This window comes from Balaenoptera musculus, chromosome 12 (assembly GCF_009873245.2).
Source record: "Balaenoptera musculus isolate JJ_BM4_2016_0621 chromosome 12, mBalMus1.pri.v3, whole genome shotgun sequence".
NCBI classification, from domain to species: Eukaryota; Metazoa; Chordata; class Mammalia; order Artiodactyla; family Balaenopteridae; genus Balaenoptera; species Balaenoptera musculus.
The window spans coordinates 69675984-69919776 of NC_045796.1; the positions used below are offsets into that span (position 1 = coordinate 69675984).

The 243793-nt window shown below is 40.0% G+C and overlaps 2 protein-coding genes across 4 annotated transcripts; both read right to left on the reverse strand.

Annotated features, from left to right (window-relative positions):
- Positions 1–31212: 31212 nt before the first annotated feature.
- SPACA1 (sperm acrosome associated 1) lies at positions 31213–235520 on the reverse strand. Of its 3 annotated transcripts, none has more exons than XM_036870908.1 (10): positions 235496–235520; positions 148868–148975; positions 51016–51105; positions 47797–48692; positions 45235–45291; positions 39962–40063; positions 39096–39202; positions 37990–38125; positions 31983–32103; positions 31213–31453 (listed from the first exon to the last, which is right to left on the reverse strand). In XM_036870908.1, exons 4-10 carry the CDS (start codon positions 48014–48016, stop codon positions 31297–31299), a joined length of 900 nt encoding a protein of 299 aa, XP_036726803.1. In that variant the 5' UTR covers positions 48017–48692; positions 51016–51105; positions 148868–148975; positions 235496–235520; the 3' UTR covers positions 31213–31296. The 3 variants fall into 3 exon arrangements, with proteins under 3 accessions (XP_036726803.1, XP_036726802.1, XP_036726805.1); XM_036870907.1 differs by lacking the exon at positions 235496–235520 and adding an exon at positions 166420–166499; XM_036870910.1 differs by lacking the exons at positions 45235–45291; positions 235496–235520 and adding an exon at positions 166420–166499.
- LOC118904864 (ATP synthase membrane subunit DAPIT, mitochondrial) lies at positions 128262–128611 on the reverse strand. Its single transcript, XM_036870911.1, has one exon. The coding sequence runs from the start codon at positions 128558–128560 to the stop codon at positions 128384–128386; it is 177 nt and encodes a 58-aa protein (XP_036726806.1). The 5' UTR covers positions 128561–128611; the 3' UTR covers positions 128262–128383.
- Positions 235521–243793: the final 8273 nt, after the last annotated feature.

Below are 243793 nucleotides of genomic sequence, written 5' to 3' on the forward strand. Positions count from 1 at the left end.
GACCATAACACCAAACTTGTGCCATTCTGATGCTAATATGTCTTCTGAATCATCAAAAATTAAATTAAAATCAGAGTAACTTTAGTGTTTAAGATATTTAATGAGCTTTAATTCATTCAACAGGTAATCTGTGAACATTGTATATGAGAATTTGCCTTCAAAATATTCCTGTCAATTTGAGTAAGTCTAAAGCTGCTTCTTAAATGTCTTGGTCTTTCTCTCTGCACTCCAGAACTTTTATGCAGAAGAGGGACACTTTCCATCTGGCTAAACAAGAACTGATGGCAGAAATTTAATTTTTATGCAAAAATATCATCTTTGCTAACAAGATTCTTGGAATCTAAAGTGTATGACTCACCTAGTCTTGAATTGTTTGCTTTAGAGCTCCTGTCTAAAACCCAGCTGAGACAGCTGATATTCAAGAAGAATTATCTAAGGACACCATGCCAATCATTTATTTCTAGCTGCATGGTAGAGTTACATCATATATGTATGTGTGTGTATAAAATTAACTGGGTCTCTACCCCAAACTAACTAAATTTGAATATCTTGGAATTTTTCAGCAGTACTTGTGGTGATTCTAATGGGCAGCCAGCTATTTCAAAATACTTCTAAATGACTAGAAAACTATATATCTAAATTCTATTATTTTAGCTCCTAGGAGAAATATATTAACACAACTATGATTTAAATGTTCTGCTGCCACCTTTTCTTGAAGGGGAAAGTAGGACTACAGGTGTGACCAACAGTTTTATATCATCTGTGAAACCATTTTTGACAATATTGTCCATCATGTGGTTCAATATTGGTTATCCAAAGGACAGTTTGAATTCACCAGGAGTCACTCACAGGGCTTCAACTACACCTGCATATTGATGACTTTCAAATGCATATCCTGGGCCCAGATTTCTCTCCTGAGCCTATGGCACAGCTTTACCTGGTTGCGCCTCTGGCACCTCGAGCACAACAGTGCAAATTGAACCCATTATAATACTCCTGCTCTCCTGGATCTGATGCTCCTTCTGATTCAGTGAATGGAATCTCCAATTACCCAAGATGGAAACCTGGGAATCAACCTCCACACCTTCCACATTCTCACCCCCAACCAATTGGGTCTCTAAGTTTTGCTTCTTTGCTATCTCTCACATCCACCATTTTCTCTACCAGCTTCTATCTCTTGAGTTCAGGCTCATCATTTCTCATCTGGATTTTTGCAAAAAAACCTATAACTGGATTTTAGTGGCTTCACTCTCTTTAATCCATTTTCACACTATTTACAAAATCAACTTTCTAAAGCAAAAGCCTGATTATTCCCTCCCTTGTGACCTTGGCTCTTCCACTGCCATTAGGGTAAGATCTAAACATTTTGGATTACATTAAGAGCTCTTTGTTATCTACCTACCTCTTCATCTCACACTTTGGTTCTGCCATATTCTAGAATAAATTACAGTCTCATATGCAAGCCTTCTCACCTGGGCTTTTTTGCTTGAAATGTTCTTCCTTCTTATTTTTGCCTAGAAAATCCAATTGGTCATCGTAATTCAACTTAGGGATAACTTCTTCCTGAAAACTTTCCTGAGTCCTCCAGGATGGCCTATGACCTCCTGTTCCATGTACCCTAAACACCAGCGCTTGCCTTATCACACTATATTAATATTGTCTGTTTACATACCTATCTTTTCCTTAATCTATAAATTCCTTAAAAGCAAGAAACTTGGTCCTATTTTTTTATAATCCCACTGCCTCACAACATAATAGGCCTGGTGCAGCCTCACAGATAGCGTGTTTGGATGAATGAAAATTTTAATGTGCTTTTTGGACTTTTGTCAGTTAAATAAAGAGAGCTCCCCCTCAAAGAAAAATCATGATTTCTTTTTTACTTCATTGCCAGAAAGGTTAGAATTAAGGTTTGTCTTAACTGGAGAACCTAGCCTTGGACCAAGGTTTCTACCACACATCCCATTCCTACCCTCCACCATGTCTATCCCCTTGCCCCTGTTCTTGAACCCCAGTGTAACTCACCTGGAGCCTGCTGGTTTATGTATTACCTTGTGGCCATTGGAAGTAGCATAGAATGTGCTTTGCAATCAAATAGACCTTGGGTTCAAGTTCTGGACTGCTATTTACTAGCTGTGCAACATTAGATAATTTATTAAACATCTCTAAGCCTCAGTTTCCTCATTTGCAAAATGGGGATAACAATAGTACTTGCTTTACTGGTGGATAGGCATGATGATGCTATGATTAAATAAGATAATGCACAGCACTTAATCTCATAATAAAAGTTCAGTAAACATCAATAATTTTTACTGTTATTAACACTACTAGCACCATTAGCAGGAGAGAAGCTACTACAGGGAGGCAAGTTAACCTTTACTGTTCGATCCTGAAGGTAGCAACATGCCTGCCCCATTGGCAAGTGTTCACTAAGTAGTTATTATTATTAATTCTTAAGGGCTCCAGATAGTTGAGTTTTTGTTGTATTCTTATAACACCATAGTGTTAGTTTTTGTTTTCTTGTCTCATGTTGTAGGTTATCTTGCCTTATTATTACAAGCTTCCCAGTGTTTACATGTGCTGGTTTTCCAGTATCACGATCATCATTATCTCCAATCATGGTCATCATTACCATCCTATCACCATCACCACCATTGGTATATGGGCATATACAGGACCCTGTGCTTCCCTTTCTCCAGGACTTTTCTTTTTCTTATTCCCAACCTAGCAGACTCTGCCACCTTCTTGGCTTAAGCCTTACCGGGAGGCTTGGGGGTTAGAGGATATAAACCTACTGTTCCAGCCAGAACAGTACAAAAACTGAAACATGATCTCAAATGGGAGATGGGAAGATCATGGAGAGAAGCTGACCAGAAGTAGCACAAGGGAGGCCAGGAGGGTCAGTGAGCCTGGGCTTGGGAGTATGGGTACCTGGAAGTTGAAACTGAACATAGGCTAAAAGCAGTAAGCAGAATGAATTAAGAAAAGAGAGAGACTGGAAGCCGATTGGTCCATTCTACTTGGTTTCCTCGGTCCCTGTAAAATGCTTCAACTTTCAAAGCCAATTGAAAGACTGATTGGCTCGAAAAGGCACCTCAGCACTTTCCCAGTAGGGGCAATTACTTTAACCAAGGCCAAAATTTTTTATTCCACAGATAAAGGATTTAGTATGCAGAACTATGTGACCACTGGTGTGAACGAGATGGTCAAGATGTAAGTAATTTGATACCTGTCCCTGTTTGGATAGAAGGAGGGTCTCTACAGTAGGAAGATTGAAGATCCAAATTCTTGGAGGAGGTAATATGGTTAGACGAAATATCAGTGGGGAATAAAAGAGGCAGAAACTGAAAGTTAAGCTTTTATTTATTTAATGAACAGAATTTGTCAGCAGTCACAACATAGATTCTTAAGTCAGCTACAAGCACTGTCCCTGGCAGATCACAAAAACTCAAGGGTCAGGATAACACGTCTTAGAGCAGCCAGGACGGGGTTTATGCACTTGGAACGGGGAAGCACCAGAAGATGGTGATGGGAAGGCAGGAGGTGAAGCTCGGTGGAAATTAAGTAGAGACACAGAGAGAAGTTAAGTCCAGAATTCCTGTGGCCTCAAAAGAAGTGAAGGGAAAAGAATAACCTAAATTTTTTTACCTTCCAGTCCTCAGGTGCAGTTTGTTGCTTGAATGAGCTCCCAAACTATGATCCAGTAATTCCTAAGATTGTGATCATAAAGGGAATTGTTTTATGTAAAAGGGAAAAGGTGGTTAGAGCTTAAACATTTTTACTTTTTATATCTCTATGAACTTACCTTTAATCATTTATATCTAATAGGCTTAAATCTGTAGACAAGTTTTGTTTTACCTGACTTCAAACACAGTGACTATATATCCTTCCACAATACCTTCTAGTACATCATCAATTATTGATGTGAGGCTGATTTTTTAAAAATAATGAATAATAACCAGGAAAATGAGCTAAGCTTGTTTTTGCCATAACATTACTGCAGTACATTTTAACATATTAAACATGAGGCACAACCTGATTATTTAGTATTTGCCAGAAGCAACCCAAAGCATTTATGATCTTATTTTTCAGATCTCTCTTTTTTTCATTCTACTGAGGTTTCCTTTAAGATTTTGAATGAATTCAGAAATACATACATAAAATTTTTAAAATGATTCATAATTTTGGTTAGGATGTGATTTGCACATATTCTTAACTATATATTTTATTTTGCTGGAGGAAAATACACTGAGTTTCCATTTATCTGTCTTTATTATACAGAGGTTAGACTTCATTATTACTAATGTTGCTTAATGTTTTAAAAGTGTATGACTTTATATGAAATTTTTTAAAAAATTCTTGGATAAATGTAAGTCCTCTCTCGAGGAAATATAATTTTTAATCAAAATAGTATGATAGCTTCCTTGTATATAGCCATTTACAATGTTCACAATTCTAGAGGGAAAAAAATGATAATAACTCTCACAGAAAAATATTCAAATGGATAATAAATGTACGATGCCCTTTGAAAAAGATTCCTACAAATGACGAATAGATCATAAACAAAAATGATTGAGCAGTATAAGGAGATACATAAAGGAAAACACAAGCTAACTTGATGATATTTCCAATGACTCTATATCAGACCTTTGAACATAACTCAGTTTTATCATGTACTTTGCAGGGTGCTCAATGCTATGAATACTACAACAAGTATAAGTTATGTTCTCCTTCCTCATAGTACTTACAATATTAGAGAAACAAGGCTAACACATAAGAAATAATTAGAGGAAATTGTAACAATGAATTCTTGTCCTGTTTGGTCTAGTGCTTTACATAAGACTTAATGGTTTTCAGAGAAAGGTTAAAAGAAAATAAAACATAAAAATTATAATTCTCTCATAAGACAATTAGGAAACCATGAGAACCCTTAGAGTAAACTTCAAGACCTGTGTTACAGAGGCATACCTGCCAGGCTGTTGTCTAAGTCAATTCTGCATCTCACCTCCATCCCCTTTTCAATGTTTGAATGACAAGTTAAAATAAAAGAACAACAATATTTAAAATTTTAAAATTTACTTGGAAATTGCTAATGGAGCTAATGTCAATTAACAGAGGGCTTCTATCCATGAGGTTAGGCTCAGCTCCATGTAATAGAGACTCAAAATATTAATGGTTTTGATGCCAAAAACTCGGTCTCTGTGTCCCAGTGCTGAATTGAATCATGGAGACAGAGTTTTGGGTGAAGTAGAAAAGAATAGCTTTATTGCTTTGCCAGGCAAAGGGGGTTAACGGCGGGCTCATGACTCAAAAACTGTGTGTTCCAACCCAGAGGGATTTGGTGAGGAGTTTTATAGCAGTGGTTCAAGGGTGGGGTTGCTGAAAAGGATCCGGTGTGTGCATGACCTGCATGCCTTTAATCTGGTCTCAGGTGGTCTCCTGAGGAGTTTCTTGAGGTTATCAAACGGTGACTTTCTCTTTGGAATATCTTCCTTTTGGTGCGGGTTTTAGTTCTGCAGAAGAGCTGACAGATATTATGTGTATCCCTTGAGGTGGAACCAGGACCCTGTATCCCCTCCCTTCCCTGATCAGCAACTGTTTGAATCTGCCCTTTGGAACTCAAGGAAGGTCATGGAGGCTGGAGTCTATTCCCTACAAACAAGAAAGGCTTCCATGCCCAGGAGACCCACAGGGTCCTGCTCGGTTTCAGTTTTAACAGAATAGAACTTTTTCCTCTTAACTTCTAATAGAAGTTCAAAGGTTTTGAGGGCATATGAGTCTACTCCATAAAATTTTTGGGAACCCATGCTGTCTCCAGTTTTGTAGTCCGTCATCACCATGGGGACCCTATGATCCAAGCAGTCACAAGTCTAGCCCAGTTTCAAGATGCTTATGAAAGAAACTCCCACCCACATCTTGGTGGGATGACAAAGAATTTATAGCCATCTTTAATCTACCACAAATATAAAGAAGGCAAAATACTGGAATAGTTGAGTCTTGCAGATATTGTTCATGACAACCAAAAAGACTTTTTTTAAAGTTGTACTTGGAGCAAGAAGATAAAGTAAAACATTGTTTCATTGATTTGGATGAATGGCATGAAATAAGTGGATGAATGACAGAAAGAAAGTAAAATGTCTCAACTCCTATTTAGGTTCTGTTCTCTCCGTCAGGAAGAAATGCCAGTCCTGTGGGAAAGGGCAAAATTAACATTGATAAGAAGGAATTGCTGTCCAAGATAAGCAAACAGACATAAAAAGAAGAATTTAACTGCTCTGAATAATATTTTCCCCTGCCTTGAATGACTCAGCTTTCAGGGTTTGTAAACAAACAACATTTATTGAGCACATGCTATGTGTCTTGTACATTCATAGGCACTGGGGATTTATTTCGAGTGCAATGTGATTCATGGTAGGACAAGATGGGGAAAGAAAGTAATGAAATCCTAAATTATATTTACATGTGACTGGAGTCTGGAATATGGAAAAAGACAATCCTACTCGGATGAGATATGATAAGAACAGACCTGTAGTATTGTGTCCAATGTTGAGGCTTCACTTTAAGTTGACTGCTAATAGCCTGGAGGGAAACCTAAAGGAATGCCTAGAAAAAGAGGATAGTCTTGGGAAAGGGACACAGAAGGAAAGGATAATCTTTTAGCCTGGAGGCAAGAGAGCTTTTAATAGCCCTGATAAATTGTCTTCAAATCTTTAAAGGCTTTTCATGTGACTCTGACTCATAATTGGAGGAACTTTCTAATATTTAGACCTATTGGGTGAACAAATGTATTTATTTATTTAGAGATTTTATAGGTTTTATTCAGTCTCATGATTTTGAGTGTTCTGTAGGTTTTTCTCCAAAGAATGAATTTGATAAGGAGAGAAATAGAAATTTTTTTTAAAAATGGAAATTGTACAGATGAAAAACAAAGTATCTGAAGTTAAAAAAAAAATACACTTGATAGAATAAAACTGTAGATTAGACACTGCCCAAGACAAGATCAGTGAAGCTAAAAACATAACTATAAAAGCACACAACATAAAGCACACAGAGAAAAAAAAAATGAAAGAAAAAACATGACCTATAGGGCATTATCAAGTATTCAAATATGCACATAATTGGTGTCACAAAAAGGAAGAGGGAGAGGAGAATATGGGGGTAGAAAAAATATTTGAAACAACAATGGCTAAAAATTTTCCAAATGTCTCAAAAGCAATAAATGCAAACATCAAAAAGCCAATAAATCTTAAGCAGAAGAAATATAAAGAAAACCACACTAAGTCACAACATAATCAAATTGCTAAACATCAGTGCTAAAGGGAACATCTTAAATTCAGACAGAGAAAAAGGACACATTATGTACAGAGGAACAAAGTTGAGAAAGATAACAGACTTCTTGTCAGGAGCTAATTAAACTAGGAGATAAAAGAGCAACATCTTTGATGTGTTGAAGAAAAAAACCTGCCAACTGAGAATTTTATGTCACAGAAAATATCTTTCAAAAGTGAAGGCAAAAAAAGAGTTTTTCAGACAAAATCTGAGATAATTCATTGGAACTAAATATGCATTACAAAAGGTGACAAAGGACGTTCTTTGGGCAGAAGGAAAATGATACAAGATGGATCTACACAGAGGAATGGTAAATATATGGGTAAATATAAGAGACCTTTTTTCATGTATGCATCTTTTTAATAGATTATTGATTGTTTAAAGTAAAAAGAATAATAATGTATGATAGAGTTTATAAGATATATACAAGTAAAATATATGACAACAAAAGCATAAAGGATGGGAGGGGAAGCCAAAGTGTACTGTTATAAGGTTCTTACACTATATGTGAAGTGATATAATATCATTTGAATATAGATTATGATAAGTTAAATATGTATATTGTATACTATAAACCATAAAACAACTAAAAAATTAAATAAAACAAAGAGGTATGGATAATAGGCATAAAGGAGATAAAATGAAATCATTAAAAAATGTTCACTTAATCTAAAAAAAGACAAGAAATTAAAACCATAAGAGACAAATAAGAAACAAATAGCATAGGACAGATATTATATGATTCCTCTCATACGAAGTATCTAAAAGTAGTCAAAAGCATAGAAACAGAATGTAGAAAGGTGGTTGCCAAGGGCTAGAAGGAAGAGGAGGGGGGAGTGAGAACTAGAGTTTAGTAGGTATAGAGTTCCATGGTTGTAAGATGAAAAAGTTCCAGAGACCAGTTGTACAACAATGTGTATATACTTAAGACTACAGAACAGTACACTTAAAAATGGTTAAGATGGTAAATTTAATGTTATGTGTTTTTTTAACCACAATAAAACAATTTAAAAAAACCAAGATGGTAAATTTAAACTCAACCATGGAAGAATTACATTAAATGTATATGACCTAAATATTTCAATTAAATAGCAGAGATTGTAACATTAGATAGAAAGTAAGACCCAATTACAGGTTGTCAACAAAAAAAATCAATAAACTATAAAGACTTAGATAGAATCAGTGTGAGAATATAGAAGACATACCATGCAAACACCAATCAAAGGAAAGTAAGAGTGGTTATATTGATATCATACAAGTTATATTTTTTAAAAAGGAATATAACAGAGATAAAGATACTTTCTAATGTGAAGGTTTCAATTCATCAGAGAACATAACATTTCTAACTGCGTATGCACCTAATAACAGGGTTTCAAAATACATGAGCCCAAATCTAATAGAATAGAAAAGAAAAATGTTAAAAATCTACAAATAAGATTGAACATTTTGGGACTTCCCTGGTGGCACAGTGGTTAAGAATCCACCTGCCAGTGCAGGGGACATGGGTTCAAGCCCTGGTCCAGGAAGATCCCACATGCCACGGAGCAACTAAGCCTGTGTGCCACAACTACTGATCCTGCACTCTAGAGCCCACAAGCCACAACTACTGAAGCCTGCATGCCTAGAGCCCATGCTCTGCAACAAGAGAACCCACCGCAATGAGAAGCCCATGACCGCAACGAAGAGTAGACCCCACTCGCCTCAACTAGAGAAAGCTCACACACAGCAACAAAGACCCAACACAGCCAAAAATTAATTAATTAATTAATTTTTAAAAAGACTGTAAATTTTAACACTCCTCTCTCAGTAAATGATAGGACAGATAGATTTAAAAAATTATTAAAAATATAGAAGAGTTGGGGGGCTTCCCTGGTGGCGCGGTGGTTGAGAATCTGCCTGCCAATGCAGGGGACACGGGTTCGAGCCCTGGTCTGGGAAGATCCCACATGCCACAGAGCAACTAGGCCCGTGAGCCACAACTACTGAGCCTGCACGTCTGGAGCCTGTGCTCCCAACAAGAGAGGCCGCGATAGTGAGAGGCCCGCGCACCGCGATGAAGAGTGGCCCCCACTTGCCGCAACTAGAGAAAGCCCTCGCACAGAAACAAAGACCCAACACAGCCAAAAATAAATAAATAAATTAATTAATTTAAAAAAAATATATAGAAGACTTCTCCAATACTCTCAACCAACATCCTTATCATTTTTTTTTTTTTGAATCTTAAACCAACTTTGCATTCCTGGGATCAATCACACTTTCTCGTGATATTTTGTCTTTTATTATACATTGCTGGATTTGACTTGCTAATAGTTTCTTAAGGATTTCTATTCTACCTGACAGCAGAAGTATACATATCCTTTTCAAGTATATATGGAACATTCACCATGATAGAACATATTCTGGGGGGTAAAACAAATCTCAATAAACTTCAAAGAATTGAAATCATAGTAGATCAGTAGGTGTGTTTTCTGACCATACAGGAATTAAACTAGATATCAATAATAGAGAATACCTTAAAAACACCTCCAAATATTTGGAAATTGAGTAACACACTTCTAAATAACCCTTAGGTCAAAGAAGAAATTACAAGGGAAATTAAGAAATACTTTTTAACTAAATGAAAATAAAAACACAACATCAAAATGTATGGGATGTAGCTAAAGCAGTGCTTAGAAAGAAATCCATAACTTTAGGACTTCCCTGATGGTGCAGTGGTTGAGAATCCACCTACCAATGCAGGGGATACATGTTCGAGTCCTAGTCCAGGAAGATCCCACATGCCGCGGACCAGCTAAGCCCGTGCGCCGCAACTACTGAGCTTGTGCTCTAGAGCCCATGAGCCACAACTACTGAGCCCACATGCCACAACTACTGAAGCCCACATGCCTAGAGCCCATGTTCTGCAACAAAAGAAGGCACCGCAATGAGAATCCTATGCACTGCAACAAAGAGTAGCCCCCGCTCGCCGCAACTAGAGAAAGCCTGCACCCAGCAACGAAGACCCAATGCAGCCATAAAATAAATAAATAAATTTTAAAATAAAAAAAGAAAAGTGCTAAATTTCTTAAAAAGAAAAAAAGAAATTTATAACTTTGAACACTTACATGGAAAAGAAAAAAGACCAAAATGAATGAAACAGAATTTTACCTAAACTAGAATAAAAAGAGCAAATTAAACCCAGAGAAAATAGAAGAAATGAAATAATGAAATAAGAGAAAATTGTTTCAAATTGAAATCTGAAAAGTAATTTAGAAAATCAGTGACACCAAAAGTGGATCTTTGAAGAGATAAATAAAATTGCTAACTTTCTAGTCAGAATTATTAGCAGAGAGAGAGAGAGCTATGAGTTGCTTACACCAGGAATAAAACAGGGACCATCACTAAAAATTATACGGACATTAAAAGAATAGTAAGGAAACATTAAAAAATCTTATGTCCATAAATTCAAAATCTCTGATGAAATGGACAAATTCCTTGAAAGCTACAAACTATCAAAGTTCATTTAAGAAAAAATATGGAACTTTAATAGTTCTATATCTATTAAATAATTTGAATTCATAACTAAAAACCTTTCTACAAAGAAAACTTTTGGCTCAGGTGGTTTCACTGTCAATTCTGTGAAAAGTAGACCAGTGGTTCTAAGATCCAGGGGAGATTGTAAGGGACATACTGCAAAGGAGCATGAGGGAAATTTGGAGATTATAAAAATATCCAGTATCATGATTTTGGTGATGGATACATCTGCATTCAATTGTCAGAATTCATCAAATAGTGTACTTAAAATTGGTAACTTTTATTATATGTTAATTACACATCAATAAAGCTAACTAAAAAAAACCCAATACTACAATGACAACAAAAGAATGAAAGATCATTTATCACGGATGTTAAAGAAAAAATTCATGCACAGGGAAGAGTATTGAGCTGGGTCAGTTATTCTCCATCCTGGCTGCATTTTAGAGTCACCTAGGCATCCAGGCATTTGTAAAGTAAAATACCAAAGCCCAGAGTCTACCTCCAGAAGTTCGGAGAGCTCATCTGATGATATTGGACTAACCTAGAAGAATTCAAATTGTCTTCTAATACTAAACACTGTAATTTTGGTGCCTTCAGTTATTTTTTTTTTCTTTTTAAGTTTAAATGGAGTTAATCTGGCAGCTTTATTGTTCCCAATCTCACCCAGCCACCTGGTTGCCTTGCCAAGTGTAAAATTTTCAAAACCATTAGGCAATATGCTGAATAGTTTAACAATTTTAACTTTAAAATGTGGGTTATAGAGAAACAGAAATACTTTAGGCTACAGCTGAGATACAGTATCCCAAGAACATATGTGAGTTTCCCAGATGGCTTAATCCCAAGGGAACATATGTAGATGTATACTTATTATGAACCATCAGAAAGCCCTGAAAATTAATCAGTTCTCATAAAGAGAGAGAGAGAAAGAGAGACAGAGTAATGAGTTTTTATTATTCAATATATTCCCTTTAAATCTTATTTTCAATGCCTTAAAGATTGTTTGGAGACTGAAATTATTTTACAGAATGTCTTATTAGACTCATCATGTGACTTTGAGGAACTAAGCCTTTCTCCTGATATAAGTGGGAAATTAAGGGGAATGTTTTCTCTAAAGTTATGTCAAAAGGGTCCTAAATTTCAAAGTCAAGGAATATGTAAGCAGATAAATTAAAGATACTTCAGTGGGTTGGGTTTTCTTTATTTACTTTTTAAATGTAAATATATTCTCTTATCTCTTGTTTTTCCAAATGCTCCTCAAATTCTTTTCATTTTATTCACTAATCACAGAGTTTCAGTGATAGAACCTGTATAACTGATTCTTTGGTATAATAGCCAGATGAGTTTTTGTTTTTCTAATTGATTCATTGTTTATATCTTATCTACTCAAATAGATTTTATGTTTCTTATATTCCCATATCATTTATAATATATTTTTTGAATTCAGAAATACATTTTTTTTTACTTTTTAACATTTCTGAAACAAGGATATATCTTATAATCCATGCATTTATTTAATGTGATATTCTTAACATTTTCTAAGCAAAGTAATTGATGAACACCCTAGATTTGAAGAAAGATGGTGTTTTTCTTTCTGGTTACTGTATTCTCTGCAGAATATGTAAACTCCATCCTTATATCAAGTAAGTGATATATGCATGTTGTTCACTAACAAGACATTAGTAGGAATAATACATAGAACTAGTAGTAGTGAATATGGCCATCCCCACTATAGTAGGCAAGTTTTCTTCTTTCTTCTTTCATGTCCAACTCCCTCTTCTTACTTCATACCCAATGTCAAATATGTATATGACCAGGCTATGCCTGATTTTCCCATGGGATTGAACAACCTCAGATGATTGCCAGTCCAATTACCAGCCCCAGATGATTACTAAAAAGGGTGTGTAACTGAATTAACTTGCTGTACACTTGACACTAATACAACATTGTAAATTAACTATTCTTCAATTTTTAAAAATTTTTAAATTAAACATTTTTTAAAAAGAGGAGCAACTGAGAAGTTATTTTTTAACAATTTAAAATACTTCAAACCTACCCTAAATAATAAGCAAAAACAGATCTACAATCCAGATTTCCCAAATTCCTGATATCCTTCTTTCTGCCATAATATGACATTAATGTATCCTGCCAGTGACCCAAGTGTGGGCTAATAGTATTGCTTTATAACTAGAAGGACTTTAATCAAACTGAATATGCAGTAAATGAATCTCATGTTTATGAAACCAGAGTGTTTACAAAATGACTTGTCATGCTCAGTGGAACAACTTGAGGACAGCAGATTCTTAGTCTCTCTAAATGTCTTTCTGTGATTTAATTAAGGTTTTGTATGCTAAAACTGTGGGAAACTTTATATGGGAAAGAACAAAATCATACTAGTGGCTGGGGAGGAAATGTTTTTCAATATTAGAAAAGAAATGAAGCTTATCTAATTGTCTATCATATTGTCAGAGACACATTGCAAATATATACTTAAGGATTAGATGTTTCTTTCTTTCCTTCCTCTCAGGTCTTTTTACACTTCAGTTTTATTTAATATCCAGAGTGAACTCCACTGACGTCAATATGCTTCTCAGCACTAAAATCTACAATAACACTTCCTAGATAGTCTCAGGGAAAAACAAATAGACTAACAGAGGAAGACCGGAGGCATCCCGAAGCCTCCGCTGAAATGTACGATGATTCAAAGAATAAATACAAATTTGGTTCTTTTCCTTCAGTGTCTGTATTTTGCTTTTCAGACCAAGCCATTCGGTGACATTTTTGAGCATTGCTATGTGGATGCCTCATTGCTACTATTTGCATTCATATTGGGCCAAAATGTCAAGACATAATCCAGGAAAAAAACAAAAAAAACAAAGTAGAGAACAAAGAGTTGGCAATGAATATCTGATTTGAAGATTTGAAGATGACCTCCAATCTGCCTTTTATGTAATTAGGACTTATTTCTTCTCTTATCTAGCCTCTCATCTTAAGTTTCTTGCTTTGGCTGAGTTTAATTGGGAAGAGGACAAAGGGTTGTCTTCTGGGTACCCAATTATGTTACATTTTCAAGATGCTACTGTTTTCTTTTATCTGAAGTAAATATGAAAGCTAATTTAAGGAAATAAACACATAAATTTTTTTTTTTTTTTACTGACTCAGAAAGATTTTATTTTATTTTATTTTATTTATTTTTTTATTTTTTTAAGATTTTAGAAATTTCATGTAATGTCTGAAACATTTATATTAACATATTTCCATACAAATAACCCAATGAAAGTTTAGTATTAGTTGTTTTGTTTGTTTTTTTATACTGCAGGTTCTTATTAGGCATCAATTTTATACACATCAGTGTATACATGTCAATCCCAATCGCCCAATTCAGCACACCACCATCCCCACCCCACCGCAGTTTTCCCCCCTTGGTGTCCATATGTCCATTCTCTACATCTGTGTCTCAACTTCTGCCCTGCAAACTGGCTCATCTGTACCATTTTTCTAGGTTCCACATACATGCATTAATATACGATATTTGTTTTTCTCTTTCTGACTTACTTCACTCTGTATGACAGTCTCTAGATCCATCCACGTCTCAACAAATGACTCAATTTCGTTCCTTTTTATGGCTGAGTAATATTCCATTGTATATATGTACCACAACTTCTTTATCCATTCGTCTGTTGATGGGCATTTAGGTTGCTTCCATGACCTGGCTATTGTAAATAGTGCTGCAATGAACATTCGGGTGCATGTGTCTTTTTGAATTATGGTTTTCTCTGGGTATATGCCCAGTAGTGAGATTGCTGGGTCATATGGTAATTCTATTTTTAGTTTTTTAAGGAACCTCCATATTGTTCTCCATAAAATAAACACGTAAATTTTAATTAGGAAATATTTCTAATTTAAATATTTCAGGAAATTTTAAAAAAAGCAAGCCAAGGTGAGGTGAATGATGAAAGTTGACCCTGAACTATATACCTCATTGTTGGGAAAATAAATGCTTTATAGGGTTTTTCTACCTGGGCTGATCTTGGAAACAATTCACTTAAATATTAATGGATATTGAGGACAGGAACGGATGAAAAAGAACAGAAGAGATTTCCAGGTGCCCTCTGGGGCAAATGAAGATGACTCACTTGTCCTTTGATGAGAAGTCCAGCAGCTGTCAGGGAAAGGCTTGCTTTCAGAGACACAGGATACAGCTGGTGGTAGAGATAGACTGATAGACAGGCAGAAGAAAGGTAGACAAGTCAGAAATGCAGTCCTCCATGGGACCATCATCACAATCTCCATAGGAAGCTAGGGTTGAAACAATCACGTTCTCTGACAGAATCTCCCCTCCAGAATTAGATATGAGCAGACGGAGTGTTGGGGTCCCCTTTGGAGACAAGAACTTGAACCAGAAATTGAGAGATAAGGTAGCTGGCAATTTCTGTCATGGATGGTGAAAGGGGAATGAAAGTTTCACATAGAGAAACTGACATTCTTGGATGGGGAGTCCCCTGGTTTAAAGCTGCTTCTTTTGACATTGTCTTGGCCAGGAAAGTTATGAAGAAAAATAAAATAGTTTTGTCTACTTTTCTGAGAAGTATTTGGCGTTCTCAGAAGATTATTGTAATTTGGAGCGTTTATGCCTAATCGTAAAGCATTCCTAAGAATGAGGCTTGCCTCTCCTTTTCCCGCCTCCCATTTACCATTTCCCTTTGACGCAGCAGCCCTGAAAGGGAAAAGGAGTCCCCTAGATTTTCATCTCTACTCTCCCCTCTCCAAGTTCTCCTGATAGAGGATTTGTTGGTGGCTGGAAGGGGCGAGGTGGTAGTGTCCAGAATGGGGTGATGTGAAAGCTGTGGCCAGTTTGCCTGGGGCTTGACACCTGCTCCTGAATTGAATGCAGGAAGAATTTCGCAGTGTAAGCCGCTCTCCCCACGGAGTAAAACGGTTCATCCAGGGATGTTTCAGTGTAGAACCACTCTCCCAAATCACTTGGCTCCAGCACAGTTTCCCCAATTAGGTCTCTTCTCCCCGTGTTGGCCCAAAGTCGTAGACCCACATTCTCTTCCACTCAACTTGCTTAACTCCCAATACCTTTGTTTAAATGATCTGGTATTTAGCTTTTATCCAAAAACTGATTAAGAGAATGGTTTTGTAAGGAAAACAATTTGAGAGATCGTCGCCTTCTTCCCTAGGCACTCAAAGCTCTATCAGTGGATTAAGTTCAGTCCTGGGGAAGCTGTCCACTTGGACCTAATTCCTACACTCTTTCACCTAAATACCTTCTCCAAGAATCATTCTAATATAACACTTTGATCTTGTCTCTGTTCATGCCCTACCTATCTCTAAAAATAATATGTTTGTTCACAAAAAATGATAAATACAAAAAATTAACAAAATGGAAATGAAAATAGAGAACCCATAGATTACAAGCAGCCTGGCAGATTATTAAAACCCTTACCATCACTGAGAAGGAATGTCATACCTAGCTTTAAGTTTCCTGGCAGTAAAGGCAAAAGAGGAAATACCTGGAAGGAGGAAGCATACCAGTTATTCATAAGAGATAAAGCTTATCTTTCTATTGAACTGAAAGGAATTTTTTACCTGCACATTGTCTAGGAGGCAGGGTGTGGTTCAATGCATTGAATGCATAATGTTCTCCACCAAAGCTTTACAGACAGTGAAGAAGGGTTCTCATAAGATCATTTGTGTAGTAACCTTTGGCAAAAGTACTACAGGGGGCACAGAGAAAAGGGCAGTTTGTTTTGCCAGGGAACTTTCACCAAGGAGAATGCAACATTGACACTGAGTGTAATTTTACCAGGTAGAAACAAGAGAATGGGGATTTTCTGAAAGCAAAGGCATAGAGTTGATAAAGTTCTGAAAGTCGTTTGTATATTTGGTGAAGCAGCAAAAGCCTAGTAGCATTGGAACACATAGGAAACATAAGGAGATAGGGCAGTATAGGACCAGGATGCACATCTTGGGTCCCCTGCCTTTGGTGGATATTGTATGTTTGCATGAACCATGAAACAGTGATATCTGTGGCTCTTCCAGCTCGGTAGATGATTCCTTTACTACTCCTAAGCCTTTGCTCAACTCAAAAGTCAGACCTGTAATGCTTCCCACATAGAGCAGAAGATGTGGGTGACTTTCTGTATACGGGCTCAGTCTAGCTGGTGGGATGGAGGGGCCCTTTTGTTTGTATTCCTCAGTCTTTCAAACAAACTCCAGTTTTCTTTGGTCTATCAAAAGGCCGATGAAGAGTGGGGAGGAGGGCGTCTGTTAATGAAATAAGGTTCCAGATAGTCAGAGGGAGTCATTCCTCAGCAGAACATGGAGATTCCCAGGGACAGCCTGACTCAAGGTGTTGAAGGGGAAACAAATTGTCTCAACGTCATGTGCCTCTTAAGAGTTTGGGGGCCAAGGCTAAGAAGTTGGGGAGCACTTGGTTTGAAAGTCAGACAAATGTGTTCCATGTGGAGTCTAGTTAGAAGACCACCTTCAGTTAATGACCCCTTGAGACTTACTAACAGGATGGAGACAGCTCTGTGTCAGATCACCTTCTATGGGAAAGGGAATACAGTTAACAGAACTCCTGTGTGGTTTTGAGATTCGAGTTGCTTCTGGATTTGCACAGAAATTATTAAGCATTTGAAAGTCACATCTAGTAGACAAGACTGCAAAATATGGCAGCAGATAGAGTTATTAAGCCTCCAACATAGAGCTCCTTCTCCCCTTGCACCTAATTTCACAGAAGCAACGAATGATGCAAGCCTGTAAGCCTAGCCACAAAGAAGGCAAATTCAGCACTCCCACCAAAACATTCTTCAGTTATCCCAAGCTTTAAATCTACGTTCCTTTTGAGGGTTTTCATTTTCAATAGAAAAATCTGAGGCTGGGATTGAAAATTCTGTAACAGCATACAATCACCATCTAAAAAGGCTGGGCATTGTGACTTGTAAATGACGGCTGTAACAACTTCTCCAGGGTAAAATTCCCACAAATCACTTATTGATGAATCCATTGCCCTGAATGCCTGTTACCATTATGAGATGTTACCAAGAGATATGCTAATTCCTCTCCAGAACATTATTGCTTTATGTTCATTGCAAATGGTGGGAGGGAAAGCTGTGTTCATTTTTAAGATAAAAATAATCCAAAAGCTAGACATATAATAATCCTTGTCCGGTAAATTCCATTCTAAGAGCCACTTGTGCTCAGGATAATAGAGTTTGAAGATATATTCTAACCTGTCAAAGAGAGTCCCAAACCATATGCAGAAATATGAACTAGATATGATGAGCTACTTCCTGAATGAAAGTCAGGCATCTTTTGAAGCAGAATGAACATCTTTGGCTCCCTGGTGTTTGAATACAATGCAGCCTTAATTTAATGACTAGCATTTGAATAACATGAAGAAATGAATGTAACCTCCAAATTTATCTAAGCGTTGAGCAAAGTTTTGCAATAGGAAAATTCTTCTTCACTATTCATCATTGCTAAGAACTAAAACATCGGATCCAAGGAGTTTGTTTTATAAAAAAAGATTTACTTGGGAGAGAGAGCACTGTGAAGCATTAACTCATGAGCATAAGTTAGTTGGCAGTAGATTAGTGATTATTTTCACCATTGGGTTTTCAATTGTTTTATGGTTTTTACTACCTTCTAAAGAGTTTTTGTCCTGGGTTGGTGTCTTCAGAGAATGGGAGCTCCTCAAAGACAGAGAATCTCCTTCTGTACTCTTGTCTCTACTTTCCCTTAACCCCCTAGTGTCTGGCAATGTGACAAGCAAATAGTGCTCAATAGATAACTGTTGAACAAAATAATTAATAATTATTAATATTAAATATAAAATAGAGCTAGTTGATTCAAAAATTCAGGGGTGGAACTACAAGAGAGCTTTTTTCTCTTTATCGGGAAAAAAATCAACTTTATTCTGAATTATTTTTATTTAAGCAAAATTATCCCCAGTATAAGGTTAGCTGTCATGGAAAGCAATGGATTGGGATAAAGACTCTATTCCAGCCATAGGTGGCCCATTCTATCACTCTTCAACTATTCCGTGGTTCCCAGATATCTCTATTATATACCATCACTTCCTTCAAACATTTCCAGAAGGAGAGCAAGAACTCTATTCAGTAGGTTGCTTTGTACTTTAATCCGAAGGCCTTGCCTCTGAAAGTATTACTTACCTTATGCAGAAAATCACAGCTATTACTAAAAATCACAGAGATAGAGCCAACGAGGGCTTTGATCTATGATTACTTTGCCTGTAATTGTTACAATGAAAAGAAATACAAAAATTTCACTGGGACATTTCAGTGCACAGCCCATGGTCCAAGGCATCCCTGGTAAGCTTGGCATTTGTTGCCCTGTAGTTACCTGAACTATTTTGGCATATTTCCAGGTGAACTTCCTACAGAGTTGAAACACCAGTCACACAATGCATGCCCAGTTGAGGGAGAACAAGAACCACATTGCTGTATCTTTTATTTAGGATGGTTTCAATCTGGAAGTGCCAGAAAATTCAACATGTTCAACATAGGAAATATGTTGGCATTGGCTGGAATACAGAAGTCCAAAGGTAGGGCAGCTTGAGAAATAGCATAATTTAGTGGATCCAATTTCTTTGGACTTAGGTTTCTGTCTCCAAGTATACTGTATGTTAGCCCCATGCTTAAGATGAAATCAAAGTGGCTGCATCACTTCTGGGCCTTAAATCCATGCAGGGTAGTAACAGAGGAACAAAAATCTGTCCTTTTCTGTGTCCTCCCTTAAGATGGAAAAAATATTTTCCAAAAGTTTTGCAAATATTATCTCACATCTCACTGTCACATGCCCATCTTGAACCAACCTCTTACTCAGGGATTATGCCATCATGATCTGTAACTGAGGTCATCCCCCCAGTCACATGACTTCTATACAAAGTGGAGGCATGAAACAGGCATCCAGGAGAAAACCATCATTTTCAATCACATCGTCATTGTGCCAGGACTATATAACAACTATTAAAACAACTCTGAAGCTTTTAGATAAAGATGACATCTCTTTCTTTTGAAACTTACCCAAAATAACAAAAAAGGATACAAGGACAGGGGCAACAATCCCAAATCACATACTATAAAATATCTGCAAAATATTATACAATTGGGATCAAGATAAATAAGGACATTGAAAGATAACACGTACAATACTTCCTCAGATCACTGGCAAAACACGTATGAACTAAAAATCAGTGTCACTTCTGAAAAGGCTCATCCAAGGATGCTGTGATTAGAGGAGCAAGATCTGACAGCTGGGAGCGGCTGCAGGAAAAGCAGGTAATATGATTGACAGAGGTTAACAGGTGTAAGAGCCAAACCACCAAACTGAGGAGACCCAACACACACATGAATGGAATTTCTGAAGAACGGAACAGAACATGTGACACAGGGAAGAACACTCAACAGTACAATAGAAGAAAACTCTGAAATAGTTGATAGAAATGAATCTGCAATTGAAAGAAAAACCTCAACCCAGAAAAAATGGTACAGAATAATCAATACCGAGCCGTATCCCAATAAGATTACTGATCTTCAGCAACGACAGCAACAACAACGATGAATTTTAATTTTATCCCAAGTAGAAAAATAAGTTTCCAGAGGCAGAAATAACTCAGTTGACCCCAGAGACTTCTCTTCAGTAGTGATTAATGTTGTAAATAGCCAATCGGTGCCTGTAAACTTCTAAAGGAGATAAAGTTTAGTCAAGAATTGGAGGAGGTTGAGAGGAAGTGGGGCTTTTCTTTGGATTGAATGCTGTCAGGAAGCAGGAAGTAGCGGTAATTTTGGGGTTGGGCACCTAATAATTCTTTTCTTTTAAATTAATTTTTATTGGAGTATAGTTGCTTTACAATGTTGTGTTAGTTTCTACTGTACAACAAAAGGAATCAGCAATACATATATCCCCTCTTTTTTGGATTTCCTTCCCATTTAGGTCACCACAGAGCACTGAGTAGAGTTCCCAGTGCTATACAGTAAGTTCTCATTAGTTATCTATTTTATACATAGTATCAATAGTATATATGTGTCAATCCCCATCTCCCAGTTCCTCCCACTCCCTACTTTCCCCTTAGTATCCATACATTTGTTCTCTATGTCTGGGTTTCTATTTCTGCTTTGCAAATAAGATCATCTTTACCATTTTTCTAGATGGGTTAATATACGATATTTGTGTTTTCTCTTTCTGACTTACTTCATTCTGTATGACAGTCTCTAGGTCCATCCACGTCTCTACAGATGACTCAGTTTCGTTCCTTTTTATGGCTGAGTAATATTCCACTGTATATATGTACCACATCATCTTTATCCATTCCTCTGTTGATGGACATTTAGGTTGCTTCCATGCCCTGGCTATTGTAAACAGTGTTGCAATGAACATTGGGGTGCAAGTGTCTTTTTGAATTATGGTTTTCTCTGGGTATATGCCCAGTAGTGGGATTGCTGGGTCCTATGGTAGTTCTATTTTTAGTTTTTAAGGAACTGTTCTCCATAGTGGCTGTATCAATTTACGTTCCCACCAACAGTGCATGAATGTTCCCTTTTCTCCACACCTTCTCCAAGCATTTATTGTTTGTAGATTTTTTAAAATATAAATTTATTTATTTATTTTTGGCTGAATTGGGTCTTCGTTTCTGCGTGCAGGCTTTTCTTTCTGCGTCGAGCAGGGGCTACTTTTTGTTGCAGTGCATGGGCTTCTCATTGCAGTGGCTTCTCTTGCTGCGGAGCACGGGCTCTAGGTGCGCGGGCTTCAGTAGTTGTGGCGCACGGGCTTAGTTGCTCCGTGGCATGTGGAACCTTCCCAGATCAGGGCTTCAACCCGTGTCCCCTGCATTGGCAGGCGGATTCTTAACTACTGCACCACCAGGGAAGTCTTGTTCGTAGATTTTTTGATGATGGCCATTCTGACCAGTGTGAGGTGATACCTCATTGTAGTTTTGATTTGCATTTCTCTAATAATTAGTGAAGGTGAGAAGAATGAAGTAAGGCTAACGTTGTGATTGGTAAATAATCAACAATCACTCTTGTTTTACAGAATAGGTGGATGTTTGATCATTTTTGTGGTTTGGACAATGTTCATGTTTTTGTCTGAAAATGGTTTTCTATGAAGTTGTTTATATTCAGCAGCAGAATGCCATAGCCTAGTTGTGAGTGCCAGGCCAGGTCCTGGGGGTCAGGGGCTGCCATCCTCCTACTTTACTGTCTGTAGTAGAGAGTTGTGTTGTGAATATGAATGTCTATGTATTGTGTCTTGGAAATGCTGGTATTCCTTAGGAACTTGCAAATAAAATTGGTAACTTATAAGTTGCTATAACGGGCAAACGTGATTCCAATATTTTATTATGCTATGTGTCTGCCATTCTACTTTTGTGAGTGTGGGATTTATGCTGCCCTAGTTACAAAAATTATAGTAGTAATAATAATAACACCTGCCATTTATTGTGTCTAGTATGTACCAGAGAGCCCATTAAGTGATCTATACTTGGGTCTATTTTACTTCTCTCAAAAGCCAGTGAGGTAGGTATAATTATAGATAATTATAAGCTTGGAGAGTGTGTATAACTTCCCCAAGGTCACACACAAAATAAGTGGCAGAGACACAATACCTTTCCATGTCTCTCTAACCTCAAATCCCACATCATTTCTGTTGATAAATGTTAATAAGTTTTCAGAAGCCCGTTATTTTCCATTATCCATAGAGAACAGGAAATACTAAAAGCAACAGCAGCAGCAGTGGCAATAATAACATAGGAAGTAAATTTTTGTTAAAAAATTTTTGAGACTGCCTCCTTCCCCAAGATAAGGTTTGTTTGGTTTTTTTTTATACTCAAGTTTATTGGATTACTTGATATTTCCATAATGACTTTCATCATCTTGTTCTTTCTGCTGATCCCAACTAATTGCTTTAGAATGACCCACTGGTGGGTAAAATTTAGGAAATATATTTCTCCAAAGCACAGTGAGGAACCCATCTGTGATGATATCAACCACAGATGATCACAAAGAAAGAAGCTCCTGACCTCAGTAGCATCAGACAACCCCCCTCTGCTGGTCCCTTTTGGTAATGGGCTGAGGAACTGGGACATCAGGGCAAAATATGGTGACATTTTTGGCTGACAATTCTTTTAGAAGATTTTCCTTTTTTGAGTTGCCCTTGAACTAGAACATCGCATGGAAGATGCCATCTGGCCAGTAAAATTTCCCAAGAATTAACTCACCAAGGAAGCTTTATCTTTTATAAAAGTTTACCCAGGTTCTCATAAAGTGTCATGACTACTAAGTGACAGATCAGTCTTTAAAACTGCAACACTTTCTCACACCATCTACCCTGGGTTATACATCTCTGAATGCCCACTTTCCCACACTACCTTCCCTGGTTGATCATGTCTGATTGCCCTCTAGGATGTTGAGAAAATGGCAAAGGAGAGTTAAGGGGCTATATTGGTTTAGGGATTATAGTGAAGGGGGAACCAGGCTTGGGAGATCTCAGCCTTGCTAGTGTCCGTTTTAACCTCAGGGAAACCCATCATTTCCAGGAGAAGGTACTCTAGGCTGCAGAGAAGAAGATGATTGACTCCAGCCAATGCCTGAATGAGTGCTTTGGTTTGAACAGAGCAGAATAAAGAAAAAGAATGGGACATGAGCTGTCTTAAGACATTGTGTGAGCCAATCAACAGGAACAAATAATTATTAGTATTTATTTAATTGATGCCTAGAATTTTTACAGAGAGGAAACATTTTTGGCCTTTTTTTTTGGTCAAATGTTTAATCCAGCTATCTCCTAACCCTCTGCGTGTCCATGATGGCATTTCTTTCTAAGGCCTGGACAACCATGGCTCCACTCTCGATTTATTTGACTGCAGAAGTCCAGCCCTTTACAAGGCTTCCTTCACTGATTATTTCTAGAACCTACAAGGAATGCTTGCAAGTTCTACAAACCTGTCCCAGCTGTAACTTATTATAATAGATCCATCCCTCAGTTCTCCAAAGCATGGCTTCGACCAGATGATTATGTTTAACCAAATCTTATTGCTGGTTTAGAAATCTCAGAAGGGAATTAAAGTACAGAAAACTTAAAGATTGATATAAAACTAGATTATGCCTAAGGTCTCTAGATTATGCCCCTGTAGGGGCCTTTATTGGTGTCTCTCTCCTTAGGCCATGACCTCTCTCCAGGTGCCCATGTCAACCTGACTTTCCTTTCTCACCCAATCCAAGCCCTCAACCCCTCAGTAGAGCTCCTTGTGGGGTTGGTGGTTGTAGCACAGGATGCTAATTCCTCCTCTCCTCCCCCCAATGTTCTCTGCACCTTCCACCCCCTATTTCACCTTCTTCCTTTTAGAAATACGATTCTGGATTTTAACTAGGATCAGACTCCCAGCATCCCTTGCAGCTAAGCATGGTCATGTGACTAAGGGCACCCAATGAGATGTGAGTGGTAAATGGTGTGTGCAACTTCCAGGTCACACCCTCCAAAGGAAGCTGCTTTATCCTCAACTTTCTCTTTTGCCTTTACTGTAGTCTGGAACTGTGTCTTTTGCCCTTACTGAAGCTCTCACCACGGGAATGAGTAGAGCAACAAGATAGATGATCTCTAAATCAACTCATAGGCAACTGCCCGCCTGCTCTAGATTATTACATAAGAGAGGAAAATAAACCTCTTATTTAGTTGTTAAATGCTTTGGTCTCTTTAATATGGGGGCTTAATATGTACCGTGTAAAAGGGAAGCTTCGTGATGGAATGGCTTAAAGGGTGGCTAAGATTTAGATTAAAGAGAAGTGAAAATGAGAAATGGAGGAAGAAAGAAAATGAAAATTCCCACCTGAAGAAGAATAAGGACCAAGCTGCGGATGTAGCACACGACATGCTTGAGGGGGAGTTGATGGACTGATCTTGTTGAAGCTAAAGATACACATATAGGAGGAATAAAAAACAAAGTTCAAGTTGGGTTTTGGGCCGGATTGTGGAAGCACTTGAATAACTAAAATAAAATTCTTCACGTAGGAAAAGGGACCAGTGTTTTAATAGAAAACCTGTCTGAAGGGCACTGAATGGCCAGAGACAGCTGGGAGAGATAATCCCCTAGGAGGGTTAGGGAAAGGTGAGTCTGAACTTGGATGAAAAGGAAGAACAGATTCTAGGGAGACGTTTACTGGCCTTGGAGACTATTTGGATATGTAGAGGTGAGGTTTTGAGACTGAATGACTGGAAGATAGTGATATCACAGAGGAGGTACTTTTAAAAAATATGCATATAAAGAAAACTTCAGTTTCTGAAGATAATAGCAGTGCATCCGTGAGGAAATATCCAACAGCAGAAATACAAAATTAAAGCGCTGGGGATCTGTTCAGGTTGGAGATATATAATTAGAGGCATTCAAAAGAGAGATAAGGAAGACTAAGAGATTAAGCCATAAGAAAGGGGATGACAGGGAGGTAGATGGAAAGCGGTGTTACTGAAGGTCAAAGGAGATTTTTGATAAAATAGAGACTAATTAACATGGAGTAGGTGAGAGGGAAGGTAACGATAGAAAGAGATTAAAGTTGGCTTCTGCGTTCATGTTCTCTTTTTCTGTATATCCTCATATCTAGCTTTACTTAAAATCTTTTTTTCCCTAAAATCTGTTCTTTTTTATTTCTCTCTGCTGCCAAGACACTCATCACATCCTGCCTTGATTTACACAAACTCCTTCTCATTGGCCTCTTTCTCATTGGTTCCCTACTGCAGTCTTTGCCAACTGTGACTGCCAAGTCCACTTTCCTTTCCTGCTGTTCAGACTCTGTTTCTCCCACTCTGCTTTGGCTTCTCTTCACCTTCCAGCCTCCCCACGACTCTGCACCTGCTTAGAACTCTTTCTCATCCTTCCTGCAGCCCCCAGGCCGCACCCTACCCGCACTCCTTCCTCTGACCCTGTCAGCTCCTCTGGCATCTTTAGCCATCAGATTCAGGCACTCATAACTTCAGGCCAACACTCTACGTCATCCTCCCCCACAGAGCTCCCAACTCGTGCACATCGACACAACTCCTATTCCTGCTGCAAAGCAACCCAGCACATTCACTTCCTTTATGAAGCTTGCTCACGCTAATAACTGTATGCTGTGTGCTGCTTTTCCCCAGAGCATACAAAAGAGTATTGCTTGTACTGTACTCTTTCCTGTCCCTATTACCTCTAGGGTCTTATATTGTTTGTTCTGGAAGAACATGATTTCATTACTGTCAGATGATTTCTGTTCCGTGTAAATCACTTTATTGGTGTTACCTTGGGGTACTGCGTAAATAATACAAATCTCACAATGCCTGTCTAATGAGAGGGCTTAAACCCAACCAGTTTGTCCAAAATCACCTTGAGCTTTATCTCAGGAATACCTAAAACCGTATCTGTCAGAAAAGGGAGGAAGATTAATGTACAGAAAGGAAGCTGTGATGTTCCTATTGTCCTCAACAAATAATGCACACACCCCCAAAAATTTATCTGAGTGAAAAAGAAACTCAGTGGGCATTGTAGGTAGCTCAGCATATTCTCTACAGCGATGGAAACATTCCTCAAGGACATATCCTACTATCATCACATAAAGCAAACATTTACCTTGCCACCTTTGGACCTTTTCTCATGCAAATTTCACTTAGCAGAGATAGTCAGGTACTTCGTTTTCGGTGAAAATACTCACTACAGAGCCTAGAAGTTCTTGTTATTTCAAATAAGGTCTATATTTATAAATACATGGACAGGTACAAAAAATAACCAACTAGTACACATGTCTCTAAGAACACGATTTAAATAATTGTTGCTTAATCCTAAATTTTCCTCTTAATAAGAAAAAAACTTGAATACCTATCATTTACTTAAATACACTGGGTATTTTCACAAAATGTAGAAGTTGAACATCAAAGAAAGATGCGTTCCCTTTTGCAATTTATTTCCTTTAAATGGTGAAGGAAAAAACCCTTGATATTCAACATCCTAGTTTCATTTTCAACAAGAATCAGAAAACTGTCAAAGACAAATTGTTTTCCATCACACAAATGACTTGATCACAGATAATAAAATTGCACAGACCTCAAAGCCTAAATAACCATGTGAATGGGTTCTATGTTTTTTGAGACAGATGGTGGATCACAACAGTAATGGGTTATGAATTCCAAAAAGATTGTCCTCCAGAATATAACCAAAAACGACTGGAGAAGTAGATTTAAAATGTAGAGTGGAACAACAACAAAAAAAAACACGTCAGTTTTCAAGAGATCAAGAAGACAGAAACAGAGAATATATGGATTATACTAGAAACACTCTGGGAAGAAAACCATTTGGAATTGAAACATTATGCCTATGTTAACTGAAGAAAATTCAAATGTGTTTCAACAGGATGAGTAATTCCATGTCATGTTCAAGATTGCAGAAAACTGCAGCCTACTATGTCTATCAACCACTTTATCGCTTGCTGCTGGCCCCGAGGCATGCCCACCAGCCCTGGTCATTGTTGTGAACTCTTAATCTTCTCTATCTAGCTCTTCGCTTCATAATATGAGAGTGAATTAGGAATTATTATGGATGAGAATTAAGGTCTGATTAATGAGATCTTGCATTTCAGTAGGACTCAAAGGAACCCAAATTAAAGTATTGACTAATTAAAGTATTTGTTACTTAATTGCATATTATAAGCATTTTCCAAGGCGTTTTTCAAAAATATGATTTTTAATGCCTAAAGTATTCCATTATATGTCTGTAACACACATTATTTATCCACTCCCCTATTCAGCATTTTCAGTTACTCCCAATTTTTTTCTATTATAAAAAAGGCTGAGATAAACAGTGACTCTCTGTCCACATCTCTTATTTTATTACAATAAATTTTAGAATCTGAAAAAAAAAAAAATGACTGTTGATGCTCACCTATCTAGGTGAGCATCAACAGTCATTGTTTGTCAAAAGGCCAATAATAAATGAATTCCAGGAAGGCATAGGCAAATGCAGTGTAGCAAAAAAATGAGGAGTGCCAATTTCAACACTGACTCCCTTGATTTGTATTCTCAGGTCACTCAGCTATATTTTTTCATATGTGTTGTAAACACACACACACACACACAATCACCAGTTCCCACACACATCTCCAGCCTCATCTCCCACCACTCTTTTCCTCTTTCTTTACACTCCAGTTCAGCTAACCCTTCTTCAGGATGTGTCATGTTCCTTCCTGACTCAGAGCATTCACAACTACTGTTCCCTCTGCCTAGGCCCTCTTCCCTATTAACTAGAGTAACTCCTAGGGAGGCTTTACATCTCCTTTATTTTTTTAATTTTTATTTTATATTGGAGTATAGTTGATTAACAATGTTGTGTTAGTTTCAGGTATACAGCAAAATGATTCTGTTATACATATACATGTTATCTATTCTTTTTCAAATTCTTTTCCCATTTAGGTTATTACAGAATATTGAGTAGAGTTCCCTGTGCTATACAGTAGGTTCTTGTTGATTATCTATTTTAAATATAGCAGTGTGTACATTTACAACTCCTTTAAATGTCATTTCCCCTACTACAGCTTCATAGAAATTTGCAGTTTTCTTTCAATTTATTCATCCCAGTTTTAGTTAATTTTAATGGCTGTCTTGGGTAATTGACCAACTCCAAGAGAAGAAGGATCTTATCTTTTCTGCTTTTTTTGCACAGACTGTATTCCTAGTGCCTAGTACAGTATCTGGCCCAATGAATGTTAGTTGATTGGAAGGACAAACGAAAGATTCTCTTGGTGAGTACGGTGTTATTTGAATGCTTCACAAAATCTAGCTGCTGCATATGCAGAGACCAATGTCCTGGGGTCCAAAAGGAAGGTCTCTTTTTGGTATATAATTGCTTACATTTTTTTTACCTCCTGGATCCAGATGCAAACTTCAAGGCTTTTTTTGTGGATATTTTGGTGACCAGGAAAAGTAACAGATGTCTGTAATTTAGGAGTAGATGGGAACTAGAAGATGCCTCTGGCCTGGTCTGCCTGGAGAGGAAAGTGACTCGCCCCATTAATCTTTAGTGATGTGCAACAGAGACCCCATGGCCCATGGCAGCGAGAGATCCCCTCACACACAGACCATGACCAAGTGGCAAAAGACAGAGGGTTTTCATGAGACCTGGAGTGAGTTCATGGAGACCTGGAACATATTATAATCCACTTCAATATAAGATTTGTCGATTATTTGAACTTAATGCAGTGTGGTCATAGTACTTAAGAGAGGAGCTGTGGTCTTAGGAGGATGATTTCAAGAAAGTCCATCAAGGTGGGTCTGGATGAGTGAAAGGTCTAAGTAACACCGAAAGATCTAAGAGGGAAGGTGTTACTGTTGTCAAGCTGCATTGCTGACTTGTTGTGTGTTATACATTATGAAAGACTACCTCACTGAGCCTTGACTCCTCGTAGACAGACCTATCAGAGAGTCCTGCTCAAAAGTGTGTTTCTGAGTTGGTATGGCAGGCTTTCAATTTTGTTCCACAGACGACCAATAAGTTAGGAAAATACTGCGCCTATATCCCCTTGTTGGAGAGTCACAGTGTATATAACACATTGATGGGAAGTCCTGTACTGAAGAAGTCTTTGACTCATTTGACCATGAAAACTTATTTTTCAGAAAACATGTGTCACTCAGGATAGTCGTACTAAGGCTGCTGTATCAAACAGCCTCTAACCCTCAGTGGCTTAAAATAAGTTTATTTCTCTCTCACACTACATATCCACTGTTCATTGACTGGAGATCCTGTGCCATGTGGTCTTCCCGGTGTCAGAGCAGCCACCATCTAAACATTTCTGGTTGCTCTAGCAGAGAGAAGGGTGAGCTCTGGATGTTTTCACAGTGAGATGTTCTAGACTGAAAGTGACATTTGAAATTTGGGCTCATAACTCATTGGCCAGAAGTAGTCACATGACCCCACCCAATCACAAGGGGCTGAGGAGGTACTGCCCTAGCACATGGCTGGTAAGTAGACAGCCAGAAACATCCGGTGAACAGCACTGACAACTAAACCTGTTAACCTGACTGAACATTAGTGGTCATTGAAGTATAGTTGGAAACGACTGCTGTTCATGGTTTTAAAAGTAAGAATTGATAGTAATTACTATTCAAGAATGTCTAGCACCTATGCTAAAGTTACATGACCATACTTAATCAGGAATAAGAAGTGGGAAGGCTTATTTTTCCCCCCCACACTTATATGGGGTAAGAAGGGGTGTCACACACACACACAAAAATTCTTTTGAAAGATTTTATGAAAACAATTTCTCTTCACTTAAAATCTCTAGTGGAATTCCTACAACAGATAACAAAATAATTTTCCACCCAATTCTTCATTGCTTCTCTCAAATACAAATGCTGTATAACAAAAAGCATGGATAATTCCGCAACACAGCTTCTGTCTAGGCTACCAGAGGGAGGTATACCATAAATGCCCATCTACAATGACTTTTTCACAGATGTGCAGAGTTAGTGCTTTCATCAGATAAATCCCATAGTGATAGCAATGAAGTTGGCATACAGTTCATCTAAACAAAAAATTAAGTATTTTGTGCTACTATCATAGACTCTGAAAATTAATTTCGATGAAGTCTATCGAATCAAATTATCTAATGTCTTGTTATCTTGTCTGATAGTTGACCACAACTGTATCACATAATGACACAGCACAAAAAGCCAGTGATGATATCCAGATATAAGTTTTGAGATGTTATCGCCCACATACCAAACACAATGAAGGTACTTATCAGTGGTCATGCAAAACTCCTTAATTCACTGTTTCTGTGAGAATTACAGGGCATGTTAAATTCATGTCATTTACTCAGCCATCCCCAAGTTTCTCCTCAGTTCTTCCTTATATACTTCCTATACGCGATCATAATTAAATCACTTAATACATGTAAAATGCTTTGAGCAATGCTTGGTACATAGTAGCTACTAAGTGTTGGTTGTTATCATTATTATTTCATGCGTTAAAAGTGATGCTTCGTATGTCACATGCCCTGCAGAGATTCTAAAGTATGGTTTGCTTTAAGCAAGTTCAATCCAGTGCTCCCAGCGGGGAGAAAGTCTAATATGCAAGGCATCTTCTATATATTTTTTTCTTGTTTGTGACAGAACAGGCAAATCACCTCAGAAGTGATCAAAGTGATCAAAAATGTGTTTAAAAGATTTTGTGCGTGTGCCTCTAGATAAAAGCTACCAAGTGATTACTTGAAATGGTAAATGTTGAGAACAAATTTAAAACTTTTTGATAACTCCACCACAAAGATGCACTGATTAAAACAGCCCCTTCTCATATTGCATTACCTTCAGACTATAATAAATCACTTACAATATTGGTAAAGTATTTCACTATATATTTTATTTTTATAATAATGAATCTGATATGCCCTAATCTTTGGTTTGCTATATATCATCCATACATCATTCATTCCATTCACTTAAAGCATCATCTTCATGTCCAGGTATTTCTGTTGGTGATTGGTCAAGACAGGTTGAATCTTTGTATCTCACTGAACTCAGCTCAGACTGCATCTCAGTTGTCGAAGCTTTTGCCCCCCAGAAATCTTTGACTGCCGCCCTGGAAGAAAAACATTTTTTAAATCTTTTATGAAATGAAAACTAAATAGATTTATATTTAGTTTTCTATATATAGAAGTGCCTCCTTAGTCATGATTTATTTTTAGTGTGTGGTGCACCAGCTGCATTGTGATAGTAGATGAGCCCTCAGATGTACCAGGGGGTGATAGTCATGTAGGTATTAGAAATATTCTCATATAAATGAATTAGTAGGTTACAATAACCAAGTTTTAAAGTTGTGATAACTACAACTAGACAACACAAATATTAATTCAATAAACTTTTTTCTTTAGCAACTACTATGTAAAATTGTAAAAATTGCATTTAAAAGCTTTCTCATGGCTGGGGATCAAGTCATGAGATTAGGTAGCTTGAACTAGGAGAGTCTCAGGAGGGATGAAGAGAGTTGGACAGTTTCAAAACCCATGTGAGAAGCATCATGGACAGGGCCTTGGATTCAACAGACATGGAGGGGCAGACAAGGAGGACATCAATCAAGGGTGATGGCTTAGTTTCAGTCCTTCACCTACCAGTTTATAATTATGAACATCAGTAGAAAGATCACGAATATACACATAATAACTCCTATGGTCAGAACAAAAACTAGGACTGCATCAGTGTCTGGTCGGCTTGATCTTTTCATCTGCAATTCTAGAGAAAAAAACACCTGATGATTATTACTACTGGAAAATAAAAGAAAATGGATATCTAAATGGAAACTTTATATTTGAAAAACAACTCTATAAAAATACAGAAAGAATTAGTGGAAACAAAGTTATTAATGAACTTGCTCTGTGTGTTAGAAATGTCCTTTTCAAACACACAGAAAAGTTCAAAGCATTTGACAATAAACATCCCACCACCTACACACTACCATCAACATTTTAACTATCCCTCTATCCAAACTCTTCTCAATCCAGTGATTCATCTTATTTTTTGATGCATTTCAAGATAATTTGCTGATGTCTGCACACTTCCTACAAAATTCTTCAACAGGCATATCATTAACTAGAGTTCAATATTTGTTTATATTTTTTCTTTTGAGGTAAAATTTATGAACACCAAATTGCACAATGATCTTAAATGTGCATTTATTTAGTTTTGGCAAATGCAAACAGACATATATAATTCAAACCCCTGAATATACACAGAATATTACTATACCCCAAAAGTTTCCTCGAGCCCCTCCCAGTTAATCCCTGCCCCAACCTCTAGGGACAACTACTGTCCTGATTTTCTTTTCCACCATAGATTAGTTCTGCCTATTCTAGAACTTCATAGGAATGGAAACATACATTATGCATTCTTTTGTGTAAGGCTTTTTTACTCAGTATAATGTTTTGGAGATTCAACCATATTGTTGCATGTACCAATAGTTTTTTTCTTTTTTATTACTGGGTAGTATGCCTCAATTAGTTTATTCAATCTCCTACTGATGGACACCTATGCTGTTTCAGTTTGGGGTTATTATAAATAAACTATGAATATTCTCACACCAGTCATTTTGTGAACATACATTTCCATTTCTCTTGGGTAAATACTTATGAGTGGAACTGCTGGGTCATAGGGTAGAAGTATGCTTAGTTTTCCAAGAAACTGCAAGATCTTTTCCCAAACTGACTGTACTTGCTGTATATGTTTTATAAATTTTTTTCTCCCAGATTTTGGCTTGCCTATTCATTTTTCTAATGATTCCTTTTAAAGAGCTGAAGTTTTAAACTTTTTAACGTTAAGTGTCAGGTGTACAGCATTATAATTTGACATCTGTATCCACTACAAAGTGATCCCCACCACGTCTAGTTACCACCCATCACCATACAGCTGCACTCCCCCCTTCATCCATTTCACCCACCCCTGAACTCCCTTCCCCTCTGGCAACCAGTAATCTGTTCTCTGTATCTATGAGTGTGTTTTTGTTTCATTTTGTTTGTTTTTTTAGATTCCACATATGAGTGAAATCTTTGTATTTGTCTTTTTCTATCTTACTTCACTTAGGATTAATACCTTCAAGGTCCATCCACACTGTTGCAAATGGCAGGATTTCATTCTTTTTTTTATGGCTGAATAGTATTCTATTGTATGTATATATACCACATCTTTATTCATTCGTCCATCAGTGGACACTTAGGTGGTTTCTATATCTTGGCTATTGTAAATAATGCTGCAGTGAACACAGAGGTGCATCTATCTTTTTGAATTAGTGTTTTTATGTTCTTTGGATAAATACCCAGAAGTGAAATAGCTGTGTCTTATGGTAGTTCTATTCTTAATTTTTTGAGGAATCTCCATACTGATTTCCATAGTAGCTGCACCAACAGTGCACAAGGGTTTCCTTTTCTCCACATCCTCTCCAACATTTGTTATTTCTTGTCCTTTTTGATAATAGCCATTCTAACAGGTGTAAGGTAATATCTCTTTGTGGTTTTGATTTGCATTTCCCTGATTAGTGATGTCAAGCATATTTTTATGTGCCTGTTGCCCATCTGTATGTCTTCTTTGGAAAAAATGTCTATTCAGATCTTCTGCCCAATTTTTAATCAGGTTGTTTGTTTTTTGTTGTTGCTGATGTTGATTAGTGTGAGTTCTTTATATATTTTGGCTATGAACCCCTCATCAGAGATATCATTTACAAATGTCTTCTCCCATTCCATAAGTTGTCTTTTCGTTTTGATGATGGTTTCCTTTGCTGTGCAGAAGCTTTTTAGTTTGATGTAGTCCCATTTGTTTATTTTTGCTTTTGTTTCCCTTGTCTTTGGAGTCAGATCTACAAAAATATCACTAAGACCTATATCAATAAGGTTACTGCCTATGTTTTTTCTAGGAATTTTATGGTTTTAGGTCTTACATTCAAGTCTTTAATCCATTTTGAGTTAATTTCTGTGTATGATGTAAGATAGTACCTTCTTTCATTCTTTTGCATGTGGCTGTCCAGTTTTCTCAACACCATTTTTTGAAGATGAAGATTTTAATTCTGATGAAGCCTAATTTAGCAATCTTTCCTTTACGGTGACTGTTTTTGGTCATGTCTAAAAAGAAACACTTGCCTACTCCTGAATCATACAGATACTCTCTTATGTTTCCTTTTTTAAGCTTGATGGTTTTAGCTTTTACATTTAGGACTATAATACATCTAATTTTTGTATACATTGTAAAGTAGGAATTGAAGCTCATTCTTCTTCATACGAATAGCCAAACACCACTTTTAAATCAGCATTCTCTCCCGTATCTTTCTGTTCTTCCTGAAAATAATGCTATTACGGAGACATGACCAGTCTACCATATGCATTATAACACTGCTACATTGTAAACTGATAAAAATTCAATTTATATCAAGCATTACTTACTCTGTGAATTATGTTGCTTTCTTTTGGCTCTTCCTGGTCCCTAAATCATAGACTCATAAAAGATTCATGTGGGGAAGGGCCAGAAAGATCATCTTATACAACTTTTATACAGATAAGTAAACCAACATCCAGGGAGATATAATGATTTGTGCAAGCTATGTTTTATGTATTTTAATATTTTGGTAAGTACCACTCTAACAGAATTAGTCTCATATATGGGCAATCTCAACTGCTTATTCATCTGGATTTTCTTCCTATTCTTTAAACACCATGGAGTATAATTTTCCATTTTCCTTGGTAATTCTAGAGCTATAAACTGAATTTAGTAATCTCGCTAAATAGTTCCAAGTATGATAGACAATTTATATCATATTTATATTCCAACATTGTTGAATTTTAAAAATCTTTTTATTTTTGGTAATTTTAGATTTATAGAAGCAGTGGGAGTTTTTAAGCTCAAATTTTAAAAAACCTTTTAGGATTAAAACTTGAGAAGAAGAAATGCAAAATTTCTTTCCATTTATCTACTACCCTGCAATACTAGCCAAGAGAAGGTGGAGAATGAGAGGTATAAAGATTTTGCTTCATTTCAATGGTAGTCTTCTTGCAAGGGTCCCTTCGATTACTTTTGCATCTAATAAAAAAATAGTCTGCATTTCTATTGAGATTTTCTGATGAAAAACAGGCTGAATTTCGATGCTCTCACTTTTTAGAAAAACTAAGTTTATGTTTATATTAGTTTCTTAGGGCCACCATAACAAAGTACCACTAACTAGGTGGCTTAAAAACAACAGGGCTTCCCTGGTGCCGCAGTGGTTGAGAATCTGCCTGCTAATGCAGGGGACACGGGTTCAAGCCCTGGTCTGGGAAGATCCCACATGCCACGGAGCAACTAGGCCCGTGAGCCACAACTACTGAGCCTGCGCGTCTGGAGCCTGTGCTCCGCAACAAGAGAGGCCGCGATAGTGAGAGGCCCGCGCAGCGCGATGAAGAGTGGCCCCCGCTTGCCGCAACTAGAGAAAGCCCTCGCACAGAAACGAAGACCTAACAGCCAAAAATAAATAAATAAATTAATTAATTAAAAAAAAAAAAAACAGAAATATATTGTCTCACAGTTTTGGAAGATAAACGTCTGAACATAAGGTGATGGTAAGGCCATGCTCTCTCCAATGGCTCTGGGGAAGGATCCTTCCTTTCCTCTTCCAGCTTCTGGTAGCCCCAGATGTTCCTTGGCTTGTGACAGCATAACTCCAATCTCTGTGTGTCTTCACATGGCTGTCTTCTCCCCGCGTGTCTTTGAGTCTTCACATACATTCTCCTCTCTCTCTCTCTGTGTCTCTGTGTCTAAATTTCCTTCTTCTTATAAGGACACTAGTCATATTGGATTAAAAGCCCACTCTCCTCTAGTGTGTATGATCTTGTCTTAACTGAATTAATTACATCTGCAACTACCCTATTTCCAGACACAGTCACATTCCTGAAGTTCTAGGAGTTTGGACTTGAAAGTATCTTTTCAGGGGGACATAATTCAATCAAAACCATGCCTAACTATGAAAGACAACTATTGTGGAAGTGAAAAACCTGTTATATGAGAGAATGGATGGGACATTTTCATTAATTAAACCGTATTTACCCTGAAAATATTTCAATCATGCATTTGTTTCAAGCCAGTACCATATTGTGTGGACATTTATAGCCAAAATATTTGTTTGATGTCTAAAGAGCCAAGAGGGTCTGTCACAGCGGTATACCCAATTGTCCTTTTTAAAAGAAACTAATAAATACCAAAGTTTTCTGAAAACATTTTGTCTTTTAACCAGTGCATGTGCTGAGATGGCAGAGCTACCCCACCAGCCTTGGACAGCTACAGGAGACAAAAATCAACTTTGTCTCACTTGCTGACACTGGGGTCTGTGCTCCAGCCCTTAGCTTACACATGTTGCCTTCTAACACAGGAAGAGCTAAGCACCACTAAGCCGTCCTAACAGGGACCAAGCTGTGGGGACAGTAACTGAGACTGGCCTTTGAACCCTTTAATATCCTGAACTATGACTCACTGAGATACTATTTAGTTGATGATGTTTGGTCCTTTTTGGCCTTTTATAGCACTTTATTGAAATTATCCTTTTAATAACACCTGTTATCCCAACATAGGAGTAAGGTTATTAGCTTTCACCATAAAGATGGTTTTTTAAGGACACTGAACAACACATCAAAGAAAGTTATAGTTTATTTTTTAAAATCACCCCCAAAACACCTTAGCTTGTTTCCAGTTCAGTAAAAGGTGTTATGCTTCTCTAGACTGCAGCTTAAGTTCTTTACTTGGGATTGAGAAATAGCTTCAAGAAATCCATGAACTCTCTTAAAATTATGGGTAACTTTTGGCATGTTAGTATATGTGGGTATTTTTCCGGGAAAAGCCTCCCGAGCCTTGATTGGCTTCTCAAAAGAACTTGTGACCAAACCCCTCACACACCCAAAAACACAGATGACAACAATAAAAATGGTTAAGAGCAACTCAACAAAAGGAAATAATTATTTGGCTATAGAAGACATCATAGTTTAAATTGAAAAGACATGCACATGGATCCTTTTTGCAAGGGAAGCACAGTTTCTAACATGTAAAATTATGTTCGGGTCAAGATTTGCCTTTTGTGACATATACTGAGGACTGTATTATTGTTTCATAAAAAAATGTCTTCGAATGAATAATTTTTAAAAAGATATGCTTTGACATAAGATTTCTTAATTTTATTTATTTTACTGTATCAAAACTTTTGTTAAGCATCCCTTAGAATTCTATGTATCCATTTTCACCTCCGTGATAGAAGTAAAAGTAAGAATATAATTCAAGTTAAAGGACTGTTCTTTGGATATACTTCAGGAATACACCAGTTTCCCAAAGTGAGGTACATCTGACTCTACTTTGTGGAGAAAAATAAGAATTAAGTATTACCTTGCAGAAAAGTCTAAATGGTATAAAACTAGTGGTTCCAAAATGTGATCTCTGGACCAATAGCACCTAGGAACTTGTTAGAAATGGAAATTCTTGTGCCAGCTCCACTAAAGATCTACAGAATCAGAAATTATGGGGGTTGGGCTAGTGATCTGTGTTTCAATGAGACCTCCAGGGGATTCTGATGTGCTTTGAAGTTTGAGATATAAGCAAACCAAAACATTGTTGGGTACTTACCAGTTGTTGTATAGATTGTGAATTTAATAGATGCTACTATTTCATTATTATCCAAGGTTTCACACTCAAAAGCCTTGGGGTGAGTATCCCTGTGAACCTCCAGGATTGCTGAATCATTTGCAAGTATAATGGCCTGCTATTTTAAAAGGCAAAAAAAGGTAACAACATTCTTCATGAAAACTTAAGATCAGGAAACAATTTATTTCTTGTAACAAAATAAGAGCCACTTTCTCTCAGTCTAGGACAGTAATTAATTATGCACATGTATTTTAAAGTCAGATAATCCAGATAACAAGTACCAACTTCCTGCCTGTGTGAAGCAGGGCAAGTTACTCTCTGCATCTCAGCTGCAGCTGGTCCTCCATATCCTTGGGTTCCATGTCAGTGGACTCAACCAACCATAGATTAAAAATATTCAGAAAAAAAATTCCAGAAAGTTCCAAAAAGCAAAACTTGAATTGGTTGCACAGTAGTATTTACTTGGCATTTACATTTTATTTACAACTATTTATATAGCATTTACATTGTATTATAAATAATCTAGAGATGATTTAAAGTATATGGGAGGATGTACTTATGTTATATGCAAATACTACTCCATTTTATATAAGGAACTTGGGCATCCCAGTTTTGGTATCTGAAGGGGTCCTGGAATCAATCCCCTGAGCATACTGAGCAACAACTGTACTTATCTGTAAAATGGGTATAATGATGGGAATTACCTCATAGATTGTTATGTGAGTAAAAGAAACTCTAGCACTTTGTGTATGTCTGGCACTGAATAAGCCCTCTATTAATGTTAGCTACTGTTATCAGTACTGTCTGTACTATATATACAAATGAAACTCTTGCTTCCAAAATAGAACACTTTATATAAAATAGGTGTTTTTAAGTTCTGATAGTAGCTGGCCCTAAGACATATGTAAAGTCTTAGCCTCACTAAGCAATGAAAAAATTTAAATCCCAATAATAATAAAGTTGTATGATTTTAACTTCATTTTTGCAAACTGCTTTTAAAGAGAAAGTTTTCTGAGAGTCATCAAGCACTGGGAAACAAATTTTATCACTCACTAGAAAGCACCAAATTACATACATTCATTACTCACTTGGTCTGGCCTTAGAAGTCTCCAAATATATTTGAAACGGTTTGCAGGAGATGTATGAACACATGCTAGCCTAACACTTTCAAGACTTTCTGAAATTGGTTTACCCCCTGAAAAAAAGAAAAATTAAATACATATATACCAATGGGCACTGTAAACTGCTTTATACACAATACTACTTTTAAAGGTCACTTCCAACTTTAAAACCAATTGCATGCTGGAAGTTAGCAAACGTATTACTGAAAGTTTGACTGTAGAGGAGCAGAGAGGCATCAAAGGTTAAGTCGCCAAAAGAGGCAGGTAGAAAACACCATACCTGTCTGTTCCTTCAGCAGAATAAATCGTGGAGAAGAGATAGCAAGGGCATACTACTTAGTGATCTATTAAACTTTGAGATCTACTAGTGGCTTCCAATTTACTGCTTAGGGTCAGAATCCCCCTCCCGCCCCATACACTCCGTCCCTTCCATGTTTAAAGATAATGGAATCTCAGACTAGTGAAAGGTGGTATAGAGTGGCTCTCAAGGTTCCCAATGTAGGGTTTACCAATCTACTGATAAGCTGTCATGACCAAAGTGTCAAAAGCGTTTCACTGGAGGACAGCCTCAACCACAGACCCTGAGTGCAATATGGTTCCAGTGTACTAGAGAGAATATGTTAAATTTACACATCACTGAAAAAATGTGAAGCAAAAGTAGAGTAGAAAGAGTTGTAACTGTCTAGAGAAGCGGAAGCTTAAGTTTTCTTATGAATTCCTTTCAGTATATCATTTGATCACCTCCTTCCACTCACGGCAACCTGAGGTTAAGGATATTTCCCCAGAGTAAATGCTTCCCCCTCAGTCTCCCTCCAATACATAGGCCAACTCACAGCCACAATCGACTGGTCCACGACATTCTTCCACCCGTACGATACATTTGGATTCACTGCCAGGGCATCCATTTGTTAATATAACTTCTCTTATACCAACACCTTTGGTAAAAGAAATCAGCAAATGTTAAAAATAATAATAATAATAATAATTCCAGAGTTCCATTACTTTTCTACCTAGGTCTTTTTGAGACTTTTCTCCTAATTTCAGAAATTAAATTCCTAAATTCAGGGTAATAACATTTAGACATTTTTAGGTCCCTCATTTTGAATTATTTCATAAAACAGCATTTTCCAAAGCGAGTTACATGAAACACTAGTTCCTCTGGTTGTTACCATAAGAAAAAGGATTCCATGGTTATATACATTTGGAAATTATACATTACATTAAAATGAAAGGAACCTCTTTCCTCAGAAATTTAGGGGAACTTTTAATACGCTAGTAAATTAATGTGCTTTTATGTGGAAACTTTCATTGATCTAAGATGTAAAATTTTTACATTTTAACATCTTTGAAATCAGAATGCATCTTAGAATTGACAGCGTGTCAAGAATGGCAGCATTTTTCCTTTTTTAGAGATGCATAAAATGTGATTATCACAGCCAAGAAAGTCTTAGATTTGATGAAATACAGTAGTACACTGGATCTTCCAAATTAATTTAACCATGGAACTTTTTTTTGGGGGGTGGCGTGGGTTGAGCTTGCAGAGGAAATTAAAAAATTACATTTTAACATAAATGATGCTTTTTAATATCGAAATTGGTAAAAATCCCTGTATTAAATACATCAGGACAGACTACTAATGACCAAATCTCCATTTCCAAAAAGATACTCTCATTAGAATTGCCACACATTTCATAGCAAGAAATCACGTCTTTACTGACTGATCTCAGATCTCCACTGAGTTTGCCCTACCATCACCAGAATTGAGGGAAATGATAAAAGCTGGTTCAGTGACGTGCTGAACATGTCCTGTGATAAATGACCTGTGATAAGACTGTGTTGTCACAGGCTAAGGAATAGTCCATCTTGATATCCTTTCTACCAGATTCCCTCTTTCAGTCCCTGCAAGATGTTAATCATAAAACCCATTCATAAGGCAAGGGAAAGTTGAAGTCTAGAGATGGCTTATAACAGCGGTTCTCAAACTTCAGAGTGCTTGCAAAACACCTGGAGACATACTAACATGTGAATCCTGATTCAGTAAGTAGGTCTGCAGTAGGTCCTGAGGTTCTGCATTTCTAACAAGTTCTCAGTCGATGCTGATGTAGCGAGTCTGTGGACCAAACTTTGAGACACAAAGGAGAGTACTCCATATAAGATAAAGAGAAGGAAGGTTGGAGGGGGAAAGGTCTCTTTTGATTAAAAGAGATGCTTAAGAATGGGTGCAGAATGGCTCCCCTTGAATTTATGAATGGTACTTCTCTATAAAGGCATAGCCTTATTCTGAAATGCATATTTTCCAAGCAGGTATTTTATGCATTTATTTATTTAGCCAGATACAGTTTATCGCAATGATGTGTGTAGATGTGAGATTTTCTGTAAGTCCATACTTAAAAATCTGCCTGTGTATTCCAAGAAAAGAAAACTTTTTGACTACTAAAATATTGTTTTGGGGGTTCAACAGAATTTTCACGAAAGCATTTTTTCCTTTAAATAGTTGTTATAAATTGAAAAGATATCTTAATACTTAAAATTATAGATGTGAAATATTGCCTTTTATGGTTTATTTTCTTTTTAGAACTTATCACCATCTGACATATTACATGTTTTACATATTATTGGGTGGGCCAAAAGGGTCATTTGATCTTTTCCATAAGATGGCTCTAGTAGCACTTAGTTGTCTTTAACTTCATTTGAAACAATTTTGTTAGATAGTATGTGACAGCAGTCATATCAGTGTGCATTTAAAAAAAGACTTATCAAAATTGGTGAATTTTTGTGTAGCCATTTTAATATTGAAGATGGAAGAAAAAAAGCAACATTTTTGGCATTATTATGCTTTATTATTTCAAGAAAGGTAAAACTGCAACTGAAACGCACAAAAAGATTTGTGCAGTGTATGGAGAAGGTACTGTGACCGACTGAACATGTCAAAAGTGGTTTGTGAAGTTTCGTGCCGGAGATTTCTCACTGGACGATGCTCCACGGTCAGGTAGACCAGTTGAAATTGACAGCAATCCAATCGAAACAGTAATTGAGAAGAATTAGTGTTATACCATGCAGGAGATAGCCGACATACTCAAAAATATCCAAATCAAGCACTGAAAATCATTGGCACCAGCTTGGTTATGTGAATCGCTTTGATGTTTGGGTTCCAGGTAAGTTAAGCAAAAAAAACCTTCTTGACCGTATTTCTGCATGCGATTCTCTACTGAAAAGTAATGAAAACATTTGTTTAAAGAAAACGTTCCATTTTTAAAACAAATTGTGACAGGCAGTGAAAAGTGGACATTGCAACCATGTGGAACGGAAGAGGCTGTGGGGCAAGCAAAATGAACCACCACCAACCACACCAAAGGCTGGTCTTCATCCAAAGAAGGTGATGTTGTGTATACGGTGGGGTTGGAAGGGAGCCCTCTATTATGAGCTCCTTTGGGAAAACCAAACGATTAATTCCAACAAGTACTGCTCCCAATTAGAACAACCGAAAGTGACACTCGACGAAGTGTCCAGAATGAGTCAACAGAAAATGCATAATCTTCCAGCAGGATAACACAAGACTGCGTGCTTCTTTGATGACCAGGCAAAAACTGTTACAATTTGGCTGGGAAGTTCTGATTCATCCATCATATTCACCAGACGTTGCACCTACAGATTTCCATTTATTTCGGTCTTTACAAAATTCTCTTAATGGAAAAAATTTCAATTCCCTGGAACACTGTAAAAGGCACCTGGAACAGTTCTTTGCTCAAAAAGATAAAAAGTTTGGGGAAGATGGAATTATGAAGTTGCCTGAAAAATGGCAGAAGGTATTGGAGCAAAAGGGTGAATACGTTGTTCGATAAAGTTCTTGGTGAAAATGAAAACTGTGCCTTTTATTTTTACTTAAAAAACCGAAGGCACTGGGGCTTCCCTGGTGGTGCAGTGGTTGAGAATCTGCCTGCCAATGCAGGGGACACGGGTTCAGGCCCTGGTCTGGGAGGATCCCACATGCCACGGAACGACTAGGCCCGTGAGCCACAATTACTGAGCCTGCGCGTCTGGAGCCTGTGCTCCACAACAAGAGAGGCCCGCGCACCACAATGAAGAGTGGCCCCCACTTGCCGCAACTAGGGAAAGCCCTCGCACAGAAACAAAGACCCAACACAGCCATTAATTAATTAATTAATTTTTTTAAAAAAACGAAGGCACTTTTAATCTCTTTGCCCCTACCAAAAAATATGTTCTTTGAAGGCAGAGAGTTTCCACTTCTTTGTTCACTGCTTTATTCCTAGCACCTATAACAATACCTGAAACATAGTAGGCAAAAATAAAAAAACAGAAAACAAAAAAAATTGCTGAATAAACAAATATAATATATAGTTTCTGAAGCACATCTTTTTTAAAACATTTATTTATTTATTTTATTTTTGGCTGCTTTGGGTCTTTGTTGCTGCGCGCGGGCCCTCTCTAGTTGTGGCGAGCGAGGGCCACTCCTCACCGTGGCACAGGGGCCTCTCACTGCAGTGGCCTCTCCCATTGCGGAGCATGGGCTCCAGGCACGCGGGCTTCAGTAATTGTGGCACGTGGGCTCAGCAGTTGTGGCTCACGGGCTCCAGAGTGCAGGCTCAGCAGTTGTGGCGCACGGGCTTAGTTGCTCCATGGCACGTGGGATCCTCCCGGACCAGGGCTCGAACTCGTGTCCCCTGCATTGGCAGGCGGATTCTTAACCACTGCGCCACCAGGGAAGTCCCTGAAGCACATCTTTAAATAATAGAGTAGGACAGTATCAATTACTAGAAGTGTCATAAAAATAATTCTCTACCTGTGAAAATTTCTCAAGTAAGCAGCCAGAAGATGTAATTTGCAAATGAATAAACACAGGTTTATTACACAGAATTCCTCTAATTTTCTGACTCTGACACACTAAGAAGTTAAAGTAAAAAACAGGTTTCAAACTATCTCAAGAGACAGAAAGTACAATAATGGCTGAAAGGGGCTGGGGCGAGTGGGGAATTACTGTTGAATTGGTGCGGAGGTTTCAGTTTGGGATGATGAAAAAGTTCTGGGGTGGATCGTGGTAATGATTGCATGACAATGTGAATGTGCTTAATTTCACTAAATTGTACATTTAAAAAATTGTTAAAGTAGTAAATTTTATGTTAGATCTATTTTAACATCATTTAAAAAATGCTATCTCAAAAACAATTCAGGCACAATTTTTGACCAAAAAATAAAAAACGTACATATTGTTCTGATCCATATCTGCATGGACTTTCTGTCTTCTTATCCTCTGCTTTTTGTCCTTCCCTCCTGTCACTGTCTTTTTTCCAAGGCAGGTTCTATTTAGAATAAACTTAATTTCATTGTGAATTATCTACTGTCTTCTTAGCACACTAGTCTATAGTGGTTCTCAAAAGATGGTCTTTTAAAAAACAGCATCATTTTTGAACTTGTTTAGAAATACAAATTCTTAGACCCCTTCAAAGGCCTAGTGAGTTAGAAATTTTGAAGTAGGCCTAGCAATCCATGTTTTAACAAGCCCTTCAGGCACCTAGGGTGAACACTTAAGTTTGAGAAACACTGGTCTATTATAGTATGAGTAGTCTTAATCCCACCCCCATGTAAGAGATTTTTATGTCCAATTTCTATTCAAGGAATGATCAAAATAAGTCATAGTCTTTGAATATTATTTTCCCCACAAAGCCAATACCTCTTTTCTCTAAGACATGACATATAAATTGGGAAAATGTATCATTTAGAATAGATTATTACAAATAAAGTAAATTTCTTGATAGATTTGCCAGCACAGTATGTGGAAGACATCTGTGAGATGCATCAGAAGATCTTTCATCTTCTGAACATCTGTGAGATAAAGTTTTACTTTGGTGAAAGCAGTTTATGTGCCCCTCCCCCCAAAAAATATACATATAGGGAGTTGGCTTAAAGTAAGACTTAGAGGTTATGAACTGAAAATATCCTACCTTGTAAAGCAATCAGTTTGAGTTTTGTGTGTAAATCATAGATATTAGAAATAGAAATCAGTGAGAGATGAATGAGAGTACACATTGTTTTTACCCCCCCGCCCCGGCCTCAATACAATGTTATTTATCTGTTCTATGCTACTTACCGCATGTAACGGTGCACATCCCAAATTCTACTTCTTTGACTACTGTCCTATTTGAAACTAAACATAAATGCAAAAATACATTATTTAATCATAGGAAAACTTTTCTAAGTGAAGAACTCTTACTTGGGGATGGAGGATACAAGCACTTATCATATGGAAAGCAGACATTTTTAAAGTTTTATTAAATCAGAAAGGCAATGTCATTCCTAGTACATCTTCTATTACTGTTTAAATCAAAAGAAAACTAAACCTTTGAAGAATTAAATTAGGAAATAACTTACAAAGATTTATATTTAAACCTTGTACATAATTTAAAAATACTGTTTTTCATGAGTGTAATACATGGTGAGTTAAAGTTATATAGGAGGTCAGAAAAACACAAAAAAGCCTGCCAATTATAGGGCCCAATTTTTTCTATTCTCTGTTTTCCAAAAAAATTTGAGTGAGTTATTTCTACCCAAAAAGAAGTAGTTATGCAAAGTGTTCATTAAAATTATGTTATAGATTGGTTCTACTCATTCTCAGGTTAAGATGGTAAATTATTCCTAAGAATTTATTTCGACACTTTATTTAGCAGGATAATCTAGGAATATATAAGTATTCGAGTAGCTAAATATTGTTGGTTTTAAATCTCATGTTTCTCTTTTTCTAATTGTTCTGAAATTTGACATGAATTCCACTAGCTGTAGTATATAATCAATTCTTCATAACTCAGATTAGGACTAGAAGCTCAATAAAAATAAATATTAAATGAGGTGCTAGAAGGTAATTTTTAAAAGGCATTATGTCCTGAGGCAACAATATTACATGGGAATATGCATCAAAACTGGAGTCCAAATTGCTACTCTACCACTAATTAGCTATTCTGAGTTTGGGCAAATTCCTTCAACTGTGTCAGGCCTATTTAACCCCTCTGCAAAATTTGGAAAGGAGAACTTATCTGATTATTATAAGAATTAAACATGATAACGTGCATGCAGGCATTCTGTAACTTGTTTAGCCCTACAAGCATGCTTAAGATAGCATAACCTCATTCACACTTCATTCATTTTGTACTTATAATTTCATATAATTCTAAGATTTTTTCCTATTTTGATTATTGTAATTTTTCATAAACACTTCTATACTTATAAGCACCAAATACAGTGCCTTGAATATACAGCAAGCAAATATACAATTGATGTATATATAAGTAAATCAATATTGACTTTGTGAAATAATTTGGACTATGACTGATCAATTCTGAATTGACATTTTTGCTTGAAATGCTTGGATACCTTCTGCTGGTACATTATGAAACACAAATTTGAATCTAAGGCATTATAACTCCATCACCTGGGTTTAGCCTAAACTCTAGCATTTACAGCTAGAACTATCCCTTGACCAGTTTGAATTGTTAATTACTTTTAAAACTAGAGAGAAGCAATAGCTACTACGCTTTAGAACATGTTCTTTTCTACCCTAGTTCTCTTTTTCATATTTCCAAAGTCAAGGACTTCTCCAAGCTCTCTGAAATGTAATGTTATCAAGGCAGTACAAACCTCAATTCCACCATTAACATCAGATAGTCAATTTCTTTATGTCGCTGAGGGTCACTATCCATCATCAGGAAATAAAAGAATGGCTGATAAATACAGCACCTACTTTGTACGTATAGGAGACATAAGACTGCCAAGGATATTTAAAAGAATCTCAGCTGGGTCATCTATGGAGGGAAGGGAAGTATTCTCCTTTAGATGGCTGCAAACCTGCAACTGACCTTTTACCTACAAGCACGTGAGTTACTAATCAATGTAACATGTACCACAGCTTGTCAAGTTTTATTGCTTAGTGAGCCAGGAGAATAAGGCAAATTTATGTATCAAACACAGGCTCAGTCTTCGTTGATTAACATGTATTATTATATCATCTAACAAAGCCTCTAGTTGGATCCCTTTATTGGTGTTTTCTACTGCCACCGTTCCTTTGTGACTCAAAGTTGAACTTACAAATAAAACACTATCACACTGCAGAGGGGCTCAAGGGTGGAGGCTGCATGAAGCTGACACGGGGCTTCCGGGGAATTCTGTCAGCATCTTGGTCTATCTAGACGTGTCACCGTGAGGGGAATTCGGAACTCCCTTGAGTTCTAACCCAAATTGCAAATGTGAAAAGGAGGAAGACCTCAGGCAATTTGGAACTTCAAGAAAAAAAAAAAAAAAACTGCAATGGAAAGGAAAAAACATAACTGCAAGGGGAGTGAAAATCGGTCCCCGTGGTGGGAAGCTACTCTCTGATGCTCAAAAAAATAAGCATCTATTCCCTTGTCCAGAGCAATATTCAGCAGTATTTCTGTAGCAATTTCTATACATGTGCTCGTTTATCTTGCTCTGGTCTTGGAGAATTAGCACATCTTTTTTTTAAGGCCATGAGGTGTGCGATAATGTATAAATTTGGGGCTGGTTTTGAGAGCGAGCTCTACAGATGTTAACTTGGATAGTTCTCATCGTCCTCAAAGAGCAGGGAAGGCTTGGCCCTCAACGGGTGCCTGCGGGTCCCCGCCACGGAGACTCCCACACTCACCATCCTCCTCGGCCTCAGCCTGGGGCTCGTTCTCGGCCTCGCTGTCGTTTTCAGCCTCCTCCTCGCCCTCGTTCTCGCCCTCGTCCTCGCCCTCGTTGGCCAAGCTGGGATCCTGGACCGCGGTGATGTTGATCCCGTACGTTGACTGGAGGCCCGCCAGGAGCAGCCAGCCGACTGTCAGCAGCAGCCCGGCGGAGCAGCCTGCGCCCCCGGGGCTCATGGTTCTCGGCCCGGACGGCCGCCCAAGGTGCAGTCGCAGCCGCCCGCTCCCGAGCAGAGGTGCTTCGAAGAGAGGAGCCGCCCGACTCCGAACGCCCACACCGTGCGCCGGCAACCACTGACGCGTCACGGAACGTCACCATCGCGCTGGGCCCACGGAACGCGCGTAGGCCTGACCGCAAGCAAGGCGTCCCGCAGGCCACTTCCGACGGCGCTCGGGTCCGCCCCGCCCCTTCCGGCGTTCTAGGCCAACCCGGCACGCTGGGGGGGCCACGCCTTCGCACTTCCTTATTAGGCGAGCAGCCAGGCAACTGCAGTCGGTGGCAGTTTTCCCTGACCCTGCTTTCTGCTAAAAGGTGCTCGTCCTTCCTGCGTTTACGCCTCTCCAAACCAGACTCCCTAGACCTGATTCAAGCACTCTCTATATGACTTGGCTTCAAATTACTTATGCACAATAGCCAACTCGGCGTGTATCAAGAATGATTCATCATGGCCTTAAGTAGGTTGCCCCAAACTTGATCCGTATCTGCAGGTGAGGCTTGATTTGTAGAGGATATAGGGGGTGCACTTTCTCTCTTTGATCTGAACACTATTGCTGATGCAGGTCAAGCATGTACTCACGTTTTAAGACTTTGTGCAGTGCCGTCAGCTCCAGCTCCGCGTGGGGCTTCGTTGAGCTAGAATGCGAGGTGGGGGGAAAGGAAAGGAGAGGGGAAGATGCAACTACTGTCAGACTAGTTCTTCTCCTTTCTCTATTTGGATAGCTGATGTTTTTGGAACCAAATATCGGACTTAACCTTTGTCCCTTGTGAATGTCTATCTTCGTGCTTTTGGCCTATTTTTTAAAGTCTCATTGAGATTCTTCTGAAATCTGATTCTGTTGCCTTAATATATTAGATATTTCTCCCAAGTTTGATTTGGAAAATGTTTCCTTCAGATCACTAACAAAAATGTTTAAAAGGGCAACAGGCCAAGAATAGAGCACTAAGAAGTCAGTCTCTGACAATGATCCACTAATCCACACGTTAATTTAACCCAAGAATCAATTCTTTTACTAAAAAAGATTCCTGTCTTTTATTAAGGTTGAATCAGACTGGAAGCAAGAATACCTTGGCATTCCCACTTGAATCAGTAGAAAATATTAGAGGTAAGTGTAACTCCCCACTGCCCTTTTGATGGTACTTAGTATCACTGTGTCCAATTTTGTCATAGAAAGAAATGAAATTCAGTTAGGTTCCTTCAATTAATGATGTTAATTTCAAGAGGTCAGCTCTAATTAATTAAAATTTCTTGAAGAATAGACTCATAGGCTTTTTGAGTCAAAGGAAGCTTAGAAATAATCTAACACTCCAAGTTCCTCATTTTTAGGTGAAGAGATTAAGAACTGGAGAGACAGAGGGGTGGGGGGGGTGATGAATTGTGCAATTGGGATTGACATGTATACACTGATGTGTATAAAATTGATGATGAATAAGAACCTGCTGTATAAAAAAATAAAATAAAAAAAAGAACTGGAGAGATTAAATGACTCACCCAAGATCATCCAGAAAATTATCTGTAGTGCAGGGCCTCACAACCACATTTCCTGAATGCTCATTCAATGCTTAGTGTTTCATATAATTTAAAATTAACAGTGAAGAAGCAGTCAGTGGGTAGTCAAGAGTTAAAGGACCGAAAACAAATTAGGGTTAAAATTTTTTTATCTTGTTATTCCACATTTGGTTTGATTTAATAGCTATAATGTGGTATTAAGAAAATATTGATGAATAGATGGTTTGATGGATTTCTGTCTCGGATTTGAAACAAAGCTCATTTGGCTATGTTTCTATATAATATTATCCCCTACCTTGAGGTTTAATGTCTAAATTCTTATGATACATGGGCTGAAGAGTAATCTACTACAGAGTGAACTTCAGGCATAAACTGGCTTTTGGAACATATGTACATCCAGCCTCAGCAGACTAACAGCTAAGCAAGTAACTGAGAAACTTACTAGGAGGGTCTTCAGAGCCACTTATTTGTAGCAAAAGTAGATTACTTGAAACAAAAATGAAATTTTTATTTGAATTTTTCTTTCAAAAATGCTTTTAGCTTTGAAAATAGTGAGAAAAGAACTGCTAAGAATGGTCAATATTAAAGTTCAAATTGGTATTGGTAAGGAGGCCATAATAATATTTTATATCAACTAAAATACCATAAAATATTATAGCAAGTCACAAGATTGTGAGGGAAATTAAAATGAGAAATTAAGAGATGATCTTGAGACACAAAGATGTTTGTTTCATGGCCAAATGAGTCCAATTTTTTTCTTTTTTAAATGCTAAGAAAAATAAGTCACCCATTATGCTTTCAAACACAAACTTGAAAAAGAAAATCTGTAGTATTTCATGGCAACATTGTTGAATTCTTCATATTTAGGACACATCTTTTTCCTGAAGATGGTCTCTTTTGGTATCCTCTTTCCTGAAAAGGAAGTCTTATGAACTCTAAGGTAAATGATTTAATTCAAAGAACCATTAATGACTAAATAAACAGCTCCAAAGAGAATCTGGATGGAAATTAAGGGCCTCAAAGAGGAGCTGAAAGATTTTACTCTTAAATAAAGAATATTCAAATAATATCTGTAATAGCAGCAATACTAGTCCCATAAAATATTGTGTTCCTCACATAAGTTATAAGAAAAGTATCTGTCCTCAACAAACTTATAGTACTTCTAGTTGAAGCATAAATAAGTGAAACAAACATTAAGGGCAGAGTATCAAGAAGGGTTGACCCTACTCTGACCTTACATGTACCAAGGACCAGGAATTACAACCTCAATCCCTGATTTGTACCTCTGACCTCCTTGCCTCAGTTCACTCAGCTCTCCTCACCCTGCCTGGCAGTAAGCATCTCCAACTCCAGCTCCGGTTTCCAAGGAGTAAGGATTTCAGCAATTCTTCTGTGACTCCTCTGCCCACTCCACCCCAAAGTATCTCACCTAGGTTGGTCTGAACTTACCCTTCCTGAACTTCCTTTGTGTGAGCATACTTGGCATGTCTGGAGGCAGTAAAATCATTCCTTTATCCAGTCTCCACTCCATCTCATGCTCTGAAAAGAAAGACCAATTTGAAGATTTGTGATATAAACACAAGATTGAAAAGCCCTGAATAGAGGATCACCATAAAAAAGAAAAAAGAAATGAATGAGAGAAATTACAAAGGAAGGATTAACAAAATGGAGTGACTAGATACCTAAGCAGATGAGGGAGAGGCACAAGTAAAGGGAGTTAAGGAAAGTCAGTAGATGTTTTGTTCAAATAGGTTAAGTTGGAGATCAAAAGGTTAAGGTTGAAATTAAGTTGGAGGTATCAAAAAAAGTCAAGTGGAAATGTCCAGTGACAGCTTGAGATGACCACACACACACACACACACACACAAACACACACAAAGCCAGAAGATGAAAACCACTGCCACTGAAAAGACATGCATGAAAAATATATACGTACATCCACTTAATATAATATTCGAAGTATTGCTGTAATGTTACACTACAAAGTTATCAACATTGTTTTATAGTAGAATTTATGAAAATAGGTGTCTGGGAGACAAATTGATTTTGGTTTTAATATGCTTGAATTGGTAAAAAGCATTCCGCATAGTAATCCCCCAGAGAGAGGGCTGTCAAACCACTTTTATCCTATTTCTCTTCTTTAGGGGAAAAGAGTTTTCTCTTCCTGGAGCAAGTGTCTAGAAGCAGAACTTCTCCCCTGTATTTTTATTTTTATTTATTTATTTTTTAAGCTGTGCCATGCAGCATGTGGGATCTTAGTTCCCAGACCAGGGATCAAACTCACGCCCACTGCATTGGAAGCGTGGAGTCTTTACCACTGGACCACTAGGGAAGTTCCCTCCCTGATCTTTCTGTTTAGCACCCTTATTCCTGTTGTGCTCTCATTCTCTGTCCATCACTTAAAACTATATTGCTACATGGAGGAATTTCATGGTAGAAACTAGGAGGGCCCCCCCTGAATTTTTGTACATAGAAATAGTGGTTTCAAATAGTCATAATACATTCTCTCTGTCTATCACATGTTCAGTAGTTTTTTGCTCTTATTCCAGTCTCAGCCTCTCCTACCCCTTTATTTTCTCATGTAATGCAGCTGCCCGCAAAGCCCTTCTTTTAAAGGCCTCCTTAAGGCAATGAGAATTTACAAAGTGTTAAGGGAAGAATAGTATCCAAAAGATATTCTTTCTCTATTTTAATAACAAGAATTGAAAAAACCATTGAAAATTGAATAATATTCTAGAAAAATGTGATCAGCATTTTGTGAAAAGAGTAAGTGTCACATGTGAATAAGTTTTGACTTATTTGTAGGGCTAAGCCACATTTTCTAAAATTGAATAAGGTTCTCTGTCAGTGGTTATTCAGGTTATAGGTGCACAGGCACCTACATGTGCTACATGATTAAAAAATAAAGTAGAATTTTAGAATTTGCCCATATCTTTTGGTTTCCCCTGCAATTTTTTTGATCTAATATTGTGCTTATTTCTTTTAGTTTTGAATCCATGCTATGAACAAGTACTCTCATTTCCCTTAGTTACTGAGAAACCAGGTCTGTTCCACAATCCCATTTCATTACTGTTCTACCCACACCCACTCCAAACCCAACTTAACTGCTTTCCTGTTTCATTTATCTAATTCCTCCAAAATAGAAGTACCCCTCACCCTGCATTCTGAACACAGACTCCCAGGTGACAAGCCTAAACTGTCCTAATTTCTGAGCTCAAAATTTCTCCAGAATCTCAAGTTTATAATTATACCTCTAGCTCTACTCCCTACTGCCACCATAGCAGAAACCCCACGGAGTATTACAGCTCCCTTAGTTTTAGGATATATATTCATGATAAAAGTCTTTTATCAGATGTGCGTTTTGCAAATATTTTCTTCCAGTCTGTAGCTTAGCTTTTCATTCTTCTAGCTGTATCTTTTCAGGAGTAGAAGATTTAAATTTTATTTACTCCAATTTGCCCGTTTGTTCTTTTATGGGTTGAGTTTGGTGTCTTATCTAGGAAATCTTTGCAAGGTTGCAGATTCCCTCCAGAAATTTTAGGTTTTATATTTAGGTTTACGACACATTTTGAGTTAATTTTTGTATGTGGGTAGGGGTATGGGTTAAATTTCATTTTTTAACAGGGGTATTCAATTATCCTGACACCATTTGTTGAAAAAAAAAAAAGCACCACTGAATTGCCTTTTCACTATTGTCACAAATCAGTTTTTCCTATGTGTGAGTCTATTTCAGAACTCTATACTGTTCCATTGATCCGTCTATCACACTGTTTTGATTACTGTAGCTTTATTATAGTCTTGAAATCAGGTAGTTTCAGTCTTCCAGCTTTGTTCTACTGTTCCAAAATTATTTTGACTATTCTAAGTCTTTGCATCTTTGTATGAATTTTAGAGTCAGTATGTCAATTCCAACAAAAAGTCTGCTAAGGTTTTGATTGGCCTTGAATTTACAGCTTAATTTAGAAATAAAAGACCTCTTATCATTAGTGAGTCTTCAGACTCATGAACAAGGTAAACCCCTTTCAATCTTTAAACTTTTCTGCAGTGTTTTGTAGTTTTTAGCATATGGATCTTCTGTATCTTTTGTCAAAATTGTCCATAAGTAGTTCATATATAATGGCTTTGTTAATGGTATTATTTTAAATTTCAACTGCTGATTGTTCATTGCTAGTATATAAAAATAAAAATTTGTATATTGATCTTGTATACTGCAACTTTCCTAAACACACTTATTAGTTCTAATAGGTTTCTTGTATATTCCTTTGGCTTTTCTATATAGACAATCATGCCATCTGTGAATAAAGACACTTTTTCCATTCTAATCTGGATTTATTTTTCTTGCTTTATTGCAATGACTACAGTCCCCAGTCTGAGGTTAAATAGAAGTGATGTAGGCAGACCTCTTTGTCTTTTTCATGATCTTAGAGGGACAGAATTTAGTCTTTTACCATTAAGTGTGATGTTAGCTGTAGGTTTTTTTGCAGTTCTGTGTCAGGTTGAAGTTCTGTTTTATTCTTAGTTTCATTTTGTTTTGGTTTTTAATCAGGAATGGATGTTGGATTATGTCAGATGTTTTTTCTATGTCTATCGAGATGATTTTTTTAGTTTATTAATATGATGAATTATATTGGTTGATTATCTAATATTAACCCAACCCTGCATTCCTGGGATGAAATCTACTTCATCATTATGATTTAGTTTATCTTTTTTATATATTGTTGCATTCATTTGGCTAATATTTTGTTTATAATTTTTACATCTATATTCATGAAGGATATTAGTCTGTAGTTTTCTTGTAATGTCTTTGTCTTGTTTGGGTATCAGTGCAATGCTGGCCTCACAGTATGAGTTGGGGAATATTCTTTCCTCTTCAGTGTTCTGGAAAAGTTTGTTTGAATTGTCATTATTGCCTTTTTAATATTTGGTTTAATTCACCTGTAAATTATCATCCTGAATATTTCTTCATGGGAAGATTTTTAACTACAAATTCCATCTCTTTAATAGATACAGGTTTGTTCAGGTTATCTGTTTCTTTTGGAGTGAGCTTTAGTAGTTTGTGTCTTCTAAGGAATTTCACCTTAGTTGTCAAATTCAGAGGGATAACAGTGTTTATAAAATTTCCTTATTATCCATTTATTATCTGTGGAATCCACAGTGATGTTACCTCTCTCATTTCTGATATTGCTAATTTATATCTTCTCTCTCAGTCAGGCTAAAAGCTTATCAGTTTTATTGATATACTCTCAGAGAACCAGCTTTTGATTCCAATGACTTTCTCTGTTGTTTCTATACTTTCTATTTCATTGATTTCTGCTTTGATCTTTATTTGCTTCTTGTGTCTAGTTTGGATTTAACTTGCTCTTCTTTTTCTGGTTCCTTAAGATGAAAGATGAGGTCATTGTTTCGAGACTTTTCTTACTTTTTAATATAGGCATTCAGTGCTATAAATTTCTTCCTAAGTACTGCTTTAGCATTAGCTCAGTTTCTCATTTGCTGTTGTTTCATTTTTATTCAATTAAAAATATTTTCTAATTTTCGTTTTGATTTCTTCTTTGACTCGTGGATTGTTTAGAAGTGTGACATTTAGTTTTCACATATTTGGGAACTTTCCAAATATTTTTCTATTGGTTTCTAATTAGTTGTATTACAGTCGGGGACATATTGATATTTTGTATTATGACTCGAATCCTTTTATTAAGATTAGTTTTATGGTCTAGAATATGATCTATATTGGTAAATGTTTCATGTGCATGTGAAAAGAATATGTATTCTTCTCTTGTTTGTTTTTTTTTTTATTTTTGGCTGCGTTGGGTCTTCGTTGCTGCACATGGGCTTTCTCTAGTTGTGGCGAGCGGGGGCTACTCTTCATTGCGGTGCACAGGCTTCTCATTGCAGTGGCTTCTCTTGTTGTGGAGCACGTGCTCTAGGCACACAGGCTTCAGTAGTTGTGGCACGTGGGCTCAGTAGTTGTGGCTCGCGGGCTCTGGAGCGCAGGCTCAGTAGTTGTTGCACACTTGCTTAGTTGCTCAGCGGCATGTGGGATCTTCCCGGACCAGGGCTCAAACCCATGTCCCCTGCATTGGCAGGCGGATTCTTAACCACTGCACCACCAGGGAAGTCCCTTCTTCTCTTGTTTGGTGCTTGTTCTACAAATGTCAGTTAGGTCAAGTTGATTGATAATATATGTCAAGTCAGCTATATCTGTGCTAATTTTATGTATACTTACTCTATCAGTTATTAAAAGAGAGGTATTAAAATCTCTAACCATAATTGTGGATTTGTTTATTGTTCCTTGCAACTTTATCAATTTTTGCTTGGTTTATTTTGAAGTTCCATTATTAGGGGCATACATATTTAAGATTTTTATGTTCTAATGATTAATGACCCATTTATCTTCTGAAATAACCATCTTTATCCCTGGTAATATCCTCTTCTCTGAAATCTACTTTTTCTTACAGTAAAATAGCTAATCCAAGATAGAGTGGAAAAAAATAGCTATCTTTTGACTAATGTTAGAATGGTATATCTTTTTCTGTCCTTTCACTTTTAACCTAATTGTGGCTTTATATTTAAATTGTGGCTTTGGTAAGAAACATATAGTTGCTTTTTGTTAAATAAAACTTTTTATTTTGAGACAATTGTAGATTCACATGCAGTTGTAAGAAGTTATGTAGAGAAGAGCCATGTGCCCTTTATCCAGTTTTCCCCAATAGTTTGCAAAACTGTAGTAAAATATCAACCAGGATTTAACATTTACACAGTCAAGATACAGAACATTTGCTTCACCTCAAAGACTCCTCATGTTGCCCTTTTATTGTAGCTACACCCACTCTCTGCTACTCAAATTCCTCCTTAACCCCTTGCAACCACTAATCTATTGTCCATTTCTATGATTTTGTCAATTCAAGAATGCTGTATAAATGGAATCATTCAGTATGTAATCTCTTGGGATTACCGTTTTTTATTCAGTATAACGTGTATATCAAGAGTTTGCCCCTTTTTATGGTTTAGTATTCCATGGTATGAATGTAACACAGTTTGTTTAACCTCACCCATTGAAGGATACCTGTTTTGTTTCTAGTTTTTGGCTATTACAAATGAAGTTGATACAAACACCTGTATGTAGATACTTGTGTTAACATAAATTTTACTTCTCTGGAATAAATGCCAAGAGCACAGTTGCTGGGTTGTATGCTAAGTGCATATTTAGTTTTTAAAGAAACTGCCATACTGTTTTCCAGAGTAACTGTACCACTTTATGTTCCTGCCAGCAATGTATGAGTGATCCAGTTTCTTCACATCCTCACCAACATTTGGTATTGTCACTTAAAAAAAAAATTCTAGCCATTTTGATAGGTGTATTCTACGTTCTAACTACTAGTCCTCTGTCAGATATGTGGTTTGAAAATATTTTCTCCCAGTGGGTAGCTTGTCTTTTTAACCTCTTAACAAAGTCTTACATGGGGCAAAATTTTTAATTTTAAGGAAGTCCAATTTAACAGTTTTCATTTGATTGATCAGGCTGTTGATGTCAAGTCTAAGAACTCTTTGCCTGGCCCTATCCTGAAGATTTTCTCCTATGCTTTTTTCTGGAAGTTTTACAGTTTTACATTTTATACTTAAGTCTATGATCTATTTTGAGTTAACTTTTTGTAAGGTGTGAGACTTAGAGCTTTGGGTTGGTTTTGGTTTTGGAGGGGGCGGGGTTTGCCTATGGATATCTAGTTATTCCAGCATAGTGTGTTGAAAAGGCTGTTCTTCCTCCGTTGAATGGCATTGGCACCCTTGTCAAAGATTAGTTGGTCATATTTGTGTAGGTCTATTTCTGGGTTCTCTGTTCTGTTCCACTGATCTATGTGTCTATCCCTTTGCCAACACTACAGAGTCTTGATACTGTAGCTACATAATTAATCTTGAAATGGGGTATATTGTTTTCTTCCACTCTTTTTCTTATTCAAAAAATTTGTAGCTATTCTAGTTCCTTTACATTTTCATATAAATTCTAGAATAATCTGCCTGTATCTACAAGAAATTTTGATAGGAATTATGTTAAACTTGTATATCAATTTGAGGAGAATTGATGTTTTTACTCTGTGAATCTTCCAATCATGAACATGGTATTCTCTCCAATTATTATTTATATATTTGGTAGCTTTTACCATATGTGTTGTACACATTTTGTTAGATTTATTCCTTAGTATTTTTCTCTTTTTTGGTGATTTTAAATGGTGTTGTATTTTAAATTGTTTCTGTGTGTTCATTGAAATATAATTGATTTTTGTATGTTTATCTTGTAGCCTATGAACTTGCTAAACTCACTTATTAATTCTAGACTTTTTGCAGCTTTCTTGGAATTTTCCACACAGACAATCATGTCTTATGTAAATAAGGACAGTTTTATTTCTTCCTTTCTAATCTGAATGCCTTTTATTTCCTTTTCTTGCCTTCCTGCACTGGCCAGAACTTCCAGTACTAGGTTGAATAAAAGTGATGAGAGCAGACATCTTTGCCTTTTTCCCGACTTCGGGAGGAAAGCATGGAGTCTTTCACTGTTAAGTATAATGTTAGCTATTGGTTTTTGCAGATGTTCTTTAAACAAGTTGAGGAAGTCCTCCTTATTGCTCTTTTTCTGGTAGTTTTGTCATGAATGGATGTTTAATTTTGTCAAATGCTTTTTCTGCATCAGTTGATATGATCATGTGATTTTTCTTCTTGATAGCCTGTTTGTGTAATGGATTACGTTGATTGATTTTTGAATATCGAACCAGCTTTGCATCCCTGGAATAAACCCACTTGATCACAGTGTGTAATTCTTTTTTATATACTGCTAAATCCTATTTGCTAGTATTTTGTTAAGGATTTAAAAATCTAAATTCTCGAGGGATATTGGTCTGTAGTTTTCTTTTTCTGTACTGTCTTTCTTTTTTGGGGGGCGGGTATCAGGGTAAAGCTGGCCTCACTGAATGAATTGTGAAGTGTTACCCTTCTGTTTTCTGGAAGAGATTGTATAGAATTGGTGTTAATTCTTTAAACACTTGGTAGAATTCTCTAGTGAAACCATTTGGGCCTCAATATTTCTTTTGAGGGAATTTTTAAATTACAAATCAATTTTCTTTATAGTTGTAGGGCTATGCAAATGATCTGTTCCATGTTGGGTGAGTTTTAGTAGTTTGTGCTTTTTGAGGAATTGGTCCATATTGTCTAAGTTGTCAGATTTATGGATGTGGAGTTCTTTGTAGTATCCCCTTATCTTTCTGCTGTCTGAAGTGTCTGTAATGACATCCCTTGTTTTATTCTTGATATTGATAATTTGTGTCTTCTCTTTTTTTTTTCCTTCGTCACCCTTGCTAGAGGTTTGTCAATTTTATTGATCTTTTCAAAGAGTGAGCTTTTTGTTTCATTAATTTTCTCTATATTCTGTCTTTAATTTCATTGAGTTTTATTCATATGTTATTTCTTTTCTTTTGCTTGCTTTGGGTTTATTTTCCATTTCTTTTTCTAGGTTCTTGAGGTGCAAGCTTAAATTATTGATTTGAGACTTTTTCTCTTTTCTACTGTAAGCATTTAGTGCTATAAATATTCATCTCAGCTGTAGGTGTGTCCCAGAAATTTTGGTATATTGTATTTTTATTTAGTTTAAATTATTTTTTATATCCTTTGAGGTTTTCTCTTTGACCCATGGATTATTTAATAGCATATTGTTTAGTTTCCACGTGCTTGGAGATTTTCCTGTTATCTCCCTGTTATTGAGTCCTGATTTAAGTCCATTGTGGTCAGAGAACATAGTGTATGATTTCAGTTCTTTTAAATTTGTTGAGGTTTGTTTCGTGGCCCAGGATATGATTTATTTTGGTATGTTCCACTGGCACTTGGTAATAATCTATATTCAGCTGTTGTTGAGTGGAACATTCTATAAACGTCAATTGTTTCCTGTTGGTTGATGGTGCTGTTGAGTTCTTCTATATGCTTCCTGATTTTTCTACCTAGTTGTTATATCTGTTGCTAAGAGAGTGCTGTGGGAGTCTCCAGCTATAATTTTGGATCATCTGTTTCTCCTTTCAGTCCTATCAGTTTTTGCTTCACACATTTTGTAAATCTTGTTTGCTGCATACCCATTTAGAATTGTAGTGTCTTCTTGGTGGATTGACCTGTTTATCATTATGTGATGTCAGTTCCATCTCCTCAACTCAGAGAGTCCATCAGGCTCTGCCTGGCTTTACCTTCCCTGTGCCACAGACTGGAAACTCTCTCAAGGCAATATACTGGGGCTACTGTAGGTTCACTTCATTTGTTTTCCATCATTCAGGAATGACTGCACTTCATTGCCTGATTGTCTGTGTCTTGAATACTGTTGTTTCATATATTTGTTTCTTTTTTTTGCGGGGGGTGGGGGGAAGAATTGCTAGAGATGGCAGGGTAAAACTGGCCCCTCTTATTCCATCTTTGGTGTAAGCCAAAGTCTCAATATGAGTTTTATTAGTATTGGATGTAGTGACTCGTTCTCTGGGCTTCTGTTCTCTAAATGACAATCTAGGAAATTCAGACCTTCAGAAAGCTCCAATTAATTATGAATAAGGTGTTGTCTAACTTTACATTACAGTGCAGTGATATGGTTAGATCTCTGGGACTTTCTCTTGAGAGCCAAGTTTTGTAGCTCCTCTGAGTCCACATTTTCTACACCTCAGATACCTCTTCTAGAGCGTCTTCTGTGAATGTTTATCATTAATGGACTAGTAGGTAGCGTAGTTTCCTTATAAGAGCCAAGTATTTAGGGGGAAGTATCCAATAGACATCACTGTTAGTCATCATTTCTAGACATTAGATAGCTTTCCAAGTTTAAGATGGCTTTTCCCCCAGTGTATCTGGGTTGTACAGGCTTTTATGCAATTACTGTGTGATAACTAATTCTAAGTACCTTTAAAATAAATGAATCATTTACACTTATAACCTGAGTTTTAAATTAATAGTTGATTTAATAAAAATGCTTTTATTTGTAAATAGCACCAGCCGCTACCCTATCAGTGCAACCTGTCAGAGCATTGTGTATCATGATAGAATCATTATCCCTTCTTTCCAAGTGTTTCATAAGAAAGTCTTCACTCCAAATTTAGGACCAGTTGATTCAAACAGTGGCACATCTCCTCTTTTCCTATCCATAGTATACAGTCGATGGAATTGTGAATATTATTTTGAGGTTATAGATGAAAGGTCATCTTATATTTGATTTGTTAAATCTTGAATCAGTCTTACACAGTTACTCTTGACTTTCTAATTAGAATATATTTGTATCCAAGAAGTCATAACCATCCAAAACCTGTATGCACCTAACAACTGGGTGTCAAAATATAAAAGGAAAAAGTTTTTGGAAATGAAAGGATAAATAGACAAATCCACTGTTATAGTGGGAGACTTCAACACCCTTCTTTGAAGTAACTGAGAGTTCAAGTAAGCAGAATTTAAAATTTAAAGATACAGTTGACCTGAGTAGCACTATCAATCAATGGGATCTAACTGACATTTATAAAATGTTCCATCTGACAGCAACAGAATACACATTCTTCTCAAGCTAACCTGGAACATTCATCAAGATAGATCATATAATGAGCCATAAGACACACATTAAGAGAGATTTAAAAGCAGAAATCATACAAAGTATGTTCTCAGACCACAATTGAATTAAACTAGAAATCAGTAAAATATTGTTGGAAAATCACTCAGATATTTGGACATTGACCGACACACTTCCAAATAACACATGAATCAAGCAATAAATCTCAAGGGAAACAGAAATATTTTGAACTAAGTGAAGATTAAAACACTACTTATCAAAATTTTGTGAAATATAATAAAAACAGTGCTTAGAGGGAATTTTACAGTCTTGAATGTATGTATTAGAAGATAAAATAGATCTAAAAAGTCAATAATCTAGGCATTCACCTTAGGGAGCTAGAAAAAGAAAAAAATTAAACCCAAAGTAAGCAGAAGAAATAAATAATAAAAACTAGAACAGAAATCAATGAAATTGAAAACAGGACATCAGTGGAGAAGATCAACAAAACCAAAAGCTTTGAAAAGATCGATAAAATCCATACCTCTAGCTAGGCTAATTAAGAAAAAAAGAGAGAAGATACAACTAATATCAGAAAGGAAAGAGGGGGCATCACTACTGATCCCATGGGCATTAGAAGGATAGTAAAGGAATATTATGAACAACTCTATGCCTGCAAATTTGACAACCTAGATGAAATGGACCAACTCCTAGAAAGACACAATCTGCCAAAATTTACACAAGGAGAAATAGACAATCTGAACAGGCCTATATCTATTAAGAAAATTAATAAGCTGCCAAACCCAAAAGTACCATGCCTAGGTGAGTTCATTGGTGAATTCTACCAAACATTTAAGGAAGAAATTATACCAATTCTCTACAATCTCTTCCAGAAAATAGAAGCAGAGACAATACTTCCTAACTCATTCTGTGAGACCACAATTGCTCTAATACTAAAATTAGACAAAGACATTACAAGAAAGGAAAACCTATAGACCCATAGCTCTCATAAAGATAGATGTAAAAATTTTCAACAAAGTATTAGTAAGTCAGATCTAATAAGGTATGAAAAGAATTATACACTGTGACCAAGTGGAATTTATTCCAGGTATGCAAGGCTACTTCAGCATTCAAAAATCAATCAGTATAATCCATTATATCAACAGGCTAAAAAAAAATCACATGATCACATCAATAGATGGAGAAAAATCATTTGACAAAATCTAACACCCATTCATGATTAAAAAAAAATAACTGAGCAAACTAGGAATAGAGAACTTTCTCAACTTGATATAGAACATCTACAAAAACTCTACAGCTAACACATTACTTAATGGTGAAAAACTAGATGTTTTCTCCCTAACATCAAGAAGAAAGCAAGAATGTCTGCTCTCACCACTCCTAGTCAACATTGTATGGGAAATCCTAGCTGATGCGATAAAACAAGAAAAGGAAATAAAAAGTATATAGATTGGAAAAGAAGAAATAAAACTATCTTTGTTTGCAGATGACATGATTGCCTATATAAAAAATGTGGAAGACGAAACCACAAAAAATCTTTTGGAACTAATAAGCAATTATAACAAGGTTGCAGGAGACAAAGTTAATATATAGAAGTCAATTGCTTTCTTACATACTGGCTATGAAACATTGAAATTTGAAATAAAAACACAATATCATATACATTAGCACCAAAAAACCCACTTAAGTATAAATCTAACAAAATATGTGATAAATTGCAAAACTCTGATGAAAGAAATCAAGGAATATCTAAATATATGGAGGGATATTCCATGTACATGAATAGGAAGACTCAATATTTTCAATTTGTCAGTTCTTTCCAACTTGATTGTAAATTTAACACAGTCCCAATAAAAATCCTAGTTTGTGGATATTAACAACCTGAGTCTAATGTTTACATGGAAAGATAAAAGAATCAGAGTAGCCAACACAATATTTAAAGGAGAAGAACAAATCAGAGGACACTACCTGACTTTGAGATTTAATATAAAGCTACATAATCAAAACAATGTGATATTGCCCCTCCTCCTGCCAAGAAAAAAAAAAGATAAATAGTTCAATGGAACAGCAGAGAGCCCAGAAATAGACCCAAACAAATATAGTTGACAGAGCTTTGACAGAGGAGCAAAATCAATCCAGTGGAGAAAGGATAATGTTTTCAACAAATGGTGCTGTAATAACAGGTCATCATATGCAAAAATAAAAACAAACAAAAAAACAACTTAATTCAAAGTGGAATTATATTTAAATGTAAAATACAAACTATAAAACTAATAGAAGATAACATAGGAGAAAATCTAGGGGACCTTGGGATTGGCAATAAGTTCTTAGATACAACACCAAAAGCCTGATCCACAAAAGAAAAAATAGATAAGTTGGACTTCATTAAAATAAAAAACTTCTGCTGTCAAAGACATGTTAAGAGATTGAAAAGACAAGCCACAAGCTGGGAGAAAATACTTGCAAAACACATATATGATAAAGGACTGGTATCCAAAATATACAAAGAACTCTTAAAACTCAGTAATAAGACAACCTGTTTTAAAATGGGCCAAAGATTTGACTAGATACCTCATCAGAGAAGATATACAGGTGGCAAATAAGCATACAAAAACCTGTTCAACAGTAAATATCATTAGAGAATTGTGAATTAAACAACAATGATATATCACTACATACCTAAAATTCATTCATTGCTGGTAGAAATGCAAAGAAGACTGTTTGGCAGTATTTCTAAAACTAAACATATTATCATACAGTATCTTACCCAATTGTCAAACAAGGAGCAGCTGAGCTCCTTGATATTTACTTTGAGTAGAAAACCTAAGACCACACAAAAACGTGCACATGGATATTTACAGCAGCATTATTCATGATTGCTAATACTTGAAAACAACAAAGAGGTGAATGGATCAACAAATTGTGGTACATCCATACAACAGAGTATTATTCAGCAATTTTAAAGAAATGAGCTATCAAGGCATGAAAAGACACTGAGGATCCTTAAATGTATATGGCTTTGTGAAAGAAGCCAATCTGAAAATTCTACATACTGTATGATTCCAACTATATAACATTCTGGAAAAGGCAAAACTATGTATACAATAAAAAGATTAATGGTGATAGAAGTTTGGGGAAGGGAGAAATGAATAGGTGGAGCACAGGTGATTTTTAGGGAGGGAAACTGTTCTGTATGTTGTTGTAATAGTAGATTTTGTCATTATTTGTCAAAACCCACAGAATGTACAACACAAAGAGTGAATTCTAATGTAAACTATGGACTTTGGTTCATAAGAATGTATCAATATTGGCTTATCAATTGTTTTAACAAATGTACTACACTAATGCAAGTTGTTAATAATAGGGGAAACTGGGGAAGGGAGGCAGGGGAAAGAGCGGAGGTTTCCATTTACCGTACAGGAACTCTCTCCTTTCTGCACAGTTTTTCTGTAAACCTAAAACTGCTCAAAAAATAAAGTATATTAATTTTTTTAATTAAAAGAAAAAAAGAGCAAGAAAGAGAGCTGAAGCAGGGAAAACAGTGAGCATAAGGCTACACTTCCCAAACTTTTTTCAACCTATTTCATGGTGGAGTGACCATCCAGTCTTTAGCTACCTCCAGACCTACTCAGAAGATTACAGAGCACAATATATCAACACATCTGCAGCCAATTTACAGCTTAGGCTACAGAATACCTGTTGGGAAATTTTGCTCTAAGAAAACAAGAGAGAAAAAGTGAATTTTAATGGTAGTTTTAATTATTGTCATTGTGAAAAATCATGAGCTGTATACCGATTAATTAGCAAGTTGGAAATAGTTATTTCTGTTGCTGGCCTGATGTGGTGAAATTGGAATGCTCTAACAATGCAGGTTTCAAAATAAATTGTTACAGACTTTTTCTAAAACAACATAGCCATAAGTTTTCAAAACCCTATAATATTGTATATACTTGAATCCAATAATTTATTATTGGTAACTTACGCTATGGAAATGAACTTAATGAATTAAATTATTGTACAAAGATGTTTATTACTACATTACTTATAATAACAAAACATGAAAGCTCTGAATATCCCTATAATAGGAGAATGATTGAATAATCTTTGTTCATCAGCTCAGTGGGATGTGATGCAGCCATTACAAATCATGATTAGGAAGTTTCGTTATAGTTTGAATTGCTCTCAATAATCACGATTACAGTTAGCTCAACATAGCACTCTGTGAAAAAGACTGAATACAAAAGCTTCAAACATTACATTCTTTCCTTTTAACCTCCACAATTTTGTCCATGCTCGCTCCTTAACTGGGTATAAATGGGTCAGTGTACAGATACAACTATGTAAACATCATATGCGAATACACAGATTCTGGCAAGGCACTGAAATCTAAAAGCCACATGGTGAGATTTAGGATTTCCTTTTTTTAATTTTTAAATTCCTACCATTGTTTGTATAATAAATAATTGATCTTTCAATGACTAGCAGTGCTATGCTTCTTTTAATTCAGTAGGGATTTAAGAGACCTGAATGATCACCCTTGAACAGTCATCATGGCAGTACCTACACTGGCAGAAAAATGTGAGAATTTAGGAACTTATCCAGATAATTCAACATCCTGACCGACCCCCTTCTCTACACCCCACCCCCCAAATTATCACTTTTTAAAAATCATACAGAAAATTAAAACAGGTTTTTTTCCTTTAGGTAAAACTGTCTCAACTCTCAACTCACTTTGCTGGTTACAATCTGTTACAGCAGTGCTTCTCAAAGTTTAATTGCATACGAATCGCCTGGGGATGTTATTAAAAGGCAGGCTTTGATTTGGTAGATTTAGGGTGGGGCCTGAGATTCTTCATTTCTAACTAGCTCCCAGGTGATGCCTACACTGCTGGTCCAACAACCATACTTGAGTAAATAATCATATAGCATTTGAGTAATTTACTTATCTAGTGAATCCCGATAATTCATGTACTTATGTATGTTTGTATACCTATGCATGCATATGCATATCTGTGCATACATATGCATAAACACATACACATATTCAAAGCGTTCTGTCAGGTTTGGCCATCAACATCAAGCAAATTTTGGAAACTGCCCAGTTTACACTGTAATATATGCTATATAGACAGCCTAGTATCCTTAGTTTTCTCATTTTTGAAACAAAGATAATAAAAAGTGGGTTACCTACTGTTCCTGAATTCTGTGGAAGAAAGAAAGGAATGTTGTGGAGTTAGATCATTGTTGGCAGAGACTTGACTGGTTCAGTGATAAAAGCAAAATCTGGTTGTAAATGTTCAAAAAGCATCAGTAGACTTTTGTAACTCTTGCTGATGAAATTGACATTTAGCACTTTTCTTTCTCATAGACTATGCTCAATAAATATTTGTTCAGTGAACGCCACATGAACAAATGCATGAAAACCTACAGCTATGTCTTTGTAATGTATCCCATGCAGTAATTTTCAGCTACTGGCTGAAAACGTTATCTTTTTTTTTCTTCATGGTGTTCTCAAATGATAACCTGATCGACGTCAACTCTGATGAAAGTATTCATTTTGTGGAAAATCTTAAATCAGTGAAATGCTGTTTTCTATGACATAGTGCTTGAATTGATAATATCTTCCAGAGTCAGTGAGTAACTATCAACAAATTTTATTTTCCAGACACTGTCCTCAGCAAATATAATGCTGAGAGGTCAGGGCCCATCTGCAGGGTGTAAAGAGGCAGCATCTGAAATACTCTTCTCGCTTCTTCCTTTGCATAGATAATGCATTGCTTTCCCCTACTGAATAGGAATTGTTGCCATAGTAATGCTTTAAAAACACTCCTAGGTCAATATCAGAACTGCAGAAAGTATCTCAAATATGCTATGCAATTTGTGAGTCTAAAGCTATACCCTCACTCTTGTTTATTTTCTCAACTGTGGAATAAAGATTTGAGCCACTCCTCACGACTGGTCAGTTCTGTGATGTGAAGAATGAGTCAGTCAACCAACAAGTGTCCTGTGAATGCTTCCCAAGCAGAGGACTGACTGTGCAAGGCGTTAAAATACAACATGTCATATGCAGAGGCTTTGGCTCCGCCAATCTAGAAAAGTGCAGTGCTAACTGTACCAGGAGCCAGGATCCCCGCTGTCCCTTAAATGCACACTCTGATATGTGCCATATTATGGTTATTAGTTCACATAAGGAAAATAAATATCTTTCTTTTCTCATTGTCCTATTCATCTTTAGCTTTCCATCACAATTGCCAACCTGTCCACATAAATACCGCATAAGTACCACATGCCCCCTGCACAAAGTATGAGAAATGAGTTGCAATTCCTTATATTACAGAATGTTTAGAAACATTCGGATAGTTCAGAATCAAGAGCTAGAAGAAAAAAATATACCAATTATGTGTCTGCTTCCTTTTGTAACAAAGCTGCACATACACGGGCAGTGCTTATTATGTCAAGATGTAGATACTTATTCCAAAAGAGCCCATCATCTTCAAGTGCTGTTGCACAGAGCTCCTCACATTAGCCCAGTAGTGAATGTGCTTCTGAGGAGCTGGGGAACAAGAGGCCTGGGTTCCAGCTGTAGCCCTGCTTCCAGCCGTGTGACCCTGAGCAAGTCATTTCCCCTTTCCTGAGCCTGGCTTCCCATGTGTGAAAAAGATGAAGCTGCGTTTCACAATCTCTGAGTTCCCATCTGACTATAAAACTCTATGGCTCGGGCTTCCCTGGTGGTGCAGTGGTTAAGAATCCGCCTGCCAATGCAGGGGACGCGGGTTCGAGCCCTGGTCCAGGAAGATCCCACATGCCGTGGAGCAACTAAGCCTGTGCACCACAACTACTGAGCCTGTGCTCTAGAGCCCGCGAGCCACAACTACTGAAGCCCGTGAGCCACAGCTACTGAAGCCCATGCGCCTAGAGCCCGTGCTCCACAACAAGAGAAGCCACCGCAATGAGAAACCCGCGCACCACAACGAAGAGTAGCCCCCGCTCACCGCAACTAGAGAAAGCCTCACAGCAATGAAGACCCAATGCAGCCAAAAATAAATTTAAAAAAAAACAACAAAACTCTGTGGCTCCATGAAGCAGAGTAAAATATGGGATGCCCTCATCATCCTTTGGTTTTTTTGCTCCACTTTTATATTCCCTGCTGACATAGTGCAGTACTAAGTATCTGTTCTTATGGAGACCTGGCAGTAAACACAACCTGTCTGTCAAAAAGATGTAATTCAAGGGACTTCCCTGGTGGCGCAGTGGTTAAGAATCCACCTGCCAATGCAGGGGACATGGGTTCAAGCCCTGGTCCAGGAAGATCCCACATGCCGTGAAGCAACTAAGCCCGTGAGCCACAACTACTGAGCCTGCGCTCTAGAGCCTGAGAGCCACAACTACTGGAGCCTGTGCGCCTAGAGCCCGTGCTCCACCGCAATGAGAAGCCCTCGAACCGCAACGAAGAGTAGCCCCTGCTCGCCGCAACTAGAGAAAAGCCCGCGCGCAGCAACGAAGACCCAACACAGCCAAAAATAAATTAATTTTTTAAAAAAAGATTTAATTCAGTGTTTTCCCAGTCATACATATTATAGGAATAAATTCAAGAATTCACTTTGGGAGCTATAACTTCAGAGAGAACACTTGTGTTTTCAAATGTTAAATGTATATGTATGTATGTATACATATATGTTATATATATAACATTATCAAGTGAGCACTGTCAAGTAATTGATCAAGTTGCCTTAATTTTCTATAGATCTAAACTTAGAAATAAAATCAAGTCCAGCTATACATGGCTTCTAGCCATCAGTCCTATATGATTCCCCCATTGTGGACTTGATGGAAATTGCATGAAGTTAGTCCATTGACCTGTAAAATAAGATGCAGCCTTTAAACTGCAAACTATTTTCAGTATAAACCATTCTTTGTTTGACTGGTTGTGACAGTCACTTTAGTTACATGAAAAGTGCTCACAGTGTGGGCTCAGAACGCTAAATTATAATTTAAACGTTATTTGGCATAGAGTTGACTGTGCTGCTCGGTGAATTCTTGGTTATCTGCATGTGGCAAAGTGCCATCTGCCCAGGTAATTGAAAATTGACTGTATTTTCATTAGCCTGAAATTTCTCTTGGCCTGCTCCTTTTCTCCCAGCCATCTCTGGCCACTTAACCTTTCCTCAGCAGGGTCTATTCCTTTAGTTGGAAAAGTCAGAAACAATACTGTTTGGGACTCCTAGATAGCTAGATGTTAGAGAAGTAGTGATATTACATAAGAAGCGTATTCAGGATCTTTCTGTTTGCTCAAATTAAATGGAATGAATAATCGCGACAGCTTCCATAATTAAACAGAACTTTACACTGCTCCGTGACCATCAGGCAGCATGCAGAATGAGCTGACGTGAGCAGGGTCCCTGCCTGCCTCACTGTCCTTACGCACAGCTCCCCAGACAGAAATGCTGGGTAACATAGGACAACACCACAATACAAGCCCAGCACGAAAGAAAGGTTAAAAATGTAGGAAGCAGATCCAAAGAAAGAAGCCAAAACCAGAGCAGCGTGCAATGGATAGTGTGATGTAGCAGTAGCCCAAAGAGACTGGATGGGATGGAGGCCTTAGGCACTGCTGATTCACGGACAGGAAGTTCAGCCTGGGCCCCATGCGGCTGGGAACCTAACTGGACCTTGGGCGTGAAGGTCAGAGCCCTGAAGCACTGCCTACTCTAGGGAAAAGAGGCCAGGGAAACTCCCCACTAGTCTGAATAAACCTTGATGAAGGTTGCTGTCCTCCTTGGGCTTTGGGTTGGAAAACAGTCACCAGAAATCAAAACCCAAGTTCTGTGACGCATTTGGGTGTACAACTTGGATTTATACTACCTGAATGATGGGGAAGTCTCAGGCCAAGAAACAAGCTTAAAATTGGCCCAGGGCCATTGGAATCCTAGGGCCCGGAGGAAGGAGTTCCAACTGAGGGGGTCTGGGAACGTTTCCTAGTAAGGTGTTTGAGTCGGGGCTTGAAGGATAAACGGAATTTCAATAGGCAGAATTAGGGGAGGGCCAGTCCAGGTGGAGACCTACCTGGACAGAGGCACAGGAGGCAGCGCATGGCATAAGGCAAGGAGTTTGTGAAGTGGGTGGAGTGAGAAGAACTGCTGAAATGTGTAGATTAGGGAGACCATAGGGTCAAAGTTTTTCAATGTAAAAATAACCAGTATCATGTTCAAGTTTATTGCAAATGTCATAGTATAAAAGGCAAGTAACCAGGGCTTGTTCCTTTCTGCTGTATAGTAAGCAGTGTGACTAGTGAATGGTGTGAATAAGGGACAGGGTTGTTTAATACTGGCTGACCTCCCTCTGAGTTTTTTTTGGCAAATTATTGCCTGTCATCAGGTAAACAAGCCCTTGGTGCTACAACTCCCCATGCAGCTCGCTGTAGAGAAGGCCAGATGAGCAGAAGCTCAGTCTTCATATAATCTGGGGCATTGGTTCTTGTTAATTTCAGTTTGGGGCTCACATTTACAACCATTGTTTGTCTGGTATGTCTTGTTCGATCATGCACAATCTCTCACTGAATCTCAGCTTCGGCTGCCTTGGGAGATCACTACCTATCTCCTGATATCTTCCCTGGGATCTCCCTAGGGTGTATTTTTTTATAGTCTACATAGCTTATACTTCAAGTCAAATCATACCTAAAAGCGCCTTGGAAGGACATATGACTTGTTTCACATGATGGGGTGGATGTCACGTAGAAACTATTTGATTAATATAGGTCAGACATAGGCAAGCTTTTTCAATGAAGAGCCAAATAGTATATAAATATCGTAGGCTCTGTGGGCTACATACAGTTTCTCACATTTTCTTCTTTGTTTTTTTGCTTTTACAATACTTAAACAATGTTAAAATCAGTCTTAGCTCGCAGGCCTAAGATTTGGCCCACCAGCTGTAGCTTGCCAATCCCTGATATAGATTAATCCAAGGAATACAACGTTTTTGGCATTCAATTACAAAGAAGTCCGGAGCGAGCATGAGTGAATGCCCAAGACCTGGAGGGATGACGGCTGTAGTGCTGAGACCAGCTAACAGCGAATGTTAAGAACATGAGACCATGCTTGCCTGAACAGCCAGGGCATCCATCAAAAGGAAATCATTTTCAAAGTGAAATCATGCTTGCGTGACGAACAGCAGAATATCAATCCAAACAGATGTGTAGGAGGCAATGGAAAGTCAAAACCACAGAAGAGTAGATTATTAAAAGCAAGTGAAGTTAAGTGCCAGAGAGGATATATAAAAGAACCTAGAATGGAAGTTGAAGAAGGCTTCTACACGAACATGAAACTACCCCGCTGCGTCACCCCCCAGTCTCAAGACCGGCTGACTACCTCTAGTCCAACTATCTGTTAAAAACTTACATGTAAAATATAAAGCTCTTTTTTTGGAGAAAGGGGGAAGAGAGATGAGAAAGAAGGAGAGAGAGAGAGGGGAGAGGTAGGAAGGAAAAGGAAAGGAGAAGAGAGAAGGGTGAAGGGACGAGGGGAAGAACAAAAACATACCATCTAGTAAACCTTTAAATACGTGTAAGGTGACCATTGGCATTTGTCTCAAGCCTGAAGATGCTGACAACAATAACAAAATATTACCTGTTTTTCTTCATTTATTTCCCACAAGGAGGTGACAGTTATCCTCCAGGACTGGTTACATGGCGACACCCGGCTGCAAGGAGGCTGGGAAATAACTAAGCACATTGCCTTCTCTGAATCAGGAGCAAAGGGACATTAAGGTTGGGGTAGGCTAAGATGGCCCTTGCCACACACAGCTAATGTGACTGTCACCTCATTGTGGTGAGCGAATATTTTTCACCCAAGCCAGGGATCTGATACCACAGGAAATTTAAGAAGTATTCAGAGCCACAAGTATGTGACTGGCCAAAGTATTTTGGTAGATGGACATTAGTAAACATTAGTGCATTAAATAGAAATGAATGTAGATAAAATACACTGCTCTTTTAAGCCACGCAAAAGAATGTGACATTAACCTTGAAAGAAGAGCAGTAGTCTGGAACTAAACAAAACATAATTTATTAGAGGAGCTCTTTTGAAATCGAAAACAATTTAAAAAGTGCTGATAACCCAGACAGCTACTAAGTAACTAAAGGGCAAGATACGCTGGACAAAGGGATTATTCATGTCCCAGGCCGATGGAGCGATATTTCATCACTCTACTCAGAATGGCATGCAACTTAAAACTTATGAATTGTTTATTTCTGGAATTTTCCACTTAATATTTTCAGACCGCAGTTGACTGCAGCTAGCTGAAACCAGGGAAAGTGAAACCTGGGATAAGGGGGGACTACTATACTCACAGCGCAGCAAATGGCATGAGCTCCATGTTGGTGTCACTTCTCCCTGCCTCTCGCATCCAGTGAGAGCATCGCGGAGGGGCCCCAGTGAATGCTGCACACACACTGGGTGGTGTTAGAACTGAAGAACCCTGAGCATTTGTATTGGACAGTAAGCAAATCTCCTCTGCTCCAGAAGAGGGCACTCTCTTCCGAGGCTGTTTGCTATACACACATGCTTGAAAAGACAGTTCAGAACAGGAGGGCAGATATGCCTCTGCTCACAAGAAATGCAGAACATGAAAAACACCCATGGAGAATTGCCTCCCAACATCCAGTGCCTCTCTCTTCTTGGTATTCTCTTATTTGTTTACTTTTTTATTGTCCTTTGCTCCCACCAGAACATGAGCTCCTTGAGAACAGAGACCTTCTCTGCTCCGTCTCTGCTCTTCCCCCTACTGTCTAAAACAGCACTTAGCAGATAGTAGAAGTTCAGTAAATACACGTTGACCAAATAAATCTCTCACAATCTTACTTATCCTTCAAGATGCAGCTTACCCAGCCTTCAAAGGAGCCATACCAGATCCCTGGAATTGAGATTTAGTGTTTAGGCATCTGGGCTTTCATAATACTTATCCTTTAAGCATGGCTCTTGGAGTTGAACCTTTTGTGTTATAATTCTTTTTGTTCATGTTTGTTTGACTAGTCTGAAAAATTTCTGAAGGCAGGGATGGAGTCTTATTTATAGGGCTTAGACTAGGTTGAAGCAATTGAAGCACCTCGGGTGCAAAATTTAAGGAGGCACTCACTCTCATGTTCATGCAGGTGTCCCAGGTACCTTGCTTGCCTCACCCTCATCCAGCCCTGTTTATTTATCTTTATATCCTCAGAACCCACTAGGGTGGCTCTCGTCTAGTAGATCACCAATGTTTTTTTCCATTAAAATGAATAGAATTTAAAGGATCACAAACAAAAAGTGTTTGAGACCTGTGTGTTTGGCACCTGTATCTGGTATTGCCCCTTGGCCCCTTCAGAGTCAGGCCACACCACTGTGTTTCACTTTGTGCCACAGAGGCTGACTTGTATGAGCTGCACCAAAAGGCATTCTTGCCTCTAGCTTCTAGTTGGGCTTGGTCGGGGGGCACTCCCGGTAGGAGATGGAAGGGCAGGAGGAGAATGTGATATATACTCCCCCAAATCCCTCCCTGCAAGGTCACCTTGGATTGAATGTGTCCCCAACAAAGACCTAGCTCTCGTCAGTCAGTCCTGTCCCCTAGTCACAGTTACTCTCAGGTTTCAGTAGCTGCTTCCCCGCCTTGCTCCTTCCTGCCTGTGATGGTGATGGCTCCCCACTGTGGCTAGCTCTGGAATGCATTCCCAAATCTTTTTGTCTCCCTCAACGCTGCCTGCACTTTTTTAGGAGTTCATTTATTGAAACTCTTTCAGTTACCTTATTTGAGTGTTATTATTTTTTTCTACTGGGTCTCCAAAAGACTGCAATATTGGACCTCAAGAGACTTTACAATAAACATGGGAAAAAGCAAAGATATGAAATATACCACTTAAATTTTTTAAATATAAAAGATGCCATTTTAAAAGAAAATTTGATAGCAACTATATGGCATTTTATTGATTTCAACAAAATGGATTTAATTTCAATGGATCATGATACCTAAAATTGATGAAGTAATGAAATTAGGCCAAAGGGGAACTTGTTTGAAGGCCTGGAAGATTGGTGATGTGTTATGGATGATGGATGCCGGGAGGGGAGGGGGGTATTTTTATAATTCACCTTTATGTCACTAATAAGTTAATAGCAAATATATATATATCAGAATTAAAATGCTCAATTATAAGATTACAGAAGACCTTAGATGACTCCAAGAATTATTAGGGCATGCAGACTTTAAAGAGTCTGGAAACTAAAGGATGCTATTCAAAATTTGTAAAATTATTTTAATGATTAACATTATAATCATGAACAGTCTTAATACAAAGTGGCATAAATGGTCCCAGCTAGTAAAAGGAAAGCTTTGATTGCATAGAAAATGGCTAAAGTTGATATACTGTTTCATCTGGGAAACTCAATTACCAAAAAGTAGAAGAGCATATTGATTAATAGATGGTTTTAACAATGGTTTTATGCTTTGGTCTCTACAAATAGAGTGAGAGGTGATGGAATTTGCTAATTAAATTCATAACATCTTAATAAGCCCAGAGAATTTTGGAATAATAGGAGGCTTATTCTGATGTGGAGCTGACATGTTACTTTAGATTCTGTCTCTTCTAATGGCGTCATTAAAAAAAAAATCTTTGGATAAAATGGGAAAGGCAGTTCCTTAACCCCTTTTTCCCTACAAGTAATTACCTACAGAAAGAATGTGATTGCCTGTTAAATTTTAAGCTTGTTTAGAAGATACAGAGCCAAATTGAATTGTTATGCAGATAATTGAATCCTGAGACTTTCTCTTTATGCAGGGAATCCAAAAAATTGATGTGCGAGGATGAATTATCCTGGTTAGGGTCTCATTTCTGGACTTTGCTTTAGTAATTGCAGGTTAAAATTCACCTGACATTTATTGAACAGCAGCTGATTCCAAGGTATCCCATATGCTGTCTCAGCTAATCTTCCTAACACCTTTGTAGTATAGGTATCAATTGCATCTTACAGATGAGGAGACTCAAGTTCACGGAGGTTTATAACTTGCCATGGAGTTGCACTTGAACCCACACCCCCTTACTTTAAGTCCCGCACAGTTTCCTCTAAAACATATGGACAAATAAATGAGAAATGAAACTTGAACATGGGTGTCAAAGCCGCAAACTCCAAGTAAACACCAGCAGCCCAGGAATGAATTTGCGCCTCCAAAGTTGTCACTGAAAACGCCTTGAATTTTGCTGAGGCGTCTATCCTTGGGCTCTCAGAGTAGAGGGGAGAGTAAGTTTACATTAAACCTGCTTTGTTTTTCTTGTGTGTTACCTGTCACTTTCTCTGGAAACTATTTACAATTTTTTACCTGATTTTTTTGAGAACTAAAGGGAATGTGACAGGAAATGGTCAGCAGTTAAAAAGTGACTCATGGTTATCTAAGGCATATGGAGAGACTTTACAGAAGACTACATTTGCCTTTGCCGGTATACAGATAAACATTTGATTTTACATATAGAAGATCAAAACTGAAAGGGAACAAACAACAATTTAAAATTCCAATGCCTGAAATATTACTCAGCCATAAAAAGAAACTTAATTGAGTTATTTGTAGTGAGGTGGATGGACCTAGAGTCTGTCATACAGAGTGAAGTAAGTCAGAAAGAGAAAAACAAATACCGTATGCTAACACATATATATGGAATCTAAAAAAAATGGTCATGAAGAACCTAGGGGCAAGACGGGAATAAAGACGCAGACCTACTAGAGAATGGACTTGAGGATACGGGAAGGGGGAAGGGTAAGCTGGGACAAAGTGAGAGAGTGGCATGGACATATATACACTACCAAATGTAAAATAGATAGCTGGTGGGAAGCAACTGCATAGCACACGGAGATCAGCTCTGTGCTTTGTGACCACCTAGAGGGGTGGGATAGGGAGGGTGGGAGGGAGGGAGACGCAAGAGGGAAGAGATATGGGGACATATGTATATGTATAACTGATTCACTTTGTTATAAAGCAGAAACTGACACACCATTGTAAAGCAATTATACTCCAATAAAGATGTTAAAAAAAAAAAAAAGAAGAACCTAGGGGCAGGATAGGAATAAAGATGCAGACGTAGAGAATGGACTTGAGGACACGGGGAGGGGGAAGGGTAAGCTGGGACGAAGTGAGAGAGTGGCATGGACATATATACACTACCAAATGTAAAATAGCTAGCTAGTGGGAAGCAGCCGCATAGCACAGGGAGATCAGCTCGGTGGTTTGTGACCACCTAGAGGGGTGGGATTAGGAGGGTGGGAGGGAGACGCAAGAGGGAGGGGATATGGGGATATATGTATACATATAGCTGATTCACTTTGTTATACAGCAGAAACTAACACAACAATGTAAAGCAATTATACTTCAATAAAGATGTTAAAAAAAAATTCCAATGCCTGAGAAAAAAAATGTATCCAAAGAGATAATTCCTCAGGCGTTTACTGTCTCTTATTCACAGAGAAAAGAATGCATACGATTGAAAATCTATGAGAAAAGTGAAAGAAGCAGGAGGTGGAGAGAGACGGAACAGAATAGCTGTTGTCTAGAAGAGAGCAGATGCTTCTCCGTTGGTAAGAACACCACTCGCATTCCAGTGGCGTGTGACTTAGTAGAACCAAAATAAATGACATATTGGTCCAGAGAGAAAACTGCCACAAGGGTAAGCCGGCCAGAAAACTGAAGAGCTATAGAATGTGTTCAAGGAAACGTGATTTTCATTTGCATTTTCCCCTTGGTTTGACTTTGTACCTCACACCCCTAATCTCCTGCACACTGAGCAGTGAAATGAGCTGCTTTCTAGACTCTTCCAGCACCCCACCCAAACACTGGCTCATAAGCACCCAACAGAAACCAATCTGTATAAAAGCCCCCGAAACCCCAGAAAGGTTCATTATGTTCTTTACCTTGTGAGATATTTCTCATCCCGCCTTCTCGCCTTTCTCAGTCCAAAAATTGCTATGGCTTTCATTAGAAATAGTCTTCAATAAAACCTATACTTTTTTTTCTTCATTTTTTTTCTCCAAGAAACCACTAGAGTAAAACTCTTACAAAGAAGGATCAACTAGTCTTTCTAGGTAAACCTACTAGAAAGAGGCAGTTTCTCTGTTATTCCTTCTTCAGTTGTTTAACCAGTGCCTTGTCATTTCCACACACCCTGTCAGGGGCTGGGGGTCCTGAGGAGCGGCGTGATGCGGCTTTCAGCCTAGAAGGGAAGATAGGACGCACAGTACACTGTAGTTAGGGCGCCTCACAGATGGGAACATCGGTGTAAGAGAGCACAAACATGGAAGCTTGAAAGTTTTATAATGATTTAAACTATGCCGTTCCGTGATTGGACGGCGGCGCTGTGTCTTGCAGATACATGTGTTACAAATGCTGCCTGCGCTCTGGCTGCAGAGTGTCGCCTGCAGCCCTCCCCTGCCTGTGATTCTGAGGTCACTTCTGCACAGACTGAAAGTGGCCTTTGTTACGGGGGTGGCTTTGGTAAGCAAGGCTCCTTTACAGTGAAGAGAAACTGCCCCTCACCTGAGCAGTTTCCAGGTGAGCCAGCACCTGACTCACCTGTCACAGCTTCTTACTACGTCCCTTTAAATGTAGTGAGTTCTTTTTTTTTTTTTTTTTTAACTTTTTTGGGGAGCACACAAATGAGAAAAATGCCCACAAGTATTTAACACGAAGTGTACTCTAATTTGTATCGTGTCTGTGTCAGAGGAGGTACCTCAGGCAGTGGGCAAGAATGAGGTCAGAGTCCTGAAAAGACTCCTAAGCACAGAGGAGAGAGATTTTCCTTCTTTCCCTAAATGATTTCTCCTTCTGTGAAGATTTCAAAGTGGAGGATACAGTCCCCCGCTACCAGCACTGCCCCCAAGTTCAGTGTCAGCTGCTGCTGCTTCCCCGGAGGAAGGGGCCATGGGGTGGGGAGGGGGAAGCAGGAGTGGGGAGTATCACTCAGCATCTCCTCCCTGAGCCCTCTTCCCACTGCAGGCGTGGAAAATAGGGGTATTCCGTGCCTCCTTGCCATCCGTTCATTCTACTTTCTGTGCCTTGCGAAAAGTCCCAGAAGGTCACCAAGTGTATCATCCATCATGGCATCTTGCCAGAATACTCTCAACCCTGCTGAAGGAAGACATGCGGTCATTAAGGGCTTTCAACACGAGGAGGAGGAACCAGATTATATATGAACCAAATGGCTTCTCTTGGCCAGGAGGGATATTAATCTTGAAATGGATTTCCTAGAGGCTGTTGCAGGATCTTCCTGCTTGGACACCTTGAAGGAGAGAAGTGGTACCATCATGTCTAATGCTAGATGGGCGTTGGAGGGAAGGACCGGGAGGTAAGCAGCGTAGCTCCCAAATTTTCTTCCCGCTTTAGACGTCTATTAAACTTCTATTAGATACTGGTCACAAGTGCTTTTGAGAAAGTATTAGACATGAAGTGAAACAAATTGCTAATCGTTTACCTTCACTCAGATCACCTGTGGGTGTACATCAGTAGTTGATGAGAAATAACAAAACTAATGGAAACTGTCTACTGAAGAGAAATTGCTACCTACCTCTCTGCTCCCTGTAGGCTTTCATAACCAGGAGAATCAGTTACCAGAAAGCCTGCTGGGGAAAATAAAGTTAAGGGACAAAAACAAGAAGAAATAATCTTTAAGTCAGTGACCCCATTTTAACCCCTTCTAAACAACCACAATTGCGCTCAACATTTCTATCGACTTAAATGAAAATGCAAATTGGGCCCCTAGTTCCCATTGATTAATCACACTGAGAGACAGATCAGCCAAGAACCCAACGGAATTAAAAGGCTTCTTTGTTTGCTGAACAAGATAAATAAAACCTAGGAACAATCCTTTAACATAGACAGTTATGACTCAGTTGTGAACACTCAGCACAAAATGATCCTGAGACGATGGAGAGAAATGACAGCTATCATTACTATTGTTACCATCATTAGTTACTATTATTATCACATTTTACAAAAAGCTCATGGAAAAAGAAAAGTAGATGTGCCACAGTAAAACTTATCTGGAGAATTTAAAATATAGTTAGAGAAAAAAGAATTCAGCGTTCCCCAATTGTGCTCTAATTAAATGAATGTTTAATACATTCTGCTAACGTAATTTTTTGGCCTATGACTGTAACTAAAAGGTTAAAAGGACTTGTACATTTTCTGAAAAGGAAAAGGAGATAAAGAAGTCAGGATACTGCTGCAGCAAAATAAATACCGTTCTAGTTGATAATTATCTATCACACAATACAGTAACTTTCAATTAACTTGGTCACAGTTTAATTAAAACCTAAGTTTTCTTTGATCGTCTCTCCAGGAAGCTAGTAATTTGCCTTTGCATTGTGCTTAGAGTGTGTATTTTGTTCTCCCCGGGTTGTTATTACCAGGTAATTCAATAATGATTGCTTGTGACTAGGCCCTGATAGTCACAGAATTTATCACCTCACTAGTGAGTGACCTCTGCTCAGTTTCCTTAGGTTTCTCTGACTTGCCTTATTCACAAGGCAGTCTTTTTTTTTTTTTTAATTAATTAATTAATTTATTTATTTTTGGCTGTGTTGGGTCTTCGTTTCTGTGCGAGGGCTTTCTCTAGTTGCGGCGAGCGGGGGTCACTCTTCATCGCGGTGCGCGGGCCTCTCACTATCGCGGCCTCTCTTGTTGCGGAGCACAGGCTCCAGACGCGCAGGCTCAGTAGTTGTGGCTCACGGGCCCAGTTGCTCCGTGGCATGTGGGATCTTCCCAGACCAGGGCTCGAACCCGTGTCCCCTGCATTAGCAGGCAGACTCTCAACCACTGCGCCACCAGGGAAGCCCGAGGCACTCTTGTTCCAGGAGGCCAAATACAGTTTTCAGTGGCGAAGGACAGCACCTGTCTTTAGATGGCTCATAAGTTAGTGGTCCTACAAGGGGTTATTACATTGCATTATACAGTATGGACTGCACGTATCAGGAAGAGCAAACAAGAGAACAAACAAACGAAAAGCAAGGTGCTGTCCTGTCCCTGATGAAGTCTGTGGTCTGGTTTAGGAAGGCATGTGGCTGTCCCATCCCCTCATAAGGGCCTCCCAGCCAGACTTGCCTCCTCGAGCCTCTGCTGCCTACCGCAGACCCACCTGGTGCTCCTCCACCTGGTCAGCCTTCCTAAGACGACTCTGATCCTGTTGTTATGCTCCGCGGGACAGCCGAGTCCAGATTCTTCAACTGTTCGAATCTACGTAATATGGTCCCAGTTACATAATCTCTTCTCCAGCCTCGCCCTCCACACCACGGGATGATGCTGGCTCCTGCCTCGTCACCACCTGAGCCATCACCTCCCCTCCTCTGTGGAGTCATATGCTACCTGGACTGCAAGTTCTCCTCCTCCACAAAACTTGTCAGAACATCCTAGTCCTCAGCTCTCTCCCCCTCCCTTTCCCACTCATGGGACTTTCTGCTTTGGCAGAGATGTCACTTAGCAATCAGTCTACCAAATTAAATCATTGGTTTCCCACGTAGAAGCCAGGATTTACACCTTCTTCATATCCCTAGGCCCTACCCCAGCACTGTTTTTCCCTAGCTAATATTTCTTAACAAATGATCATAAGTCATGATGAATGATGAGAAAAATAGTAAATAATTGAGGATGATTTAATGCCTTAAAACATTCCTGATATGTTGACACATACAACAGTTATATTTTAAATTTACTTATGTCTCACCTCTCCAAACTACACTATATTTTCTCTGAGAATCTAGAGCATGTCTTCCACTTTTTTGTTTTATTCCAAATTTTTAGCCCAGCACTGTGCAAACTGTAGAGATTTACTAAATAATTGCTGATTTAATTTAATTAATTTGGTATAGCTGACACAAATATCTACAAAATGAAACACAAATATCTATGCCACTGCTAAAGGCTGTAAGTTAATTACCATCCTTCAACAATGTTAGTAGACTGTCCTTGCATTGACATTTCACTGCTCAGTCTCATGGGTTATTTAATTAATAGCTACTTGCCCATGAGAATCCATTAACATATCAAAATTGTTTTTTCTGAGACTTACCAAAAAGAATAAATTGTACATGTGTTTACTCTGTGACTCTTAATTGTATTACTTTAAGAGGCATTACATCTGCTTGACGACGATGTAGGAGTCCCTAATAAGATAACAACGTGTACAAAACATTAGGTATATAACTCCTTTGTAAATATAAGCATAATACATGAATTTGCTGATGGTTTAAATCTCTTCTGAAGTAAATAAAGGTAAAATAAATCAATTTGATTTTGTAGGACTTGGTCTTGCTTAGATAATAAATATAAAAATGCAGGAAGATACTCTAGGGTTAGTGTTAATTGTGTTTCTAGGAGTTTCCTTGATTTAGTTACAGGTTCTTTACTTGTTTCTTAGAGTTTCTGTTCGTCTTTGCTTCTGGCACATTAGAGGAAGATGACTTTGGTTAATATGTGTTTCTTGGCTGTAATGAAGTTCTGTATTGGAATCATCTTGGCTTCTACTGCCTACAAACAATCCATTCTCTATTGAAGTGAGAGCCTGCTAAGAAAAAAGAAAACTAAAGAGCAGCAGGCAAAATAGATCAATGTTCAAGCCTACCTAGTAAGCAAATGAACCAAGCCACTGCCTTGAACTGGGGCAGATTGAGCTTAAAATGGCTGCCCTGAGACACATTGAAGAACTGATGTTATTTGCGCTATTTCTTGGAATTCATGTACTGAAAGACTTTATCTTGAAGCAAACAACATAGCTAAACATGAACAAAGGAAACCATGGTCTTGTTTTTTATACAAGACTAAAATGCAGTCCACAGTCAGGCCTGTCACCACTCCTGTTTCACTTAGGACCAGATCTTTTAATGAAATTATTGAATTATTAAAGAAGCACTTTTCACCAGCCCATCAGTCACTGTTTAGGGATTTATATTTCACAAACAAAAATCAATAGTCTCGTGAGGACATTGCTGCTTATATTGCAGAGCAGCACCATCTGTCAACACTGAAACTTGGGAAAATTTTTATATGACATGCTATGGAAGCATCTTCTATGAAGAGACCTTAAAAAAATTTCGATGAGTGCCTCTTAACTACACCAAATTTGACACATTTAACAGTCTAAGAAAAGGGCATAGTTAATAAAACTCAACAATAACATGCTCAGCAATCAAAGCCATCATGAATGCAAAGTATTCTTGCCACCTGGGTCAGCCAAACACAGGAAAACTACAGTGCAGGTTCAAATTCTGCAAAGGGCCAGCCCCCACTCCGCCACCAACCCGCACGATGTGCACATGCACACAAATGTGCATGTGCCTGTTCTGTGTGCGTTCAAGGCTATACATCAAAGGTCCAGGAGTGTAGAATCAAGCCACTCAACACAGATGTTTTTCTTACTCCAAGACCATAAATCATGGGGAGATGAATCTTCCTCAGAGGGTGAAGAGGAGGTGCCTCAGGAGACAGAATTTTTACCACGGAAGTCATGTGCAAGGTGGAAGCCAATTCTGATTGTAGAATTTCTCAAAATGGTAAAGATAATCTCCACAGAGGTTTTCCTCAAGAACCACTTGACAAGTTGTTTAAATTCTGTGTCATTCAGGGTAAGAGTGTCACAGCAGATGTTTTTGGATACCAGGTTATAAAGAGTTGGTATGGAACCCACAAGAAAACATTTTCTACTTTTTCAACTCAAGGAGGTGGTACAAAGGGTGCAATCGAATGTGTCTCTCCAAATTTTATATGTTGAAACCTAAACCCCAATGTGATTTGGGGTGATGGGAGGTGGGGCCTTTGGGAGGTGATTAGGTCATGAGGGTGGAGCCCTCATGGTTGGGATTAGTGCCCTTATAAGAGAGGCCCCAGAGAGCTCTTTTGCTCCTTCCACCATGTGAGGACACAGTGAAAAGAACCTATGAACCAGGAAGTGGGCTCTCAGCAGACACAGAGTCTGCAGACATCTTAATCTTGGACTTCTAAATCTCCAGAACCTTGAGAAATAAATGTTTGTTGTTTAAGCCACCCAGTCTGTGGTATTCTGTGATAGCAGCCCAAATGAACTAAGTCAGAAGGATTCTTGGGGAAGCATTTTACTCCACTGAGAATTTGTGGAAATCACTCCAACCATTAAACCATTGCAGCTTCAGATGGGTTTTGACAGATATTCCAAAATCTCTTTTAAGAACATCAAAGTGCGGGACTTCCCTGGTGGCACAGTGGTTAAGAATCCGCCTGCCAATGCAGGGGACGCGGGTTCGATCCCTGGTCCGGGAAGATCCCACATGTGGTGGAGCAACTAAGCCCGTGCGCCACAACTACTGAGCCTGCGCTCTAGAGCCCGCGAGCCACAACTGCTGAGCCCGCGTGCTGCAACTACTGAAGCCAGTGCGCCTAGAGCCTGTGCTCCACAAAAAAAGAAGCCACCTCAATGAGAAGCTTGCACACAGCAACGAAAAGTAGCCCCCGCTCGCCGCAACTAGAGAAAGCCCGCGTGCAGCAGTGGAAACCCAACGCAGCCAAAAAAAAGGAAAGAAAATCTAAGTGTACAAGGTGAGCTTCTGTCCATTCTTTTGAACTCAGTCGTTAGATTAGTATTCTTAGAGGAAAAAAGATGTAATGTTCTCAGACCTATTCAGTACACTGTACCAATGCATGTTAGCTGTAGATTACTCAGTCTTTATGGATGTCTACAATGTGTCAGGCATTATTTCAGGTACCTGGTAACACAGTGGTGAGCAAAGCGGACTAGATCCGTGCCTTCATGGAGCTTCACGCTGGTTGGGGAAATGGACAGTAAGCATATAAATAAATAAATACTATTTGATACTCATAAATACTATAAATAAAATAGAGTAAAGCAATGCAGTGGTATTCTGAATTAAAAGAACCTTAAAAAAAAAACAGTGAAGGACTGAATGTCAATATTATGACATAGTATGAGTGTGTTTCGTGTTTGGTAATTGCAATCATTGTTGCTTTTGTTGTGGTCATCCATTTACAATGCTTGGTGTCAGTTTATTTATCTCATAAAAATAAAATACTGTGTGTGTGTGTGTGAAAACAAAAAACAGTAAAAGTTCTTTGAGAGCAAAAACCCCTGTCCTGTTTATCCTAAGACCCCTGGAGTCTAATGCTATGCTTGGTACTTGGTAGGTGTGCACATTTTTTCCCCCTTTAACAGTTATCGAATTAATTCAAAATGCATAAAATATAAGACATTAACTGAAGCAGGAATTTCGAAAGAAGGGATTAGAAATTCACGGACAAAGCTTAAAATCCTTGGCAGTCAAAATTCTAATGCAAATGGCAACAAGCACAGGGAAAGCACTTAGAGATGCTCTCTGCCAGAGGATGGAGCTTCCGGTCTTCCTCCGATCAGGGCACGGCACAAAAACCTCATCATCATCTAAACCCCAGTACACTCTGTGCTCACAGGAAGGAAGGGAGCATCAGCTTTACTTTGACTCAGATTTATTATGGCAGGACACCCAATTGCTTCATTACTACTAGACATGAGGGAGATTCCAGGATGAAACCTAGGTGTTAAAAGCCATTTGATGCTGAACTTTCAGCCACACCTCCTGAGGGGTCAACAGAGACACCAAGTGGGGAAAGAAGTCATCCTCCCGTAGACAGCAGGCTGCTGAACCAGCATGCCTTCCAACTCACCAATCGATAGCACATTACAGGAACAGGCAGAAAGAGGCCACAGGTTCAAGGAGGAGGTGTTAAATCATTTATTTTTTTCTTTGGGTTGTCGGTATTAGCTCCTACAGACATGTTTATTAGAGGAAGTAGGGTTTGATTGGTTTTGTAGTTCTTAGTTGTAGTAAGATCGTGTGTTTGTGTCACGTTAGTCTCTATCTATTTTTAATAATAATTTTTTTAAATCTACAGTGTCCATAGAGCAGAGAAAATTTTTGCAAACTAATTAGGGCAGTATTTATATTGCGCTAGTAGTAGAAATTGTTCATTACAATTCAGGTTTCTTGTTTATTAGGATCATTAGTGGGAAATAACATCCTCACTTTTACAGGGCAGCCCTCTGTCATAGACAGAGCCCTGGGCCATGGGTCCTATATGCTCACTCATGCACTGGCTCTGTGACCACTGACTTCTTGGTCACATCTGGATTCAAATTTTGGCTCTTTTCTCTCTTAATTGCATGAGTTTTGGGAAATTACCCATCTTTTCTGAGCTTCTGCTGCCTCTTCCATAAGATGAGGATGACAATACGTACATCAAAGATTTTACGATAACTAAATAGCAAAGCATATTAGTTTGCTAGGGCTTCCATAACAAAATACCACAGACTGGGTGGCTTAAACAATAGAAGTCTCTCACAGTTCTGGAGGCTGGAAGTCTAAGATCATGGTGCTAATAGGGCTGGATTCCTCTGAGGCCTCTCTTTGGTTTGCTGGTGGCCATCCTCTTGCTGCCTCTTGACATGGTCATTCCCCTGGGCACATGTGGATCACCAACCAGTGTCTCTTCCTCTTCTTATAAGGACACTAGCTATACTGGATTAGGGCCCCACCCTAATGGCCTCATTTTAACTTAATTACCTTTTTAAAGACCTTATCTCTAAATACAGTTACATTCTGGGAGTTGGGACTTCGACTGATGAATTTGGGGGGACACAACTCAGTCCATAACACAGTGTCTATAAGGTAATTAATAAATATCAGATTCCGTCCCCTTACCCTTCACAAATTAGGAGTTGTTCTAGATCAGCAGATCTCAAAGTGTGGCCATGGATCCTGAAGTTTAACAAGCTTCTTTCAAGGGCATTTGTGAGATCAAAACTATTTTCACAGTAATACTAAGATGGAGACATTAATTTGCCTTTTTTTTCAATGTTGACTTTTGCACTGATGGTATTAAAGCAATGGTAGGTAAAACCATCAGCCCGTTAGTACCAGTCAAGGCAGTGGCACCAAACTTTGCTTGTAGTCATTGTCTTTTTCATGCATTCATGGTAAAAACAATTGCCAGCTTCACAAGAATGTCCTGGATGAAGAAGTCAGAGTTATTAATTTTGTTAAATCTTGATGCTTGAATATATGCATTTTTAATATTTTGTGTGATGAAATGGGATATGCACACATAAAGTATGTATGCCTCGTACTAAAGTACAATGGTTGTCTTGTATGGCTAAGGTGTGAGCTGACCTGGTGGCCATTTTCATGGAACACCAGCTTACACACTTGCCAACTTTGATTTGATGAAGTTTGACTTACAGACAAACAATGGTTATTGGGACACTGGTATTTGAGGACATTTTCTTGAAAATGAACTAGTGGACCTCTCAACTCAAGGGGAAAAAAACTATGTTTTTCAGTATTTGTTGCCAATAATAAAATTGGAACTATCAGGGAAAAATTGGAATTTTGGAAAACTCATATCTGCCATCATGAGCTTAACAACTTTCCAATGCTGAGAGATTTTCCTAATGTGACTGGGGATGATATTTTAAAATGCAATTTTTAAAATATTATATGAGGAAATGTGCCAAGATTTGGAAGATCTGCATAACTTAGTGAAATAATATTTTCCAAATGACCAAAGTATGCTTTCAAAGCCATGCATGGGTAAAAAATTCATTCAAGATAGAAGGTAAACCAGTAGATTTTAAAGTAAAAATTTATTGATTTGATTTCAGATTCTATATCTTGTTGAGCTTTGGTGCGGTATCACAGAAGAATATCTACAATTATGTGAAAACACTATTAAAATACACTTCTCTTTTCCAACTACATATCTGTGTAAAGTCACATATTTTTCATATACTTCAACCAAAACAACATATCACAACAGTGATTGCAGATACAGGTGTCTATTAAGCAAGACATTAATTTACAAAAATGTAAAACAATGCCGTGATTCTTTTTTCTTTTGAAATGTGCAATTTATTTTTATTTATTTATTTCTTTTTAATTTTTTGGCCTCACCCTGAGGCATGTGGGATCTTAGTTTCCCCAACCAGGGATCCAACCCGCGGGCCCTGCACTGGAAGGCGGAGTCTTAACCACTGGACCACCGGGGAAGTCCCAATGCTGTGATTCTTAATATACTTTTTTTTGCTTTGGAAAACATAGTTGTTTTATGATATTTATGTTACCACATGATGGGTTATTATTATTTTTAAATGAATTAATACATATATATTTTAAACATCTCAGTTTTAACTTCTAATATAGCAAATATTTATAGGCATAACTCACATAAATAAGATTTCTTTAAGAGTTCTAAATTGTTTTAAAGAGTATAAATGGTTCCTGAGTCACGTCTTCCCATCCTCCCAAATACTGATAACTGCTGACGTAGATCAGTGTTTCCTAAGACACACTGCTGATCATACATGAGATGGTTCTAATGGGGGTACAGGTAAATGTTAAAAAATTTTATAACTCCAAATTTATTTTAAATTTTTATGCAAATCATACTGGCTTACCATTTTTTAAATAATTTTATAAAGTTTCCTCTTTTCATACATTTATTTATATTAAAAAAAATCAGTTTAATGGAAACACACAAAAATGGTGATGGTTGTATGTGAATGACTGAAGCGTGGGAAATCCTGGTTCCCAGAATATGTGTTCAAAAGTGTATATTGCATAGGCTTATTTTTTCCAACTTAGGTCGTCTCACTCAACATTTTTACATATGAACGATACGAAGCAGCAGAATTTGCTTAGAAAACAAATTATTATCCCTGGCATTCAGACCACAAAGTTCCATTGGAGGCCTGGATAATTGGTTTGGCTTGGCTATCCACACTAACAATTTGAAGTGTCCATCTCATTCTGAGTTTTGTAGACTTAGTTCTAGTTACACAACAAGTAACACTACTTGGTGAAATAGAGACCATTACTCCCCAATTTACTTTAATCTCACCAACAAGCTATGTCAACCTCTGGGTTTCATTTGAACCAGGAAACATCCCAAACTCATGCTGTGTGGGCCTTGCCTGATGATACCGCTCTTCACTTTCTAACTCCGTGGACGGTGGCTTGGGAGCCCGTCTCGAGAAGCAGGGGTGTCTTGGGGGGTGGAGCACGGAAGCCAGCATCAGGACACCTGATTTTGTCCTGAGGCCCGGACAAGTCAGCCTCTCCACACCTGACTTTCCTTCTCTGCAAAACAAGGGTTTGAACTAAACGATCTCGCAGTTCAAACAGCCAGACCCAGAAGAAGACTCGAAATAGCTTCTGGGGGAGCCGTTTGTCTCAGAGACCCTGAAGGGATGGGAGCATCCACCCCAATGAGGTGCCGCTCAGGCCTCTGAATGCCAGGCTGCCTTTACGGCCTGGACTCCATTTCCATTTAGACTGTGTGATTTTATCTTAATCTGTGACTCTGCAATGGCACCAGAACTTAACATAATTAAAGGAAGGGGGTGTATACGTCCGACGGGTGACAAGGCCTGGCTGCCTGAGCCCCAGGAACTGCGAGTTCTAACCTTGGTGCTGACGCTGTCTCGGGACACATCATGTACCCTTTCTAAAACCGAAATAGCTTCCGGCCCACAGCATTAGCCCATCTCCCAGGACTGTTGTGAGAAATAATTTCTAAAGATAGCACCGTAAAAGAGTTTGCAAAATGAAGTGCTAAACTGAAACTTGAGCAACACGCTGAGTATTCTTACCCCATGGAGCTAACTAATAAGTATAAATTTGCTGTTAGTTGAAAAGTCCTTAAGAATATAACTACTTGATCAATACAACACCAGCAGCCTGGCAAATTAGCGTGAAGCCACAGGCCTGAGACCTGAAAGAAATTAAATTGGTGCTTGATACAAATTGGACGGTGAGCAAGAAGATTTCTGGAAATTTCGAATCTAGCCCATGAACCCAGAACCATATTCTACACCTTCAGGGCTGGGTGCACGTGATGACCGGTCCACATTGTGACACGTGTTACTCATACTATAGTAAATGTGCGAAGACTAACAAAAATGTTTTTTGTTAGCCCAGGAAATTCTAACATCTATCTGCAAGACTGACATGTGAAATGTGCTTTTATAATGGACTTGAGAAGCTATTTTACAAATGAAAATAAAAAGTGTTACCATTATTACTCGAAATAAATTTATTGATACCTTTTAAAATAAGTTCATTTAAACTAGGCAATTTAAGAATTAACTAGAGGGAGGGAGGCGGGTGGGGAAAGAGAGCGAGAGTGCTCAGTCTATTTGGATGCTAGTTTGTTTTTTTCCTCTAAGTCCTGTACAGGGCAACTTAGGAGAATTGCAATACCTATGGGGATGAAGGTGTGTGTATGTGTGTGGACAACACCCACACAGAAATTGGGAAAGGAAAGCAGCTGGAATAGTCAATTGAGCTAGTCCTCCCTGGAGAGTTGCAGTCATTCGTCCACTGGCTGGTGGGTCAGTTTTTCTGTTTACCTTTTCTTGGTGATGAAAGCTAGCCACAGCTGTCTTTAGGGCAGCCTCCTTCAAGGAAGTGCTTCAATGCTGGCATAAGGAAAAGCCTGAATGAATGAATTATAAGAGTTTTGGTCACCTCTGTGTGTCTGTATACTCCCTCTCTGCCTGCCTAGCACATCTTGCAAACCCAGCAACAGTCCGTCCTCCTAGGACAGCAGCAGCCTGCCTTGATTGCCCTGTGTTCTTTTGCTGGATACAAAGGGTTAGTCATGGTCAGATTCCCTCGCCTCATTTCCATGGAGTTAAAGTAAATGACAGTCTGGCACTCTGTCTTGTCTCTCGGAGTCAGCAGGAAATGGCAGCGCCACTGAGACCAATCTGAAGGGAAAAGGTACTTTCTGCTAGAACCAGCCTACCCAAACATTTCTTATTCCACAGGTAGTCAATGAAGTATTAATGACTTAGAGATTTAAAAGCCCCAAAACAAAGACCTTATTCCAGTCTTCACCTTCCAGGTTTGCCCTTTAGAGTACTTTGTACCTACAGGCAAATATAACTCGGGAAACAGACTCCAAATTAAGTTATCCCAGAGTCTGAGCCATCTGAGCACAGGCTTGATGACACAAAGGGAGCAGGGTCTCCTTTCCAACATCTGCTCTACCCATCCAGCAAAGGACCGAAGATGACTGTTTGATCTGTTGACAGGGTACGTTCCTCTTGCCCATTATTCCACTGCAGTGAGCTGAAAAACAGCAGTTCTTTGCCACTTGCCAGGCTGCGATAAAAGAAAAGAAAACTCAGGGAGGAGGAGAAGAGGGAATCAGATGCTCTGATTATCAACCAAGTATGCACACAAAGCTCTCTGTGGAAAGCTTCGTTCTTTTATGGGCGTTAAATAAGGGTCATTTTAACAGCTGTTACTCTGACACTACTTGTTGGCGTCTAAAAATATGTCAGAAGCTGTAATACAGACCAGGGATGAAACTTCCATTTTTTTCCCAAGGGTCTTCTCTTTTCTTCTGAAACCTAGTAACCCACAAATGATAACTTAATTCCTTGAGCAATGGAAATTAAGTCATTAGTCTTAATGTCCAGTTCACTAAAATGCATCAAATGACTAAGCATGTGATGCAAAATTGTCAGAGTGAGAGAAAATAACATACTTATATGTAATTTTTGAGAGGAGACAAATTGTTTGCAAGAAGTACCACCCCAGGCGCATTTAGTGAGTTTTGCTGGAGGGGTGGAGGTGGTGAATAGGTCCCCAGGGAATTTTTGTCTCCCTTTAGTCAGATGGTCTGTCTCTAAAACAGTACCCTGAGCAAACCGCCACCCTTCCAAAAAAAAAAAAAAAAAAAAGAAAAGGAAGTCAGAACCAAAGGAAGAATTCCTAAAAGTTAGGAAATTGAATGTTTATTTTTGCTATTGTTTTCATGCTAAATAGGAACATGAAAGAAATCTTTCACTCAGCAGCTGCATCTAATTTAATATGAAGCTCCCCAAAGAGGAGTGAACAGGATGAGGAGCCATGAAACAGGGATGCTAATATTTTGTGAGGCATCTGGTACCGTTCCACCACCTAGAAATCTAAGAATCAAATTAGCAGATTCAATTCTGCCAGAGTGATCGAATTATTGTCAAAAGGATTTTGCAAAGCAGGCTCTTCCTTCCCAACATCTGCTCTACCTACCCATCCAGCAAAGGACCAAAAATGACCGTCTATTTGATTTGTTGAGAAGGGACACTTTGCCCGTTGCTGGTTGGTCCAGCTACATCCTGCACCTTTTATCATAAGATTCTTGGTTATTGAATCAGTCAACAGAGAACACTAACAAACTAGTGCACCCATAGGTCCATATAGCGGTGATTTAAATATTTTATTCGAGTCATAAAATATTGAATTGTAAAATTTTTACATATTTTGCAAATATGTTAAAAGTGTGTCAAGATTTCAAGCAAACACCCAAGCATCCCCTCCAGCAAATAAATAAAAGCAGTCCTTTTTTTTTGGCCATGAAAGGAAGAGTGATAAGGGTTACCCTGACATTCTACTCAGAAATTTTTAACCTGCTTGAGAAGTATAATTTAATCCTAAAAATTTGCAGAGGTTACTACCGAGGACTGCTGCTCATCCTTGCCCTACTATTGGAATCAGATGACAGATTGCTGGGCAAAATCTGTTAGGCAAAAAAGCTGAAACGAAAAGTTGCCAGGGGCTTGACTTGCCAATGTCTTGGGAGAGGTAAGGAATGAAAGAGCATTTATTTGTCTGGGATCGAATGTGTATGCTTTGGCCTTTTCATAGAGTAATTTCTCTTCCCTCCAACCAAAATGGAAGCTGGAGTTCCAGTGTACATCAATCATACTGGATTCGAAGACAACTGACTGGAAACTGACCAGTGAGGATGTGGCTTGTGTAGCTCAAATTTATGACGGTGCATCTGCTCTGAGTGGTGTCTTGATTGGAAGCCAGGAACTCTTCCGTCAGCCACATCCATATGCTATGCATGTGTTCACTGCTACGCACATTTTTTAAATTTAGCTCTTGTGGGTACATGTTATACACTTTTCCCCTGTACGTGATTTTCTAAAATATGCTTCAGAAAATATACACAATCTTTTTAAAGTCTTTGCTGACTCACTGGGGGTTCTTTTGAATGTTTTCCTTTTGCAAGCCTTGAGTTAAGTAGTCAAAAGTGTACAACTAAACCTCCTCTTGGTCTGCTAAGATCAAAACCTACTGCTTAGTCTAACGCAGCTATTATGTGATGACCCATTAGAAAATTTCTTTTTTTCTATTTAGAAGCAAACTATCGCTGTTTTTGGTGGACTATAAGTTGGTGAGAAAAGATAAAGAGACACTCATCCTGTCCAGTTTGGGGTCGGCTTATTTGTGAGTCTTCCAAACACGTTTCGTCTTAAAGTTTAGCCAAAGGACAGCAGAGGTTTCAATACTGCACTTGTCAGTACTGCCTAGGAAGTGCTCCTTGAAGCCTATGATGTAGGAGATGGAGACTCAGATATTTCTGGTTAAAAATTCAAGCAAATGTGTTACCCAGCAGATTAACTTCCACTGCTCTTTTTTTCACATGTCTGAGTAGTCAGTCAAAGTCATCACCCAGGTCAGGCGCTCCTGGAACAAGATTGAGAAATACAAACTCCACTTGTTGGCTGCAGCATTCCTGGAAGCCTGGGCTTTCATCCAGCAGACATTTAGTGATTAAATTTATCATCTTTTTGTACCTTGGAAAACAGTGTCATCATAACTGTGGATGTTTATAAATATGTTCTTATTTAGCATTTAAATGAGCACTTTCAAAACATTCAATTTGTGTTTCACTTGACCCTGAAATCAAAGTTCTATTTTTCTTCTCCTATATAGGCAGATAAGATGCCTGTGCTTTCTTGAGGTCCCGGACTATGCTTTCTTTCATTTTGATTTTTTCTTCCTCCTTCTGATTTTGCTTTCTCCATAGCATCTATACTCCTATGCAGACAGAAAGCATTCTTAATTAGTACCAAGCTTGAGATTTGGGAAACAATATTGATAGCTTCTGAATTCGTTTTCCTCTAATATTTTAAATCATTTGAAAAATACATCTAATAATATAATGTGAAATACAGAATCTACATTTTTAGTATGTATTTGCATTCTTAACTGCTCTGAGGCACCCTTTAAAAGACAGACTGCATCGAACTTTTCAAAGGAATTAGGAGTGTTATTTGAAAAGTTGATACTTTTAGAGTGGGTGACAGCAAAATAATTGTATGACAGCAACATAATTGATTAATTCAATAAATTCAGCCTATAAACTGAGCCAGTTTGGAATATTATATGGAACAAACATCTAAATATTTCACGTTCAGCCAGTCATCTTATCGTATGGCCAGCCATGAATTAAAGGAGAAGAAAAATAACCCCCAAGAAATGGCTTTATAAAGCATATTTCTAGATGTCTTCCCTGAGGAAGAATAACCTTCTATTCAATCTAGCTGATATCTTTAGGGTCGCTGCATTTGACGAAATGATAAAGGGAAAAAACATTACAGGATTTTACCCAAGGCTGGGAGCCACTGAGAACTACACTTGAGACTGGATAACACAACACACTTCATGAATCTTTCTTAAGGCTGCTCTATAAACTCAACCGTTTTCAAAGAAGCATTCAGAGTAGTATGAGACATCACATGCCTGACTAATAGTGCATTCCTATAGGGTCTAGTGACTCCCCCCTACTCTTCCCAAGTCAGACATAAATCCATGGTGCACACGTTAACAGCCTGGCCATCTCTGCTCTTGAAAGCAGTAGTAATGCTGTGTATTTCCTTGTGATAAACGGTGAGAGACCAAGTTATCATTCACTTGAAAATCTTATCCAGCTAGAAGGAAGCCATTCGGTTTCTCTAAACATTCACAAACATTTGGTCTTATTCCACATTCACCTAAAAATCAGCCTTTTTTCTCCTACCACGGAAGGCACATTGTCACTTAATGCTAGCCTGGTCCCTGTGATGGCTCTGTGTCCAACTCATCCAGCCAGTCACTGAGTCCTGCCTCTGCTTGCTCCTAATTTCTCTCATCACCCCCTTGTCACTGTGCCCACTGCTTCTGGCTTATTTCAGACCCTCTTCATCCTGGATTACTGTCATACCCCCCTCTAGCCTACTTCTCTACTTAATCCTCCACGCTGCTGCCAGAAGGATATTTTTAACCTTCGATTCTGAAATAATTTTAGGCTCACAGAGAAGTTGCAAAATCAGTACAGAGTTTCCGTATACCACTCAGCCAGCATCCCTTAATACTAATCTATGACCATAGTACAATTACCAAAGAATTTTTTTAACCAGACTCTAATCATGTCATTTCTTAGCTTAGAATCCTCCCACGGGTCCTCGGCACCTTCAAGACAGTGCAGATCCCTTGATGTGACTGCAGTGCCCTCCATAGTCTGATCCACTCAGCTTCCCTGCTTTACTACCTGTGATGGTTAATTTTATGGTGACTTGACTGGGTCACGGGACGCCCAGCTATTTGGTTGAATACTAGCTCTGAGTGTGTCTGTGAGGGTGTTTCAGAGTCACATGTGAATCTGTAGACTGAGTAAAGCAGATTGCCCTCCCCACTGTGGCTGGGCATCATCCAATCTGTTGGGCCTGATTCAAACAGAAAGGCAAAAGAAGGGAGAATTCACTCTCTGCACAACTGCTTGAGGTGTGACATTGGTCTTCTGCCCTCAGGCTGGGACTTATACCATTGGCACTCCTGAGGTCTTTGGACTCAGACTGGAACTACACCACTGGCTTCCTGAGTCTCCAGCTCCCAGACCACAGGTTGTTGGACTTCTCAGTCTCCATAATCAGGTGAGACAGTTCCTCATAATAAATCCCTCCTCCCCACCTCTAATGCACGCACACGCCCACAGTTCTATTTCTCTGCAGAACTCTAATATGCTACCCAAGCTCTACCCACCTTCTGTAGGAAACTACACATAGTTTCTTGAATTTGTTCCGATTCCTCTGGGCCTTTGCACATACTGTTTTCTCTCCCTTGGATGCCCTTCATTCCACTCTCCACCCCCACTTTCCAAACCTTCCTGCTTTCATTTGACTAACACTGACCTGGCCTTCAAGAGTCTGCTCTGTCCTGTTCTCTGACTCAGCACCTATGCATCTGTTTGTCATCTCACTGTCATATTCTGTTATCATCTCTGCTCATCAGAGCCTCTCCTACAATTTCTAGGACAGTAGCTGCTAACCCGTAATGAGTTTTCAGTATATCTAGAGCAGAGGCCAGCAAACTCCAGCCCCCGTGCCAAATCCCACCCCCCTCCTGTTTTGCAAATAAGGTTTTGTTGGAACACAGCCATGCTCATTGATTTCTGTATTATCTGTGGCTGCTTTCGCACTACAGTGGCAGAACTGAGTGGCTGTGACAGAAATTATATGGCCCACAAGTATAAAATATTTACTATCTGCTAAAAGAAAAAGTTTGTCAATCACTAGTCTAGTGCATAAACCAAGAATCGACTTCATTTTATATTTGATTATCAAAGGCAATGTGGGCTAGAAGTCAAAGAATGGTTCTAAAAAAGACCTTTTTGCAGTGAATTAATTGTCATCATTATATATTAAGTGGAAATTGGCAAAAATGTTTTAAACTAACAATTTCCAGTGGTGGCAAGGGTACAGGAAACGGTCACCCTCACCCACTGCTGCTGTGAGTGTAAATTAGTACATTATTTCTGGAGGGCAATTTGACAATACGTTTCCAAAGCATTAAAATACTGCATAACCTTTGTTCCAGAAATTTCACTTCTAGGAATTTGCCCTAAGGAGTAATCATAGATTTGCACAAGATATACTGCCTTGCTCACTGGAGCATTATTTCCAATATGGAGAAATTATACCAACTAAATACCACCGAAATAGCTAGAAGAAAAAAATGGTTAAATAAATTATATTTCATCAACAGCCTGGGAAATTACTTGTAGCCGTTTCAAATCACAGGAGAATACATATCAATATAGGGAAATCCTCACAATATAAAGTTTTAAAACTGTAAGTGAAGTATGATGCCATTTTGATTTTTAAAATATTATATGTAATACAGGCACAGAAACAAACAAAAAGCCTAAAAGGAAATATGCATGAAGGTTAACAGGAATTATTTCTATTATGTCTGATATTTATTTTCTTTGCTGTTCATCTCTGAATTTTCTACAATAAAGCTATATTACTTTAGCAATTATAGTTTTTTTTAGAAAGAAAAATAAGCAGTTCTCCCATTCCCTATGATTTGGAAGGATTTTCACTTTTTAAAATTACATAATTTCAAATAAAGCAGGTAAAATTAAAGATGCTCTTGCTGAATAGAGGTCGGGGGTAAGAAATGCCTCTCCCCCGCCATCCCCACATCAAGAGCATCAACACAAGGAGGCTGGAACACTGACCAGGAGAAGGAAAAATTGCTCCCTTGGGCACGTCACTATCGGGGTAATTTGTTGCCTGAGGTCAACTACTGTGAACCTTAAACAAAGATCAGTGGCAAAAAAGGTTGAAATCTGTAAACTTTCAGGGGTCACAGGAATGGGATGGGATGTCCACCTGATTTCAAGCAACTGGTTTTATTGATTTTTTTCTCGCTTTCAGCTGGATGTGAAGTATTATGTAGACACAGTATTTGAAAACAGCCTCACACATAGTTGACCCTCCAACAGACAAGGAAAATTAAAATCTAGTAGGCCAAACAACTGCAGTGAATGATGTGTGTGTGTGTGTGTGTGTGTGTGTGGTGGTAGGTAGAGGTGGGGAGCATTATGAGTGCAGATGGAATTTTCTAATTCATAAATCCGTGGACTTTTTTGTCTGTGGGTGAAAATTTGTATAGCCTTTATTTAAAAATCTGGTTGAAAAATTGGTCTATTTTCTAAACTGTCAAGTGTTTCCTTCTTTGCCCTAAATCAATCCCTGCCACTCCAGCCAGGCCCTCCACATTGCCTCCTAGTCCCTGTTCCTTCCTATACCCTCCCTGCTTCTCCACTTCTGTACTTCCTCTTTCTAAAATACGCTGTGACTGTGGCCTGCTAAAATAGACAAGGGCGGGGTTTCTCAAAATGTGGTCCAGGTATCAGCTTCACCTGAAGAGCTTGTTTAAATGGCAAAACCCTAGAGCCCACCCCGGACAGACCAAGTCCGAATCTCTGAGGCTGGGCCCAAGGTTCTGTACCAGCATCAAGCTCCCCATCACCAAACTGCTGCATAATAAAGTTTGAGAATTTCTGGTCAATGAGTGCCAGCATTTCTGGATCGATCCATTTTTACTGAGACTTTGGCGAGATGAAATGACTCAAAACATAAATGTAAAGGCTAAAATGCCAAGGACTGTTGAGGAATCTTTTTTAGGGAGGGGGTGGTACCTTTTGGCTTATTCTCTTCCTCACCCTCAAAAGCCACATCAGTTTGCCTTCAGTTAAGAGAAGCAATCATTCTCTTAGGGAGGAGAACAGGGCTGGTCCAAGGGGAAATTAACTAGTAAAGCCATATTAATTGTTAAGGTCTTTAAGAATTTTGCACTCTTGGAGTACTTGATCTTTAAAAATTTTCCTTGTTTTTAGCCCTAAAAGTATCAATTCTAAGTCCCAGAGGCATTACTTTTTACTTTACTACCCTACTTCCTTATTTGGATTTATAAACCCATTCCTTAATCAATCCGCCCTTCAAAAAAATCTTTTGATTGAAATAACACCTTGACTGGGATTGCTGATTGGAGTTTTGTCTTTAAAACTTAATTTGAATGAATGTGTTGCTAGCTGGATAAGGTATGGCATTAAGTTTGGGGAAGCAGTATCCTTGTTTCTTCAGTCTGATATGTAGTGATAGGCAAAGAGGGATCTCTTCTGGGGAGAAAAAAAATCTTTCATTTTTCCTTTCATTTGCATTCATATCCACATCAATTTCAAGTGCAGTAATTACAACTCTGCAACTATATTCTCAACCTCAGTCTACATTTCTGGGGGGAAAAAATGGAACATATTGTAATGCCACATTATTTTAAATTGCCAGTAGAGTCCATTCCATATTCAACTCCCACTCAGTAACCCTTATCTAGCCAACATCTTACTTAATCTCGACAGTTTCAAAGGTGAGCTATTGCTCTTCATGAATACGACGGTTGACGAGGTACAGACTGCTGAGTTGGACCTTTTTTTTTTTTTTGGGTAGGAAATATTCTTTATTCTTAAGACAGGTTAATCCAGTGACTGTCATGCAATGTGAACATTCTCATGACTAGAGATCTTTGCTGATCCTATGATGTAATATAGAACATTGTGGAATTCCAGGTGACAGTCACAATTAGATAGTTCTGGCAGGGGAAACCAGGGAAATTAAAGGTCTGCTAGAGTCCCTAGGAAAGCAAAGGGTCGTTTCCAAGGAGGTCAGCTAAGAAGGGGCAAGTAAGTACAATAGGTCTAAATAAGCAAGATGTCAGCTATAAGGGTCATAAGATCTATACCTGTGAGCAAGGTTGAACTCTGATCTGCTCATTCTAACTTTGCTGTGTGTTTCTTATACTAATTTATACTCTTTGCTGAACATGGACCATACTTAGCCCAAAGGTAATAGTAATAACAATAATACAATTTATTGAGCACTTGTTACGTTCAAACACTTTGCTTAGATTTTATTTTATTTTATTAATTTATTTTTTAACATCTTTATTGGAGTATAATTGCCTTACAATGGTGTGTTTCTGCTTTATAACAAAGTGAATCAGCTATACATATACATATATCCCCATATCTCCTACCTCTTGCATCTCCCTCCCATCCTCCCTATCCCACCCCTCTAGGTGGTCACAAAGCACTGAGCTGATCTCCCTGTGCTATGCAGCTGCTTCCCACTAGCTATCTGTTTTACATTTGGTAGTGTATATATGTCCATGCCACTCTCTCACTTTGTCCCAGCTTACCCTTCCCCCTCCCCGTGTCCTCAAGTGCATGGCTGGGTTTGATCTTAATAGGAGTTGAAAGATATTCATCAGACTCTTGCCTCTCTAAGGTTCTGCAGCAGATAACAAAATTGTAAAATGCCCCCTTTAAAAGACTGAAGATTGACAAGCTCACAGCTATTCCCATTTTCTTCGTTCAGAGGACATTTTGGTATTGCTCTGACAGAAACACCTCTGCAAATGAGGGTATGGTAAAAGCTTTGCCTAATAAACTATAATGCTTCCAGACTCCCAGGTCAGAGAGAAGCGCTACAGTTTCTGTTGCCCTGTAAATGTGACAAGCTGTGATGGGAGCTTTTGCTGTTCATCCCTGAATTATAAATTCATCTTTGCTGAAGACACTGCATTAATAGGGTTCTGCTTCTGCGTATGTATGTGTGTATGTTCTGTCTGTATATGTATGATCATTAAAAGGATGGTATTAAAAAGGAATGGAGGGCTTCCCTGGTGGCGCAGTGGTTGAGAGTCTGCCTGCCGATGCAGGGGACACGGGTTCGAGCCCTGCTCTGGGAGGATCCCACATGCCGCGGAGCGACTGGGCCCGTGAGCCACAACTGCTGAGCCTGCGCGTCTGGAGCTTGTGCTCCACAACGAGAGAGGCCGCGACAGTGAGAGGCCCGCGCACCGCGATGAAGAGTGGCCCCCGCTCGCCGCAACTGGAGAAAGCCCTCGCACAGAAACGAAGACCCAACGCAGCCATAAATAAATAAATAAATAAAATTAAAAAAAAAAAAAAAAAAAAAGGAATGGAGGTACTCAAACACTATTTATATCAAATGTTGTAACATACAGGAATTTTCAAACATTATAGACCCCATGACATGTTAAGTACATGATCAAGGTTGTGCTTGTGCACACGTGTGTGTATGTGTGAAGTGTTTAAAAATCCAGACATCTGATACTAACAAATGCTTTTCTGATCCTCCACTAGGAAAATGAAAAGACAATTTTCTGGTTGCTTTGTCCCTGGATATGTATATATACAGTGGACTTTGGGGGGGGGTTATTTTCAATTTCAAGCCCTTTATATAGAGCCATCAAATCTTCAAATTCTGGTGAAGTGGGAGCAGTTAGTGCTCTAATATGTATAGTCAATCAAAAATGAGATTACATTGGGAAGTTTTACGGCTTTCTGAAATTGAGGAAAGTCAGGAGATGAGAAGAGGTGAGGTGGGGATGGTAGAGAACTTTGAACTCTGAGTGCTCAGGGCATTTTACATGAACATGTGCCTGCCAGCAGGAGCCCCAGAGGTTTCAGGAACAGCTTAAGCGATAAACAACTCTCAAACACAGACTCAAAGCAAACTTGACAGACAAGATGCCAGCCCAAGACAAACAAGACTAAATTTTACAGGCTATAAAATACTATATTTGGTTTCAAAAAATCAGTTAAACAAATATAGGCTGGAAGAGACTTGACTAAATGGCCATTCACTGGAAGGATAGCTGAGACTTATACTTGGCCACAACTTTAACATAAACTGATCATGACAGTAAGAGGGTGGCAATTTACAATTTTATAGGAGTCTTTGGTTGACTTATATTATCTCATTCGATCCTCCCGAAGTTGTGAGATAAGTGTTTTAATCCCTAAGTATAAAGATTCAGAAAACTAAAGTTAGGAAAGATTAAGAGCCTGTTTCTGAATAACACACCTAGAACCCAAGAGGTCAATAAACTAGAAGGCAGGATAGGGAACTAAAATTTATTGGACACCTATTATGCACTGAGTCTTTATATATAAATACATGTATATAAATGGACATATATATATCTTTGTTTATATATTAATTCATTTAAACCTCAATACAATACTATAAAATGGTCAATGTTGGTTCCAATTTATAGATGAAAAAATTGAGGCTCATATACTTGCTTAAAATCATGGTAATAATAAGTGGTTGTAATGGGCTGAATGGTGTCCATCAAAAATATCAGGTCCATAGAGACTGACATACAGAGTGAAGTAAGTCAGAAAGAAAAACAAATACCGTATGCTAACACATATATATGGAATCTAAAAAAAAAAAAAAAGAATGGTTGTGAAGAACCTAGGGGCAGGAGAGGAATAAAGACGCAGACATAGAGAATGGACTTGAGGACACGGGGAGGGGGAAGGGTAAGCTGAGCCGAAGTGAGAGAGTGGCATGGACATATATACGCTACCAAATGTAAAATAGATAGCTAGTGGGAAGCAGCCGCATAGCACAGGGAGATCAGCTCGGTGCTTTGTGACCACCTAGAGGGGTGGGATAGGGAGGGTGGGAGGGAGATGCAAGAGGGTGGGGATATGGGGATATATGTATAAGTATAGCTGATTCATTTTGTTATACAGCAGCAACTAACACAACAATGTAAAGCAATTATACTCCAATAAAGATGTTAAAAATAAAATAAAAAATAAAAATATACACTATGCAAAGTAAAAAAAAAAAAAAAATCAGGTTCACATCCCTGCAACCTGTGAATGAATGTTACCTTATTTGGGAAAGGGGTCTTTTGCATATGTGATTAAATTAGGGATCTTGAGATGAGGAGATAATCTGAGGTAACCAGGATGGATCCTAAATGCTATCACAACTGTCCATGTAAGTGAGAAGCAGAGAGAGATTAGACATCACACACACAGAGGAGAAGGTAAACTGAATACAAAGCAGAGAGAGATGTAGCCATGAGCCCAGGAATGTCAACAGCCCCCAGAGCAGGAGAGGCAAGGAAGGATTCCCTCGCAGAACTTCTGGAGGTCGTGCAGCTTGGCCAATACCTTGATTTCAAACTCTAACTTCCAAAACTGTAAGGAAAGACATTTCTGTTGCATAAAGCCACCCAGTTTGTGATAATTTGTTACAGCAGCCCAATACAGTGCTGGAGGCGAAGTTAAAACCCATATTTGCTAGACTGTAAAATCCATATTCTTTGTATTCCGGAGATCCTAAAGAAAGAAGATTGTGGGAGTAGGGGGAAGGTTGAGGAAGAGGGATAAGGCTAAAAACTGTCTTTAAGTAGGATATCCAGGGCAGAAATATGGAGAAATAAGAATGTTTTATACCTTCTAAATAAATCAGTCCCCCCAACTGCAACTTCAAGAAGAAGAAACAACAAGACCTAGAAAGACGAACCTCAAAGACAACGAGCAAATCTCAAACTAAATATGGGTTCAATTAATACACATAATTTTAAAACCAAAGGAGAAAAGCAAATTAGCAAGAACTAAGAGAAGAAATCTGATAACAAACAAGCACTAAGCTCACAGCAAGAATAAACTAACATACTCATGGTTTAAAAAGAGGCCTGGGGGAAATGATAACTGTAAAAGAATATACCAACATACTAAAAGGTTCCATGAACGCTGGGACCCCTATAGAGGAATGAAAACATCACCTATAAAGAGACCCACCACAGCAGCATAAAGAACTACTTATGTGTTAGAGAAACCAGCACGGCCACTCCCATGCAGAGCAAAATTACACACAGATGCTAACACAGGAAAAGATGATGGACTTAAAGAATTATTTTAATGTGGAAAGAGGCCCAAGCCCAGACGCATGATTAGACTTGTTCTGTTTATTTCTAGAGGTCTCAACCACACTAATGAGAGGGAAATGACGAGAAAGCCATTTGGCTCAATGAAAGGAAGAAATTTTAAACAACCAGGACTTCTCAGCAATGAAATAAACCCCCTGTGTGACAGTGGCCTACCCCATTATAAGAAACATGACAGTGGAGGCTGGGTGACCGTCTGTCAGAGATGCTGTAGATGAGATTTCAGCATCTCTAAATTTTAATATCTCTTCCAACTCTAGGAAACTGATTTTTTTTAAAAACTCATAAATTATAAAAAATAATTCATAAAAATATTTAAAGGATGTGATGATGTTTATTTCTCTAAAGAGAATCAAGATATAATTTAAGTTGAAATCTAAATGTTTAATTTACCTTTAAACACAATAGTGGCTAATCAAAGTTCTCAAATGGATATAGTTAACATGTTTCAATGAAATTTAACATGTAAGTAGAAGTTAAATAGCTATTCAACTACACTAATGGAATCTACATTTGGCAGAAGCATTGGAAGTCATCTTATAAGACTTCTTGGCTAGCAGCACCCGAGGATACAGTGAAGAGGTGGAAACAGGTGACCATTTGGAGACAGAGGTCTGAATTAAAGGCCAAAGCCTCAACTTCCTAGCTCTTAACAGGGCGTTTAACCCCCCAGAGCTTCAATGTCCTCCACATTAAATGGGGATAAATACTAGTCATCATAACTCATCAGTTGTTGTAAGAATCTAATGAGAAAATGAGTATGAAAGTGCTTTGTAATCAGTGCTATGTACATGAGTGATTATTATTATTAGGACTTCAAAGCCTCACTATCTTTTGATGTCCTTATAACTCATAGCTATAAGCCTTAGGTTGGATTGGCCCTGACCCTGGGACAGGGATTTGGGTTCAAGTGGTTTGTTTGGACAGTGATCCCAGAAAGCTCTAATAGGAGAGTTGGGAAGTGAGACAGGAAAGGGAAGATAGTCAATATGGGTGCGTCTTACCGAACAAGTTACTGCTGCTGGGGGTAACAGAGGTGCAGTTCTGGTGAGGACCTCTGGGAGGCAGCATAGAACACACTTGAGTGGTGAGGAAGCTACCGCCTTGCTCCAGTTCCCATCAGTCTTTGGTTGAGGTCTGCTCTTAGGGCGCTAGCTCTCCATGTTTCTGACCTGCTCCAGCAGTCAGAGAAAGCCCACAGGCAAAGAGGCACAGGGGCATGGTGCAGGAGTCATTGGGTCTGCACGCTCCCATATGGGAAGCCCAGGGGAATATGCACAAGGCACCCACAGCATCCTCTCCATGCTCTTATATTCATTTGGATAAAACTCAAGCACAAAGAAGTTTTAAGACTTGGCTAAAAATATACAATTGCAAATCAAAGACATATATCCCAACCTAGTGAGCTACTCAATTACAAAGACTGTCAGATTTCACCTTATATGAATCAATTCATCAGAAGCTTGTGGTCTTCTTAAAGGCCATGTGCATAGGATTTGACAGTATGACAATATTTTGGCATTTTTTAAACCAAAGGAGCATCAGCTTGAGAAATATGGAGCTAGGAGAAGTATGAAAAGACAAAATCAACACTGAATGGCAAAGAAGAATGCAAATATTTGTCAGAAAGGTAAAGGCATCATAGTGCAGATTGGAGATGCTCATCAACCAAAGCCTGCCCTTAGCCTGCCTGTCTCCACCCGCACTCCACCTCCCATCTTGGTAAATAAAGATCTTCGGAAATTCACAGAGGAGATTTCACCCATGTCTAGTTCTGCTCTTCCTTTTCCGGGCACATCTTCCATCTTCCATCATGTGGTCTTGCAGAGCATCGTTTTCTCTTTCCAGGGGCCAGCCCTGACCTGCGTGAGACAGTACGCTAATCCTCACTTATCTCAGCTGTGAAGTATGATCTATTACAGCACTAGCCTGTCAGTCAGGCTTCTTAATGGTGCAAGGAGTGGGATTCGGTTCAGCAATCTACTGTGAGGTGTAGGACCTGGGAGCACCTTCGTTCTGAGCATTTGATGTCATTGACTTCCAGTGTGGCCTTTGAGCAAGTCATTTAACCTCCTTGGCTCGGTTAACCATATGGAAAGTGAACATGATAATATCTCACAAGGGCATTGTGAGATTACTCAATGTTTTTAAAGTGCTTGGGAAATGGAAGGCCCTGGGACGTGCCTCACAACGTCATTAATCATGTAACCAGTTGAATTCAGGCAGCTGGACACTTAATAGAACTCTTAGCTTCCTAGATAATTTCACTGCAATACCTCACAAATCATGAAGCTTCAATCTGAGAATTTGAATGATGAATTTCACACCACAGTGGAGGACTCAGAATTTTTCAAGTGTTCAACATTTGAACTGCCCTTTCATAGACTCTGTTTCTTCCTTTCTCAAGAGCAGAAAATTATTCAAACACTCATTCTTTTACTTTGAGAGCTATACCTCTTCTTTAAGTACAATGGGCTTTTTCTTGTCTTCATCTTGTCTGTCGCTTTGGGTTTTTACTCAGTCATTCAACAAACACTCATTGAGCCTGAGCTATATTCCAGGTACTCTGCTAAGTGTTAGAGATAAAAACACAAGTAGGACAAGATTGCACCTTGGAGCAGCTCCCAGTCTGGAAAGGAGAAACAGACATATTCACAAAGAATTACAAAGGAATCTCACACTCCAAAGAGCTATGGAAACCCAGATGAATTTCTAAACTATGTGTCAGGAAGTGAATACCTGAGTTCCCTCCAGGAATGACTTCCTCCTTCTTGAAACCTCTTCCTTAAATTCCATATCGCACGTCTATCCTAGTTCTATTACTACCATTGTTCTCCTTCATCAGCCGCTCTTTTCCCTTCAGTTTCTCAAAGGCAGGCAATTCTCTAAGGTTCTACACTTGGTGTTCTTCTCTCTTTACCTTCCTTTCCTCAATACCACTTCCCTCCCCCGATGTCAGGGACTGTTAGAAGTGCACCTCTCTCCTCAGCGTCAGACCTACCTGGAGGTCCTCGAACTCAACATGGCCCCTCCAAACTCACCATTTTTCTAACAATGTAACTTCCTCAGCATAATCTGTCCAGTTCTCTTAATAGGACCACCATTTCCCTTCGAACCCAGGCTTTAAACCTGACCATCATGTGGGAGTCTCTCTCCTCACTCATCCTCATATCAAAACGACCACCATGTCCTCTTCATTCTGATTCTGCAAGGCCCCTCAGGTGCTCCATCCCACGGCTGGCCCCTCCCATTCCCATGCTTGCAGTGGTCTCTTATCTCCCATCCCTATGGCTAAAGTTCTCCTTCTCCAGTGCAGTCCACATACAGTGACAATCAGAATTTTCTTAAGCCTTCTTCTATTTATATCATTCTCCTGCTCAAAAATATTGATTGCTCCCCAACGCCTACTAAATTACATTTCCTCATTCTGGGACTCAGGAACCTTTCCAGAATGTCTACAAACTTGCTTTCTCATCTTTTCTCCCACTATACCCCTACATTGAGCGAGAGATGGAGACAGGCGGATGGTTGCTTGTCTCCAGGTGGATAACCCATTAGTGCCCTCTAGGTCTTTACACACACTGTCACTGCTGCCTGGAAGGCTCTTCCTGCCCGTCTCTGCCCATACACCCCGTATGCACCAAGGCCAATCTCCAACATCACCACTTCCACACAACACTTCTTCCTAATCCCCAATTGCGTTGGCTGATTCTTCCTTCAAACCTCCAGAACTCTTTTTGGTTCCTCTCAAATGGCATGAATTTTGCTCCGCTTCCACTCTATCCCCTCATCCCCTTCTATTCCCTACTTATCTGCTTCTGGATGGAAAGCTCCTTGAGGAAATAGAAGGTATCTTATTCCATCGTCATTATTTCCCATAGGACTTACAGCAATACTTGTTGAAGTGAACAAAATTAGAAATCCCAGCCTTGCTGTTGCTTCAACTATCCTTCATTTGTATAAATGTGCCTTGTTCTACACAATATTTATAATAGCTGGCCTCATTATTGAAAAGAAAAAAGCAAAAAAAAAATTAAACTTAAAAAACTGTACAGTGTCTGCTTTAACAATGGAAATAGTTACTCTATTTCAATTTAACAGTGAAATAAACATTTTTGGAGTCACGGAGCCTATGCTGTTTGTTCAGTGTTGGCATATAGATAATCAGACCTCATCCTTGCCTTCAAGAAACTCATCATCAGGCATGGACATATATACACTACCAAATGTAAAATAGATAGCTAGTGGGAAGCAGCTGCATAGCACAGGGAGATGAGCTCGGTGCTTTGTGACCACCTAGAGGGGTGGGATAGGGAGGGTGGGAGGGAGACAGAAGAGGGAGGGGATATGGGGATATATGTATACATATAGCTGATTCACTTTGTTATACAGCAGAAACTAACACACCATTGTAAAGCAATTATACTCAATAAAGATGTTAAAAAAAAAAACTCATCATCAAATGTGGGAGACTAATAAATAAACACATTGCAATGCCAGATAATAAGTACAAAACTAAAACTATGGCCAAGATACAGAGGGTAGAAGCAGTGATGTGGGGAATGTGAGTATGAGAAGACTTGCCAGAGGTGAAGCCAGACAGAATAGTCCCAGAGAGCAAAGTGGGGGAGACAACAATCCATGTGGAGAGAGCAGCATTTGCAAAGGCCCAGGGACATGAAATAAGACGGTGGTGTAGCAGAACCGAGGCCAGCTCAGTATTGCTACGACATGAAATACAGGTAGAGGGGGCCCCGAGGGATGAGGGTGGCTAAGTGATCAGTAGCCACATTGCAAACAGCCTTTGATACCTTGTTCTGGGGTTTGGATTTTTTTTTTTCCTATAGGTGATGGGGAGCTGGTAAAGGGTTTTAATCAAGGCAAAGGGGCTGACTTTCTTAAATTGAATTTTCTTATAATGGGCTTAATTCTGAATGAAACAAAGTAAAATACTAGCACTGACTAGAAAAAGGAAATCAGGCCAAGATCTGGAGAAAAAGTACCGCGTTTCCTGAGGAGTGTTTATGCTTAAATCTCCATGAGAACCCGCAGGTGGAAGTCCCCCCCAGAACAGCAGCGGCAGTACTGAGAGCTTCTGTGCACCGCGTAGTATTCCAAGCATTTTTAATGGATTACCTCACTTAATCTGTCCAACAGTCACATGAAGTCCACCGTACAGAGGGGGACACTGAGGCCCAGAGGGGTCGAGCTGCTCCTTCAAGGTCCACAGCCGGTGAGAGGGACCCCCAGGCCCCTCGCGCAGGCTTCCAACCCCTGCGCATCTCAGCCTCCCCACAGTGGCGCGAAAACTGCTGCACAAATCTGCGCCTCTGCTTGTTTTCGTCCTCTTCTGTAATGTGAGAACAACTATGTTTCTATGTTTACTACGTACTTCGGAGCCGGTTGTGTTAGGCGCGGCCTCACACCGGTAGAGGATGCGGCGGGAAGGGTGCCTTGCTACGCACGAGCGCGCCTCGCTCTGCAAAAGAGCCGGGATGTGATTCAAAACAAAAATACTCTGAGCAGCACTGGAAACTCCACTTACAAGTTAGGCACACGTTTTCTAAAGGCAGAGAAGATTCCAGGGCGGGGGAGCATCCTCTCAATGCCTATTCATGAGGGAGCCTGTCTCCCAGGGAAAGTAGCTTTCCAACCGGACGCAAAATCTTGATGTAAACATATACCGCACAGAACTCAAAGCCCACTTTTCATCATCTCACTGCAGCGGCTCTAATGTTAGCACTTTGGATCTTGCATTGTGAGCTATGTGTCTGGGCACATGTATATTTCTGCGAATAGGACTCCCATATGTACAGCCTGAGATATTAATGTAATAAGAAAGATTCCAAAAACCAAGTCTGCAATCTGCTGCATTACTTTTGAGTCACGAGTCACAGTGTGCGTGCCCAGACACACACACACACACACACACACACAGTGCTGTATAATACAGCACTATGGCTTTCTCTATTTTGGGGCATGGAGGTCTAGGGTAAATCTCCACCTCTCTTGTACCTTCCGTCACACTGTCCCAATCTTTGTACCCTTGAAAAAACTCTGGATGCCTCTGAGTTATCTGTGTGCTTTTTCAAAGGAAAAATATGTAACATACTGAATTGAAACAGACTTGCTGCCCAAAATGGACATGTGCATCACATGACAAAATCTCTGCCTCTTTCCTAAACTTGAAATTTTGACTGCCTAAAATTGCTGACTGATGGACAAGAATTCTAGTGGGATTAAAACACCTACATATGGGGGCTTCCCTGGTGGCGCAGTGGTTGAGAATCTGCCTGCTAATGCAGGGGACACGGGTTCAAGCCCTGGTCTGGGAGAATCCCACATGCCGTGGAGCAACTAGGCCTGTGAGCCACAACTGCTGAGCCTGCACTTCTGGAGCCTGTGCTCCGCAACAAGAGAGGCCACGATAGTGAGAGGCCCACGCACTGCGATGAAGAGTGGCCCCCGCTCGCCACAACTAGAGAAAGCCCTCGCACAGAAACGAAGACCCAGCACAGCCATAAATAAATAAATAAATAAATAAATAAATAAATAAATAAATAATAATTAAAGGTGCTAATAAAAAAAAAACAAAAAAACACCTACATAGCCACTCATCCTGTTCTGTCTGAATGTACAAAAAGCCTGCTCTCTTCTCTACCTGAAAGCTCCACAGACCCACTGCCTTCCATTCCAGGCTCTTTATGAGTGTCAAAGTGAACTCAAGAAATGTGCCATGTTGAAGCTGTAAATGCACTGAAGGTACAGCTTCTCGCTCACGAATGTGGTTTTACAGGACAAGGACATGCATTGAACTGTGGAATTTTGATGCTAGGTGGGTTTCCAGGACCTTTATGAAGGGGATCTGGAAGTAGGGTTCTAAAGTGTGCCCAAGATGCTAATTTGAAAGCTATTCCAGGTTACAAAAAGTGACCTGAGCAAAATTATACCATCTAGATTTGGAGATGACGAATGAAGCTGGGGAGTAGAAAGGTGCCTTGGACACAGAAAAAAGGAGTGTGAGACCATGCCAAGCTCTGAAGGTGAGGAATGGCTAAATTCCATTAAAGACCGTGGGACTAGACTGAGACTTGCTAGAAGAAAAAGTATTCATTGCATGAGTATTTTAAGAAAACGAAAGTTGCCTCATTGGACTAGACTAGAAAGAAGAAAGAGGAGTCAAGAGGTGGAGGAGGAGAAGGCTGAAATAATTGGCACAGGAAATGGGGGAATGTCAGGAGGAAAGCGCCTTCTGGGGACCTGAAAGCAGGGTCAGCTTTTTTTTTTTTTTTTGGCTGCACCACATGGCGTGTGGGATCTTAGCTCCCCGACCAGGGATCAAACCCTTGCCCACTGCAGTGGAAGCGCAGAGTCTTAACCACTGGACCACCAGGGAAGTCCAGGGTCACCTTTTCTAGGCTGATCCTCGTTGATGCTGGAAAGTGTTAGTTTGAATGCCGTTAAACATGACCTATTGGCAAGGATGTTAAGTGAGCCCCAATATGAGCAAGAGAAGAATCCATGGTTAGTTATGGGGATTAAGTGGCCTAGAGGGATCCAATCTCTTTGCAAAGAGGCCCTTTTTCAGCAGCTCATCATTTCTGTCTCCAGATCGGTTCACGTCTCCACCACTGTCTTCTGAGGTATTGACCATCACTGACAAGCCAGGCATCGATGCAGACTCTTCACAAACACTGCTGTAAGTACCAGAAGGTATGTCCCCATTTGAATTTGATGGGGTAAATTCCAGGAGAACTAGGGACCACCGTGCTGTGGCTGAAGGGTCTCAGCAGGTCAGGAGCACAGACTGTGTCAGGCATTTGGCCCACTTCATAACCTCTTTCCTTTCAGTGTGTGTGTTCGTAGCCAGCCATAGCAAGCAGCAGGGCAGGAACTTGTTTTGTTCCTCGGTATTAAATTGCCTTGGCTAATCCCCAAGGGGCACCAAATGTCATGGTGATCAGATTTGTCACCACCCAGAATCAATTCTTGGTCATTTACTGGGGACTTGGGAAATATATAGCTGAGATAAATTAAATCCAAAGTTAATCTCAAGCCTTTTATAAGCCAGCGGTTATAAATACTTGCCGACAAAATTCTTTACCAGAACTTTTTTGACAAAGGTGAGTTTCCTCCATTGCCCCCTTATTTTATTTCCTCCAAGCTGTACTAATGAACTGGGCAAAAATTTAATAAAGGGTAGAGGATGAAGCAAGCCTCTGAAAAGTCAAGTGCTGTCTCTCCCTGGAAATAGAACTCTTTATGACAACTTCCCTCCAGAACCTGAAAACCAATTATGGCCATTTTTAAAGAGGGTCAATTAGTTAAGAATAGAGTTCATCAGTAAGAATGTACTGAGCCCCAGAGGGTGCTAGGCGCTTCAGAAACAGGCCAGTTGTTGTGTCAGTGTCCTCTAGCATCTGAGCCAAGATGACTTGTATAAAAGATGATTTTCCAGTACTCAAACAGGGCCCATCTTGACAAATGGTTGAGGCAGCAAAGGGGGTCTTTGGTCCCTCCCCAGATTTTCCTGCATTCGTGTTCTGGGCTGATGTCAACAAGTCTTTCCAAAGTTTTTTCTTAACCAAGGTGATTAGAATTTAAGGTGTGATCCCTCCTGGGAAGGGAAAATGTGAACTCAGAAAACTATCAAGACCCAAGTAGGGTAGAACCATGAACTGACAAGCAATGGAGTTGATATTTTGGTCTTTAATTCCACCATGTAGATGAGGTTAGCATGGCCCCAGCAGCTAGAATTGAAGGGAGAGAACTCTGCAAGAATAGGCATGTTATAAGAAGCTCACCCCACCTTCTCCTCCGTATCAAGATCATGGAATTTTTTGCGGGGAGGGGGTGGGATGTAGGTGAGTTGGTGGCAGTGGGCAGGCACTGCCCTCGACCCACTCAGCACCATGGGAAGGGTGCCCTCCCCCTTCCCCCGTATCTTTGTGAGATCATTCCTAACACTTGGTCTCAAGGCATATACATATTAGATTTGATGTTAAAATCATTTCAGATTGATCAAGGACACACTCAACTGACAATGCTCTCTGTAACAGCTTTCTGTCGCCAGGTGTCAGACTGCATTTCCTGCCTATTTCAATACCAAACATCAGGTGTGGTTGCCACTACTTCCACCAAATTCCAATTAGTTCATTTTGAAGGATACCACCCATGGGTAGGTACATAGGGAACCTAACTTTGAAGTTAGGACTTCTCTAAACCATGCTGGTTTAAAATCCCAGGGAATTCCTTTTTGCAGCAGACCTCCTAGGGTGTTTTTACACAAGGAAATGAAAAATTAAATTACAGTATAAGGTATTCAACTGATTTCCCTGGGTGGTTTGATTGGGAAGAAATGTACTACTGTGAAAATTTCATCTATCACAGGCTTGTAAGATTCATCTCTTTCACTTCTAAACTCACATAGGCTATTCAAAAACCTCAGATTGAGGGCATCTTATTTGCTATTTACTATTTGGGAAGAATACATTTTATTAGATTCTCCATCCATGTTTTTAAAAAGTTATTTGTTTCAAATATGTGTTCATAACCTTTTTTACTTTGATCTGAATTTTAGTTTAATCCTTATAAATAGATATTGTATGTCCTTGGTACAAAATTTGAAAAGTATGAAATGATGTATAGGGAAAAGTAAGTCTCTTTACTCCTCTGTCCCCCAATCACGCAATCTCAGAGGCAACTACTGCTACTAAGTTTTAGTTGTGCTTCTAGATGCATTCCAGGCAGATTTGTCAAGTAGGTTTTTTAACACAAATGGTAGAATGTTATACAAGGTGTTCTATACCTTACTTTTTTCATTTAACAGTATACCTTAGAGAGCCTTCCGTATCAGTGCATTCTCTTTAACTGCTATAGAACATTCCTTTCTATGGCTATACCAAAATTTATTTAATTAATCCTTTATTGATAAAAAAAAAAAACACCTAAAAAATTTAGGTTGTGTCCAACCTTGTGCTAATACAAACAATACTGGAATAAATAGGTCACTTCACAGAAGCTGAGTATAACTGTAGGAGAAATATTTAGAAGTAAATTGCTGGGTCAAAGGGTGTATTCGGTTTTTAATTTTAATAAATATTGCAAATTGCTTTCCATAAAGTTGTAACAACATGAGCAGCATAGGACAGTGCCTGTTATCCACCCCTTGACCACAGAATGTGTTATCAGAGTGTATTATCAATTTTTTAAAATATTTGCCAACGTGATAAGTGGAAATTGATATCTCTTTGTAATTTTATTTTGATTTTTTTCTTAACATAAGTGAGACTGAGCTCCTTCCCATGTATTGTAGAGCCGTTTGGACTTCCTTTTCAGTCAACTGCCTTCATATCTTTTGCTAGTTTTCCAATGGAGTTAGGTCTTTCTTTTACTGATTAATTAGTTCTTTACATCAGGAAAAACATGCTTTCGCTGAGATAGGCTTTTAAAATGTTTTCCCAGGTTCTTATCTGCCCTTTTACTTCTGTAAAAATCAACTTCTATTGGTTTTTGCTATACACGAAGTTTTGATCTTTCAATAGGATTCTAGAATGCTAGAATGCTTAAATGCTTTAAAAATTACTTACCAAATAATTATAAAATATCACAGAATTGGTGTCTCTCCTCTTGGACCAAGAAGACTTAAAATTTTACATTAGAGCTGTATTAGTTTTCTTTGCTGAATAACAAATTACCACAAATTTAGCAGTTTTAAACAATATCCATTTATTATCTCAAATTTTCTCTGGGTCAGGTGTCTGAACCTGGCTTAGCTGAGTCCTCTGCACTGGGTCTTACTAGACAGCAATTAAGATGTTGGCCAGGGCTGGGGTCTCATCTGGAGGCTCAACTGGGAAGGGTCTGCCTCAGGTTTTTGGAGAAGTTATTTCCTTGAGGCTTTAGGATTCATGACAACTGTCTTCTTCAAAGCCAACAATGGAAAGCATCTCTAGAGCCAAAACCTTTGCAAAATGGAGTCTTTTATAACGTAACATAATCATGGGAATGACATCTCCTCACCTTTGTCATATTCTGTTGGTTAGAATCAAGCCACAAGTCCTGCCCACGCTTAAGGGGCTGGGGGAGGGCTTATACAAGAGCATAAATACCAGAAGGCAGGGATCACTGGGGGTTACTTTAGGATCTGTCTGTAGCACGCATAATATGAAGTTCTAGGGAAAGTATAGAGATTAAATCACCGGGGAGTGTTCCCTCAAGAACGTAAAATACAGAAGGAAAAATTAAAATAACTTTAATATAAGACATAATGTAGAGGGGACTTCCCTGGCGGTCCAGTGGCTAAGACTTTGCCTTCCAATGCAGGAGGTGCAGGTTCGAGCTAAGATCCCACATGCCACTTGGCCAAAAAACCAAACCATAAAACAGAAGCAATATTGTAACAAATTCAATAAAGACTTTAAAAATGGTCCACATCCAAAAAAAAAAAAATCTTAAAAAAAAAAGACATAATGTGGAAACTTCTACCAAGAGCAGTACAAACTAAAATATTATGAAAGTTTAGAAAAGGAGGAGGGAATCTGAGACGTCTCCTTGAAAGTAGTATTTGAGTTGAGCTTTTTATTGGTTGTCGTTGTTGTTATTACTATTCTCATTATTTAAAAGTTAGCATTTACTGAGTGTTAAGTCTATCCTAGGCAAGGCACTGTGCAATTAGGAATTCTCACCTTTGTTCCAGCCAGGGCACCCCCATTTTTAATCTGTGTTACATATTACACTTTTGTTTAAAATTTTTATTTTAATAAAGGGTTTTCATGGCTGAAAAACAAATATCAAACCATTGGTTGGGACTGGGTAGGGATTTTGAAAAAGGTCAATTCAATGTCGGAGCTAAGGTTCCAAACCGATTCAAAACCTACAAAAACTGGGGCCAAACAGATAAGATCAGAGGTCCACAGAGTGACCATCGTATCATAACAGACTGCAACTGGAGGGCAGGAATTCTGACTTTCATGCAGTCCTTGCCTAAACTGGGTCATAGGGGGAAATGGGTTGTCCAGAAGTTAGTGGGACCAGGAGCAAAACTGAATCAATGCCAAGCCTTTGAACTAAGTGCTTGGGGCAGAGGGTATGGACCGATTCTAGAGTCTAATATTAGGCTTGTGGAGACAGGAGTGGAGGAGGGTAGAAAAGGGGTAAGAGACATCACCAGTGAAGGTTAGGAGACTGCAGTGGCAGTCTGTATAAGTAAAGTGTGTTGAGTTTAGCTATTCTGGATGGCTATCTTGAAAGCCTTCTTTCTATTATAATTACAGCAAATAACTCAGTTATTACTTAGAAGTCACACCTTGTATTTCCTTCTACTTCTTCTGATTCAGAAAAGTCTGTCATAATAGCTATTCCCTGTTTGACATGGCTGTAGGTGACCTGCCTGAATCTATTTTTTCTATAGTATCTCCAACATGCCATCATTTCAAGCAATGGTTTTCTAACTGTACTCTTGTGTGGAGTGTCAAGGGCATCCCAAGAATGTGGGAAGGTCTGAGAAAATAGGCATGCGTTCCACACAGCACCTTAACCAGAGCAGCCCTGTTTTTATTGGTTTCATTTACTTAAAATTCCATATAAAGTTTGTTTCAAGAAAGGCTATCTAAGTTCTAAAAAAATAAAAAGCAGTTATCAGAGTATCTGTTAGTTTTATCTTTACCAAGAAAATTCAGTCTAATCTTTTTTAGTCACATTTCATTTCTGACCACAAATGGTATTACCAAATTTGACTCCCCTCTTTATTCGTTAGACTTAACTCTAAATGATTTTGACTGCTACCAAAGAAATCAAATCTTTGCTCAAAGAATAAAGATTAGTCATTAATTTGAAGATTCAGTAGAATGAGCTGTAGCCTCTGAAGAAGATTCCAGAAGGTGAATTCTGCAAATATTTTGAGCAAAGTTATCATTTTTGAAATAAGAGCATAACTCCTCAAGATAAATACCCTGAAAGATGTAGCACTCAATAGTGAACATGGAGAAGATCCTCATTATTCACTGTTCACATTCATATTTTTTTAATTGGGAAGAATTTCCAAAAGTCTGTAATATAACGTCTGAATTTGAATTTAAAACTATGTAACACTGGCATATGGGGAGTGAACCATCTTAACCCAACTTTGTTACCCTGAAAAAAGTAACTTTCTTGAAGGGTCCACTTATGCTTTTTCATGAAGGAGGCACTTATACTTCTCAGTTTTAACTTAGTCTATTTGGTAAGAAAAATACATGCTGTAAAGTCCTTCTGACATACACTCAACAGTCTTCACTACATTTTGGTATACTCATTTAAAACTCAGTCAATTGTTTTGCAATCAAACCCAAACAAGCCCTATGATTACCCTACTGTGAGCCCTTGACCAGAGAGTAAATGTGTAATGGGCAATAATTTTAGTCCACAAACACAAGTACAAATAAATGACTCTATTTTTCTAAAACTCAACTTATTTTCTACTTCAGACTCTCATCCCAGTCAGTTCAGGTCCTCTCCATCATGGCCTCCCCACCCTCAACTTCCGCCCTATCCCTAGTGTATCACTTATGTTTCAGTGGACACTGTAGGGTCAAGACATGGTGCAGGGACAACTGGTCCTTGATTGTTGTCGCTTACCACTGCTAGATTCCATGGAGACATTATGTCCTATTACGTACCTATACAGTTATGGTCTATACAGTTGTTGCTGAACTGGCCCAAACATGAGATCCTTCCAGGTCTGGGTTTTTCTCATCTATTCCAATACCCCTCTTGGACTGCTGATAAATATTTTCTACATGTATCATTCTAGGTATGGAAAAATTCTGCAAGGTGGTCTCGGGTAGGTCTATCTACACCTTCTAAGTAGTGATCTCTACTCTACTTCTGGTCTTTGGGGCAATTCATGAGGCTTGCACCTCCTTGCATTCCATCCAGGAAAAGACATAGAAGCTCATTCTGTTCTGAATCCCTACAAACCTAACTGAGGTTTCTATCAAGTGCACTCCGCCACTACACATTACACCACTGAAGACTCAGTTTTGAGGGTAGGAGACAAAGAGTAAGACCTCTTTTTAGAGACATTCACCAGCATATAATGCTCTTCCTCCCCTCTAATTATCTTCCTCTCTCCCACATAGTTATTCTTAACTCATCTGGGAAAGGAAATCTGACTCACACAATTAAGCACAGTCCCAAATCCGCACTTTGGACTTTATTCCCTGAGTCTTTCAAGGCTTAGTATTTGAAAGTCAAACACCAGGCTCTTTTAAATCAAAAACCTTGGCTCTTAAACTTCCACTTCTGACCAAGATTAAATAACAGAAACAGATCTATTTTCCTTCCTGAAACAACTGAAAAACTGGACAAAATTTCTGAAGCGATGGTTTCTAAAACATTGGATATCAGGAAAAAAAGAATTAACCCCTGAGATATGGAAAACAAGTGAGATGACCCCCACAATTGCACTAGCTTGCTACCTGGAGAGTTTACATGCTGCAGCACATGGAGATCCAAGTGGAGCCCAGGAGTTTCAGAACTTGAGGAGATGGAGCTGGGAGTTCAGGAAGGCCAAATGTTAGAATTCACGGGGCGGCATACTGCAGGGAAGAGTGCTACACAGAGTAAGAACTCAAGAGGTATGAAGATGTCCCAGCTGAGTACTGATGAGTATAGGTGTGAGACAACTACTTGAAGCCAGGGAAAGAGCCACTCAAAAGAAGCAAAGGAAACAGTCCCACAGCTCTCCTAGAATTGGGAATAGTTCCTGTTACCACCAGCCATTGGGGAAAACCTCATAATTCACAGGGCATGGGTAGAATACTCAGAAGGGTTTTGCCTCAGTACTGGAGAAAAATTAGCCACGTTAATTAGGCAGCTTTGGTCCTACCTAAAAATAAAAAAGCAAGACTCAAAAGCATGAAACTGTTTCCAAGTAACTCAACTAGCTCCCCAAAAAAAGTTCAATAATATTTCTAGGAATAAAACCATCCATCACCTAACAAGGTAAAATTTGCAACACCTGGCATCTAATCAAAAATTACCAGGCATGCAAAAAAACAGGAAAACACAACCGATAACAATAGATTAAAAACAACAACAGAAAAATCTAAACTGACTCAGTAAATAAATGGATGATAGAGTTAGTACCTAAAATTTTTAAACATTATTATAATGGATTTTCGTATGTTCAAGAAACTAGAAGAACAATTAAACATGTTAAGTAGAAACCTGGAAGACATAAAAAAAGACAAAATTTCTAGAGATGAAAATTATAATGTCTGAGATGAAAAATACACTGGATTAGATCAATGGCAGATCAGCCATTACAGACATAAAGCTTAGTGAACTTGAAGATATAGTAATAGAACCTATCTAAATATATAATATAGGGAGAGAAAAAGACTGAAGGAAATGAAGCAAGCATCAGGGACTTATGGATAACTTCAAGTACCCCAATATATGTGAAATTGGAGTCCCCAAAGGAGAGGAGAGAATGGGAGGGACAGAAGAAATATTTGATTAAATAATTAGTGAAAATTATCCACTTACAAACTCACACATCCAGAATTTCAACAAACCTCAAGTCCAAGAAAAAATCCAAAACCCATTCCTGAAAAATAAAATCTCTGCAAACTATGACTAGAAGGCAGTTTCTTCAGCCTGATAAAGGATGGCTATGAGAAACTTATAATTAATATCATACCTAATGATGGCAGATGGAATGCTTTCCTTGAAGTCAGGATCAAGGCAAGAATGTCTATTCTTGCCACTTGCATTCAACATTGTATTAGAAGTTCTAGACAATAAAATTAGGCAAAAAAAAAAAAGGAATAAAAGGCATTCATATTGGAAAGGAAAAATAAACCTGTCATATTCATAACTGACATGATTGGCTATGCAAAATCTAATAAGTGAGCTTAAGGTTGCAGGATACGTGATAAGTATCCAAAAGTAATTGTATTTCTACATTAGCAATAAACATCATAAATTGAAATTTTAAGAAGTAATACCATTTACAAAAACCTTAAAAATATGAAATAGGGATAAATCTGACAAAAGATGTGAAGGTCTGTACACAAGTATAATAAAACATTGCTCAATGATATTAAATAATAACCTAAAAAAGGAAGAGATTTACCTTGTTCTTGAGTCAGAAGACTTGTTAAAACATTTATTCTTCTTAAATTGAACAGTGCAACCCCAATCAAAAACCCAGCAGAATTTTTTGGTAGGCATTGACGTGCTGATTCTAAAAATCATACGGAAACACAAAGAACCTGGAATAACAAAGCAAAACAAAACTTAAAAAGAAGAATAAAGATGAAGGGCTTATAGCACCTGATTTCAAGATTTACACAAATCTACAGAATCAAGGCATTGCAGTATTGGTGTAAAGATAGACAAATAGGCTTGCCACATAGGGACAAATAATTTTTGACAAAGGCAGTTCAGTGGAGAAAGGATACTCTCTTCCAAAACTGGTAATGGAAAAATTGGACATCCATAGGCTAATAAATAAACTTCAATCTATACTTGTTACTAAATTAAAAAATTAACTCCTTTGAGATGACCTAGAGGGGTGGAATACGGAGGGTGGGAGGGAGGCTCAAGAGGGAGGGGATATGGAGATATATGTATGCATATGGCTGATTTGCCTTGTTGTACAACAGAAACTAACATAGCACTGTGAAGCAATTATAATCCAATAAAGATGTATTTAAAAAATTAACTCCAAATGGATCATAGACTTAAATGTAAAGCCTAAAATTATTAAACTTCTGGAAGAAAACACAGAAGAAAATCTTTGTGACCTCGGGTTGGCAGAAATTTCTTAGTACAGTACTAAACACTATCCATAAAAGAAAGGATTGATATAGATAGGATTTAATTAAAATTAAGAACTTTTGCTCTTCAAAAGACACTTTTAAGAGGATGAAAGATAGCCAATCCACAGGCTGGGAGAAAATGTTTGCTAATTGAATAGATGATAAGGGGCTTGTATCCATAATATTTAAAGAACTCTCAATACTCAATTTAAACATAATCAATTTTTTTAAATGGGCAAAATGTTTGAACAGACACTTCACCGGAAACGATATACAGATGGCAAGCAGAAACAGGAAAGGATGCTCTTCACCATTAATCATTAGGGAAATGCAAATTAAAACCATAATCAGTTACCACTACACATCTATTATAATGTCTGCAGTTAAAAAGACTGACTATACCATGTGTTGGCATGGGAACAATTATGACTCTCACACACTACTGGTGGGAATGTAAAATGGGCAAATTCTTCAGAAAACAGTTTGGCAGTTGCTTAAAAAATTAAACATGCACCTACTACATGATTCATTCTACTCCTAGGTGTTGACCCAACAGAAATAAAAGCATGTGTTTACAAAGACTTGTACACAAATGTTTATTGCAGCTTTATTTATACTAGCCACGACCTGAAAATAATCCAAATGTTCAACAACAGGTGAATGGACACACCATGGTATAGTCATACAATAAATTACTACTCAGTAATGAAAATGAATGGACTATTGATACAATAACCTGGATGATTCTCAAAATAATTATGGTCAGTGAAATAAACCAGACAAAGAGAATAAGTACCATATGATTCTATTTATATAAAATTCTTGAAAACCTGCAAACTAATCTATAGTGGCTGAAAGCAGATTGGGGCTGTCTAGGGAAACAAAGCAGGGAGAGAGGGAGGAAGGAGGGATTACAAAAAGGCACAGAGCAACTTTGGGGTGATGGATATGTTTATGATTTTGATTGTGATGATGGTTTCATAGGTGCACACATATGTCAGAACTCACAATATTATGCACATTAAATACGTACGATTTATGTCAATAAAGCTCTTTTAAATTGTCTTTGCTCTTGAAACTCAAATGTATTTTCTCTCTTTCCCTCTCTTTTTTCTGTATTAACTCTTCTCTAAGGCAAGGGATACCACCAACTGAATGAAGGAAGGATAAAGTATACAAGGACATTCACAAGGGGAATAAACCTAAGTTTGTATCTCAAAATGCACCATGTTATACAAGCACTGTAGTCCAGTGGAGGGAACATTGGACTAATGGTGGCTAATTGGCTGTGTTACATAGCTTTCCTCTGGGGGGGGTGGTTCTCTTGGTAGGTATGTATGTCAAACTTTGTTGTAAAAATGTTAGGGGTTGAGGAGCTTGTCCATAGCAAAATTGTGAGGTGAATAAATCTTATCTAAGGTGTCCCTCTATTCCCCTCTTTGGGTGTCTCTTCCCTAATTTTCTATATTACTCTCCCTCCCCTTATATCCTTACTTATCCTCCAATCAAGACCCCCTGCTTTCATGCTTCCACCAACGCACTCACTCCTTCTGAGTATTCTGGCAGACACTGAAAAGTTATATGATAAATGTAGTCTGATTAAGATATTTGTAATTCAATGTGAATCACTACGCCTAGCATAGGGTTTAAGAACATAAATGCTGGAGGCCAGGCTGCCTGGGTTCAAATCCCAGCTCCGTCCCTAACTGGCTGTGTAACCTTGGGCATGTTCCTTAACCACTCAGAACCTCAGTGTCTTCATCTGTAAAATAAGCATAATTGTACCTATTTCACGAGTTAGTCATGAGGATGAAATGAATCAATATTTCTAAAGCATTTAGGACAGTATCTGGCACACAGCAAACACTATATAGGTATTTCTAAAGTAAATTAATAAATGGGCAGGGACTATAGTTTTAAAATGAGAGAGAATGTTTACATCCAGAAAACTAACTCTTAACAGTGGAGTCTTATGTTTCTTGGAAGCCCTGTGGCAGAAATGTCCATCAAGAGATAAAAGCACCTCCCTGGCATGTATCAGATCTCCCCACCCGAGTGCCCACCACTTCAGTCTCTACATCAGCCCACTGTAGGATGCTCAATGCCCATGCTGTGAATCCGAGCAGGTGCTAATGTCACACCTCCTAATTTGGACCAACAGAGATCACTATTGTCTTCAGAGCTGCCAGGGCTCCGATCAACTCAAACCCCTCAAAGACCTAAGCCTAACAGCCACCTGCCTCTCAGCTAAAAACATAGTAAGTCTGCTCCTGTAGATTCAAGCAATAATAAGCACACATGCTAATTCAGTTCTGAAACCTCCTGGGTGAAATCTTAACTCTTTCAAGGATATGTAAACCCAGACTGAAACGCTCATTAAAAACATTTCAAAGCTGTTAATCACAGTGGCTTTTAAAAGGCAGTGGAGCCAGAGCACCAGCTGAAGAGAACCCAAAGTTTCTCAGTGTTACTAATTCCTCCAGTGCCTAAACCCTGTTGAGAAAGAATCTATATCCAGAAGGATTAGAAGATTCTGCCTGCAAATCTATTAACCCAGTACTGACAGGAGTGGGATACACCCTTAGCCATCTTATTATCTTTTTTAAGTTTGTCATTAGAAAGGTTTTCAGGTTTCTGGCTTAGGGGTGTGTCCTTACCCCATAGGAAAGCAAACATAATTTATAACACAGCCAATTTCCATCTGGGTCCTAGGGTCCAAGACCACGGGGACCCCTTTACTCACCATTCTTCCTATAATCCTTTATTGAGTATCTGCTTTGGGAAAATGCTTTGTAGTACAAGCCCGGCCCTTCCAGAGTATAGTAGCCATCCCTCCCATGGCCCCATTCTCAAAACCCTGTTGGGGGGAGGGTGGGGGAGAGGAGTAATGTCTCTATGTATGACATACCCCCAGAAACTTCTGATTCAAGCAGCATGGACACCCATACCCAAACCAACCCTTCCAATAGCCAGCTGGTGCCTAATCACATTCTCTTCCATGAAAGTTATAATTGGCAGAGGCTGAATTTAGCTGGTCCTGAGAAAAATACACTGACCTGGGCTGCTGGCCATTTGGTAAATAGAGAGCAAGAGGGAGAGGAGATTGTAAAAGCAGAAAGGAGAACATACAGCCTGTAAGAGACAGCACAGTTTCTGGGTGTAGAGGTTGCCAAGGTAGAGCTCCCCAGAATTCTAGCTGTCCTCTTTACCTGTATTAGTGACATCAACTGTTGGTTTGTGAGCTTAAGGGGGTTCCTGTTCCTGTTGATTAAACAAGTTCTGATTAAAGCTAATAAACCTCAGGACTTGAGGTTTTTAGCCTACGCTATGTCTGGAACTGAAAGATCCAAGGATTGCTCTCTGCTGTATGTAATGTGAGTCCCAGTTTAGGCCTATTCCCTGTTCAGCTTAATGTACCAAGATGTCTGACGGGGCCAACCTACTGTGTATCTGTTTGCATAAGGAGCCTTGTTGCCTCCTGGGAAAGAATTCATCCTAAGGTAAAAGACAATTAAGACATATAAGTTTGGTCCAAAAACAATGCCCAGGACAGAGGAAATGCGGAGCATTTTAGTACAGTAGTGCCTTACTATTGCTGTAATAGAGGCAAAACCCATCCTGAGTCTTCTGATGAGGGGATTGAAATGAAGGCCTGCTTCCAAAAATATGCAAAAAGCAAGCAAACAACAATAGCCAAAAAACAAACAAAAAACCCTCTAATTTGGGGGTACAAAAACATCACTATTTTGTTACCCAAGTCATTGAGTAATTCCTACACTAGGAAAAGGGATGCTTCCTGGTGCTTCAGCAGAAAATCTGGTACAACACACAAGGGTCAAGGTTAGCCACAGTAGTTACAGCTCTCTGGACAGATATCTGTGGCCACAGCTTGGGGACTGGTGGCCCACATGGACAGGCATCTCCAGCGGTGGCAGGCATCAGCAAGCCCCTGCAGGCCATGGGGAAACAGAGAATGCAACATGGTAGCCGTAAGAACTGAGTCCATGATCGCACATGAGAGAGCCCCACAAACCCTCAGCGGTAGGAGAGGGGTTGGAAAGGGAGCTTCAAAAATTTTTTGCAAATCCCATATTGGCTGGTGGGCACTGAAGGTGGAAGAATACTGTTTTAATTGCTGTTGTGACAAACCTCTTTCTCACTTTTGTTTTTTAACCTTAGGCTGTGCGTCTAGAGAAGCAAGGATTCTGTGTGGGAAGCAAGGTTTCCTTTTAATTGTGTTCCCATCTCTGAGGAGTTTTCAGTTCACCTCTCTTGTTCTTGGATTTGATGAACAAGGCCACCCAGACCTTGATCATATTGTAAACTTGCCCACCCTGTACCCCCATCACACTTTCTCTTTGAGGACTGAAGTTTCCTAATATATTTTCACCATATTAAATAGAAAGTGTATTTCCATAATGGAAAAGAGCAATGACATATCTAATCAAACCCTTCATAAAATTGGGGTTTCATTAGCACCCTCAAAGTCTCTACCTCCTAAAGGTGGAAATGTGTCTGCCATGAGATAGCAGCATGACAGAGAAAGCCTTCCATTAAACTTAAAACTGGAATCTGAAGTAAATAAGAAACTCGAGAGCATTTGCAATGACATAAATATCTACCTTAGCTCAGACCTCAGTTCAGCAAAGCACCAAGGCCCCTGCTGTCAGCAGGCTGGGTCTTCCTTGCTATGCTAAGCACATGTGGGCGCCAATGTGAAATCTGAATAATGCTTTGAAGGAATATAGCTCATTCTGGGAAGATGAAAGCACTTTGCACACAGCATTATCTCTTTAATTCACACGTATCCCCTATGCAAGCAGTAGATAGGAAGTAGGTATTTATTCTGGGTTTCTGACTCTATTAGTGTTGAATGATCTACATATTTATGGGAGCAGACGGACCCCTGGAAAATGAACACAGTGAGAAGAGAAAGATGCAGGACCGAGGTCAGCCGCCGTTCGGGCCATGTGGTGGCCAGTACATGACACTGCTCGTCTACCCTGGGGCAGTGGCACTGAGGAGAGAATGCACGGGCGTGCTCATGAAAAAGCAAATAGTCCAGTTTGCCCGCAGTTATGGGCGTATGCAGAGAAGTAGTCATGATAGAATGAAAAGGAACAAAAGGATCAAAGGAGACATGGTAATGAGAAAAAATAATGGCAAGAAAAGGGGCACTGGGGTCTGAATACAGAGAGCCCCGTATACTCTATGAGCAAAGAGTTTGGACTTAGTTTGGTAAAACATGGGGAGTGGTTGATGGTTTTACAGTAGGGCTTGATATACCAGAACCAACCATAGGAAGACTAACCTGGAAACAGTGAGTAGAGAGTTTGGAAGAGAAAGAAGGACTTTCTAGAAAATCAAGAAAGGCCCCATCCAGACGAGGCTTTGAACTTGAGACCTTGGCTCCTGAAGCACTGGCGACTCGCCCTCTAGCAAGCAACCCCAGAACCACTGAAGGCACTGAATCTTTAGTGCACGAGGCTCTCCGCAGAGGAAGGGACGGGAGGGTGCCAGGGCCAGTTTTGTGTGTGTTGGGACCTAGACCTCGTTGCCGTCTCAGGCGGAGCTGCCTCAGGTGGCTGAAGTTCGGTCCTCAAATCCCTAGACACTTGGCTACTCTCTGGACAGCCAACCCAAGGAGTCCAGCAGCCTAGCTGGCCTCCTGGCTCTGCCCCACTCTTATCTCTTTTGACATCACTTTTTCTCGTTCCCTCCTTGCCAGCTAATCAACTGAGTCACTTCCTAATAGAGACACAATAGCCCCAACTATGGTACTTAATTCAGCAAATATTTATGAAGCACCCCACGTGCCAGGCATCGTACTACAGATATTGGCAAAATCCCAGTGACCAAGTCCTGGATGCCCTACTCTAGCTGACCCACGGTCTTGTGGATTCAGTTTAAACCACAGACCTCTGAGTGAAAGCTGCTTGAACTGATTAATGCTGAAAAGACTTCATTCAGCAGAGCTAGACAAACTCTGTTCTCTGTGGGCCTGCTTTTTTGTTGTCCTCTGCCTTGCATCTCGTGGGAGCTGAGCTCTGCCCTAGAGGGTGTTTAGCAATATTCTTGGTTTCTATCCACGTACACCAGTAGCTCACCCACTGCCCCGGCTGCGATAATCAGAAAGTTCTCCAGACGTTGCTAAATGTCCCCTGGGGGGAAAAGTCACCCACGGAAGAGAGCCACCATTTTAGAGTAACCACACAACTTTATAGATGCTTAACCTTAATCCGTAAGGGAAAGTGGGTCCCACATTTCAGCTTCAGTTTCTTTTCCACGTAACTGATCTCTTCACAGAAGGTGCTGCTCTCCAGACCCTAGAAAATGGGGACCTGGGCAAGGAACAGGATCACCAGTGGAAGGGTACCACCTGTACTTCCCAGTCCAAACCAGGCGGAGACAGACTCAGGGAAACACCTGGATGACAGGATGGGCAATGGCCCCCCTCCTTTTCCTCCTGGCTTGATGGCAACAGCCAGAGCTGTAGTCACTCTGACCCCCACTCACCATGAGTGGAGACAGTCTTCACTGGGAAAGAGGCACTGAAGTCCGTCATCCACTCATGAAGGCCCAGCATGTGAGGGAGGGAGGTATCAGCCTCAGGAGGCTCTTTCTACCTTGGGGGTTTTGCTCTGCTCCCAGGAATACCAAGGGTTTCCAAGCCACTGGGCTCCAAGGCCGAGGTGAGGCGACAGGGATAAGGAGGGGATAGCCACCAAAATAACCGCAATTTACGTCTGCATCTTAGGATGTGCGTGCTGAATGTAAAAGAGAAGAAAGATGAATGACGCTTTGGTTCCTCAGAGCCTCATAAAGTTATCAAGGTCCATGATCCATCTTCAGCTTTACTCATTGGCAAAATAAATTTGTGCTCCTGAAGTGAAAGCAATTCAGGACGACCAATTTAAACTAATCAGACTCACCCGGAGAGAAAGGCAGGAGCCAGGTCAACACTTTATTTGTATTCATATAAAGTGAGCAACATGCCTTCCAGGGCCTGAATATTTATATCTGTTCTCCAGGCTACCTCTTTCTTGATATCAAAGTTCCTAAGGTTTGGTCAACACACAAATTCTTTTAACAAATTTGTTTAACAGATTGTTATTGAGTGCCTTCTATGTGCAAGGATCTATGCTAGCAAATCAGACAGAATGATTTCTGCCCCCTTGGAAGGTACAATCTGGTCAAAATGATAATTATAAGCTTCCTTGTGGGCTAGTAAATCAGAGGGAAAAGTACGAAATTGTGTTAAGGGATATGTTCAGAGAAAATGCTGATAAGCTATTTTAAAACCACAACAGAAGAGAGACCTGGTCTCTCTCTTTGAACAGCGATGTTTAAGCTCTGATAAATTCCACCTTCGACATGAACTTGCTTATGAATAAAGGCAAATTATCATGCCTCCCTGAGTGGCTGCTTCTGCATTTGTAAAATGAGGTATCAACATCTTTTTCTGTCCTCCCTAGTGAAAAGTTGCTGTAAAGAAAACACATGGGAGAGTCCTTGGTACTGATGAAGGGGCTGGTGGTCAGAGCAGCTGCTTGCATTCTGTTTCATTGCATTCAAGAAATGGTTTTTATGTCCCAACTCTGTGTCCAGCCCTCACTTAAGAGGAGGAAACAGGGCTAGTGTAAATACTGCAGGTCAGCGCGGATTTCTGTGAGTCTGCTAATGTAAAAAATAGGAGCAATTTGTCATAATACTCGAAAAGATCATTTATTCAAGAGAGGTATATTGAGAGCCTTAGAATGCCAGGAACTATGGGTCTGTTTACAGAAGTAAAAATGGAAGATCTGGGGATCATTCCTGTGGATCCAATAACAAGCCTTCCTCCTGCTGCCTGGTTCCTGTGGATTAGTTGGTTATGGTTGATAAATTGCTAAGTGCATGTAAAGTTCTGTAACATTATTAATTCCGTCGTCCTTCACGAAGAATAAGAGGAAGAGAGAGAGAGAGGAAAGCCTATCAGATTGCTCATCCACTAAAATAGCAGAGAAAATGCTTAACACAAACAAAAATAAAGCCCTTTCTCCTCTCACATCCTATTTCCAAATCATTTCAAAGAGTTATTATTAAACTTCAGAAAGTCTTGCAACATAGGAAACGATATTAAATGTCAAAGACCCATTAAGTGCAATTTTGCTGCAATGAAAGGCAACGTAAAGAGGACTAATTCAAGAAGGAAAAAATTCTGGAAGAGAAATTTATTTTAAAGGTCAGTTTTTCTTTAGAAACAACTGAAAACCCTTCCATTGGAAGCATTGGCTGGGCTTTTGTCCAGGTCACGTTCTCCCCTTAATGTTTAGAGTCAGAGAAGACAGCCTTGAGTTCCAAAGGACATGGTTAAGTCACGATGATTTGAAGAAGTGTCACACTATTCTCTTTCTTAAACTACCAACTGCCTTCAGCTTCCATCAAATGTCATGCTCTCATTGTAGCTTGACAACAAGCTTCTGTCAAGCAGTCACGGGGAAAGGGATGATGCAAGACATAAAGGGGGCCATAGGCTATGTTTCATTTACTGTACTGTTAGTGGTCCTCAACCAGGGGAAAGTTTGCTCCTCGGGGACATTTGGTAATGTCTGGAGTCATTTTCGGTTGTCACAAATTGGGCGAGGAGTACTACTAGCATCTAGTCAGTGGGGACCAGGGCAGCTAAACACCCCCACCTTAAAATGCCCAAGACACCCCCTCAACCAAGAGTTATCCAACCCAAAATATACACTGAGACGGAGAATCCCTGAGCTATTATGACTCTGTTTGTTTTTTTTTACCCCAAATGCTGCCCTCTTGATAATGAACTCATATGTTGACAATGGCACAATCCATTGAATGTAAGAGAGCCACATCAAACCCTTTTTTTTTTTTTTTTTTTCCAGGTTCATAATTTATTGTACAAATCGAGTATCACATGATGAGTTGACATTAGCTTCTTTAGGCATGGGAACTTAACAGATGAGGTACAGTTGAGAAGCCGTTTATGTTGCTTTCACAGCTGGAGTTTTTTTAGACCTTAACTTAAAGTATAAAACTATCAAAGCAATACCTCCGTATGTGGCCAGTACACAATTCATTCTCCCTGTGAGAGTGTAAGAGTTGAAATATTTTTTGATACCAGTGAATTGGTACTGGGCATCAGTTTCTGGACCTGCCATGATTTCAATCTCACTGCAGTTGTCCTTCAACTGACGAAGCTGCTCCTCTCCAAACCCTTTTAATTAATGGACAATTCTAATTAGTTCGTTATCTTCCCCCCCCCCTTATTCATTCTTTATTCATCTTGGGTGGAAGCACAAGTAACCACCCATGGATGATACCAGCTCACAGAAAGGAGGGTAAGAATGTTGTTGGACTCATGCTGTCTGGGCTGCAGTCCAATCAGATTTCAGTATTTTGCATGGCATTCTTACAGCCTCACTTTGCCAGGCATTGGGGAGTTGAAAAACAAGTCCCAGTGGAACATGCTTAAATATATCTCATCGTATGAGAGGAATCACAGAGAACTGGATGATGTAATATTGACTGCCTGTTAGTAAAGAGAATAAGAATGTCCGCCAAGGAAGTAAGCCCCAGAACAGGCGATGAAGAGGAAATGATGCGACGGTTGATACAGTGCATGAAGATGTCAAGTTACATGACATGTGGACCGAGGGACTGCGGCAGCACCTGGAGGGGTTACAGTCGTCTCTTTCCAGAATGGGACAGATTTTCCCCTGCAACATTTGAGCCCGTCTATCACACTCTTCTGTTGGATCATCTTTATTTTCGTGTGTCTACATGCCACCAGCAAGCAACGTGGTCTGAGTCAGAACAAAGCCTTGCTGCCTTCCTTCAGCTCACTGAGAAGGTTTTTATTTCTCTGCCCCGAATTCCATGGAGTCAAATCAATGCTTTCACCATAGTTCATGCTTGTTAATGAGGAAAGAGGCCTATCCCCGTCACCTCAATGAGAATCTCAATAGATTCTCTGCTGTTGTATTCCGCGTATTTACTACTCAGATGTTTTTTTAACTGCTTTACCTCTGAGCAGTACCGTTTAGAGGCAGTTTCCAAGTGTACAAGTCTCTGTCCTCTTCAGCGCATTTCCGCCTCATGGTTTTTCTCCCTCCATTCAATACCTTGTTGACGTTTTCAAGGAGGGGAGAGGGGCCGAGAGGGGAGGGAGCCAAGCCAGTGCATCTCAGTTTATTTACAACCGAGTAAGTCACTGAGCTCTGAGAGCCTGAAGCAAATGCAGGGCCAAGCGTTTGAAGAACAGCCCACTTTGTTCTGACAGCTTTCCTGCGTCAGCCATCCTCACAACCAGATCACCATCATAAAAACATCTAGGATTCGGGGAGTTTAACACACACTTTCCCATAACGATTCTCCCTGTAACTCTGTGAGGAAGCAGGTCACCTTCTCACAGATGGTTGGAAGCCTGCGGGTGGAGCTCACCCAACACACCTACTGAATTTGTTCCGTGTTAATAATATATCAAGCTTTTTCAGAAAGGTAGAGCATCATTTTTTAAAATTTATTTTATTGAAGTATAGTTGATTTACAATGTGTTAATCTCTGCTGTACAGCAAGGTGATATATATATATATACACACACACACACACACACACACATTCTTTTTCATATTCTTTTCCATTCTGGTTTATCACAGGATATTGAATATAGTTCCCTGTGCTATACAGTAGGAACTTGTTGTTTATCCAGAACATCATTTTCTTAAATGCTGTCTCTTTTCTCATCCTAGAACTCCAGAGTTCCCCTGTGGCAACTGTATCCCAAATCTGCCATGCTTCAAAGCTCCAGGGTGTACAAAGAGAACTTCGGAATAAACTTTTCCTGTGAAATTTGACTTAGGGGACTTGGGATTTGAACTCACCTCCTGGACATCTCTCCTTTGCCTCTCAGGCACTGCTTTAGCTCTGCCCTCTCACCTTGGCCTGATGACGGAGCCTCTGGCCCGTCCTGACTGGTCTTCTCCGTACTGGTAGCCGTAGGCAGGAGGCCAGTGTTGGTGATGTGAAGGGCTCTCCTTCCATCCGTGACTTGCCCTGAGGCAGTCACATTTTTTTGTCATCTTTTCCCCGGTGTCATATAAATCAACTCCACGTGATAAATACCGAGTATAAACATTGCAGTCACCCCTGAGATTCAACCACCTTCCTTTCTGTCATTATTAATCACTTGTGTAAACACAAGTCAACAAACCACTTGACTTTATGGTAAGGTGGGTTTCTAGACACTTGGCCAACTTAAAAGAGACAGAGAGAAACTCAACCCACATCCTAAAGGAGGAAGCTTCAATAAAAAATTGGATAAAGAAAAACTTTGAAGCAACCACTGAGCCTGTCCCGTAACCCCAGTCAGTCCTGGGTTGGGTGTTCTATGTGTGCTCGTTCATTCAGCTGAGGACAACCGTGAAGCCTAAGTTATCCCTATTTCAGAGAGAGGTCAATAGTTCAAGGTCACCTAGTAGTAAATGACTTGGTCATGACTCAAGCTGGGTTGTGTCTTCTCCATCCCTTCAGGCTGCTTCTCCAAATCAGTGCACTCCAGATGAGACCCAAACCCTCAAACTCTGGGGAACTATGGCAGAACAATACCATTGAGCCCTGGGTTAAGTTCTTATACACATACATCTCAACAGTGGGACTGGCCATTCCTACCTCTGGATTGATCTGAGGCATGTTACCTGTCTCTGAAGACAAGAAATCTCAACCTCCTGTGTCACGCCAAAGGATAACATGTTAATTCCGGTTACTCAAAGGGCCAGCAATGAACTTCCTTGCCTAGAGAGAAAAGCACAGGTCTGAAAGCTAAGAGATGTCCAAGTTTTGCCCTAACTAGATCCCAGCAAGTCACTTGATCTTTGTGGTCTTGCTTTCCTCTTTGAACAAGTTGGAATTCACTCAGTAAATAGTTTCTTAGCATCTACTCTGCGCCAGGTACTATTTTAGATGCTGGGAACATAGCAGTGAACCAGACAAACAAGGTCCCTTTCCTCATGGCCCTTTCATGCTACGGAGGAACAGAAGCAATAAGCAAATAAATAAACGTAAGGGTTCCAGAGAATGATGAGACCTTTAAGGACAATAGGCAAAGTAAGGTATTTTAGAGCATGTGTTGGGTTAGGAATAGGGTGAGGGCAGTGATTCTTCAGAGTAGCCAGAGAAGCTTTCTTGGAGAAGAAGGCATTTTAGCTGAGAGTTGTACAGTGAGGAGATAGCCATTTGGAAGAGTACAGTCGGGAGAGAGCAATCCATAGAGGAAACAGTCAATGCAAAGGCCCTGGGGCAGGAACCCTAGTGATGTGTTCAAGACACAGAAAGGAGGTCAGTATGAATAGAACATAGAAAGCAGAATAGGCAAGGTAAAGAGTGGTATAAGATGGCAGGACCAGATCCTGAGGGGCTTACGGGCCATCGTTAGTAATAATGTTTGCCTTCCTAACCCAACAGCATTACTGTAAAGCTCCGGTTGGATAACACTTGAGATGGGAAGGAAAGTCCTTAAAACAGCTACAGCCTAGACAAAGATTGTGTGGTGCAACCCTAGGTCCTGTCAGTGTTTTATATTTTCCCCATTTTTTGCCCACATCTTTATCAATGGCATGTATATACAATCTTTATTAAATTACTCTTACCCTGGGGTTGTTCAATCTGGATGAAGCCAGGGATATTTGGCCCCTGCTTTTCCTTCTGATGCTGTTTTCTGAATATAGAGAGCAATACAAAAACGGGGCATTCATGGAAGGGATGTTACCCCTAAAGGCATCGCAAGCAAGTACAGGGCAAAAACTGCACGGCTTACTTTAGCGGAGAAACAAACCACATATAGCTATTTCATTGTATGTATACTTTTTTTTTTTTTTTTTTTAACCAGATGTTAATGGTTGGTAATTTGGGAAAGAAAGAAAAACCTTACGAGAAGAGATAACTTCTCCATATCCTCTGACTTCTGATGAAGTTAAAATGCACGTGCGGACAAAAAAAACAGGCAGGCTGCCCTCTGTACCCATGAAGGACCACAAAAGAGAATCCAGGCTGCTGGAGAATGCCAACAGAGCTCTGGGAACACGGAAGTTCATTAAAAGTGTAAAATAAATGTGACGATTACATGTGGTTGTCTTTGGGGCATTTCGCCTTAGACCTCGAACGTGTTGGAAAACAGTACTGCAAATGCCATAATTATTTTAAGATATAAAATGATTTAAATTGCCTAATGAATGCAGACCCTGACACCAGCCTGCATAAGCCTGAATTTATTAGCATGTTGGCGGGCGGGGGGCGGGGGGGGTCGGAAACAGCTTTATTTATTAGCAGCAGCATCTGCACTTTGTTCTCCTCCTCGGCCCCTTCAAAGACAGAATGTCCAAGACAGCATGATCATCTAGAGGCAAAATACACCTTCACATCCATTAGTGCAATTAATTCTCATCACTGGCATGTGTTGCTGTTATCTTGCCTACCTTCCCTGTATTTTATCTACAAGAAAGCTACACTCACGGAGGTTAACTGTCTTGCCTAAGATCACACAGCCCGAAATGGTACAGTCACTTAATCTAGTTCTTCGGTTTAGTAATCCTCCCTCCATGATTTCATGCCAATGGAATATTACCAGTTAGCAGCTTGATCTCAAGTGATGGGTCCTGTTAGAAGGGAGATTTTTTTTTTTCAACTTGGTGTCTAGCAGTTTCCAGGAATAAAGAGAATCTGTGTAGAAGAGCAGCTCTGTACATAGAAGCCTTTGCTGATTCATCAATGTGTCAGATCAGTTTTTGCCAAGGACACTCTTGCTCCCCTCCCTTTCCCTTTCCAGCCTTTTACTGGCAAACTGACCTTGCCATGGTTTTGAAACCGACATTAGCCGTCATCTTTCTCCAAGGGCAACAGGTCTTGCAAAGGTAATGGAGTTCCACAGCAGCTGTCTCCGTTTGCAGGCTCCTGAATGAGAGGCTATCTCGGCCACCTCTTTGTTCTCCGAGAATCCTTGTATTATGGTTGTTGTGATTATTTTCTAGTAGAGGATGGAGATTACAGCCATTTGAGACAGTGCCAGAAAAACATGTTTTCTTTCATTTCGCGATCATTAACCTTACCAATGTACATTTGTTGAGTACTTGCTGATGCATGACACCAAATCGACTTTGTTTTCCATTCTATTCCAGGGACTGTAGCTCTGAGATTGATGCTGGTTAGAAGGCTGTAAGTCTGTAAACCGAGGAGGAAGTCAAGATGCCAGCATGGGATGACAACCCCAACTTCTGAGCAAGATGCCCCCGAGAAGAACGTGACGGAGAACTGTGGCCAGGCCGGCTCTGATCCTACCCCGTGAAACCTCAGACGACTTGATCGGCTTTTTCATTTAGGATTGTTTGGAGAAGGCTGGATTAATCCTAGAGAATAGGGAGTGAAGAACATCAGGAAACTGACGCCCAGTTTCATACCAAAGGGAGCATCACATCTTCTCTATCCCAGGGAGCAAAAACTCTATCAGTCTTCCACTCTCTGCCTGCTTTCTCTGGGACCCGCGCACAAGCCTGTCATTCCTGGTTGTTTCTCCAGCACCGTCTCATCCAGGAGGGAAGATTTGGTTTTCATTATCTCCCCAGGAGGCCTGGCCAAGAAGTTAGGCAGCTCTGAGGGATGGGAAAGGGACCCAGACTTCTGCAGAAAGAATGAGCCTTCCTTATCCAAGCAACCCATGCAAGGAAATCAGCCTTGGCACAATACCCATTCCTGGAATTGCAGATGCCAGATGATTAATTGCTTCATTTCTCCCTCTTCATTTGAAAATTATTTCAGCTGGGATGTATATTTTAACCCCCAGGTTATATCTCATCTTTTCCCTAATACGACTAGAAACAACTGAATTTATTTAGAGAATAGAATCACAAATATTATGAATTTAAAGAGGCCCAGAGGTATGGTATCATCACCCATGTTCCCAGATATACCTGATTTCAAAAGGGCAAACCTAGACAGTTCAGCTCAGTAAATATATAACAAGTCTATATTAGACTCTGAGCAATAAAAATATACGAAATTCCTACTGTATTCTGAAAACTATGCTAGGCTAACAAAGGTGAGGAACTTAAGTCACCTGAGGAACTCACACTCGGTGGGAGGTTACACTTTCAATGTAGCAGAGTTGGTTATACAATTGATGAAGCAGAAAAGCATGAAGGGGGAATACAACACTCAGCCCTCGAGTCTGGGGAGACTTCCTGGAGTTGAGTTGGGTCCCTAAAGACGAGTAGAAATAAGTCAGTAAAGGAGGATATAAAGGGCACTGCAGAGAACAGTGTGAGCAAAAGCAAGACATGGGTGACAAGATGGTACTCGATAAGTAATACACAAAGTTGAGTGCCACCAGAGCATAAGTGCAAGACAGGGACGTAGGACCTTGTAAATAGTGCTAAGTAGCTGGGATTTTATTCTGTGGGCAGCAGAGAACTGTAACTGAAAGTGGGGTCCGGCTGCTCTCCACTCAAAAGCCAATAAAGAGGCCAGGTTGGTGGGAAGGAAAGTTTGCTCTATTTTGAATGCTGGCAACCGGGGGGTTGGGGGGGGGACTCCTGTCCAAAGGCCGACTCTCCATCCCGCACCCCCAACCCCTGCCCACGACCAGTGGGCAAGAGCTATTCTAGGGTGAGGGAGGGGCTACACGTAGAAACAGTGCAGTCAGCTCTGACAGTCATCTTGAAATTGGTCATGCGGTGGTCTGACCAGCGTCATCTTGATTATTTTAAGTACAGTTAATCTTCAGTTCCAGGGTCAGTTTGTTCCCACTTCCTTGAGGCCAGTTCTCAGAATTGTGGCAGCTTAAGTCTGGTCATCATGTAGTTAACTTCTTCCACCTGGTGGGAGTTTTAGTATCTATAAAACAGCTCACAAGCTCACAGGATATGGCTCAGAATATTATCTGTAGCTCTTGAGAAGGAACTAAAGGTCCTTGACTTGGCTTACTCACTAAACTATTATTGTTTTGTCCTGTCTGACTGCTTTTCTTGCTTCTGCATTTTCTCACTTCTCTGATTAAACTTATTTTTTGGCTAAAGTTTTTCCACAGACAAAAGGCAGGTGGAGGACATGGGGGGCAAGGACCACAGGGTACTGCTCCATTTCAGAACCACTATAGGGACTTGGTAGGAGAGCAGAGTAGTCAGAGCCCTACGTTAGATGGATTCCCTAACTGATATGGAGGATGGATTTAAGAGAGGCAAGACAAGTTGGCATAGGGTACCTCTCACTGGTGGTACATATTAGAATCATCTGCAGAATAGTTTAAACTCTATATTTCGTCAACTTACCCCAGATTTTTTTTTAAATATGCATTTTTTTAACACACTCCAGAGATTCTGAAATATACCCTCAGCCAAGGACCACTAATTGGGAGATTACATTGTAACAGTCCAGATAAAAATGATTAGGACCTGAACTAGGACCACGAGAGTAGGAAAGAGGTGAAGAGACAGAGTTGAGAACTATTTTATAAATGTAATCAACAGAATCTATTTATTTATTCATTTATTCATTCAACAAGTATGAGGCCAGGCACTGTGCAGGATAGTAAAAACTCAATCATGAAAAGGACTCAGTCCCTGCTATTAAAGATTGTATAGTCTAGTGCAGAATTTCTGCAACACATAACTAATCTTTTTAGCAATAGGAAAATAAGCAAAGAAAAAATTCCTGAGATTGTCACCATGAACCTGCCCTGACATGGATTTGCAGCTTGGGTGGCCCAGGGAGCTTCAAAGAATTTGGTTTAGACACCAGGCAGAACAACAGTAAATCCTCTTTAGAGAAACACTTTTTTGGGGAGCCTCAAAGAACCTCTACAGATAGTTTTTTCAAGAACAATGAGCAATATACAATTAAAATAATAAAGTAAAAATATAAATAAAGCAAGCACATAGGAAACAGACTACAGAAATAGACTTGTAAAGACTTCAGATATTAGACATTCAGAACATTTATATATTCAGTCTCTCAAAACTATGGAATCTGCATTTAAACACATAAAAGAAAAGCTTGAAAATAACATCAGGGACAGGAAACTGTAAAAAGTGACCAGCCAGATGTATAAGGGCTCATTTGAAATAAAAAAATACAGTAACCAAAATGAAAAACTCAGTGGACCATTTTAACAGTAGAACAAACAGAGATGAAGAGAGAATTTGTGAACCGGAAGATAAGAAGTTATCTATAAGGGGACAGCAATTTTTTTTCTGTAGAGCCAGAGAATAAATATTTTAGGCCTGAAATCCATATACTCTGTCACAACTACCCTGTCACAGACAATATGTAAGCAAAAGGGCGTGGCTGTATTCTAATAGAACTTTATCTACAAAAGCAGGCAGGGGGACAGATGTGGTCCATAGGCAGTAGTCTGCCAACCCCTGGAGTCCAAAAATGAAGCCTAGAAAAGAGAAACATTTGCAAAATAAGGAACAGATGTTAAGAAACAAGGAAGACAGAAAGATGTCCGACATGTTGAACAAGTGTTCCTGAAAGAAAGTGAAAAGACAATGGGGCAGAAGCAGTATTTGAAGACATGACTGAGAATTTTCCAGAACTGATGAGACAGTTTACTGATTGACAAAGCCCAGCAAATCCCAAGTAGAATAAATAAAAAGAAAATCACACCTAGATCCACATCATGAAACCGAAGGCAAAAAAACTAACGTGCAAGCAACAGAGACACACAGACATAGCACACCTCCAGGGACCCCGGATATACACTAGAACACAAATGAGCTCCTGGAGTTGTGTGAGGTGAGAGCCCTGATCAAGCTGATAGCTGATTTCTTAACAGCAATGCAGGACACCAAAAATAGGGGCAGTAAAAACCTACTTTGAGGTCCGAGAGCATCTGGCACAGTGCTGTACAGGTGATTGGGGAGCTAATCCCGGATTTGGGGGGACAATGAGGCTTGTATAATTTGGGGACCTTCTTTCTAAAAAAAATGCAAAATTACAAATAGAAAATTAACTACAAGCAAATGGATGAGGCCTGTTCAAGTGAGAGGCCCTGAAGTCTGAGCTTTATCGGCTTCATGGTGAATCCACCTCTGTAGGCGCAGCATGTTCTTCCTTTCCAGTGTCCCAGCTCTTTCCCTCCAGCATCAGCCTTTTCCCAACATGGGCAGCAGAATGCGTTGCTCATCCCGGGCATGGCCTTGGAAAGCTGACCCAGTGCTCTTTATTGCCCCATCCTTGTTCAGAGATCTTCTGAGTCAGACCAGAGGAGACTCTTAATCCTGAGTCTCTAGCACATTGCCAGGGCCTAAAAGCCAGCGGGATTCAGAAGTTCTGAACAAACTATAAAGCATTTGTAAACATATGCGTATACTGACCTGAGGCTTGTGCATGCCTGTGTACCTCATTTGATCTATTCAGTGATACTTTTCATGTTAAAAGAGAATAGCTTGAATTCTTTTCCTACTTCTGCATACCCAGTACCCTCTGCCCTCATCCAGGCTCTCATCTCATCACTTCCCAGCATCCAGACTGGTCTCACCACCCTCATTCTGCACCAAAACTTACCTTCCCTAAACCCAGTCTCTACAACAGTTTTTCTCAACCACCAGCCAAGGGATACAGTCAGGGTGCAAAGCAATAAATCTCCACCCCTGTAAATATCTCCCTCTGGTTCAAAAGATGGGTCAATACCTGGGCCATCTCCGTTGTTCCTCCATTGCCTAGAGCTCCCCGGTGGCCAGAACCGCACTGGGACCCCTGAAGAATATGCCTGCTTCCCAGGGAATCCACACCTGCTACTGCTGTTGCTGCCAAGCAAGCCACACTTCAGTGGAGCCCACCAGTGGGAGGTGAAGGAGACACAGCCCCGCACCCCAGAGAGGCCTGGGAGATCCACCCTATGTGATCTAGTTCAGAATTGCCTTATGATCTGGACTTCCCTGGTGGTCCAGTGTTTAAGAATCCATGCTTCCAATGCAGGGCGCACAGGCTCGATCCCTGGTCGGGGAACTAAGATCCCACCTGCCACATGGCGTGGTCAAAAATTACAAAAAAAAAACAAAAGAACTGCTTCATGAGTGCACCCTGGTCACTTACTATCAAGCACAGACCTGCCCTGTGCAGCCCAAAGAAGCCGCCATTTGCTCTCTGTGTCTAGCACTTTTGTTGCACCTACTTTCCTTCCTTGGGGCATTGTGGACTATGGGGTCCTGGAAGCAGTCGCCCTGCCTCCCGTGTTCTCTTAAGTTCATTCTCCCGACTCCAGTCCTCTCATCTGAGAATCCAATGCCCTCGCTTTTTTCTAGAGAGAGTGAGGACTTGCCTTATAAGCTGATCAGCCTGGGCTCTCTCCAGCTCAAGGGGTAGCTTCTTCAAGATCACCCAGATACCTGGACGTTTGAAGGAAAGTTCCTCCCTGATTGGTTAATGCTACACATCTGTTATACAAGATCTTTCTTCAGGAATCCATGGCTTATACAATGTGATATGCCAATTACATCTCAATAAAACTTGAAAAAGAAAAAATATACGGGTATATGTACATGATATCTTTATCATTTCTTTCACTTCTGAATGTTTTAGATGAATTTATGATAAAAGGTGAGATTTTTTAAATTCAGCCTGATGATCTTCACCTTTTGATCAGATCATTAGAACATTTACACACACCAGAATTATCAAAATATCTGGTATATAGCTTTACCATACATCTTATCATTTCTAGTTGCCCTCACCCATTTCTTGTTTCCTTTTTTCATTCCTTGCCTCATTTTAGAGTAATTACTTCTGGTATTACATTTTTCAATCTTTCTTTGTATGGAAATTACACATTTTATTTTTCTTATCTCATGGCTATATATAAAATTATAACATGCAAAATTATCAAATTTAAGCTTAAAAAAAAGAATCCATGGACATTTATTAATTTAGAAAATGAGCGCCTCTGGCTAACTTTGAAGCCCCCCTACTCTGACTGCTCCCTCCCTTTCCACACTTGCCTGCCACAGCCCAGGTCTGAAGCGGCCGCTCCCCAGCCCTACTGGCTCCTCTCTCTTCTCACGTCCTTTCTCCTTCCTAGAATTGCTCACGTGTTTCCCTCCCCAGCTCCTATCCTCTTAGCCAAACCCTTTCCACCCACCCCAAAGCTCCTCTATTCCTCAGAGGTCCCCTGACCCTCTAGCTGCTCTTGACCTTGCATTTACTGCTGGAGCATTTGTAGTCCCTGTTGTAGAATATGTTACTTTGCAACTGTGGTTCTCAACCCTGACTGGGGTATTTTTAAATAATATATATCCTTGGGCCCTTACCTTGGAAAATCCTTATTCTGGAGAGTTTGGGAGCTTTGGAAAGCTCCCTGGGTGATTCTGATGTACAGCCAAGGATGAGAAACACGTCTTTAGAAACACGCTATCTTGTGATTTTATGTAATTGTCTTTTATGTCTAAGCCTTGTTTTCCCAAATAGACTATAAATTTATCAAATACAGAAGCTATCGCTATAATTTTTCTGTACCTTTCACATAGTCTTGTCTACCAGGCATAAGTAGGTGCTCAGTGGCAACTTAAATGACGAACTGATTGATTTAGCATGATGTCGGATACTGAGCTCTTGGATAGGAAGGAGGAAACCTGAGATCTGCTCCTGACTCTGTAACTCACAAGCCACTATCCTCTCTGGATTTCTGCTTCCTCATTTGTAAAATGATGGTGATAATTAGGTTTTCAAACTCCTGGGAGTTTAAGGAAATAGTAGAAGCTCATGAGTTGTTTTCAATATTTCAAAAAGCCATAGAAACTTATGGATTTCATATCAATTTGCAGATTAGTAATCTATCAAAATACACATAGATGAATGACAGGTGAGAAGAAATAATAAAAGGAATCTTTAGTTTGAAAAGGTTTAAAAGTACTCTGAAAATTATAGGACTCCATGCTTTGGTTTGCTCAATGTTTAGGATCCAGATCCCCTGGGAGAGAGAGTAGAACAGAGTAAAGTAAGAAATTTGGAGTTAGACTGACTTGGGTTCAAATCCCAACTCCACCACCACTAGCTGTGTTACCTGGAGCAAGTTTTCTTCTCTGAGCCTGTTCCTTCATCTGGAAAGTCGACATATTGATAGTACTTACTCTATGGAGTAGTAGCTCCATAGAGCTGTTATAAGAATAAATAAATTGATACACGGAAAGCCTTTAATGCATTGTCTGGCACATAGCAAGTGCTCAATAAATGTTACTGGGAATATACCTGGTGTGCTAGTCTGCTCAGGCAGCCAAAAATAATACCACAGACTGGATGGCTTAAACAAGGGACACTTATTTGGTCACAGGTCTGGAAGGTGGAAGTCCAAGATCAAGGTTACTGCAAATTCAGTTCTTGGTGAGAGTTGTCTTCCTGGCTTGTAGATGGACACCTTCCTCCTGTATGCCCACATGGCCTGTCCTCTGTGTATGGGCAAGGAGAAGGAGAGAGAACAAGCTTTCTGGTTATTCTTCTTATAAGGACACTAATCTTATTGGATCAGGGCCCCACTCTTATGACCTCATTTAACCCTAATTACTTCCTTAGAGGCCCCATCTCCACTCTGGTTGAAGCCACACTGGGGGTTAAGGCTTCAACATATGAATTTGTGGGTAGGGGGGGAACAAACATTTCAGTCCATAACACCTGAACGAGAAAAACACTCAGAGCCAATGCCAAGGAGAGAAAGGAGAGTCAAAGAAGTCACAAGAAATATTTCTCTCAAGAAACGATCTGTCTCCTAGGCTGGGGAGGTTCATAACAGGTTTTGGAACAGCCCTTCAGCTCCAGAACCAACCAATGTGTTTGACAGCAGTCACTGTGGTGCAGCCTGCATCATGGAACATGGGACTGGGGTGGGGGAACCCCAACCGTTCCCAGGGCCAGGCTTCTCCCACCTCTGTGCACATTTACATCATTGGGAGGATGGGATAAAGTGCCAATTCCCAGGCCCCACCACCAGAGATTCTGAGTCGGTCAGGAGACTTCTGCATTTATAACAAATCCACAAAAATACTGCTCTAAGGAAATTATTCTAGAAGAAAAACTCAGAGCCCAAGTGGAGAGGAGGAGGGAAGCTGACTATGATGCTTCTGCCTGCTGGGGTGGAAGCAGGTGTGTGTGATCAGGAAATTCAGTGTCAAGAGGCAGAGGGCGGGGTGGGGGGAGGACCAGGCAAGCTGGCTGGGCAAGGATAGGGCACACAGTGGGGGTAGGGGACCAGAGGGGGGAATGATATGTGGATGACTACCTTCAGAGGAAGCCAGCCCTGGAGAGCCGGGGGTTGTGGGGTGATGTTCGGGTGCCTGTGGTCAGCTGCAGGAGCCTAGGGGTCCTGAGATCTGTTGGGGTGAGTAGATCAATCACAGAGAGCCCCCACCTTTGGCTTCCTTCCGGTTGGCTTTGTTTGCTTCTAGACTAACTTTTTTTCCTGTTACCATCAACCCAAGTAACTTAGAGGCACTTCTGATTATCATATGAAGTCCAGGGCTTGAGGGTGCTAATGAATATGGTGCGGGCCCAGCATTGCTACAGTGGCATCTGATGTCTAGATTGAAAAGAGGCAACATGACCCGAGAAGAGGAAGCCCCTGTTTTCACAAAGACAGTTAGCTTCCCTTGACTACTTCTTTTAAATTATTTTTCTGTTCTTGTCAATCTGTTGTTAGATGCACCTCTCCCCAGATGATTGAATGCCATGATCACAGGCAAGACAAATGTTTGATGGTTTGGTGGATTGTCATATGCATGACACAAACCTTGTTTGCCTTTCCTGAAACTTATTTCTACAATCACTGCGAGTCTAGGTCATATTGAGAGAGAATTCTCAGCCCAGTACTTTACCCTGGTTTCCTAGCCATTAGGGTTTCTAATATTTCACATTTTCACTCTGGCCTGTACTTTTCCACCATGCTTGGAGAGGAAATGCACCTGCATTGAAATAGGAAGGGAGCCTTGTGACTTCTGAACCTCTTCTCACCCTCAGTCCTTATCTGAAATTGGATCCAACTTGAGAATTTTAAAGCTCAACTGAGGAAATCAGGGATAAGCATTACAAGTTCTCCATCCAGAGTCCATTTTCATTTAAGGCTGCCAAAATGAAGCTACTATTATTAGTTTATGTTCAGATTAATCAGATGGACAGTGCCCTGGATTATATAAATGGGGATAGGAATGTCAAGGGGGACATTTGGTTGGGAGAACTTTTTCCCATCCCCTTTTTTCTGCCTTGACTTATATACACAGCCCTTATTGCCACACCGTGTTACTCGCTCATTTACGAAGGAGGAAGACTTGCTAAACCATTGGGTAGGGCCACTGCATTGACACATGCTAGGTGGCTGCAAGCTCTGTTTGCTGCAGCTGAGGAAGGCCCAGCCTTCAAGGGCAGACCTGGGGGATCTCCTTACCCTCTTCCTGCTCTCCCAGCTCTATGCGGGAATTGGGACAGGCAGGCCCTTCCTGTTAAGAAGAAGTCTTTGGCCCTTTTTTGGCCTTCAGCCTAAGTCACATGCTCCAGTTCAATTTAGCTAAAGATATCTTGCTCAGGGCAGATGGGGTGGTAATGTTATAAATGGGAGCTTGCTCAGATACTAATAAATCTGGTTATTATTCCCACACTACTTATCTTTGTATATATAATTCCATCCAAAGGAAGCGTCCGTCTTAGGATTCAGGCACCAAGTTCTCTACCTTGAATCTTTATAAGAATTCTCCCCCAGTCGTTGAATATTTACTAAAAATCACTTTGTGATCCTTAAGTCCCATGCAGTTTTTCCTCTGCTCTCTAAGTAACATCCACACTGTACATCATAAAAAGTCTAAGAGATTTTCTGCCACTTTAGGTGTAGGCTTGCAAAGGCAGTATGTACGAGGTGGCCCACTTTTACTTAAGAACATCACCTGTGTTTGGATGCATCATTTCCAAATGATTTGTGCAAACTTTGGTCTTAGCCTTGTGATGAGCCTGTAAGAACCTGGTATATTTCACAGATTTCATTTAGGAGCTCACCATCTTTACCAGCTTAGACATGAGGTCATCTACCCCACCACTGAGAAGTTGCCAAAGTATCTGGGTCTTAGAGGTGATCTGGTCTACATCCCACCTCACTCAGGAATTCCTTCTACTCTATCCCTGATAGCTGGGGTTACCAGCATCTATACACGCTTCCATACTAGGGGTACACAAAGGGTATCCATATAATCTGTAAAGTTATATTTTTTTAATGCCTGAAGGAAATATAGCCAAGTTTAAAACTTTGAAAGAATCATGTGGTAGGAACATGGTTATTTGATACTTGATATGTTTGAGATTTGTTATAGTATTTCATGAATGCTTGAAATATTTCATAATGAGAAAAAAGATTTTAGTTGCTGATTATAAAACACAAAATGAAACTAATATTTCTATTAATCACCTTAAATTTCAGCTCTATAGGCACACATTGAAAATGTGCTCAGTACCTATGTCCCTTGAATTAAAGAGATTCCATAATTTTTCATTATTTACCCCAAGAGCATCACAATACAGTGGTCCCTCAGTTACCTGCAGGTGATTGGTTCCAGGATCCCTCCCCCGCTTTGTATGCCCAAAATCCATGGATGCTCAAGTCCTTTATATAAAATGGCACAGTTTTTGCATATAATCTAAAGTCATCCTCCAGCATCCTTTGAATCGCTACATTACTTATAATATCTGACACAATGCAAATGTTATGTAAATGGTTGTAAATGTTATGTAAATAGTTGCCATGTAGCAAATTCATGTTTTGCTTTGTGGAACTTTCAGGAATTTTTTTTTTCAAATATTTTCCAGCCATGATTGGTTGAGTCTGCGGATGGGGATTCCAGTAGAAATGGAGGGCCAACTGTATCTAGCTGCCTGATACAGTTTCTGTTCATCATGAATATGTACAGAGTCTTTAAAAAATCACTCTTATCTGGTTTTTTTTTTCTCCCTAAGAGACCCACATCTGAACTCACCCACAAAGATGGCAATCTCTGCTTTCTGAAAGGCATTCAACCAAAACAATGCCCATCTTCTGGGAGGGGGTAGCACGTGGCGATTCACGGTTCTCAGTGCCAACAAATCCTTTCTATTCCCCTTGTTCTAGTTAAGGGTCCTCTCCTCTCCTACTCTGGAAACAGGGAAAAACTGAGCACTGTTCTCTATAAAATTAACACTTCATGTACCACGTATATTATTAAAAGGTTAGATCTCCTCAAAATATTGTTTTCTACAAGCTAAGGAGTTGACAGTAGATCCAACTAAAGGAGGAGGGTTGAATAAAATGTGTGAACATATTGATTATTTTAATATAAGAAATGATTCTGGGTTACCAAAGGGGAAAGCAGGGGTGAGGGAGGGATAAATTAGGAGTTTGGGATTAACTGATACACACTACTATTTATAAAATAAACAACAAGGACCTACAGTATATTACAAGGAACTATAATATCGATATATTGTAATAACGTATAATGGAAAAGAATCTGAAAAAGAATAGATATCTGTATATGTATAACTGAATCTTCTGGTTTATAAATGGCCCCATGGTCCTTTTCTCCCCCATGCTACTGTCCTAACTTTCCCCCCTCATGCTACTGTCCTAACTTTCCCACCGTCCAAACCATTATCCCAACACTGACCTACTCAGTTAAGTGTACTGGTTATTAGGCTAAATTGCTGGTTTTAAATGAAACCCAACACCCACCTTTCTATCAATTTAGCCAAGTGAATTGCTTTATTTTCCTGGAGAGCTGAACGTGGGTCTTATTTACCTTCATGTGCCCAAGCCCTGTGCCAGGTCCAGAGTAGGAGTTCCATATACAGTCTTTGGTTGAAAAAAATGAATGAACACATCAATGAATCAGAAACACCTAAATGCAACCACTATATGAATCAGAAATGCCTAAATAATACCACTGGATTGTGTTCAAACCAACCAGATTATAATTATTTTACAGCTACCGATGTTGAGCTCTTCACACTAGGCGTGTTGCTTTATCTACCCTATGTCCTTTAGCTCACAATCCTCGTGGCAGGTAACTCAGGCTAAGAGAGAGGATTAGGAGAGGTTAAAAGAACGACTATAACGTCCCCACCCTTTAGTGTTGTTCTTATCTTGCCCTCCCTGCCTTTTAATCATTTAGGTCGTGCAGTCATGCATGATTTGGGGGTCTTCGTGGGCAGCATTCAACACCTCAAGACTGAGGAACTCAGCCAGCTGACCTTGCACTAAATCCACCTCCTCGCCCATCTCTTTGTCCTGGGCCAAGGCGTGTGTATTCTGGTTCCCGTGTGCCACCTGCTGGTCTCCCAAGGCACTGCTTCCAAAGTGCCTCAGGGGTGCCGTGTGCCTGGAGAAAGGGAAGGAGGAGGCCTTTCATAGAAGACGTTCCTAGGGACCCAGGAATCTAGTCTGGGATGTGAACTAGTTCATTCTTACCCCGTGTCGGTGGTGGGGATGAGGCAGCTGAGGCACAGAGAGGTCCCTCCCCAAGGCCATAATCTGTGTGTCGGACTCCTTAGTCCTTCTCAAAACGTTCTTTAACCACGCAATCCTCCAAACACCCACAAAAGGACGCTTCGAAGAAAGAAAGCAGGAAAATTCTCCACACTTATGAAAAACACATGCATAAGACGAATAGGTCAGATAAAGCGAGAAAGGGTTATTTGGGTGTTTAGGCAAACCTATGCCATTCTCTCTAGAAATAAAATAAAGAGAGGGACGGAGGGAGGAACAGAAGGATGAAAGGAGAGGAAAACATACTTCTATCAAAAATATTGCTTAATACACATTCAGTTATTTCCAAACACTCTCTAAGCTAAAAATGTTAAGGATTTTTTTTTACTTCTTTTCTTTCTGGAATTGTATATGAAAATAATAAACCATAAAAATCATTAATTACTAGCTTATTAAACATTAGATGCAATCACCAAGATGTAAGGGGACTACCTATAGGGATACTGGTATCAATCTGGGGCAACAAGTCCAGGCTCGTAGCTATGATCCAATAGGCTTCTTCGGCGGTTTCCTGCGCATGTATTAGGACCTCAGCGAGTTCGGGTTTCTGAGCTCACGTTCAGCATGAGTGATTCTGTACAGAGTATTCTCATGTCTCCTCCTATAGACTCTTCATCTAGATCACTCTTAGGAACATTTCTAAATTTCCAGAGACATGTGCCTTCGCCTTCTGTTTTAAGAAGTATTTATTTCTTGCACACTGTGATAGCTGCCAAACATGACTTTTATGTAAAATCATTTCCCTCCTGAATAGCTTCCCCTGCTCTTTTCTCCTGAGCCACAGGCTCAAAGACGTTGTATATGGAAGCCCTGTGGAAGAGTGGTTCAAGAGTACTTCTCATTTCTTCCTCAAAGACTAGAAGAGCTCGTTCCCGAGGATCTCAGACAATTCTTCCTCACTCTCCTCCTGCCTGAGCCCCAGCCGAACTCTGCCTGCTGAACAATAGGCTGAAACAATGTCTAAAACCCTGGGCCCTCAGACAGAAGCCTCTGTGAATACTGTAGCTAAAAATCTGAACAGGAAATAAAAATGTCAGCTTTTCTCTTGGCACTGTACTTGGCCCTCTGGGTTATCGAGGGCAAGCCATTTTCTTCTGTATCTCAGTTTCTCTGTTTTTAAAATCGGGACACCAAAGTTGGAATTTTGAGGTTGATAATGTTATATAGTGCTGGTTAATATTTACGGAGTGATGACTACTTGTGGTGCACTGTACTAGACAGGGTTATCACATTTCATTCTTATAAAACCATGTGAGATAAATACTTATTATCCCCACGTTACAGGTGAGGACAGAGGAACTACAGTGGGTTAAAGCACCTTGTTTATTGTTTCTTTAGCATCCGTCCTTCCCAGTCGGGACTGGGAACCAGGTCTCCTGGATCTCACAGGCTGGGATCATTCTCTACCTGACATGCCTCTCTCTGCCCAGGCCATGCAGTTTCCAGATGATTCCCCCAACAGATGCCAGATTTATGAGCAAAAATGGATTGACTACAGCACATTCCTACAACAGGAAAAACAACTCCAAGTGCACATCTTAACGATAGTGCCTCTGCAGTGTCATCTCTGTACCCGAGGACAACATAACACCCACAGTAGACAACAGTTACAGGAACCTACTTGGTGCAAGGCGCTGGGCTGGGCACGCTATCGACAAGATCTCATTTCATCTTGCTATTATCACTATCTTGTGCACAGTTAAGTAACTCAATGTCACGGGTAAAACCAAGTCATAAGACTCCAGAATTCAAGTTGAATGACTATTCCTGGCCACTGTTCCTCACTGTCTCTCCATGAAAAAAAACATCAGTGGGCCCTGTTATCTGAAAAATGCCACCATGAGGCAGTCAACCTCCATACCCTGTGGATTTTTCTAGTTCTAATTTCCAGGTCCTGTTTCAGTTACCTGTGTGGACAGTAATAGTCTGATGCACTGGTATGAATAAAACAGGTCCGCCATTCCCTAAGCAACCTTGAGGGTTGTGATGAACTCTAGGTAAATGAGGGTAGCTTGAGCATTTTGAAGAGGAACATATGAAATTGGTTGGGTTTATAATCAGAAGAGAGAAAGCATGGGCTTTAAGAAGGCTCACTTCTCATGGACCCTTCCCATTACAATGTGCCATCATCAACACTTTTTTTTTTTAATTGAAGTAGAGTTGATTTACCATGTTGTGTTAGTTTCAGGTATACAGCAGAGTGATTCAGATATATATCTAGATAGATAGACAGATATGTGTGCTTTTTCAGATCCTTTTCCCTTATAGGTTATTATAAGATATTGAATATAGTTCCCTATGCCATACAGTAGGTCCTTGTTGTTTATCTATTTTATATATAGTAGTGTGTGTCTGTTAATCCCAAGCTCCTAATTTATCCCTCTTCCCCTTTCCCCTTTGGTAACCATAAGTTTGTTTTCTATGTCTGTGAGTCTATTTCTGTTTTGTAAATCGGTTCATTTGTATCATTTTTTTTACATTCCACATATGTGATATCCTATGATCTTTGTCTGACTTCACTTAGAATTGCCATCATCAACTCTTTTTTTAAATTTATTTTTTATTGAAGAGTAGTTGATTTACAATGTCGTGTTAATTACTGCTCTACAGCAAAGTGACTCAGTCATACATATATATACATTCTTTTCCATATTCTTTCCCATTATGGCTTATCACAGGATATTGAATACAGTATAGTTCCCTGCGCTCTACAGTAGGACCTTGTTGTTTTCTACATATACCAGTTTGCATCTGCTAATCCCCAAATCCCACTCCTACCCTCCCCCAACCCTCTCCTCCTCAGCAACCACCAGTATATTCTCTATATCCTTGAGTTTGTTTCTGTTTCATAGATAGGTTCATTTATGTCATATTGTAGATTCCACATATAAGTGATATCATATGGTATTTGTCTTTCTCATTCTGACTTACTCACTTAGTATGATCATCTCTAGTTGCATCCATGCCATCATCAGTTCTTCACAGAAAGGGTACAGATGCTGGAGTTCAAGCCCTGGACAGCTGAGTGACGCCATAGCAGTACCTGCCAGATGGGCGGGAGGATGGAGCAGTTACCCATGTGGAGAGCCTGGCACCCAGTGAAGGATCAACTACATGCTCATTAAAACATAAAGCGAGAGCATGGTTCCAGGAGTGGCAGGGACTGCCGACCACCAGACGGAAGCATCCGCCCAGGGCCGCCTGCAGGACCCAGGCTGGCACCGGCCATGTGCCTCTGCCGGGGCAAGTGGCTTTCTCCGCATCTCGGGAGAGAACGTTCGGGGAATGAGGAGATGGAGCCCGGAGGCCTACTGGGAGCTGCAGCACCGGCTTTGCCAGGCCCCCTTGCTTCACAGTGAGAAACTCATTCCTCAGCCCTCAGTCAGGTGGTCTGCGGGGGGGTGGGGAGGGGGGAAGGGAGGCTGCGGAGGCTGAAAAGCTCCGGCTCTGGTCTCAGGCTTGACTGCTTCAAACCCCGCAGGGGTTCAACTGCTTTCAGATTTATGGACCCATAACCGCCGAGAACTGCCTTCTGCCTGCGTCCAGCGCCGCCACGGGGCCCAGGGGGACTCCTGGCTGATGCTGTTTGTGAACCTCTTTATCTCTCTAATGCCATGTTCCCTAAATCTGCGGTATGATGAGAAAGGGCGGCGGAGGGTGATTCATGCCCCCGTGACATTGACAATGAAATTCATCGAAATCAAATTTCTCCGGAGCATGCCAACAACATCCCGGCCGGTGCCCGTCTCAGCTCTAGGGCTGGGTTTGTTTGGTTTCTACAATGATTTTTCTTTTTAATGTCATTATTTTTATTATTGTCACCTAATGTTTTTATAATGTGCTTACTGAGGAGGTGGCTCCGCGCCCGCCAGCTCTCTGGGGACCGGGGATGGGGGTGGGCTTGTTAACCCCAAAGCTGTTGTTGTTTTTTTTTGTTTTTTTTTTAAATTTATTTATTTTTATTTATTTATTTATGGCTGTGTTGGGTCTTCGTTTCTGTGCGAGGGCTTTCTCCAGTTGCGGCGAGCGGGGGCCACTCTTCATCGCGGTGCGCGGGCCTCTCACTGTCGCGGCCTCTCTTGCTGCGGAGCACAGGCTCCAGACGCGCAGGCTCAGTAGTTGCGGCTCACGGGCCCAGCTGCTCTGCAGCATGTGGGATCTTCCCAGACCAGGGCTCGAACCCGTGTCCCCTGCATTGGCAGGCAGACTCTCAACCACTGCGCCACCAGGGAAGCCCAAAGCTGTTGTTTTGCGCAGCCCTCCAACCACCGGAAGGAAGCAGGGTCCTGCCCTCTCCCCTTCCTTAGCCCTGTCCTGACAAGCAACCCAACACTAAACGTGGAATCACTGACTTACCAGTTCAGTTGAGAAAAACCCCAGTATTAATTAATGACCTCAACCCACCCTCGCCTTCAGCCACCCACCTACCATTCTCCCAGTTAAATATCTCTGGATGCTTCCTTCTTTGTACGTCATGGCTTCTAGCCCCATCTTCCATCTTCCCACCCCGGAAAGCCATCGCCTCCCCTATTTGCCAGTATGCCTCTTAAAATGTGACAGCGAGAAAGACTGAATAAATAGTAGTACATCCATATCATAGACTATTAAGCATTATTTCTTTTTAATTAATTAATTAATTTATTTATTTATGGCTGTGTTGGGTCCTCGTTTCTGTGCGAGGGCTTTCTCCAGTTGCGGCGAGCGGGGGCCACTCCTCATCGCGGTGCGCGGGCCTCTCACTGTCGCGGCCTCTCTTGTTGCGGAGCACAGGCTCCAGACACGCAGGCTCAGTAGTTGTGGCTCACGGGCTTAGTTGCTCCGCGGCATGTGGGATCTTCCCAGACCAGGGCTCGAACCCGTGTCCCCTGCATTGGCAGGCAGATTCTTAACCACTGCGCCACCAGGGAAGCCAAAAGCATTATTTCTTAATACTTTAGATCTATCTATACACATTAACCCAGAGAGGTGTTGATGGTGTATCCTTAATTGAAGAAAGAAAGTTGGAGAGTAATGGGTTTTGCGGGATCCGCTTTACAAAAAACAATTACCTTGAAAATCTCATATGCATATGGATTTGTTTTGACGTATTTATATCAGCATGAATAACAGTGTGGGAAAATGCACCAGAGGCTATTTAGATGAGTTACCTGGTTTAGGGGAATGTTGGAAGGAGAAAATATTGGTTTTTCAAATACACCTAATCATGTTTCATTAGCTGCAGTTAACCCTTGTTAGTCGGGTAATTTTTGAAGAGGAATTTGGTAAAAGAATTTTCAATCAGTAAGTGACACATACTCTGATTTTTATTTTAAATGTGCCAGACACCCAAAGTCCTGCAGATGTGGCTGGGCCTGTACAGGGCTCACTGGGAACGACACTGACTGTGCTTCTATTTGGACACCTAACTCTCATCCCCTTTGTGGTTAATTCATATTGGGGCTAGAGTCCTTACTTGTTTTCTTTAAAACTGTTACAAAGATAGATCTCTTCCGTCCCGCCTATGTGCTTTTAAAGCAGATTTTTTTTTACTCTAAGTGCAGGACCTTAAATTTCTTTTTATTAAATTTTTTGTGTTGGTTTTGGCCTTTCGCTCCACTTGTCAAGATCTTTTAAAAATCTAGTCTTCTTAGCTAGCCTATTAGCCGTCCTCCCCAGCTTCATGCCAACTGCAAATGTGATCAGCGGGTCTTTTATGTCTTGATCCAAGTCCCTGATAAAAATGTTCAACAGGACAGAGCCAAAGACACAGTCTTGTAATTGGCCATCTTATTTTTATTTTTTAAATTTATTTGATTGAAATATAGTTGCTTTACAATGCTGTGTTAGTTTCTGGTAAACAAAAAAGTGAGTCACTTATATATATATATTCTTTTTCATATTCTTTTCCATTATGGTTTATTACAGGATATTGAATATAGATCCATGTGCTATACAGTAGGACCTTGTTGTTTATCCATTCCATATATAATAGTTTACATCTGCTAACCCCAAACTCCCAATCCAACCCTCCCCCACCCCTCCCCTTGGCAACCACAAGTCTGTTCTCTATGCCTGTGAGTCTGTTTCTGTTTCATAGATAGGTTCATTTGTGTCATGTTTTTAGATTCCACATATAAGTGATATCATACAGTATTTGTCTTTCTCTTTCTGACTTACTTAGTAGGATAATCTCTAGGTCCATCCACGTTGCTGCAGATGGCATTATTTCGTTCTTTTTTATGTGTACTTGCCTGCTTTAGATGAATAAGTACAAATATTTTGTATTCGTCTTTCAGTGAATTCCTTTCGTTGTGTGCAAGGCTCCTAATTAACAGAGAGATTTGCATTGGGCAAGTCGATAACCATCACCACCATCTGACTTGGAGATGATAACAATAAACACTAATCGTAAGCCCACGTGAGCCAACCTAGAAGCACAGCAGTGTGAGTCAGAGCCGTGGAGCATATGGCTCTGTCCACATCTGTTCGGAGGCATCCAGATGGAAGTAGGAGGTGGGCTGGGGGGGCCGGGGGGAGGAGCAGGCAGGGGGGAGGGGGAGGGGGGAGGGAGGAGGGAGCAGGCAGGTGAAGGCAGGCAGGAGAGGGCTTCAGGGACCAGGCTCCCAAATCAATCTCCACAATTGTGGGTTTAATGTATGAGCAGCGCGCACAGCTGCCGATGGCTCTCATCCGTGACGGTACAACTGTATGACAAATCCTTCCCGTCATACTTAGACAGCCATGTCTTCTGCTTTTTGGTTAATGGTCCTTTGACCCGCCTCCTCAAATCACTTCTTTGCAGGCCTTACGAGTCTTTGTCACCCATGTGTGGTAATGTTTTTCTTCTCTGCGTGGCTGTTTCCTCAGTGCCGCAACTGAGTAAGTGGCCCTCCTGCCCTGTTCCTCCACACTAACACTCCTCCACAGCCTTCCAGAAGCTGCCACACTCCTGACCTATACACCTCCTGAGACAAAAGAACAAACTCTCACCTACGTGATAGAAGGTGCAAATTCAAGCAGCCCTTGTTTGTGGTACAGCTCGAAGCAACATTTAACCCTCTTTGTGCCGCAGTGTCACACACTAAAAAAAGGAATTTCGTGACTGCAGCATTTTTCAAAGATTAAATGAGATGGCATGTGGCAAAGAGGTAGATGCTAAATAAATACGAGCTGAGTTGTAACCCGCAGAAGACACAGGCATGACTCACTCCGCACTTCTGGCTTTGACTATTTGCAGACATGGGTAGGGCCAGCAAGTGGTTCTAGAATCCTCAGTGTTTTGTCACGACTCTTCTTGGTCTGCTGAGAATGTGTTGAGAACTTTGTGCAGGATTCTCACAGCTGCACTGAGTCACTTCATTCACCCAACATTTGCTGACTGCCAACCCTCTGCAAACACTGGACCAGGGCCAAGGCGTACAAAGATGATGCAGGCGAGATCCTGCCACTCAAGTAACTGTCTAGTGCCCATGACTTACAGTGAGAAATACTCCTAGACCCAGAACACACATGCGCACACACACGCACGCATACACACAGTAGCAGCAACAACAAAAGTCCACATACCAGACCCTTACTAAATGCAATGTACTTGATATTTTCTGTTCTATCGCATTTTAAAAATTGATTTCACCACCTACTAATGGGATATTGACACACAGTTTTAAAAACTCCACTCTAAGGTTGGATAGGTGTTCTAGGTTCTGTTCTCATTGTTTCCTAGACTGCCCTGGGAATGCCACGTAAGGAGGTCCTCAGCTTGCCTGGGGGAGTCAGAAGACCTAACCCCTAAGTTTGAAGACTCAGGTATGCACAGGTCACTTGGTGTTCCTGGAAGAGGGAACAACATGGGCAAAGGCATGGACGAATGAAAGCATGAATGCTCAGAGAACTCCAAATAATTTTGAATAGGTAGAACCCAGGAAGCTTTAGGGAAAATGGAAGAACTATAAGGCTTTAGAGATAAATTTTCAAATAAGCAAAGGTTAAGGGACCAATGATTGAACACACAGAGGAAAAGATTTCTACTGCCAAGCAGGAAACCCAATCCAGCACACACTGTAGGCTCTGGGAGATGAGATTTCAGGGGAAGAAAAAAGAGGGTAAGTTTTTTAAAGTCAAATAGGTCCAAAAATATTCATGCCCTGGGTTTAAAAAGTAAAGTCTCTTGGGTTTTGCTGATTGTTTAGCAGTAGGAGGACATGGAGAAAGTGCTGGGCTGTGTGGAGGCATTATCAGCTATGTGCATAGGCACCTAGATTGGAGCACCCAGAGGTCCTTTTAGCAGAAGGCATGTCTGCTTCATGGACAGCAGTCGAGTTTGTCATAAAGAGCTCTGTAGCCTGCTAAAGAGTTTGGACATTAATCTGGCCAGGGAAGCCACTGGAAGATTTAAAGGAAGAGAATACCGAAAAATCGGCAGAAGCGTCAACATTGCTGTAGAGTAGAGTAGCAGGTGGATAGAAAGGAAGGATTGGCTGGAGGCAAGCCAACCAGATAAACAACCAATGTTAATAGTTCACAAGACTGTGATGGGAGCCTGAAAGATAACAGGGCTGAAGAGGATGAAAAGGAGGGGATGGCTTAGGAAATAGAAAGTTGGGGACTCAACATGACCCAGGGACTGATTCGATGTAGGGCAGGAGAGAAGGAAAATCCCAGGATGAAGCACTAAGTTACTAACTTGGGTAGCTGGGAGGATTGTGGAACTCCCCAAAGAGCAGATTTGGGGTATTTGGGGACGAAACAGGAGGATCAGGACAATACAAAGATACTTCCAGAGGACCCAGATTGGTGTCCTATGCATTACCATGGTCAAAGAAAGAATGATCTTCTACCCTCAAGGCCCCTATATCCAGGAATCATAGAGCTAGCCTCCCTGCTAGACCATGCGCCTAAAGTCAGAGTTAGAGCCAGGAGGAAGGGAAGGTGTCTGCCTGGTCTCATGAACAGAATGACACAGTAGACCCTTCTCTTGTGCACACAAGATGCAGTGAGGATTCTTGGGAGATTCCAAGCAATTCCTCCTTCTAGTTGGTTGGAGAGTTGGGTGGATAGAACAGCATAGGAGAGAAGTAGAAGGAAGCATTTGCCAGCTCTGCCTCCAGAAAATCTCATTGTCTGTCTGTCTGGATTCACAGGAGACACCCAGGTGTGCAGTATCTAGAGAATGTTCAGCTCCTCCCCAGACCCAAGGTTTGAAGGATGACGTCTGTCTTGGGTTGAATTGTTGTTTCCCAAAAAGATACCTCCAAGTTCTCACCCCCTGTACCTGCGAAGGAAACCTCTTTGGAAATAGGATCTTTGCAAGATGCGATTAAGTTAAGGAGAGGTGAGATCATCCTGGACTTAGGGTGGGCCCTAAATCCAATGACTAGAGTCTTTAGAAGAGAAAGAAAAGGCGGACTGAGACACACAGACACAGAGAGAAGACACCCGGGAGAAGACGGAGACAGAGATTGAGTGATACATCAGAAGCCAAGATGGCTGCTGGCGGCCAACAGACGCCAGCATGGAACCCATTCTCCCTCTGAGACTGACTACACCTTGATTTGGGGTTCCTTGTCTCCAGAATTTTAAAGTAATAAATGTCTGTTGTTTTAAGCCACACATTGGTGGTAATTTGTTATAGCAGGCTCCAGGAAACCAAGACGACATCCCAATTAGTACTTTCAGGACACTTGGGTAAAGGCCGCCTAGTGACTATCTCAGAAGTGATTATTACTCTCTGGGAGCTGGCCTCTTCTCTCTGGTCCATTTCCCTGGCATAGATGCACCTCCTCACCCTGGGTCTCTGTTTTCCTCCTTCTCTTTGCTCTTTTTTCCAGAGCAACAGCTTTTCTCCCCAACTCAGATGCTATTCTGAGCTCAGGGTAACAGCCAATTAAACAGGTCTTTACTGAAGCCCTGTGGAGTACTGCAGGCAGAGCCCAGGGGTGACACAGAGAGGAAAAGCATGATTTTCTTAGGCATTTGGTGAGAGTTTGGGAAAGCCTTCCCAGCCTGCGTTCCCTCATTCCTATTTTCACCAATGGGCTCCTGAAGAGGCAAAAGGCATATTATCAATCTTAAATTTTACCTGCTTGCTCTGCACTCCAGCTGCCACCCCAGTTTTCCCTTCTTTGGAAAGGTCTCCTGGGAAGAAGACCAAGATGCAAAGCCTTTCCTGTCCTGTCTTCAATTTGCACTATCAGCATCCCAGTTCCTTCCTGGGCCTTAATTCTTAAGTTTCAAAAAATACCTCATCAAGAAAAGGTTGGAGACCTCAGCTCTATTCTAAGGTTTGGCTTGAGCCTGAGGATCAGGAAGGTCACCATATCCTTAAGAAGTCACAGTTGGGGCTCCCCTTGGTGGTGCAGTGGTTGAGAGCCTGCCTGCCAATGCAGGGGACGCGGGTTCGCTCCCTGGTCTGGGAGGATCCCATATGTTGCGGAGCAACTGGGCCCGTGAGCCACAACTACTGAGCCTGCGCCTCTGGAGCCTGTGCTCCGCAACAAGAGAGGCCACGATAGTGAGAGGCCCGCGCACCGCGATGAAGAGTGGCCCCCGCTTGCCATAACTAGAGAAAGCCCTCGCACAGAAACGAAGACCCAACACAGCCAAAAAATAAAAATAAATTTATAATAAATAAATTAATTAATTAATTAAAAAAAAAAAGAAGTCACAGCATTCTCATTTCTACTTGAAAACCTAACACTCCCCAAAGAGCAACTATCTCCCCAGATTGTCCAAGTTCACTGACTGATCCTGATAGTGTCATATTGAAGTTGCAAACTTGGATGAACACTGGAATTAAAATGTATCTTTCCTCCTGGAAATTCAAAAAAAAATGAATGAAAGGACTTAACCAAATCCACAGGTGGCCCTGGGCCAGTCACTTAACCTCTGCTTGGCCCAGTTTGCTTATGGAGGCATTAAATGGGAGTCGTGAAAAGACATCTTATGAATTAATTAATTAATGATTTGAAAGGAGCTTTAAAAGTGCTATGCAAATGTTCAGCGTTATTGTAAGGCCCCTGGGAATCTGAGACAAAGCAGGGAGCCAAACTCCAAATTGAGGATTATAATCAAGGAGCAAATGTAAGCATTTTGGAATGTGAAAGAACCATTAATATTGGTTACTGTGATGGATTCGTTTTTTTCTAATCCAGATCAAGAGGTGAGAAACTTAAAATGTGGGTTCAGTTTTAAAATCCATGTGAGCCCAGATGCTTTCTGAGTGGTTACACTTCAGCAAATGCCTGCACATTAAAACAAAATAAAAAGATAGAAGGAAGCTGAGACAGGAGAAGAAGCAGGTACATAAAACCAATTCTGTCAGCATATGTATGAGCACAAACAGTGCATTGTGCCCACAAAATCAGATGATTAGCATTTGCAGATGTCTGTATATATAGTTCAAATACTGCAAAAATAAAACCTCTTGAACCCACCTAATTTTAATATTATACTCATTAGAGAGAGAAACCACTCTCAAACCACTAGCCTGTAGAAGCCCTCCAGGCAAAGCAGCTTGTTTTTTTCTGCTTTCTTTTCCTCAATAAATAGACCCCCTGGCTTTATGGGGGCCTGGGGCAGCCACTGATCCTTATAATTATAAACAAAACAGGGCATTAATTCATCCCTTTGAAAAAATATATTCAAATTAAGCTATGGAGACGGGGCTGTAATGTCTTCTAAAGGAATATGAAGCCATTTTAGCAGCAACGCCAACAAAAATCAAGAAACAACCCAAACCAGTTTTTCTTATTTAAACAACTTCTGGCTTCAGAAGTTGAACCATTATAGAAGAATGGTTTTGCCTGATGGAAAAAGCAGCTTTTAGTGTCCAGGCCTGACTTAATTTCTATTTTCATGCTTGAATTACACTCTAAGCTACCAGCACTCTGTTCCTTGGTTTACCAGACAAGAGCAGAATTTTCTAGACTGGCAGCTTTTCCTCTCCAAATCTTCATAATCCATGGGTAAGCAGCAATTACTGTGGAGCTCAGGATGACCTACTGAATGAGGAGACCAGAAAAGCAAGACACACCAGAAAATCTTCCTGTTTTCCAAAATATTTCCTTTTAAATGAGAAAAAAATCTTTGGTCTTTATTTTCCTGAGCTGTTTTTGTTGTTAATTCTGGTCCAATTCAGTAACCAATTATGGCCAAAGAGGCATTCAGGATTATCTGGGCAAATAATGATCCTCGAGTAATAGTAACTGCTTGAGTTCGCATGGTCCTTGAAGAAGCCACAGCTGCTTTTCCCACATCTATAACATTAATTACACCATGAAAATGTTAGGTGCTCAAAAATTTGGTGAAACTCATTTATTTATAGGCATTGATTTTGAAAGAGTATTGTGATCAAAATGGTAACCAACCCAGGCACTCTTTGGGCACAGTGATTCATTGCATGTATTTGGGCCTCCCTGGACCTTCGTAAGTACCAAAGTTGAGTTTGTAGGATTCTGCTTCTTTGGTAAGTAAGCAAAAAAACAAACAAATAAGGAAGCTCTCTTTAATAAAAATACACTTTTCTATTCTTTCCTAATCTGTTCCTAATCTCCTGAAATGGCAGAAGTAGGAATGTCTGAATCTCTTGAAAGGTTAGAATAATTCAGAGAAATTTCACCAGAAAGAAAAGAACATTTTTCAACCTTGCACTAAACATAAATTGTCTTATATTCCAGAAAACCCAAGAAGTTCAACTTTTCACGGTGACATCTCAGGAAATCCTAGATCCTAACTTTGCTCCCATGTTCCCCTGTCTTCAAAAGCAACTTCCTTCTAACCTGCTCTCCTCCCTGACCACCTTTTGAGAAACCCCGTTCTCTACACACAGGATCCCCCTCTCCTGAAGCAGTACATCCCAGGTCTGAGATGCTCAGTCTGGATTAAGAACCAGGTGCCTGGGGCTTCCCTGGTGGCGCAGTGATTGAGAATCTGCCTGCCAATGCAGGGAACACGGGTTCGAGCCCTGGTCTGGGAAGATCCCACATGCCGCGGAGCAGCTGGGCCCGTGAGCCACAACTACTGAGCCTGCGCGTCTGGAGCCTGTGCTCCGCAACAAGAGAGGCCACGATAGTGAGAGGCCCGCGCACCGCGATGAAGAGTGGCCCCCGCTTGCCACAACTAGAGGAAGCCCTCGCACAGAAACGAAGACCCAGCACAGCCATAAATAAATAAATAAATAAAATTAAAAAAAAAAAAAAAAAGAACCAGGTGCCTTCAGGAGACTAGATCACAATGGCCTTTGTCCCAAGGTGTGTGTCTGTCGGGGCTTTGACATGCTTAAGCCATGCAACCGAACACAGAAGAGGTGTAGGTTCCCCTTCAAGAGGTAAGCTGAAGACACGCCTACCCCTGCTGTCAGCAGGTAACTTTGGATCTCTGTTTGTCTTTGCCTCTGTCTCTCTCTTCCTTACACACACACACACACACACACACACACACACACATAACATTCATTCTCAGAAATTGCCAGTGGTGAAGAAGAGAAATATTTTCCTGAGTCTTAATTCACAATGCAGCCAGACTCATATTATTATTCAGAGCAATGTTAATTCCTTTCCTTTACCTTTCCCTCCCTGGCCCTTCCCCTCATTTACAAATTATGTCCCGTTGGGCTTTTCCTGGGATCAGAAACTGACCCATTAGGAAGCCAGAGATCTCTTAAATATCCTTAACCACACAAAGACCCTATGAATGTTTCATTCATGCATTCATTCAACAGATATTTATCCACTTCCTATAGCACCTTGTTAGGCATTTGGAATATAATGGTGAACAAACCTCCACACAGCCCCTTGCTTTTTTTTTTTTAACATCTTTATTGGAGTATCATTGTTTTACAATTTTGTGTTAGTTCCTGCTGTATAACAAAGTGAATCAGCTGTATGTATACATATGTCCCCATATCCCCTCCCTCTTGCGTCTCCCTCCCATCCTCCCTATCCCACCCCTCTAGGTGGTCACAAAGCACCGAGCTGATCTCCCTGTGCTATGCGGCTGCTTCCCACTAGCTATCTATTTTGTATTTGGTAGTACATATAAGTCTACTCTCTCACGTCGTCCCAGCTTACCCTTCCCTTCCCCGTGTCCTCAAGTCCATTCTCTACTTCTGTGTCTTTATTCCTGTCCTGTCCCTAGATTCATCAGGGGCACGGAGCCTCTTCCTCAATCTCTGGGCAGAAAATAAGTGGAGATCCTTCTTTCAGTTATATGTGTTAGAGGCCACACAGAAAGCACTCCCTAAATAAGTTATCATTTTATCATTGATTTGGACCAGGTTGCCTTTTATCTGGAGTGCTGTTGGTATAGAATTGCTATCACATGAGGCAGTGAGCTAGCCGAGCCTGGGAGAGCCTCTCAGATTTTTCTGATTCTCTAATCAAATGATCAGAGTGTCAAAGCCGAGCCTAGAGATTATCAAGCCCTCCCTCACCCACCCCCATGTCCCTGATGAAGAGATAGAAGGACAAAGACATGAAAGGTCTTGTCTAAAGTGAAACAGTTGTTAGCAGAAGAGGGAGAGCGAGGTGGGTCCCCTGCCTGCTGGTGCTCAGCGCTCCCCACCGCACCCTTCTGCCTGATAAGGAAAATCTGGCTTCTGGAATCTGACTCCTAGATGTTCTGCTGAAGCTACCAGTCACCACTGGCCAATCCGAGGGTGACTCAATAATCCCTATGCTGACCTCTTTGTAACCCTACTCACATTGAGAAGCAGGTGTAATAAATACGGCACCAACAGTCTCTCAGTGCTCCAGAAGAGGGGAGCCAGCACTGCTCTTCCAGAGGAAAATGTGAAAATGTAGAAAAGGTAGCTGAATAATAGGCAGCAAGAAACAGTCACCTATATAATAAAATTGGGGGACATCTTACATGTTTCAATCATTACACTGAAAACCAGATCTCTTTTAAGGTTACCTACGAAGAAACCACAGAGAAGTAGCAAAACGACAGTATCAGGAGGCTTGCAGAAAAACTATTTTTTATATTTTTATTCATTAGCAGGTGAGGGCAATGACAGATAAATGGTACCCTGTCATAAGCTCTATGCCATCCAAGGTTATAGAAGCTGACAGTATGATTTTCCTACATGTGCCACATACTTGATTCATTAAAATTAGAAGACACAGTTTTGTTATTGAATGTCTGAATGTTTATATTCCTTTACTGATCTATACGAGTGCCTGCCTACATCTCGAAATATATAAAATGTAAATTAGGTATAAGCAACCTAACAAGCAATCACTGATGCTTCATTGAGAAAACAATTTTGGAAAATAAAAAAAGTGCAGGGCGAACAATTCAGTGTTATAGCTCTAGTTTCATTTCTTCATCCTGGGTCTTCAAATACTTCAAATACTTCAAATAATCTTGGGGGTGCGGTGGTGTTAAGATTGCACTCCCTTGGAATGTGCGTGTGCATGTTTTTAAGTTTTTATTAGGTTCTCTTTTATTACCATTCTGTTCAAATCCCTGGTGGCCACACTCCATTTTTAATAAGCTGGAAATCCTGTCAAGTGATTGCTCAGTGGTCGCATTTAACTAGCAGGCCAGTGGCAGAGCCAAAAGGTTCACCGCTGGGCTCAGTGAGGATGCTGGAGGGCCAGCAAGCTGGCTCAGCCTCCTCACTTTCAATGCAGCCCCTTTCATTCTGCTGCTCATTCAGAATCAAAGGGCTTTCAAAGCTCATTCACCTCCATGCAAGCAGGGGGCCAAGGCGGGAGGGTGCATTTTGCTCCTCCATATCAGGAAATGAAGACTTGGCTGAGCACAGTCTTGTGTTATTATGATTGTTGTTGCTATTATGTTTTTGCTTATGAATATGGAGTTTTAGTAATAAAAACAAACACGTCTCTCAGCCAGGAGGCCAACAAAGCTTGGTGATGTGTTTCCTGCTGGAAAAGCCCTCCAGGGTCCATGCTTTATCCCACCGTCTCTCTCTTTTACATGTAGAACCATCTGGGGTCGGGAGAAGGTACAGAGTTCAGGGGGCCCTCACAGAAATCCTGAACAATCCCAGTCATTAGTGTGTCTGCCACTAGAAAGGGAGAGAGGCGGAGAAGTTTCCAGTATAGGAAATGACTGCCAAGAGACACAAAACCACTAACCTAGAGAGGTATTGGCCCCATTTCCAAAGATTAAATGGGCAGGGGTGAGATTTGGGACAATGCCGGTTTGGGTATATTTCTACTGCCTGTGCATGTATGTTGAAATGCGTCCTCACGTCTGAAAAGGATGCTAACTTTGGGTCTCATTTCTCCCAGCACTGTGCTGCCAACGACAGGTCACTGTCAGCTGTTTCCACACTGGCTGGGGGAGACCAGGATGTGGAAGATGTTTCAGATGTTGGCCAAGAGGTTTGGAAGGGAATTAAATAGCATAGATGACCACAAATTCAGGAACATCTTATCAGATGTTGCACAAATTGGCAGAGTCCCCCCAAAGCCAATGTAGGCTTTTATGGTCTGGCAGTTTTGATGGCCTGCTTGAGAATCTCAGCCCACAGATGCTCTGAATAGCTATGGGAAAGAGAGCTCTACCACACGCACACATATATGCATCCTCCAATGCCACATGGACCATTCCTACTTAAGACGATAGGCCATTCTCAGCTAAAATTACACAACCATCTGGTCAACCCAATTCCTGGACTTATCTCATATTAGGGTTTAAGGTAGCATTAGGGCTCCCAAAGTAACAGTCACCCATCTTCCACTCCACTGCTGTGGAGATGCCAGAACAGACATCTGAACAAGAATCCAAGCATTAACATCCAATATCGGTGTTATTAATAGACTAAGCAACCACCTAAATAACCCCCTGCTGGAGGTTTAGGCTTCCTGGGAACAGCTGGATTGGAGTATGTAGTTTGGCTTCATATCTCCTACTCCAAATTGAGGACAGGCAGAGCCGATGGGAAAGGGGAGTTCTGACTAGACTCCTAGTTAGTTGTAGGTGGAAACGCTGGAACAGAAAGTGAAAATGCCCATCTCCCTCCAACACCATCATCAGTATAGGAAGACCTTGCTTTGAGTGGGAAAGCAAGTGGGAAGTGGCCTTTCTCACTGATCAAGGGGCAGGCAATGAAAAGAGAGAAGCTGGAGCCCATTTCCTTTTCGGTTTGTTTTGCTCTTGTTGTTGTTGTTTGAGAGACATGGACATATACCCATTTTCTTTTTTTTTTTTTTGTAATTACTATTTTATTTTATTTTATTTATTTTTGGCTGCACAGCATGCAGGGATCTTAGTTCCCCAACCAGGGATTGAACCCATGCCCCCTGCAGTGGAACCGTGGAGTCCTAACCACTGGACTGCCAGGGACGTCCCTATGCCCATTTTCTTTTGAGGAACACAAGTCCATCCTCTTATAATTTGCTGAAAGGATTATCAAGCTTTGGCCATTTCTATTAGCCATTCATTCACCCAAGGAGAGGAGCAGGTGGGAGAGTGGAGAAAATGTCAGGGAGGGTTGCCTCTGATGCAGACCTATTGGGGAAGAGAGAAGCTGTATTCTCCATTAAACCATTGCAGAGAGGTCATTAATTAGTACCCTCCCCAAAATCACTGTAAACATAGAGGTAGAGAGTGGCCTTTGAGAAAGGCTATCACACAGCCCCAGGGTAACAGCTCAGTGAAATTTAGGGAGCCCAGCAGAGAATAACAGGGTATTTTTAAGGTCTTAACACAACTCTACATGCTGTGGGAGGTACCAAAGAATAAGAGACAGAGTTCCTACCTTTGTAGGGCGGGGCATCAATTTGCATAAGATTTAACAAGAAAAAAAATAAGAAAAATACAGAATAATAGAATAATCAACTTCAAGTTGTGTGATACAGATTATAATCATTGTTAGGTTGAGAGGAATAGAAGAATATTGTGGGATAGAAATAGTCAGGGAAAGATGTTTAGAGGAAGTGGCACCTCACCCAGCCTGAGAAGGAAGTAAAGGGAAATCATCACAGACAAGGAAGAGGATACCAGTGAAGGCTGAACATGGTATAAGAGGGAAGAGGGAAAACCTGGTACAGGCAGAGAAGCCAATGTTAAGGGTAGTGAGAGAAAACACAGAGTTAAGATGGAGATAGTTGCTGGGGACCCCAAAAGCCAGGAAAAATCATTAAGATTGGCTGTGATAAGCACTGTAGATTTTGACATACTTTCTAGCACAGAGACATCTGCTGAAACAAATAATCCTACCAATGGAATGGTCTTTGGGCCATGAAACAACATGTGGAGAAGAGGATTCCAAGTCAGAGTCGTGGAGTCTCTGGGATTTAGAATCCTTGGAGCAAAGCTTCGAATCCTACAAGGCAGTTTATCTTTCCTTTTCTTATGACAGACCTCAGGGACTGGAAACCTTCTGGGGGGAGGGGGAGTATGCCATACCTCCATTGATCCTCTCCTCCCATGTGTAAATGGGGGCACAATTGGGAGGAAACAGGGGGACACAAAACAGCAGTCCTCTCTCTCAAGAAACAGACCACACCTCTTGCTCTGCACCCCTCCTGAGAAGCTCCTTCAGTGTGTGATGCCCAGTCTCAGCTCATGGACCAGCATCAAGGTACCTCTTGTGAACACCTGTTGAGCCCCAAGTTCCCTGAAGCAGAGTGATGACAAATGATCAAGAAGTAACTAGTTAGGCTACTCCCCAACACTGTGAGTTTGTCTTTAGTCCCAGCACCATCTGTGCCCTGGGCGGGCTTGTCAAACCCTGCCTTCATCATTCTACCACTCTCCATCACCTGCTTCCCCTCCAAAAGGCTTTTCCAAGCAAGGGAGTGCACTTTCCAGTCTTCAGTATCTCCTGACATCTTTTTTTCCTTAACAACTGAAATAAAGTATTGTTTGCATGCTGTCAAATTCACCTGTTCTCAATGTAAAATGTACTGATTTGTAGTAAATTTACCGAGATGGGCAACCATCACCAAAATCCATATATAGAACATTTCCAGCATCCCGGTGAGATCCCTTATGTCTGCTTTCAACTAACATCTTAATGATATTGTTTGACAGGTAGCTGAGAGTAAGACCAAGATACAGGGGAAGGGAGGGGAGGAGTGCACTTTAGGGGGTGAAAGAACTCCAGAGAGAGATGCAGATGGGAAACATAGGAGGAAGCCTTCAGATAATCTCAGATGACAGCATTGGAATGCATGTCAGAGGTGGCCAGTTCTTCATCGCCACTCCTCAGTGAAACCCATGGTGTTACAAAACCACATTCCCGGCACATGGTCCAGCAATCAAGCTCCTTGGTATTTACCCAAAGGAATTAAAAACTTACATCTGGGCTTCCCTGGTGGCGCAGTGGTTGAGAATCTGCCTGCCAATGCAGGGGACACGTGTTCGAGCCCTGGTCTGGGAAGATCCCACATGCCGCGGAGCAGCTGGGCCCGTGAGCCACAACTGCTGAGCCTGTGCGTCTGGAGTCTGTGCTCCGCAACAAGAGAGGCCGCGATAGTGAGAGGCCCGCGCACCGCGATGAAGAGTGGCCCCCGCTCGCCGCAACTGGAGAAAGCCCTCGCACAGAAACGAAGACCCAACACAGCCAAAAATAAATAAATAAATAAATATTAAAAAAAAACAACAACAACAACAACAAAAAAAAACTTACATCTGCACAAAAACCTGCCCGTGGATGTTTACAGCTTTGTTCATAATTGCCAAAACTTGGAAGCAACCAAGATGCTCATCAGTAGGTGAATGGATTAATAAACTGTAGTATATCCAGACAATGGAATATTATTCATCACTTTAAAAAAAGAGCTATCAAGCCATGAAATGACATGGAGGAAACATAAATGCGTACTACTAAGTAAAAGAAGCCAATCTGAAAATGTCGCATACTGTATGATTCCAGCTATGTGACATTCTGGAAAAGGCAAAACTGTAGAGACAGTAAAAAAGTTCAGTGGTTAGGGGTTAGAGAGAGGGAGGGGTAAATAGGTATAGCACAGAAGATCTTTAGGACAGTGTGAATTCTCTGTATGATGCTATAAAGGTAGATACATGTCATTTTTAATTTGTTCAAACCCACAGAATATACAACACCCAGAGTGAAGCCTAATGTAAACTGCAGACTTGGAGTGATTATGATTTGACAATGTAAGTGTGCCAGTGGTAACAAATGTACCACTCTGGTGGGGGATGTTGATATTGGGGAGGCTGTGCTTACACAGAGGCGGGGATTATATGGGAGATCTCTGTACCTTCCTTTCAATTTTACTGTGAACCTAAATCTGTTCTAAAAAAAATAGTCTTTAAAAAAAGCCATCAGAGTACCTGGCCCCATTAAATGCAACACAACTGGCAGCAAAGTGTAGAAGACCCCTTTTCCCAGAATGCCTGATACCGAATACAGCACCTTGTGCAGGGTTGATACTTCGTAAATGTTTGTTAAATTGAAATGAGTTGGAGAGCGGAGGTATTGGAGGGGGAAAATGCCTTCTCATGGATATTTGTCACCTAGCATCCTTTCCCACTTTCTAATGGCCCTCCAGTTTTATTTTTGGTCCTTACCTCATTCCAGCATGTGTTATGTGTCCTCATACAGGGACGGTAATTCCAGGGACCCAGGAAGCCATGGGATCAGATTTTCTTTCTTCTCTCCCCAACACATCCAGGGACAAAGGTGTCATTTGGACTCTAAACCAATGATGCAAGGTCAGCAGGAATGGCTGCACGTCACCCATGGCCACAGCCGTCCTGACCCCAATCAGACTCAACCTGCTGTGAAGCAGGTGTTGCGCTTCCTGATTCCTGGCTTCCAGAGATGCCTTGTTCCTACCTATTCACAAACCCAGTTGCCCATCTCCTGCTGATTCTGTGTGTCCTTCCAGTAATTCCTATCTATAAGCCAGAATTGGTTTCTGTTGCTTGCAACCAAGGAACCCTAACCACTTCATGCCCTTTAAAAGCCATGGCAGTGATACAGGTGAGAGGTTATAAGGGCCTAAATTGAGTTATGGGGTGGCTTCCACAATAAGGAAGTTCAGGGGTAACTATTTTGTGACTGAAGAGATATTTCCAGGCAAGAAAGGGAGAGTAGTCAAAATCGACCCCAACATTTTAAACTTCATGTGTTTCTACCACAAAGTGCTTTCGGTCATTTGACCTTTCACCCAGGTGGGCTGAGAAAAGTGGTTGCACGTTTCTTATAAATGGATCAACAGAGCAAACTATTTTGAGACCTAACATATGAGGATGAATAATATTCACATGCTTTTCTCTTCACGGAGGGAACAACCAACACGGCAGTTGGTCTCACTGTTCAACCTCATGCACGTGCCGCCTGGCAAGTGACTCAGGCTCCTCTGAGAGCTGCTTCCTGCCGAGTGGAAGAGCCAAGGGTGTGAGTCAGCCCTGCTCACAGCCAAGAGGCTTTCAGGATTCTCTTCTGCCTTACCACACAAGGTTCAAAATGCCCCATCTCTTTTCTTTAGCACAAATGCCCAAATAGAAGTCAGAGTCCAGAGCGGCTTCACTAAAAATGTTCATTTTCATAGGATACACATGAACTTATTTACAAAACAGACTCAGACATAGAAAACAAACTTATGGTTACCAAAGGGGAATGCGGGGGAGGGATAAATTAGGAGTTTGGGATTAGCAGATACACACTACTATATATAAAATAGATAAACAACAAGGACCTACTGTATAGCACGGGGAACTACATTCAATATCTTGTAATAAACTAATGGAAAATAATCTGAAAAATTATATATGTATGTGTGTATATATATATATATATATATAAATTACTTTGCTGTACACCGGAAACTAACACAACATTGTAAATCAACTATACTTCAGTAAAAAGAAATGTTCGTTTTCAGAAATCATTGATGCTTTCTGGACTCCTCCAAAATAAAAATATAAATAAATAGAAAAAATGAAAAAGCAACCAAGAAATAGCAAAATGGTGAGGGGTACAATATAGCATGTTAATGCTAAATGCCAGCCTCAATGGTTCAATGCCCAATTTCTTATGATGAAAGCACCAGGCAGAAGACAGGCATCAGATTAAATGACTGAATAAATGTGCTACCTCATGAAAACTATTTGTGAATTTCCTGGCTGTTTGGCAGCGAATAAAAGCTATAATGATTGGATAGGTACACATTTTGTTAGTGCTACTTCAAACTGATACTTTACCAAATTGCTACAATCCTTTCAGGTGTGGGAATCACAGAGCGCCTTTGAAGGAAGTCATGACTTACTGCACTAGAGCTGAAAGGCTGGCAAAAAGAGCAACAGCCCATTACTGAAGGGCTATGGTATGAAAGACATGTAATGCATTTTGGTTGGAAGGGCTCCCCCCCATCTAGGGCTGAAGTCTGCCAGTTAGAACCCACTCGTTAGATAATTTGCGATGGTGTCATATCACATACAAATGCTCTGGTGATTCTCCTAGTATTTCAAAGGCTGGGAATCTGATCCAAGAACAGGAATAGATTAGCAGAGCTTATTCAGTTTATGCGTGAATTCTCTCATTGCCCTCTTTAGAATGGAAATATGTCATCATAGTTCAGTTTCCTGAGGTCACAAAGATAAGACAGCATCTACGTTGATTTCAAACAGAATCCTTTATAGATAAAAGAAGCCTCCTCTATAAAATAAAACAGCTTTTCAAATAGCCTCTCTCCACAGTTAGTAATAATTTATGCTTGGTGAACAGGAAAATATGCTGAATCTATTCAATTTACCGTGCAAGCTGATAAAGAAAGAGTGGGGGTGGGTAACTTACTGGTATTTGCAAATCTGATATAAAAGATTTTTGTAATGCCTCCTGATTTCAAGAGGAGAAGAAAATTAACTCTGAAAGTGGCAGAACAAAAAATTCCTATTATTGTCAAAGCCATGGTATCTGGCATTTTACCACATAGATGGTTCTAGAGGCTTTTTCTTTTGTCCTCCAATATCATTTTTTGCTACACTTTTGAGCCCTCATTAAAAAAAGATTGTCACAACAGACAACCTCTGGTTATGAACCTAGAGTCTGGCCCAGTTTTGCTGGCGTTGTCCTGCCCTGTCCCACTTTCATAAACACGTCTAAGAGCTGGATAGCAGTTTACTCTCCTCCTTTGCCAACCAGCCCCTTGGCTTTAACCAGGGCATATTTATTTTCACTCCTAATTATTTCTGAAGTAAAACTTACTTTTCTTGCATGATTTCAGGGTATGTTTTAGAGTGTTTTGTGTTTTCAAACTCCACTTTGAAATGGAAGATGGTTTCTATATGCCCAGGTGGTCTTCTCGTGTTCTCTCAACTAAGGAGGTGTTGAAACTCCTTACCTTTAAATAATTGTTCAGAGGACATCTGTGGCTTCCCGCTTCGTGTGGCAGATGGGGCATTAGGTACAGCTTGAAATTTAGAAAATTAGCCTAAATTAATGCCCAGATAACTGGAAGTCTTAGCTCATATGCCACCTCTTTCTTTTTGCCAACATGTCAAGCAGTAAAATCTTTATCATAAATTAAAAGTATAGCATGAAGTTTGAGGCATTTTGAAGGGGAAAAAAAGGTGTAAAGAGTTCAGAATTTGGGCTTCCCTGGTGGCGCAGTGGTTGAGAATCTGCCTGCCAATGCAGGGGACACGGGTTCGAGCCCTGGTCTGGGAGGATCCCACATACCGCGGAGCAACTAGGCCCGTGAGCCACAACTACTGAGCCTGCGCGTCTGGAGCCTGTGCTCTGCAACAAGAGAGGCCGCGATAGTGAGAGGCCCGCGCACCTCGATGAAGAGTGGCCCCCGCTTGCCGCAACTGGAGAAAGCCCTCGCACAGAAACGGAGACCCAACACAGCCATAAATAAATAAATAAAATTTTTTAAAAAAAGAGTTCAGAATTTAGCAAGTTCATTTTATGGACCTGATATATTTGTTTGTTTTTAAAAGCACATCACAAAATTCTATCTGAAAACCATTACGTACTATAGTTTAATGACACTGTGTCTCATTTATAAAAAGTATAACTTAATCATGAAAAGACTACATTTTCTAGACAAAGCTTCTTTCTGAACGTACTCCTTTTCCCATATAAGTCTGAGAAGGCACAGGCAATGCCACCCACTGAGAATTCTTGGAGGTAGTTGAGCATAAACCTCACATTTCAAAATAACCACACGCTGCCATATCACAACCACATCCTGGATCATCAGAAGCCGAGGAAATCCAGTGAAGAAAGTTTTTCTTAATCCCACAGGAATCTATGGGGAGGGGGGAGCAGGGCTGCATTGCTCAAGCCCATGGGTTTTGGTGTCTTTGAACTTTCTCCCCCGCAGGCTATATCTCCCAATATTACTGCAGTAGCCTGTGAGGCTGTGTGGAGGGCCAATCCATCTGCGAGCTCAATACAAAGATATGCTCCAAAAAGCCCTCCTCTTCAGAGGCCCAGACCCTCTCCTCACATTTGGAGACAGTTATGAAGCAGAATTAGACTAATCATTACATGGCAGTTGTGAAGCCCAGAGGCATCACGGGACGCTGAATGAAATAACATTTTCCAAAGTATCATCCAGTCAAGGGTTTCCATATTCTCCTAACATTCCTTTCATCACTACCACTCGAAGGGTTAAAGGTTTGGAGTCTTTCGTTTTTGTGTGTTTGATTATTTATCATTAGGAGGTAACTGAGGGCTAGAGCCTGGCCAAATATTTCCATTCCTTGCCCTTGCCTCTTCATAAGTCACAGAAACCCTACCCAAGAACATCCTTTAACTATTACCTTGACTTCATTCTGAGGAATTTAGGTAAAGACTTGGCATAAGCAAGTAAATGGCAGGTACCTAGCTTACCCACAAGAAACAATGTACTGCAAATTAACAGATAGAAACTCTTCCATCTCCAGTGGATTTTCCACTCACTGAAGAAGCGTCATGGTAAACCAGGAAGTCTGCGCTCTGGGTCAGACATATTTGGATATCAATTGCAGCTTGATTAACTGTGCATCCTTGAGTAAATTATCCTCATCTTTGAGTCTGTTTCCCCAATTTTAAAGGACTGTTATGAAGAAGCAATGGAAAACAAGCACTTAGCACTCTGTGGGGCACAGAGTAAGCATGTAAAAAATGCTAGCTATTATTATTGTAATTTCCTTCATAGGGATGCTATGCAGAATTAAATGAGATAATATCTGTGGAAGACCTGGCTCCTTGGTAGGAGCTCAGCAAACATTAATTCCTTTCTCCTTGGAGAAAATTAAGTTCTTTCTGAATCTGCTTGGGATTTTAAAAATTGAATTATAGTTGATGTACAACCTTATATAAGTTACAGGTGTATAATATAGTGATTCACAATTTTTAAAGGTTATATTCCATTTATAATTATTATAAAATACTGGTTCTATTCCCTGTGCTTTACAATATATCCTTATAGCTTATTTTATACATAATAGTTTGTGCCTCTTAATTCCTATCCCAATCTTGCCCCTTCCCCCTTCCCTCTCCCCACTGGTAACCACTAGTTTGTTCTCTATATCTGCGAGTCTGTTTCTTTTTTCTTATATTCACTAGTTTGTTGTATTTTTTAGATTCCACATATAAGTGATATCATACAGTATTTGTCTTTCTTTGTCTGACTTATTTCACTTAGTATAATACCCTCCAAGTCCATCCATGTTGCTGCAAATGGCAAAATTTCCTTCTTTTTTTTGGCTGAGTAGTATTCCATTGTATATACATATATACCACGTCTTCTTTATCCATTCATTTGTTGATGGACACTTAGGTTACTTCCATATCTTGGCAATTGTAAATAATGCTGCTATGAACATTGGGGTTCATGTATCTTTTCAAATTAGTGTTTTGGGGTTTTTTGGTTTGTTTTTTTTTTAATATACCTGGGAGTGGAATTGCTGGATCATATGGTAGTTTGATTTTTAGTTTTTTGAGAAACCACCATACTGTTTTCCACAGTGGCTGAACCAATTTATATTCCCTTTGTACAAGGGAATACAAGTGTACAAGGGTTCCCTTTTCTCCATATCCTCACCAACATTTGTTATTTGTAGACTTTTCGATGATAGCCATTCTGACAGTTGTGAGGTGATATCTCACTGTGGCTTCGACTTGCATTTCCCTGATGATTAGCGACGTTGAACATCTTTTGAATCTGCTTGGGTTTTAAGTGATCTGAATCCAAGGTGCTTCCCTGCAGCCACCTAATCATACACGCCCCTCCCTCCTCCTGCAGAAGAGAACATCTTTAGGCCATGTGCCCCCCTCCCCACCTATCTCTAGTTTTTAGCAAGTCTCCTGCACCTCACTGTCTGGCCTTCTCTTCTCCCAGCACTAAGATGTTTTTTCAGTTTCTTCCCATCATCTGATTTCAAGGTGGGATCCCAAATCCTGCCCTCAGCCCACGCTACTCTTATGTCCTCCTCTGCTGCTCTGTGCTCTCTCCATCCACCCCTGAGGTGCTCATTACCCACGCACATTTTACAAGGACAAAGCAAACACATTTGCGTTTAGATCAATTTTGTCTTAGTCAAACTGGGGGATATTTACAACACAGAAATAAGAGAGGACTGGAATGTTTTATCACAAGGAATTAAAGCTATTATTCCACAAATCTGATGACTGTGAGCAGCCAAAACAAATATGTTGAGTAACTTCTTCCCTCACTAACTAGTTCTTTTGCCTGAATTTTCCAAACAATAGCTTACATGGCCAAGTTTCAAATAGTATATTATATTCACCCCCAGCACTTGCCTTCTGTTTTGGATATAATTTTGAGAGAAGACATCTTAGAGAGTAAATTCTTGGGGAAAAGACATAAAGAGAAAAATACCAGATAGATAGATAGATAGACCCAGATTTCAGAAACGTTGCAAAAAATTACAACAACAACCATAATATAATGACTGTAATTTTTCAAGCATCTTCAGACCACAAATATAATGCTGGGGGAAAATAGATGTATTTGTTCTCCTTCTGCCTTATGGCTGAAAGAGCAAGCCATGCATGATTTTTATGACCTGGCTAGTGATGTGTCCCTTCAGGGACTTATTAACTCCATCCTTATAGATGGTGCCTGATCCTCATCAAAATTAGAAATTGCTTAAAACCAGAAAAAAAGCATTTAATTCCTAAATAGGCCATTAGTGATATTGGATAGTTTGTTATGCTGTAATGTAATATTGAAATTCCTTGAGGCAACTGATTTTCAGTAGTGAATTAAAAAGACCAAAACTAAACTGAGTGTTTGAGCAATGAGTGAAAAACATCTTGGACAGCTAAGTATTTTATAGGTTGTGTGTCAGCAACTGACCTTTTGAAAATCAAATCATTAGCCCTCCCAAGAAAACTAAATGCAAATGAGCCCAGCCCAACTGTGCAGAAGGTATGAAAACATTTGGATGGAAAACTAATTGTCTACTTGGATTTCCAGAGCAGGGGAAAGTATTTAAGAAACAAAATGTCAGAATAATGACCATTATCCTCAAAAGAAAGTAAGTGGACTAAAAATAGCAATGGACAGTTTTGCTCCTTAGAAATTATAAGCACTGATGCATAGAGTAATGGCAGCGGACATTTATGGCAGGTTTTCTACCTTGAGTGTGTGCCTGGATTCTCTGTCCCCGCCTCACTGCATGGCTAATGCAACCTTTGACAACGTTTTCCCAGGGGTGCAGAATTCCAAGAATAACACACACCAACAAAATAGTATCATTCCTTATCTTACAGTTAGAGAGAAGCTGATTTACCGGCTACATGTGACAATAGATTAAATAAGACAGCATTGTTTTCATGCCTATACCTATCTTCAAGCTTAAGGTAAATACCTGTTTGAAAGACTGCAACTAAAGCAATCAAGGTAATGGAGTGATTCACCAACAGCTCTAATTACAGAAGCATAAAACTATATGTGCCTATAGGCTTGTAAATGCTAACTAATTCCCATTTCTCACCGTTTGTATCCAAAAGCCCCAGTTAATTTCCTTTTCCTGAATATAGTATCTGAATTATGGAAATGTGGGAAAAGTCACTAGTCTAGTAAATGTATCTTTCAACAGATACTTAATTGCCTTCCTGAAGTTACTGTAATTTATTTCAGGAACTGAGCCTTTTTTCCTGGAATCTTTCTTGTTCTCATCAAGACAGACATTTCTCCCAGGGCATCCTGATATTTCTCCTGGCTAATCTCTGGGGATGTTATCAAATGTATGGTAGAGTAAGGTTAAAAAAAGGTTAAAAAATTTCACCAAAGGTTAAAAAAAAAGGAAGAATACACGTATGTGTGTGTGTGTGCAGGGTGTGTGTGTGTTGTGTGTGTGTGTCAAGAATCATATTCAGGTTAAAATATTATTAAATTCATAGAACTGTAAATTTTACATCAATATAGATGCTTTCAACAAGCATATAAATCAAAGCCTTGCCCAATCCCTGGCCTGACTGATGAGATTTTTCCATTAAAATTGCCCATTCCATCCCAGATATGGATAATATATAATTCAAAGTTGAAATCGGGTCCCTTGAGTTTCTTGAGATTGGATAAATGTCTCAAAACATCAGCAAATAGGCCTTAAAGGGAGGCAGCAATCTCTAAACCACCCCGATGCCTTGTCAATAGCAGGAGAGGCGGGATGAGACTGTAAGCCAAGCAACCTTTGTGTGACCTCAACCCTCCCCCAACCTCTGAAAAGTAATAAGGACTGTTCCTTGGGTCTTTGTTGGAGGAAGCTGAGAATAAGAATGATGAGCTCCTGCGTTCCCACAGAGACTTAAAGTAACCACAGCTCCTTCCGCTCAAAATTGCTGTATTTGGTGACCTGAGGTTCAAGTAGATGAGATTTTTGCCATGTTCAAGCGTTCGGAAATAATTCGCACTATCGCTCTCCTGAGTGAGACAACCCACCAGGGCTAGTGTGGCTCAAGGAGATAGTGAGGGTCGGGGAGAGACAGGGCACAGAAGGACATATTTCAAGGTGGTAGGTGGACTGGGGAACAAGAACCGTCTGAATGCTTTTCAGGGACCCTGTGATTTTAGCTGAGATTTTTTTAAGATGAGAAAAAAGCACCAGATTCAGAATTAGTAAACCAGGTTTCTGGTCAGCTCTACCACTAATTTATTTTGTGTCCTTGGTTACGTTTCTTAATCTCTCTGGGCCTCAGTTTCCCCACCTACAGATTGGCTGAAACAAAGTGCAAGTTACTGTTACCTCGCCAAAGTCTACAGTTTTGTGACTGTTACCTGTTCCTCAGAGATGTAAGAAAACCGATGCTAACTGCAATCCGATAACTGGAGGAAGAGAGAAGATGTGAACTAAAAATGCCACCTGTCATATCAGTAAACAAAGGATGCTGTAGCCATCAAGCCATCACATTAGAGCTGCCCTGACGCAACTCAGGATGCAGGCAGGATGCCCTCCGCCACATCTAGCGGACAGCCGCTGTAGCCACACCCAACAGTGCATGCTGACGAGGCTCAGGATGCGAAGTGCGGGATACTGGCCCCAGAGAGCTGAGGTGCATATGAAAGGAATGATTTCAATGAGCTCAGACTTTGCACCTTCCCGTACATAGAAAAGCACTAAATTCCTTAACTTGAGATAATCTGGTTTTCCTTAATTCCCAGTAATCGTTTGATGTCCCGACCACCTGGTCTTTGTTGCAAAAACTCCTGTCTATCCTGGCTCCCCCTCTCTTGCCTCCTCCGAGCAGTCTCTCAGAGTTATCTGACATGCTGCGTCCCAGGTTTAAGTCCTCAGTTTTGTCCGCCGAATAAAACATAACTCTCACCTTTTAGGTTGTGCGCTTTTTTTTTCAGTCGACAAAAACTAATTGAGTTTTCTCAGTCTAGCTAATGACACTCCGCAGCTCAGCAGTGAGGCAGTCAGAGAGAGGCAATGGAATAAATCAACATCCTTAGGCTAATTACACATGGAAGACCTCTGTGCATCACTATGGAAACCAAAGGGAAAGTAACCCCAGTGAAGGTCAAAGACTGGGAAAGTGAACATGGTATTATGGTAAGAATACGTAAAATCTACCACAGCCTGTGACTTCATCAGATTAGTCCCCAATACAGTGAGATCCTAATTATTTTCTAAAAGTGTCTTAACGTAGGGTCCATGCACCACCTGCTTCAGAATTACCAGGGTACAAAATCAAATTCCTTGAACTCACCCAGACCCACCGAATCTCTGGAAAAAGGAAATCTGCATTTCTAAGAAGTTCCCCCAGGTATTCCTTTTGCACAATAAAACTTGAGAACTACTGACCTAGCAGATGGAGAGAAAGAAGTTGGGAGAAAATGAATAACGAAGGGCCCAGCATGTATACTCAAGGAGTGAGAGTCTGGGTAACTCTGAGGTACAGGGTCAAAGAGAAACTTATTTTTCATTGTAAACTCTTCAATTCAGTTTGCATTTTTACCATGAGCAAGAATTAAATAAATACATATTTGTAATCCTGAAAAAAACTGTTTCAGTGCAAAATAATTTGGTACACTTCTCAGAGTTCGAAAAAATGAACATTCTTTATAAAGTTGAAAGATCAATAACAGCAATAGTTTAAATTTTTCTTTTTCAATCAGACTTGGAAAGGTTAGGCAAAATACAGCCTTAGTTCTGTACTTTATCAGATTAAGGATGGCAAGGAAGACTGTCAGAAGCATACTTAATAAAGATGCCTCCCCTCAGTTCATCTTATATCTGGGTGGTACCCTAGAATTTGTACCTTGTTACTATGTTGTAGGAAGGGGGACCCCTTCCAGGGCCCAAGAGTGGGCTCTTGTCTAACTCTTGGAAATGAATTGTCCGAGGAGACACATGTGCTGACAAAGCAAGAGACTTTACTGGGAAGGGGCACTCAGGTGGAGAGCAGTGGGGTAAGGGAACCCAGGAGAACTGCTCTGCCACGTGGCTCGCAGTCTTGGGTTTTATTGTAATGGGGTTAGTTTCCAATCACTCTGACTCAGGGTCCTTCCTGGTGGCGCACTCATCGCTCAGCCAAGATGGGTTCCAGCGAGAAGGATTCTGGGAAGTCGGTAGGACATATGGACTGGTGTCTCCTTTTGACCTTCCCTGAATTCTTCAGGTTGGTGGTGGCTTGTTAGTTCCGTATTCCTTACCAGGACCTCCTGTTGTAAAATAACTCATGCAAATGGTTACTGTGGTGCCTGGCCAGTGTGGGTGGTTTCAGTCAGTGTTTTCCCTAACAACGACACTATTTTTTTGTTTGTTTGTTTCCTGGGTGATTAGCAGTTTTTGCTAACTAATTTATGAGACCCTCATAAGCAGAGACCATAAATTATGTTTCTTCATATATCCCATAGCCTTTTTCATGCCACATAGGGCATAGTATTTGCTCAGTAAAATTCTTATGAAATATTTTCTTTTCTGTACCATGTAACACGTTCCCGTTCTCAAGAAGACTCTAAAATTCAATGAAATCAAACCTCCAAGAGAGGCTGAAAGTTGTGAGGTCCAACAGTTGTAAAAAGAGGATGCCTAAGGAGAAAAGGGACAGAGAGATCAAGACCAGGGGCCCCAGGATCATTTTCACAGGAAGTCTGCTCAAGAAAACTCCAGGACTAAAGGGTCCACAGTGCTGAGCTCTGATTGGAGGAGACAGGCAGAGGCCTTCTGCCAAGGCAATTGTTTTAAATGAGGCACCATAAGCTTAGGTGAAATTTATTAGAAAGTGTCTCGCCCCACAGTCCCAGCCATGGGAGGACCAGTGGGATATACTGGGCTGTGCCCCTTATGAGAAGGGAAGGGATGAGCGCTGCCTGGTATAAGGGTGAGAAATGCACCACCAAGCCCCGTTATTAAGTACCTATTAGAGAGGTCAGCTTTCTTCCCCACTCTGCTCAAGACAGGTGGAGACAGACCTGGAAGTACGTTTGCAACACTTACCAGCTATCTGTTAGAAAGCAGAAGTTCAGTTGCTTCAGTGGTTCAACGGTAATGAGGTGACGGTGAGCAGCAGACAACCATTTGATGCAAGATGAGCATCTGGGCCACTGGACAACAAATGGTGTTGCCCTAAAAAAGCAGCAGATCTACCCCAGCAGCTAGCTGTACCCTAAACTCAGAATCCCCTTTCTAGGGTACAGAGCTGTGAGTGGTCTCTGGAGAGCAGCTGCCCAATCAAGGACTAGTTTCCCAGTCCTCTTGCATCTGGAGACATATAAAGTGAAGAGAAATGATGTGCATCACTTCCAGACCAAGGCTTGTAAGCAGTTACTGTACCTTCACTCCCTTTCCAGTTCCATTGGCTGGATAGAACTGGAAGATGTCCACCCCTATGGGTTGACAGAGCCACAGGATGAAAGAAGCCTGGGTCAGAATCATTTCATAAAGGAGTTATGGATCAACAAGGAACCACTGCTTGGGACTGGTACTACCTTAACAAGAAATCAACTTCTGTTGGTTTGAGATATAATACATTTTGGGTTCTATTTGTAATAGCAACTAGCATTACCCTAACTCACGTAGTTAGCTAGGCCAAAGGTACACACAGTCTTTCTGAAGCTCAGGGACAGTATCTATTGATAGATCTGAATAAGGTTCAGTCCAAGGGGCAAGAGCTTGGAGTTGTTTTACTCTGACTAGGTGTTTGCAAGGGACAGAAGACTCTTGTGATAAGCTTTACCAGGCTCGAATGGGAAGTACTCCTTTTTGGATTCTCTTCTCTCCAGGACACGCCCAAGGATAACTTCCAAAGGAGATATAACTCCCCTCCATTTCTCTCCCCATCATATGCCCTTTAGAGAGGGGTGTGCTTCCAAGGCCTGGAACACCATCTGGCTGCAAAATGTTTTAAGAGTTGATGAGTTTCCTTTTGCAAAGAGCAGCCCCATTAAAAAACAAAAACAAAACAAACAAGGCCAGGAAACCCAGCTACAGCCCAGAAGAGAGCCCACAAATTTCCCTGAGAATGTTGACTGACTTGTGTTTTCCTGTGATAAAAGATCATAGAAAATTATAATAGGGGCTTGTAGTTCACACACACAAACACACACACACACACACACACACACACACCTGAAGATATTTGACCCTTGAATCCCAAACTCAGGTTATATCTATCAGAGACAAAGCCACACATTGAATACTCCAGGTGGCTAAAAAGAAATTAGACACCATCCCTGACCTCCAGGTACTGCCAATTAGAATATAACTCTAACCTAAGTGTTACAAAAGAGAAGGATGCAGAATGTGCTATAAGAACAAAAGACAGGGAAGGAATAATTCTACATGGGGCACCCAGGAAGTTTTCTTCGGAGGGATGGAATGAAGGCTGCATGTGTAGGAGGATCACCCAGAAGGCAGGCAGAGAAAACAACTCAAGTACAGACCATGAGATAGGAGAGGACAGGAAGTTTACTTACTTTGGATCCTCTAGCTTACAAGAGCTTTTGTTGTCATTATCTCAAGGCAAGGGAATAATACAATCTTAGTTACTAGGCTTCTTAGACTTTCTCTTTCCAAAAAGATAAAAATGCAATTTTTAAGCAATAAACCTGCCACTAAGAACTCTCTGGGATATTGGGTAGATGAAGGGAGGGGTATATTCTGAAGCAGCAGAGAACCAGGATATAAGGGAGCCCAATCCACAATTTGCCAAAATCATGTAATGTTCAGGTTTCTGATGGAAGCTAAGACACTGAGTAAGGAGAAGGAAGTAAAAGCTGGAAAATCCATATTGCTTTGGGGTAAATGACCTATGAAATGGGATGGGGCCATACTTCAGTAGTGCCAAACACCCAGTAGGCGTTCATTAAATGCCTGTTGAATGAATAACCCGTACATCTCAGATATGCTTTGCCGTGATAACCTGTGCCAGGAGTATTGTTAAAAATTCATTGGTTCTGTTGCCCTAATTTAGTGACTCATCCTCTGTCCTTACCACCCACATGCAATCAGAGCACAGAAACTTCTCAGGGCTAAGCTAGAAAAAATAATATGTGTATATATATATATATATATATATATATATATATATATATATATATATATAAATGTATTAAATATATATATGATTTATGTAAGAAATACAATGTCTGACTCCTATCAGAAAACAGAATATATATATTCATATAGGAGTCATACAGTGTAATTCTTGCATAAAACATATATATGTAAAGGACTTTCCAAGCTGGGAGTCCCATAAATATCAAGCACTGCCCTCCATTCAAGCTCTAGATCTGTCTCTCTCTCTCCCTCAGTCACAGAAAGAACAGGAAAGGCACATCCATCTAGATAGCTACAGACCTTTCAGCAAGGACAGTTTTAAAGTGTCTAACACGGTGAGAGCTATGAAATCATTCTTCACGTGTACATTTTTAAAGGTCTATATGCATAAATTAGTTTCCCATAGTGCTGCAGAGCTCTAATTATTTTTTAATTTATACAAATACATGCAATTAAAATGCAATTACAATGCAATTAAAATGCCAGTATAATTAAAATGCAGAAAGAAGAAAATTTATAAATCTGTTCATGAAGCCCCTTGATTTCTTCTTGTGTTCAATTAATGCCACTTATGATTTAAAGATTGTGAAAAATCTTATTTCGGTTAGTAAGACCAGCCCATCAATCCATGTACCTTAGAATGTGAAGTCTTGTCTAGATCCACAGGGTATACCTTTATGACGAATGTTGGACCAGAACTGGCCAAATGAGTGTTGTTTGACAAAGATATAGCCAAAAGAAGGGGGGAACATTAAGGGTGCCTGCCCTACAGAGGAGTAAAGAATGCATGCAAGATCCAGGTCTTCCAGTATTTCTCAAATGTTGGCCAGATATATTTACATAGTTCCCTAACAAGAGCCACCACCCTCTTTACCCTAATTGCTCTGTAAATGAAGACACTCAGTTAATAGGGACTGATCTGAGGTACAGCAGTACACGATAGACTTTAAAAAAAGAAAAAACAAAAAACTGAAGATGCCTTCTGCTAAATGACTCTTTTTTTATAGATAAAAACTTGGGAAGGGGAAAAAAAAGACAGGCAGCAAGTAATCTGATGACAAGCTAGAAACTCAAACCCAAAAGGCTAGATTTGATTAAATTATATTCATACAACAAACATTTATTGTGCACTTCTAGGCTCAGGGTATATAAAATAACATGTGGTCCCAGTCCTCTGGGAAACCATCGTCTGCAGGAGAGAATAGATATGTAAACAGCTCATTGTTATACAAAAGGATCAGTGTTATAGTGGTCACATGCACTTCAGGGGCACAGAGAAATTAATAATAAAAGAGCTCTCCAGGAAGGAGAAAATGCTTGAGCTGGGTCTAGGGGGCTTATTATCTCAGTGACTGGGGCACAACTGGCATTTAGTGGGTAGAGGTCAGGGAAGCGAACCATCATTACCCTGGATCATTTCCCCACACAAAGAATTGTACTGCTTCTCACATGACTCAAATGTCAAGTATCGTGCCAGGCATTTAGGAGCTAAAATACTTGTTTATAATTATTTGAGCCTTGCTGCTAACTCAGTTTTACATATAAACCACAAAGGATATGTTTTCTTTTCTTTTTTTTTTTTTTTTTTTAGTATCATTCAAATATCCAGGAATATTTTTTAATTTTCCAGGAATGCAACTACCTTATAAAACAAAGGAACATTACATTTTGTTTTGTTCAGAATTTTTATTTCTTATATAAACATATCAAGGTATATTTATTCTTCATTCTTTTGATAGGGCAAGAAACTTTTTTCTTCAGTATATGCCTTTTGATAGGGGTCAGAGATTATATTTCTTACATAAATATCAAAATATGTCTACAGTTTCCAGTTTCAACTTCTTAAAACCGGAGTGGAAGCAAAAGAACAATTTCTAATGAGTATGAGCTTCAAATCCCTAGTTTTTCCTCCAGTTTTTTAGAATGGTCTCTGTGCACATTTGTGAGATCTGTTCTGACGTGAAGTGCTGTGCATTGCCCAGCTCCAAGGTTTCTGCTGTGCCGTAGCCCTCGTGCATACCTAGAGGTAGAATTGCTGAGTCATAGAGTTTATGCAGTTTCAATTTTTCTTGATATTTCCAAATAGTTCTTCAAAGTAGCTGTCCTATTTATTGTTCCACCAGCAATGGTCCCACAACCTCACTGATACTTGCAGTTATCAGACTTCTTCATTTTTGTTAATCTCACTAATAACATAAATGTATATCAATGTTGTTTTAAAGTTCTTGGATAATTAGAAGTTGGACATTTCTTATATGTTTATTGGTCTGTCAGGTTTCACCCTCTGTGAATTACATGTTATATCTTTTCTCCATATTTCGTGTAGTTATTTTCTGTCTTTTTCTTATTGACTTATGAGTTCTTAATATACTTTAGATCCTAATCTCTATGTGCATTGCAAATATCTTCTCCTAGATGGTGGGTTGTCTTCTCAATTTTGTTTTAGTTTTTAATGTAGTCAATTGTAACCATCTTTTCTTTTTTTGGCTTGTATTTTTTTGTGTGTTATTCAAGAAATCTTTCCTATACCAAAGTTATGAAGCTCTTCTACATGTTTTTCTTAAAGTGTTTAATATTTGCTTATCTAATTTTGGTCTTTAATCCATCTGTGTGTGTGCATGTGAATGTGTGTGTGAGTGTGTGTATGTGTGTGTTCTGAGATAGAGATGTAATTTTTTTCATGTAGATATCTAGTTGTCCTAGCACCACTTTTTTTTAAGAATTAACATTTTCTCACTTATTTGTAATGCTGTTTATGTCAATGACAAAACTCATATATGCTTAAGTCTATTTCGAGGTCTAACGGTCTAATTTTTTTATCCATATATCAATACCACTCTTTTCATTCCTAGAGCTTTACAGTAAATCTTGATAACAGATAATATCCCTCCCTCTAGTTATTCCTCTTCCTCAAAATTGTCTTGACTGTCCTTTTTCATTTACTCTTCTATGTGAGTTTCTGAATCAGGTAGCCAAGTTCCCTGAAAAATCCTGCTCATTTTGTAATCATGTTGAATATAGGTATTAATTAGAGGAGACTTTATCATACCAAATCTATTCATTCAGAAACATGATATAGTTCTTCATTCATCTAGGTTCCCTTGTTGTCTTTCAATAAAATTTATTATTTTCTTTATAGACGTCTTGAACGACTTTTCTTATATTTATTCTTTGGTTCTTTAGAGTATTTCTTGCAATTACAAATAACATACTTCTAAAATTATATTTTCTAATTATTACTTGATGAGATAAAGGCATTACTTCTGATGTTTTGATATTGTTGATAAGGCAAACAGTATATTTGCCTTACTGATTAATTCTAATGGTTTGTAAAATCTTGCATTTTCTATATAGACCCTGAAAACAATGGCAAATGCCAATCAATCTTCTTTTTTCTCTTATTGTGCCAATTAGGACTTCTAATACAATGCTAAATATGAGCAAGAATAGAGGATATCTTTGTCCTGTTCTCACCCAGAATACTTCTAAGAATGATATTCATTATATATTTTTGTTAGATACCTTTATCCAATTAAAGAAGTTTTGTTCTATTCTAGTTTGCTAAGAGATTTTACCATAAATGAGTGTTGATATTTTTCCAGAATTTTTTTGCAAATATTTGAAGTACTGAATGGTTGTTACCCCTTAATATTACAGTAAAATTTTTATATATTGAATATTCCTGAGATAATCATATTTGATTATTATTTATTATATATTTTATACTCATCTCTGTTCATAAGTGAACATAACCTATAATTTCCTATTTACATGCTGTCTTTTTCTAATTTTGCTATCAAAAATATACTAGCCTCAAAAAATGAGTTGGGGACCGTTCCCCCATTTATATGATATTGGGTACATACAAGGTTTGAATTGACCTGTTTTCCAAGTGAAATGTTCTTTCTTATCATCATGTAAAATGCTCTTAATTCTTAACAACTAAAGAGTAATGCTCTTAATTCTTAAAGAGTATTTGTTATTAACATATCTATATTAACTTTATTTTATTTAGTATGACCTAGAATACATTTTTTTACCCTTTAATTTTAGCCCTCTGTGTCAAGTTTTAGGTGAGTGTCTTTTAAATATTACAGAGCTGCATTAAAAAAAAAAACAAAAACCTAATCCAAGATTCTCTGCTCTTAGTTACTAAGCTAGTTCATCTATATTTGGTGTAATATTGAAATATTTCCATTTATTTCTACTCTATTATTTTCAAATTTTTATTAAACAAGTTTTGATGAACTTCCTTTTTTTCCTTTCTTAACTTCTGTTGAATTGGTTGTTTTATTCTTTATATTAGTTTGGAAGCTATACAATCTATTGTTATTTTAATGATTATTCATATTTTAATATATATTGGAATATTAACTATAAAATTAATCTATATGTCTTCACTCATCCCAAACAAAGAAAGAAACTTAGAATATTTTAACTCTGAGATCACTTTCAATCTTACTTGTTATTTTTGCCCTGTATTTAAATTCAACCTTGCTTTTAAACTCTGCTGCCCCACTGCCTCACCACCATTTATATTCTACATTATTATTATAGCTTTATACAGTCAGTGCTTGTTTAGTTTTATTGAAATTTTATCAATTTCTTGGGTCACCATTGCTTTTTGTTTCCCACTCCTTTGTTTGGGTTAAATTTTCTTCTACTAAAATATACCCTTAATAAGTTCTTGTAGTGAGGCTCTATGGGTGCTAGATTCACTCCATCTTGTTTTTCCAAAAATGTCTTAATTGTGTCCTCACTCTTGAGTGATAGTTTAGTGTGGTCATTCTAGATAACAATTATTTTCTGTCAGCATTTTAATATATCATTCTACTGGCTTCAGACTTCAGTTGTTGATATTAAAAATTCAGCTGTATGTTTAATGGTCATTCCTCTTGTAAGCTGACTTTTTCTCTAGTTGTCTATAAAATCTCCATGTTTTCTTTGTATAGTTAAGTTTCGTCATAATGTATATGGTTGTGGATTTATTTGTATTTATTCTGTCTTACACTCATTGTGCTTGTGACATTATTGATATTCTTATATCAATTTTAGAAAATTCTCAGCCATTATATCTTTATATATTGCCTCTTTACTATTCTCCCTCTTTTCTCTTTCTGGAACTCTTAGACCTATATTGGACCTTCTCATTTTACCCTCAATATTTTAAAATTTCTCTTTTATATTTTCCATTTGAAACTTCTTGCCTAGCTACTGTAGTTAACTCTATGTTATTTACATTCAACTTCTCAGCCATTGTCATTTGAGAATGACAAGTAAAGACTTGATGCTTCATTCAGTGCTATAGCGTTATGGTAAACTTTTTGAAAAAAATTCCGTGTACGCTCTGAGGAAAAGCCAATTGCTTAAACATTGCATTGCACAAAAATCCCTCAAGTGCCCATAGGAAACAGCTGCATACTTTCTCAAAAACTCGAAACAACCATACTCCAATGGGATGAGACAGCACCTGGAGCTTCAATGTCTTCTCTAAGTTACAGAGCTAGGTTGGACACAGTACAGGTCAAACTTTTCATTCACTGTAGGCAGACCAATAGTTTTGGGTCTCACTATGTCTTTATCAATTAAAATCTTAGCACCACAGTGATCCTAGTCATGGTACAACCTATATGAGCATGAATCTCTAGGTTTTTCAGCACTGGACTCCATGAGTGGGAAGGTAACTCTCTCCTTCTCAGCTAGCATACATCTTCTGATGTCTGGGTCCCAAACGCTAAGGAACCAAGCTTAAAAACCTAAATAACACATTCTATTTAGAATCATCTTTATATCCCTGTGTACTCATACAATATGCAGAACATAAAAAGGGCAGAAGAAAGCAGAAGATGCCACTTGGGGGTTCACTAACAGGCCTATACTGGCACACGATCCACATATACTGTTATACTGTACTAAGCATTCCCTTCACAACTCAGCCACTGGGTTTTTCATTTCAATGACCATAGTAGCCATTACTAGGAGGTCTATTTGATTTATTTACAAACATGTCTGGTCTTTTCATTGTATCTTACTTTTCATGATTTTAATGCATTCTTCTACATTTTTAATTATTTTAAATGTACTTATTTTATCATTCCCATTGCAGGTTTGGGAGATTCATTCTCCTATTTATTGTGCCGGGTGGCTCTCATTCATGGTTTGTTGTTTTCTCATCTGTTCTGTAATCTTGGATTGTGACCTCGTCTTCAGCAAGTTCTGTTGAAATCCTCTTCCACGGAGTGAAAGTATGTTTCTCCAAAGTGGTTCTGTGTTTGCTTCTCTAAAGTATCCCAGGGACATCATTAGCTCACAGCAATTTTCTTAAAATTTTCACGGAATGTCTTGGCTTGAGGGCACCCAGAACATGTGGATATTATCATTTCAAACCTTGAAACCAGGTTCTCAGAGATTTTCCTTTCTTTCCTTCACTCAAGACAGATAAGCTTTCTCATCATCTCTTTATGTTGGTGTGTGGATTTCACAAGGTGCAGGATTTCAAAATCCAGGCTTTATACAAGGGCTTTATTTTGAACTCTCTGGTTATCCAGGACTAGCTTCATTTCCTCTCCCTTGTAGGCATTAAAGCCATGCTCCCCAGCCTCCAAAAAAGATTAAACATCAGCTCAGACTCATCTTATTTAATTAACAGTTCCTTCTTTATCCCTGGGAACTGGGGTTACATTTTCTCATAAATGCAATTGTACATATCTAATAATTTTTATTGTATTTTATCCAACATGTATAGAAGCTGTTAGAAGGAGAATTTTCCGATTGTTTTGCCTGCCAGCTTGCTGGAACCAGAAATTCTCAATTGTATTTCTTACACGCAACTCTCTTTTTGTACTAATATTATAATGCTTCTTGTACTAATATTTTTTGTACTAATATTTTAACTTGCTTTTTGTACTAATATTATACTCTCTTTTTGTACTAATATTATAATGCTTTACATTCACTTTCATTAAATTACATAATTACAATAGTAAGTTTAACTTAAATCAACAGATTTGGGAGCACATGTACACACTCATCTGATTCTTTGTAAGTATACAACTCCAACTGGTAGAAGCAGGTGTTTAGTGCATACTAGAGAGTTTCCTGCTAGCCAGGTATGTTCTGCAGGCTATAAACATCAGTTAGTATGTTTTACAGAAAGAATGGGGGCTATTACAAATACAATGAGGGGGTTAAACGGGGATTAAGAAAGCATCCGTTATAACTTTTAGGAATGGAGCGTAGGAATTGATGAGAAATGAGTCTAGAGAAATATGTTAAATTCATGCTCTGAAGGCATATCAGTCATTCTAAGAAATTTGGCCCTAATCCTTACCAAAGTGTATAGACCTGTGGGTTTTGAATGAGAAAACATACATGAAACAATCTGCATAAAGTTTTACACAAATGTAAGACATTTTTCCTATTATTCCAATATCGATAAAAGTTCCCCAGACCCCTAGAAGTTAGTGAAGCAGTTTAAATGTTCTAATATTTATATGAATGCAAGTTCTCAAGCCACTTTGAAGCTTTTACAGATATTCTTGAGTGGAATTGTCACTCCACTCACTTGGCCTGTGATACCTCAGTGAACTTCTCCACCATCCAATGGACCTCAGTTACACCCTCTTCAAAGAAGTCTGAGCCTCAGCCTTAGTGATGGGGGAATGTGTTCAATCCCTGTGTACTCTGCCTCAACCCTAGAGCTACTGACTGCCCCTATATTTGTCATTCTTGTCTTCTTTAGAGTTCTTTTTACCCCTTAGTGGTTATGTCCCATTACTAGTTAATAATTCTTTATATTAAACTTTCTCCTTTTGAATTAATGTGTTGTTTCTCTCTCCAGATCAGATAATGATTAATACACACATTGAAATTTGAGAACCAATACCCTAGATCACAAAATTATCCCAGAGTTTCCTGTTATTTTCACCAAAAGTAAGTGAATGATTCCAATGACCATATAAATACTTGTTCTTAAAAGACTGAGGGTCATAAATACCATAAACTTACAAGTTCAAATAACTATTTATTCAGGGAAATGCTGACATAAGCCACATACTGTGTACTTTTATGGCTATATATGCAAGCTGTACATGTGTGCTGATGCTTTTCTGATTACAAAGCCTATAAAACACTAGTTTAATTTTTTAAAATCTCAGGTTACTATGATTCAAGGCAAAATTAATCATCTGGGGAGCTAAGAGATAATATTAGTAATTATAGTTCAGAGTTGTTTGAAATACGTTATAATTATTCATTTATAGAATTCTATTTCAGTCATGAAATGAGTACAAAGGTCAAGAAAAGGAAATATATATTTAATGGGGCTTTACAAAAGGAACATCCTTTTTTTAAAAGAAGCACAGGATCTCACACAACATATTACACCCATTATTATAGTGAGTAAACATTGCTCACAGCAAGAAACCCCCTTAATTTACTTATTGAATTAAAATTAAAACACCTACTCAATCAAAGTGACCTATCAGTGCTGTAATTTCTACTGCTTCCATGAATACATTTCTTATAAAAGATTAGGCTGTTAAAACGAAAGTCCAGATAAGAAAGTGAGAATTGCACATCAAAGCTATAGGCCACAAAAGTTTCAGAACTTCAACTTTTATCTCCAAGCTAACTTTAACTTACAAACCTAAATTTTCACAAGACCTCATATCAGCCCTTCTTCCCCAAAAGTGAGTTCATTGTAAAAATCATTCTTGATACACAGCTTGGGGCTTTGTGTCCACCTATAGGGGTGGGATAGGGAGGGTGGGAGGGAGACACAAGAGGGAGGAGATATGGGGATATATGTATACGTATAGCTGACTCACTTTTTTATAGAGCAGAAACTAACACAACATTGTAAAGCAATTATACTCCAATAAAGATGTTAAGAAAAAAAAATCAAAAAACAATCATTCTTGATCCAGAATTGAAAGATTTTATATTTCTCAAGGCACATTCTTAACAACAGATTCATCAAAACACAAAAATCAGAAAGGTATTCCCAGCTTTTAAGATGTTTTCTTGACAACATTGACATTGATGTGAATGTCCTTAGGCGCAATAGTATTCTGTATGAGACAAATGACTTTAAAAAGTGAGGGTTTTCTCCTGGCAGAACCACAGAAACTTGTTCAGAAGACTGAGGGCCCCTACAAATCTCAGTGTCAGATAAAAGTTCAAATTCTTATAGTCTTCTTGGAACATAAATTTTGATTAAGGTTGTGAAAAGAGTTACTTTATGATTTTAATTTCTGCTTCCAGATTCCTTTGAATCTTAGTGTCCTTGATTCTTTGTCTTCTATGTAGACATATAATAGCAGAATCTCAGCCTTTGTTTTTTCCAGTGGGGTCCACATGAAACCCACTTTTCTTGTCAATTCACTCAGTGTTTGATGGTTATCATCTAACAGAATTCATCCTCCTGCCTCCTTCATTTTGTAACAGCACCCAGCCTGATACCCACTTATTTTCCTTGCTTTTTCACTCATATTTTGATTGGTTGACCTTGGCTTCTCACCTGTTGATAACCCACATCTCAAATCCTAGAAGTGTATCTGGAGCCAAAAAATCATTCTTAATTATTTTCAGTCATCACATTGATTTTAGTTGCTTAACAATAAAACATGATTTTTTCTTTTCAGAGACAATCTGCCCTTGGTTTTTAAGAAACACTGGGTAACTCTGACAGAATTTTAGACATGTATATTTGAATAGGAAACAACGAATCTGGATATCGTTGTTCACAGCCTCAAAATGCAAACCTCATTTCTAGTTACTTGCTTGTTTAGAGGGTTTCATAAAGTTCTGATTGTGATTATCTTGTCTTGAAAGGTGAGGAAAGGAGAATGTACATTGATATTTTTATGGATAGAAGATCTAGTGATGAAACAAAGTTAATGAGCTCATGTTGGCCACTCCTGATTGCTAGAGTGTATTAACTTCTCATATCTCTGAACTTGGATTCTCTAAACGAGTGCTTGCCAAATGTTAATGTGCATACTAATCCCCTGAGATCATTCTAAGGCAGATTGTAATTCAACAACTCTGAGTCAGAGCCTGAGATTCTGCATTTTTAACAACTTCCCAGGTGATGCTGATGCTGAGGCCTGAGGCCCCACTTTGAGTAGCTCAGCCCCTCCACCATAGAAAGCAATTGAATCACAAGAAGGTGCATGTGCACTTCTAACAAGTAGACCTTATGAGTAAATAAAGTTGTAAGAAGAAAGCCCTCTTTTCTGATCAGTCAACTTCCAGGCCCCATTTCTGAATATAGGAGTCAGGAAAAAGATTACTAGAAGGTTTGGATCCACCAGAGGGCAGACAGCAGAAGCAAGAAAAATGACAATCCTGCAGCCTGTGGAACGAAAACCATATTCACAGAAAGATAGTCAAAATGAAAAGGCAGAGGACTACGTACCAAATGAAGGAACAAGGAAAAACCCCAGAAAAACAACTAAATGAAGTGGAGATAGGCAACCTTCCAGAAAAAGAATTCAGAATAATGATAGGGAAGATGATCCAGGACCTCGGAAAAAGAATGGAGGCAAAGATCGAGAAGATGCAAGAAATGTTTAACAAACACCTAGAAGAATTAAAGAATAGAGATGAACAATACAATAACTGAAATGAAAAATACACTAGAAGGAATCAATAGCAGAATAACTGAGGCAGAAGAATGGATAAGTGACCTGGAATACAGAATGGGGGAACTCACTGTTATGGAACAGAATAAAGCAAAAAGAATGAAAAGAAATGAAGACAGCCTAAGAGACATCTGGGACAACATTCAACACACCAGCATTTGCAGTAGAGAGGTCAAAGAAGGAGAAGAGAGAGAGAAAGGAGCTGAGAAAATATTTGAAGACATTATAGTCGAAAACTTCCCTAACATGGGAAAGGAAATAGCCACCCAAGTCCAGGAAGCACAGAGAGTCCCAGGCAGGATAAACCCAAGGAGAAAAACACCAAGACAAGTAGTAATCAAATAGACAAATATTAAAGACAAAGGAAAATTATTAAAAACAAGGGAAAAACGACAAATAACATACAAGGGAACTCCCATAAGGTTAACAGCTGATTTCTCAGCAGAAACTCTACAAGCCAGAAGGGAGTGGCACAATATATTTAAAGTGATGAAAGGGAAGAACCTATAACCAAGATTACTCTACCCGGCAAGGATCTCATTCAGATTCGACGGAGAAATCAAAAGCTTTACAGACAAGCAAAAGCTAAGAGAATTCAGCACCACCAAACCAGCTCTACAACAAATGCTAAAGGAACTTCTCTAAGTGGGAAACACAAGAGAAGAAAAGGATCTACAAAAACGTACCCAAAACAATTAAGACAGTGGTAATAGGAACATACATATCGATAATCACCTTAAATGTGAATGGATTAAATGCTCCAACCAAAAGACACAGGCTCGCTGAATGGATACAAAAACAAGACCCATCTATATGCTTTCTGCAAGAGACCCACTTCAGACTTAGGGACACATACAGACTGAAAGTGAGGGAATGGAAAAAGATACACCACGCAAATGGAAATCAAGAGAAAGCTGGAGTAGCAATACTCATATCAGATAAAATAGACTTTAAAATAAAGAACGTTACAAGAGACAGGGAAGGACACTACATAATGCTCAAGGGATCAACTCAAGAAGAAGACATAACAATTATAAATACATATGCACCCAACATAGGAGCACCACAATACATAAGGCAAATGCTAACAGCTATAAAAGAGGAAATCAACAGTAACACATTAATAGTGGGAGACTTTAACACCTCACTTACGCCAACAGACAGATCATCCAGACAGAAAACTAGTAAGGAAACACAAGCTTTAAATGACACAATAGACCAGATAGATTTAATTGATGTTTATAGGACATTCCATTCAAAAACGGCAGATTACACTTTCTTCTCAAGTGCACATGGAACATTCTCCAGGATAGATCACATCTTGGGTCACATATCAAGCCTCAGTAAATTTAAGAAAATTGAAAGCATATCAAGCATATGATTTCAGACCACAACGCTATGAGATTAGAAATCAATTACAGGGAAAAAAACCTAAAAACCACAAACACATGGAGGCTAAACAATATGTTACTAAATAACATAGAGATGACTGAAGAAATCAGAGGAAATCAAAAAATACCTAGAGAAAAATGACAATGAAAACATGACAATCCAAAACCTATGGGATGCAGCAAAAGGAGTTCTAAGAGGGAAATTTATAGCAATACAATCCTACCTCAAGAAACAAGAAAAATCTCAAATAAAAAATCTAACCTTACACCTAAAGGAACTAGAGAAAGAAAAACAAACAAAACCCAAAGTTAGTAGAAGGAAAGAAATCATAAAGCTCAGAGCAGAAATAAATGAAATAGAAACAAAGAAAACAATACCAAGGATCAATAAAACTAAAAGCTGGTTCGTTGAGAACATAAACAAAATTGATAAACCTCTAGCCAGACCCATCAAGGAAAAGAGGGAGAGGACTCAAATCAATAAAATTAGAAATGAAAAAGGAGAAGTTACAACAGACACCGCAGAAACACAAAGCATCCTAAGAGACTACTACAAGCAACTCTGTGTCAATAAAATGGACAACCTGGAAGAAATGGACGAATTCTTAGAAAGGTTAAAACCTTCCAAGACTGAACCAGGAAGAAATAGAAAATATGAACAGACCAATCATAAGTTATGAAATTGAAACTGTGATTAAAAATCGTCCAACAAACAAAAGTCCAGGACCGGATGGTTTCACAACATTTAGGGAAGATCTAACACCCATCCTTCTCAAACTCTTCCAAAAAATTGCAAAGGAAGGAACACTCCCAAACTCATTCTATGAGGCCACCATCACCCTGATACCAAAACCAGACAAAGATACTACAAAAAAAGAAAATTACAGACCAATATCACTGATGAATATAGATGCAAAAATCCTCAACAAAATACTAGCAAACAGAATCCAACAACACATTAAAAGGATCATACACCATGATCAAGTGGGATTTATCTCAGGGATGCAAGGATTCTTCAATATTTGCAAATCAATCAATGTGATACACCATATTAACAAACTGAAGAATAAAAACCATATGAGCATCTCAATAGATGCAGAAAAAGCTTTTGACAAAATTCAACACCCATTTATGATAAAGACTCTTCAGAAAGTGGGCAGAGAGGGAACCTACCTCAACATATTAAAAGCCATATACAACAAACCCACAGTAAGCATCATTCTCAATGGTGAAAAACTGAAAGCATTTCCTCTAAGATTAGGAACAAGACAAGGATGTCCATTCTCACCACTATTATTCAACATAGCTTTGGAACTCCTAGCTACAGCAATCAGAGAAGAAAAAGAAATGAAAGGAATACAAATTGGAAAAGAAGAAGTAAAACTGTCACTATTTGCAGATAACATGATACTATACACAGATAATCCTAAAGATGCCACCAGAAAACTACTAGAGAATGTTCAGAAGATGGTGGAAGAGTAAGACATGGAGATCACCTTCCTCCCCACAGATACATCAGAACTACATCTACATGTGGAACAACTCCTACAGAACACCTACTGAACGCTGGCAGAAGACCTCACACCTCCCAAAAGGCAAGAAACTCCCCACGTACCTGGGTAGGGCAAAAGAGAAAAGAAAAAACAGAGGCAAAAGAATAGGGATGGAACCTGCACTGCTGGGAGGGAGCTGTGAAGGAGGAAAGGTTTCCACACACTAGGAAGTCCCTTTGCAGGCAGAGACTGCGGGTGGCGGAGGGGGAAAGCTTCAGAGCCACGGAGGAGAGCGCAGCCACAGGGGTGCAGAGGGCAAAGCAGAGAGATTCCCGCACAGAGGATCAGGGCCGACCTGCACTCACCAGCCTGAGAGGCTTGTCTGCTCACCCGCCGGGGCGGGTGGGGGCTGGGAGCTGAGGCTCGGGCTTCCGGAGGTCGGATTGCAGGGAGAGGACTGAGGCTGGCGGCGTGAACACAGCCTGAAGGGGCTAGTGCGCCACAGCTAGCCGGGAGGAAGTCCGAGAAAAAGTCTGGAGCTGCCTAAGAGACAAGAGACCATTGTTTCGTGGTGCGTGAGGAGAGGGGATTAACAGCGCCTCTTAAAGGAGCTCCAGAGACGGGCGCGAGCTGCGGCTATAAGCGCAGACCCCAGAGACGGGCATGAGATGCTAAGGCTGCTGCTGCCACCACCAAGAAGCCTGTGTGCAAGCACAGGTCACTCTCCACACCTCCCTTCCTGGGAGCCTGTGCAGCCCGCCACTGCCAGGGACCCGTGATCCAGGGACAACTTCCCCAGGAGAACGCACGGCGCGCCTCAGGCTGCTGCAACGTCATGCTGGTCTCTGCCACCGCAGGCTCGCCCCGCATCCGTACCCCTCCCTCCCCCCACCCGAGTGAGCCAGAGCCCCCCAATCAGCTGCTCCTTTAACCCTGTCCTGTCTGAGCAAAGAACAGATGCTCTCAGGTGACCTACACGCAGAGGCGCGGCCAAATCCAAAGCTGAACCCCAGGAGCTGTGTAAACAGAGAAAGGGAAATCTCTCCCAGCAGCCTCAGGAGCAGCGGATTAAATCTCCATAATCAACTTGATGTACCTGCATCTGTGGAATACCTGAATAGACAACGAATCATCCCAAATTGAGGAGGTGGACTTTGGGAGCAATGACATATATATTTTTTTCCCTTTTTCTCTTTTTGTGAGTGTGTATGCCTATGCTTCTGTGTGTGATTTTGTCTGTATAGCTTTGCTCTTACCATTTGTCCTAGGGTTCTGTCTTTTTCTTTTTTTTAATATAGTTTTCAGTGCTTGTTATCATTGGTGGATTTGTTTTTAGGTTTGTTTGTTCTTTTCTTTCATTCTTTCTTTTTTTCAAATTACTTTAAAAAAATTTTTTTAATAATTATTTTCTGTTTTTTATTTAAATAACTTATTTTGTTTTATTTTATTTTATCTTTTTCTTTCTTTCTTTCTCTTTTTCTCTATTTTATTCTGAGCCATGTGGAGGACAGGCCCTGGTTCTCCAGCCAGGCGTCAGGGCTGTGCCTCTGAGGTGGGAGAGCCAAGTTCAGGACACTGGTCCACCAGAGACCTCCCAGCTCCAAGTAATATCAAACGGCAAAAATCTTCCAGAGATCTCCAGCGCAACGCCAAGACCCAGCTCCACTCAACGACCAGCAAGCTACAGTGCAGGACACCCTATGCCAAACAACTAGCAAGACAGGAACACAGCCCCATCCATTAGCACAGAGGCTGCCTAAAATCATAATACGGCCACAGACACCCCAAAACACACCACCAGACGTGGACCTGCCCACCAGAAAGACAAGATCCAGCCTCATCCACCAGAAAACAGGCACTAGTCCCCTCCACCAGGAAGCCTACACAACCCACTGAACCAACTTTAGCCACTGGGGACAGACACCAAAAACAATGGAAACTACGAACATGCAGCCTGCGAAAAGGAGATCCCAAACACAGTAAGTTAAGCAAAATGAAAAGACAGAGAAACACACAGCAGACGAAGGAGCAAGGCAAAAACCCACCAGACCTAACAAATGAAGAGGAAATAGGCAGTCTACCTGAAAAAGAATTCAGAATAATGATAGTAAAGATGATCCAAAATCTTGGAAATAGAATGGAGAAAATAGAAGAAACGTTTAACAAGGACCTAGAAGAACTAAACAGCAAACAAACAGTGATAAACAACACAATAAATGAAATTTAAAATTCTCTAGAAGGGATCAATAGCAGAATAACTGAGGCAGAAGAACGGATAAGTGACCTGGAAGATAAAATAGTGGAAATAACTACCATAGAGCAGAATAAAGAAAAAAGAATGAAAAGAATTGAGGACAGTCTCAGAGACCTCTGGGACAATATTAAACGCACCAACATTCGAATTATAGGGGTCCCAGAAGAAGAAGAGAAAAAGAAAGGGACTGAGAAAATATTTTAAGAGATTACAATTGAAAACTTCCCTAATATGGAAAACGAAATAGTTAACCAAGTCCAGGAAGCACAGAGAGTCCCATACAGGCTAAATCCAAGGAGAAACACGCCAAGACACATATTAATCAAACTATCAAAAATTAAATACAAAGAAAAAATATTAAGAGCAGCAAGGGAAAAACAACAAATAACATACAAGGGAATCCCCATAAGGTTAACAGCTGATCTTTCAGCAGAAACTCTGCAAGCCAGAAGGGAGTGGCAGGACGTATTTAAAGTGATGAAAGGGAAAAACTCACAACCAAGATTACTCTACCCAATAACGATCTCATTCAGATTTGACAGAGAAATTAAAACCTTTACAGACAAGCAAAAGCTAAGAGAATTCAGCACAACCAAACCAGTTTTACAACAAATGCTAAAGGAACTTCTCTAGGCAGGAAACACAAGAGAAGGAAAAGTCCTACAATAACAAACCCAAAACAATTAAGAAAATGGTAATAGGAACATACATATCGATAATTACCTTAAATGTAAATGGATTAAATGCTCCAACCAAAAGACATAGACTGGCTGAATGGATACAAAAACAAACCCGTATATATGATGTCTACAAGAGACCCACTTCAGACATAGGGACACATACAGACTGAAAGTGAGGGGATGGAAAAAGATATTCCATGAAAATGGAAATCAAAAGAAAGCTAGAGTAGCAATTCTCATATCAGACAAAATAGACTTTAAAACAAAGACTATTACAAGAGACAAAGAAGGACACTACATAATGATCAAGGGATCAATCCAGGAAGAAGATAAGACAATTGTAAATATTTATGCAGTCAACATAGGTGCACCTCAATACATAAGGCAAATACTAACAGCCATAAAAGGGGAAATTGACACTAACACAATCATAGTAGGGGACTTTAACACCCCACTTTCACCAATGGACAGATCATCCAAAATGAAAATAAATAAGGAAACACAAGCTTTAAATGATGCATTAAACAAGATGGACTTAATTGATATTATTAGGACATTCCATCCAAAAACAACAGAATACACTTTCTTCTCAAGTGCTCATGGAACATTCTCCAGGATAGATCATATCTTGGGTCACAAATCAAGCCTTGGTAAACTTAAGAAAATTGAAATCATATCAAGTATCTTTTCTGACCACAATGTTATGAGATTAGATATCAATTATAGGAAAAAATCTGTAAAAAAATACAAACACATGGAGGTAAAAAATACACTACTTAATAACCAAGAGATCGCTGAAGAAATCAAAGAGGAAATCAAAAAATACCTAGAAACAAATGACAATGAAAACACGACAACCCAAAACCTATGGGATGCAGCAAAAGCAGTTCTAAGAGGGAAGTTTACAACAATACAATCCTACCTTAAGAAACAAGAAACATCTCAAATAAACAACCTAACCTTACACCTAAAGCAATTAGAGAAAGAAGAAAAAAAAAAATCCCAAAAGTTAGCAGAAGGAAAGAAATCATAAAGATCAGATCAGAAATAAATGAAAAAGAAATGAAGGAAACACTAGCAAAGATCAATAAAACTAAAAGCAGGTTCTTTGAGAAGATAAACAAAATTGATAAACCATTAGCCAGACTCTTCAAGAAAAAAAGGAGAAGACTCAAATCAATAGAATTAGAAATGAAAAAGGGGAAGTAACAACTGACACTGCGGAAATACAAAGGATCATGAGAGATTACTACAAGCAACTATATGCCAATAAAATGGACAACCTGGAAGAAATGGACAAATTCTTAGAAATGCACAACCTGCCGAGACTGAACCAGGAAGAAATAGAAAATATGAACAGACCAATCACAAGCATTGAAATTGAAACTGTGATTAAAACTGTGATTAAAAATCACTGAAATTGAAACTGTGATTAAAAATCTTCCAACAAACAAAAGCCCAGGACCAGATGGCTTCACAGGAGAATTCTATCAAACATTTAGAGAAGAGCTAACACCTATCCTTCTCAAACTCTTCCAAAATATAGCAGAGGGAGGAACACTCCCAAACTCATTCTACAAGGCCACCATCACCCTGATACCAAAACCAGACAAAGATGTCACAAAAAAAGAAAACTACAGACCAATATCACTGATGAACATAGATGCAAAAATCCTCAATGAAATACTAACCAACAGAATCCAACAGCACATTAAAAGGATCATACACCATGATCAAGTGGGGTTTATCCAGGAATGCAAGGATTCAATATACGCAAATCAATCAATGTGATACACCATATTAACAAATTGAAGGAGAAAAACCATATGATCATCTCAATAGATGCAGAGAAAGCTTTCGACAAAATTCAATACCCATTTATGACAACAACCCTCCAGAAAGTAGGCATAGAAGGAACTTACCTCAACATAATAAGGCCATATATGACAAAACCACAGCCAACATCATCCTCAATGGTGAAAAACTGAAACCATTTCCACTAAGATCAGGAACAAGGAACAAGACAAGGTTGTGCACTCTCACCACTATTATTCAACATAGTTTTGGAAGTTTTAGCCACAGCAATCAGAGAAGAAAAAGAAATAAAAGGAATCCAAATCGGAAAAGAAGAAGTAAAGCTGTCACTGTTTGCAGATGACATGATACTATACATAGAGAATCCTAAAGATGCTACCATAAAACTACTAGAGCTAATCAATGAATTTGGTAAAGTAGCAGGATACAAAGTTTATGCACAGAAATCTCTTGCATTCCTATACACTAATGATGAAAACTCTGAAAGTGAAATTAAGAAAACACTCCCATTTACCATTGCAACAAAAAGAATAAAATACCTAGGAATAAACCTACCTATGGAGACAAAAGACCTGTATGCAGAAAACTGTAAGACACTGATGAAAGAAATTAAAGGTGATACAGACAGATGGAGAGATATACCATGTTCTTGGATTGGAAGAATCAACATTGTGAAAATGACCATACTACTCAAAGCAATCTACAGATTCAATGCAATCCCTATCAAACTACCACTGGCATTTTTCACAGAACCTGAACAAAAAATTTCACAATTTGTATGGAAACACAAAAGACCCCGAATAGCCAAAGCAATCTTGAGAAAGAAAAACAGAGCTGGAGGAATCAGGCTCCCAGGCTTCAGTAATCAAGACAGTATGGTACTGGCACAAAAACAGAAATATAGATCAATGAAACAGGATAGAAAGCCCAGAAGAAACCCACGCACATATGGTCACCTTATCTTTGACAAAGGAGGCAAGAATATACAATGGAGAAAAGACAGCCTCTTCAAGAAGTGGTGCTGGGAAAACTGGACAGCTACATGTAAAAGAATGAAAGTAGAACACTCCCTAACACCATACACAAAAATAAACTCAAAATGGATTAAAGACCTAAATGTAAGGCCAGACACTATCAAACTCTTAGAGGAAAACATAGGCAGAACACTCTATGACATAAATCACAGCAAGATCCTTTTTGACCCACCACCTAGAGAAATGGATATAAAAACAAAAATAAACAAATGGGACCTAATGAAACTTAAAAGCTTTTGCACAGCAAAGGAAAGCATAATCAAGATGAAAAGACAACCCTCAGAATGGGAGAAAATATTTGCAAATGAAGCAACTGACAAAGGATTAATCTCCAAAATTTACAAGCAGCTCATGCAGCTCAATCTCAAAAAAACAAACAACCCAATCCAAAAATGGGCAGAAGACCTAAATAGACATTTCTCTAAGGAAGATATACAGATTGCCAACAAACACATGAAAGGATGCTCAACATCATTAATCATTAGAGAAATGCAAATCAAAACTACAATGAGGTATCACCTCACACTGGTTAGAATGGGCATCATTAGAAAATCTACAAACAAATGCTGGAGAGGGTGTGGAGAAAAGGGAACCCTCTTGCACTGTTGGTGGGAATGTAAATTGGTGCAGCCACTATGGAGAGCAGTATGGAGGTTCCTTAAAGAAACTAAAAACAGAATTACCATACGACCCAGCAATCCCACTACTGGGCATATACCCTGAGAAAACCATAATTCAAAAAGACACATGCACCCCAATGTTCACTGCAGCACTGTTTACATAACCAGGTCATGGAAGCAACCTAAATGCCCATTGACAGACGAATGGATAAAGATGTGGTACATATATACAATGGAATATTACTCAGTCATAAAAAGGAATGAAATTGGTTCATTTGTTGAGACGTGGATGGACATAGAGACTGTCATACAGAGTGAAGTAAGTCAGAAAAAGAAAAACAAATATTGTATATTAACGCATATATGTGGAATCTAGAAAAATGATACAGATGAACTGGTTTGCAGGGCAGAAATAGAGACACAGATGTAGAGAACAAACGTATGGACACCAAGGGGAGAAAGTGGGGGGTGGGGGTGATGGTAGGATGAATTGGGAGATTGGGATTGACATGTATACACTGATGTGGATAAAATGGATGACTAATAAGAACCTGCTGTATAAAAAAAATTAATTAAATTAAATTTTTAAAAAAAGAAGGTTTGAATCCCAAGTGAGAGTTGCCACAATGTGCATCTAAATCTGCCTATTCAGATGATGACAGTTGGAGACTAACTTGCCTCTTTTTCTATCCCCTTGAACAGTCAGTGGGAGAATTTACTATCATGTATATTACCAGCTACATCCAGCTGATCAAAGATATGCAGAGAGTTGGCTATTACACCTTCATATCAAAGGTGAGAGATTGGAAGAGAGGCAAAAATTGGTGCCACGTTTTTTTTTTGGTCCACTGCATCCTTAATAAATTGGCCCTTTTAAAAGAATGTGGTACTGTGTGTTTTCCTCTATTGGTGCAACATAGGTGGGTTAAGGAAGTAGGAATAGACTTCAGGCAAGGCTAAAGCTTGGGCCTTTTAGGGGATTACACACCAGCAAAACTGACCTGGAAAACCTAATTTCAGTTTTTTCATTCTCCAGAAAAGTGCTGGGGTTGTTAATTGTTGCTTTCCCTGGGACCACAGGCTTGCAGAGGATCTTCTGGATGGCTGGGGATTAGGAGGGCAAGACAGTACACATCACTTCATGAGAATCACAAAGGGAGTCTTGGAGGACTCCACGTCCAAAGGGATCCTCAGCCCATTAGGTGGAACCATCTTCAGTGGGGTATTTTGTGAGACGTAAGGGCCAGGGAGACTTGTCCCTCTGACAGGGAGGAGGCTGTTGTGTCTCCCACTCCATGTAGTAGCAGCTGACTCTGTGTTCTCACTCGAGGTGTCTGTTGTTTGTTGATGTCTTTCAATCAACTGTGCAATCATTTTCTTCCTGGAACTCACCTAGGTGACACCCAGAGCCTCGTTCAGTTATTTAGCAGATATTTATGGATTCCCTTCCATGGACGGGCACTGCATGGCCTTATCTGGACAGTATCATGGACATGCATGCAGTAGTGGCTATAGCGGGAGAGGTTGAGAACACAGGCAGACTTGGGTTGGAATCCCAATTCTGTTACCTACTAGCTGTGACCACTATGACCACTGTGAGTTTTTGCACCTATAGAAAGAAGATAATCCTTCACTGGCTTGTCGAAGGAACTAAATGAGATAATGAACACAAGGGACTGAGCAGCAGTGTCTGGCATATCATAAGAGTTCAATAAAGTGTAGACATTATTTTATTGTTATTGTTATAATTATTTCTAAACACCGCCTCTGAGCTCTTGTCCAATATTTCCAACCACCTAGAGTTCTCTCTCCCTAGATATCCTCTGTAAGTACCTCAAACTCACTATTTCCAAAATGGAACCCATTAGCATTCTCAGGAAATTCATTCCTTTCTTTCTTATCTTAGTATCTCCATCTGCCATTATCTTTATGGACAAATAAATTTTCTGGAGGCCACCTTTGACTCCTGTTTCTTCTTTACTCCCAAATTAAATATCTATTCTGTCCTTTTTAACTCATAAATACCTCCCTCTCTCTCCATTCCAACTTGCACTGCCCTGCTTTACACTTTCATTCTCTCTTTCCTGCATTGCCCCTAGGTACAGCTTCTGTAAATATTTCTAAATAATGCCGATTTTAACTACTTTGTCCCGTTGTGTCCACAACCACTTTAGTACTTGTTGAACCGTGTTCTAATTTTTTAATTCAAGAAATGCAGCCTCCTTACTGGTCTCCAGCCACCAATCTCTACCTTTTCTAAATCATGTGTTTCTCTGCCTCCAGAATGATCATTTAAAAAAACAAATCTGATGATACTGCTCCAAATCATAAATACCTTCAGGAGCTTCCTATTATTTCAAACTCCACTCAAGGTGTGGAAAACCATCCACTACTGATCCCCACATTCACTTTGAGCCCCATTCTCCTACCAAACCTATATCTATGCGTCCTATATACACTCTAGCCACATAGAGCCGGAATTTTCAAGGCAGGGAGCCTTCCCCATGTCGCCTCGACCTCGGATCCCTTCCCCATCCTGTGCACCCTCCTGTCTTTCCTCCAATTGCCATCAATTCTTTCCTCATTCTACAAAAGTCACTTCCTCTGTGAAGACTTCCAAAACTTTTCTTCCAAGGATATTTAGCCACTTTTGCCTCTGGCCTCATATGGTAAAACACTCTACCACAGGGTCATTACAGAACAAGTCCTTCTGTGTCTGACTCTCCCGTGAGACTTTGAGTGTCTCTCCTACTAGACTGGGAGCTCTGCAGGGGCAGGTCTTTGCTCACTTCTTCATATTGACAACATGTAGTTTATCTTTGGTAAATGTTTGATGGATGAATGAAAAGTTTAATCAAGCTGGAGGCAGGGTGCTCTGGGCTCATTTGGGAGGGAAATGAAGGACATTCATTGGTGTTCTGTAGTTGGGAGGAAAGTAGCATCTCAAACAGTAACAGATTTTACAAATCAAAGCATAGCCTTCTTCTTTCTCCTATGAGAAGCACACTGAGAATTAAATCATCACTAAATGAAGCACAATCATCATTAAATCTTCAAGCAGCCAAAGGCCTGCGGAGTCCAAGCATAACAGAAAGGCCTTAGGGAACACTATGTGCAGGTCTTAGGAACACATACAAGAGGAAGTGAGGGCCAGTGCTCTGGGTCATTTGCATAAGGCTTTGGGCAACTACTTGGTCACTTGAGGACAAACGATTGCCTAGGTGGAAAGGTATGAGTGGACATTTTTCCATTAATGGTAAGAATTAAGGGATATATCATTCTGAGCCAAGAGAAGTGCTTTCTCTCCAAGCTAGTTCTATTACATAAGGGGTATATTACTTTGCTAAGGCGGCCATTAACAAAGTATCAGCAGAAATTTATCGCTTCGTAGTTCTAAAGGCTAGGCATCTGAAATCAGTTCATTCTGAGGCTGTAAGGGAGAATCTGGTCCATGCCTCTCTGCTAGCTTCTAGAGTTTGCTGGCCATCTTTGGTGTTCATGGGCTTCTGCTGCCTTACCCTGATTTCTGCCTTCATCTTCACATGGCACTCTCCCTGTGTATATGTCCAAATTCCCCCCTTTCACAAGGGAACCATCATATTGGATTAGAGACCCATCCTACTGTAGTATGACCTCTTCCTAACTTAACTAATTACAATTGCACTGACCTTATTTCCAAATAGGGTCACATTCTAAAGTACTGGGGAGTAGGGCTTCAACATATAAAATTTTGAAGGAACACAATTCAACCTATAACAAGAGGTTAGATGGTGCTCATCCCAGGAAAGGCTGTTCTCCCAGCCTCTTGGGATGGCATACGAGAAACCCACAGGGAAGAGAGCTGTGGTTCTGATGTCTCAGGAAGAGAAGGGCTAGGAGATCCCTAGCAAACACTATCAACTAACCACCCAATCCTTGTGACCTGGGGAAGGGACAGACCATAAAGGAGGGGAGGAAAGGTCTTCGGAACCAGACCCCTTCCTAAGAACTCTTCTGGCAGGTCATGGGAGACAAACACCAAGAAGCTCTCAGGGATAAACACACCACCGGACTTGAGGAAGCCCAGGATTGGGAAGGCATTGTGCCAGCTGGCTTACTGAAGCCCCAAGGTGTTTGACTGAGGTGACAAGGCACTGAGATTAAAGTCCTAATTCCTTACATCCAAATACTGGTTATGCATACAACACAGAATGTTTAGAAAGAAGATAATTTGACAAAAAAGTCTCTCTGCCTTAATTTATGGAAGGAGAAACCAAGATTCAGAGGGGAAATCTGTGCTATAACGTAGAAGAAAGAACACCAGACCAAGAAGCAGAACTCTGTGAAGGCCTTATTTTGACGCTAACTAATCAACCTTAGGCAAACTATGTCAACTCACTGAGCCTCACTGACCTTATCTTAAACTATGATACATCCTTCAGAGAATGGCTCGGTTGATTAAAGGAGATAATGGATGTGAAAGTACCACTCGACTCTGAGAGATGGTTCAATAAATCCCAAAGTACACTGATCAAATCCTATTCCTATTTGAATCTATACTATCCAGCACACAGTAGACGTTCAGCAATGTCTGTTGATAAATGAATTAATTCAATCCAGCCCTTAAAAGGGAAAATCCCCAGAACACAACATCCAGATCTTAACCTGAATTCTAACTTCCTGAGGCCTTGAAAATAAGACTTCCCAAAGGTCCTTATCCAACAAGGCCACCCCAGAATCATAGGGACAATAGATTTCCTAAAGGCAGCATCTCAGTTATCCGAAAGAAACTCTCTTTCTAGGGTTGCTGCTTGTGTTCTGAACAGGCTATTGGAAAGACCACATCCCCTGGCAATACACAGAGGGGTTCTCTGGACTCAGAGAAATCTCCCCTGGGTAAGGACTACACATCTGATACACTCCTCAAGGGGTGAGCGAGTGAACCCAGAAAGCAAATCCATAACAGCCAGCATAAACCTCCACCAGTTATGATTCTGAAGTCTGGTGGCCATAGGAGAGACCTTTGGGCACATCATTGTGGCTGAGTGTTATTACTGTATATTGCGAGTTCTGACCTGGGGCAGAACTTTCTCTGTCTGGTGACTCACTCTTTTTCTTAGTACCAACTACATTGTTTCTTGTAGACTGATCAAAATGCTCACATAAAATCTCTTACTTTAGTACTTAGCCAATGATTAGAGGCTAGGAAAAGAAAAGTTAATTTTGATGCAAACAACAGAAACTGACCAAGTTGTAAGACTTACTGAAAAATCCAAATTGTATATTGCAAGGGGACATTTTTCAGGGAAATTATCCTTTAAAATATAGATGGTGCTCACCACTGTGAATCTGTGGCTTCAGTCTTTAGGGTGATTAGACGACAATGCTTTGCCCTAACGAGTGATGTTTAGGAGATCATTAGATCCTGGAGGGATGTACTTTACAGCATTTAAATAAACCTAAGTTACTGAGCCCTAAAGAGCATAATTGATCATCATTTTATATTTGATCAAAATGGTTTGCAATTATTCCCACTGGGAGATTTATCCATTTGCATCTTGAAGTCAGTTTTGGAATTTTATCCCTTTGATCTTGCCATAATATCATGATTAATTGATTGATTCAAGGATTCAGGAGTCAATAAACCCAGTATTTGTTATTATTTATTATTTAACTGCCCCCAGTGTGCTGGCTGGCATTCAGAAGCTAAAGAAAATACAGTCCAGCTCTCACAGCTTCTTAAAGAATTGATTACGCAGAAGAAAAAAAAAAAGAAAAGAAAACTGCTTTTTTGTTCAATCGTGTGAATATTAATAAGAGAGAGGTAACAAAGAAAATGCATGCTATACTTATATTGGCCATGATTTTAAAATGTTCTGAATATCTGGATTGTTGCTTACTTTTAAATTAATTTTTTGAGACATATATATATCCATATTTGTATCTGTACCTGAAAATAAAGCTCCCAGTTTAGTTATTCCTTACATTGTAGAAATGATTCTACTCGGGCATTATTCAAGAAAGACATGGACTTGGAAAAAATAAGCAATAAAACTGTCTTCAGTTCATAAACGTAAAAAACATGTAAGTTTAGAGATATTAATTGTATCCTGATGACCTGTGTGCTTTTCTTAGATTAGGACTAAGCCTGAATAAACACTCCTTCACAGGATGGATTTAGCAGTGGCAAAGAATGAGTCACTGATCCCAAGAAACTCTAACTTCAGATGCCTAGATTTGCTGTCAAAGCCCTGGGCAAGCAAGAATATAACCAAATTGGCCAAATGGGAGGTAGCACAGTGATTAAATATGTTGCCAAATTTGTGCTGTAATTCTCAAATCATGCTTTTTAAGATAATCATTCAAACATGCATCCTAAAAGAAGAGGGGATTTGCTTTGTACATAATGACATGCATGGGTATTATAGCCTCATCCAATGATTAGCACAATGGCAGGATGATTTGGTGACTATTTTACATTTTACAAGGGATTAAATAAAGATATACAGAGCTCAGTGAATTTTTCCCAAGGATGCTAAAATAAAGTTAGTATTAACACTAAGATACTGCAATCCTAATTCATAATTTCCAGAGAATTGTCTCTTCCTAGGCCACATTTCTACCCATAAACTGTCAAATTATATAGAGATCTCGTTACACAAATATGCTACTCTCACTTGAAGCTCCAGGAGAGAGGTTTGCAGCATCTAAAAATGGAATTCATCACCAAAAGCCCAATAAAAACTCAAAGGTGTAAGGATGCTACTGAGCTAAGATTGACGGTATGTCCTAAATGCACCAGCTGTGTAAAATACGAAACCATTGGCCATGCTGACGTCCCGAAGGAACTCGATGAGAAGCACATGCAATGCCACATGTCCTATATGACAGGCAAGACAACAGTGGTTGACCAGATGTTCTTTTCCTTCTCATTTGCATGGTTAAAACATATGGTAACTGGGAAGAATGAAGTCATCTCTTAAGCAGTGATATGAATGGCTTGAAATAAAATTGTTTTAAATCATAGGCCGCACACCTGTCATGGATTAATGTTGCTGAACCTCTGAAAATAAACATGTTAACTATAACCTAAACATCTTATGTCATATGGCGTTTTTTATGCCTTACCGCACATTTACCATCCTTTAAATAAAGCGTAGCTCTTCGGAGGGTTTGAGATTGCATAGTTTTATCTGGAGAAAGGTTTGGTTTCCTTACACATGTTAAACTTGGGAGTATTTCAACACTTGCAATAGCAATATTTGGATGTCAGAAGATCTAGATTTCAGCACCCAGAGATAATTTGGTATATAAAACATCTGGTGTGTTTGTGAGAGAGTATCAGATTTAAATCAGTGGTTTCCATATTCCTTTTAGTTAAGTATGCCTTTTGGTAGAAAGTGCAGTTTCTGGTTTATGTTCCTGTCTTTTCAATGGCTAAAGTAAAACTAACACATATTTTTAAAGGTTGCCTTAAGTAAAATAATAGCAAAGAAGAAAGTCAGTTTGCTTGCCATCTTGGGGACATGGGCAGCCAGACAGCACAGCTCCAACTTATTACAGCTGGTTCTCATACTCAGGATGTTAAAATCTTGGTAGTGACTTATGGAGCACAAATGGAACCAAAGCCCTGAAATTCAGTCATGCTGAGAATTCCCAAGGAGTATGTAGAGTTGGGACTCTGTCTTCTTAAATTTGGAGGCGACAGGAAAAAGCCACCTGCTCGTTCCTCTTGTAACGTAATTGATTTCCAGACAAGGAAAACTTGCTCCACCTACGGTTTCTATGCTTATATTTTGGCAGATCTCCTAAAATTCTGGTAATGTCAACACTCCCTGTTTACCTTGACGCTATCCTACAAACATGATATGTTAAAAGAGTCTACTTGCTGTAAAACATTATTATTATTGATTTTTATGAAGCATTCTTTGGTATAAGTCATCACACAGCAGTGTTTTGAAGCCAGTATATGAATCACACCAAAGAAGGAGAATAAGGTTTGAAGTTTTAGTCTCATGTAAAAATGGAGCTTCTGAGTTGAAAACATCCCTCTGGACCAATGAGGATAAGACTTTAGAAGGGTGGACAAGAGATATGTTCAGCAAAATCTAGGGAAAACATTCAACAGCTACTGTAACACAAACCAGGAAGGGGGAAGGCTTAACTGTACCAGACGTATCACAATTGAACACCGTTAGGCCAATATCTGTGGTATCAGTGTCAAATATTGAGTATGTAATCTCTATTATTTTCAACTTGGTGCTTATGAATACTGACAACACAGGCAGCATCCTTTGGCCAAATCAATCCTGAAAAGGGACAGCTAAATAGACCTAGAAGAATGACTAGCCCTTCCACTTCACGTGTTTATTGGCATTATTTCTTCAGGTCTAGGCACGGCTATGTCTATGGACCAGAGGGCAACACCAATACCACAACCTTGCCAGGTGGCTTCTGGCAAATTGTGGCTCTGGTATGACTTTGACCCAATGCTCACCATCACTGTCTCAATGCTTTGCTCTCCACTTTCAGCGCCTCCCCAGAACAATGCTCAGTACTTTCCCTACCCCCATCCCTGCCACCACAGCACCGACACGCTATTCTCCCGGTGGAATAGCTAGCGCGGCCAACCCATGAACCACACCGTGTCATGCTGGAGATTTCTTGTAGCCGTGCTTTATCAAGTTGAGGAAGTTCCCCTCTACTCAATTTGCCGAGAGATTCTTTTATCACGGTGGGTATCAGATTTTGTCAAACGCTTTTTCCTATCGGTGAATATGATCATATGATTTTTCTTCTTTGGCTTGTTGATGTGGTGGATGACTTTGATTTTTGGATGTTGGATCAGCTTTTATTTGTTTTTTAAAACACAAATAGGGAAACAAAATTCTATTCAATGAGTACAACAAATAATAAAAGCCGCCTCAACATCTTCTGACATAAGAGATAAAGATGAGAAACATTGATTAATATTGTTATTTTTCAATATGGAGAGGGCATGAAACCATTTGGATTTACAAAAACATAAAGTTATATTACTAGGCATTGTTATAAAGAATACTTTAATTCTCACCTAAAGTTTGGTAGCTCTGGGATTCCTTAAATTCTCTCTCTTCATGGAGAAACCCCCTACTTTCCAAGGCTAGAATATCAAGAGAATAAAATTTTTATTTTGGAAAAACCACAGAAGATGGTTTTTTAATTTTCAGCAGGAAAAGGCCTACTTGATGGAAGTGCATCACCAACTTGTAATTGACAACATTACTTCTAGGACTTTTAAATCTTGTTGCATTCGCACCTAAAATCATAAACAGCGTCCTCTTGTGGTGTTTTTGCTCTATGGGACAGACAAAGCAGAGCTCATATCTGGGTTTGTTCACAGGATTCAAGTCCCCTCTGCTGAACTAACTTGTAATGAAATATTAATAGCAGCATCCAGAGGTGTTACCTTTCCAAGGAATATTGGCATTTTTGCTTCCTTATACCTAAGAGTTAACCTCTAAGACAGGTTTTCAGGAACTGGACAGAAAACCTATAGATCAGGTCAGTAGGGCTACAGAGTATTTGGTGTCCCTTTTCAATCACACCCTGTAGCTGACTGCCTACTTCAACTACATATAAGGCTTTTCAGAGTCTTCAGGTAGCTATTTTTAAAATTTTATCCTGAGGTTTTCGCTGCAATCAGCGGGAGGGTTAAGCTGTAGGGGTCTTAAATCACCAAAGTAGAACTAGGACTCTAAAGAACTCATCTCACAGACAAGCGAACTAAGGCCCAGAGAAATGGACAATGATGACAGCAATTTCTTACATTTGTTATAGACCTTGATGGTTGACAAAGCACTTCCTCCTATTATGCTTTCAACCTCACAGTAATCCATTGTGAAGGTCCAGCCTTCTAATGCCATAGATTCTAGCAAGTTGCAATTTATGTTATAAAATTATGGCTGTGTTTAACATTTCATTTTTATTTCTCTCAACTGTTTTCCTTGATCTATACAAATAACATAACCCAACAGACAATGTAGGAGGACATGGATTTACAGTGCTGGGACATAAATTTGCAATTAAATAGAAAAAATTTTAAGATAAGGCTCAAACTGGGACCAAGGAACAGTAGAGACATCTTATACCTTCCTCGAGGTATTCAAGGCTGATGGCGGGGATGAAACCAAAAGCCATGCCAAGGTGAGCTTTGCCGAAGTGAGAGAAGGAATTTGGATCAAAACAAGTAGAATGTTATTAGATGAAACCCCTATGCGTATGCTGGTGCACATCAACACCGGGAAGGCCAGGATATCTGAGAAAAAGGGGCCCTTTGCCATTTGTAAAAAGAGGTTCTCTCTGTTTCTTAGTCTTACTCCCAATGGTTTTAATTTTCATCCCACTTTTGTTTTTTCCAGGGCATTCTCACGTACCCAATCTCATTTCAATCACACAGCAACACGGACTTGACAAAACGGGCACTCGTTTTGCTGTTTACAGGTTTTTATAGCTGCCTATACAGGTAAGAAACTGAAGCCCAGAGGGCTCGAGAGTTTTACTCAATGTCACACAGTTAGGTTCGAAGTGAGCAGAAACTAGGACTCTAGCAAAACATGAGTCAGAGGAGGTCTCCAAAATGCAGTAGAGCAGACTAAACACGGCAGATTGATACTACCTATGACTGTATCCTAAGTTCCAGCAAACAACAGTAAAGGCATTTAAAAGATTTTAGCCCAAAAGAACAAATGACCAGTCGAAGAGATGTCAACAGATGAGAAATTTCAACGCATGTTTGAAAAACAGTCAAAGGATGGACGTGTGGTTTTGGTTCAGCAGAGAGGAGGAAAGCACAGCTTAGCTTCCACAGAGGGGAATACCAAAAAGAAGTGAGATCACCTGATACCCAGAACTACAGACGTGTGTGACATGGGGCCCAGGTTATAGGAGGCAGAGGGCATGTCAGGGATGAAAACAAGACATGGCGCCAAATCTATACACAACCTGATTTGAATCCTGTGTCATCCCCGCCCACCATACTGCAAGTCATAATACTCTAAGCCCTGATGATTGACTTAAGCAAAATTGGTGATACTGCCATGGCGGGCGGGTGGAATAGGAACTGGGGATGTGTACACAACCGTAAGCTCTCATTTACTATGACGAGAAATTAAGGGATGATGTCCAAAACTATGAAATCAAAACTGTGTGATATAAATAGCCAAAACATGGAAACCACCTAATGTCCATCGACAGAGGAACAGATAAAGAAGATGTGGTACATATATACAATGGAATATTATTCAGCCATAAAAAAGAATGAAAGAATGCCATTTGCAGCAACATGGATGCAACTAGAGATGATCATATTAAGCGAAGTAAGCCAGAAAGAGCTGGCTTTTTTGGGGGGTTGGCAGATGCAAACTATTACATTTAGAATGGATAAACAACAAGGCCCTAATGTATAGCACAGGGAACTATAGTCAATATCCTGATGGTGATAAATATGGTGATAAACTATAATGGAAAAGAATATTAAAAAAGAATGTCTATATGTGTATAACTGAGTCACTTTCCTGTACAGCAGAGATGGACACAACATTGTAAATCAACTATACTTCAATAAAAATAAAAAAAAACTGGATGGTATAAACATATTACTTAGAAACACGATGATAAATACCAGAAGGAACAGCTGGATTTGACAACGGTCACCTCTGGGGTTAGGATCTGGAATTGAATGGGATAGAGCAGGTGACTGTAATTTTTCATTTTAAGGCTTCATACACATATTACTTTACTTGAAATATTAATTTTTTAATAATTTTCAAAAATAAAAGTAGCCTTAGTCCTCTCTCTCTCAGGAAAAAAAAAGTGAGTTCCCAGCTATGACCTCCTCAGAGGGGCTGTCTAGTGAAATAGTTGGTTGAGGGGCTGAGGAGCCTCCTGGGTAGGACATCTGAACCAAGAGGGAGGGACCCAGACACAGCCAACTGGACCCAATGGCGGAGCCTTGGTCCTCAGAAGGCAAGGAGAGCACACCAGATGTACAGCACACAGGATGCCCCTCAGAACTGTTCTCACTCCAAATCCCTGTTGGTCTCTGTCTGAGGCCCGTGTCATAGGGAAGTATTAATACAAGCAAAAACCACAAGAGCTAACTCACTGAGAACTCCGCAGGGGCACTCAGCCCAAGGACAGTCCTACCTTGGAATCCCTCTAACAGCCTGTGCCCCGAAAGTGCGGAGATCCCTGGGCAGACCCCTCCGCAGCTGGGCACCTTGAGAGCTCCAGCACATGGGGCGGTGTCCAGAGGAAGACAAGTGCTAGAAGTGGACGTGACTGCCCTGGTTGGATCAGGGCAGGAGTCTGCGATGTAGAAACTGAGTGACTGCTGACTGACCTTGCTCATGCGCACATGACAGGCACCTCCCGGGGACTCCCAAGATCCCTGTGGGGCATTTGGCAGTCACCCCGTAAGCCGTGTGAGCAGACGGAGCGAGACGGGCAAGTTAGGCATAATGTGCTCACGTGGCCCTGTTACCCTCACAGGCTGGCGACCTGGCAAAACAAATCTTCCTGGATAGGGTCCAGATGTGCTGGCTTGGGCATCCAGCTTGGGCAGAGAGGTTAACCTGATCACTTTGGAGTGCCCTTGCCATGGGCGGTCTTCCCAGATGCCAATCAGAGAACATAATGCTGCCCAACCCGCCCCCAAAAGCTCCCAGGTCACCACTCATGAGCGGCCACCCCTCAGACAGCTCCACTAAGCCTGAGAAAGGGGCTGTGACCAGCAGACAAGGCCATGGCTGCCAGCTCCATGGTCTGGGTTTCACACCAGGAAGAGCAAGGGATCCCAGTGAAATGAGCTCTCAGCTTTGGTGTCTGTTTTTCCCCATGGCCAGATCCTCCATCCTGGGCACCTGGGCACATCCTCAGTTTCTGCAGCCAAAGCCACAGTGTGCCTTGGGTGCCTGGGTACCAAGGAGGAGGCTCCCATCACCTCCTGGGCCCCAGGGCAGCATTTCCGTGCCTCTTTCCTTCTGTTGTTAAAACGAACAAGGGGGATTTTCCCCATGAGGGTCATTTCCATTTCTAGAACAGCGGGGAGTCTCTCAGAGACCTCATCTGAGCCCCTATCCTGCCCTCTCTAGCCCAGATACTCCAAATCACATCCCACCATTCAATGATAGTTCCTCTTCTAAGGAAGGTCTCCTGTTGTTTTTCACAGCTTGGTCTTTTTCCTCTAGCTAGACATTCCAAAATCGCAAGGGTCAACCTTAGACATCTATTTTGTAGTCCCCAAAGCACCAGCCCTGGTCCAATAAATATGCCGGCACTCAATAAATATGACGGCACTCAATAAATATGACTTCACTAGCTCTTTCAACCCAAAAGGCTAGTTTCATAAGCAACCCGAAAATTGGCTTGTTAGGGGGAAAGAAAAACAAAGAAAAATCTACAGGTCCTTCAAAGTGCTTTTGATATTCTCTCCTTCATTTTCAGCCCCTTCCCCACACCCATGCATACTAAAAATACATAAATAAGATTCTATCAGAAGCCAGACATTTAGAAGAACATATTTTTGAGGGATTTTTTTCAACAAAGCTTGGATGCCTGTGAAGGTTATAAATTTACAGCTGAAGATCCTCTGCCAGAAGTTCTTTGGGGTGGTTACAGCTGTGAAATACAATCTTTAGGTGACTATGCATCCTCTTTGTGGCCCCAGCCTGATTCCAACAGCTGGTATTCCTGACAACATAACTCTTCACAACAATAATGAAATAACAAGAATATTTATTTAGATGTACATACCACCCTTCACCTAAGGGTCTCTGAGCAACTTCAAACACAGCTGAAATGGCTCCAAGCCATGTACCTCTCCAACTTTGATTTAGAAGCTAAAAAATGAGTCAGTCTGCTGTGTGTAATCCCTTGGCAAAAATCATACACTTCACCATAAATGGAAACTGTGAGTCCTGGCTCCTCTTCAATAATCTTCCTTCCTTTCCTTATGCCTTTCTTCTTTGTTCGTATATAACCATTGGTATAACCTAGACCCCACCTGTACATTTTATTTTGTGCTTCCAAGATTTTTTTGCAGAGGGTAAGAATACTATAAAAATGATGTGTCTTTCTACTTTGCAAGGTTCCGTAAAATAACTTTTCAATGGGATACCTAAGAAATGGGAAATTCTGTGTAATCTGTGATTTGAGTTCAGTAGAAACCCTCTGTCCTCCAATACTTTATTTTTTCAACACTTGCACGTTTATTTTTCCAAAATTATAGCTATTTCTTGACTTGCCTTATTCTACTCTACTAGACTGGAAGATCTTAAAAAATAAGACCTGGGTGTTTATAGCCCTTCTGTTTACAGCAATTTCTCCCATGCCTCATGCAGGGAATATGTAGACCTGTGATGCATTTCTTTATTTCTGAATTGAACCCATGATCTAAATTTTCTCTCAAATATATAATGACCCCAATGTCTACATTAGGATACAAATGAGAGGGTAAAAACAGTAAATGTGCAAACTCTATCTTTTACTCCACTGGACCTAAACAAACAGCTCCCAATGGGTATCTTGGGACCATTATCACTGGAAACAAGGAAAACAGATTACTAGACTCATCAGCATAGGAGCCAGATCTCTTGTTTTAGTTCAGCACAGCAATAGAGGGAAATTCCTCTGAGATCTTGGATTATTTTAGCCCCACAGCTGGGCAGATAAAATGCTGACCCTCTTGGAAAACCTTGGCTCTTAGTCATTCATTAAATCTCAATAAGGAATCTACTATGTGTCAGACATTGTGCTCAGGGCTGAGGATATAAGAATGTGCATTGCTCTGTCCCTGAGGAACTTGTAGTCCAGGGAGGGAGACCACTGGAGAAACAGAGAAGCGCAGGAAAACACTTAAGTGACATGACATAATTATGCACACAGCGGACGTGGCTCCATCTGAACCCAAGCTGACTGATGCTTCCTCGCAACCACAGGTGGGGCTGTAGGCATACTTTAAATCCCTGGGCTCTAAACCCGCCGGCCCTCCTCTGACCTGTCCCATTATATCACAGCCGGGGCCATGCCTTGTGTCCTGGCATCCCGAGAGCGGTGCTTTTGTTGTACCCTCTGGGAGCTTTCTGGCTTCTTCCCGGGATGTCATCTTTCTGTTCTCTCTTGGCTCTACACTCTGTAATCCACAGCCTGCTTGTTTTCTTTTCTCACTTGAATGCTGTGGCTAGATAGTATTTTCAGATATTAATCTTTTTTCTCTCTGTATCTGTATTTGTATGTTTCCGTCCTCCAGTTTAGGCTGGTAGCAGTCTTGATATCCCACAAGTTCCAGAAGGCATGCATTGGGGTCAAAAGCGGAAATAGCGCAAGTCCTTCTGACTTCCCCCCAACACACAAAAACATGTTTAAGCCTTTAAGAGAAGTTGGTGGTTTGGGGAGAAGGTGGGAGAGTGTGTGAGAAGCGAGAAGAAGGGGGCTTCATCCTTCTTCCTTCTCTGCCCTAGAAAGAGATGTCCCTGGGCTAGAGGAAGGAAAGGAAGGAAGAAAGATAGCAAAGGGTCCCAGAGCAGACATGCTTCCCTCATGCTCCCACAATCTTGACAGCAAAAGTCCAAGTGGAAGGGCTGGGTGGAGTTTAAGCTAGTCAGACAAAACCACAGGCAGCATCACATGGCATAGCCATGGCAGAGATAAAGGGATCTAGTAGGAAGGATGGCAGCCTCAGCAGTAACCTCCCTGATAGATGACAAAGGACCAGATCACTGCTCTGTACCCTGATGCCTCAGCACAGCATAAGAGGAAGGGAAACTCAAATAAATAAAATTAAGTTTCCCACCGGAATAAAAGGAGGGGTGCTCAGTATGAAATGAAGTTGACTTACAAATTGTAAAAACACATGACATTTCTAACTTATGTGAGTTTGTGGGCTGATTCATTCTGGAGCCACCCTCTTCCTGGATGCTTTGTCCGTGTCCTAGGTCTTTAACACTGTCGAAACTCTAGATCTAAATGTCAGGTTTTTGTTTCTTTCTCTGTAATTTGGAGTGATATTTCAAACTGCTCTCTTTTTTTAAATTTTTTAAATTGAAGTATAGTTGATTTACAGTGTTGTTTAGCTGCTTTCTAAACATTTTCTAAATGTTTCACTTCAAATTTACCATGTCCTAAAGTGACTTCTATCTTTTTGACTCTCCCACACTCCCCTGTACCAACCCAGTTCTCTCCCCCATGTTCTTTTCTCTGATAATAGCATTAGAGGTCACCAATACTAGAAATCTCATTTATATCCTTAGTTTCTGTATCTCCCTTACCTCCCAGACTGGTCAGTTCCACCTCAGGAATCCCCTCCATTGTCTCAGCCAAATCCATTTCCCAGATCCTCATCATCTGTCCACTGTATTCACGTTAACAGCCTCCTTCCTGGGGTCTGTGTTATCAAACCCTCTGCTACCCTGCCCAAGGCACCCAAAATCCTAGGTTCCTCTGGCTTCCTATTAGAGAAAATCCACATTCCTCGGCAGGGAATACAGAACTCCGCCTAAATATGGTTTCTGAGTACTTCATCCCCCACCGGTTCCTAAATGTTAGCACACTCACACACATACCCTAGAATCTTACCACCTCTCATGATCCAAGAGGTGACTATTGTTAAGCAATGGATTAGGAAACAGTAAGCTTGTGGCTGAGTCTAGATGATAAGCTGGTTGAACATAACTAAGCATGAAGGAAGTAAGAGCAAATGAGAGAAAATCGTGTTGTGATTTCCTTCTAGAATTTTCTTACAGAGCAAGAAATCAAACCCAGGAGAGCCTGTCGCTTAGGATAATGGTTACGGTGAATGCAAATAAAGTTTCTGAACGCTGTAAGGCTGCTCTGGCCAGCTTTCCAAGAGTCCTTGGCCACTTGTGGTGCCTGTAATACCGCCATTCTCACAGGGTTTTTGTTAAGTACGAAAGTGATAGTGGCGGGGGGAGTTCTCTGTAAACTATATAAGTGAGGACTTACAATATTTCCTTTAAATAAATATTCATTCAAAATATTTATTCTGTCTCTTACAATTCAAAATTTCGTAGAAAAATTCAGCTCACAGAGGGTTTGTCTTATGCAAAAAGGAAATGCCATATACCCATGACAATCCAAATAAATTTTAATGAAAGATTGTTGGGAAGTGGCTGGGTTATCCTTTACTGAGAACAGGATGGGGAATCCATATGAATTGAGAAACATTACACCTTAGTTGTTATCATCAGCGCAGCCCTGGTGTGTCTTGGCTGAATTTTTAATACTCTTATCTTTTTAATCTTGCATGACCCTCCCTGACAAAGTCACTCCAAAAAGAACAGATGCTTCATAAACATTAGAGGCTGGGGAGTAGCTGTTTGCGAAACTCACTGGCCATTACGTACCTGTATGTTAGGCTAAACAGAATGTTTTATGGAGACTAATACATCCATGGTGAGGCCTCATTAAGTACATTACTGTTTTCATGGCCCCTTCAGCACAGCAAACAAATAACCTATCCTTTTTCCCAGAGACCATCCTGATCCCCACATCTGCTTTGCACTCACCTTGCATGTAGACAAGATATCAAGGCTGGTTTTACAAGATGACAGAGTAGAACCAGTTCTTTGCTGCTTACAAAGCCCTGATAATACACGATGAGGAATAAAGTTTTATTTCGGTATTCTCCAAACTGTGTTCTACAGAACACTAGTTCTGTAAGCGGTTAATGTGTATTCCGAAAAAATAAAAAGAAAGGAGGTAGCAATGATAAGCGGCTCCATGAGCAAATAGGTTTGGGAAATAATCAGCCAAACAAATGTAGTTTTCTTTCCTGCAGGATATGAACCTTCAACAGGCCAAAGTGCTTTGGGAATCTCCTAGAAGGAAATATAGTATATAGAGTGCCTCGTCTCCAAAATTATTTGACAATAAGACTTATTTTCTAGAGAACACAGTACAAAAGACACTAACGTTCCACAGAACATAGTTTAGAAGAGGCTGTTTTATTTAATAAAGCCAAGTAACCAACGACAACCAGTTCAATCGTCTCCAGAACAGCATATTTCTCATTGAAAGTCCTAAACAAAGGAATATCCTCCACAAGCAATATTGTTACAAGAAGCATGAGACAGAATCATCTGCAAATGAAGTTTCGAGTAAAACACATTAAAATTTCACGACAGGGGCTTCCCTGGTGGCACAGTGGTTGAGAGTCTGCCTGCCAATGCAGGGGACACAGGTTCGAGCCCTGGTCTGGGAGGATCCCACATGCCGCAGAGCAACTGGGCCCGTGAGCCACAAATTGCTGAGCCTGCATGTCTGGAGCCTGTGCTCCGCAGCAAGAGAGGCTGCGATGGTGAGAGGCCCGCGCAACGCGATGAAGAGTGGTCCCCACTTGCCACAACTAGAGAAAGCCCTCGTGCAGAAACGAAGACCCAACACAGCAATCAATCAATCAATCAATCAATAAGAACGTGAATTTCTAAAAAAAGATTTCACGACAGCCTGAGGGTTCACAATTCAATATCTGAAGTCATCGTTTCTTTTATTGAGAATAGGAGAAAAAATTGACAAAGGAGGTTGCCATATTTTCTCCACTTTGCTGCAGGATGACAATTTTTACTAAAGCACCAGAGGGAAAATATTAGAAAAACAAAAAGCCAAGTATATCTGCTGTCCACGTTTTCCCTTGTAATTATAAAAAACATCGTAAGAGTAGCAAGCATATAAGGTATGACAGCAAGAGTGGCCAAGGTGACCAAGAATGGGAACCATAGTGTGAAAGGCCTCTCATGTGACTCCAGGTTGTCATACTGTAATGGATGCTCTTGGTACCCCTCCTGGATCCCTTTTACCTGGCTGGTGCATCCATTCCCTAGTTGCCATGAGTGTTGGTTACTAATGGCTCCAGAGGCTCCCTCCCTGGAGAACTGCCCTCTGCAGAATAGGAATCACTTTACCCAAGAGATTATATCACCCATTCCAGGGTAGCTCACAACCAGTGACTGGCTGACAAGGGGTACAAAAAGTTAGCCCTCTTTCCCCAAGGTGGGATCAGCCATGTGGTGCAATTCATGCCCAGAGCTCCCTGTGGGATCAAGTTAAAGCTGGCCTCCAGCTGAGACCACATCCTTGCTTAGTGCTCTGCCTTGCCCTAGCTACTTCCCTTATTCTCTTTTTCCTGAGACCACTCAATGAATCACATACACCCAAACGCTGGTCTCAGGCTCTCCTCCTAGGGAATCCAGCCTAAGACATACAGTTTAGAAAGTTAGATCTAAAGAGACATTTTTTCTCTTAATCACAATATTAATGTCGTTCACAATGGCCAGTCTTCTCGCCTGCTTCAGGACCCTGACATCATGTTCTATAAGAGGCTCTAGATCAGTATTCCACTTTATGTGGTCTTAGACCATGCACATTAGAGTTATTGCGGTGCTTGCTAAAAAGTGTAGATTGCCAAGGCTCACCCCAGACCTAAGAAATCAGAATCTCTGTAGGTGGGACTCACAGATTACATTTCCTGTATCAGGTACTTCTCATGAATACTAGAGTTTCAGATCCACTATCAGGAGGCCATGGTTTAACCAGTTCTCCCCACCCCCCCGCAGTAACTGAGAGATACTCTCAAAGCAAGCTAACTTGTCTTCTTGCCTTCTGCCTACTGATAAACTCCTCTGAGAGGAAACAGTGTGTGAATTTCCAAGTGGAAATATAGGTGGTCTAGAGAGAGAGAGAAAAAAAAAAAAACGTAACCCAAGCAGACTATTGTTTTGGCTAATGACAAATTACATCCAAATGTAAATTTTGTTTTATTTCTTTGAAATCAAAAAATGTGATTTGAGATGACAACTCTCTAAACAAATAAGCTGGAGAAGCTATGTTTAATCATCTAAAGTCAATTATTCCCAAGTATTTAATGGGCTATGGGAAGGAGGAAAATCTGAAAACATTTTTTCAAAGCACAATGCAGAAAAGATTTACAGTAGCTCATAAAAATCTAAGTTGCCATATTTATTCATCTCACAAAAGTTGTCTATTGCTTGACAATTATTTACCTAAAGAGTCTCTGATCTCGGAATCCACAGTGAAAACCACCACTCAATGCCATGTTTTTCCATTCCTCTGACAAGCATGTGACTACCACAGCTGAGCACACATACCCCAATCAGCAGGACAATCAAAATTAACCACGTGTAAGTTAGTAACAAGAGCTAAAACAGAGCTCTAACAGCAAACCTGCTGTCCATCATGGAACCAAGATGGGTCAAGAGAATCAGAGTATGGTGGAGATGCCTTCTAGGGCATGGAGTTTACTGAGAAGCAGTTGATTCAAGCCTAGACTGCTTGGCAAGCATTCTCTTCTCTTCATTGCTGTTGTTGTTTTCTTTTTGGCGGGGGGGGGGTGGCGTACATGCCACATGTGTGGTCTTAGTTTCTTGGTCCAAGAGAAATAAAGTGGTCTTGATTCCATGCCAAACAGAGCAGTTCCTCACTGGTTGCAATTTCTTAATGACCATGTCAGCAGGGATCCCAAAATGAATCAGCCAACCCTAGAAAACTCACTCACCCCTAGAAGATGTGTATAATAATTATCTGGTACTTGGTTAATAGAAAATACAAGAACACACTTCTAATCGAAGTGAAGTACATTTTCAAATCTCAGACATCCAAAAAACTACCTGGTAGGAAGCAAGTGGGTCATTCAATTTGTTTTTCTCTCCTGGAAGTTAAAAACATGGATTCTGTGATAGCAAATCTAAACACAAAAACTCAAAGAGAAGTCTAAACTTGCAAGTTATGGAAATATATTAAGACCAATATTTTTACAAAGAGATATTCCAAATATAAAGCATTGCAAACAACACATTTTTTAAGGAAAGACAACTTTACTGGTTTGAACATGTAGTTTACAAAGTCCAAAGTGGTTCCAATGTGTCATTTTCAAATGAACTCAAATTCCCCTGGAAAATGTGTTATTAGAGTGGCTCCTTTTGGGAAGAAAGTTATACATTACTCCATGGGATTACCATGCAGACACCTGAGACCACGCCTGACAAGAGTCAGCATCTTTGCCTTGAATTTCATAATCAACTCTGTTGGTACACTGCAACTAACTGACTGCACCAAGAGGACACTAGTCATCTGAGAAACTTGAGATTTTCAAACAGACATAACAAAAAGGAGAAAGAACTATTTTAGAGGAAGGACCCGGGCAATGGCAACACTAAAAGCAGTTAATGATCCAGGCTTCTACCAATAAACAGTCTTACTGCTCTGACAGTTCCAGAGAAGGTAGGAAGAAACATGACAATTATAAACTCATCTCCCCAACAATAATTCCTATGGAGGCACGAGGAAAAATCATCAAACTATCTATTTGAAGGGCACCCAGAGAAGCACCAGGTTCAAATAGCCTTACATGCCTCCATGAAGAACCAGGATAGGAGGGCCCATACAGCCCTTCAGCCACAGAATTGATCTACGTGGTATGTGGATAAAGGAAGCAGAATTAGAGCTAATTTTCTCAAGTAATTCAATTCTGGTCTACATGATATTCTTAGCAATTACTGATCAAGATATGGTTTAGCACCTAAATGGTCAAAAGCCAGACCCAAAACCAAGCACCACAGAGTATCATCAAAATGAAAGCTGGGGTTAAAGTTATATGCTTTTGTCCTTCAGATGACACAAAGTGGAGTTGGGCTGCTTAAAAGTCATGGAATCCTAATTAAAAGCAACTGTAATTAAAAAAAAAAAAGAAAAGATGCTCAACTTCATTAGCCATCAGGAAACCACAAATTAAAACCATATATGATACCATTATACACCACCAGAATGGCTAAAATGAAAAAGACTGACAATACAAAAGCTTGGTGAAGATAAGGAACAATACGAACTCTCAAACTGATGGGGATGTAAATTGGTTCAACCAATTTGGGGAATTGTTTGGCAGTAAAGCTGACCATACATATACCCGACATCTCAGTGATCCCACAGCCAGGTCTATAGCCAAGAGAAACAGGTACACACGTTCACCCAGTTACTTCTAGTTTTAGGCTACTGTGAAAACTGCTGATATGAATATTCTTCATGGACTACTTAAAAGCTCAAAAACAGGCAAAACTAATCAATGGTATTCGAAGTCAGGATAGTGCTACCCTTAAGGCAGGACAAGTACTGGTAGTATTCTGTTTCTTGATCTAGACCCTGGCTACACAGGTCTGGCCACTTTGTGAAAATATTTTGAGTTGTATACTTACAATTCATATACTTACAATAGTATTTTATGTTATACACTACGGACTGAATTGTGTCCTCTCCCCCCAAATTCATATGTTGAAGTCCTAACCCCAAATGTGATGGAACTTAGAGATGGAGTCTTTCGGCAGTGATTAGATTTAGATGAGATCATGTGGGTGGGGCCCCCATGATGGGATTAGTGCTCTTATAAGAAAACATAACAGAGAGCTTGGTCTCTCTTTCTCTCTCTGCCATGTAAGGACACAGTGAGAAGGTGGCTGTCTGCAAGGTAAGAAGAGGGCTCTCAGCAGGAATTGAATGGGTCAACACCTTGATCTTGAACTTCCCAGCCTTCAGAATTGTGAGAAATAAATGTCTGTTGTTTAAGCCACCAGTCTATGGTATTTTGTTATAGCAGCCTGATTATATTAATATATTATATTCAGTAAAGTTTATTCAGACTAAAACAATAACAAAAAAGCAATGGTAAACATTAGAGAAATAGTCCATTAAAAACAGAATATACTTGAAAACTGTGATTTCAGTAAAGTGTCTTGTGATATTAGTGAGGGATGATTGTTGAGACCTTCTCAAATTCCCAAATTTGCAAATACCCCTTTAGATAAAACAAATCCCCACTGGGATATGGTTCTAGGACAGGACAGGCACTTCCTACATGACAGGTTCTGGACACTAGCCTTGCAGTCTTTGAAACTCAAATATTTGCTTCAGTAAAATGACAAGTGACTTCCTGTTTGGGTCACTCACACACACACACACACAAAATCCCACTACTGTAATCTCCACAAATGCCAAGTCTGCCATATAAGGTTTGGGGATATAAAGCAAAGCCAGAGTTATCAAGAATAGATTGGGCAAAACCATAATTCGAAAAGATACATGCACCCCAATGTTCACCGCAGCACTATTTACAAAAGCCAGGACATGGAAGCAGCCTAAATGTCTATCGACAGAGGAATGGTTAAAGAAGATGTGGTACATATATACAATGGAATATTACTCAGCCATAAAAAGGAATGAAATAATGCCATTTGCAGCAACATGGATGGACATAGAGATTGTCATACTGAGTGAAGTAAGTCAGACAGATGAAGACAAATATCATATGATATCACTTACATGTGGAATCTAAAACAAGCATACAAATGAACTTATCTACAAAACAGAAATAGAGTTACAGATATAGAAAACAAAGTTATGGTTACCAGGGGGTAAGGGAGGGAGGGAGGGATAAATTGGGAGATTGGGACTGACATATACACATTACTATATATAAAATAGATAACTAATAAAGACCTACTGTATAGCACAGGGAACTCTACTCAATACTCTGTAGTGGCCTATATGGGAAAAAAATCTGAAAAAGAGTAGATATATGTATATGTATAACTGATTCACTTTGCTGTACAGCAGAAACTAACACAACATTGAAATCAACTATACTACAATAAAAAATTTAACAAATAGCTTTCCAATCTTAAAAAAAAAAATAGATTGGGCAGAAAGGGTCATCATGGATCACAAACTCATAGTGGAGTATGAAATACCTTTCCTGAAAAGTTAAAAATTAGATATGTCATCTGTTTCTGGTCAATAGAACTTGGGCTTCTGTAAGAAAATTTCAACCAGTGACGTTGGGCTCTAGTAATGGGAGTTGACATACAAGGGCTGGGAACTAATTCTTTGGCTATCCTAGACTAGATACTCACTATAGGATGATATTTATTTTGGGTGAAAAACACTTTAAAAATGTTGGGAATCATGCAACATAATAAAAGTAACACTTGTGGGCAAAACCTAAAGGTATCAGAGTAGATAGCTACTGGAAGGGCAGCTTGCAAAGTGTTCTGGAGCCCTACTGACTGCCTGGATTGAACCTGGCTCCACCCACTTAGTAGCTCCACCTACTTGGCCTTGGGCAAGTTACTTAACCTTTTCATGCCTCAATCTCCTCACCCATACATAGGGTGATAATAATTATCCTCGGTGGGGTCATTGTGAGTCAGTGGAGTTAACTCAGTGTGCCTGCCATCTAAGAAACAGTATACATACACCTGGACTGTTACTACAGAACAAGAAATAGCTTTGAGATTCTTAAGAGCTAGTAGATAGGACTCAACAAATAGTTTTCCCTTCGTGGCTTAAAGTAGAGGAAAAGAAAGGGGAAAGCAAGGCCAGTTGTGGGTTGGGATTTCAGGAGCCCCCAGAGCACTTCCCTCACTTGCTCAGAGACACCAGAATTGCCTAAACATATTCCACAAACAGAAGGTCTCGAAATAGCAACAGCCCTTTAAAGCAGCTCTTTGAATTTCACCTTATTTACACTATGATGTAAATGATTACTGGCAGGACCCTTGCCAGGCATTCATTTGGAAACTGGAATACAGAGCTCCCCGGGGCACTGGATATTTTAAAAGAGAGTCTCAAGAACCTCGAAAGAGAAGAAGAGGCTAGGGAGGTGGAAGGCCAACTTCAGCATTTTTTTTTTCTATAATCAGACTGGACACAGGAAACTATTTCCTTATTTTAAAAAAGAAGATTTAAAGAAATCTTCTGGGTACTACAAGTTCCCCCAAATCATTTCTCCTCAATTACTTGTGTTTGTCAAGTGACGTGCCTATAAGCTTAAATTACCAGTGATTACATGTGCTTTGCCTGTGTAAATATGAGCTTTGTATTAACAGTAACAAAGAAAGTGATAGAAAATGCGTAGGTGCAATTTAACTCTCACAAAGATGCAAATCTTTGGAAACACGATATGTAGTTTTATGTACTTTAAGGGTACATAAAAAAGTAGAATGTGATTAAAACAACCACCGTGCTGGATAGCATACATCTCTAGAAATGGATCTGTGATGAGCTTTTAAGGGTGATTTAGTAACTGGCTATAAATGTTGACAGCAAAAGTTAGCAGGCCATCTCTAACAGAACTGCTTAAATTTATGAACAATAAAGGCTTCCTTCCTGGAATGGTTTATTCAGGCCAAGAATCTAACTTCACACCCTTCTTGTGGTCTGTGCCTGCCTGAGGCAACAAGCCATTCCAACACATCCTCCGGAGACCCTTTCAAGGTCTGTGGTTCTGCAATAAAGAGATAACTTACAAGAAGGGGAATCAGCATGCAGAGAAAATACCTCCACTGAAACACTCCTTAGAGTCTGGATTACTGCAAATTACCTTCTCCTGGGAACTCAGGACCATTGTTCCTTCTTAATTCAGGAAAAAGTGTGTTTGGGTGAAAATCTTCTACCCTTCCTGATTTCCACAAAGAAAAAAAAAAAATCAAACAAGTTCTCTCTATTGAATTAAGTGTGGTTAAAATAGTGGATGGGTAGAAATTATTATGACTATACAGAGCCACACTAAAATAACCAGCAAGATAAGAAAAGGGAGAAAGAAAAGGGGCAAAAAGAGTAACTAAAGAGATTCCAGGTAAGTCATTCTCATTTTTTAGGATCTTGGCCTGAGGCTTTTCTGTGAATTTTAGATAAAGATATTCAGCCTCTGCAGAAATCTCTAATAAAACAACCAACCCAACAATAATGCATTTTCCTGCTGCGGTAGAAGACTGCGGTTCAATTTTCCAGCATTCATGATCTGTATTTCCGTGCAAGAAAGAGGGCCAAGCAAAAAGGATTTTTCCATAAGGCAATTAAGGTATAACATGGATTAGGAGGAAAATAAAATGACTCTTTATCTTCTTCTATGTAAATATTTTTCCTAATATACCAGCTGCTGGAAGCCTCTGGCAGAATATGATGGCAAGAACATAACTTCTGTGAAGCAATTTTCTTAATTCTTGAGAAATTCAGTCAAAAGTGGGACAGCTCTTGAGTTATCTAAGACATTATCTCAACTCAAACCACTGCTTTGCCCTACTTTTACCAACCTGCCCCAGAAATCTCCATTTATCAGTTTTTCTGTTTGGTGAGATGAATTCTTTTTGCTTCCTCCTTGAGTCTGAAATCTAATCAGTTAACGAGTAACCTTTCCACTTCCAAATCTGGGAGTCATCTTGGATTTCCTCACCCTCTCAGCTTCATACCGGCCAGCCCCAGTGATCCTACACACACACACACACACACACACACACACATTCACAGTGACTAAAATATGCAGTTGAGTGTGACTCTCCCTGTGGACAGTGCCTTTTTCCCTCCTCTACACCCACTCAAATTCCAGACCTTTAAGGCCGAACTCAAATTCATCTTCTCCAGGCAACTTTGCTGGATGAGACCTACTCAAGGCACTTAACACTGAAGTACCAAGGTCAAACAAACCCTGTGCAAACAAATTCCAGGTCTTTGGTTGTGATGGACTTTGGTTCCTTTAATATTGCTTAAAATAGCATGGCTCTTTAGTATTTGGTTCTTGGTTCTCCCAGACCCAAGCCCTACTTCCACCCGCACCTGCTCTACCCGCACCCTACCCACGACCCCCCTACACACGCACACACACATGCACACAACAGACTATCAAAAGCAGGAATCTGTTTGATTATTTTGTACCCTTTGTCCCTTGCCTTTCCCCCCATCCTTCCTGGATCATCAAAAACTACAGTCTTTTTAGTACTATAGTTATTAAACACATAAATAATCGTTCACCATTTTTTTGATAGCCAGACACAAAGGCCACGGAAACTAAACTGCCATTTAAATACCTGACCCAGGAGGCACCCAAAATGTCAACACCAGTGGTTTTCTTGAGGATTGTCTTTGGGGGTGGGAGCTGGAGCAGAAAGAGTTTTAATTAATCTGTATATGAGATGACACAGTGTCTTCACAAAACTCTGCTTGATTCTTCCCATCCCTCAAGACCAGACTGTGACAATCCCAGCTCTCTGACTCATCAGCCTGGAGACATATCCTTTCTCCGGGCTGCCCCTCCATTCCAGGCCAGTTTCTTCTCTGCAAACGCCACAGAGGTAATGGCTGGAATGCTTTAGCGATCCCAGTCATAGCATTTATCCCACTGTCATGTGATTCATTAAGGTTGCCAGATTTAGCGAATTAAAGTACAGAATGTCAGTGAAGTTTAAATTTCAGATAAATACGAAGTCATTTTTTAGTATAAGCGTGTCCCAAATTTTCTATGAGAATACTTCTACTTTAAAAATGATTTGTTGTATATCTGAAATTCAAATTTACCTGAGCATCCTGTGTTTTATCTGGCAACCCTACCCAAAATAAACTGGGACCATCTCTGGTGCCACCCACCTCACCCCGTGCTGTGTACCCAGTTGGCACCTCATAAATGTTTTTTGGATGGATACACACTGAAAGGTAAACTTTCACATTAGTGTAAATGAACAGGACTCTATGGGGCCTTTTCAGGACAGACCCCTCCCCCATACCCTCTGCTGTAGCTCCTCTCTGAAGTACCCAGATAATAGTATCTCATGCATATTTCCTGAATTTTTCAAATGCTAAAAACCACCACCAAGTGGAAGAAATTAACTACTTGATGATCATGAGCCCCCAGACCTTCGGGCACCTCAGGATAATGTTAACTGCCCTGTTACCTCACCATCAACCAATCAGAGAATTGTGCATGAGCTAATCACATATCCTGTGACCACCCCCCCTCCCTGACGTGGCCTTTAAAAATGCTTTGCTGAAGAAACCCTTCAGGGCGTCTGGGGTTTTGGGGGGGCGTGAGCCACGGTTCTCCTTGCATGGCCCTGCAATAAACCTTTCTCTGTTCCAAACACCGACGTTTCAGTATTGTTCGGCCTCACTGTGCGTCGGGCACATGAACTTGAGTTTGGTAAGAACAGGGAGGACAAAAATGATAAATGTTCATCTTTTAGCCCAAGCAACATGGCTAGATCATGTAAAAAGAAGGAAGATATTGTTCAGAAAGAGTTAATGAGAACAACTTCACGTTAAATAGCATACACAAGTGATTCGCTCAAACAGCCTTATAAAAACCATAACCAATGGTCAAGTTCACAGGCAAGACCACTGTCAGGAGTGCAGTTGCCCACACAGGTCACTTTCCAAAAAACAAAGCTTCACATCTGCATTTCCCCCAAGGCTGCCTTATCTTCCTGCCACCCCAAAACGTATCCTACAAGTCATATTTCTCAAAAAAGAGATAAGAAACAAGAAAATCTACCACCATGGAGTTAGAAAGAGATAAGAAAAATAAGCTGTCTAGATTCCAGCTTAGCAATGGAGAAAGGAATTAAGGACCCGATATGTTTCATAGGTGGAAAGATGAATACAGAGGATAAAAGAAAATAGGAAAGTTTCTTTAGGGCTGAAGTAAAACAGACAGTAAAATATTCAAGGCTACAGAGAAGATCAGCAAAGCACTTCTCCATTCTGACAATACATTTTTATAGAATTGCAGATCAAAGGTTCCTTCACGAGGACTTCTTTATTAATTCTTCATATCCCCAAACCCTGTTAGTAAACCTGTCCCCCTAACAATGCATCTTTTGTATTGTTGCTCAACAAAACTACTCTTAAAATCCAAATGCTATATGCAAATAGGCTGGAAAGAAATAGGCTTTGGAAAGCAGAAAGAATGAACCTATACAACTCACGGCTCAGAACATCATTAAAACATTGCTTACTTCCCTTAAAAAAAAAAGTTGTATTACACATATCTAGAAAGGAATACCAGCTCACATGAGAAAAAGTGTGGCTTGTATACTAGCTCTGCCCCTTAGTAGCTTTGAATTCTTGAACAAGTTATTTTGCCTCTCTGGCCTTGTCTTTTTTTTTTAATGAAATATAGTTGATTTACAATGTTGTATTAGTTTCAGGTGTACAGCAAAGTGATTCAGTTATACATATTTTTTTTCAGATTCTTTTCCCTTATAGGTTATTACAAGATAACCTTGTAATGAACCACATTACATGAACCACACCCTTCCATGAAAATCTGGTGAAAATTTCGGATTCTTCTGAACTTCAGGGAGTAAGAACCTCACCAAGAACAAGAGAGAGCATTGCTGGAGTCTAGGATCCTCCTGACAGAAATAATTTTGGGGGTGGTAAGGACAATTCTGGAGGTGGTGAGGGCAGGTTCAAGAGAGAAAAGGCACCTGCTGTGGATGATAAGGACCCAAGAGAAGAAATCAAACACTTCTACCCTGGCAGCTGGAAGTCAATTATCAAGGCTGACGATGGATGAGAATTTGAAATATTGTTTGCAAAAATTAAAGAAGAAATACCTCTGGAGTTCAGGTCTTTTCAAATCAATGTATTTTGTTTCTTTGAAACCAAATGCTTCAGAATCTCAAAAATGGCATACCCAATTTACCCCTCAGATGTGCTCACACAGGTGCACAAAAATGTTTAGACAAGGAAATTCATTCAGTATTTTTCCTAAAAGCAAAGAATTAGAAAGGACCCAAATGTCCACCAATTGGAAACTAGTTAAAGTACTGTTCATCTGGTACAGCAAAATCCTCTGCAGTGACGAAAAAGAGTAAAGTAGATGTATGTGTGCTGATCTAGACAAATTCTAGAGTTCACGATGGTACCTGTGTACGAATTAAGGAAAGGGTTCCTCTTCCTGGCAGCCCCAGGCTCCTGCCAGAGAACACAGTTTATTGAATCTCCGCCCCCCCACTCTCCCCTTAGCAAAGTGCCTTGTACACAATTATATATGGTAGCTCTTTCAAGATGCATTAAGGGGAGAAATGGAAGGTGGGTGTAATTTGATAACATGAGTGTGCGTTTGAAACAGCATAGACATAAATGCTGAGTATATACTTTTATGCATAAAATACTTCTGCAAGAACACTTAAGAAATTTGTAACAATTGTTGCCTCTGGGGAGAAGAAATGAGCCGCTGTGGGTAGAGGATGATGTTTCACTGTATTTTTCTCTGGTACCTTTTTTTTTTTTTTACCATATGCATGTAACTTTCTCAATTGGAAAAAAAAAAGAGGAAAGTTCTATTCTTTTTTAATGGCATGCCCAGAGACTGTGAGGCAAAGGGTCATGGCCGCTGCTGCTACGCTACCCGTCCTCCCACACATCTGGACCCCCTAGCAGCCTATATGTGGTGTCCTGGTCTAGTTCAGCCTATGTGGCTGCCATTTATCTGTGTGCAGTGCAGATTTTTAAAGTATATTTTTGGTTTTATACGTCCCTCAGCTATGATAACTCTTCAAATCATTTGCACTAAGTGCGTCTCATTTTAGCCCAATACCCAGCCTGATCCAAGCCAACCATAAACTCTTGTCACTTCTGCCAACCGAGGTGGGAAAATAACACACCTACAGCAATGTGTGCAGCAGCCTGAAAATTCCTGCAACAGTAGGTTTCGGGGTAGAGTTTATAGGCTGTATTTGGCATCCTGTTTCCACACACAGGATGAACTACTCGGAAGGATGCTGAGAAAAGCCATGATCCCAAGAGCTCTGGTTAAGAACTAGATCTGGATCATTTACTGGCAGTGTGATCCTGGACCAGTTCCATACACACTCTTAGCCTCAGTTTTCTCATCTGAACATTGGGAATAATCATACTTCCTGTAGAGGATTAGTGTGATAGTTAAATAAGACAATGTATGTGCCTCACATAGTTACCACCCAATAAATAAACGTTTGTTGTTGTGACCACTGTCTTGTAGTAAAGTGGTTGTTGTCTGGTTAAAAGATGAGACTGAAATTATTACAATGATAGGTAACAATAAACCCATTATCATCTGAACAATTAATCTGCACTTATCAAATGTGATCTTACCCAGTACATTACCTTCAATAAGTACAATAATATTTGCTGTTTGAGCCTGAAAGTAAGGCACATTGAAATACTAAGCCATGTCCTTTATGTTGTTGCTTAGATTTCATTTTTGTTTAATGATATACACTACCATTATTAGAGATTGGCAGAATGGGAAAAAAAAACAGACAAAAAGAAAGCACTCATCATTTATAATCCCGCTCCAGAGAACCACTGTTGACATTTTAGCATATTTCCTTCCCGTCTTTTTTCCATGCATTGTAAAAGCTGAGATCATGTGAAATATGTTATTCTCTATCCTTTTTCCTATTTAGGCTTTTATCAAAACATTTCCTAATATTATTGAAAACCCTCCATAAATATCTTCATTTAAATGGGTGGTTAATATTCCATTACAGTTATCATTTCTTTAACAAATACCCATTGAGAGCCTATTGTGTGTTAGGCACTGTTGAGACCACTGGAGCTACAGTAGTGAACAAAACAGATGGGTCCCTGTTCGCATGAAGTTGCTGTGCTCTGCTAAGGATTGTGGTGCAAATTAGAGTGACTTGAGGAGAAAACGGGAGGGTAGAAAAGTGCAGGCAGTGCCTATAGACAACTCTTTCAACTAGTTTAGCTGTAAAGTGGCAGTAGCTGGAGGGAGAGGTGGGATGGATGCTGTATCGTATTTTTCTTTTTTTTTTAAAGGCTCAGCTGATACTAACTATGAGAAATGCAATCAGAGAAGGGACCCTGGCTGGTAAGTGAATACCAAAGTTGGCTTTCACCCTGAAAGTTTCTGCTAAACCCTGGAGCATCTGAGCTTCTGCAGTGAGCTAGGGACCCACCTAAGGTGGGCAATCTGATTGAAGACCCCTCACATAATGTTGGAACCCCAGAGGGCCACACCTTCAGTGCACACATAGATGAGTGAGAAATAAACCCCATTCTACAGAAAGTGGCAGGAAGGATCACGTCTCTCTGGATCTTGGTGCTGAGTGGATAGTTAAGTGTTCATAGCCCTAAGCCAGTCCTCACATGGCTTGCAGCCCAGATTCCTGCTAGCCGTGTAGTCTGAAAAGCTTCAAACAGAGGCTGCAATTCCTAGGGTGCCTGGGCTGGTAGTGCCAACTTCAACCTTCATCTCAAAGGATTCTCACAGTTTCAGAAAAATCTGCCGCTCTCAGGCAAAAGTCACAAAACACACAAAGAGGCACCACAAGACACAAAAGCCATGCAGCTCTTGAAAGGGAATTGCCTTCACTCTGCACTTTCTGTCCTTGGATAACCAAGAGATTCTCTTAAATGCTGCAATAAAGTTTTCTTTTAGTTGATCGAATTTTACACTTTGTTCTTTAAAAAAAAGAAATCACAACTCCCTTGTTACCAGTTTTTGTCCCTGAACAGAGGGCTGACCTCATGGATTTTAAGGACAGCAGTCGGGAGGGCTCTGCTGCCTCTCCTGCCATTATGTTTACTGTTCCTGCATTGGTCTCTAAACCGCATCCTGCAGCCTCACCCCTTTGTCATCGCCAAGCGCCAAGGATCGCATGCATCTCTCTTTGGTATCTATTTGAATGACATACTGGATGAACAAGAGAGGCTTACTGTGTCCAAGTGGGACTGGATTGCAGAAGAAATGTGTTAGAAAAACTCTTGTAGGAAATCTAGCTTATGCTAATCAAACACAATTTGGACGATAGTAAATGCCTGGGAATTAAGCAAAGTGAAACCAAAGAAGCAAAGGGATGGCCACCTAATTCCCCACAAGGGTTGAACACAAGAAATAACTAGTCTTATCATTTTAGACACAATAGGAAATAATCCACAGCCGAGCCTGGTCTATGCAGATAAATCTTTCCCAGAAAGGTTAAAACAACTGTTAACCAGCTTTTGAAAACGTAGTAGGGGGGCTTCCCTGGTGGCACAGTGGTTAAGAATCCACCTGCCAATGCAGAGGACACGGGTTCAACCCCTGGTCCGGGAAGATCCCACATGCCGCGGAGCAACAAAGTCCGTGCGCCACAACTACTGAACCTGTGCTCTAGAGCCCGCGAGCCACAACTACTGAGCCTGCGTGCCACAACTACTGAAGCCCATGCACCTAGAGCCCATGCTCCGCAACAAGAGAAGCCACCGCAATGAGAAGCCTGCACACCGCAACAAAGAGTAGCCCCCACTCGCCACAACTAGAGAAAGCGGGGCGCAGCAACGAAGACCCAATGCAGCCAAAAATAAAATTAATTAATTAAATTTTTTTAAAAAACGTAATAGGGCACTATTACGCAAGACTGCATTTTGTAAACCTGTGCTCTTCTTCCGGGAATGATCACACTGTTTCAAATCCCCAGGCCTAGAGATGGGGATAAAAATGTCTTGGGTTCTCCAGAGAACTCTACATTGGCTGGCTGCCAGCTGCTGCTAAGACTGCTTTTTTTGAAATTCTCAGCAGCGCTTTTGTTTGTAGTCCCACTAAACAAGCAAACCACCTGGTTGTTGACAAAACTCTGATGGCAAGACAGAAGGGAGTGGCAGGGAGACAGAAAGCAACGCAACTCCTGACCTTCCTCTTGGTCTGAATTAACTGTCTTTGGTTAATACAATTAATCACGGGGAAAGAAGATACGCTCGGGAGCTAAAGCCTTTGCCTTCTGCTTCTCCTCTTTACTCTGTGAGCCACTATTTTGAGACTAACTGGACTTTTATCTGGGACACCCAGTTATGTGACCCTTCTTTGCTCTGCAGTGAGCAAACCCAGGCACCATGATTTCCTGCTGAAGGTCAGGTACACAGCGATATCTGAAAACAGTTCATCACCAGGCATTAAGGAAGGTAGAAGAGCCTTCTGTTTCCTCCTTCCTGGTTTGGAAAGCCACTTTTGATTTCAGATTAAGTGGCAATTTAGGGTCCAGGAGTAGTGGTTCTGTCAAAACAGTAGATTAGGTGTTCATCTGTTGCAGATAAGCTTGGGCAAAATTGATGTGATCTGTACTACACGGAAGCATTTGGGATACTGGGGCATTTAGGCTACAAAGGAGTTATGTATTTCAGTTGATATCTCAGCAAAAAACTTTTTCTTCTCCCTTCTCAACTTGCTTCATTTGAAAAGACCTAGCTTTCTCTAGATTTGAGAAACCAGCCCTCCTTAAAGGATCTTATTCGCAGTACCATGATTCCTGATCTTGTTTCTAGAACTCTAAAAGAAGAGGAAATATATCTGTCTGTAAACTCATAAATGTATTTACACACACACACACAAATATACACAAAGAAAAGATAAGAAAAAGTGTACTTTTAAAGGAATGTTGCTTGGAGTTTAGCCTTGGTAACCTCTGATTCCACCAGCTAGCCCACTAATTTAAATCACCAAGTATTTATTAAACATGTATATGTTCAAGGCATTATGCTGTACCAATTGAGACAAATGTCAACCAAAGGGAGGGATCTAAAACTAGTTGAATTTCATGAATTTCATCACTGAGGATCTCAAACCAAAACATCGTCATTTTTTTAAATTCGTGAATTCTGACTTAGTCGAATAGAAGGCTTCCTATGTAATCCTTATCAGAGAATATGCTTAATGCCCCTGTTCATCACTAATAAGCTAGTCCTGCTGGAAAACAGAATGTCATTTTTCTCACCGTTATCATCAACAACAACAAACTCCTACAGATGCAAGGCATCATAGTGGCAAAATCCAAATATACAAGAGGGACTGGGGGAGGGTCTGAATAAGGAGGGGCAGCACAAGGGCTTCCTTGTGGTGTTGGCCTTGCTCTGTATCCTGCCTGTCACAGGGGGTACAAGAATCTATGCATCCCCCAACATGACCAAGTTTTGTGTCAACAGTGAGATAGAGGAGGGAAAGATCTGTCTCATCTTAGAAAGTTACAGAAGGATTATCAAAGTAGTCCATTAAAAATATTGATATGACAGTGATTTATCAACATTCAACCACCCTCATGAACAAAGTCTCCCATTTAGCTTACCATGGAAAACTTTCTTTTTGGATTCTCATTTTAAAATTTATACTAGACATTAAATGCAAAATAGAATATGGTTCAGAGAGATATATTGTACATCCTGGTTACATGTGAGAAATTCAATATTTATTTATTCACTAATTCTTACTGTGAATAAAGAGTTTCATGAATAAAAAAAGAATCTATGTATATGTACAAACTCATAGAACTGTAACCAATAAAAAGTGAAATGTACAGTATGTAATATCTTTGAATGTTTATTTTTAATGCATAAGAGGAATGCAGAGGCAGATTTACCATGCAGCTGATGAAGCTTAAGCTTCAGGGTCCCTGTCTAGTACAGCCCCTTCCAAGGCTTCGTACCTGGTTTGTACTCTTTTTCATTAAGAGGGATTCACCCTTTGGAGGTAATCTAAAGTAATTAGATTTATTTCCATAAGTCAAATATCAGGAAATGTAAATAGCAGTATGAGGCAGCAATGCTGATTGCTAGGAATTCAGAAGAAGAGTGATGACTGTGGACTGGGGAGCGAGGAGGGATGTGGGTTGGGTCTTTGTAATAGAGTCTGACTCCATCTTTGATGTATGACAGCTGAGAGCTTACAAGCCCCATCACTCCCAGATCACTTCTGCCCCACATCTGCGCAAGCTGATAAGAAAGTTGGGTGCTCACTCCTTTGGTGCTGGCAGTAAGTTGAAACCACACAAGCCCTGGCCCACGTGGGATCCCTTATCCTATCCCAACCCCACTCCCTAATCACAGTAAAAGCAGAGCCAGTCTTGCTCTCCATAGAAAGTTCCAGTGTGTGAGTAATAAACCTTTACATACCCTCTCGGTGCATGCATGACATCATCAGTCTTGACATCCAAACCGTATTTCTGGTGGGAACCAAATATTGGATGATGGGTCCATCCTGTTCTGCTTCTACAAGATGACAAAAAACAGTCTTGAAAATCTATGTAATTTAGATGCACAAAGAAGAAAAGAAGGGCATTTCAGGGACATAAAATTGCTTACATGGAGGTGGAAACGTGAAAACTGTGATTGCAAGATAGTGTAATTGAAACCAAAAGTTTTCATAGATGAGTCAGAAGGGTGGTGATAACACTGGAGTGGCAGGGAGGGCTCACTGAACAGGTTAAGAAACATGGATTTTATTTTTGTACATCAAGAAACTACCAAAGGGGGGGAGGAGCTTCAAGATGGTGGAAGAGTAAGATGCGGAGATCACCTTCCTCCCCACAAATACATCAGAACTACGTCTACATGTGGAACAACTCCTACAGAACACCTACTGAACGCTGGCAGAAGACCTCAGACCTCCCAAAAGGCAAGAAACTCCCCACGTACCTGGGTAGGGCAAAAGAAAAAAGGAAAAACAGAGACAAAAGAATAGGGATGGGACCTGCACTGCTGGGAGGGAGCTGTGAAGGAGGAAAGGTTTCCACACACTAGGAAGGCCCTTCACTGGCGGAGACGGGGGGTGGCGGAGGGGAAGCTTCGGAGCCATGGAGGAGAGCGCAGCAACAGGGGTGCGGAGGGCAAAGAGGAGAGATTCCCACACAGAGGCTCGGCGCCAAGCAGCACTCACCAGCCCGAGAGGCTTGTCTGCTCAGCCGCTGGGGCGGGCGGGGCTGGGAGCTGAGGCTCGGGCTTCGGTCGGATCGCAGGGAGAGAACTGGTGTTGGCGGCGGCGTGAACACAGCCTGAAGGGGTTAGTGCACCACAGCTGGCTGGGAGGGAGTCCGGGAAAAAGTCTGCAGCTGCCGAAGAGGCAAGAGACTTTTTCTTGCCTCTTTGTTTCCTGGTGCGCAAGGAGAGGGGATTCAGAGCACCGCTTAAAGGAGCTTCAGAGACAGGCGCGAACTGCAGCTATCAGCGTGGACCGCAGAGATGGGCATGAGACGCTAAGGCTGCTGCTGCCGCCACCAAGAAGCCTGTGTGCAAGCACAGGAAACTCACCACACCTCCCCTCCCAGGAGCCTGTGCCGCCCGCCACTGCCAGGGTCCCGTGACCCAGGGACAACTTCCCCGGGAGAACGCACAGCGCGCCTCACGCTGGGGCAACGTCACGCAGGCGCAACGTCACGCCGGCCTCTGCCGCCGCAGGCTCACCCGGCATCCGTACCCCTCCCTCTCCCCGGCCTGAGTGAGGCAGAGCCCCCGAAGCAGCTGCTCCTTTAACCCCGTCCTGTCTGAGCAAAGAACAGACGCCCTCAGGCGACCTACACACAGAGGCGGGTCCAAATCCAAAGCTGAACCCCGGGAGCTGTGCAAACAAAGAAGAGAGAGGGAAATCTCTCCCAGCAGCCTCAGGAGCAGCGGATTAAATCTCTACAATCAACTTGATGTACCTGCATCTGTGGAATACCTGAATAGGCAACGAATCATCCCAAATTGAGGAGGTGGACTTTGGGAGCAACGATATATATATATTTTCCCCTTTTTCTCTTTTTGTGAGTGTGTGTGTGTATGCTTCTGTGTGTGATTTTATCTGTGTAGCTTTGCTTTTACCATTTGTCCTAGGGTTCTGTCTGTCCGGTTTTTTTTTTTTTTTTTTGCTTAAAAATTTTTTTTCGTAATATTTTTTATTTTAATAACTATTTTATTTTATCTTCTTCTTCCTTTCTTTCTTTCTTTTCTCCCTTTTATTCTGAGCCGTGTGGAGGACAGGCTTTTGGTTCTCCAGCCAGGCATCAGGGCTGTGCCATTGAGGTGGGAGAGCCAAGTTCAGGACACTGGTCCACAAGAGACCTCCCAGCTCCACGTAATATCAAATGGCGAAAATCTCCCAGAGATCTCCATCTCAATGCCAAGACCCAGCTCCACTCAACGACCAGCAAGCTACAGTGCAGGACACCCTATGCCAAACAACTAGCAAGACAGGAGCACAACCCCATCCATTAGCACAGAGGCTGCCTAAAATCATAATAAGGCCACAGACACCCCCAAAACACACCACCAGACGTGGACCTGCCCACCAGAAAGACAAGATCCAGCCTCATCCACCAGAAAACAGGCACTAGTCCCCTCCACCAGGAAGCCTACACAACCCACTGAACCAACTTTAGCCACTGGGGACAGACACCAAAAACAATGGAAACTACGAACATGCAGCCTGCGAAAAGGAGACCCCAAACACAGTAAGTTAAGCAAAATGAAAAGACAGAGAAACACACAACAGACGAAGGAGCAAGGCAAGAACCCACCAGACCTAACAAATGAAGAGGAAATAGGCAGTCCACCTGAAAAAGAATTCAGAATAATGATAGTAAAGATGAAATAAATGATAGTAAAGTAAAAATCTTAGAAATAGAATGGAGAAAATACAAGAAACCTTTAACAAGGACCTAGAAGAACTATAGAGCAAACAAACAGACATGAACAGCACAATAAGTGAAATTAAAAATTCTCTAGAAGGGATCAATAGCAGAATAACTGAGGCAGAAGAACGGATAAGTGACCTGGAAGATAAAATAGTGGAAATAACTACTGCAGAGCAGAATAAAGAAAAAAGAATGAAAAGAATTGAGGACAGTCTCAGTGACCTCTGGGACAACATTAAATGCACCAACATTCGAATTATAGGGGTCCCAGAAGAAGAAGAGAAGAAAGAAAGGGACTGAGAAAATATTTGAAGAGATTATAGTTGAAAACTTCCCTAATATGGGAAAGGAAATAGTTAATCAAGTCCAGGAAGCACAGAGAGTCCCATACAGGATAAATCCAAGGAGAAACATGCCAAGACACATATTAATCTAACTATCAAAAATTAAATACAAAGAAAACATATTAAAAGCAGCAAGGGAAAAACAACAAATAACATACAAGGGAATCCTATCCGCATAAGGTTAACAGCTGATCTTTCAGCAGAAACTCTGCAAGCAAGAATGGAGTGGCAGGACATATTTAAAGTGATGAAAGGGAAAAACCTACAACCAAGATTACTCTACCCAGCAAGGATCTACAAGGCCATAATCACTCTGATACAAAAACCAGCCAAAGATGTCACAAACAAAGAAAACTACAGGCCAATATCACTGATGAACATAGATGCAAAAATCCTGAACAAAATACTAGCAAACAGAATCCAACAGCACATTAAAAGGATCATACATTATGATCAAGTGGGGTTTATCCCAGAAATGCAAGGATTCTTCAATATACGCAAATCAATCAACGTGATACACCATATTAACAAATTGAAGGAGAAAAACCATATGATCATCTTAGTAGATGCAGAGAAAGCTTTTGACAAAATTCAACACCCATTTATGATAAAACCCCTCCAGAAAGTAGGCATAGAGGGAACTTTCCTCAACATAATAAAGGCTATATATGACAAACCCACAGCCAACATCGTCCTCAATGGTGAAAAACTGAAACCATTTCCACTAAGATCAGGAAAAAGACAAGGTTGTGCACTCTCACCACTATTATTCAACATAGTTTTGGAAGTTTTAGCCACAGCAATCAGAGAAGAAAAAGAAATAAAAGGAATCCAACTCGGAAAAGAAGAAGTAAAACTGTCACTGTTTGCAGATGACATGATACTATACCTAGAGAATCCTAAAGATGCTACCAGAAAACTACTAGAGCTAATCAATGAATTTGGTAAAGTAGCAGGATACAAAGTTTATGCACAGAAATATCTTGTATTCCTATACACTAATGATGAAAAATCTGAAAGTGAAATTAAGAAAACACTCCCATTTACCATTGCATCAAAAAGAATGAAATATCTAGGAATAAACCTACCTAAGGAGACAAAAGACCTGTATGCAGAAAATTATAAGACACTGATGAAAGAAATTAAAGATGATACATATAGATGGAGAGATATACCGTGTTCTTGGATTGGAAGAATCAACATTGTGAAAGTGACTCTACTACCCAAAGCAATCTACAGATTCAATGCAATCCCTATCAAACTACCACTGGCATTTTTCACAGAACTAGAACAAAAAATTTCACAATTTGTATGGAAACACAAAAGACCCCGAATAGCCAAAGCAATCTTGAGAAAGAAAAACGGAGCTGGAGGAATCAGGGTCCCTGACTTCAGACTCTACTACAAAACTACAGTAATCAAGACAGTATGGTACTGGCACAAAAACAGAAATATATATCAATGGAACAGGATAGAAAGCCCAGAGATAAACCCACGCACATATGGTCACCTTATCTTTGATAAAGGAGGCAAGGATATACAGTGGAGAAAAGACAGCCTCTTCAATAAGTGGTGCTGGGAAAACTGGACAGCTACATGTAAAAGAATGAAAGTAGAACACTCCCTAACACCATACACAAAAATTAACTCAAAATGGATTAAAGATCTAAATGTAAGGCCAGACACCATCAAACTCTTAGAGGAAAACATAGGCAGAACACTCTATGACATAAATCACAGCAAGATCCTTTTTGACCCACCTCCTAGAGAAATGGAAATAAAAACAAAAATAAACAAATGGGACCTAATGAAACTTAAAATTCTTTGCACAGCAAAGGAAACCATAAACGAGATGAAAGGACAACCCTCAGAATGGGAGAAAATATTTGCAAATGAAGCAACTGACAAAGGATTAATCTCCAAAATTTACAAGCAGATCATGCAGCTCAATATCAAAAAAACAAACAACCCAATCCAAAAATGGGCAGAAGACCTAAATAAACATTTCTCCAAAGAAGATATACAGATTGCCAACAGACACATGAAAGGATGCTCAACATCACTAATCATTAGAGAAATGCAAATCAAAACTACAATGAGGTATCACCTCACACCAGTCAGAATGGTCATCATCAAAAAATCTACAAACAATAAATGCTGGAGAGGGTGTGGGGAAAAGGGAACCCTCTTGCACTCTTGGTGGGAATGTAAATTGATACAGCCACTATGGAGAACAGTATGGAGGTTCCTTAAAAAACTAAAAATAGAACTACCATACGACCCAGCAATCCCACTACTGGGCATATACCCTGAGAAAACCATAATTCAGAAAGAGTCATGTACCACAATGTTCATTGCAGCCCTATTTACAATAGCCAGGACATGGAAGCAACCTAAGTGTCCATTGAGAGATGAATGGATAAAGAAGATGTGGCATATATATACAATGGAATATTACTCAGCCATAAAAAGAAACAAAATTGAGTTATTTGTAGTGAGGTGGATGGACCTAGAGTCTGTCATACAGAGTTAAGTAAGTCAGAAAGAGAAAAACAAATACCGTATGCTAACACATATATATGGAATCTAGAAAAAAAAATGGTTCTGAAGATCCTAGGGGCAGGACAGCAATAAAAACACAGACGTAGAGAAAGGACTTGAGGACACGGGGAGGGGGAAGGGTAAGCTGGGACAAAGTGAGAGAGTGGCATGGACATATATACACTACCAAATGTAAAACCAATAGCTAGTGGGAAGCAGCCGCATAGCACAGGGAGATCAGCTCGGTGCTTTGTGACCACCTAGAGGGGTGGAATAGGGAGGGTGGGAAGGAGGGAGACAGAAGAGGGAAGAGATATGGGGATATATGTATATGTATAGCTGATTCACTTTGTTATAAAGCAGAAACTAACACACCATTGTAAAGCAATTACACTCCAATAAAGATATTTTAAAAAAAGTATAAGAAGAAAGAAAAAGAGGGAGGAGATATGGGGATATATGTATATGTATAACTGATTCACTTTGTTATAAATCAGAAACTAAGACACCATTGTAAAGCAATTATACTACAGTAAAGATGTTAAAAAAAATAAAAATTAAAAAAATGGAAGAAAAAAAAAGTAGTTATCACTGCATGATAAGCTAAGGGAAATTTTAATCTAACTTTGTAGCTTTCTATATTTTTGTAACTATCCACAATAAGATATATTATTTTCTTAGGCACAAGGAGAACTTTTAAAAACTTTTCTATATGGGGATATATGTAGCTGATTCACTTTGTTATAAAGCAGAAAGTAACACACCATTGTAAAGCAATTATACTCCAATAAAGGTGTTTAAAAAAAAAAAATGTTTTCTGACCTTCTGTTACAATGGACATTGCTAAACTGCAAGCAGGGATTCACATGTAACTGATGTGTTCCAGAGCACAGCGGCCTGAAAGATACAAACTGGGCAACATTGGGTCATAACTTTCCTTCAGCTGACTTTCACCCTGCCCTTTCACCCTGCTATTTCTGGACACTTCTTTCAAGGAGCTCCCACCTCCCCGCCACCCTGCGCCACCAAATTTCTAGGCCTTCCCAGGGGCTGTCTTGAATATGTCCAAGAACAATCCCATGTGGTATCAGACAAGGCTGCTGCTTCCACTGGGTAAGGATCTGCCAGGCATCTCTGCCGCCCAGCAGAAGCCCTGGGGCCTCAGAGGTGACAGTGCTGGCCTGTGGCCTCTGGAACTGTCAATCCACGAAAGCTGCCCTCTACCCTACCTCCATCCTGAGTTACCAACTGCTTAAGGGCTATGAAAGAAATTCCACCAAGGCCCTGGGGTTTTAGAGAGATTTAGGTAAAAACAGCTCTTTTGGGATTTCATTTATTTGCTTGTAAACCTAAAGTTTACAGACACACACACACACACACCCCGCAAGAATCAGTGCACAGAACTGCACCAAAGGAAAACATTTCATGAGACAGATGTCCTGGCCTGACTCCCCTCACTCTTCGGGGCTTTAGTGAGCCAACCTGCCAGTCTGGCTCCCCCTTCCTCAAGTCTAGCTCGCTGGAGTTCTTTCCTTGGGGCTCCCTTGTTGTGTCAGTGAAAAGTTTTATTAGGTTGCCCACAGACCTGTGGAAATGTGCAGTGGTTTCTGCATTCCAGAGGAGACCAGAAATAGGTGCTATTATTTACCCACATTTTACAGGTGAGGACACTGAGGCACAGAGAAGTTGATTAAATTGCTCAAGGTCACACAGCCACGAAAGGCAGTCTGGCTCCCAGGTAAGTGTTCTCACCCACTACAATGCACCGGCTCCGGAGCGTGAAACAGAGCCTCCATACTGTGCCAGGTTCCGTGAGGTTCCAGAGAGACCCCTGCCCTCAGAGACTTTACCACCTGGTAATAACAACAATCACAGCCGCAAATATCTGAGAGAAATTCTAAGAACCATCTTAAGGCATCCTTCAAGTCCCAGTTAAAACCGCCTCTTTCGGGTAAGCATCAGCCCCCAAACAGGAGTGCCACCTCCTCCATGAAATTTTCCTGGAGTCCCCCAGTCAGGACCAAATCTCAGCCCCTTTCCTATTCCCGCAGTACTTCAACTCTAGAGAACATAGCACGGTCTCATTCTCCTTAGAGTGAGCGATCGGTGCGTGCGTCTCACACTAGAACGTAAGCTCTGCAAAGACAGGACTCGTCTGCTTGCTCTTAATGTCCGACGGCACTCATGGCAGTGCCTGGCAAGGGAAGTGTTCCCTGCTTGTCTTTGTTGAGCTACGTTGGGACTTTGCTGAGCACGTGGTGGGTGTGCAATGAGCGGTGGGATGGAGGCTTCTCCACAGAAGGCCTTGTAGAATACAGTAGTAGGTCAAACCCTGTGAAATTGCTGTTTTATAGGCCAAATTGTTCAACTATTGACAATTTCACATGAGTCAGTTCAATCTAAAAATATATTTATATCCTAACTGGAATAGCCTATAAACGCCAGTGTTTCCTTGGAAGGTTTTGAAATCTCCCTTCTTGGATATCTTTTATAATCTAACTATAGTTACTAAATATTATTTTGTAAAAATACCCCAAAAGTCCAAATTCTAGACTGTAAATCCTCAACAATCCCAAAGCCCAGACAACAGAGATGAAATTTGATTCCAGCGACTTTGTTCAGCCATGAGTTCCTAGGGTCATGTGGGCAAGGTCAACTGTTTACAGAAAACGGAAGAGAAAGCAGTTTTACTCACTTTATTTCTCAATCGTGGCCAAAAAGCCGGCTGAGAAATACCTTCTGGGGCCTGGTAAATTGCGGTTTCTATTTGCAGTAAATTCCCCACTGTTCCTTGATTCCTTTTTCTGTTCCCTGGCACCTTTTAGTGGATTGATCCTCCTGCATATTTATCTTTGGGGACCACACTGACCTTTGGAAGTAATGTCAATAGTGGGAATTAGTCCAATAGATGAGGA

Excerpts from the sequence above, each read along its gene's own strand:
- SPACA1 (XM_036870908.1), bottom strand. The coding sequence starts at position 48,016 with ATGAGCCCCGGGGGCGCAGGCTGCTCCGCCGGGCTGCTGCTGACAGTC. Across the intron at positions 39,203-39,961 it reads TGGACCAGTCGATTGTGGCT|GGGGTAAACCAATTTCAGAA; the intron begins GTGAGTTGGCCT and ends TCTTTTTTTCAG. Across the intron at positions 31,454-31,982 it reads ATGTTCATAATTATAAACTG|GGCGGCAGTCAAAGATTTCT; the intron begins GTAGGTGAAGGA and ends TTTTTCTTCCAG.
- LOC118904864 (XM_036870911.1), bottom strand. The coding sequence starts at position 128,560 with ATGGCAGGTCCAGAAACTGATGCCCAGTACCAATTCACTGGTATCAAA.